The sequence below is a fragment of the Lichenostomus cassidix genome, chromosome 3 (genome assembly GCF_008360975.1).
Source record: "Lichenostomus cassidix isolate B80296 chromosome 3, HeHo_3.0, whole genome shotgun sequence".
In the NCBI taxonomy this organism is placed as follows: Eukaryota; Metazoa; Chordata; class Aves; order Passeriformes; family Meliphagidae; genus Lichenostomus; species Lichenostomus cassidix.
In genome coordinates, this window is record NC_139483.1 from 4,683,078 (window position 1) to 4,956,152 (window position 273,075).

Consider the following 273,075-nt stretch of genomic DNA (forward strand, 5'->3'; position numbering starts at 1 on the left):
ACACTCAAATCCTTTTCCAATGAGCAGCTTCCCGGCCTCTCATCCCCAAGCCTGGAGCACTCCAGGAGGTTGTTGGGACCCAAGGACAGGACCAGGCACTTCACCCTACAGAATCTCACCCCATGGCACTCAGCCCATGGCTCCAGCCTGTCCAGGATGGGAATGCTCCTTCTCACCTAGCCCACACCAGCAGGACCAGAAGGGACAGGGACAAAACCAAGGAAAGGAGGAAGAGCCAAATGAAACCAATGTGCAACATGAACCATTAGCCCAAGGAAAAGTGAGCACATCTGATAGCATGGGAAGGAAATGAGGGGGTTTCTGGATATTCAGAACCTGCCCCAACACTGGCCTTGCGTGGAGACATTTGGGACCAAGCTGTATGGAGGAGGTGAGCGTTTCTCTCACCTGGGAAAGGACTGGGATTTGGAGAACCAGCAGCCTGATGACATGGCTGAAACACACTGGTATTTCTCTGCACCAACCTTTCTGCTCCCTGAACCTGTGACACAAGCCACTGCCTGCTGCAGTCTTCCCAAAGAACAGAACCATACCTAATCCAGTTTGAAGCCTTTTCCAACTGGGAAGAAAAACCTTCTTAAGCTCAGTGAAAAAAAACCCCAAATCACTCCCAGACTTCTTTGACTTGCAAAGCTGCTTATTCACTGCACATTCCCAGGCCTTGGTGACAGGGATTGAATTTTCCTCCCAGGTTCCCACATCTTGAAGCCATCAGCAGCTGAGGAAGGACTCTTGGAGTTGGAGGCCCCGAGGAAAGGGGAGAAGGAAAATCCACTAAAGCTGCTGCAAGAAATTGGAGCATCTTCTGTGCAGCTCCAGCAGCACTGCTTTTCCTCCAGATGTTGGGCACATTCCCTGTGGATGCAGCATCCCTCAGGGAGCAGGACGAGACCAGGGACAGACATTTGTTCCTCGCCTGTCGTTTGTGGTCAGGCTTTGCCACACGGGTGCACTTTGATCTGGCTGCATTCCTCGCCGCTCCTGCTGGCTTTGCGATTTTTGGGAACAAAGCAATGGAAAAGCCTTTGGACTTTGCGTGCTGCAGAGTGGAAAGGGCCCCTTGCATCAGGGTATGGTCAGCCCATTAACACGGGGTGAGGAAGAGGAGCAGCTTGTGCAAAAGAGGTGTTAAAAAAATAAACAACGGAACATGCAGGAGCATAAAGAGGATTTCGGCAGCTCCCAAAAATCCCCTGATTTGGGTCATTTCTTTGCAGCAGGTTGGGTTCTGCTCCAGCGCCAGAGGATTTGTTGCACAACCTGACATGAGGAAGAGGCTGGTGAACGGAGAGGGAGGAAAAAGTCGGAGAGGAGAAATCAGAGGAGAAGCTCTCAGGTGAGGTCCATGATAGGAAAGGCCTGGAAGCAGGTGGCAGGAGGCAGTCTGATACCTCTGGCTCTTGGATACCTCATTGACATCCTCCTGCTCTTCTCACAGCATATGGAACACTGGAGTGGCCTTTTTTGGAGCAGGTGACAGATTCCCAACCTCAGAGCCCAAACTCAGCAGTTACTGGGGTTGTCCACACAAACCACTCGTGGTTTAGGGCTCCAGACTCACCAGATCTCCCCAAACAGTCTCCCCTGTTCATGCTGCCCAGAGCTGGGAATAGGTTGGCATTTGGCCCTAGGAATACCTCCTGGGGCAGTGGGAGAGGGAAAAAGGCAGCTGATGTCAGAGGAAGGAGGAGTGGAGCAGAGGGAGAACCTTTCCTGAAAACAAAGACTGCCTGTCTGAGCGGCAGGATTGGCCCTAAACCAGCCAAACCAGTCGCTATCTAAGGTTATCCCATCCATCACCAATGAGGAGGGGCTGCAAGAGTCCTTGTTCTCCTGCTGGCTCCAGCTGCAGAGGGAGAGATCCTTATCCTCACAGCTTCTCCTGCCTGGGTGAGAAGTTATAACCCTCCCCACAGGGATCCTCAGCTCTCCCCTGGCGGGATCCCAGTGTTGCAGGTGCCTGAGTTTGACCCCTTGGCTTTTTTGCAGTTTCACTTCAGAGCGTCGACTCTGTTTCCTCACCAGACTTTTGGGAGACCTCGTAGTCAACATAACCCTTGGGAAATTGGATCATTTAGCAGAAATGGCCCTCAGCAATCAGACTTGTGGGCTTTTATTTGCTGAGGGTTCCCCCCCAGCTATTTCTGTATTTTTATTTTCATTTTGCTAAATCGTTCCTTTATTTCTGCTTCCTCTTTGGGCCTATTTTTATTTTGATGTGCAGGAGCTCCTGTTCTTTTAAACACCAGACTCATTTGGCAACACGTGCTTAGCTGAGGGCAGCTGGCCCGTTTGTGCTCAGTGGTAAACCCCAGGCACAGGATGCAGCTCCAAAACAATTTGCAGGGAAAAACTGAACATTTTGTGATGCTCTAAAGTGCCTTTTTCTTGCTCTGCCCGCTCTGGGCACTGGGACATGCTGTGGCTCTTACTGGGCACATCCTGTCCCTTGGCTCAGCTGGTTTTTTCCCGGACAATTTCTCCTGCTCTGCAAATCATTTTGCAAAAGCAAAGGTTGGACTTTGGCTTTTCCAATCCAGCTTCTCCTTTCTGAGAAGTGCTTCTGTCCCAACATAAACTGAAGATCCCCCAACCCCAGTTTCAAGTACATTTTCGATTCACCCACAGCTTCTCACTTATCTTTTGATAATTGTGAAACTCATGTCTTGAAAATAAATCACCGTCAGTTCCCATCATGGCACTAAATGCAGGTTTTAGAGGAGGGTTAGATGGGATATTGGGAAGAAATCCTTCCCTGTGAGGGTGAGGAGGCCCTGGCACAGGTTGCCCAGAGAATCTGTGGATGTCTTGTCCATGGGAGTGTCCAGGGCCAGGTTGGATGGGGCACATGTCCTACAGGAACAGAAAGGGTTGTGAAGCACTGCATGCAAGCACATGCAAGAGGCTGCCCAGCAAGTGGTGGAGTCATCACACCTGGAATTGTTCAAAAAACGTGTGGATGTGGCACTTGAGGACATGGGTTAGTGGTGAACGTGGTGGTGATGATGGTTGATGGTTGGACTTGATGATCTTAAAGGTCTTTCCCAACCTTAACTCCCATCCAGGAGGCAGAGGGGATGATAGAACCTCCCTCCCCTCCAGGAAAGAGAACTCCCCTCTGGTGCCAGGAGCCGGGATTTTAGCTGGGATAAGTCAGCAGAGCCCAGACTTACATAGATTTACGTTAATCCATGTCACAAGGAATGGTGGGAAGAGGGTTGTACACATGCCTGGGAGTGGCTGCAGAGGCCCCTTCAGTCCTGTGGAATAGTTTCTTAAGCACCGTATCAGAGAATTCCAGAATCCCAGAATGGTTTGGCTTGGAAGGGACCTTAAAGATGATTCAGTTCCACCCCCTGCCATAGGCAGGGACACCTTCCACTATCCCAGGTTGCTCCAAGCCCCATCCAACCTGGCCTGGAGCGATTCCAGGGATGGGGCAGCCACCACTTCTCCAGGCTAATGTCTATGTCTCAAACACAGACAGCCATGGAGCCAGCCAGAGATCATTTGGAATAACAAATAAGGACTGTTGGTACTAAGTGCCACAAAAAAGAACAAGATGTGACAGAAAAAGGGGCCATGCAGAGGTAGGGCAGGGCTTTTCTGGGACAAACATCTTTCATCCAGTCCACGGAGACACAACAAAAAAGAAGACAGTGTCAGCACAGAATTCCTTCTTTCTTTTGGAGGCACTTTAAGCACTCAAAGGGGCTCTAAGATCTCCCTGGAGCTTTCTCTTCTCCAGATGAACAACCCCTGCTCTGATGGAGATCGAGCCTAAGATTGGATCTGTCCACATCCCAGCTCCCCTCTGAGAAAGAGTTTAGGAAACAAGGGGGTTCATTCTGAACCTCATGACTCCACAAAGGGCCTCCCTTACACTTTCCTCCTCTTATATCCCTGGCTTCCATAAAAATCACATTAAGTGGATTCTGATTGTCCTTTATTATGGAATCCCGGGATGATTTGGGTGGGAAGGGACCTTAAACTTGATCCACTTCCTCGCCACGGGCTTGGAAACCTTCCACTATCTCAGGCAGCTCCAGCCCAGCCTGGCACTCTTCTAGGAATGGGGCAGCCACAGCTTCTATGGGCAACTCTCCCAGTGCCTCCCCACCCTCACAGGGAAGAATTCCTTCCATATATCCAAACGCCTCCATCTAAAGGTACTCTCCATCGCTTTAAAGCCAGTCCAGGACACCCCCAGGCTGCGCGCTGGCCGACCCACCAGGGAAGTCGCCACTGCAGCGCAGCACTCGCCAACCACCGCCGCCGGCGCTAGGAGGGACTGAGAGGCTAGAACGGCACTTCGGGGAAAGTTTCCCCTGCGGGTACGGCGGGAGGGGCAGGATTCCCGCCGGGAGGGGCAGGATTCCCGCCGGGAGAGGCACGATTCCCGCCGGGATTGCCCCGGGAGCAGCGCGGGCTGCCCGTGAGGCGCGGCCATGGCGGGGCCGGCGCGCGCGGGGCAGGGCGGGAGCGCCAAGATGGCCGCGCCCGCGTGAGGGGCCGCCGGTGCCGCTCCCCGCCCGTCCCGGTGCCCGCGGGAGCCGCCGGAGCGTCCCGGAAATAATGTGGATATCGGGGCCCCATGTCGGACCACTGTGACGAGAGGGCGACGATGATTGCGGCCGGCGACCTGCAGGAGTTCGCGCCGCGGGGCCGCGAGCAGAGCCGGCGGCACCCGAGCGCCCTGAGCCTGCAGCTGCGGCGGCTCCAGCCTGCGCCGGAGCTCTGCTCCTCCGACGGCGCCGCGGGGCTCGTGGGCTCCCTGCGAGAGGTCACGATCCACGACCGGCACCGGGTACGAGCCTTCCTGAGCCGGGGCATTCCGGGGGGTTGGCAGGGAAGGGAGCTCAAAGCCCATGCGGTTCCCGCCCGCCGCCGTGTGCCGGGACACCTTCCGCCTGACCGGGTTGTTCCAAGCCTCCTCCAGCCTGGCCTTGACTGCCAGGGATGGGGCAGCCTGTGCCAGGGCCTCACCACCCTCCCGGGCAAGAATTTCTTCCCAGTATCCCGTCTAACTGCCGTCTGGCAGTGGGAAACCATTCCCCCTTGTCCTGTCACTCCAGACCCGTGTCCAAGTCCCTTTCCAGCCCTTCTGGAGCCCCTCAGGCACTGGAAGGTCTCCTCAGAGGTTTCCCTTCTCCAGGTGAATGCTCCCAACTCTGATGGAGATTAAGCCTAAGATTGAGTCCATCCATATCCCAGCTCCTCTCTGAGAAGGAGTTCAGGGAGCAAGGGGGTTCACTCTGAATCTCATGACTCCACAAAGGGCTTCCAGTACCCTTTCCTCCCTGGCTTCCATCGAAATCACACTAAATGGATACTGATTCTTCTTTACCATGGAATCCCAGGATGTTTGGGGTTGGAAGGGACTTTATGGATCATCTTGTTCCACCCCCCTACCACAGGCAGGGACACCTTCCACTATCCCAGGTTGCTCCAAGTCCCGTCCAACCTGGCCTTGGACACTTCCAGGGATCCAGGGGCAGACACAGCTTCTCTGTGCCAGTGCCTTGTAAATGGCCAAAATCATCACAACCGTGGGTCTTGTGGCTTTTCCTTGACAAACCCCTGTTTTCCAGGAAAGCTGGCAGCTGAGGAAGGGCATCAGTGATGTCGGGGAGGAGGTGGATTACGACGAGGAGCTATATGTGGCCAGCAATGTGGTCATCTGGAGCAAGGGTAGCAGAAGCCAAGCATCCACCGTGTACAAGGCGTTCACCGTCGACAGCCCCGTCCTGCAGGTACAGAAACATGAGAAAGGGGCGCTGAGGGAACCCACAACCCCTTTCCAGACTGTGTTTCGGGGTGGGGTTAGTTGGGGGAACGCGGGAAGGTGACGTTCTGGAGGATTAATGGTGCTGTGTTGGGTTTCAGGCCTTGTGGTGTGACTTCACCATCCCCCGGGAAAAATTGGATAAAGCTGATGGTGAGTGTTCTGCTGATTGTGCTGCTGGGTTAATGCTCAGAGCTCGGCTCCTTTGACTTGGAATCATGGAATTGCCTAGGTTGGAAAAGCCCTGTGAGACCACTGAGTCCAACCATGTTCCCAAGTGCCACATCCACGTGGCTTTTATATCCCTGTGCCTGTGTCAGGGCTGTGTGATCTTTTGGGGAAAAACTTTTCCCAATATCCAACCTGAACCTCCCCTGGTGCAGCCTGGGGCTGTTTTCTCTCATCCTGTCCCTGTTCCCTGGAGGCAGAGCCCAACCCCACCCTGGCTGCACCCTCCTGTCAGGGGGAGGTTGTGGAGAGCCAGAAGGTCCCCCCTGAGCCTCCTTTTCTCCAGGATGAGCTTTCTCAGCTATTCCTGGTTTTCTAGCCCCTTCCCAGTTCCATTCCCTTTTCTGGGCACACTCCAGGAGCTCATCCACCAAGACTTGATAGGTTAAAATTTACTTTTTGTGTGTAAGGAAAGTCTGAAAAAGAGAGAAACTTCACTGTGTGTTTTTTTCCTTCCTTTCCCTTTCCAGTTTCAGGCAGTGAGGAAATAGTGGAGAAATGTATCTGCATTTTGCAGAATTCCTGCATAAATGTGCACAGCATGGAGGGGAAGGATTACATCGCTGCTCTGCCTTTCCAGGTAACTTCTGCCCTGCTTTTTTGTCCACAAATGGACCATTTTTGTTCACGTTTGCATTCCCCAGCTCTCCATAAAAAGCCTGGACATCTTATTCTCCTGTAAAACTGTCGAACATAATCAATACAGCACGTGCTTGATTTTTTTTTTCCACCATAAATCCATAATTTTTTTATAGGTTGCAAATGTCTGGCCAACCAAATATGGGTTGTTATTTGAGCGCAGCAGTTCTTCCCACGAGGTGCCTCCAAGTCCACCCAGGTATGGGACGAGGGATTTGGGTGATTTTCTGTTGGATAATCTAATAAGGAGTGGAGGAGTTGGAGGGCAGTGGTGAAAGGATCGTGTGTTTGTGGTGGGAGAAGGTGAAATCGAGTGGAAAAGGAGGAAGTTGTGGTTGGCCCATCCCTGGAGGTGTTCAGGGACAGCTTGAATGGGGCTTGGAGCAATCTGGGATAGTGGAACGTGTCCCTGCCATGGCAAGGGCTGGAATGGGATCATTTTGAGGTCACTTCCAACTCAAACCAGTCTGGGATTTTATTGATGTGATTCTTCCAGTCTTTTTATCCCATCCCATCTCAGTGGCTCTGAGTGAACGCACACAAAGTTGAGTGTTAAAAATTATTTGGGAGTGCTGGTCCTGGGAATAGGATCTGGGAAGCACCAGCCTGATTCCATTAAGGTTTGTCCTGGGAATTGATTCCAGACTGTTATGGACGACTGGGAGATTCACTGAGGGATTGTCATCGAGACATTTTCTCTCAGCTCCAGGATCCTATTCCCTGTTGGATGGAGGTCCCATTCCCTATTGGATGGGGATCCCAGCCCCTACTGGGTGAGGATCCCATTCCTTGTTGGGTAAGGCTCCCAGCCCCCGTGGAAGCCCTCTGTGGATCCCAAAGAAAACAGCTGGACAACAAGACAATGCACTGATGAGCAGCTTTAATCCACTCTTGGGGGATTTCTCTTGGGATTCACTAGTCCTCAGAAGAGCTGGGATTAGAAATAGAGATCCCAAGTCTACTCAGTCAATCCAAAAACCCCCTAGGGATGGAATCTATGTCCCTGCTGTCGCATTCCAGGCTCTGATTTATCTGCCTTTTCCCTAGGGAGCCTTTGCCAACGATGTTCAGCATGCTGCACCCCTTGGATGAGATCACCCCTCTGGTCTGGAAGTCTGGAGGTAGGTTGGATGTCACTGGAATCCCTCAGGGTGGCAGCAAATCCCAGGGTGTCCCTTGAGTGTTCCCCATATCAAAAAATCCAGGAAGAATCACTTCCAAGGACGCAGCTAGAGCAGCTGCATGAGCAGGGAAACTGCTCGGGAGAGAAACCCAGACTGTGGGAGGAAGAGAGTGGGAAATGTTCTCAATACTGCTGTGGAGCTGATCCTGTGGCCCTGGTGGGAGCAAATCCCTGTTTTGCAGGAGTGTTTGGATCCTCGCGGGTGCAGTACGTGGCTGACCACACGCTGAGGATTGTGTTCCTCAGCGCTGACCCTTCCATCGTGATGACCTACGACACCGTGCAGAGCTTACACACCGTCTGGGCCCTCCGGAGAGTCAAGCCAGAGGTACCCATTCCCTGGGGAATACAGATCCCTGGAAAACAGCTGGCTGCATTTCTGTGCCCTCGTGTGTGTTAGGAACACCTGGGGTTTGGGATTTGTTTCGTTCATAACAATAAGATATTTATTGGGGCTGGTTCTTTTAGTTTTTAAACAGTTTTTTCCATGGATTTGCCTGGAGCAAGGAGATCATGTGATGGTGAAGGTCATGGATTATGTTATCAACATGTCATTCCACGTATTGGACTAGAAGGTTTTAGAAAAGTGGGAAGTAACTTAGTGCCATGAAAACTTTAATAGTGAGGGTGGGGAGGCCCTGGCACAGTTCTCCCAGAGAATCCATGGCTGCCCCATGCCTGAAAAGTGTTCCAGGCCAGGTTGGACAGGGCTTGGAGCAACCTGGGATAGTGGCAGGTGTTCCCAAGGCAGGGGGTGGAACTGGATGGGCTTTAAGGTCTTTTCCAACCCAATCCAGTGATTTTGGGAAAAGCATTGGAGCAGTTTCTGTGGGAGTGGGCAAGCAGGGTTGATGGGAATGACTCTGTAGGCTGAGCATGAATTTGTAACACATAACTGATGGAAAAAGCTGTTGGAAAAGCCTCTCCCTGGCTGTCCTTGTCCACATGCCTTTGGTTTTCCTCCCAGGAGCAGAGCCTGGTGCTGAAATTCCCGGAGCAGGGTGGCACCCCCCAGCACATGGCCATGAGCAGCTCCCTGACCGCTCACCTGCGAAGCCTCTCCAAAGGAGACTCCCCTGGGGGTTCCCCTTTCCAGAACTACTCATCCATCCACAGCCAGAGCAGATCCAGCTCCTCTCCCAACCTGCAATCCCGCTCTCCCACCATCTCCAACATGGCTGCTTTGAGGTGGGCACCCACAGCAAATCAAATCCCAAAGCTGGGAGCTTTGGAAAAACATGGACACGTTTTGCTCTCTGTCTTTCCATCCAAGGCTCAGGTGCCTCTTGTGTTGCAGCACCTGAAATTCCTCTTGGAATGCCCTTCCTGTGCCATTATCCAGAGGGCACAGGAGGATAATCCGTGTGCCAGAGCCAAGGAGGCTCCTTTGTCATGGATCAAGGAATGTCTGCAGGATGTTTGAGTCCTAGGAGTGTTTTGGGGTGGCTTCTCTAGAGAAAGCCACAATTAGAGGGAAGAGCTTGGGAGGGATTTTTGATGGAATGGGCCATCTGAAATCCAATTGAAATCTCATCTCTTGGATTCAAACAGAGATGCTTGGAAAATAATTGGGAGAATTGTTTTCCTGTGCTGGAAAACTAAAGGAAATCAACACTGAACTTGTTACTTGTTTAGGGTTTGGTTGGGTTTTAAAGTGAGTGGATGAGCTCCCTGGGATTCTCCCTGATTTTGAAAATCCACTTTTCAGCTGTATCAATGTCTGGTTTTTCCCTGATTTTGAAGATCCCCTTCTCATCCCTATCCTGTCTCTGCCTGCAGCCGCTCCCATTCCCCAGCCCTGGGAGTCCATTCCTTCTCTGGAGTGCAGAGGTTCAACTTTTCCAGCAGTGCCCAGTCTCCAAGGAGACCCAGTGGTATTCATTCCCCAAATTCTGCTTCCAACGACTCCTTCCTTGTGCCAGAGACAGAGCCGATTGTTCCTGAGCTCTGCATCGACCACCTGTGGACAGAAACAGTCCCAAGCATGAGGTCTGGTGGTTTTGTTTGGGTGGGAGGAGTTTTCATTGTGGGAAGTGGGAAATAAAGTAAAATCCCAGCTTGTTTGAGTGGTTTTTTCTGCAAATGGAGCCACCTTGGAGTCAATTCCTGCACTTGCACTCCCTGATTTTTTTGGGAAATGATGCTCTCTAAGTGCCTGGCTCCCTTCCAAAGAATTGGGCACTTGGGGCAGTTTTTCCTGGTGTGTTATTCCAGGCTTTCTGAACGGCTTTGTGAAGTCTCCAAAGCAAAGCAGATTCTAACCTGGTCCTTGTGTCTCTTTTCCAGAGAGAAGAATTCCCAGGCATCCAAAGTGTTCATTTCCACTGACCTTTCTGGGCAGAAATTCCTGTGCTTTTTGGTGGAATCCCAGCTCCAGCTGAGGTGAGCATTCCCACCTTGGGGACAGGTCAACAAGGAAGAGCCCTCCAGAAATTCCCAACTGGAAGTACATCAGAAGTTTTAATTCAAAATAAGTTGATTTATTTAGGGCAAAGCAAGGAAAAGAAGGAGGAAGGAACCACAAAACCCACAAAAAATTCACTGCACTGTTGGAATTTTGTGCTTGCTTTCGGTAACAACACCCAGGACAAGCCTTTTATGTTTCCTGTTGTTCTCCCTAATCCCCAGGTGTGTAAAATTCCAAGAGAGCAATGATAAATCACAGCTGATCTTTGGATCTGTCACCAATATTCCAGCAAAGGATGCGGCTCCGGTGGAGGTACTGTTACCTTTGGAATGTCCTTGTCACCCAACTGGTGCTTCCTTAATTAAATACAGGGAGCTGAATGTGCTGCTTGATTATTCCAGGGAATTGACACACTGCTGGTTCTGGAAGGCAGTGGGAATCTGGTGCTTTATTCTGGAGTGGTTCGGGTAAGCAACAGCTTTTTCATCCCTAAATTCTGTGCAGTGCTGGAAAGGGAATTTTGAAGCATCAGTGGCATTAATGGGACAATTAAATAACTTTGGGGAGGGGTATTTTCAGAGGAAAAACTGAACTTTTTGTTTCCCTTTTCCACCAAAAAGGTGGGGAAGGTTTTTATTCCCGGGCTTCCTGCTCCATCCCTGACCATGTCCAACCAAATGCCTCGGCCAAGCACTCCCTTGGATAGTGTCAGTACTCCAGCCAAGCCTTTGAACAAGCACCTGGGGCCCCTGGAAGAGGTAAGAAATAAGGAAATATTCATTTTGTGGTAATGATTGGTGACTTTTTATCTTCCAAGGTATCTTTTGGAGGTGAATCTTTCCCTCTTGTTCTGTAAATCCCCTGAATAAACTGTGTTTAAAGATTTATGTGGTGCTGCCCTTTTTATTTATTTATTTATTGCCATAACATTTCCAAGGCAGGGATTGGAAAGATTTATAGCTGTTTTCAAGATACTTTAAACCCAACAATTTTAGTTACTCTTTGCTCAGATCCACTTTTATTCTGAATTCCAATTCAATTTGAGCTCTAACTCTAAAATGGGCTCCTTTTTCCCACTTTCCAGAGCGTACTTTTGTCACCAGTTCCAGAATTGAGGGATTCTTCCAAGCTCCATGACTCCCCCTACGTTGAGGACTGCACTTTCCAGCAGCTTGGCACTTTCATTCAAGCTCTGAGGGATCCTGTCCACAACAGAGTAACTTTAGTATGTATTTCCCTGGAATTTGGGGAAACACTTTTGTTAGCAAAGATTATTTCAAGAAAATTCCAAGATTTCCAGTGTTTCACAGAGCTGGCACCTAAATTCCACATCTTAATGCAGCAAACAGCTGGGATTTGGGAATATCTTTATTCATTAAGCAGTTCTGAGTTGATAGAAAAGGACTCTGCTTTATTTGATGCATTTCCTGATTTATCTCCACCTTTGTTGGATTTTCCAGGAACTCAGCAATAACACCATGGTTCGGATCAGTATTCCTGAAATTGCCACCTCAGAACTAGGTAGGATTCCAAAATTTTAGGTGGCTTTGCTCTTTGCTGGTGTTTTATTGCTTGGGAAGGGGTTGAGATGCAATTTCAGACATCCCTGGTTTCAGTAATGAGCAAAAAAAAAGGAGTCTTTTTCCCTATTTTCGTTCCAAATCAGAGGATTTATGCTCAGCCTGAAGGAGGAGCTGTCGGAGCTTTATGGCTTTATTTAGACTGTTAAAAGCAGGTCCAACAAGAGGAACCTGTGAAAATTCCTACCACTGATGGAGCAAATCCCAGGAAACCAGACCTGATGTGTGATTTCCTTCTTTTCCAACAGTGAAGAGATGCCTGCAGGGAGTCAAAGCCATCCTGCCCAAGGAAACAGCTGTGCAGATGTTGGTGAAGTGGTACAATGCCTACAACGCCCCAGGGGGGCCCAGCTACCACTCAGAGTGGAATTTATTTGTCACCTGTCTCATGAACATGATGGGCTACAACACAGAGAGGCTCTGCTGGACACGGAATGTGAGCAAAGTCATTCTTCACTTCTCGTTTTCAGGCCTGTTTTACTCTGTGTTTGGCATGGGATGCATTTATAAGGTGCTTATTATACAAGCAAATGATGAAGACTTGGCTCCAGCTCACACCTAACGCTGATGGATTAAATTTGGTTCATCTCATCCATGTGAAGTTGATTCTGAGTTTAAACACAGGACACAGCTCGGATTGTTGTTCCTTAGAGGAGATTTTGGGTTTTCTGGTTTTTTCCAGCAAATCTAGGAGTGCCTCAAGCCACATCATGTCCTACTTGGTTTGAGTTCAGATGTTGTGATTCACTTAGGAAACCTTGGGGATTTCACTCCTGTGCTGCTTTTATGTAATTTGCTATTTATTTCTTTTATTTCTTTTAATTTTTCTTCTCTTTTTATTCCTTGCAGCTCGATTTTGAAGGTTCACTATCCCCAGTCATTGCTCCAAAGAAGGCAAGGCCATCAGAAACGGGGTCAGATGAGGTAAGAAATGCTTCCCTCAGCTTTATTTGGACCGGTTTTTAGGGAAAAAACTCCTCTGTAACACTGCGTTGGAATTATCTCTGGAAGGTGATGTTCCTCATGGATCCTCTGCTTCTCTTCCCTGTTTCCTTGCTCTAGGACTGGGAATATCTCCTGAGCTCTGACTACCACAGGAATTTTGAGTCTCATCCCATTGCCAAAGCTTTGCGCTTGGACCCTTTGGAAGTTTCAGCATCCAAGGATGACTTTTCCCAGAGCCTCAGCCTTGATTCTTCCACACTCCTTTTCACCCACATTCCTGCCATTTTCTTTGTTCTCCACCTCATCTACGAGGAGCTCAAACTGAACAGTCTGATGGGAGAAGGACTCCGCTCCCTCGTGGTTCTCCTGGTTCAGCTGGCCAGGTATTCCAACTAGAAAATCACTTATTTTTATGGGATTGCCCAAATTGGAGCAAACTTGCCCTGTATTTGAAGGAAAGGAATGTTAAAAACCTTTCCAGTCTGTTCCATGGCTCCAGATTCTTCCCCAGCAGCACCAGCTGCCCAGAGATGGCATCCAGGAGGGTGAAATTGTTTTTTCCTGGTCTGTGACTCCCCCCTCTCTTATTCCAGGGATTTAAAACTGGAAGCTTACATAGATTATTACTACAGAGACTACCCAGCCCTTGTCAAAACCTCCAGGCAGACCTGCATAATTGACCAGGGTGAGTTTAAAGCTTTGGATATTCCATGATGTTTGGACATTCCCTTTGTTTTTAACATTCCACTCATTCCGGAGGATCACTCCCTGCTTATTTGTTTGAGATAATTTTTCTTTGCATAAATGCCTCAAGTTTTCAATCCTGGATTTTTGTTGTTGAAATACTGGAGGGTTTTCTTTGGGAATGGTGAGGAATTCTTGTGTTTTTTCCCTGAGCTCACGGTCATTGCTGTTCATGTTAAGTCCAAACAGGTTTCATGCTCCATCCCTCCTTTTTTTCTGCTGAGCCTCCAAGTATCTTCCAGTGGCTGAGCTCCTGCCTGAAGGGAGAGGGAGTGCAGCCTTATCCCTACTTACCAGGGATCTGTGAAAGGAGCAAACTAGTGGTACTGGTGAGTACTGGGGGACAGGGAATGTGCAAAGCGTCACCTGCCTGTGTGGAATCCCCCTCCAACATCTCCACAGGGAGCATAATCCATATTTAGCTGAGGGAAATCCCTGTGAGCCCCCTGTCCTATTCATTTACACTGACTGAAGAGTTTGGATGGGTTTTCCAGCTGGGAAGGAGCTGAGCAGCTTCACTGCTTCTGTGTTTTTCTGTGGTTTGTGCAAAGTGCTAATGGTACTTGGAGTTAACTATTTTGGGAATGAGAATTCCCTAGTTTTCTCCTTGGGCATGCCCCAATATCGAGTCCTGTGAGTAGCTGTAAGTTCTGATGGGATCTCCTGGTCAGCATCACTTCCTTACTCATTGATGGAAAAACAGTTCCAACTCGGAGTAGAGGTGTTAAGCCTGAGGTGCCGGAGGAAAAACAGGATCTATTGTCCTCCTCCCTCTGCCTGATCTGCCCTTGCAGAGCTCAAGAGTTGAAAGGTGTTCATAAAACCTACCAAATCATTTTACCTGGATGTGATTTTTCTCAAAATTGTCAAAATAGGGTGAGTGATCCCTAGGGTTTTGCTGGCTGGATGGCTGGGGTGGATCCAATAGCTTTTTACTTGGAATCTTCACAAAAGCTGTGGAGGAAACCAAGTGAGAAAGGGTAGTCTATAAACAATGTGTTGGAGAAATGGAATGTGAGAAACGCTAGGACAATGACTGGGAACATGGTTTTCCATTGGGAAGATATTTATCTTTTTCCTCTGGAGCAATTAGGGAAAATTTATTTCCTTTATTTCAGGGTGTAATTTCTTCCCCCAAATTTAAAGCCTAAAAGTTTGTTGTTGTTCAATTGTTTCAGTCTCCTTTCATTCACAAAAAACCTCTCCCATTGCTGAGGTTGTATTCCAGTTATTTCCTGCCTGTTTTTCTGGGAAGCAAAGGAATATCAGCCCTGAAATTACTTTTTTGGTGTCTCTTTCCTTCCCAGAGTGTGGCTCTCTATATCCTTGGGGATGAGAGCGCCGTGCTCAATGAAGCCTCCCATTATTTGTACAAGATCACATCAGGTAAGGATGCTTTGACTCCATCCTGGGAGTGCCTTGAGCTTGGAAAACATGGAATTAACACAGCCTTGTCTTTCCTAGGCCAGCGGAAGCAGCAGATGGACCAGGATGACAATCGGTATGGGGGCTTTTAGTGCTGTTTTATTGAGTTAACTGTGACTTTTTGCTGACTTCTGGATGACCTTTTATTGGCTTCTCCTCAATTTTCCAGGTGCAGTTTCAAACCCAGCACTTCTGTTTCCAGCCTGGCTGAAAAATTGGTGCTTTGGATGACCAGTGTTGGTAAGAGCAGAACAACAACATTCCCAAGTAACCTTGTGCATGGATAACACGAAATGCTCTTTGTCTGGGTTTGATAACACTTGTTTGGGGTTTTTTTCCCTCGTTCATTTGGAGGTTTCACCTTGAGGGATCTGGAATCTCTTCCCTTTGGCGTGGCCCTTCCCATCCGAGACGCCATCTACCAGTGCCGGGAGCAGCCAGCCTCCGACTGGCCGGAAGCTGTTTGCCTCCTCATCGGCCGCCAGGATCTGTCCAAACAGGCCTGGGAAGGGAGCCTGCAGAAGGGAAAATCTGTGAGTATGGCTGCAAGCAGATTTCCCAATCCCAGAGTTTGGGCAGAGTGTCCAGCTTGGGAATTTCAGGCTTAGTTCCAAAAATGAGGGAGACAAAATTGAGGGTTTACACCCACAAGGGTTTTGGTGTGAAAATCAACATCCAGCAGGGATGGATAATCAAGGACAACTTGGAAAACTCAAATCAAATTTTAAACTTAGTTTAGACAAATGTTTTCCCTCCACTGTTTGGTTCCTGTCCTCCCATCCTTTGGTACTTTCTCCAGAGGCTCTGACATCAAACCATGGCAGAAGCAGAAGGAGGTGGGTATTTGTTAGTGGCTTCTTGTGTTGGCATGGCTGGCATCCTCCTTTTCTCTGCAAGAGCTGGATTTGGAAATAGACTTGCCATATTTCTCTTTTTTTTTCTCAAAAAGGGTTGTAGTTATTAGTATCCTCAGGTAAAATCATTTTTAAAAAAGTGGTGTTTTTCACTTCCAACATTTTCTTCTGATGGTGGGAATCACCAGCATCTCAAGGAATTGCATCTCACTGAAATGTCTTATTGAAGCCAGAAATCTTCTTAAGGCTGGCATAAAACCCCTTCCTGGCAGAAGACTGGAGTCTTTTCCAAAGTCAGGCATTGGGATTTGGAATCTCAAGTATATCTTGGTCAAGATCCCTTTTTTTTTTTGCTATCTCAGCTTTGGGAGGGATATTAAAATTATTTCAGTTTTTTATGACACAGTCATCATGACTACAAAAACGTAAAAAAAATAACATCAAAAATGTAACTAAATTAGCAGAAAGATTAATTAACTCCACATCAAACCCCACACGCCACCACATGAGAAATCCTTTTTGTTTGCTGCTGTTGGAAGCTCTGCCCAACCAAAACCCTCACGAATCGTCAAAAATAATGATAAATTTGATTTTATCACTGACTTTATAACAATGCCTCGAATTGATGTGACCTTAAAAGGCCAAAATGAGCTTCAAACCCCAAATTGTTTGTCATTTCTCAGGAGGGCAGGGTGGAGTTTCCTGTTTCAGAACGGACGCTGCTGCTCTGGGTGGTGCAGTTGGGGGTTGAGATTGAGCGAGGATTTACCAGAAGAAATGGGGTTTCATTCATCAGCTCTTCATTTACTCGCCTTCCTGGGGCCACGTGTTCCCAGAGAACCACAGGAAGATCTGTTCCTTTGGGTCTTCTGCATCACTTGTGTGAAGTGAACAAACAGGAGGGCAGAGTTTTGGGAGAGCATTCCTTAAATCTTGCGTGGAAAAAAGGGTTTTCCAAGAGTGCTCCTAACTTTGGTGCTTTTCTGGTCACGTGTGGAAGTTCCAAAACCATTCTGGTACTGTGGTGAACCCCACATCAGCTAACAGCAAGGAATATTTGGGATTTTCTGCTATGCAGGCTGTTTGTTTTAATGGATAACTTGGTTTTCCAAGGTAATTTGGAGGGAATCCAAATTGATTTGTGAAAATATCAACACTTCAAAAAGTAGCACAGGTTTTGGAGCAGAATCTGCAGAACAGCAGCTCTGGTTGGGCTGATCATGAGCTGAGCTGATCACAGACTGGGCTGATGGTGTAGGCAGGGAAGGGAAAACCCTCTCCTACACCTGCTCAGAGACAAGGAAAGGTTTTGAAAGAACAAGAACTACATCACACATCACCTCCTCAATGTCTTTGAGGTGTCATCTCCTCTTGTCTTTAGTTATTTATCCCATTTGGATGTGCAGAAATTCTTGATATCTGTGTTTGGAAGTCCTCCAGACCTTTAAATTCCTGAATGTTGTGACTCTTCACTGGCATGTCCACCCCTTCTATGGACAGACCCGTTGCGGTTGTGCTGGGTGAGTTCAGGATGTGGTGCCTTCCTGACAGTTTTCCCCCCTGGAATTGTCTTTCCCTTTCCCTTGCAGTCCGTGGGCACGGTGCTGTCCTCAGATATCCCGTCGGCAGCCGAGTCGGAGGAGGACGAGGATGGCATGAACGACATGAACGAGGAGGTGATGTCCCTGATCTGGAGCGAGGACCTGAGGGTGCAGGAGGTGCGGCGGCTCCTCCAGAGCGCCCGGCCCGTCAGGGTCAACGTGGTGCAGATGCCAGAAGCCAGTGACCACGAGTACATCGAGGAGAAGGAAAACAGGTGAGGAATCCTGGAATCGTGGAATGGGTTGGGTTGGGTTGGAAGGACCTTAAAGCCCATCTCGTTCCCAGCCCTGCCATAACCATGGACACCTTCCACTAGCTCAGGTTGCTCCAAGCCCCGTCCAGCGTGGCCTTGGAACTCTCTCCATTTCCAGCTGTTTCTATTTTCCAGTATTTTGTTCAGCTGAAAGATTGGGGAAATATTTTTGGGGACTCGAAATCGAATAAAAAGAAAAAAAAGAAAAATCATAATCCAAGTCTTTGGAGCTCTATGGACATCAGAGCTCTGCTGTGTTGGAGTTGGGGGCTTTTGGGAAGGACACTTAGAGTGAACCCCAAAAAGCACATTGAGGTCAGTTGGGGTTGAAGGCATTTTGTAGCACTCTTTTCTGCCCCAAAAAAGTGAAATATAGGCAGGACCTACTTTGTAGAGACCAAATCATCCATCCCCTGCCTAAAGCTGGAGAACCCTCTTTGATAGCCTGGTCTTGGGTCAGGAAACCTTGTGGATTCCACAGAAAGCACATTCACTGTCCCATTCCAGTCCTTTGAAACCTGTGGCCTCGATTATCCCCGTCCTTCTTTATTCACTTTTTTTTGGGCTTTTTTGGGGTATTAGAAGTCTCTTCTCTAAAAACCAAATTAAAAAGCAAACTTGAGAACACCATTACCATGCAAAACACTCTAAGTCTGACCTGGGGAGCTGAGTAATCTAACGAGTCTAGAAAGTGTTTCCCAGACTAAATTGTAGAGAATTGTGGTCAGTATTCTTGGAAGCACTTGATCAATTCTGTACATGGGTTATTGCTCAGTGTAATCACCACTCATAGCAGGATCCCACAGGGCAACCACCTCTGGTTGGCTTTCTCCTCTCACCTCGCTTCCAGCACGGCCAGGAAGTGTTCATGGCATGGATTTATTGAACCAGCTTTAGGGAAAAATAGTGCCAAGCTCCAGCAGCTAAAAGGTATCTTGGAGGTGTACCTTGTAAGGACCAAAGATTTGGTTCAAAAGGAGAAGGGCAGAGTCACAATCAGGGAAAAATGGTCCTGTCCAATGTCTGTTGCCTGTGGGTCGTTTTACACTTGGGAAAATTTTCTGTATGGTTTTGGATTCACTTCCCCACCAGGTTGCTGCAGCTGTGCCAGCGAACCATGGCGCTCCCGGTTGGACGAGGAATGTTCACCCTGTTCTCCTACCATCCTGTGCCAACGGAGCAGCTGCCCATCCCTAAGCTGAACCTCACCGGTACGTTGGGCAGGGATTCCTTCCCAGTCCCCCCCAGAGCAGGATGGGCTTACTTCCAGTTGTTATCCCATTTCTTCCTGAACTTGCTGTCATTTTTGTGGCATCTTCTCTGCCAAGAATTTCGTGGCTCAAGTATGGGTTTTGTGAGGAAGCAGTTCCCTTGGGGTTTGAATCTGCCACTTGGGATGGTGGAAGATCCTTCTGGAATGGTCAGGGCCAATGTTATCAAGCACTGAGACCTTTGATCAGGTGCAGAGAGAGATGGGAAATAATGGCCTAAAGTGGTCAGTGCTGGGGTCTTACAGGATTGAGATCCTGCAAAGGGCTGTCCTGAGATTCCTGAAGACTCTTGGGTTGGAGCTTTTCCCTCACTTGGCCCTGGATGAAGATCCTGGCTTTTCCCAACTGCTGTTCCCACCTCTCCCACGGCAGGCCGTGCTCCTCCGAGGAACACCACCGTGGATCTGAACAGTGGGAACATCGACGTTCCCCCCAACATGGCCTGCTGGGCAAGCTTCCACAATGGAGTGGCTGCCGGCCTGAAGATCGCTCCCGCTTCCCAGATCGACTCCGCCTGGATCGTCTACAACAAGCCCAAAATTGCTGAGCTGGCCAATGAGTACGCAGGGTTCCTCATGGCTCTGGGCCTCAATGGGCACCTCACCAAGCTGGCCACGCTCAACATCCACGACTACCTGACAAAGGTGAGGCCTTCTGGCACATCCAAGAGCCAGATCCCTGTGGAATTTGGATTCTTTAGGAAAAACAAGGAAGGGAAAAATCAACAGGTTTCTTTGATCCGTTGGATTGGAAGTTTCCTGGTGTGGGAGGATGTCTGAGTTGCTTCATTGTGGTTGTGCTGCATGGTTTGGGTTGGGTTGGAAGGATCCTTCCTCAGCGTGAGGAAGGACTTTGCATGGAAGTGGCAGGGCATCGGAACAGCTGCCCAGGGAGGTTGTAGAGTCTCTGGAGATATTCCAAACCCACCTGGATGCGTTCCTGTGTCACCTGCTCTGAGTGAGCAGGGAGGATGGACTGGATGATCTCCAGAGGTCACTTCCAACCCTCAATATTCTGGGATTCTGCAAAAAGAAGAAACTCCATTTCTGTTCACGAATTCCAGCAGTTTTACCACCAGACCTTTTCCCCCTACTCACAGCTGGTTGGGATAGGTGACCAGAACACTGGGACAGGTGCTATCCCATTCCTGGAGGTGTCTCACTGCTCCTTGTCTCCTTGCCCAGGGCCATGAGATGACGAGCATCGGGCTCCTGCTCGGTGTCTCAGCCGCCAAGCTGGGCACCATGGACATGGCCATCACCCGCCTGCTGAGCATCCACATCCCCGCGCTCCTGCCGCCCACCTCCACAGAGCTGGACGTGCCCCACAACGTCCAGGTGGCTGCTGTGGTGGGGATTGGCCTGGTCTACCAGGGCACTGCCCACAGGCACACTGCTGAGGTGCTGCTGGCTGAGATCGGTGGGTGCCGGCGCTGGAAAAACGGGATGAGGGCTGGGATAGTCGCCGTACGTAACGGGGAGTTGGGAGCTGTAACGCTGGCACCTCCCTCCACAATGTTTTCCTCTCGTTTTTCAATCCTCATGGTCCCTCCTGGGAGCCTGTGCAGCATCAAAAGGAAAGTCATTGGATTTAGGAAAAGAAATGTGGCAGCGTCTTTGCTGTTCCTACTTGTTCCACCTGGAAATTTGGTGTCCTAAATTCCCCAGTTTGGAATTTTAAAGCTTTTTAACCACGAGGCTTTAAGAGCTGCTTGTGAGCAGCAGATTTGTGATCTCACTTGTGTCCTCATTTTGATTTAATTTGTAACAGCTTTTATTCATGTTTATATGGAATTTTATTTAGAGACTGTGTGGTTTATTAAATGGGGAATGGGATAAATTTTAAGGGTGGAATTGCTGTGTTTCTGGAAATTGGGTATGTGCTATCCTTTTTTAGCAACAGCATTTGGATTGGTTCAGGGTCCTAAAGTATCCTCAGTTAAACTTGGCGTTTTCACCGTGGCTCTGAACTCCAGCCATAACATTTAGCAGGGAGTTGCCATTTGGGAGTGGATGGATGAACTGCCAGTTCCTTGTCATTCCACTGAGGACTTCCCTGAGGAGGGACAGATTTTTTTTTTTCTTCTTTCATTAGGAATTAAGCAATAAGCTGGAATTTTCAAAGATAAATTTTGCCGGTTTGATTTCTCCAGGGCGTCCCCCCGGCCCAGAAATGGAATATTGCACTGACAGAGAGTCCTATTCCCTGGCATCGGGGCTGGCCTTGGGAATGGTGTGCCTTGGGGTAAGTCAGCTGCAATTCAAAGTTTCTTTTTCCGTTGGGATGAGATTCCAAGAGCTGTTCCATCCTTGGTTCCCAGCTGCCTGTGGGTTTTTCTCCTAGAGGAAGGCACTTCCATGCTTTTCCTTCTTTCCATCCCTTAGCATGGCAGTAACCTGATTGGGATGTCAGACCTCAACGTTCCCGAGCAGCTCTACCAGTACATGGTGGGAGGACACAGGAGATTCCAGGCAGGAATGCACAGGGAGAAGCACAAATCTCCCAGTTACCAAATCAAGGTACGTGGTCCCAGTTTTGGCTCATTTTAGCTGAAAGCCTCGGAGGTGTCTCCGTGACTTTTGGGAGCATCGTTCCCTTCCAAGTGAACCTGTGGGAAGTGTTACCTGTGTTTTCCCAGGAAGGAGACACCATCAACGTGGATGTGACATGTCCAGGTGCCACCCTTGCTCTTGCCATGATCTACCTGAAGACCAACAACAGGTTGGAATTCCTGTAGGGTTGAACTGCCCTGTGTTGGCTCTGCTGAGGTTTGGAATTAACTGGGATGTGACCTGGGAAACCCTTTTCCTTTGCCGTGCCCTGCAGATCCATTGCTGACTGGCTCAAAGCACCAGACACAATGTACTTGCTGGACTTTGTCAAACCAGAATTCCTTTTGCTGAGGGTAAGATTTTCCTTGGTTTCATTCCTCGGTCTATTTAACTGATGTTTTGGAATTCCGGCCCAACATGCCCATCATCCAGAATCCTTTGCTTCCCAGCCAAACTCCCCCCTTCCAACAATTTCTGCCTGTGATGTTGCACCTTCCTTGTCATGGAGACAGAATTAACGGAGCAACAGTTGGAAGACACATTTTATTGGGAATGTTAAATTAAATTTTTAGGTGTATTTTTACAGCTTTTTCCAATTCCGTAGATAAATTTTCTCCCTCATGTTTTGGTTTTCTCCCTTGTTCCAGACCTTGGCCCGATGCTTGATTTTGTGGGATGACATTGTGCCTGATTCCAAGTGGGTCAGCAGCAACGTGCCTCAAGTAGGTGTTTATGTGTGGTGTGTTTGCTTCCCAATTTTACACCTCCCTGGATTGTTCTCCGTGTGGGTATTTCCATAGGCACGTGAGGAGCACAAGGAAATGAGCATTAACATGACAGAGTTTCAGTTTGTAATCAGTTTTCCCTGGATTCATTGTCCTTTCCTGCTTTTTATAGATCATAAGAGAGAACATTATCTCACTTCACGCAACAGAGCTGCCTTCCTCTGAAGACTTGAGCTTGGAAACACTGGCGTGAGTAATATCCAAAAAAACTCTTCTTAGTGAATTCTGCTGTCCCATAAAGGAGAGTGTTGTTTTATGGGATATCCTTCTCTAAAGGATGAGTCTCTCCTTTCTCTTTTTTAAGGATAAAGGAGTTTGTGCTGTGTATTCAGATGAGGAAAAGAGGAACATTGAGTCATTTCCTGTTTATGTTGTTCCTTAGGCAAGCTCACGTCTACATCATCGCTGGAGCGTGTTTATCCCTGGGATTTCGCTTTGCTGGGTCGGAAAACCTGGCAGCATTTCAGTGCCTGGTAAGAGGTGGGGGTTATTGTATTCCCTTCAGTTCTCAGGGAGCTGAATCCAGCTTTTGCATCCATATCCATTGGGCATTTCTTTGCTTTCCAGTACAAATATGCCACGGATTTCCTGAAGTGTTTGTCGGCTCCAACAGCGTCGATAGTAAGTTTTTCCAAGATTTCTTCCAGCAAAAAGATGGCTTTGTGTCACTCTCGGCAAAACCTCAGTGGAAAAAACCCCAGCCCTTTTAATTTCCTAGATTACTCATGATTTATAGGATGTGGCAGAGCTGGGAATCACTTGAAGGACTTTGCTGGCTCTCCCTCCTTCTGGGGAATTCAATCTCCGGGATAGAAAGCGGTGGCCCATCCCGCCTGGAACGTGCCGTTGGCCATGGAATTGTGGTGAAACCTCTCTGTTGTGCTTGAAGACAGGTCACTACAATCTGGAAACGTGCCTGAGCGTGCTGCTCCTGGCCCTGGCCATGGTCATGGCTGGCTCTGGGAACCTCAAGGTGCTCCAGCTCTGCCGTTTCATGCACAAGAAGACGGGGGGAGAGATGAACTATGGCTTCCACCTGGCTCACCACATGGCTCTGGGGCTCCTCTTTCTGGGAGGAGGAAGGTAATTGGCCTTTTCCAAAGGCAGATCTCATCTCTCATTTCCATTTCCTGCGTTACCCTTTCTTTTAACACCATATGGATGCATTAAGGCATGCATGTTGGAAATGAAAGTCTTGTTGTCTTTGTTCACCTTGCAAATTCCTTTCCTCATCCCATCAAAATTTGTCCTCCTGTTTTTTAGAAGGAAAACTAAAAGGTAATGTTGGCTTTTTCCTACAGATATTCCCTGAGCACTTCCAACTCCTCCATTGCTGCTCTCCTGTGTGCTCTGTACCCTCACTTCCCTGTTCACAGCACAGACAATCGGTAAGGCTTTGCTGGGGATCCCATTTCCTTCAGCTAAATCAATTTACAAAAGACAAATGACAGGTCTTTCCCAGAAATAAATTTTCAGAGGTTTTCCGTTTTAAAAAAATGTGGGAAACAGAAGAAATAAGTGACAGTGGTAGGGTCTTTTGGTCAGTGAAGAAACACCAGCTTTGCTATGCTCCTGTGGTGTGGCTGCTCCAGTTTGCTCATCTGGAAAGATTTTCATGGAAGCTCTGTCCCTTTATAACCCTTAATCACTTTTGGTTCTGCTCCGTTAAGCCTTGTTCTGTTAATTAACCAATGCCACGGCCACACATTTAACCCGCAGCTGGATTTGGGTTTGGAGATGGATTTGGGCATCTGGGATCATTCCCTGCCTGTGCTCAGCTCCCAATTCCCCGCCAGGTACCACCTGCAGGCTCTGCGTCACCTGTATGTGCTGGCGGCCGAGCCGAGGCTCCTCACTCCCGTGGATGTGGATTCCAACACCCCCTGCTATGCCCTCATTGAGGTCACCTACAAGGTAACGTGGCTGGCAGGCCCTGAGGAGCTGTGGGATGAACAAACACTCGGATTTATCCCGGTTTTCCTTGGGGTGTCTTCCAACCTTGGGTTTGTTTTCGAGTTGTGGTGGAGACGAGGTGAATTCTGTGCAAACAATTGAAGGGTTTTGCTCAACCCTTGTCCTTCAGGGAAGAGTCCCTTCTGTGGGATTTATTTTGTATGGCCTTACATGAGAAGTGGGATGCTCCGGAAAGAGTTCCTGGAATTTTTGGGGAGGAGAGGTGCAGTACGAATCCCCTGTGGTTCTGGCAAAGCGTTCTCCATGTTCCCATTACAGTTTGCCAAGCCTTGCCCAGTGTTGGGTGTTGATCTATCCATCCACAGGAAATACAGCATGGGAAGTTCACATTTCCTTGAGTCCTGTGTTTACTTGGGAACAGAACCCCTCTGTTCCCCACGAGATGCCCTTTTCCTTCCTTTTCCCGTGGAAATGAGCTTTCCCAACCCGTGACTGCTGTGACATTTTGCAGGCCACGCAGTGGTACGGGGAGGCCACCGAGGAGCTGATGGCACCCACGCTTCTCCCAGAGCTCCACTTACTGAAGCAGGTAAAGGAAGTCTCTGTTTGAATGGAAAGTCACCTGGATTTTGTGTCACAAATCTCAAGAGCTGAGATTTGGTGATTTTTGATTCCTTAGCCTGGCTCTGGAAATTTCTGTTGAGAAATTTCACTGTAGGAGACAAACCTCCTCCTGAATTTTCTGGGTGGGCAACTCCATAAAACAGCCCAGAAAAATCTGCAGAAACCTCTGAATTTAGTGATTCTGGTAATATATAATAATAAAATGTTTCTATTGACAGATCAGAGTGAAGGGGCCACGGTACTGGGAATTAATAATAGATTTAAGCAAGGGAACAACTCATCTCCAGTAAGTATTTTTTTAATGCTCAACTGAATCATGACCTCGTAGTAATCGTATTTCATGGTTTTTTTTAAACCCTCCAGCAGATCAGAAAGAAACTTGGGTTTCATCAAATCAGTGTTGTGTGTCTGACATGACTTTAGGGGGAAAGAAAGAAACTGCAGAGTTGGGTTTCACCCATTGAGGTGAATAATTCATGCAAAAAAACAGAGCAGGGGAAAACCTGATAGTAAAACCCACAGAGACTGGCAGTGGGACGGAGCCACCGGAGAGCAGCTCCGACTCATGGTTTTGGTTTGGTTTTGAGTGGTGGTGATGTCACATTTCCCAGACTGTTGGGGACTGTTAGTGCCCTGTGAAAGGCTCTTTTTCTCGTGTCACCCTGTGTCACAAAGCGCCACCCGCCTCGTGACGTGCTGGAAACGCGGGGGGCAGCTGTGGGAACCGAAGATTTTACCGGAACACAGGATCTTGGGGGGATGGGGAATCGTTCTCATCTCACCCCAGTGAGGGGTGGGAGAAACCAGCTGTGACTTTGCTTAGTAATGTGGTGCTTCTAGGTCATTTAATTGCCATTAATCAGTCCCAGAATCATTTCTGTTGCAAGAAACCTTTAAGATCATGGAGTGCAATCATTGATCCATCACCTCCTTGTCAGCTGGAAGGATTAAGTTAGGCACAGTCCATTGGTACAGCATGGGTTGGAAGGGATTTTAAGGATCATCCAGTTCCACCCCCTGCCACGGGCAGGGACACCTTTCAGTATCCCAAGTTGCTCCAAGGATGGCCTTGGACACTTCCAGGCACAGGGCAGCCACAGCTTCTCTGGGCAGCCTGTGCCAGGGCCTCCCCACCCGCACAGGGAGCAATTCCTTCCCAATATGCAGCCTGAATTACGTCTCTTGAGTCCATTCCATAAGGCAGCCCTGTTGTGCCATTCCAGGTCGATCCTTTCCAAGGGTGGCATCCTGTATGTGAAGCTGCGAGCTGGGCAGCTCTCCTACAAGGAGGATCCCATGGGCTGGCGCAGCCTCCTGGCACAGACCGTCACCCACCGCAACTCCGAGGCGCGCGCGTTCAAGGTAGTGCTCCCGGGATGCTTTCCCACCAGGAATGCTGCTGAGGGAGGGAATTCTGGTGGCTTTCACAGGACATGGGCAGACACGAGTGGTGGACACTTCCTGCCCGTGAAGTGCTTGATCAGGGAATCATTTAGGGTGGAAAAGACCACCAGGGTCATGGAGTCCAACCTTTAGATCACTGAATACAAATTTTAGATCATTGAGTCCAGCCTTTGGATCACTGAATCCAAATTTCACATCATTGAGTCCAGCCTTTAGATCACTGAATCCAAATTTCACATCGTGGAGTCCAACCTTTAGATCATTGAATCCAAATTTTAGATCACTGAGTCCAACTTTTAGATCACTGAACCAGATTTTAGGGGGTTTCCCATTTTACTCCCATTGAGTCCAGCCTTTAGAATGAGTCTGATGTTTATATCTTTAAATCCAACTTTGAGACCATTGAGTCCAACCTCTAGATCATGAATTGCAGCCTTTGGTGTGGGCTTCAGTCTCCTCCCTCGCATTCTGGACTCTTTGGGGATCAATTGTTGTTACCTTTGTGCACAAACCCAAAAAGTTAATTTTAATCCCTTTTTTTATTTTCCAGCCAGAAGCAATTTCGGCCTTCACTTCCGATCCTGCTCTCTTTTCTTTCGCTGATTATTTTTGCAAACCAACTGTGAACATGGGCGAGGTAGGAAGCGTTGGTGTGGATCAACAGTTATTCCATGGATAAAAAGTAGGGAAAACCAGTGTTAAACTCCAGAGCAGAATTCAGCCCTGCAAGCAGTGGGAACGGGGAATATTCTGCAGGATCTCGTGTAATACAAGGTGGAAAAGGATGATCCTCCAGGTTCTGTTGGTTTGATATTGGGATTTTTGGTCCCATTCTTTGAGGGATGTTTAAAAAATCCAGAGAGCCCTGAGGCATTTAGGGGAAGTCACAGAAGGTGTTTTATATGGAATTCCTTTTAAAATTATTTAGGGGGTGGCTTAAAAACCTGTTTAATGATCCCAAGAAAGAAGTCAAGCTGTGTGGTGTCATTAGCTGTCCCAAATTCCTGTGATACCACTGCATGGATTAACTTCAATGGAGGCAGGAACCTGGAATAAATTGTGCCTGGCATGCATTCATTCCTCAGAAACAGGAAATCCTGGACCTTTTCTCCTCCATCCTTTACGAGTGCGTGACCCAGGAGAATCCGGAGATGCTGCCCACGTACATTGCCATTGATCAGGTAGAGAGCTCCCATTCCTTTTGGAAACCACAGTTTCCCCCTTTTCTGGGGGGCAAAGAAGGGCCATTCCATGTACTTGCCCAGAAGAGGGAGGGCAGGGGTTGAGGACTCATTTCCTTCATGTTCCATTCCTGCTCCAATTCCCTGTGCCCCGTGCCAGGCCGTGAGGAGGCTGGAAAGGCGGGAAATGTCCGAGACCTTCGAGCTGTGGCAGATCAAGCTGGTGCTGGAATTCTTCAGCTCCCGGAGCCACCAGGAGAGGATGAGCAGGAATCCAACCCGAGGGCTCTTCATGAACTCGGAATTCCTGCCTGTGATGAAGTGCACCATAGATAACACCTTGGATCAGTGGCTTCAAGGTAGGGAGGAGTTTTAATCCAATCCACAATTGGGATCCTGGAATGCTTTGGGTTGGAAGGGACCTTAAAACCCATCTCATTCCAAGCCCTGCTGCTCACCAGGTTCTTGTCTTGCTGATCCTGGCTGATTTTTGCCTCAAAAGTATGGAAAACTGATGAGGGAAGGGAAAGCGTTTTCAGTTTGGTGTGGAACATTCCCTGGAGAATCGTGTTTGCCTGGAGTGGTGGGAAGTTTTTAGCAGGGAAGGTGGTGTTTTCCAGGGAAAATTCCTTCCTAATCTCCCACAGGGAGAGCAAAAGTGAGCAGTGACCACAGGAGGGTGGCCATGGCAGAAGGAAAACAGCCTCCCAATGCCCCTTCTGTGGGGAATGGAGCCTTCAGTGGGATTTATCCATGCAAATCCTGCTTCCCAAATGTCACTGAGGCTGTTCCTTGTGCCTTGCAGCTGGAGGGGATGTCTCCCTGCATTCCTACCTGAGCGGGCAGGCTCCAGAGGAATCCCAGCTGAGCATGCTGGCGTGCTTCCTGATTTACCACTCCGTGCCCACGCCAGCCCAGCTGGCGGCTGGAGGCTTGGAAGGTGAGTCTGGAGCTGGGATTTGTGGAGATCTCACTAGGACCCTCTCACTAGGCAGCTTTTCCTTGCCCTCCAGCAGCCTGGGAATACACCAGTCCTGAGGTTTCTCAGGGAAAAGAAAGGCAGCTGGACCTCAGTTTTGGAGCTCTGTTCCTTGCTTAGGGCTGGGGCAGGAATGTCACCACATCCATGAGGGATCTGGGGCCAGAGCCTTCCCAGCACCCATCCCAGGAATCCTGTGCCAGCCACAAATTCCTGTGTCTGGGCATGGATGATTCCAGTTGCCTGATTCCAGTTACCTCTCTTCCGGCAGTTCTTTTCCTCCTTATTCCTGTTCTTCCTGGATTTGGGATTCTGTCTTTGGGATCTCTTATGTAAGAGATTTGGGATCTCTTACCAAACCTCCCTTTCCAACCAGTGCACAAGAAATGGATCAATGGGATGACACCTCTGGAGCTCCCTGGAGCTTCTCGCTCTAGTTTTGGTTGCATCTCCCCTCATTTTTCCCCCTTTTTCCTTTGCCTTGGCTGTTTTTTAGGGAGCAGGAACTTCTCGGAGCTGCTGCTGAAGCTGAGGAGGCTGCACGTGCCAGTGCGGGCGCTGCTGCGCCTGGCTCCGCTGCTCCTCGGGAACCCCCAGGCCATGGTGCTCTAGGCCTACCAAACTTCCCAAAATACCCTTCTTTTTTGTACCTTCCCAAACACCAGACTCAACCCCAGCTGTGGCAACCACGAGCAGGAGTTATTTATAAACTGTTACGAGGAATTAAAAAAAAAAAAAAAAAAAAAAAAAAAGAGCTATAAAAGTGAGATCATAATAAATTTACTTTTGTAACGAAGGTTTGTTTGCAAATGTGTGGTTTTTGTGGGGAATTTGGGAAAGACCTTGGCTGGGAATGCTGCTTTTCCTTGGTTTTATAGCTCCTTTGCTTGTGGTGGATCTTATTTCCAGACAATGGAAAGAATTCCTGATTTAAACACTTCGTGTTCCCTTCATCCTCATGTATTTCCCTGGAGCGCTGAACTTGGAGCAGGGCTCATTCCGTGTTGGTTCTGGGCAGACCAGATCCTTAATTTGTCACCAAACACATGGAATTGTTCCATAAAAAGCAGCCAGAGGTTGAGGGATTACTCAGCCAGAGCCAAAGGCTTGGGTTCTGCTTATTCTGGTGTCAAATTTAACCATTTTCTGTGGCATTTTTGCTGATTTCTCCCTGTTTTTTTCCCAAATCCTAAAGGAAGCGAGCCAAGGGATTTTGCAGAGGGGACGAAGGGAGGAAGGACGACAACCAGGAGTGATTAAAAAGAGCAAAAGTAGAAAAATTGTACAAACCTGATTGCTTTAAAAAGATCAACTTTATTGTGTGTTCACAGAGGTTTCCCAGTTGCTTGAGGTGTCCTGAAGGAAGCAGAGCCTGTGACAAATTCCAACCTCATCCCTTTTTTTTTTGCCTCTGCTCTAATTTAATACAAATAGTTTAATTAATTTAATTTAACACACCTACTCCAGATAAACCTTCTTCATGTGAATTCTATAAACCCATGAAGATGGGAAATCCCAGGAGCCATGAGGTCTCACAGGGTGATCCTGGATGTTCCTTCCCCTGGCAGGTGGGTGCAGCTCAGGGAAGTTCCTTCCAGACTGGGGAAATGGGAAGCATGAAGTGCTGATTTCCCAAAGGGAATGGCATTGGGCTTTCATGGAATCATGGACTGGTTTGGGTTGGAAGGGATCTTACAGTCCATAGGCAGGGACACCTTCCTTAGAGCCCCATCCAACCTGGCCTCAAACAATTCCAGGGATGTGGAATGGGATTCCCCTGGACGTTTCCAAGGACAAGTATTTCTTTTTGCCATCCCAACCCCAGAATGAGCCTCCCGGATTTATCTCAGCTGGACAAAGAGCAGAAAATCCAAATGCTGGATTTGGGGTGGAAAGCCGAGAAGTCTGGAAGTGTCCCATAGCCTTTTGCTGTCCCGATAGATCCATGGGGTTTATCCCACATCCCGAGGGTGATGCTTGCCTGGTGGCTGGGCAAGCCATACGTAAGATGAAAAATGACGAGTAAGACGAAACCGAGCATCTCCAGCAACACCCTGCGAGGATCCCGGCTCCGGGATGCTCCCGGTTTCCGCCGGATGCGGGAAAAAACGCCATTCCCAGGGTTCGGGGAGGGAGGCGAGCCCGTGGGCGGGAGTGGGCGCGGGAGGCTCTGCTGAGGAGCTCTGGGGCTTCCTGTTTCCTTCCGCGGCTCGAGCAGAATTTGAAAGCAGCGGCTGCCGTGAGCTGGACCAATGATCGGAGCAGAGCGCGCCCGGGCCGCCCGCGCCCGTTACCGCGCCGGGGCTGCGCTGCCCCGCTCCACGTGGGAACCCCCGGGAACCCCCGGTAAGGCGCTGTTCCCTTCGGCTGCTGACAGAAATTGCGGGGGGAAACCCCGTGGAATAAAGGGGAATATTTGGGATTTCGCGCTGCTCGGGGTGTTGCGCTTTGCCTCGTCCCGGCGGGAGCTGCTGGAGGAGCCGTGGATGCGGTGTGGAGCTGGGAGGAATTTAGGGATGCTCTGGGAGCCGCAGGGAGGGAAGCAGCTCTGCTCAGGAAGGGGGAAGGGGGAGGTGGGATGGGGAGAGTGGATGGGGAGGTTCTCCCTTCTCCTGCACTCGGATAACTCAATTCCTCATCCCTGGAAGTGTCTCAGGCCAGGTTGGACGGGGATTGGAGCAAGCTGAGCTAGGGGAAGGTGTCCCTGCCCGTGGCAAAGGGTGGAACGGGGTGGGCTTCAAGGTGCTTCCCACTCCAAGCATTCCAGGACTCCATGATACCGGCGGGCAGCAGCCTGCACAGCTGGGAACGGAGGCTCCTCTGGCGTCATCACCTCCCCCCGGCCGTGCTTAGTCACCTTTTTGGGGTATTTTTGTGCCGCCCTCTCCCGCTGGTTCTGTGCTCTCCCGTGGTATTTGGGCTGGAAGAAGCAGCAGCGCGTTCCCCTCCTGCCTCTCCCGCTATCCCACCACCTGCCATCCAATATATCCCAAACTGCACTTCCCTGGGGACGGCTCGTGTGTCCCTGTGGCTGTCCCAGAGCTCAGTGGCTCTGCCAGGGCTTGAGCAGCCCCGGGCTCCCTCCTTTTCCTGCCCTCGGGAGCATCCCGCGGCGTCACATTGCCTCTCCAGGGGGGAATTATCCACATTATCCTCTTTAGTCCCGGCTGGGCATCCCCTGGAGCGTCCCGCGGTGGCTGCGGGCAGAGCGGCTTCTCCAGCCATGCCATCCCGTGGATCGCGGTGCTGGCTGCGCTTCCCGCCGCATCATTCCCGGGAAGCCCTCGCCACTGGGATGGGTGCCTGTTCCATCCCGGGCCCCATCGCCGCCTTCCCCACTGAGTTCCTTTTCTTTTTTTTGGCTGGGGCTCGCAACTTTTCGACAACAGTGACCTCTGTCGGCATTGCCCCCGCGGCTACCGGCGTGACACTCGGCTGCATCGCACGTCTTCATCACATTCCCTCCTTTGGGAACGGGGCACGGGTGTTCCTGCGGGGCCATCCTGCCATTCCAGCTGCTGCGGCATCTCAGGGTGAAGCCCCCGGTGCCGGCAGGCGGCTGCGAGCTCTGCCCAGAACCGGGCACGGGTTACCGAAAGGTGTCCCCAGGACAACCCCCGAGGCGAGAACCCGAAAATCCCGTGTTTAATGGGCGGCCAAACCTCCGTGACTCATGTCAGCAGCGCCGCTGCCGCCGGTGACTAATCCCGGGAGCACTTTCTGCCCGCGGCTCGGCTCCATCCCCGTTCTAACGAGTGCTTGTCACAGCTCAGTAACGCCAATAAAAAATCCAGGTGACATTACGGGAAAGCAGCGGCGACAGGGCGAGTGGGCGCTGCCAGCTTGGTTTGGGCGTCACCCCGGCTCCTCCATCCGTGCCCGTGCCCACTCACAGAGCCTTTCCCTGCTGGAAAACGCTTCCAGCTCCCCTGGAGCAGCCCCTTGGAGCGCAGACCAGCAGCTGCAGGTGGCGGCGAATTTTGGGAGGGCTGTCGGGCCGTGGCGGCCGGGGAGTGACTCAGAGGCGCTCTGGGGCTCTGTGGTTTTGCTTTCATGGTTTTGCTGTGACTTAGCAACTTGTTTGTTCGCTCTGCGGGAAGGCAGGTGCCGGCATGCCAGACACATCGGCCGGATCCCGCGGGATTCCAGCCATCCCGAGGGATCCCAGCGCCTTTGGGGTGTTGTGTTGCCCAGGTGGATGTGGCTGAACCCCACAGGTGATGCAGGCAGTGATGTGATGTGATGTGATCCTTTGGGATCTGCATCCTGCAGTAGCTCCATCCCACCGGGAATATCCAGCAGGAGCAGTTTCCATCACTTTCTTTTCAGAATGAAAATGGGTTTTTTCACAATGACTCTGGCATTCCCTAGAGCTCACAGCCACTCCAAGGGTTTCTGGAGAGCTGGATTTGGAAGCCGGGCTGGCAAACTGGTATTTTCCAGGGAGATGCTGATGACTGGCAGCACATTTTCCCATTTTGTTGCAATTATGGGGGAAAAGAGGCATCAAGGGAGCAGGCTGAGTATTTTCCCATCGCTGTGGAAAATAATCCCAGCCCTCTTCCTCACGTTCCTCATTCCCATGGGATGCTCGTGGCAGGATTTCTTCCAGGAAGGACGTTTTCCACTGGCTTGTGCTCCAGGGATGTGTGTGGGAAGCACTAGGCAAAGAGGAGCATCCATCCCTTTGTTTTTTGGGGGGAATATCCAAGCATTTGGTGCCACTGTATCCAGTGTTGGGCTCCAGAATGCTGTAGCTTCTGGGTTCCTTGTAGGAGTATGATCCTTGGAGTCCCAAGGGAGCTGGATGGTGAAAGCCACAGATGAGGACAATGAGCAGATGGTTTGGGGTGGATTTCCTCCCTCAGCTAAGCCAGGGCATGGCTCATCCCATGGCAGCTCCCTCTGGCACTGCCGGGTTTTCCCTGGCACTGTGGTGACGGTGCTGCAAGGGTTAAAGCCACCAGTGGGTCCTGAAGTCCGGGATTGAGGTTGGAATGCTCAGCTGGACCATGGCATGGCAGGGAGCACTCAGTGCCAAACCACTCCAGATCCCAGCTGCTGCTCCGGTGTGCTAAATCCAAGTTTATGGAGCATGGATTTGGAAAAGGCTGGTTAAAGGCTCCCGGGGCTCCCCCTTCCCTTCGTGTCACCACTCCCGGGTGCCACTGAGTCATCCCCGAGCTCCAGCTGGACCCGGGAGCACAGCCCTGCCCTGTGCCGGCTGTGGGGTGTTGCTTTCCCCAAATCCAGAAGCTCTAAAGTCACACGGAACAGAAGTGGAGTGGGAAAACCCAGAGCAGGGACAGCAGCAGGGTGACAGCCACTCCCCTGCTGCAGGAGAGAGGGGAAAGGTCCCTGAGCTGGGAGGGAAAGGGCTTGGAGCTGGGGGAGCATCTCCGGAGCTTTTCCCTGGGGAAATGGGGGTGGTTTCCATCCCTCATGTGCAGCCAGAGCCTTCCCCACAGGATTTGCTGGGAGGTCACAGCTTCTTTTCAATGGGAATGGGGGGAAAAGAGGGCTTTCCAGGTGGGAAGAGTAACCAGGTGCCTGAGAGCTTAGGGATCCCTTGGAACACCAGGGATCACAAGCCTACAAGGAGCCCATTCCCTGGCTGAAAGAGCAGGAGTTCACTCTTTGGAGCCTCCAGCTCCAGGATATCTCATCCCCTTCCCAGCCCCCTCAGTCCCCATGGATTTGGCTCCAGGCCCTGGGAAACGAGACCTTTCCCAGCAAAGGCTCTTTCCGATGAGAAAAAACTGCCTGATCCTTTCCCGATGGGGGAAGTGGGAGAGCCCCTGGGCCATGGGAAAATCTCCTTCCCTGTATCCCGGCGGGAGCGGGGATGGGGCCATATAAACCCTCAGCACACCCTGGGGCTGGAGCTGCGGCGAGGAGAGGCCAGGTAGGAGGATGTGGGATGGATCTGGTCTGGTCTGGGATCCGTGGAAGGATCCCACTGCAGGGGATCCACGGGTGGCTCCAGGAATTGGCGTGTGGGGTTTGCTCCGGGGGGATGCGCCTGTGCCGGGAACTGGGGGGCTGTGAGTGGATGGAATGTGACGCTCTGAAATGAACGGAATTCCTACCGTTTTCCCTGGCTGATGGATTTTTATCTACCCCTTGCTCTGCCTGGGCAATTCCTGCAGCCCAGGAGAGGATGCTGGAGCCAAGCTTTCCTCTCTCATCCCAACATCCCCCCCCCTTCTTTCCCATGAATGCTCAATATCAAAGTGTTCATGACATTCCAGCAGAAACTGTGCAGGATAGGCTTGGGTTTTCCCAGGGAAGCTGATCTTAACCCCATACCATTAAATGCCTGTAGAAGGGGAGGTGTGGGAGCACAGGGATGAATCCCTGTGGTGGAGCATCCTGCCTGGGATCTGAGGGAGCACAAAGCCATGGATAATTCCCACCCTGTGGCACAAAACCCACCGGCATAAGGGGAGCAAAGGGGTAGAAATCCTGCTCTTCTCTGGCTTCCAGCGTTCCCAGTGGTGCTTCCTCCATAGATGATTCCCTGTCTCTGGGACAGAAGGAACAGAAGAGGTTTTTCAAGCAGTATAAACTAAAAAAAGCCTATTTTTCCTATTTTTCCTCAGGGAAATGCCCAAGGCGAGTCAGCAGGAGCATGGCTGTCCCACTGGGATATGGGAAAGGGGGATCCTTTCCCCTTCCCAGTTATTTCAGTTCCTGCTTAATGGTGGGAAACAAGTGCAAGTCAGCACTTTGGGATTTTTTTACCCATTCCCATGAAAACATACCCAAGCTGGATGTTCCCTGTCCCCAGTGCAGATGCTGCTCCAGAGGGTGTGGGGAAGGAGCTGTGGATCCGGTGAGTCTCCATGGGATGGATATATGTCTCCTCGGGATGGGCAGAATGGCTTTGGGATGAGCAAAGTGCTGAGCTGGGGGGTCCCATCCCAGCTCCAGAATCCTGGTGCCTGATCCGTGTCCCGGTGCCGGAGGGAGGCTGTGGGTGCCACCAGCACTCCCAGCAGCACCAGTTTGTCTCCTGAGCTGGAAAGCAGGGCTTGGGGAGCCGAGCAGTTCCTGGAACTGCAGCCCCACGTCATGGCAGGGTTGGGTCATTCGGTGACACGGGAGGAAGGGAAAACCCCACGGAGCAGCGCCGGGAGGCTCCGGCCGAAAATGAGTCAGCGGTGACTGGGTGGCTGCTGGGGTGGTGATGCTGTGATACTGGTGATACTGGGGCTGCTGATACTGGTGATACTGGTGCTGGTACTGGTGGTGCTGCTGGTGGTGCTGGTGCTGGTGCTGGTTCTGGTAGTGCTGCTGGTGCTGATGGTGTTGCTGGTGTTGCTGGTTCTGGTTGTGCTGGTGTTACTGGTGTTGCTGGTGTTTATTACTGGTGTTACTGGTGCCGCCACTCAGAGACTCCCAGTTGCTCCTCTCCCTCCCCCAGTGCCCATTCCTTAGGGCAGCCTCTCCAGGAATTCCCGGGAATGCTGTGCTGGGGAAGGAAGGAAGTGGGTTTTGGAAGTTTTTGGAAGGAAGGTCCAGCCCAGGTCCCCCTGGAGCTCATGCCTGTTGGTGTTGTGATTCCAAGGACACCCAGTCCGTGTTTTATGGATCTGGGGCTTTCCAGATGTTTGGGGCTTTCCAGATGTGTGGGATTTATTTTCTCTTTGAAATATTTGCCAAATATTTGGGACCAAATCCCAGCAGGAAGGTGCCCCTTCCCAGGCTCACTGGGCTCTTCCGCACTTTTCCGTGGCATTAAAATCAGGGAGAGCAATTAATTAAAATCCATCAGGGCAATTAATTAAAATCCATCGGGGCAATTAATTAAAATCCATCAGGGGAGTTAGAATCCAGCAGGACAATTAAAATCCATCAGAGCAAATTAAGTAAAATCCATCATCTCTCACTGTTGCACTGCTTTTTATATTTAAATAAATCCTCTATTTGTATATTCATATATAAATTAAATTTATGTAAATATATTTATATTTAGCATATCTATTTATATTTTTATATGCTTATACATATATATTATATGTATGTAATGTATATTACGTACAAAGAAATTTATTTCTATTAAAATGATTACATACATTCACATGTGTAAAATATTTGTTTATTGAACAATGTGGTGATAAATACATAGAAATATTTGTTAAATGAAATTTAATAATAGACATGTATATTCATTAAATAAAATTTAATGCTAGAATATTCTATAATTTAATCAATATAATTAATATCATGTGATTAATAGTATCAATATAATTAATGTAATAGTAATTATGTCCTTAGAGGTATAAACTAAACCAGGTGGGGGTTAATTTAAAAGGGTGAAAAAAAGGAATATTTTTACAATGGGAAAGGATTGGGAATAAATTTAAGTGTTGAGAATAAACAGAGGGATTGGGAATAAAGGGAAGCACACATGGATTTGATAGGTACTGCTGAGAGAATCATGGCAGGTGGGTTTCTTGGTATTGAATTTTCCAGATTAATTCCTAGAGGCAAATTCCCAATGTCTGGGAAAAGCCTGTCTGAGTTTCCAGGTGGGATTCTTGATACCTAATTTTCCAGATTAATTCTCAGAGACAAATTCCCAACCCCTGAGAAAGTCCTGTCTGATATTCCAGGTGGGTTTCTTGGTACTCCATTTTCCAGATTAATTTTAAGAGGCAAATTCCCAACCCCTGGAAAAGTCCTGCAGGATTCTCCAGGTGCATTTCATTTTCAAGCCAACTCTTACCATTTTTCTGGGATAAAAACCCATTCCCCCTCAGGTCAGAGTGATCCCCCTCAGACATGTGCTGAAAAATTATGATGCAGCAGAATCAGAGCATCCCCAAATTCCCTTTTCCCCCCTTTTTTCCATCCAGCTGCCCAAGGGATTCTCAGAGAGCAGTGCTGGCAGGGGGGCAGCCCAGAAATGCTGGAAATTTGACTGGTAGAATATACCAAGTTGAAATGGACACACAAGGATCACCAAAATCCAGCTCCCAGCCCCAAAAATTCCCCAAATTCTGGGAATTTTGGGGACAGCATTGGAAAAGCCTGAGGATTCTGGGGACTCCCAGTGCTCCACTCTTCCCACATGAGTCAGAGCAAACGGATTTATCTCCATTTCCCTTCCCTGCACCCCTCAGCAATATTCCCAGTCCGTTTGGCTCTGGCACGGGGAAGGGGATGAGCCAAACCCCAGATTTATCCCCCATCGCCTCCTTTGGCCACCTTTTGGCTCAGGTTGGGGATGGATGACGTGGAGGAGGAGGAGGAGGAGGAGGAGGAGGGGGGAGCGTTTGACTCGAGCAGCAGCGAGACGAAAATAGCGAAGTGGAAATTCAGCCCCAGCTCGAGATTTGAGATGAAATCGTTCGAGATGAAAGATTTCGTGCCTTGCTGAGAGTGTCCCAGCCCTGCTCCATCCTCCGCCAGGGGTGGGGATGGCTTGGGAAAGCGAGCAGCATCCCAGGAAGGTTTCGGGGCTGCTTTAGGTCATCGTTTCTCGGCGCTAAATAGAGAAAGAATAAGTTTCAAACGAAGCGTGTTTTGTTTTGTCACAGGAAGTGGAGAGAGCTTTGGGAGAGCCCTGAGACATTGACTTCAAATTCACTATTTTATTGTTTTCCCGGCCAAACCGACCGCGTGGATTTGCCCCTGGTGGAAACCCGGGGGGATCGGGATGGGGGGAGCAGGGCGGTGGGACCCCCCCTTCCCCAGTTACCCTGCGGGAGGAGGTTTGGGGCTGCAGGGGTTTTGTGGGGGGAGGCAGCCCTTCCCGAGGGAGCAGCTGGATGCTGTTGGCTGCCCCGGGGAGCCCGAAATTGTGGTGTGTGCGGGGCGCGGGGCGGCTGTCCCTGGGGCGCTCCTGCTCCGCGAATCCGTTGGAGAAGTTTCTCGGGCGCTCTGCGGCTCGGGCGCCGCCGGCAGCGGCAGCCTCAGGAAAAGGAGCCTGGTTTCACAATGGCTCAGTCCTCCCCCGGCCGGGCAGCCCCCGCCGAGCAGCCTCCCGCCCTGAAAAACCCCAAAATTGGTTGTCCCCGCGCCCGGGGCTCGCTGGCGCTTCTCCGGGAAGAGCTTCGCGCCGCTCCGGTGTCGCCGAGCTCAGCCCGGGGGGTGACAGCTCCCAGCCCTCCCCTGCAGCCCAAAGCTCCCCAAAACCCCTCGGGTTAACCCCTTGGCTCCTCCAGGGCCGCTGCTGGTGGCCAGCATCGCCTCCCACTCCGAGCGTGGCGTGCGCCGGGGTGACGCTGCTTGAATTTCAACCAAATTGCCAAATTCCCGCTGCTCCTGTGGTATTAATTTGCTTTTTGGTTTCGTTATTAATCTTGAAGGGCGGTGAGGTCGGCGGCGTTGGCTTTCGGTGGTAATTCACAGCCCCACTGATTTAATCCACGTTACGCCTCAAAACCCAGGGCTCGGCTGGCATATTTGGGATGGGGTGGTTCCCGTGGGTAGGGAAACGCTGTTGGAGATCGGGAAAAACCCTCTGGGTCACGCAGGGCTGAGTTTGGCTGCTCCTGCGAGGGGGAGATTAATTCCTGTAGAATTAATTGCTATTAAACTGGGGACGCTGCAGGGGGTGGGCAGGGGCTGGGTTGGTGTCACCCAGCACTACCCCGGGGCTCGTCCCTGCCTTGGGGACACCAATTTGGGCAAACGCTGATTTTGGGGTTAAATCTGCCCTTTTTCTCGTTGTGCTGTGGTTCTGCTGTGCCTGTCCTCGCCACTGTACCCTCGCGAAAGGTTGCAAACACTTTTGGGAACACGTTGTCTGCCTGAAACATGACAGAATCGGCCACAAATTGCAGATGAGACTGATAACAAAAGCCAACAACAGAAAATAGGTAGAAAAACAACACGGTGGAGGTTGCGAGACCACTGAAGGGCTTTTTTGTGTGTTTTTTTAACCAGTTCTCTCACGATGGAAGTGAAAACACATGAAAAGAGAAATGTCTTTTGTTCTCCTGCTTAAATTAAGATGCTCCAGCACCAAACCAGGGTCAAAACCTGTGGCTGGAGCTGCTGCCCAGCCCAGGGACTCATAAATCAGCATTTTGGCATCAACAGGGGTGGTTGGGTGTGTTTTTCGGGGGAGGTGGTGATATTTTTTGAACCTTAAAACATGTGCCCTGCAGCACCCGGGTAACTCAGCTCGTTTTCTCAGCCCAGCCTGCTCTACCTGAACATCTCTGCTCGAATAAATCAGGCTCCAGCTCAGAAATTAGGATGAGGTTTTTGTTTTCGTTCTACTTATTTCATCTTTGTTTTTATAAATAAATACAAATCACTCAAACTGAAACTTGATGGCTTTGGTGATAATCAAAGAGCAGCCCTGGGGAAATTTTTCTTCATTACCATGTTCTTTCACAGCCCACACTTGGGGTTTCAGGAGGAAAACTTCTTAACCTTTGCAGCAGCAGCACCCGACACGTTTTTGAAGTCCCGGCACACTCAGGCTTGTGGTTCACATCGCGGAGCTGCCTTGGCATCACCTTTATTTTAGGGCCACGAGGAGAGGAGAAATTCTCTCCCTCCCCAGCCCTTTCTCCCCTCGGTTCAACCCTTTTCCATCCTTCAAAAAAACCAGAAAAATCCCCCAAGAAAACCTTGAACTCCCCCCCTTGAAGTGCTCGGGTTTTGTTGTTGTTTTTTCGGTTCTGTGGAGCAGCTCTGTTCTCTACCAGCTCTGTACAACATGTTTTAGTATTTGCAGCTCACTTCCTATGAGGTTACTTTGTTTATCATAAAACCTCTATTTTTAAACCCATTTCTGCCAATAAGTCATTTGAATGGCAATGGCAGGCGCTCGTGACTGTCCCCTCTGCCCTCAGCTGACAGGGGCACTCTGGAAGGGAAGGGCCTTGGAATGTGGCCTGGGGGGGTCTTGTGGCTCTTCCCTCCAATCCCAGGGGGATTATTTGTGTGAAAATCACCGAGATTTCTGGAAACCCTGACTTTTCTAGCATGGGGTCACACGTGGTGTGAGCATGTGGAGAGGCAGAGCTGCGGCGCTCGCCATCCTTCCCTTCCTTAGGGAACGGCCGCCGTGCCATCTTCCAACTTTATTTCCCCTAATTAGCAGCCAGGAGAACTGTGGGATTGCCCAAGAACTGTTGGCTCGGCCCACTCTGTCCTTAATTGCAGGTGTGGGTTAATTAACAGCCCGCCAGGCCGGGAAGCGCCGGCTCCCTGTGCATCCTCCTGGGAAAAGGGATGGAGGAGCCTGTCACAAACCCAGTGAGCACAGATCCATCAAATCCGGGAAGAACAGGCCCTGTATCCCCGGGAGGGCTGCCTGAGGCCCCCCTGGGCTCCACAGGACCAGCCTTTCTCACCACAGCCGTGTCTCCATCAGGGATAATCCCGTTCCCTGCCTTTCCTAGGGTTGCAGGACTTAATTTTTCAAAATTCCACAGAAAAGAAGTTTGGGATGCTTGGGAAGGGCAGCAGCAAGGTCCCCTTGGTCCAGCCATCCCTGAGCTTGTCTTACACCCTATAAAAGCCCTGTTAGAGCACCTTTAACATCCCTTTCTTGCTTTTAGGAGCCTCCCTAGTATCCAACTGCTTCCCATCTCTGTCTGTGCCGGGAGTGACCCCAGGAGAGGTCAAGCATCCAAGGAGCTGCCCCAAAGGCAGAAAACCCGCTGGGAAGAGTGAGCTTTGTTGCAATATGAAAATCAAATGCAAAGCTCAGGGGGTATTTTTAGCTGCTTTAGGCTGCACAGGTGTTTGAAAGGTCAGCGGCGAGTCATTGGAAAAAAAGTAAATATATTTATTTCTACGTGTGGGGAGAGCCTGGTGTCGCTCCCGTGGCTCTGGATGGTTGGAATCTCACCCTCAGCTTGGGTTGCTCAGCATTCCCGAGGCCAGCAGGGGTGTAGGGATGCAGGAATGTCCCAGTTTTGGGTGTCCTCAACTGCGTGAGCATGTGGCAGCCATGAGTGCCCAGCTCCCAAGGACACAGAGTCCTGTGGCTTTTTCCATGGACAAAATCTGGGAGTTTGCTCCTTTTCAAGGAATAAAGGCCATTTGTCATCCTTAAACCAGAACTGCGTGTGGGTTTTTGTGAGTTCCTAGAATTTATGATTGTGGAAAGGGCTGGGCTTGTGGGGAGGAGCCCCTGGTGTGGCTTTGGTGGGCCCAGGCTGTGGCCACCGTGGGCTGGGTTGTGGCCAGCAGGGACTCTGGCCAGCCTGAGCCTGGTGGACCTATGGCCACCTTGGGCTTGGCCATGACCACCAGGCCACGACCACCTTTGGCCAGTCCTGGCCATGAACACCTTGGGCTTGGCCTGTGCCACCCTCAACTTGGCCTGGCCAACCTGAACAGTGACCACCTTGGATTTGGCCATGGCCTGGACACCTGGACACATCCATGGACTCCCAAATTCCAGTGGGACCACAGAGCCACCAGGACAGTGGGGCTGGCAGCTGCCACAGGCTCGGCTGGGCAATAAAACCTTTTTCTTTTTGAGTTAAAGAAGCCCCCAAAATAGCACCTGAAACCAATAAACTTCCCTTTCAGGAACTTCTGTAATTTGAAACACACTCAAGAACAAAAAAAAAAAAAAATCCAGAATTTTTTTAGGTTGTTTATCAAGAAGGACTTGGGGAGGATTGTTTTTAAATCCCTTTCAGGTGGTGGCTGCTGGGATGCAGAGAAGTGGAGGGGTAGGAAGGGCTGGAGGGATAAATGGGGTGGAGGGCCAAGGCAGAAGGAAGGTGGGATAAGAATTTTTAGGAGCAGCTTTAAAATCATGAATTAAAAGACTGCCAAGTGAAATAATGAAAGGGAAAAACAGAGATGTTCCACAATCAAATCAAAACAATGTTAATAAATGCATTGAATAATAAAGTAAAAATCATAACAAAACAAGACACCAATGACAAAATAAACCCCCAAACTTCAATATTGGTGAAAAACAACTGGGGACAAAGAGTACAAGGAAGGTGCCCCTCAGCTGGGCTTGAGTCCATGACCACATAAATGTGGGGAAAAGCAAAAAAAATTCCAAGCAATCCCCCAATCACTCCCAGCTGGAGCAGCTTTTGGGGTTGGGAACACTCAAGGCAGCACCTGACAAAGCAGATTCATTCAACAGCTGCATTTTGGGTGGCCTAGAGCATCCCTGGAGCTCCAGGATACCAAAACAGAGAGGGAAGCACCAGGTCTGGAGGGAGAATGGGTGAAAAACAGGGGAAACTGGTGATAAAGCAACTAATATCCTCTTTCCCAGGAGATCCTCAACTCCCCCAAGAAACCCCGGCACTCGTGACAAATAGTTGAAAGTTTTTATTCATATAAAACTCATATTAAGAACATAAAAGATTCTTAAAAACAAAACCAAAAAAAACAACCCCCAAAAAACAAGGCTCTTGCGATTATTTACAGCAGTATTGCACAAGTAAAGTGGCAATTACCCTGTCCAAAATTCATCAGTGCAAAACACAAGGAAGGCAGGGAAATTGCAGTAAAAAATGCTACATACGCTGGGTCCTGCGACACGATTTAGTGATTCACGCCATCCCACGGGATGGCTGCTCCAGGAAAACCTGGCTGGAGCAATCCTGGTGGGTGGAGGAGCCAAATTCCCGCTGAATTTCACTAATGCTGAAGTCTTTGATGTGCCTAAATCACTCCTGGGAAGTGGGGACTTAGGCACTTGGAGCAAAAAAAAAAATTAAAAAAAAGATTAAAATCTCGTTATCCACACCACGATGGCTTTGGAAGGGGATCCAACACTTCTGTCAGGGAGGAAACCAAATCTTCACAGGAACTTAAATAAGCAGGAAATAAATATACAACATTTCTACAAGTTACAGCATTAAACAGTAGAGTGCATTAATTACACAGGGGGAGAAAAAAACAAACAAACAAAAAAAAGGACCTACAGTATTTACCAATTCAACGCTAAAAAAGTGTAGGAAAAACCAGGAATTTTTAAAAAATTTTGTTATTGTTGTTGTTTTTGAAAGTATTTCTAAGCTGTACAAAACTTACAGGCAAGAAAGGAGAGGGAATACATTGCACACAGATATTTGGCTCAGATGATGGAAATAATATGGTGCTCTACTCTAATAAATATTTGGGTATTTACAGTTTGGTGGGAAAGAGAAGAAGCGAGAATGGGATCAATCTGGTTTCCAAGGAAAACTCTTCATCCTTTTGGTGCAACACAGAGCACAGGCTATGCTTAAAAACGACCCAGAGCAGGCAGCCAACGTGGCTAAAAGGAGCAGAAATCCCTATTTTATAGAATTCTTCTGTTTCAAGGCTTTTTGGGGGGCTTTTTCCCACTAAACCTCACAACTCCACAGGAAATCCTGCTTTTGGGGAGTTCATTTTCCTATGATTTTTTGCTAGGAACTCCTCCTGTGGAGAAGCCCCTGGGAGACTCTGCCAATGCCTTGAATTATTTTCCTTAAACTGAATTTTTGTCTCCATGGGAGGACGGGATAAAGTGCTCTTTGGTGATTCTTTGGTGTACTCCAAGGGACACATTCCGGGATGCCAAAGGTTGGGAATTCCCAAAGCACCATTTCGTCCACCAGCAACGATGGAACTCAACAGGCAGAAAAAAAAATACCTCGCTGGGTTTCCCCCTCTGCTGCCGAGTTTTATCCGTTTGATTTTAATTTTAACCAACAGAATTCCATGGAGTCTCCCATGGGAAATCCCTGGTGGCAGCCTACACTAAAAAAGGGATGGCTGGGGAGCCAAAGCCAGAGGCAGATCCCAAGGGATGAGGAGCAGGATCTGCCCTGGCTGAGCTCTCTTTGAACCGCTTGCTCTCCACCAGTGCAAAGGTTCCCCCAAAGGGCTCCAAAATGCCCTTCCCAAAACATTCCCTGCTCCTGCAACCGCTGCTCACCTCGCACTTCCAAGGAAAAAAAAGGGAATGAAATTGGCAATCGAGGTTCAAACTCACTCCATGATCCTCTGGGAGCAGGAGGGGAGGTCCTGCTCCAACCCACCAGGCACAGCCATGCAGAGAGGTCCCACTGGGCTTTGTCCATTGTTAATTAACACTAATCACCGTCCATGGCACTCGGCAGCTTCTCCCGGCGGGAAGAACCGCTCCGGGGAGCCTTGGGATTGGGGTTTTCCTTCTTTCCTTTTCCTATGGTGCTGGTGAGGCCAGAAACAAGCCCGTGGCTGTGGGGAGCACCTGCACCAGCCTGAGGGGAGGGGGATGCTTGTGCATAGATATGGGATGGCCAGAGCAGCCAATCTCCCAAAAACATCCACTGGGAGACAACGGGAATCGCCCCACGGTTCCTGGGACATGGAGCACCTGGGCAGGCTCTCCGGGAGCAGACGGAGCAGTCAGATCCCCACGGAATGTCCCGGATGGATCCATGTCGGGCTGGCATCCTTCCGTCTGCATACAGGTGCTCATCCCTGTCCAAGCACGGAGAGGATCCCAGGAGAACAATCTTGGAAAGCTCCTTTTCGACAGCCACGACACACAGTGGGCCCTGCTGCCCTCGGCTCCGGCTGCAGAGTTCCGGGAGCTGCTCCCTGCCTCCGGAATGGTTTATTGCTGGATTATTCAGTCCCCCACGTCTGATATCAGACACTACAGAAGCGTTTTCACAAGTTTTATAGAAAGAATTTCTTTTAAAAAAAGGCAACCTGGTGGCTTGGGGTTTTTTTGGTTGGTTGGTTGTGATGGTTTGGACCCTGGAGTTCAACAGCGAGGTCTTGAAATTCAGAGTGGATCAAAAAAATAGAGATATAAAAACAAAACAAAAAAATTAAAAAAAAAAAATCAGCAGGAAATAGGCTGATTTGCATGATGCAAATGAAGTTGGATTTGGGGTAGCATTAGGTATTTACAGGTAAAAGAAGTGCTGATTAATCCCTCTGCCCTTTTTCCAGCCTTTTTGGGGAGGCAAAGGGAGAGGGGAGGAATCTGAGTCTCTACAAGGCAAACTCCAGCGGCTCTGCCCATCAGCTGGCTCAGGTTTCCCTCTTTCCCGCCGTGGGGCTCATCCCACAGGATTCCAGGAGCAATGACAAAACATGACTCCACATTTTCTCTGAGACTCTTTTGGAAAAAAAAAGGCTAAAAAAATGAATAAAAGAGTGGTGAGAAACACCGAGCAAACCCCACTCTGCCATAAAACGCTGCGGGCAGCGGAATGGGATGTCCACCCTTATCCTGCCATGTGTCCTGGGGGAGAGGCAGGGTGGGAGCCCCACATCCGACCATGTGTCCATCCTTCCCGGGCTTTCCCAGCGAGGAATTCAGTCCTGGTGGCTCGGGATGCGCCCGGCGCTCACTGGAGCCTCCAGATGAGGCGGATGATGTAACGCAGCAGGCGCAGGATCACGACCTGAGGGTTTCCCACCTGGTGATCCAAGAAACCCTGGAACAAAATGGGAAAAAAAAAAAAAAAAAAAAAAAAAAAAGAAGAGAAAAACCAAACAAAGCCATGACTTTAATTCCCAGCATGAAGTGTGAAGTGTTTAACAAAGATTAAGATTAAACCCCACAGTTTTCCATGCTCTAAGTCTTCTGCCTTCAGCCAAAGGGTGGGTGCTGCCCTCTCCCATCCATGGACATGGATTTTGGGATAGAGTGGCTATCTCTAGAGTGGTGTAGTGGCACCACTACAGTGCCACTAAACAGGGATGTCACCTGCACTTGGCATGGGAATTGTGCAATGCTGCGGGAGATTTGAAACCACGGGGCAGCCAGCCCTGCTAGGGCAGTCAAGGGGGGAAAAATTTCCAAATATTCCAAACAAACTAAAAATATCCCTCAGTGGGGAGAGCAGCAGGTCCTTCTTGACCAGCCTGACCCCCAACGTGGTGGAGAACAGGGAAAAAACAAATTGAAATATCATGAGGCTTAGAGAAGGATGGAAGAGAAATGCCAAAATTAGGCTTTCTGGAATAAAGAGGTAGAAAAATAATTAGGGAGCTGAAGCAAGACAGTCAGGTTGGACATCAGGCAGAATTTCTCCATGGAAAGGGCTGTTAGGCATTGGGAGGGATGCCCAGGGAGGTGATGGAGTCCCCATTCCTGGAGATGTCCAAGGAATGACTGGATGTGGCACTCAGTGACGAGATGGGGATTGGTTGGACTCAGTCTTGGAGGTGTTTTCCAGCCTCAGCGATTCTGGGATTTCCACGTTGCAGCCAGCAGAGCCTGGAGGTTGGGGCAGTAGCCAAGGGATGCCCCCTCTTCTAGGAAAAGCTTTGGACGCACAAGCCTTGCTGGGACAAGGAGTGGCTGGATGGTGAACTGCCCGATTTCCTGGTGTCTCATGCGAGAAATGATCCCGGGGGGAGGCCACACCCCTGGGGAACGTGACAGGGAACGCGCCGGCAGCGCGCAGCTCCGACCCGTCCGACAGCCCCGACCTGCCCGGCGAGTGCTGCTCTGGCAGGGCTGCAGTTCCCCATTTCTAACCTCAGGCTGAAAGGGCAAACCCCAGACAGAGCCAGGCGGGGCCAGCGGGCATGAGTCCTTCCACCTTCCCCTCCGGAGCAGCCAGAACAATTCCAGAGGGACAAGGCGCCTTTCCGCAAGGCGCCTCGGGGATGATAATTAAACAAGGGCTGAAATGCTCTGAAACCTGCCCAGATTTGGGTGCAGGGAGGGAGGATTTGTCACGGGGTGACTGCACCAGGTACAAAGTGTTTTTAGGGTCACGCATGACGTGCCCTGCTCGTGTCACCTGAGCGGGCAGGATGTGTCGTCCGCGTTCCGCTCCTCGCCCCAGGCTGGAATCGCAGCCACAGCGCTAGGAATGGCCTCGTGCAAACCTGGGGGATGCTCCCTGCACCTCATCCTGCTGCTGCCTGGGAAACACCCCTGCTCCCATTAAAATCACCACCTTATCCACTACAGGTTTGGAGGGAGCAGCATGATGTGCCCAGAGATCTCCAGCACCAAAGCAGCTGGGATAATGCCAGGAGGACATTCCTGCTCCTCACAAACCCATTCCCACAAGGTGCTCCAAATCTAAGACTCTGGGAGGCAGGGAGGAGATGGGAGAAGGGATGAGGGTGGTCCAGCACTGAACAGACTCCCCAGGGAATGGTCATGGCCCCAAGGCTGCCAGAGCTCCAGGAATGTATGGCAAATGCTCTCAGGCTGGGATTGCTGGGGCTGTTCAGGGCCAGGAGTTGTGTTTGGATGATCCTTGTGGGTGCCTTCCAGCTCAGGATATTCCATGATACGGCATTCCACACTTCCACCAGCTCTTCTGGATCTGCCTGCTGCCACCAGGTGCTTCCAGCTTTCTGAATAGCCTGGTCCCTCCCTTTCACTGGAGGGAAAAGATGTCCTTTCATCCCAAAAGGCAGCTGCTTTGCATCACAAGGGATCAGCCTGGATGGGGGAGGTCGGAAGATGCATATTCCAGACTGGGATAAAACACAGCTGATCCCCACTTTGTTGCAGGTCAGGAAAGCCAGAACTTCATTTGGAAGACGATGAGGAAAAAGCAGGATCATGGCAGCTGGAGCTCCATTTTGCAGTAAAGCCAGCCCTGGGAGCAGTGAGGAAACGCTCCAAGAGCGACTCGGGCGCTAGGGAGGATGGATAAGAACCCAGCAGCTGGCATTCCATCACCAACAGTGCTCCTGGCTCCTCTTCCCATGGACGAGCCCGAGTGGATGGAGCAGGATCCACAAGCAGGGACACGCCGCCGTCGGGAACACTCGGCAGCCGAGTCACCGCCGAGCTCCTCTTGCTTCACCCCCTGGGCTGGGCTGCCTTGGGATCGGGATTGGGCTTTTCTTTGGCACTACTGCATCGACTGGGGTTGCAACACCCCAAGGTGAGTGAGTTCATGGGCTTGTAAAAACTCTTTCAAAACAGTCTTTGCAAGAGAAGTAAGTTATGGGACTGAGTTTCTTCTCTGCAGCAGCCGGGATTTGGGAGCCAGGCTGGGAATCCCATGGAATGCTTCCCTAAAAGTACTGGTGCCAGGTACTGCATCCCCCAAAACCACCCCCAAACCTTCCCTGCCTCTTCACTTCCAGAAGTCTCCTCATCACCATCAGGTCCAGGCCCAACCCAACATCTCTGCCCCAAAACCCTCCTGCAAACCTGGCGCCCCAAAGCCTGCTGCCCCGACCTCAAGGTTATTTTTAATTGATTTAAAGGTTATTTTTAATTGATCTGAGGCCGCCGCCGCTGCTGATTTGCCTGGTCCAGGCCACCCCCCCACCCGCGCAGCCTTTCTCCGTCTGAGTGAGCGAAACGCTCACCGCAGAGAGAGTTTCCAGAGATGATTCAGCTTTTCCCTTTGAGAGAAATGGAAAGTGAAGAGGGGAAGGTTACCCTGCGTGGACAATAGGAGGCATTGAACTCGTCCCCGATGCGCCGCAGCTCCTGGGCGATCCAGATTTCCGGCTGCACCTCTTCGGCTGGAGAGTGGGATTGCCACCGGGAAGCTGCATGGGACAGAGTGGGAGCATTGGAAACCAGGAACAAGAACAAATTGTATAGACTTTACTCCATAAAACGCTGTAGTAACCCATCAACTCTTGCCATTTTATTCCTATTTTTCATTCCTATTATATTTAAATTCTCTTAAATCCAGGTGGCGCATGTGGGGACTCACTGTATACAATGTACAGGCCTTTAGTCCTTATTATTTCTAGATTATTATTATTATTATTATTATTACTATTAGGCTTTTATGTATTCCTTTTTTTATTGCAGGCTTTCCATGGGTGCAACCCCAAGCTTTGGTCCCTCTTGAACTGGGATAAAAGCCAAGATGCCACTCTCCAACTTCCACCTCTCACCTAACCTCCCCTTCCCCCTCTTCTTTTTTCCTTCAGCAGCAATTCCTTCCCTAACCTTAACAATCCTCTGCCTGGCTAGTTTCATCCAATTCTCACATTTCTTCCCCAAATCACCCTCGAGTGCCCAGCAAGGAAAGGAAAACCATTGGGTTTGTCATACAGGAGGAGAAAGCCACAGCTGGATTTGCGCACTTGCAAATCCAAGTGCTGGCTTGAAAGATAAAAGGAAGAGTTAATGTATTACTTGTACTGCAGGATACATAATCATTTAGGTCTCAGTCTTAAAATGTTATTAAACATGTGATAAATCCTCTAAACAGCCAGAGAAAAAAAGGAAACCAGAGCATGTACAGTACCAGCACTGCCTCATCCCCTTCCCATAAAGTGCAGGATCTGAGCAGGATTTGCAGCCTTAAGGAATATTAAAAAAACCCAACAAACCAAAAAAACCCCATAAAAATAAAAAAATAAAAACAAAACAAAAACAAACCAACTCCACACAACCCCAAAAAAAAAACACTGCACAAAACAAAGCAATGTTTTGGCACAACAGCTTCAGAGCAATCACAAGGGAACAGGAATAGCTTCCAATCTTCCAAATATTCAAAGGATTAGTAGGGCAGTAAAAAAAAAAATTAAATAAAAGCCTGGCTCCAACCTGACTGGAAAATGCATTTCCGAGCCAAGGCAGCGCTGCTTGGCCGGAGGATGTGTTTTGTTTTCACGCTGTAGTAGCGCAGGAGCAGCGCCTGCTCCTCCTCGCCGGTGAATGAACCACGCGCGGCGCTCGCGATCCTCCCTCCCTCCTTCCCTCCCTCCCTCCAGCCGGGATCCTCCGGGAAGCCGAACGGGACTCGGCCTGGGCGGAGCGACCATCCCAAATCCCACCGCCGCCGTCAGCAGGGCCGGCCCAGCCGGGGAAACGAAAACACGCGGCGAGCCGGGGCAGGAAGAGGCGAGGAGAGCCGGGGACGTGAGGAAAACCACGCTGGGGAGCGGCGCTGCTCCCGCTCCAGCCTTTCCCATTTCTCCATCCTTCCTCCCGGCCCGGCATCGCGCCCGCTGCTGCTCCGCCCGAGAGACGCGGGCTGGGCTCGGTGGCTGAGAGCGAAATCGTGCTGAGGTTTTCAGAAAGGACTTTCTGCGGCGCTGCCGGCGAAAGGGGACAGTCATAACTGGTCCCCAAAGCAGTCACGGGCGCGTTCGGGGGCGGGGGGGCACAGTCATAGCGCGAGACAGCGCCAGCCACCCGGGGTGACACGGCTGTCCCGGGCGCGGGGACAACGCGGGGACAACGCGGGGCCACCGGCACTCCCGGGATGCCGCGTCCGGCCCCAGCCCGTGGGATGCTCCAGCGTGGAATTGCTGCAGTCCCGGCTTGGAAGGGCAAAAAAAAACAGCTCCAAATTGCAATTTCGGCTCCTGAGCTGGGTATCCAACCCTGCTGAAGGAAATCTTGGAGAGCTGGGAGAAGGCGGCAGCGGCTCCAAAACAAGAGATCAGGACACCACCAGCAGATTCCCAGCTCAAGGCTTCCCCCTTCAACCCAACTGTTTGCACATGGAGAATCTCCTTGGTGAGCAACAGGAGGTTCATGCTGCTTCTCTCCCCATGGGAATAGACACCGGGATCAAACCAGCACTGGGAAAACCTACTCAAAGAGCACCTGCCCCAGACACACGGCCAAAACCCGCATGCCTTCGGAATGAAAATCCGACGGAAGGAAGGGAACTTCTCCCATGGAGAGACACGAAATATCAGGCACAGAGTCACCCAACACCCCTCCACAAAGGGTGAGTTTGTCTTGGGTGACTCACACTCCCAGCTGGGAATTCCCCATCCCTGCCAACCTCTTCCCCAAAAGGCAGGATCAGCCTCTTCCTCTGGCACAACCAAATCAGCTCACCCCTGCTCCTCTCCTTCCCATCCCCAAAAGCATCTTCCTAGATATGCCAGGCCGGCACTGCAACTCTTCCTCCCTCCCATCCCAGAACATCCCCTCACTGCTTTTGTCTCATTTCCCACAAAAATAGCTTTGGAGGCAGCTGGATATGCCCTCTCAACAAAGCACCACTTCCCAAAACATCCACAACAACAATTCTTCCTTACACAACCCAAGGCATTCCCAAGGGCTGCCTCCACCTTTTTTGCCCTCATTGAAACCTTTGGGGAAGGTTTTATGGGATTTTGAGAGGCACTTTTGAGGCAGAGCATGAGTTTGCTGTGCTGAAGCAGCCTTGGAGCAGTTCCCCACTGCCTGCAGGAGAGGCCGGGAGCATCCGTTGCTCCTGCTTGCGGGAAATGCCTGTTTATTTTAATAATAATAATAATTATTATTATTATTATTGCTTACGCTTCTGAGAGAAACCCTCCACCTCGCAGCCTCTGCTCACAACAGATAAAATCAGTGGGTAAAAGCACAACAAAAATATCCCCTTTGCTTCCTTCCCGAGGGACTGACCCACTTCCATGCGGAAAACTTAACGGCATGCATCCGGCAGGACACTGCCAAGGCACAGGGACTGAGGAGGAGGCGTGCAGGGCAGAGCCATGGATATTTCCCAAAGAGAAATATCCCACCCCTGCTGCCTGGGAAGTCACAGCCTAGGAGCTGCAGGCCTGGATGGGGATAAAACAGCTCTGTAGCTCCATGTCCCCGGATTAATCCATCCAGGAGTATCCCAGGGTCCCAGTTAAACAGCACTGAGGAATTTTCCATTTGCTTATAGTTGTTTAGGATGATGCCCCTAGCAACACTCACAGAGCAAAGGCTCCAGTGTAACAGCTGATGAGAACACAGGAACTTGGGGAAAAAAAAATAAATCAGGGAAAACTTTAATTTCTTCCCGGAAAGAAGAAACCAAAGTCTCGGCTCTCCCCGTGAGGCACTCCAGGAGCATCCCTGCCTGGCCGTGCCAGGGCGAGGTTGTGAAACTGGAATTAAGCTGTAATTACTGCAATAATGTCACAAAATCTTTCCTAAGGGCATGTTACAGCCAGGCCTCCGCAGCCAGAGCCACAGCCCGGAGCCGGGAGGGACAAAAACACAAACAAACCAAAAAAGACGGTGTTTAGAGCCCAGACAGCTTGGAGTTGGTGACTGTTATCCCCATGCCTCGCTCCCACCGCGTTCTGGTGGAAGCTAAAAGGTGGAAGTTCAAAGGTTCCCTCTAATTAGAGGGAATTCATCAGGAGAACGGAATGCTGTAGACGCAGGCAGCTCCCGCGGGCAGGTTTTCCCTACTGAAGAGGCTTCAGCGCAGCCTTTACCTGGCAAAGGCACTCGTAAACACGCCCCCGCCCGCCTCCAGGCCGCTTCCCAGCGGGATTTCGGGATGCATGACCCCGGCACCTCCGCCGCTGAGCGCTGAGCGAGCCGGCAGCGCCGCACGAGCCAGGAGCCACTTGCTTGGCAAAACAGCCTTGGACGAGCGAGCCCTGAGTAGGAAGCTGGACTCAAACAACTCCGTCCCCTCCTCCCCTGGCAGCGACTGACCGAGCCCGGAAAAGAATAAACATCATAGTAATAAAAACCCGGGCTCTGGACGCGCGGGAGTTCCCCGGCGCTGTGTTTGCTCGGCGGGCCCGGCCAGCTTCCACAAATCCCAGAGCGCCGGGAGAGTCTCCCGCCCGCGGCATGGCCACCTCGGGTGCTCCCAAAATCCGCCGGGTGGGATGCGGGAGGTGCTGCTGCAGGTGCCTCGCGCGGCTCCCCGCGTTTGCCATCATTCCAAGCCGAGCCAGGTGAGGAGCGGGACCGCTCCTGCACCTCCAACCCGCTGGCACCGTGTGCTCGCAGCTTCACACACCCTCCTGCACTCACTCTTGTACACAAACCCCCAGCGCTTCTCGCACCGCCACAAAACAATCCGTGTTTTCCGTGCTTCCGAGGAAAGCCAAGCCAGGTGAGGAGGGGAAAAGGTGAGGAGAGCCAAGCCAGGTGAAGAGCAGGACCCTTCATGCCCTTAAACTGCCCCCTCGCACTATGTATTCGCATCCCTACATACTTCTGCACTCGCATCTTCACACAACCCCCCTCCGGGAACAACACTTTCCCGCGGCTCCCAGGGAAGCCGAGCCAGGTGAGGAAGGGGAGCGAGGGAAGCCGCGCCAGGTGAGGAGGGGGAGTCAAAGGAAGCCGAGCCAGGCGGGGAGGGCAGGCGAGGAGGAGGAGGATGGGGAGCCGCGCCCCGGAGCTTACCCATGGCGCTGAGGCAGTGGCTGAGCGCCTGGCAGGGCGGGCTGGGGGTCTGCGTGGCCTTGTCGCAGCCCAGGGGCGCGGGGCTGCGCTCGGCGTCGAACGAGAAGTACCCGCTGGAGGAGCGCGGCAGCAGCGGCGACCTCCGCACGAAGATGAAGAGCGGCGAGCGGGTGGCGAAGGGGCCGGGGCTGGCGGGCGGGCCCCGCGCAGCGGCTGCCGCGGACACCGGGCCGGCCCCGGGCCCGGGCAGGGCGGCGGGAGCGCCGGGGCGCAGCTGCGCGCCCGGGCCCGGCCCCTCCGCCGCCGGCAGCCGCCCGCCCTCGCCGTCGCGTCGCGCCTTCACCTCGGGGGGCTGCTTGGCCATCGGGGCTGCCTGCGGGGAGCGGAGCGCGGTGAGCGGCCGAGCGCGCCGGGGCCGGCCCGGCCTCCCGCCCTCCGCCCCATTGTTCTGCCGAGCGCGCCCCCGCCCCGGCCCGACCCGGCCCGGCCCGGCCCGATCCCCGCCCCGCGCCCCCGGCCCCGCTCACGGTGCTGCCGCCGCTGGAGCGGCCCCGGCCGCGGCTGCGCTCGGGTGTGCGCGGGAGCGGCGCCGGCCCCGCTCCGCCCCGTGTTTACAGCTCCAGCACCGCCCCGGCCTCCCCCTGCCTGGCACCGCCCCGCGCCCGCCACAGCACAGCCCCGCCCCGGGCCCGGGAGAGCCTGGGGCCGGCCGCGCGGAGGGGCAGGGACACGGCACGGCCCTGCGTACACACGGGCACACGGCACAGCCCTGCAGACACTCACAGGGACATGGCACGGCCCTGCGTACACACGGGCACACGGCACGGCCCTACAGACACTCACCGGGACACTGCACGGCCTTACAGACACTCACAGGGACACTGCACAGCCTTACACACACACACCGGGACACTGCACAGCCCTACACACACACACAGGGACACGGCACAGCCTTACACACACACACCGGGACACTGCACAGCCTTACACACACACACCGGGACACTGCACAGCCTTACACACACACACAGGGACACGGCACGGCCCTACAGACACTCACAGGGACACGGCATGGCCCTACAGACACTCACAGAGACACTGCACAGCCTTACACACACTCACAGAGACACTGCACGGCCCTACAGACACTCACAGGGACACGACATGGCCCTACAGACACTCACAGGGACACTGCACAGCCCTACAGACACTCACAGGGACACTGCACAGCCCTACAGACATGCACAGGGACACTGCACAGCCCTACACACACTCACCGGGACACTGCACAGCCCTACACACACTCACAGAGACACTGCACGGCCCTACACACACTCGCAGGGACACTGCACAGCCCTACAGACACTCAGCGGGACACTGCACAGCCCTACAGACATGCACAGGGACACTGCACAGCCCTACAGACACTCACAGGGACACTGCACAGCCCTACACACACTCACCGGGACACTGCACAGCCCTACACACACTCACAGAGACACTGCACGGCCCTACACACACTCACAGAGACACTGCACGGCCCTACACACACTCACAGAGACACTGCACGGCCCTACACACACTCGCAGGGACACTGCACAGCCCTACAGACACTCAGCGGGACACTGCACAGCCCTACAGACATGCACAGGGACACGGCACAGCCTTACACACACACACACATACATGTTTGCTCTTGAAACACACTTTGCACATACCTTGCACAGTCACACCCCTGCTGCAGGGCACCTCCTGCACCCCCCAAACACCCCCAGCCCCTCCGCTGCACCCCCTGCACACACACCGGTGCTGGTGCATCCCTCGGGCAGCAGCAGCATCTCCAGCCCGTGGAGAAACAGCTGTGGAGGGGAAGGGCCATGGAAAGGAAGGAAGAACGTGGAGAGGAAGAAAGACATCCTCCATGGAGAGGAAGGACTGTGGGGTGGAAGGAGGGAGTCCATCCGCCTCGGGGGCTGAGCAGTACTGCTGGAGCAGGTGCTGGTGTGGCCACAGGTTGCACATCCCACCCCAGTGTCCCCCACCTCAGCCATGGATGGTCACACACACTGCTGGAGCATCCCTGGCTGCCCCGGCTCTGCTCCCACCCCCTTCACGCCTCTCCAATGGGATGGGAAGGAAAAGGGTCTGCGGGTGTTCCAGCGGGCAGAAATAATTTGGGAAATTTATTAAGAAGACTCACTAGGGAAAAATTTGAAGGTGGGGGCCAGCAGAAGAAGGGAAAGGCTTGAGGGTCTGGCCATCCATCACCTTTCCACAGTGGAAAAGCGAGGGAGAAGCAGGGCTGAAGATCAGGCTTGTTCCTCTTTGCCTGTTGCTCCAGCAGTGGGACCCACAGCACAACCCTCAGCCGGGGCCTGCGGGGCATCCCGCGGTGCTGGGGCAGAGCAAGGGGGACATTCTGGAGGCACCCAGGGACACGGGGCCAGCCAGCAGATGTTGAGTCTATTTTCTCCTCCTGCGCCGTTCTGGTTTCTGCGTGGGTGGCTCATGCGAGCACAGAGGGGATGGGGAACAGCCCGGCCTTTCCAACACCCAACCTTGAGCTGGCCCTTCTCCTCCTGCCCTCGGGTTTTTGGAGAGCCAGGACAGGCACCGAGTGCATTTTCCCCCCGTGAATCACGGCTCCAGCCTCCTGGAACAAATCCGTTTCGACGTTATCCTCGCTCCTCTCGTCGTGAGCCACCTCGGAGGAATTTGCACCGAAGCCGATCCCAAAGATTGTTCACTTTTGGCACTGTGGGCACGGGTGGAGACAGAGAGGGGATTTGAAACCTGCCCCTCACCACTGCCTCGTGCCTGCAGCATCCATGCCCAGCTCCCTGGGAATGCTGTTTGGGAATGCCTCATCCCAGCCCTCCTACACACCCACTGGCATCCCTGCGCAGGGAGCTTTCCTGTGTCCCACATGGGAATGAGGAGAGTGATGGAGGAGGGTGGGGATCCCAGGCTGCTGCAGCATCCCAGCAGTGGCATCTCCTGCCCAGCCTTCCTTCTGTGCCACCCCAGAACCACTTAGGTTGGAAAAGACCTCCCAGATCATGGAGCCCAGCCCCATCCCAACCAGCGGGAAGTAGACAGGGAGGAGGATGGAGGAAAGGAGATGGTGCCTGACTGGAGGGGAGGACTCCTGGCACTGCCATGAAAAGCCCCAGGGAAAACCACCCCCAACCCCTCCTCCCCCCCAGCAGGTGCTCACCAAACCCATTCTGAACTGAACAAAGCCCCAACGGAAAAAAATGACACCTTGCTCTCCTCCTTCTCCTCCAACCATCGTGACAAATGTTATTTCGCTCATGCTGCCAGATAAAATCAGGTTTAAGCCTCAAGCACGAGGCTTTGTCTGAGCCAGGCTTGGAGCCTGACCTTTACCAAGCTCCCAGTTTCAAAAACCAACTCAAAATCAAAACCTTTGTCATCAGCGTGGGGGTGCTCAAGCAGCAAAGATTGGATAGAGATAAGAACAGGTGGGTTTTGCTAAATAAATGCATATTTCGGTTCAAGAAAGCCCCAGAGCCTTGCTGTGGGATGTCACTACTCTCCACACATTTGCAGCAGTGACAGTGATGTGATGGACTGAGGGACAAGGGATGGTCCCATTGCGAGCTGAGCGGTCCCTGGGCTGGGCAGGGGGTGTCACTCAGATTCCCTGCTGCCACCAGTGTGTTTGGTACCTGTCAATGTGTATTTAAAGTAATTTATCATTCCTAATGGGGCGAGTGACATGGGCCACCACCAGCAAGAGATGGAGGAGCTGGAAGAGAGAGCCCCAGAGCCCAGGGGGGCCCTGGCTGGAGGGCAGAGGGTGAAAAATGAGTAAAGCTGGGTTTTCTGCAGAAGAAAAGGCAAGGCACCCACCCACACGCCAGGAAATCTCTCCTCTCCGCGTGGGTGGTGGAGGCCCCGAGATGAGTTATCTCTAAAGGGCGACTCTGGGGATACCTCGGCACCTTTGGCGACGTGGGGCCGGCGCGTGCCCAGGAGGAAATATCACCCTGCCAGCTGGGCCCTGGGCTGCACTCTTGGGTTTTCAACAGCTTGGTTTACATCGAGCAGAAAAGCAGAACTCCCACCCCAGGGATCCATTTTTACCCCTCGTGGGGTGACTTTAACCTTTATCCTCCCTGCTTCCCAGGGGATGATGGTGGGGTGGGGGCAGGAGCAGCTGGCTGGGACAGGGGGCTGTTTTGAAGGGTGTTTAATGTCAAATAACAGCATTTATTAAGGGAAAAGTGGTGGCTAAAAGTTCCGTCGTGCTCATAATGCTCTGTAAAGTGCTCCTCCACATCTCCCTCTGCATTATACGAGGAACTAAAATGATATAATTTACAATATAGATCTAAAAAGTTGAGCCTGGCAGAGATTTTGGCCTGGCCAGAGAACAGCTGGCTCTGGCTCAGCTCATAAAAAAATGCAACTGAGGGAAGAAAGGGGAAAAAAAGCCACCCCAGCATCCAATGTTTATGTTTCCACCAGCTCCGAGGTTGCTCCAGAGGATCTGCCTCCTGGTGCAGCTCACTGCAGCTGAGTCAGGAACCAGCTGCTTCGGATCAAAGCTTTTCCACGTGCCACGGGAAGCAGGCTGCTTCCAAGGGGAATCCAAGAGGTTCTGCCACTGAGGCAGGGAGAGGAGCCCCAGCTGCAGGGAGAACAGCAAACCCTAGGACTAACACATCCCTGCTTGCTGCATCCCAGCATCCCTGCTCTTCCTGGCTATCCCAGGCTCGCTGTGGTTTTCCAGCTGAGCAACTTAAGCAGAGGAAAAACACCCCTGAAACAGAAGCAGAAAGAGGGAGAATAGGAAAGGCTGTTGTCTCCCTCCTGTGGGGAGATGCACAAATCAAATTATTGCCCTCTCCTCCCTCAGGGGGCTGTGCTGCCAAAACATTCCTTCCAAAGGAACAGTTTTGCCCCAAAACTCTGCCATGGCACAGAAACAGGATGCATTTGTCTTCTAATTTTCCCCTGAGCTCAAGTAATGTTGTGGTGGGTGGTGAGAACTGGAGGTGCCAATGTTGGGTTCAGCCCTGTCCAACCTAAATCTGACTTGAAAATCCCCATTTCATCCCTCCTAAAAATTCCCAAGGACAGGTGGAGCAGGAAGAGCCCAACCCAAGCACACCCACTGCCTCCCAAACCAATTAACAACTCAATTCAGCATATTTTTCCCCCCAAAAAGCACAGAAAGATGCACGCTATCATTGTTGAAGTCAACCCCCAAACCATTTATTAATTAAGACCAAGTCATTACAAAAAGATTCTACATCCACAAACCCCCAAGTCTTTGGAAACTGGGCAAAGCCAGCCCTTATTTCCGTGAGCGTTTGTGCTCGATGAGCAGCACCACGAACCTGTTCCGAAGGAACTTGATTTCCTTTGCGTAGGACCTGCAAAATAAATCCTTGAGCTTCTGGCGGAGGGCTCCGAGGGAAGGCAGGCTGTGGCAGCTGGGAATGTTCAGCAAGCTCTCAAAGAACTCTTTCCACAGCTCAGCGTTGGCAAGCCTGCAAAAAAAGGGACAAAAAGATCCAAAAAAAGCTGAGTTCAGCTGTTAAAATATTAATTTTTACTCTGCTCCCAGTTAGGAAAGCTGTGACAGAAGCAGCCTCAAAGCAATGTGCTACTAACATGGGTTTCTAGGAAGTCTAGGCAAAGATTTTGGGAATATTTTGAACACCCACCTCCTGAAGGTTCCCTCAGGCTTCCAGACCCCGTTGTCTTCCCTGAGGCGCATGTAGGTCCCGAAGAGCAGGCAGTACACAGTGGCTGCGACTCCAAAGTAGTCTGTCTAAACCCAAACCACACCAGTTTCGTGTCAAAAGCACAGCGAGAGCACTAAAAATGAGCTGAGAACACCCCGTGCAGGGGGAGAAGCTCTGCAAGAGGCTACAACTCTCGGAGAGTCCGATTTTCCTGCATGCAGGAAGCGCCGAGATTCCAGGCTGTCCCTTACCTGGTAGTTCCACGGTCTGTTTGTCAGCATCTCCACGCACTGGAATCCAGATGTTTCACACCTGGCAGTGAAGGCTGTTCCCTCGGGGAAGAGCTTCATGTCGATGCTCTGGCCCAGGTCGATGAGGGTCAGGCCGTGGCAGAGTCCATCGATGTCACACGTGTCGTTGTCCAGGAACCTTCAACCACAAGAAACTACCCCCTCAGTGTCCCCAGCCCCTGCTGTGGTGACACGTGGGGACACCAGGAGACACTTGCCTCTCTCCCAGGATGAAGTTGTCAGGTTTGATGTCCCCATGGATGATTTTGCAGCTGTGCAGCTCCTCCACCATGTGAAGGATTTTGACGGCAAAGTAGATCACAAGGGCTTGGGGCATCACCTTCTCCGGGAGCTTCTTGTAAATGTTGACGGCGTTCTGCACCCAAGAGACAACAGGACGGGTTAAGGATCAGCTACTTTCCCAAAGAGGGTGAATCAAGTGCAGGAAGCACTCCAAAAGAGCAGGAGCTGGTGGCACTCACGAGCAGCGTGCCGTAGTTGTGCAGCTCCCCCACCAGAATGCTGCCGTTGTGGAAGAAGTGTGCGGAATAGAAGTGGATGTAGAGGTGGCGCACGCTGGGGCTCAGCCTCTCCAGCAGCTGCGTTGCGATGTAGAACTCCCAAGGGTTGGCAGGTTTCTGGACCTGGAAGCAAGAAGGGGATTTCCTGGGAAAATCTGGGAGCATTAAGACTGGAGTTCCTCTCAGGCTGGGTTTTATTGTTGGTTTTTAATGGCAGATCTGACATGTTGCCTCTTGACCAAACTTATCCCAGAATCCCAGAATGGTTTGTGTTGGGAGGGGCCTTAAAGTTGATCCAGTTCCAGCCCCTGCCATAGGACACTTTCCACTGTCCCAGATTGCTCCAAACCCTGTCCAACATGGCCTTGGACACTTCCAGGGACATGGTAGCCACAGCTTCTATGGGAAATCTCCACCAGGGCCTCTCCACCCTCACAGTAATTAACCTCAGGCTGATAAACTCCATGATTAATCCTCTCAAATCAAGACTTCCATGCCATGCCACAATTTCACACACTCCGTGTGTATCCCTCATGCTCCAAAGAGAACATAAATCACCTTTCTCTCCTGAAAAGGTTTCACTTCAGGGATTAAAGAGGGATTTTAATTTTTCCTGAAGGACTGAATGTTGGATAGAAGATCCACAAAAAGGTCCCAGAGGCAGTTCTGCCATGGAAAGGCTGAGTATGTGTGTGAATCCACCCAGGGGGATGGTCAGACTGCAGATTTATTCTGGGAGAGCTGTTCTGGCCCAACACCACTGACCTTGAAGATCACTTTCTGATTGTTCCGAGGGTTACTGGCATCCAGGATGGAAGCTTGATAGACTTGGGCAAAAGCTCCCTCTCCGACCAAGCAGTCCACATGGAATGAGCTGGAACCTTTAAGAGATTAAGATTAAATCCTGCTTGCAAACTCTACGGGAGGGAATCACTACTCAGGGGAAAAAAAGAGAAAAGCACCAGCCCATATGAATTATTTAATCCTAGTTCCAGTCTCTTCCTGCTTTTGGGAGAGCAGGAGTGCTGGAAGTGCCACACACTCAAGCCCAGTGTTTCTATTTTTGCCTGACCCCCTGGAAGCAGTCAAATTCCAAAGGGCATGCCCTGAAAAGTAAACACCAATGTTTAAGTCCCACAGGGATGTTGCAATCCCCGTCCTACAGCTTTTGTTGACACGGGCCCGCTGCTGTTCCACACAAAGCTGGAGAGCTGTGTCCCAGTTTACAGGGAAAACTGGGAAAAATGCCTCATCCAAAAGGCTCATGATACAAAAGACAAACAAACCAGCCCCAGGCTTAATTCCCAATCCGAGGCTGAGATAATCTGGATATGCATGCACAAGGAAGCTGAATTTCCAAATACTCCCGAGAAGTTTCCCCAGAAAAAGCTTCAAGAAATGCTTGGCAATTAAGGATTTGAAGAAGCTCTTACCCAGTGAGAGTTCAGCCTTCAGTTTGATGAATGGAAGAGGAGATTTCCACTCAAAGTAGTTGCTGTAGGTGTGGAGTGGTTTCGGAAGCTCAGTTAAGAATTTGCTAATCAATTCCTTGTCCCAGGGGTTCTCAACAAGGGCTTCATGGAAAAAAGGAGAAGTGTTTAAGTTCTGGATGTCATTTCAAGGAGGTAACACAAGCCTGGGCTCGAATGAGCATCACTGCTTTAAAGGATAAACCAAAACAAAACCCAGGCGGGATAAGAATTCCTTGATTTTCACATTCCAGCTTTTGCATCTACCCAGAAGTCCAGAGGTTCCCAAAATGTTTAAGCCTGGGCAAGCCCAGAATCTGTCAGGATTTCAAGTATTCCTGCACCCTGGGGTATCAATGGCAATGTACAATCCAGGTACAACCCACACTCATCCCTCCTCACATCCCTCACAGGTGAGCAGCGACCTCCTTGCAGGAATCGTGGAATTGCTCCCTGCAGTGCACAAAGCACTGCCCTTGGAATGCAGGGAAGAAAAGCAGGGAATGCTCTGTACCTGCAGGTCTCTTGCAGGGGACTGTCCTGTCCTGCCCAGTTCTGCACAGCTTCCCCTGGGGAGTTCTATCCACCCCAAGGGAGGAAGAATATCCAGCTCTCCTCGTCTGCTCCTGCAGTCGTTGGGAAGCAGCTGCAGCAATTCCCTGGATTCCATTCCCTTGTTTCAGGATGTTTCCCGGAAGCTCTCTCTGTTCTGGGATGTGTTCGAGAACAGGGCTACAGATTTAAACAAGGTATTTTTAATTATTAATAATATTATAATGTTATAGTATTAACCTTCTGCCTTGGTGGTTGGGCACCTTCAGGGAACAAAAACGTGCCAAGTTCCACCATGGCCAACACTGAGGTGAATCAAATGGAATTTTCTTAGGAACATTAGATTTGGTCAAACCACATTACCCATTCCCTAATCATTCTCAAGTTCATCAGGAGAAGAAAACATTTAATTCCAGTGGGGCAAAACTTAAATCCTGGAAGGATGACTGGGTCACCACAGCCTGATCCATTAAATTCCCAGGGTGTAGGGATGAGTGTTACCTGGAGCCAGGCTGACACAAATACAGTGGAAAACCTTGGAAAACTTGAACTGGGAACAGCATACCTTAACTTCTTGGGCTTTGGCTGCCTGTGCAGTTCTACAGAGGACTCCAAAACCATCTGAGGCAAATCTTCTCCACAGGCTGAACAAAGGGAGCAGCAACAAGAGCAAATCAGTGTTTATTTCCCCAAAAGCAGGAATACTCAGAGTACTCTCACCCGGCTGCCACAAAAGCCAGAGCTCAACAAAGCCTCATTTCAAACATCCCAGTAAAAATAACAGCTGGATTTCTCCAGGGAGTGGATTCCAAGACCTAAGAGGGGCAGAGCAGCATAAAGGTGCTCCGAGATGGGATTCAGCCAATGTTTGGGTATTCCCAACCCCCTGGAATGGTTCACAACAGCAGCTGGACACACAATACCCCTCTTGTCCCACACCATCTCCTCTTATCCCAGTTAAAAATCCTTGGAGAGCTGATGAGCTGCTGCTCCACAGGGAATGTGAACTCGGGAGTGGCAGCAGTAGGAGCCACACCCAGGTGGGATTTGGGCAGAAATGGAATCGTGAGGCACCAAATTCAATGTTTTCCACCCAAAATATTACTTATTTTACCTCTGTCTTCCAGAGGGGGCCGGGAAGGAGCTGCCAGGTAACTGAAAGGTGTGGACATGAGCTGGGCAGCTCGGGCAAAGTCCCTGGTGCTGTCTGGACTGGGAGCCAGGGCTTTGTTGGTGCAGGGACCATTCCACACCGTGTAATCATCCCGCAGGAATTCCGGGGAGCTTGTTTCTTCCTAGGCAGGAAAAAAAAAAAAATTCAATATTTAAAATGAAACCATCTGAATGATCCTGAAATATAACCTAAATCCCATGTTTCCATAGTTTTAGACTAGGTCCAAATGTTGGCAATAATCAAAGCCACATCAAAATGCCAGACCACCAGAGATTGCTCTGAGAGCCTGGAAAAGCTAATCCTGTGGTATGGGATGACTTCTGTCCCAGTTTTATCCACCTCCTTGGCTATGGAAGCTGCAAGATGACTGCTGGAAGATGAAATATCTCTTCCTCCCTGTCCTTTCTCCCCCAAACTGGTGCCAAATCCACACATTTGAGGGGTGGAGTTCTCCATTAGTTTTATGTCAAACAATCAGAAAGGCTCATCCCGTTGGCAGGAAATCGGAGAAGGTATCCAGCCTTCAGCTAGGAGTCATTCCTAGGAATATTGTGGGATTGGGGTAGGACAGAGGTGAATCCACCCACTCTGATAACCCCCACAAGTGCATAACCCACTTCCAAGGCTTATCCCTGCAGGATCACCACTCACTTCCACTGCACGGTCGGTCAAGGGACGTTCTGCCAAAGTTCTGGCCTCTTCTGGCTTGTTCTTGGGCTGTGGGATCCTGAAAAATGATCCCAAAAGTTTAGAACAGCTTTTCCCCAGGAGCTTTCCCAAGCACACTGATCACAACAGAGGTATGTTGATCTTGAATTTTAATTTTTTTCTTTTTAACAGCCCCATTTGCAGCAACTTGGAGAAGCTGCAGCAGCTCCAAGTCATCCCCAAGTTCTCCAGAGAACAAAGCTTCCCAAGCACTCTCCAAACAGGGAAGTTGTGCAATTCCAGAGTAGCAACTCCTGCTTTTCTCGTGCCACTCTAGGCAGCTGCTACCAGTTGTATCTGAGCCAATCCTGGCACAGCCACAGCAAAATCTGATGGAATGGGATCAATTTTCTCTGTGATTTTTAAGGAGCTGGGCTCAGCTGCTCCTTCTTCCCTCCTTACCTGCTGTTCTCCTTCTCCTCCTCATCCTCAAAGATGGCAAATGCAGGAGTGACAGGGACAACAATGTTGGTTTTCAAACATCCACCAGGCTCTGAAAAGATAACCCCTGTTATCTTCACCCAACAGAGATTACTTAAACAGCCACATTTTCCCCCTGTCCAGGCACGTGATGCTCAGGGCTCCATCCAGCTGCACCACGAGCACCTGCACAATTCCCACTCCAATCACCTTCCCTGGAAACTCTTGGGAAGCAGATTTTTCCAGCCCAAACCCAGTTGTGAAATCTCTGCTCCCTCTTGTTAAAGGATTTCAGGGTTTCAGACTGGCTTCAGTCTTACAGCAAGGACTGCTGGGAGGTATCAACAGGAAATAAAGGATGGAATCCCACAGACTGGGAAAATAAAGAGCACACACCACTTTTTCTGCAAAAGGCCTCAAATTGGTCCTTGCTGTCTTCCAGGGCAGATGGCTCGGGCAGGAAGGGTGTTTGGAACATATCCATGAGAACACCTAAGCAAAGAATAAAAAATAAAGGAATAAATAATAAAGGAATAGCACTCCCAGAAAAAGAAACTTTCAGAGGCTCTTCCATTGCGTAGTACCCAAATAAAATGCCAATTAACTCTAACAGCCTTAAATGCTAGTTAATAATAATATTCTCTTGATTTATCAACTGCCAATAACCAATTATTCCTCCCTGTTGCATTTAAACCCCCCAGACAACTGACCAGACAGAGGAAGGGCCAATTTGGCCAACACACACTTGGGGGTGCCATGGCCCTTTCTACTCCCTCTCCAAGGTGAGACTCCAAGTTCTCCTAAGGGAGCAAATTCTCCTTTCATTTCTTAGATTTTTGGAAACCTTAGATATTTGGAAGACTAATGAACACCACAGGCTTTGTGGGTTTATTTTTTTGTTTTTATTCAGCTCAGCATCAAGCAGAGCTGGCTATGATCTTCCAAATTAGTCTGGTTTAGGTCTTCACCCCCTAAACAGGATTCCCTGACCAAAGCAACTCAGACCACACACTCCCAAAGAAGCCTGGCAGTGAGTTATCCAGGAATTCACGGCAAGTGGCTGCTGGGATGTTGGTGAAACATCCATTTCTGGTCAGAAGTTTTGGGTCACACGGCTAATCCCAACAGACAATTAATGATTTAACTTTATTTTCCTCTTTGAATGGTGCACATGCCCATCCCTAGACAGCTTAGCTCAAAAAGGCTCCGCTAACATTTCCAGGGAAGATCCCACTGGCTCCAGGGGAAGCAGGATGTTATTCCAGACCTTACCCAAGGCTTCCTTCGTGTGCACCGTGGGCGACGGCTGCACCTTGAAGGGTGTTGTCATCCCCACTGCTCCTCCCAGTGAGGTGTTGGGGGTGGCTTGGGAAACATTTCCAGAGGCAAAGGAGGAATTCCCAGCTCTGGAGGCTGGAAAAGACAACAGCAAGATCACTCCTGAAGGAGCCTGGGATTGTTTATGAGCATTCCAGCAGCACATTAGTAGGGGCAGTAAACAAGCAGCAGCAACGTGGAATTTGGGGAGAAATTTTGGCTTGTTCAGAGATTTGCATGGCAGATTCCCAAAGGAGGCTGCCCTGAAGGGCAACAGGGACCTGGGACAGCTGCATGGCCTCCAAGGAATCCATCTCCAATTCCCAGGAATGCTCAATCCTGACACAAAGTGAAGCAGAAAGCCAGCGAGGACAAACAGCGATTCCTGACCACGCTCCAAAAGGAACTGCTCAAAACGTGGCAACAAGGACTGGATCCATGGAAGGGACACAGAGACCTTGCCCAGACATGCAGGGATGGAGTTTGGGAAGTTAGGAAGCTTTGCCAGGGTTGGAACTGGTGTTCACATGCAGTTCTTGATTCCCAGCGGGGAACAGCCACACCAGTGGCATCAGCCTCCATCTGAAGGTTCCTTACCTTCCTTCACATCTGCAGCAGGAGTTAATCCAGTGGATCTTTTGTTAGGGGACCTGCAGAGGAAAGAGTCACAACATTACCTTGGAATAAAAGCCATTCAAATCCCATTTTTAATCCCTATTTCAATGAAGTGAGAGGTCCTTTGGAATATCATTCAAGATCACCCTGGAAAGTTTCTCCTACAGCTGCCAATAACCTGGAAGGCAGCTGAGTCCTTTAAAAAGGTTAAAATGCTTTAAATGCTCTCCTTGGACACAGTTGGCCTCCAAGGAATTCCATAAAATGAGTGAATAACTGTTCCCACCTTGGCCAATGCTACTGAGCCAGCCTGGGTTTCTCTCTCTGACCCCAATTTTGTGTCCAAGTCCCACAGCAAAAGTGCAGGAAAGAAATACCAGCAGTTTTTATCTTTTTCTGGAGACCTTGGGGCGAGATCTGCAGGAGCAAAGCACATCCTGGGGTTTATTCCAGGCACGCCAGGGCCAGCCAGGCATTACACAGCAAAATTCCTCTTATTGCAATTAAACCACAGGTTAAAAGGAATTAAAAATTGAAATGAGGACCAAGTTTAATCTAAATCTAATAAATATTGGTTTCAGGTCAGGTTTTTTTTTCCCCAGAAGGGAAAGAAAAGCTTATTTGTAGCTCTTTCCCAGCTCCCAGTGTGGATCCTGAGGACAGAAAGGCAGAGAAGGAGGCTGTTCACACTCACAGTTCTGCCAGGCTCCGAGGCAGAGCCAAGTCGGGGTGAGCTGGAGCAGCACTGAAGGGAGGGTGCAACAAACTCTTCTGGAGCCCCCCAGGTTCTGCCTGAGCTCCAGCTGGCTCCTCCTCCTCCGGTGCTTCCCAGCGGCAGGCAGCTGGGATATGGTCACCCAGGGGCTTCACTGGCTGTGGGGTGGGAGCAGTGGCTGGTGGCACCTGGAACTGGGGCTGCTCTGGCACCAGAGCTGGGGGCTTGGGCACATCCAGCCCTGGAGCAGGTGGCATCCTGTTCTCTGGCACGTGGGATGCGCTGGGCCTCACACCTGCAGCCACCTTTAGGGATGAAAAACATTCCGTGACACCCAAGCCCCCCACCAGGTGCAGTCATTCCCATATTCCCTGTGCATTCCACATGACCAGAACTTCACAGAACCCTCAGGGACGAGAAACACCCAAAACCCCCTGGAAGTACAGTTATTCCCACATTCCCTGCCAATTCTGTGTGCCCAGAACTCCAGAGAACTTCCATCTGCACCTCCAACTACACTGGGGAGAAGCAAAGCCATACTTTGGGGTGAAACCTTTAAAACCTGAGTGCTGCGAGCTGCGCCAGGTTTCCACACTGGTATTGCAGACTGAGTTATCAACCAACCCTGGTTCCTACAGCATGGCTGGATTTTGTGGGATAAGCCCAGGCAGAGCATTCCTGGCCATCCCAGAACACACTCACCATGCTCCTGGCTGATTGAGCTGCTGCTTCCAGCCTCGTCTCCTCCAGGCTCCTGCTGAGCTGGGTGAGCTGCTCCAGCTTCTGCTGCAGCGCCTGGAGCTCCAGCACTGCCGACTCCTTTTTCCTCATGCAGTCTTTCTCCTCTTCCTCTGAGGATTGAACAAGGATAACAAATGAGCATCTATGGTCTGGTGTTGCTTCTCTTCCTCTGAGGATTAAACAGTGATAACAAATGGATATGTATGGTCTGTACAACATGCTAATGGCTCACTCTGCCTCCTGTCTCCTCCGATGAGAGGAGAAACACCACCAATGTGGGACTGAAAAGAGGAGCCATGGGGCTGAGCTTAACCAGGAAACAGCCCTTTGGAGAGCTGGGAAAAGGAAGATACCCAATTCCTGCTGCCTCCTGAGGAGCTCGTATTTCTTGAAGTATCTCTTGGCCCTCAGCTCCTCGAAGGAGAGCTCGGAGCCCTCGCTGAGCAGCAGGTTCTTGTTGTACATCGGCATCTGCTCGCACCCCGCGGCGCCCAGCGACGCCTTGGGCACCACCTCTGACTTGGAGATGTAGGTCACGTAGTTCCTGGGGGAGAGAGGCAGCAAAGGGCCAGCCTTGGGCATTGATCTGGCAGAGAGCTCATCTTCCCACAGTGGGACTTTCAAAGGAGCACCCAGACACTTACACTTCTTTTCCAGCAGGGCAGGACTGGGAGCCAGCAGCATCCGGGCCCTAAAGCAGCGAAATAAAACATTAAAAAATCAAATTAAATTAAATCCAAGCAGCACAACTGGCACAGAATGCATTGCTAATATTATTCCTGTGATTCTGGGAATGTGTCAGGCCACTGAGTGTGTCCCAGTGCTTCCCAGCTGAGACATTCCTATGGAGAGCAGGAAAACATCAGCAATATCATCTCAACATCAATTCTGAGATACACCAGTCCACTCTGTTTTATCCTTATTCAGCCAAGCTCACCAACCTGTATTCTACATGAAACATCTCTCCCAAATAATTCATAATTTACCTGATTTTTGCAGGGATTGGGACTTGAAACACCTTTTGGGGGAGCCATTTGATTTGCAGCATGGGAGGTCTGAAGTGGTTTTACAACAGCAGCATCTGGCACAGAAAACATAATAGAAATATTTTCTACTTGTTAATGAGTAAAAATTGTTTGCTCCTTTGTGAATTTTCATTAACTTGAAGATTGGAAAATTAATAACTTGTTTTGAATTGTAATAACATTACTTGTTAAGAACTTTTTAGATAAACAGAGGAAAAATGAAGTGGTTTCTACAGGGAATTTGTTCTCTTCAGTGACAAAACTCACTCATCGAGGTAAAAAATTCATTTAGTGGAGCAACAGATCAGACAGGACTCTTCATCCTCACCTTGCAAAGGAGAATTCCGAGGATCATAACTCTGCAGGGAGCTAAATTGCAAAAAACCCTCAGTTATGACCATGAAATCACCTGTCCCTCACCCCTCCCCACCTCCCAGCAACCCTGGATTTCCTTGTACGATCATGCCATGACACGTAGCACTGAAAACCATGATTTTTACTCTATGTGGACATCTCCACAGCTGCAAAACTAAAAAAGCCTGCAAGAGGCAGCAGGAGAATTAAACTGGGTGTTTGTTTTACACTTTACATTGCATTTTACCTTTTTTTTTTTTTTTTCATTTAGCTTCCATGAGTTAAATGCTAAATTCCAAGACTCAGCTCAGGAAGTCCCTTCACTCTGGGATATTTTTATTTTAATATGCATCCTAAAATACCCAGTAAATATTGAACAGAAAAGAAACGTTGCTAAGTTTAAACCTCCCTTTACCAAAAAAAAGCGTACACAAAAAAATAATTAACCACATGCTCCCCATGGTTAATTATGAGCAATAATGAGCACTGAAAAAGGAGTAAGAGAGGCCCCAGAGTTACCAGTGGAGCTGCTGCAGGCTGTCCCGGGGCTGTGCCTGGTTGAGGAGCCCTTTCTGGAGCACAGCTCCTGCTCCCTGCATGTTGCCTTCGCTCAGGAGCTGCTGAGCCCAGGCCAGGTAGAAATCAGAGGTCTTCACTCCAATTCCCTGCCCGTGCATGAACTCGAAGTACTGGGAAGGGGAAGAGATGAACTCTGCCTGCACAAGGTAAGACAACACAAGCCATCAGCACTTCCATGAACATCCAAGGGAGTCGCAGGCAAAACAAAAACCACCCGAATTTCTCACTTATCGTCATAGGAAACTATAATTTTCTAATAATAAGAGCAGTTAGGGCAAATCTCTCAAGCTACACATTTAAATAATGCGCTGCGCTCCAGCAAGACTGAGCTGCTCTGCAGAGGATCAGAATCCCCGAGGCCTCCTGCTCCTCCCAGCCCCAGAACCGCAGCGGGAACATTTCAGGCCAGCTCAATTACCAAAAACCCACAGCTATACGCACCAGCTTGACGCAGTACTTGACGAAGCGCGGGTCCTGGTGGTACCTGCCGTCGGCCAGGAACACCTTCACCAGCTCCTCCAGCAGCTCGGGCAGGCGGCTCTGCTTCTCCTGCAGCGGCAGGCATCCCTCTGCCCACTGCAGGTACCTGCAAACCACCCCAGAGTCAGTGCCCAGCCGGGCAGGGGCAGGCAGGCAGCACGGAGCCCAGGGCAGGGGCAGCACAGCAGGGCAGGGGCAGCACGGAGCCCGGGGATCGGGCGGCACGGAGCTCAGGGGCAGGGGCGGCACGGAGCCCGGGGAACGGGCGGCACGGAGCCCGGGGATCGGGCGGCACGGAGCCCGGGGATCGGGCGGCACGGAGCCCGGGGATCGGGCGGCACGGAGCCCGGGGATCGGGCGGCACGGAGCCCGGGGATCGGGCGGCACGGAGCCCGGGCAGCGCTCACCTGTCCCACGGCTCCAGCGGGTCGGGCCCGCGGTAACTGCGGAGCTGAGCCTCCAAGCTCCTGCGGGGAAAAGGCTGGCTCAGGCCGGCAGCGGGGAGAGCGGGCAGCACCCGGAGGCTCTGCCCCCCGCGGGTGGCACTCCCTCTCCCGTTATCCCGCTGCCCATCCCGTTGTTATCCCGTGGTTATCCCGTGGTTATCCCGCTGTTATCCCGGTCCCGCTCACCCGCCGGGCCCGTCCATGCCCGCCTGCCCCAACCGCTCCCGCCGATTCAAACTGGCCGCGCAGGCGCGCGCGGCCCCGCGCCGCCTCCCCATTGGCCAGCCCCCGGCCCGCCCCGCCTTCCCATTGGCCGCGCGTCCCATCAATCACGCCGAAAGCCCCGCCTCTTCCCGCCGCCCGCGGCTGCAGTTCCCACCGCGGCCACTGCGCGGCGCCCTGAGCGACTCTCCAAGGGAAACTGAGGGATGGAGACACCGGGAAGGGAAGGGACAGGCTGGGCAGCGCACGGGGCGCCCCGGAGCGAGGGGCAGCCCGCACTCCCTCCCCGTCCTGCACATCATCATGGAGAAGCCCCTGCCCTCCCCCATCATTAATAACTCAGACATATTCCCCCGTTTTTCCGAACTGCTGAATTTATTGTGCTGCAGAGCCGCTTCATTCAGCGTACACCGGTCCGTAGAGCTGCATATAAAAGTGCTGCGATACAATTCCAGTTACACGAAGTAGTTATTCCGTAACATACTGGCCTGGGCGCCGTCCCTCTCCGGACCCAGCCCGATGCTCCGACTCCCCCCCGCATTCCAGACGTTTATACGAGACTTTACATGAGATAAAGCTCCTGTAGAGGACAAAGCTGTTCGTGCCCACCGTGTAACCCCGGCCCCACGCGTGGGAGCAGCCAGGGGACACCTGGACAGGCGGGAATCAGCTCCCTCTGCCCACTCCCCCCTCAGGCTGCACTCTCAGAACTCGGGCTCCTGGGAACAGCCGAGCTGGGGGACAAGTTTAGGATCTCTTCAAAGGATGGGCCTTCGTCCTCCAGGGGTATCTCTGCCTCAAACATGCGCTGGAGCAGAGCATCCACTGTCCTGTACCCTGCGGGGACACAAACAATTCCCTGTAAGCATCACATCTGCTCAGCTGGATACCTTAAGGCCCATGTTTGACTAAACAGGTAAGGAAGTCCCCCAAATCACACTCCCTGCTGTTCCACCCCATCTGTGAGCCCTTCTCAAGGATAAGGCAATTATTTGGGATTTTAAGCCCTTCTGTTGCCACACAATGGATACCTGATCCCAGTGAGCCACCGTGCTAATGCACAAGCTTGGGGAGCTGCTGAGGTACAGAAAAAAAGCCAGGGGAAGGCAGAAAATAGTCATCAAGCCAGAGGAAAGGAGGATATAGTCACCCCAGGATCCGAGGCAGCAGGAATGCCAAGTCCACAGAGGAAGAAGAAAGGAAAACAGGTGTCTTGGCACAGCAGGACCTCGGCCAGCAAGGCAGTGTCTCCAGAGGGAGGTTAATGAAGACAAGGAACACAGGAGGGCCAGGGTGGGAGAGAAGAAGGTGCTACTAAAGTAAAAACAAACAGCAAACAGTGTGTCCTCAGTTGCCATCAAGTCTCCAGGTGGGTTTCAGTGGCTTTTACAGTCCCAAGGGAGCAGGAGGGCTTGGGAGCTTCCCCAGGAACTGCTGGGAGCCTTGGGCCTGGACACCCTGGAGGGACATACTCACGTTTGGAGGCAATTTTGAACACCAGCCCTTTGCTCTGTTGCTTCATTCCACCTTCCCCCTCGAGCTCGTGCTCCACACTCTCCATGTTATCGAGGAGCTGCTCATCCTGGAGCTCATCCCTGCACAGAAGGGCCAGGAATTACCCTGGGAAGGGGGAACATCCTACCCTGGGAGCCCAGCATGGTGGGCTCTCTGAGGGGCAGAACAAGCACCATGGGAACCATGGGATTATCTTCCAGCATCTTTGCTGCCCTCTGGACAGGAATTCTGGGCTGGAAAAGCCATGGCAGGAAGCAAAGCCAACATCAGTAACCTTCTGCTGACCCCTAAACCAGCAGAGGAGCCAGAACTTCAGGACAGGGAAGAGGAATCTCCATTTCCAAGGAAGATGAGCCAGAACTTTGTGACAAGGAAGGGCAATCTCAGCTCACAGCTCGACACAGAGGGTGGTTTTCCCTCATCAGTGGTGCCAAACAGCACAGGTTCATTTGGGGGCTTACTCTTGAACTCCCATTCCCAGCTCCTGGATTTTCTGCTCAATGGCAGTTTCCACTTCACTCTTCTCCAGCGAGTACTCCACAAAGAAAGCCTCCAAGATGAATGACACGAATATACTGAAAGAAACAATGAGCAGAACTAAGGCAGTGTTTCCTGACTGGCATCAGTGACTGCCTCAATATTCCCAGGCACATTTCCCAGTGCTCCATCCCCACCTCTGCTGGAGATGGGGAGCTCCAAGTCAGAGCAACCCTCAGTGGGGACAAGGATACAGCAGATCCCTCTAAACACTCTGGGTGACTCTGTGCCCACCAGCAGTGCCCTGGCAGGGCAGATCCTGTTTTCTGTCTAAAGCAGAGGAAATCATCCCAAAAAAAAAAAAAAACCAAAAAAAAACACAACTTACTTGACAATGATTATCACCATCACAATGTGGAAGGCGATGAAGTAGAGCTTGGCAGGCTGAACTGTCACGTTGGCAAATCCGTTGGCAAAGAGTAGAGTGGGAGTTAAGGGAAAAGAGAGAAGGAGGAGCTGAGGGAGGAACCAGGAACCCAACAAAACCCTCTGAGGGACCATCTCTGCTGTCTGTCCATGTGCAATGCCAGGGGAAGAGCGTGGATCAGAGAACCACCAAATCTCCCATAAAGACCATCAAGCCCAATTCCCAAGGATGCAGCTGGGAATGTGCACCACCAAGGATATCATGCCACTGGTTGACCACTGTGAGCTCCATGAGGACGATGAGGGATGAGGCAAAGTCGTTGAAGTTGTTCTTGCAGTACTTCCCACGGGCAAACAGGGAATCCTTGAGAGCAGGATTCCCACACTCCGAGGCGTGAGGAGCGTTCGAGTTGGCTGGGAAGTACTGGATTTTCCCATGGAATAGCTCCATGCCAATGATAGCAAACACACAATACACAACCTGGGAAGAGAAAGCCCATCACCTGCTTCTCCAGCAAGCTGCAAGCCTCACAGCAAGCTCAGCATCCCAGCAGGTTTCCCAGTTTCCACAGGCACAGCAAGGTGCTGGAGGGCAGCACAGACTTCAAGAGACCCAGGCCACCCAACAGCAATCACCAGGCAGCAATAATTAGCCAAGAACTACAAATACATAGAAAGGAAGCATTCCCAAATCATACCAAAGGGAAATTTTACGAAATCATTTGAGAGCCAGGCTTCCCATTCAGCCTTTTGCCTAAACCATGATTTGATTCCTTATGATGCAAAGCCCAGGCTGCCAGAACACCCCATGGATCTAAGGAGGATGTCCTGATCCAGCAAAAAGCAGGAATGCAGCCCCTCTGCACACTTTGCTTGCGCAATGGCCACGAGTCAAACGGACACTTACAGTTCCAAGGGCCTGCCATCCGGGGAATTGCATTTATCCCCTTGGAAACAGCACGAGTGTGAGATTTAAAACACATCCCCGCGAAACTGGAGTGCTTTGAGCCAAGATACCAGGATTTCTCACCAGAGTCAGCCCACCAAAGGTCAGCATGGTCGGGACGATGTTTATCAGGGTGTTCATGATGACCCGGAACCTACAGAGAGCCCACACTGGTCACTGTCACACCCCTGCCACCACATGCTCCCCACATCCCCAAAACAGCCTGCAGAGAGGCTGCAGCCACTGGGCTCATCCCAGGCATGCTGGACAAGGCCTTGGGAGGCTCTGTGGTGTGGCCATGGTCAGTGCTGGGCACTCAGAGCACTGCCTCTGGCACAGACCAAGCCCTCCCCAAAATCCATCTCCCACCCCATTCTCACCTCTGAATGCTGTCAACAATCCGGATCAGCCTGAGGACTCTTAGGATGAACACAATGTCCAGGATCTGTTGGCTGTTGTACTTCATGGCTGAGAAAAGAACAAAGACTTTATTATGAAAATAAAGCAGGGAAGTGTTTTGATAAAGTTCTTTCATTTGTTATTATTATGTCCTTGTTAAGCACTACAAACAGGGAGCTAAGAAAAAAAAAGAAAAGAAGAGGAAGACTGGGTTAGTTCTTAGAAACCCTCCAGAAATTCCCTGTCTGGTCACAAAGCCTCCCAAGCCTGAGGTGCTGGCTGGGAGGACACCAAGATTCCCAAGGCATGCAGGCTGCTCAAGCTGCACTTACTGGACTTGAGAGTGGCATTGAGAATCGTTGCAGTCAGGGCAGCAAAGATGATGAGAGTATCAAACCTGGCACGAGGGAAGGCACTGCTGTTAGATTTCAGGGGACAGGAGTGGGGTTCAAACAAGAAGTGACCCCTGCTCCTCACATCACAGCCAGGCAGCCCTGGGTCAGCTCAGACTGTGGGCACGTGGGACAGTTTTGTCACAGCATCCTCTGATTCATCTTAAACACAGCCTGCCACAGGAACTCAGAGCCTTGCAATCCTTGAGGAGCTAAGCACAGCACTCACCACACTTCACAAAAACTCCCAGCCCACTCACCAGTTCCAGAACTGGGTTTTGCCAAAGAACTCCCTGGGTTCGTAAGTGTAGACCTTCAGGAGGATCTCGATGACGTAGAGAGCAAGGAACACCCACTCTGCATAGGAAATGTAGGGGCTTTCCTCATCCAGAGCAATGAAGATGGCATTTATCAGGATGATGGCATCGTAAGTCCAAACAAAAGCCCTGCAAGAACAAAGAGAGGTCAGTCTGCAGCACCCAAGAAGGTCAAAGTTACACAGTTATTTCAGAAGCTCTTTGCCTCCTCTCTCAAAAATTCTTTACCCATGAGTTATCTCCAAATCTGAGTCTTTGAGGCAGTTACTGCAGAGTTTAGGTTTACTCTAAGTCTGACATCAAATTTGGTCAACAGATCCAGGGAAGGGATTTTTCCCCATCTACTCAGTACTGGTGAGGCCACACTTGGAGTGCTGGCTCAGCTGGGCTCCCCAGTACAAGAGAAGCCTGAACACACAGAGCTGGTGCATTAAAGGGTCACAAAACTGATGCAAGGACAGGACAGTGACACGCGACTAGTTAGGAGAGCTGGGATTGTCCAGCCTGGCAGGGAGAAGGGTCAGGAGCAGCTCCTGTGCATAAATACCTGATGGAAACGTGCAGGCAAGATGGAGCCAGAGTCTTCTCAGTGGTATCCAGTGGAAGCACAAGAGGCAAGGGGCACAAGTTGAAATACAGGAACTTCCATTTAAACAAAGAAGGTGTTTGGGTGTTTTTTTAACCAAGGGTGATCAAGCACTGGAATGGGCTGCAGAGAGGTCATGGAGCCTCCATCCTTGGGAAAACTCTAGACTCAGCTACAGGATAGCCCTGAGCACCCTACTCTGGCTGACCTTGCTTGGAGTAGGGGGGTTCCACTAGCCCATCCCTAGCTAGTGGCTCCATTCCTTGCAGCCTCAGTGATTCTGGGATCCTGGGAAGGCTGGGAGGTGAAGCAGAGCTCTGGAGAACTCTCACCTGTGCCTCACGACGCTGCGCAGGAGCCGGCTGGGCGCGGAGCCGTACAGCGCCGGCAGCCAGCGCGCCAGAGGGTGCCTGCGGATCTTCAGCGTCACCACCTGGATGTTGAGCAGGTCTGCCAGCTGCACGAAGGACTTCTTGTCTGCAGCAGAGTGTCACGTGTCAGCCTCACCTCATGGCAAACAAACAGTGTCTGCTAAATGCAAATCCAAACCCATGGGAATGGCAACGAGCTGGGCTCAGTGTCTGGTCACAGCAAAGCTAATCCCAGAGTGGTATCCACCACACAACAGGCTGAACCTGGAATTCCAGCAGCTTCTCCACCCCATTCCTGCAGAATTGGCTCAAACCAGGGCCAACAACCATCACAGTACAGCATGAGGAGACTGACCCATCCCTCCTGATATTCCCGCTCCAGAGGACTGTGTTGGGAGGCATCTGATAACAAGGGAGGCTTTCCACATCCTGTGCTGAGAACACAAGCTCCTATGCACCATGGAGAGCTCAGCCTCTTGTCAAATGGCCATGGAGAGGCACCCACAGTGTGTGGGACATGGGCTACAGCACAGGCAGCAAGAATAACCCTCCCACACTCCAGGAATCTGGAGGAAAACAGGAAGAGGGGCCTGGAGCCCCCATTCCTCGGGGTGCTCAAGGAACGACTGGACACGGCACTCAGTGCTCTGATCTTGTTGGTAAAGTGGGGATTGGTCACAGATTGGACTCTGTCTTAGAGGTCTTTTCCAACATGAACGATTCTGTGTTTCCAAGTCCCTTTGGGACCAAAAAATCCCTATGCCCAACCCCTTGAAGGATCCCAGCCCCTGGCTCCTGCTCAGTCCCCACTGCTCACCCACAAACCCCTTCTGCTCGTCATCCGAGATGCGGAGCAGCAGCTCCCGGTGGGAATTGCTGGTGTCAGGAGCCACCAGCTTGACCAGCTGCTTCCACCGCGCTTCTCGGACCACCCACTGCTCTCCCTCTTCTTCCTTCAGGAGGTTGAAGGCCTCGATCATCTTGCGGCGCTTCATGTAGGCGAGTTTACGGATCTCATTCTGGAGAGAGCACCGGGAGTCAGGCAGCCCCAGGCAGCCTTCCCCCGTTTTCTAACAAATAAACTCATTTTCACAACACAGAGATGCAAGAGGAGACCTGGGGGAATGATATTGGACACAAAGCACAGCACGGTTAGTGTGTGGGAGGGTGAGACATAGTGTTTAACAGGCAGCTGTGGGCTCTCCACACAGCTCTGGAAGGATCAACAGATTGCTGGATGCTGGGACAACACTGAAAAACCGGAAGGAAAGACAAAGGGTAGTGTCAGACAGGAAGGAGGTGACAAAGATCATGGGATCTGCACGGCCACAGAAGCAAAGAGGATGTGTCCACAGATGCTTCCCATCTATAAGAGAATCCTGCTGAGAGCAGGGGTGAGGATCCTCTTCTGCACATGACTGGCAGCACGGGAAGACCCAGCTTTCTGAGAAAGGCCCAACCCCCTCCTGGGAGCACCCAGGAATTCCCAGCTCTCCCCCTTTGATCACAAGTCTTAAACTGGCCCTACCCAGTTTGGATAGAACAAAAATTCCGATTTACTTTAACCTCCCATTTCCGGTTCCTTTAAGAGCGCATGCAGTGGCAGAACAACTGCTGTGCAAAAACAGTTCCCTGCATGGAGACAGCATTCCTGAGCTAGGACTAAACCTCCAAGATAATTCAGAATGTGCTTCTGATCTGTTGCAAACACCACAGATTATTTAACTCAATGCCAACAGCACAACTCTCAGCAACCCCACAATATGAAAGGTGGGTCTGTGCTTGTTGTTTGCAGAGCCAAAGCCAGAAGCTGTTCCCCCTTCTCAAAGCTTTCCAAGGGAAAGTCAGAGGTTCCTTACAGAAAACAGCAGGAATTCATTGGTCACAAGCCCCTTTTGGCATTACCTTCAGGTGTTTTTTGTAGTTGTTGTAGACCACAGCCAGGAAGAGAGACATGAAAATGTAAGTGTTGATGATGACGAAGGCGATGAAGAACAGAGCGTACCAGGAGCTGAAGTCAAACGCCGGCATCCTAGAGAGGGGGACAGGGATTGCTGCTTGCTAGACTGACAAACAGGGAGAGGGAATCCAAAAGAAAACAGACTCCCAGATAGATTTCCAAGTGCTGTTTTGGACAGCCACATCAAACTTGTCAGATCATACCCGAGCCAAAACTGCATTAATTCAGAGAATACTTTCCTTCTGCTGGGTTTTCATCCTGGTTTGTCAGGCCCTGACTGAAGAGGTACAGAAGACAGCACAGAGATAAAATCTCTGCCAGCACAGCCAAATTTAAGTGCAGACATGAGGTGATGCCTCAGCCATATGCTCTTTTTTGGCCTCAGACCCTTGCTGCACTCAGATATTTTCCACTTGCTCTAGGGGGATGAGCAGCATCTTATTTCTGTTTCAATTCCCAGGGTCCCTGTGCCATCCCAGTTATGCTCAGTACATCTCCGGCAAGGAGGTGAGCAAGCCATTCCTCCAGCACTTTCCCAGCACAAACCAAAATGGGAACCCAGAACAGATGGGGATGAAAACCCAACACCCACAGAATTTTAATTCTGCTGTGCAAATCAGAGGCTGAACAGAGAGCCCTGAGAACACTGTGAGAGAAAGCCATCTGATCATCTGCACATGACATCCATACATGACATCCGGGCTGTTGGCCGTTGTCACCAGCACGTAGAGGTCAAACACAATTTCCAGGTAGTTTCTGAAGTAGGGCAAGCCTTCTGCTGTCTGGAGATTCCTAGGAGGAAAACAACAGCCTGGAGTTAAGCACCGGGATCACGTGTCCCACCACAGGAGCTGCACCTATCAGCAGCGCTTACGTTCCTTAGGAATTGTTTGGAGTCTGCCCGAAGTACCCCAGGAGCAAAGGAAATATCCATACCTCTCTCCAAAGAGCTTCAAGGCCATGAGGGAGAACATGAGGAGGCTGAACATGAAGAGCAGGAAGACATAGGTGATCTCTGGCAGCGTGTTGCGGATGCTGCGGAAGGCCCTCCGGATCTGCCAGGGACAAGGCAAGTGTTCACAGGCAATGTGGGACCCCTTTTCCCCCCTCACTGTCCCCCCTGCATCAAACCCCTAAAAATAAGGGTGCAGTGTCCCAGGCCTTTCCTTCTTGTCCTCCTGGGGGAATCCTACAAGGAAAGACCCCACTCCCACATCACCATGAACTTAGGAGCCAAGGGACAGAGAACCCCAGGGCCCTGCTGAGATGATCTTGCTGCAGAGGAACCAGTCAGGGACATAAATCCATCCCTCCAGGCCACAAAAAACATGCTCTGAGCCCAAACGTTGAACTGCTCCCACCAGGCCTCTACACCACAGTTTATTCAAGTCAGGACCAGACCAGCCTTTGGCAGCAGGACAAAGATCTCCCCACAATGAGAGGAATCAGAGTCCAAATCTGGACTACAGGTTTGAGAACAGCATGACACTTGTTTACCCAGGAGGCTTCCAGAAATCAGTAACCTGGTCCCTGACTCAGGGAGAAACACAGGTTTTTTTTCTGTGACACAGTGTGAATATCCACCCTTTTGTCCATTATTGTTTCAGGCCACTTCTGAAATAAACCTACTCTCACAGGACCCTAAATTCTGCTGTTTCTGCAGAAAACCTTTCTGTTAAATCCCCTGGACCATGGAAAGCAGCAAAAACCAGGACCCTGGACATCCCACCAGACCTTTTCCTTACCTGGCGACTCTCTGCAAAGTTGATGAGGAAGATGGGCCTCACAATCCTTGACCACCGGATGCTCCTCACATTGTACAGCCTGAGCACCCCATATATGGCCAAGTCTGTCAGGGATAACTGCAGGAGAAAGAAGGAAATCTCCCAGAAATAATGCTGGAATGTGTCTAGGCGGTGAATAGCATTTATCAATTCAGGAGAGGTGCACACACAACAGGTTTGTGAGAGCTGGCTGGTTTGGCCATGGCTGGTGTACCTCTGGGATACCAGGAAAGCAACAGGAGGGGAAAAAAACACCTGCCCCAGGCTCAACTCACCAGGATTGCCACCATGATGCAGATGTTCTTGGTGTCCTTCCAGAACACGTTGTGCAGGGTGACTTTGGCAAAATGTGTCAGTCGGCCAAAGAACACCAGAAGGCACAACACCTCCAGCACTGACGTGGCCTGCAGAGAGAGCAGGGCTCAGCCAGCACAACCAGCAGCAGCAATACTCCTTTTTGCACCATCAAAACCAGGCAGAGCAATACTCTCAGACTTCCTTTTGTGGAATTCCCTGCCACAGGCATGTTAAAGCCAGCAAGTCTGTGTTTGCTTAGGATTCAAGGAGTATGTCTTTCACAATTACACCAATGCAGGATAAATAAAGGGCACAGGGAAGTCAGGCCTAAGGGCAACACTTGGCTGCTACTTTCACACGAGGGCTGGGCTTGAAGACTGGAGCACAAAGAAGGCTGGAGTTGCTCTCCAAGATGGAGAGCAGCAACATGACTTTGTCCACAGTCACACTGGCCACTGCTGATGGCTATGATGGCTCCTACAGTCCCTGTGCAGCTCCTGTGCCCTTTTGTCCCTATTTAATCAGATCATGGATTCATCAAATCACAGAATCATTTGGGCTGGAAGGGACCTTAATGCCCATCTTGTTTCACCCCTGCCATGGGCAAGGACACCTTCCACTATCCCAGGTTGCTCCAAGCCTTGTCAAACCTGGCCTGGAACACTTCCAGGGATGGAGCAGCCACAGCTTCTCTGGGCAAACTGTGCCAGGGCCTCAGCACCCTCAGAGGAAGAATTCCTTCCCAATATCCCATCTAATCCCACCCTAACTCAGTTTGAAACCATTCCCCCTTGTCCTGGCACTCCAAGCCCTTGGAAATTGTCCTCTCCATCTTTCTTGTTGGCCATTTCAGGTACTGGAAGAGGCAATTAGGTCACTCTGCAGCTTCTGCAGGCTGATCAACCCCAATTCTCTCAGCCTTTCCTCATGGCAGAGCTGCTCCATCTCTCTGATCATCTTGGTGTCTCCTCTGGACTCCCTCCAACTTTCCACATCCTTCCTGTGCTGAAGACCCAGAGCTGGATGCAGGATTCCACGTGGGATCTCACCAGAGCAGAGCAGAAGATCAAAGATATCCACAAAAACATCACCAGCCATTATCTCTTGGCACCTCTGACAACCACTTTGAAGCAAGAGGCTCTTGCTGGCTCCAGCAGCTGTATTTGCTGCTCCTACACCACCAACTCACCAGGAAGGGAAGTGGATACACTGCAGGTTCCTCAAACAGGGCGAGGGACAGGTTGAGGAAGATGAAGAAGTAGGTGGCTGTTCGCATCATCCAGTGGTTATAGAGGCGATAAAGCCTGGAGGAAGAAGGCACAGGCACCATGATTAAAGGCTTCAGGGCACATCCCCAGGGCATCACCAAATGCACCCTGGAGGAACAGCACATGCTGTCCCAAGCAAACGTTTTTGGCAGCCAGGAGTTTGGCAATTTGTTTCCAAATCAGTCTCAGAGCTGATGGACACTATACTGCCTTTCACAGAAGGGTTAAATAATGTAGCATTTATTATATAGTATTTATTGTAGTAAACAAAAAATATTTAACTGCGCAGCCCTCTGGGTTCTGCTACTCCAGCACCTTCCGCACAGCTGAGGGCTGACCAAACTCCCAAACTCTTCATTCCCACAGAGGCTTGGGAGATTTTACAGTGGGTTTTTTTTCCCCTTACAGCAAAACACAACCTTTTAATATCATTCCCCATCTTCAACACGGCTCTGAGCCCCGTTTTATGCATTTCAAGTTAAATCCAGTTTTTGGCACTCCACCCATCCACTCTTCTTAGTACCCCAGACTTTTTTTGGCTGCTGCTGCTGCTTGGCCACGGGTGTGGTTGGCTCTCCACAGGTGTGGTTGGTGCGGGGGCCGCACCCCTCCTTACCTGACAGCCTCCGGGGAGGTCTTGAACGGAATATTCCTGTTGTACTGCGCATCAGAGACAAACGCTGCTGCCAGCAGGAGGTCCTGGGGAAACACAGGGGGAAAACACAAGACAGCGCGTGAGGAGCTCCGGGGAAACTCTGCGGAGTCCCTGAGGGAGGGAGAAGGAGCGAGGAGTGGCCAGGGCGCACGGCGGACCCGCGGGACGAGGCGCTACCTGCGCTGCCGCCTCGGCCATGGCGCGGGCGGACGGGGCGCCTCCCCGGGCCCGCCGCCTTTAACGGGGCCGGTCCCGCCCCCGCGGCGGCGGAAGCGGGAGGCGGTGCCGGGCTCGGGATCGGGCTCGGGATGGTGCTGGAGGCGCTGCGGCCGCGGGCCGTGCGCTGGGCGCTGCTGGCCGCCTTCGCCGCCGGCGTGGTGGTGGGCTGGCAGGCGGGCCGGGCGCGCCGCCGCTTCCTGCGCTGGCGGCAGCGATACCTCCAGCGCCGCCTCGCCGCCGCCCAGGAGAAGCTGGACGCGGCCTGAGCGCCGGCAGCCGCAGCCGGGCTCCCCCTGGCCCCGCCGGCGGGCTCCGGGTGGCTCCTCCGGCCGCCTCCGTGCGCGCTGCCTGGGCCGCTGGAAACGGGTGAAGCGCTGCTGGGGAAGGACAGCATCCTTGGAAAAGCAGGGCCGCCGGCTGCACAGCATCCGTGGAACAGCAGGGCTTCTGGGGAAGGACAGCATCCATGGAATAGCAGAGCTGCCGGCTGGACAACGTCCGTGGAATAGCAGTGCTGCTGGAGAGCACAGCACCTCTGTAACAGCAGGACTTCTCTTCTGCCCTTCACAAGGCAAGATGCCAAACTGTGTCGGACTAACCTAACAAAGTGCTGAGGATATGCAAGCAATGACACCAAACCTGGAACACCAGGGAGGTTTGGAGTCTCCGTCCCTGGAGGTGTCCAAGGAACAACTGGACGTGGCACTCAGAGCTCTGGGCTGGGTGACAAGGTGGGCATCGGTCACGGGTTGCACTCGATGATCTTTTCCAGGCTCAATGATTCTGCGATTTCCGCGATTTCCACAATTTCCATGTTCCAAGGGATTGTCTGCACTTGTCCAGCTCTAAGCCTGCTGCTCTGCCCTTGCCAGGAAGCACTGCAAACACAATAAACTAGAAAAAGTAGTCACATGGTGTTCCTAGGTGTTTATTTCTGGAATAAATGTGAAAATGTGCCTTACGGGCACATGTAACAAGTCCCATTATGGGTGTGCGTGGGGACAGTTCAGTGGTGAAAGAGCTCGTGCATTGGCTGGGCAAACAAGCAAGGAAAGTGAAGGAGTGAGAATTCCTCCTGGCACTTTGGATAAGGAATTGTGAAGGTAGCTGTAGCAGATACCTTCTTCCCTTCCCATTGCTAGGGAATTCCAGGAGAGCATTTGTTTCAGTCTGGGAGAAAGGCTGCTGGGGGATTCACTGCAGGCTGCTGGTTTTCAAAGGTATTAATGAAGCTCTAAAAGCTCTGAGGGAGAAAAAAAGCCAGTGCGCAGAGTCCCTTAAGGCTTGGCCTTGATCTTGGAGCTCTTTCCCAAAATTAACGATCCTACCATCACACCGGATGGTCTCCAGAGGTCCCTTCCAGCCCCAACCGTTCTGTGATTCCGGGACTGAGGTCGCGAAATCATTTGTCCCCAGACAGGCGGTCCCGGGGCCGCCGGGGCCGGGTGGGGGGTGCCGAGCCCCGGGACCGCCCGAGCGCTGCCGGCCCCGCCCCGGCCCGTCATCCGGCGGCGCCGCGCCTGTCCCGTTGCCCGGTGACCATGTCGGAGCGGCGGGCGCGGAGTCCTCTGCAGCGGGTGCAGCGCCGGAGCCGGGAGCTGCAGACGCAGGTACCGGGGATGTACCGGGGCCGTGCCAGGGCTGGTACCAGGGTCATACCGGCTCAGGTACCGAGGCTGTGCCGGGGCTGTACTGGGTAGGTACCGGGGCTGTACCGGGCAGGCACCGGGGCCGTACCGGCGATGTAGCAGGGCTGATACCGGGGATGTACCGGGGTAGGTGCCGGGGCTGTACCGGGACCATGCTGGGGATGTAGCAGGGCAGGTACCGGGGCTGTACTGGGGATGTACCGGGATAGGTACCGGGGCCGTACCGGGGCTGTAGCAGGGCTAGTACCTGGGCCGTACCGGGGATGTACCGGGGTAGCTGCCGGGGCTGTGCCGGGGCCGTACCGGGGATGTAGCAGGGCTGCTAGCCGTACCGTACCGGGTGTCTGCTCCCCGAGCCCTGCCCGCCCGTGTCCCTGTTGCAGGTGGAGGCGCTGCGGGCGGACAGCGCGGCTGCGGCCCCCGAGCAGCGGGAGGCCCTCTGGCAGAGGTGAGGGGGTCCCGAACCCCATCCCGACCCCATCCCGACCCCATCCCTTGCTCCCACCACCCTACCCTGCCCTCACCCTTCCCTCTCGTACCCCCAGTAGTGTTCATTCCCTCTATGCCCTTGTACAGATCTCTCCCTGCCCCTTCACTCCCGTTTTCCAGGCTGGCTCTTTCCCAGCCCTCTGGGGCTGAGGAAAGTCTGGAGAAGGGAAGACTGAGAGGGGATCTCACCAGTCCATATAAATATCTCCAGGGCAGGTGCCAAGGGCATGGTACCAGACTCTTTGCAGTGGTGCCCAGCAGCAGGCTGAGGAGAAATAGCCATAAACTAAAACACAAGAAGTTCCACCTCAAACGAGGAAGAACAAGGGTGGCAGAGCACTGGAATAGCTGCTCAGGGAGGGTGTGGAGTCTCCCTCTCTGGAGACATCCCAAACCCACCTGGATGCATTCTCATGTTGCCTCCTCTGTGATCTGCCTGGGCAGTGGGGTTGGACTGCATGAGGTCCCTTCCAGCCCTAGCCATTCTGGGATTCTGACAAATGCTGCTCTTTGGGCTTGGAATTCTCAACCTGCAGGGACACAGAGCCCCTAAAATTACACCTTTCAGTCAGCAGGTGAGGTTTGGGTCAGGTTTTTAAGAGAATACCATCTGTCTGTCTTGCTTTCAATGCAGATGTACACAGCTGAAGGAATTGGTGGAGGAGAATACAAATGCTCTCCATGCTTTGAGAAAAGTAAGTATGGAGATTAATTTGTGGTTTTCTCCAAAATTCACCACGGAAAGCATTTAAAGAACACCAGCTTTCTATTTGAGATGCCTCAGGACAAGAGCAATGCCCAGCACTGCACAGTCCCTGCTTGTTATCTCTCCAATATATTTTTTTAATATCCATTTATATAATTTAAAACCTCATTTTAATGTTTTGTTTTTTCCAAGTTCCACACTTAAAATCTTTGACAAAATATTTTTCAACCCAATGCATTCTATGGAAGTAGAGAATGCGATTTGAAATTTAACACAGAATTCCACCTTGGCAGAGTGAAAGGGCAAGAAAAACGTCACTAAAGAGGGAGTGACAGCAGCCCAGGAAGGAGAAAGCTAGTATGGCATGTCTGGAAAACCTAATTTATAGGGGAACTTTGATTCTTTGAGGGATCTATTGGGGAACTTTGATTCTTTGGGGCCTTTGTTGATTTCTCTGTCAGGCTGATGAGCCCGCGCCGGTGGGGAATTACAGCCAGAGGAAGGAAGAGGAAGAAAAGCTGTTGCTAAAACTCTCCCAGCAGCTGCAGAAACTCCTTCTTGTCTTGGATCAGGATAAAGTGACAAAGAATTATCCAGGGTGAGTAGCTTAAACATACAAATGCAACCTGATTTTTTTAAGGATGGTTGGAAGAGACCGTGAGAAATCATTATCTCATCCCCTTTATTAGCTAAAAAATAACAGAAGAATAAAAAAAGAAGGGCTTACAAAATAAGTAATTTATGACTTGCTGGGATTTTCTCAGGGTGCTGGTTAATGGCTGGAATATAAGGTGGCTGTTTGCAGGAGTTTCTTTGGGACAGAGGCTAAAATACAGGAATGAAAATGTTATGGATGAAGTCCTTGCAGAGGCTTGACAGCAGTTTCAAAAAGTTTGGTGGAAAAGATACTAAAACAAAGTTTGATTTGTTTTGGGTAGGGCTGAGGAACATCAAAAAGGTCCTCATGCAGAAGATGGAAATGAAGAAGAGGAAGAGAGTGAAGATGAAGAAAGTGAGGAGGAAGACAGTGAAGAAGATGAGGAGAAGCTGTTGGATGATCCAAACGTTAAAGAATGTGTTGCTGTTGGAAACTTTGATGCCCAGCAGGAAGGAGATCTCACATTTGTGGTAAACACCTCTCTGTAAATGGGTTTTACTGCAGATCACTCTGAATGAAGCAGTAACTGTAATCAAATCCTATGCTTTTGGGATGCAGCCAGTTCCTCATGGGATTTGGGGCAAAACGGTGTTTCCATTGGAGTTAGGTCCTTTTTAATTCAAATACTTGGTTGTCTTTTGTCTCTGTCTCTCTCTCCAATGCCAAAGAAAGGTGAAATCCTGCTCATACACGACAAGAAGGCAGATGGCTGGTGGGTAGCTGAAAATTCCAAGGGGGAGAGAGGCCTTGTTCCCAGGACCTACCTTGCGGTTGGTGTGCTGCAACCTCTGTCCTAATCTCACCTCTGCTCTTTTATATAGATTAATGATCATATATCTGCATTAAACGGGTCACAATGGGGTGTTTTGTTTGGAAATAATGCCAGTTATTTGGAAATTATTAAATTTATTTGGAAATTACCCTGTGTTTTTATCCACGGGGATGGAGATATCCATCAAAAGCAGCATTTTTGTGCCTTGCAAAGATGTGGCAGAGAAGTTTCTTGAATATAAAAGTCAGAATTTTTGTCACTAAAGGTCAACTCTGAAGACTCCAAGCTGCTGTGAATTAATTTGGGTTTTTAATAATTTATCTGAAATGGGAGCCCATGTAAATGTGGACAATTTTCTGCATCATTGAGAGAAAATCTCTTCTTCTAAACTTAGTTAACTCATTCTAAACTTATATTAACGTGGGCTGTGGTTGGAGAAGGCATTTTTAAGAACAGATCTGGCAAGAAATCAAGCACTTTGCCATTTTAAATCTGAATCCCAGGTTCCTAGGGAAGAGGAAGAAAGCCAGGAGGAATCAGAAGAACACATAGAAGTGGTGGATGAAACAGCAGATGGAACTGAAATTAAAAAAAGGTAAATGGAGTGTCTCAGATATGGTTATGAAGCTGCTGCTTTTGAAAACAGGCCAATATTTAGTGGTGAAATTTTTGTTCATGTGAGAATTTATTATAAATCCTACCATTTTTCTTCCAGAACAGATTCCCACTGGAGTGCTGTCCGAGCCATCACAGAGGTAGGTGCCCCTCTAATAGAGCAGCTTCACCTGCCATCATCTTCATTATTTTGTACACAAGCTGTGCCTTTTCCCAAGCACTTTGTCTCATATCACAGACCATTATTCTGAATGAACATTTGTGTTTGGGGGGTTTTTTGGTCACAAGAAATGCCACAGAAATGCTTCAGATGAGGTGACTGAGATCCAGGTTTCTGGTTCTAAACAGAGTTGTAAATTAGGATGGAATTTGCTGTTAAATGGGAGACTAGAAATACCCTTTTTTCTTTCTGTTTTTACCAGAATGACACGGTGGAGGTACTGACCACCATAGGGGCAGTTCCTGCGGGATTCCGCCCATCCATGCTTTTCCAGCTCTTGGAGGAAGGTAAGGATTTCTCCTGGCAGTGCAGTGCAGGATTCTCAGGTGTCTGTGGTGGCTTTCTCTCCTTGGTCACCAGCCTGTTGGACCACAACCAGTATTGCTTGATTATAATTGGGAAATAAGGTATAAAAGGCTTTTCTTTTATTTTTTTCTTTTTTTTTTTCCTTAAATTTTAATTTATCAGTGTGAAATCCTGACATGATTTTAAACATTTTCCTCCTTGGAAGTCCATGCCTGTTGACTTTGCAGGAAATTATGGTTTATTTTTTTGTTTTAATCTTCCCTTTTTCTCAAAGGTCTTTTGGATCTCTTCACCAAACATATTAAGACATCTCACGTTAGTCTTTCTGTTTAAAGCTGTTTCATCTCTTTTTTTAAATTAAATTATTGAGCTTCAGGAATGAAATACTGCAGAACACTTACAGATAGTGAACAGTACTCGTGGGAGATACTTCCATAGTTTTGTTTAGCCAAATATTCAACTGGACCTGAATTTTGAGTGGTGTCCATTTTGGGGCAATAAAGACCATTTTAAAAATGTTGAGTTTTTAAATTTACTCTTGCTGTAGGCGATGAGTTTCGAGCAAGTTACTGTTTGCAGCCTGAGCTTACTCCATCCCAGCTGGCTTTCAAAGACTTGGTGTGGAACTCTGAAAGAAATACTGTGAGTGTTGCTGCTAAGGGGGCTTTGCTGCCTTTGGGTTTGGGAAGTGTCAGCATCTCTGGATGGGAATTCCTAGCAGGATTTCACATTGTTGAATGAATACTGCTGGGAAACACATGGCAGATTTCTATGTCAATCCAGACTCCTCAGGCAGTAGATGTTATCACATCCTACTCTCCAAAAATCAGCCTAAATTGTCATATTGTGTGTCTTTTAAGAGTCACTGAAGTTTGTGGGTTTCTTCCCTCTCTGGGGTGAAGCAGTGGGTGACTTGTGTGAAGTTTTAAACTGATGGACACAAACTTAATTTGCCTTCTTTCCTTTTGGCTAATAATTATGTCTTAATGTACACCATTTCTGGAATATTTCCTCTGCTGGGACCTCCTGTCTGTCCCACTAAAACATCCTTAGGGCAGAAGCAAAGGCTTAAGAAGAAATTCTGCTGCACCCACTGCACAGAGTTAGTGGCTGTGAGAATCACCTCAGTCCATAAACACAGAATGAGACCACATGCAGGGGGCCCTGTAGGTTTAACCCTCCTTCTGCTGTATTTCAGATCCATCCTAGACCCACCAGAGTGTCCCTGATTGTCACTTTATGCAGCTGCAAGATGATCCCTTTCCCTGGAACCGGCGTGCAGGTCCTCAGCCGGCACATCCGGCTCTGCCTCTTCGATGGCAGCCGGGTAAGGAATGTGTCTGTAGCTCTGCAACTTCCAGGAGCTCCTGGATTCTGGTTCCTCTGGTAGGCAGCTCCTCCAGTTGTCTCACTCAGAGAGAGAGACACACACAATCTGCCTCCCAAGCAGCTTAATTTATGCTCACATTGGTCTGGTTTGAGCCCACTCACCCAGAAAAACAGAATTTAATAATAAAACAGGCCAGACTGCATTGATAGGTATCAGGCATGACCAGGCAAGCACACTCAGCCCTGTGTCCCACCCTTGGTACTCCACAAGACACTCGATGCCTCCCTTTTTCTGCCTTTGGTTTCTTCCCCCTCTGCTTCCCTCCCGTGGCAAGTCAGGTGCAGCCCCAGAATGCCCCTGAGCAGTGTGAGGTACTGGGGAGATGCTCCTGACTCAGGGTGACAGTCACACCCAGCCCCTGGGGCTCAGGGCTGTGCTGGGTGGCCCTGGGATGGGCTGGGGCGGGAGCTCCATTGCTCTGAGTCCCTAATTTCGGGTCCCCCACCTGCCATTGTGCCTCTTGCCCCTTTTTGTTCCTGGAGATGAGTGTTTCCCGGGCTGATGTCTCTCCTGGGATGGGCCTGGGAGCAGCTGGGTCAGGGTCAGATTCCTCCACGTGTCCTTGATCCTCTGTTCCTGTGTGTGTGCAGAGCAGCTTCTTGTAAAAACATAACCCTGATTATCCAGCAGTTTTCTTCCAGTTGTCTTTGTTGTGTGCAGTGTTGGATCAATCTGGGATAACATCATGTTTTCTGAAAGCAGCAGTGCTTTCCAGAAAAAGTTGCCTAAGCTTTTTTCCCCACTTTAGGTGCTGAGTAACATCCACACAGTGAGAGCTACGTGGCTGCCTAAAAACCCTCAAACTTGGACCTTTTCTCCAAGGGTAGGTGACACAGCCACTGTCTGTTCACAGCTTCTTGCTTTAGTGTCACTAAAGTATTCCTTGGTGGTGCAGCTGTGCTCCATGGAAAGACAATAAAGGGAGCAAGGTTTTGACTGGAATTTTTTCTATTCTCATTTTTATACGCAGTGGGATTTGGTCTGAGACCTTGTGTGAGTGAGGGATGTGTTTGACAGCCTTTAAAAAATCAATATTTTTTTTCTTTTAGGTACATTAATGACTTCTTTTTTCCCTCCCTCTGTCTGTATCAGGTGATGGGCATCTTACCCAGCCTCCTTGATGGTGACTGTTTTGTCAGGTCCAGCTCCCTGTCTTCAGACGTTGGGATATTGTTTGAGCTTGGCATCACCTACAAGTGCAATGTGAGTGTGGGAAGGTGCAGTGGGAATCACTCCAAGTGCAGGTTTATAAAGGGAACCAGCTGTCCCCAGTTAGAGAATAGGACTAGAGAATATCCCTAATCAGAGAACAGGATTAGAGAACAGGATTACCTGGAAGGAGCTACAGGGAAAATGGAGACACTTTTCACAAAGTCATGTAGTGCCAGGACAAGGGGTAATGGCTTCCCACTGCCAGAGGGCAGGGATAGCTGGGATATTGGGAAGGAATTCTTCCCTGTGAGGGTGGCCAGGCCCTGGCACAGGTTGCTCAGAGAAGCTGTGGCTGTCCCTGGATCCCTGGCAGTGTCCAAGGCCAGGTTGGACAGGGCTTGGAGCAACCTGGGACAGTGAAAGGTGTCCCTGCCCATGGCAGGGGGTGGAACGAGATGATCCTTAAAATCCCTTCCAACCCAAAACACCTTGGGATTCTCTGATTGGACCATATCCCAAAATAGAGATTAAGTCCCTCTGACTCATTGACATGACTCATGGACTCAACATTGAAATAACTTGTACCAAAAATCCCATGTCATGGGATCACAATGGACCAATCCTCTCTTCACTCCATCAGTTCTCCATCTCTGTGATTTATTTCAGACTAATGTCCTGTACAGTTTGCAAACTAAAGTTTTAACTGTTCCAACAGTATGGACAGTGGTTTCCAGCTCCAGTTTACACAGATAGAGCCTGTCCATCTGGGATATGCTGCTGGAAAGCACAACAGTTAGTAAGACAATAGATGGTAAAGCCCAGAAGAACTACCCTAAGAGAAGGCAGATTGTGATTTTAAGAACACAGGGGTGAAAAAGGAAAAGGGCAGTAACCACAACAGTTTTTATATGGTTGTTTTAATTGATTGTGGTTCAGTCACTCATTCTGGGTCAGCTGCTCAAATAATTTACATTTCTCTTTTTTTCTAGTCAACAGGAGAAAGAGGAGAGCTGAGCTGTGGCTGGGCCTTCCTGAAGCTTTTCACTTCTAATGGAATTCCTGTTCCTTCCAAGTGAGTTTGTTGTGGTTTTCTGCTCTCTCTGTATTTACACACATCTATTTCAGACTAGGAATAAAGCTCACCTTTCATACTTACACACTGCTGGGGTATCCAGACCAATCCTTAGTGATTCTGGCTCTTCTTTGCTGCATTATCCTTCTCCCATGTGAAAATTTGGAGACTGGTTCCCAAGAACTGGAATCACGTAGGAGGTGTTGTGAATGAATCTCTCAGTGCACTTGGAGTGTGAATTGTATTTTGAAGCTGGTTTATGATTAGTGGGTCCAGTGATCTGAAAGAATAATAAAGTGTACATATTTTTATTTTGTTAAATGTAGGAAAACTTTCTGTTCATTATCAGAAAAGATTCATTGTAGCTCAGACTTGCAAGACTTGGGTTTTACCAAACACAGTGTGTATTTGTATTCTGAGTTTATCTGGATTATAGGGCAAAAAAAAAAATACACACAGGACACCTGTATTGTTCTGAGTGTCTCTAAATCTTTTCTAAATCTCACTTCTAACACATTTTTACTATTTTATTAAGTAAGCATGGTATCTACAGATTAAATTTCATGCTTGCTTCAGGAGTGCTTTACCCTTGACAGAACTGGGGTTACATTATTCTTTAACAAATTTTCGATACGGAAGATCTAAACTGTTGAAGTGATGACTCCTCAAAACCATTTTAGTGAAACAATTGTTAAATTTCATACAAGAAAAATACTGGAGCTGTGGAAAAGGAACAGTGTTGTTAATGGCTTTTAAAATAATGAACCTCCCAGTATAATTAAATTCCAAAAATAGTCACATTGCCAGTGTAATACAGCTTTCAAATTTTTCTTTTTTGACAGGATGTACGAGCTGGTCCTGAGTGGTGGAACTCCCTATGAGAGAGGCATTGAGGTTGACCCATCAATATCAAGAAGAGGTGTGGTTTCTTTTCAATATAATATAAATAAAACAATGTGATTAATGCTGCACCTCTTTTACAACAGTCCCCACAGCCTGACTTGGGGTTTGTGTGTTCTCTCTTTGCAAGTATTTCATTATTTCTTAACCTGCACTTGCCTTGGTTGGGGGTGCTGGGTGGTGCCAGGCTAACTGAACTCAAAAGAGTTCTCAAGCCATTGAAATGCCCATTTTTGTAATATAATTCTTTATGTTGTATCAAACTGGCTGTTTTAATCTGGGGTGTTTATTCCTGCAGCAGGCTCTGGGGTTTTCCAGCAGTTCATGAGCCTCAGGAAACAGCCCGTGCTGCAGGTGAAACTGAAGTCACCAAGTTTGCACTCAAAAGACATCCTGAAGTGAGTCCTTGTGCTTCCATGAAATGAAAAAGTATTCCAGATCGCCTAGAGAAATCTGCAGTGTTTGTGATAAACATCTCAGCTGCTGTTCTTTATTTTCCCAACAGTTTTCTACCCGAAACATTAGTTGGGAGCATGTGCCACATCCATCTCCTGGTGTTTTACCGGCAAATCCTTGGAGATGCCCTCCTGAAGGACAGGGTGAGCATGCAAAGCACAGGTGAGCACTGCAGAAAGGTCAGGTTCAGACAGGGAATGGCTCTCTGCAGAGTCTCCCTTTGGTAAGAAATGTTTTTGTCACTCAGACTAACTCATCCTCTTTATTTTTATTTTTTAATTACTATTTACTTACTGACTAATAGGTCTGGTTTTAGAACTCAGTGTCTTGCCCTGATTTTGCAACTCTGTGTCTTATTCAACAGAACTGATGATAGTTTACAGCCTTCTTAATTTTAAACCCAATTTTAAATACAGAAAAATTGCATTTCTTAACTGTACTGTGTGTGCATTTATATAGGTGAGAACTGCCACACTTACCTGATTTGATTTGCATAACTTAGGACAGTAGATCAGGCAGACTACCTCTCCTGGAGTTAAACTTGCATCCCTTTGGATTCAGACTTCATTTGAAATGATGGAAAGGCTTTATCAGAAGAAGTTGTTCTGGTAGCTGTGCAACTAAAGAAAGTTTATATTATTTCAAAATCCGCCATCACTTTAGGAATAGATAACTGAAATTGCCTTTTCTGTTTCTCAGAAGTCATCAGTCCTGGCTCACTTCCCTGAAATGTTTTGGCATTAGTAAATGCTTTGTATTCACTAAACTTTGTATTCACTAAACTTTCCATCAGCTTCAAGGTGAAGAAAAATCTTGAAATTACAAGAGAAAGAAGACACTTCAGCCAAAATCCTGCTCTCTGTCACTTGGAATCTTGTCCACAGTCTCATTAATTAAAATAATGACAGGAGCAGAGTGACTTCCCATGGAGATGACCCAAAAATCAGTGGGATATGTGCCCCACTGGATAAATTCACTGCCCTTGGTCCCTGGTTCTCCTGAAATGCCACACCAGATACACCAGGCTGAGGTAGAACCCAAGTGTGTTTATCCATAACATCCAAACCAGGCAGCACAATGGCAGCTGTGTATAGAAAAGACAGGTGCAGAAATGAAGGAAAACACCTCTGGCAGGTAAATTGGGAAGGGCTCCTGCTTGCTGGCATTCCAAATAAACCAGCACTGGATTTTGTGTGTCTCCTCTCTTGGTTTAGCTATATCACAGCCATTAAAAGTTGGCTGCAAAGAATACAGTTTTTAGGGAGCTCTGCTACCTTCCCTGCTATGGAGAACTGTTACAGCTCATTTTTCCTTTGGAATAACCTGGTGGGAGGGGATGTGCTGAATATCTGGATGTGCCAATACTTTGAAAACCATCCTGATTCTTCCTTAGCCTTCAATGTGTTTGTTTTCTGTTTCAGACTTAATCTGTAATCCTGTTTTAGCAACTTTCCCTCAACTCCTGGATCAGCCAGACCTGATGGATGCACTTCGGGTATGTTACCTTGTCAGAATTTCCAAGCAAAATTTGAGCTTTCTTTTTTTTTGTCCTGGGAAAAGATAAACCAGCCTTGGTTTGATTTTGCATTTCATTTTAGAGTGCTTGGGCAGACAAAGAAAGAATGCTGAAGAGAACTGAGAAGGTAACAAACTACAGGTTTTACTTTCCATATATTCAGTGTAATTCCCTGTCAGTGTTATTGCTGCTTGGCATTCCCTCTCACTGTACATTTATTTACAAAATAGAGATATGTAAATACTGTTCTTAACATTTCTCTTGCAGACTTATAACAGTAAACCAGGAGCAGGAGGAAAATTAAATCAGTTTGTAACTTTTTATTTCAGTGTTGTTACTGGGGAACTTGTTATAGGTTGGTACCCAGAGTGTGGCTCCCTGTCATGATGTGCTTCCAGTACTTGGCTGGTAAAAGCTTTCCATGGATACAAAAGTGGCTGTGTATATCCACAAAACCATCTTCCCTCCTCCAAACTCTGAGCTCCAGTCCTCCCACAATCTGTCTGGGAAAAGGTCCCCAAATTCCTCAAATCTCCCTACCCCAGACAGTTCTAATCCCACATTTTGGCATGTAGACAGCTGGAGAACTGACCTGGCTGTCACCAAGCTCACCCACACCTTGTCCTACCTCCTGTTCCCTGGACAGAGAGCAGGGAATTCTCTCCATGAATGAGAAAGCCTTTGGCTCTCAATCCTGGGTTTCCTGGGAGCAGCAGTGGGATGTTTCATTCCTGAATGAGGATGGCTCCCTGTTCACGCAGAGCAAACACCCACTGAGTCAGAGCAGCTTTTTCAGGGCTATTCATCCAAAAGGAAACAGATCTGCTCACAGAATTGGCAACTCCCCGGGATCCCAGAACCATCCAGTTCTACCTGACTGGCATGTGCCACTCCCACGGGAGGATTGCTGCCAGCTGAATGCTCAGCCCTCGCGTGGTTCCGTGAGGACGAGCTGCGAAATGTCCCTGCCAGGCACAGCACTCCCGGGGCTGGGACACTCCGGACTTGGATCTTCCCCGTGTGTTTGAGAATTCACCAGGCTGATGCTTAGTCTCTGGGTTTTCCAAACTGGTCTTTCCAGGGGAGCACACAACTCACACCATGCACAAGGTGTGACAACAGCGCCCAGGGGCAGCCTCACCTCCTGCTCCAAGGAGAGGGATTGGAGCCACTCTCTGCCTAGGACAGCAGGGAAATGAGTGGAGTTTGGGCTTCCAGGGCAGGGAGAATATGGCACTGGTTTTAATAAGAAATATAAATACCTCACAGGCAAAGGGCTCTCAGTGCCTGTGGTTTGTGGGAAGGCTGGCAGAGTTCAGGGAGCAGGCTTGTCGATATGCTTGAGGCTTATCCAAGATAATGGATGTGTGTTTAGGAAGGTCAAATCTCTTCCCATTGTATCCCTGGGAACTGGGAGTGAGTTGTTTGGGTTTTTTCTCCTGTGTACAGTACTTTGGAGAAATGCTTGGCAACACCACGTGCTCACACTGAAGTATTTTCAAACACTTCTCTGCAGAGAGATCAAGAATTCCTGAAGTCTGCGTTTGTCCTGGTGTACCACGACTCCGTGTTCCCTCTGCTCCACTCCACGTTCCTCCCCAGATACAAATGGGCTGAGGAAGAGGTGGAACTGTCCCGCTGGAAGGTGATCCATGATTTCCTGAAAAGGAGCCGGGAGAACAACGGCGCGCTGCAGTACCTGCTGTCATCAGAAAACACCCACAGAGCCTTTGACATCTCAGAGGTGGCCTATGATTTCTTAGGAGAAGTGAGGGAAAACAATCCTGGAGAATGAACAATCCAGGCTCTCTAAGGACGTGGTAACAATAAAATTATATTCTTACCAAAGAGCTTGTGTAGGATCTGGATTGTAATGGGTATTTTAGCACATTTACCATTCTGAGGCAGACAAAAATTATTTTATCAGTTTAACTACTGGAAATTGTATTTTAAATTTTTAGCTTTGCAGCATTAGACAAGGCTCCTGTTGCCTGTTAATACCTGTCATAGCCATGTCAGGTGTCATATTTTGCCGAAGCTGAGGTAGCACTTTTCTCCTCTTGTGCAGCTTCCAGTTAATTTCCAGTGTTGTTTTAATCAAGGTGAACAAAAGGCTCTTTGTCCCAATCCCCTAGCAGACTGGGAGCAGGGAAGGGAAAGAGCAGCGATCTTTAAGAATGCTGCTGAGCAAGGGCAGCCAGCTTAGGGAAGGATCCTCTCCTGCCCAACCAGTGACCAGCAGGTTGCTCTGTTTTCAGACTGTTTGCCTGTTTCCCCCCCACACACAGGAGAAGGCTGGGTTACTCCCAGGAATGTGCCTGACCCAACACAGGGTGGGGATCTGGGCCATGCTCAGAGGGATGGCTCCCTCTGTGCTGACCCCTGAACACCTTGTGACCGCAGGCTCTGTGTGCTGCCCATTCCCGGAGGGAGGGATTAATCCACTTCCTCTTTAGTGCTGGAGCACCTGGATGCTCCCTGCAGGGTGATGGGGACATTGCCACTAAGTCACACGTGGATTTAAGCCCAGGCCATGCACAGTTTTGTCAAGTGTCATTTAAACTACATCTTTCAAAGCCTCCACTCTATGGAGCCAAAAGCTAGCTCCTACTGGAGTATCTGTAAACTGGAGCCTCCAGAAATACCAAAGAACACTTCCCTCAGCCTAGGAATGCTCAGACAAGACATGGATTTGATCTTTGCTCTGTGTTGCACAAGAGCTTGGCACAGAAGCCAAGTTCCTGGGGCATCACCTGTGTCACCTACCAGAGCTGGGATATCTCACTGGGACAGTGTCCTACTCCTGCTGTAGCCCATTGCCTGAGTTAATAGGGTCATTTGGTCATCTCTGGGCCATGAGGCAGAAGTGCCACCCCCAGCCTTTCATCCCATCCATTATCTGGGAGTTCTGGGGCCAGGCAGAGTGCACTGGATGAGACAAGTGCTCCCCAAATCCAAAGTGCATTTGCCAGGAGGCAGAAATTCCTGCAGCTCTCCTTCAAGCCTTGCTAGGCACTGGGGAGCACATTGCCAAAGGCTCCCGGTGTGTTTGTAAAAACTGCCTGCTCATTTTTGAAGGTCGGATGTGCCTGGAGGGTGTGGAGGGGTCTGACGTGACCACGGAGCAGAAACCTGAACAGAAAGGGGAGGAGGCAACAACATTGGAAGCGAAAATATTTCACGCTTGGCAGCGTGCCAACGACAATGGTTTGCAGGAAACATTTCAGTCCCAGCAAGGTGTAGGGAGTTTTTTCCTTTCCCCTCTAGTTAATGACCTTGCCTCGGTGCACGGTGGGGCCGGGGTCCCGCTCTGTCCCATCCTGGCTGGCAGTGGGATGCACAAAGCCGCCGCAGTGTCCGGCGGTGCCGGGGGCTCCTCGGGCCGGGGCAGCGGCGCGGTGCCAGCCCGGGCCGGTTCCTGTGCTTACGTCCCGCGGGCGTGTCCCTTAAATCCCGCACGGGAGCGGCGCGGGGCAGCCGAGCGCCGGCGGAGCCCAGTGGAGCGGTGGCAGCGGAGGAGAGATGGCCTCGGTGGGTCCCTCTGCAGCCTCCACGCAGCCCGCCCTGCCCTCCGGACCCGCCGTCTTCAAAACCATCCCCTACGCCTTCATCCTGCCCGAGATTGTGAGTATGCCCGGCTCCGCTGCCTCGCGGCACCCGCTCCTGGCTAAAATCCCCCAACGCCATCCTGAAGGCTCCATTAGTGGGAAGTAACGTCTTGTCTTTGGGCTTATGCTGAATGCACAAAGGTGGTATTCCTGGTGGAACGGCTCGAGGACAAGGTACACTGCGGCTCCATCACAGAGCCTGTGTGAAGGTTGCTGGCTGCCCTGGGCTTGAGAGAGGCTGAAGAGCTGCTGGCTCCTCCAGGGCAGAGGCAGCTTTTGTTATGTAGAAATGGCTTGAAAATCAAAGGAATTTTGCTCTCTGTATCAAGTCTTTCCAGGGGTTGAAGACAGTTGGGTGTGATATTCCATGTTTCTTTCAATTGTTTCTGGGTCCAGAGGGCATCCAGTGGGACTGGCCAAGATAGCAGCTCGTGTACTTTGTCATGGTGCACGGGCTGGCAATCCCCACACGCCGTGCTCCACAGGCACAAGCCCTGCCTGCGGTGGGCTCAGCTCCCTGCTGGAATTCCAGGGGTTTCACCCACCGGAACTGGGATGGCACAGGCTCATCCCGATAACCCTGTGTGCTGTTTGTGCTCTGTAAATATTTTGGGTGGATCCAGAGCGAGCCACTCACTCCACGCTGGTGCATGGAGCTGACAGGAGACTTCCTCACGCTGCGATTCCAAGCCCCGGAGATTAACGAGGGGCAGGGCTGGGCTGAGGTGGCCGTTCACTTATCCCAGATAAAAGCACATTTTCTGGCTTCTCCACCTCATCCCTCGGGGTGAGACGTTTCCTTGCTTGGAAGGCGGTAGCAAACCCTTCCCTTTTCTATGAACACTCATTTCCCATGAGTGATCAGGCAAACTGGTGCCAGCTTGCCAGCTGTCGCGACAGGATGCTCTGGGAAAGATGCAGGGATTCCGCTGGCTGCTGTGGTCAGCCCACGAGGGAGATGAAGAGGGAATTGGGGAGGAAAAAGGCCTTTCCTCATCCCACGCTCATCAGAGGCGCCTGTTTGTCCGCGGCAGGTCTGCGGGACTTGGGTGTGGATCCTCGTCGCTGCTACCTCCGTTTCCTTGCCGCTGCTGCAGGGATGGGTGATGTATGTGTCCCTCACCTCCTGCCTCATCTCCCTGCTGCTCCTCTTGAGCTACCTCCTCGGCTTCCACAGGAACAGCGAGAACTGGAAAGTGCTGGTAAGGAGCGGATGGAACAAGGGCAGGTGCTGGTAGCAGCAGTGTGGGCATGGGACCACTCCTTGTTGACCCTCCAGCCCTTTCCTCCTTTTGCCTGGACTGGCAAGTCCAGGGGAGCTCTGCTGTGAAACAATCTGCCTGGGTGTGTTTGGTCCCAGCCCTATGCAGGTATGTGTCCCCCTTTGGAGCACTCACAGGTGCCTTGCTTTGCAGGACAGTTTGTACCACGGCGCCACAGCCATTCTGTACATGAGCGCCGCTGTCCTGCAGGCCAACGCGACCATCAACTCTGAGTCCAACCCCAACGGGCCACTCAACTACCAACTCAACAGCGCCGCATCGGTGAGTCCAGAGCACCCTGCCAGGCTGCAGAACACACAGTTCCTCCTGGGAGAGGCAACAGCACGTGCTAAAGCCACAGCAGAGCCGCCCCAAGCCCAGCAGTGTCACACTGGGCAGAGCTTCAGCTCCTCACCTCTGTGGGTCATGCAACCAGTGTCAGCTTCTCAGGGTCCACCAGTTTGTGGACACCTTTGCATGGCTGGATCCTGGGAAAAGCTGGGGGCTTTGCCTTTCCTTTGAGGCTGGAGAGAGCTCTAGGCTGGGAGGCTTCCCCAGGCTGAGAGCACTAAGAGGGGGTGGTGTTTGCCAGCTGACTCTTCCTCTTCTTCTTCTCCTCATGCAGTTCTTCGCCTTCCTCACAACCTTCCTGTACATCCTGCATGCCTTCAGCATCTACTACCAGTGATCCTGGCAGCACCGAATTCACCTTTGCAGGACGAGGGCTTTCCCAGCAGGAGGGACCCTGCTGTCTTCCCAAGGTGTCCCTACCCCAGCCCTGTCACCGGGCCTCAGGACCGAGGGTCCTTTTGCACTTCATCACAGATGGGATTTTGCTGACACATGTCAGTGTGCCTGTGGGACATTTCCTGCCTTGCCCAGGGGCTATGCAAGGGGAGGGACTGGGTGCAGCCTCCAAGCCTCCAACTCTGACATGCCACCAAATATTGACAACCAAGGGGAAGGGAAAAAAAAAAATCACTGTTCCTTCAGCAAACAATCTCCCTTCTTATGTTATTTGCCCTTCTCTCGTTCAGCTACATCCCTCCCCAACACCAATTCATAAGAATGATACAAGATTATGTTTCTTGACTTTCAGATGGTTTCATTTGGTAAATGCTGTATTTGGAATAAAGTGTCAACTGACAGATTTTGACTGCTCTATAAGCTGTGTTCATTGAACAAGCTCACTTTACTCCCCAACAGTTAGAAAAGAAAATGTTTGCTTAGAAAGCTACAACAGATTTTAAACAAGTAAATCATAGAACTCATACGAAATTTCTAGATGTAGTATAAAACTACAGCATGAAAAGAATGATTACAACAGGTATTTACAGCAGTCCTCCTCCCGTGTCTCCTGATTCCCATAACAAAACCTGCAGCTGCAGAGTCCAGGCACTGGCACCGCCGTCACGGAGCACTGGTGTTACTGGTGTCCCTCCTCCATACCCTCAGCCTCGGAGTGACTGGAAGGAGCTCCCTCCTCTCCCTGCTCCCGGGAATCCTGTGCTCGTGGGATAGCGTTGGCCCGCAGCACATCCAGGTAGAGCAGGTAGTCCTGCAGGCAGGCTGGCAGCGGCAATTCCCGGATCACGCGCTCCGAGCGCAGGCGCTCGCTGCCCAGCAGGGACCGGATCTCCAAGCGGCACAGATGGGACAGGGAAGGGAGGAAGGCTGGAAAATTAAACCCCGAGTCAAACACTGTAAGAGCAGCTCTTACAACACAAATATATTTACTAAGGAAAAAGGAAATAAATAGAGAACTTCATCTCAATTTCCCCAAATAACCCCTTTTTTAAACTCCAAAAACATTCCTCATTTGCTTCAAACATTCATACAAAGGAAGTATTATTAAATAACATTATCACTTGGACAATTTTAAAATTATTGCAGACCCTTTTAAAGAAGAATTTTCTTTGAAAGGAATCATTAACAGAGACATGTGAGTGCAATTTTTCAGCCGCATAACACATGACCTGCATTTCTGAAGGGGGAAGAATCAAAAATTCCTGCACAACCAATTGAACCTTTTTGGCTGGCTACATTTCGGTTATATTTTATTTTTATGGTTTTCATTTAATTCCTGTCCAATGCTTATATAACAGGACAGGGACTTCATTGGAAATACAGATCAAATTTAAAAAATAAGACTTAACAAAGTCCTATTACCATCATCTCCTAAATCTCTCCACCTGCAGCCCAGAATCTGGATACACAGAGATGTTTTTCTCCTGCCTGTATTGCTTACCAAAGTGGCTCTTGGAAGTCCAAGTGAATTTCTCCTTGTATTGGGAAAGGTGCTGCTCCACAACTGGAGGAAGTCTACTCCAATTCATGAACTCCAGGATGAAGTTAAAGACATCCTCGCTCATGCGGAAAATCCTGTGTAACAAAAACTCCCCTAAAATACCTTTTAAAAGTATTTGTGGATTACAGGATAAAACAGCAAAAAGCATCACGTGTGATACAAAAGGACAGTGAGATTTGTTCAGTCACCGAGTTGCAAATTTGTAGTGTGTTTACTACAGCCAGCAGAAAATACAAATACTTCACAACTCTAAATCTAAGTTTAATCCTGTAGTAGTATTTAATCCTAAATATGAAACAACACCAAGCCACTACTTGTATGTGGAAAAACTTAAATAATTAAAAAAAAAAAAGTCCGACTGGAATTTTTGCCACATTGTGTTAAACAAAACAGTCTCAAACTGCATCCGTTTCCTCTCCTCCCAGCCTTGGCCCAGCTTAATTTCCCATTTGTTTCCCATTCCTCCTGACCTATTTCTCCCATTGGAATTTCTTCTTAACATGGCTGTAATTAAGTATCACACACACAATTCACAACTAAATTTGGGGGGTTAATAAGAGATGTTTGATATAAATTTGGGAGGTGATGCTAAATTGCTACCCCAGGGAAAGGCAACTTCCAGTCTGGCTTTCTTCCTAGATAAAACTGTTTTACTGCCTCCAGACATTGCGTGTGAATGATTTATTTCAGACTTTCCACAACCCCTCCTGTTCCTGATGGTGGCAACTGATTATCAAGGGCCATCCTGTGAAAGCCCTCCTTCAGTAGCAGCTTTGCACATTAGCATGTGGTGTTTAAGCAAACAAGACAAGGCTCCCTGCTCACTAGAACCTGCATATGAAATTCACAGGGTCGAAGCCAGCCAGGAGCAGGCAGGGCAGCCATTCCTTGTATTCCTTCTGCACCGTGCTGCAGGAGTGGATGAACTCCATTAAATCCTCCACCGAGGGCAGAGAACAGCCCAGCCTCAAGAAGCGACGGAACAGAGCAAACTTCTTATGGCGCAGGCAGTGTGCCAAGTTAATCCCATGCAGGGTGATCCCATACTTGAGGAGAACATCAACGAACTGATAAAACCTGTGAGCAGGAGAAGGAACAGGACATCCTGTGAGCTTTCCTTCTTTTTAACATCCAGTTTATTAACAGGATAAGGACTGAGATGATGACAGAAAATTAGCATTGCTTTTTAGTGATTAGATGGCGTATTACTTTACAGAAGTGGTGATGTGTGTTACCTGCCTTGTTCACAGGACATTCCAGCAATCACCTGCTCTGCATCCCTTCCTAAATTATTTATTATAAAGCAACACTGGGACAGAAAGGGAAAAATGGTGTCCAAGGATTTTTAAAGGACACTTCCAAGGAGCGTGCCAGGAACTAAACTCATTAACAAACCTCATTAATTTAAATGGCAGCACCTAAGCCACAAATAAATTTCAATCCACGTACATGAAATCATCTGTTAAAATCTGAGAAGTTTTAAAAGCCATTATTGAAGATGTTTTCCTTAGTGCAGCACGTGAGCCACATTCCAGGACTTCACATTAATATTCCCAAGGAGCAATATTAATGAGGAGTGTCTGCAGAGGGAGAACACACTGAAATTCTGAAATATATTAAATGATAGACAGCAATTGAGAGAGGAATGGGGGAAATGGCACGTTTAAAATAAGTAAAAGCTGATGCAACTATGAATAATTTCAAAACAGAAGAGGCTTGCTCACTCCTTTTGGAAGATCATGCACATGGGGGACCTGCAGCCGAAGTCCAGGCACTCCTGAGCATCTGGGCTGAAGCCGTGCTTGAGCAGCATTTCCAAGCACTCCCCGTCCCCGCCGTACAACGCGGAGTACACGGGGCTCACTTTGCCCTCGCCCTTGTCACAAGCCCGGTCAGTGATTGGAATCAGCAACTCCAGGATCCTGCAGATATTTAAAACCACTGTTTTATACAATACACTTATACAGTTATTAATTTTAAACACGCGGTCATTTTTCCACAGGGCCATTTCAACTTTGGAAGAAAATAGTGATTTTCACTCCTTTCATAACCTTTATAATTCCATACACAGACAAACATCCTGGCAAACATTGTGCTTTGGGATGGATTTGGGCCGGAAATAAGTATTTTAAACCAAACCAGGGACAGCTACTTCTGATTATCCAACAATTCTTTTTACAGCATCAGAACACCACTGCACACTAAATCCTGACTTCCAGGAAGTTTGGAAGCAAACTGGAAATGTGAATTGCAAATGAAATTAATACTTAGTTTTGTGGAACAGAAAAATCATTCTGTTCACACCCCAGGCCACATCACATTAATGACCAACACCAGTTCCTTTGCTGCTGGAATTTACTGGTGCTGCTTAAGGGTTGCCAGTGATGTATCATCATTTATGCATTTTAAGTGCTGTCAATGTGTGAATCATGAAGTTCCTGAGAGATCCTTCTTCCCAGTGGTCTACTCCCAAAACTTCCTTCCACTCTTGGCTCTCTGCTGTGGAACTAACTTGTATCTCTGATATTGGGCAAAGCTACAAATGCATCTCCGGAAGATTAAAGAAACTGTTTTGTGGCTTTGATTTTTGTGGCCAGTCCAGCTAATTTAACATTTGTATATAATTACTTCTGCTACTTATTAATGGTTAGAAATATAATTCTAATTAGCAGCTGTTCATGTCATGTATAATGTATACCAATGTAATTTATATTTTTGAATGGGAAAGTAATACGGCCATGCAGTGAATTGGTATCTGGTTCAGCACTGTGGAAAACCCTCTAAACTCATTAGGATATGGATCAAACCCAGGTTAGATAATGAAATAGAAAATCATGTAATCATAGAATGTTCGAGGTTGGAAGGGACTTTAAAGGTAATCCACTTCCACCCCCTCCCATGGGCAGGGACACCTTCCACTTTCCCACTGTGATCCCATGACATGGGATTTTTGGCACAAGTTGTTTCAGTGCTGGTACAGGGACACTCATGTCCATGAGCCAGAGGGACTTTTATTCTCTAATCTGAGATATGCTCCAATCAGGGAATCCCAGAATGGTTTGGGTTGTAAGGGATTTTAAGGATCATCTCGTTCCACCCCCCTGCCATGGGCAGTGACACCTCCCACTATCCTATTGTGATCCCATTGTGATCCCATGACATGGGATTTTTGGTACAAGTTATTTTAGTATTGGTACAAGTCCACGAGTCAGAGGGACTTTTATTCTCCAATTTGGGATAGTCTCAAATCAGAGAATCCCAGAATGGTTTCAGTTGGAAGGGATTTTAAGGATCATCTCATTCCACCCCCTGCCATGGGCAGGGACACCTCCCACTATCCCAGGTTGCTCCAAGCCCTGTCCAACCTGGCCTTGGACACTCGCAGGGATGGAGCAGCCACAGCTTCTCTGGGCAACTTGTGCAGGGCCTTACCACCCTCACAGGGAAGAACTTCCTCCTAATATCCATTGTAAACCTATTCTCCATCAGTGTGGAAGAAACTACTAACAGACATTTAAAATTTTAAAATAATTCGGACTTCTAAACTACAAATCAGTTTGAACACTCAATTTTTCTTCCTTTTAGGGCTGAACTTCCTCCTTTGGGGATCAAATTTGTGTGACCAGGACCTTCTGTCTGAATGCCTTTGTAACCACCTACTTTGCATGGCCCATCTCAGCTGCTGCATGAATGGGTAGCTGCCAGCAATCCTCGTTGCAGTAGAGGTTTGGGTCTGCCCCTGCTGCCAGCAGTAGCTCCACACAAGCCAGGTGTCCCTCCTGTGCAGCAATCAGCAGGGGAGTGGCTCTGTCCTTGGCCTGGCAGTTGACGTCTGCACCTGACACAAAACAAAACCAAAGGAACTGTTCATCAGTCATTATTTTTCACAGCGTGGCTCCAAACTCAGCAACTTTTCCACAGCAATAAGGAAATTAAACCTGTAAAACTGGGAATTACTACATGAAAGAGCAGAGTTAAAATTGCATTTAGGGAGAGATGATGGAAGGGCAGCAAGGGAAATGAAGGATCACAGTTACCATGGGACAGAAGAAGCCGCAGACTCTCCAGCCTGCCATACTGAGCAGCCACAAACAGAGGGGTAATTCCAAAGTCATCGCGACAGTCCTTGCTGGCCCCTTTCTCCAGGAGCATTTGCATTATCTCAGTGGAACCCTGAAAGAAATGGTTTTATTTTTAACCAACAGGAAAGCGAGGAAATTACATATTCTGTTTTTCTATATGATCCAAATAGAAATAAGTAAAACCACAATATATTCAATATTCTTAAGATGCATTTAAAAATCAATGGTAAAAGAAATCAGACAAGTTCAAATTGATCACTTTTGCTCATTTACATGATAAACCCATTTAATTACCACCTGTATGTGTTAGAACGATTAAGCCAACACATTTCTAAGTACAAGCTTATGACTGCTAGGGTAGGTTACAAAAAACTACCTGATACAAATGCAATAATTATTAAATAAATAATTATCCTTCAGAATATAACAGTTACATGGAATTTATATGATGTGCTCACAGGTTACCTGAAAAGAAGCTTGGTGCAAAGAATTCCATCCAGACCAAGAATGAGAACCTTCAACATTTGCTCCGTGTTGGAGCAGAAACTTGACAACCTCTGTGTGCCTGTTTTCAACAGCTTCCATAGAACAGTAATTGAAAATAAAAAAGAAAAGAAAAATAATTTTCATTGAAGAATTTTAAAAAGAAATAGTTTAAGTATTTGGATTTAAGAGCTCAGAAGGTCTCACTGACAACTTCCTGAAACAATGATCATAATTCTTTTAAATTTGCCCATTATATACTTTTGTATTTAGATCCCCAAAACAGTGCTGGAGAATGGAAATGATGCCCAAATTCCCCCAAACTTGGAAAAGACTTGGAAACAAAGGTAACATGGCACCCATGAGGTCTGGGTACAGAGGTGAGGATATCAATAAACATATTTACTCAGATGATTTAGACCCTCAGGATTCACCATAACAGAAGTTTTAAACATTTAATTATGTCAAACATAAACCACAGGAAAAATAATGGACCTTAACTGCCAAATTAAGAATGTCAAAAATATGTCTTTTGACATAAGAATTATGGAGGAATTAGAAAACTCAAAAATACTTTCAACAGCCTCATACAGCCTGTACCTGCTAAAGTTTGTCTATGCTTGTTGCAGAAAACCAGTTTACTTTTACAATTTTGCTTCAAAACACTGTCTGAAGCACATTTACCCACGAATAAAAGGTCATTTCCACACCCACTCCATCTCTGAGTCTAAAACCTGACATTCAGGCTACAAAAAGATGGAACATGGCAGGCAGTGAAGGAACTCCGGTGAGTTCAAACTTTGAGAAACTCGAGTTTAAACTGGTGAGTTTACACTCCTTGGGATTTGAGGAAAGCTCGTGTCACCTAGGAAGAGCGGGGTGGTGGCAGATTCGGTGGTGACGTTGTCGAGGTCAGCCCCAGCTTCCAGGAGAACACGGAGACATTCCACAGAGCCGTGACGGGCCGAGAGGTGCAGAGCACACAGCCCTTCAAACGTCCTCGAGTGGATGTAGTCATCAGCTGGGGCTGCACAGGAGCATAATGAGGGGGGAAAAGGGGTATTTAGCAGTGGATTGTAAAATGCAATCACTTTAAGAAAATAAGAGTGTTATTTGAGATGTGTGGCATACGGAACATCCATGAATGTGCTGTTATCATCTCAAAACTCACTCGTGAACCACAACACGCCAATTTCTCTTTACCACAGCTGTGAAACCACACAGAAAATCCCCAAACAAGAGTATGATAAATGTATGTAGATTTTCTTTTCTATGAGAGGGTAATTTAGCAGAAAACCACCATTTTCCATTCCTTACCTGTATCAATGAGCAGCTTCAGACACTCACTGGAGTTGTGCGCTGCCGCTTCATGGATGGGCAACCACCTCCTGTTATCCGGGACATCGACGCTGTATCCCCGATTAATTAATTCCCTCAGTATTTCAACATTTCCTTCCCTGGCTGCCAGGCCCACGGCTGAGCACCGGTCAGAATAGGCTTCTGTGAAATCCATCCCTGGCGTGGAGATCTGCAGGACGAGGGAAAGAGCAGAGGGGAAACAACAGAGAGATGTGTTGGTACCATATAGATCTGAGGGGGTTTTATTTGTTTTGCAGAGGATTTGGTTTGTAGGGAGATGGTGGTTCGGGGTGGGGACTGGGGCAGGTATTTTGTGGGGTTTGGGGCAAAGTGGTTGTTTTGGAGGTGGCTGTTTGGGGAGGTGGTTGGGGGTTTAAGGGGAGGTTGTGGAGGTGGATGAGAGATGGTTGTTTATGGGTTCGGGGGTGGTTGTTTGTGGGGTTTGGGGGGATATGGTTGTTTGCAGGACTGGGTGGGAGAGGTGGGTGCCCGGGGATGGGTGTTTGTGGGTTTGGGATGTGGTCGCTGGTGGGATTAGGGGGCAGACGGTCGTTGTTGGGGTTTGGGAGGCCGTGCGGGCCGCCGAACAGCTGCCCGGTGCCGTCACGGCCCGGAGCCCCGCGAGGCCCCGCCGCCGCCTCACCACCCCGGGCCGCCGCAGCCGGGGCCGCCCCGCCGCTGTGCGCAGGCCCCGCCGGGCCGGGCCGCCATGTGGGTGTTCGGCTACGGCTCCCTCATCTGGAAGGTGGATTTCCCCTACCAGGAGAAGCTGGTGGGGCGAGTGCGGGGCTACAGCCGGCGCTTCTGGCAGGGCAGCACCGACCACCGCGGGGTGCCGGGCAAGGTGAGGCGGGCGCGGGGGAGCGCGGCGGGCCGGGCCCTGCCCACGGCCGGAGCCACCGCGAGGGCTGCGAAACCCCACCGACAACAGAAAGCGCTTTAAACGGCGCTCGGAAATGTCCCGAGCTGTCATTTAGGGCCTTAGGTGCCGGCGGGTGTCAGGCTGGGCACAAGGAATAAGGAAAGCCAGAATTGTTGGTCTAAGTAACCCCCCCAGCTGAATTTCAGCTTATTTTACTCTCAGGCGAAAACTCGTGGATTAGGAAATACTTAAAGCTCTAAGATTCTTTACAGTTTGGAAAAGGAGGAAAAGAAACAAAGCCAGCGAGAAAAAGAAACCAAAATTTCAAAGTAAGCATTCCCAATGTCGTGTATTTTTAAGCCACGGGGGTGAGGACAAGGTACAACCTGCACCCAGGTAACTCCACTGCACACCTGGATTACGGCTTTAAAAGAGAAAAAGCATCAGGATTATTTTTTAAAAACAGCTTGCTGCAAAAAGGTTTCATCGAGATAGAAATGACACTCGTTAGAACCTCAAACACCATAAAATTGTTTGCACGGAGCTCAAAGATAACACAGCTGAAGCCACCACTGACACGTTAAAGAACACCAACAGGGAAAAAACAGTTCTTACAGATATACAGCAAATTACGTGTTAGCTGTATTTAAAAATATTTTCAGAGGATTATTCCCAGTAGTACAAACAGTAATTAAGTCCTCTGATCAATAAGTATTTATGTTTGCTTCACAGTGTTTGTTCTGGGTAGTTCCAGGCAAGACAAGGACTCTGCAAACCGATAAACTAAATATCCTGCTTTTCCTTAGGCAAACAGATCCTTCCTCCATCACACAACCCACCTGAACATGAAGTTCTCCCCAGTACTTCCCTTGATATTAAATCAAATAAAATTTAAATGAAATTTAGTGAATTTAGGTTGCAGTTACAGGCATTCCAGGCAGGAATAAGAAAGTTGTTTTTCACCACAGAATAGCTCTAGTCCATAATTCTCAAAAATCTTTGTGACCCATTATGAGTGTACAAGTCAGAGAAGTATCAATGGCTATGGAAAAAACATTCCAAAAGGAACGCCTAAGTTATCTTTGATGAATCATGGGAACAGACTCGTTTCTCCTCAGGAAATAGGAATTATTTAGTGTTCAAGTAGTTTGGTTGCCTTTTTTGTCAGTCAGATCAGGAGTAACTGGCTTGTGCTGGAGGAGAACTAATGATGCCAAAACCAGCAATTTTAAACTGCAGGTGTAGTTCAATGTAGGGTTTTATGTTTTAAAGTTTTATACAACAAATTTCAACTATTTTATTTCCAGAATTTACAGACTGGCTTCTTTCTTTTTCCTGTAAGAATTAACTTACTGGGAAAAACAAGCCAAGTGTCAGATATCCTCCCTCTGCCCAGTGAGGCTCCAAGGCCTCCCTGAGAACAGTTTCACATTAATGAAACTCGTAATTTTCACTGTTACTGTATTGTTAATTAATTTTCAGTGTTTTGAACAGAACTAGAATTGAGTCTGGACAGCACATGTAAGGCAAGGACATTCAAACCCTCCCCATTTCTGACTGCCCTTAATTTAACTTCTGTGTCACAGACAGTCCAACCAGAACTTAACATTTTGTTTATCAAAGTTCATCTAAAACACATCAAAAGCTGTTCTCAGAAAATATTTATACTCGATCTAGACCTTATTGGAATTATGTTGGATTAGTTGTCTGAGCCTTTCATTCCTGTTCCTTGGGGTTTTTTAATCTTGTTTTGGTTTTGCTCATGATCTAGCACAAAAATTTCTGACTGAATGATTTCTTCTTTTAAATTTTAGCCTGGAAGAGTTGTGACCCTGGTTGAAGATGCTGAGGTACAGTACTGTTGTAGTGAATGTCCTGTTGCATTCCCAGTCTCTATTAATTTTTGCTTCTCTGCAAGCAAATTGTGTTATCTTTAGGGAAATGTTCTCTCAGTGTTTCCCAGAGTTACACCAATGGCTCTTGATCGTTTCAAATAATCAATATAAATTGGAAGTAGTTTGGGTCTGTTATTACCACAGGGATATTTTAAGGTATATTCTGGAATAGTCACTTTGGCTATCCAGTTGTGAGATGCAGAATTTCATACAAAAATGCATCAAACATACATCGTTTGATATCAACATCGAATGATACAAATAATTGCTTTAATTTCAGCTTCACAAGGTGTTAACATGATTGTGAAAGCATCTCAGCACACTACACCAATTCAGGTGTGTAACAGGTGCAGGTGACACTCAGGTCCTTGCTAATGAAACTGTCACTAAACAGAAGGGACCTGATCAAAATTCCTTCAAATTCAGCATTAATTAAATTGGTAATTTTCAGATACAATTTTTTTTAGCTCAGAGAGAACCTTTGTGTCCTTTTTGCCAGCTCCTTAGTGGCCTGTACTGAGGCTGTTTACTACTCCAAATATTAACAAAAAAAGAAATTGCTCTGTCAGAAAAACCTCAGCATTTGCAAGAAAGATGATCAATTTGCATTATCACTGTTTTCACTGTAATTGCCTGAAAAAAGCAGCCCTTTTATTTTGGGACTCTGTGCAGAAAACAGCTATGGGAAGAAAATTAGTTTAATTAAATTTTGCCTGAATGCAGTGATTTCTGAGTATCCTTTTCACCAATTCTCCTGGCCAGGGGTGCGTGTGGGGCGTCGCCTACAGACTACCAGCCGGGAAGGAAGGAGAAGTGAAGGCATACCTGGATTTCCGGGAGAAGGGAGGCTACAGGACCACCACGGTCATCTTCTACCCGAAGGACACGTCGGTGCAGCCCTTCGACGTGCTGCTGTACATCGGCACCCGCGACAACCCCAACTACCTGGGCCCCGCGCCGCTCGAGGACATCGCGCGCCAGATCCTGGGCGCCGCCGGGCCTAGCGGCAGGAACACGGAGTACCTGTTTGAGCTCGCCAACTCCATCAGGAACCTCGTGCCCGAGGATGTGGATGAGCACCTCTTCTCCTTAGAGACACTGGTCAAGGAACTCTTGAACAAGCACCAGAATCTCAACTGTCTATAAAAAGTGACCTCGTGCTTTTAATGACCTGGTTCTGTCTCCAGAGGAGAGGTTTTGTTGGCCGTGGGTGTGTGACAGGAGGAGTGTTTCTCTGTACTGTGCTATCTTAATTAATACTGCGTATCTTAATCAATGCTGCATTGAGAATAGGAGGTGGTCATTTAAAACAAAATTACCAAAATCATTCTTTCAGGAGTCCAGAGGAAGGAGAGCGGGGAAAATATTTTAGGTTTGAATTTGCTATCTTAGCTTTTCATGCAAGGACTACACCATAAGACAACCACTTAAGCTTCTCTTTATGTTTAAAGATTTTTCAAAAATTATTATTTCAGGTTTAGAATATTTTTGAGGTCAAAACCAGCATGCAGAGACAATGTCCCATAGATTGATAGTTTGTTCTGATTCCAGACCACAGCGCAACTAAAGAGAGGAATTTTAAGTGGTTGTTCTGCATTGCATAGTAGAACATTTATATCAACATTCAGCTTCTCTGAAATGAAATTACGCCACTGAATTAAGTCATCTCACCCTTTATACGTTAACTTATCCTTAAATGCAGAAGATAAACCATTTTATTGTCAAGGAAGTAATTATTTCCCTTGGCTGCTGATGTCAAGCCCTGAAAACCAAAGCTCTGGGCACTCTGGCTCAAACAAGCCATAATCTATCAGTGCCTCATTTTAATTTTTAAGCCAAATATAAAGAATAGCCCCAAAAGATTAAAATTAACTAAGAGCATGACTTGAAGTCACGTTGCAGCAAGAAGAGAAACTCTCATCTCGGTTACTTTAGATGCACTTGTGGCCCCATCTCATCAAAAATGCCAGCTCCAAGGATAGATTTTAACCCTGTTTCAGGGATTCACCAAGAGAAGGCAATTAAAGAAGAACCCTCTTTCCAGTAACTTAGGGGTGTGCATGGATGTCCCAAGAGGGTTGGGAAGCCCCCAGTTAGGCCAGTAGGCTTCCTGATGCAACCCATCAGCACATGGAATTTCCGTCCCAACATGTATTTGTCTCACTCCTCAAAACTTTTATTTTTATTAACTTTTAACAAAGTATATTTTTATATCTTAATATAAAAGATCCTGTTTTAAACACCACGTAATACTCTGTTTTCCCATCCAGGGAATGTGTATTTAGTACCAGCTTGGAAGCCTGGATTCTGCATCAGTAATTGCAAAAAATATGTTTCCCCTAAACAGGTGAACCCTTTCTCTTTACATCTTCCTGGTTTATATTTGTAAAAGTAAAAACGTGCAATGGCACTCCCTGCTCTCTTGAAAATTCTTCTTAGATTTAAAAATCTTTTCCTCAAAGACTTATCCTTGTTCTTTAAAACAGGGCAGGGAATGCTTGTGCTCAGTAATGATCCAGAACCATCAGGGCTGATTCCCTCTTTAAAACGCTTATTATTTAAGTACTGTGATTCTGTGTAGCTCCACATTCTCTATCTTTAATTGTCTTCAAGGCTTTTTTGGTTCATTTGCTTCCCAAATCCATAAAACATGGCAATAATACAAGTTCCAGTGTGTGTGTGTGTGTGTGTGTGTACAACTTGAGTGCAATAAAAATGCATCACATTGACTATTGGGGTTGGAAATCTCCAGAAATGTTGTATTTAAAATGTGTCCATGTGACATCAAGGTGTGTGTTCATTGCACCTTGTTATAAAATTGCTGTTGGGGCTGAGGATGACAAACAACACACAGGGCTGCTATAAACTGTGACACATCAGGAATTAATTAAAGCATGGGAAATATATATATATATGTATTTGTTCTTGCTGTGTGGGATTAAAGCCACTGGTCTGCCTCCAGCTTTGGTTACCACCAAAAACCTCACAGATCTGTTACCTCAAAAATTTTAGACCATTTAAGCTTCCTTTTTTTCCTGACTGGTTAAACTCAATTTATATTTGTGCAAATGCAGATTTTTAGATCTGTAGGCTTCACTATGCAACCACGCACACAAAGCTGCTGCTAAGCCTGTTCCCAAACAGTGTTTGGGGAAACAACAGCCACATCCACGACTATTAACAGCAGATAATGCAGACAGGAGGGAAATCCAAACTTATCGGTTGGACTCTGTGATCTGCAAGGTATTTTCCAACCAGACTGATTCCATGGTTCTGTAATTAGTGGATTTTCTGTAGCATGGCCAATTGATGTCCTATCTTTCCTTCTTCAACTATTTATCTGCTCCATGTTTCCCATGGATCAGACGGGGCTGGCCTAACCTGGTCTGATGTGGAGACTGCTGAACACCTCGTGTACCCAGGTGTACAGAGAAACATACACTCAGGGAGCCCTCAGAGCGCTTTTTTACACCCATAACCTCGTACCTGTTGTTGTGTTTAACCCTTAGCGCAGCCACCAATGGCCAAAGGTAATTACTCACATCCCATTCCCCCCACACTCATTCGCCCACCCCATTTACCTCTCCCTCCCTCGCCTCTCTCCATCCCTCATTCCCTCCCTCATTCACACTCCTCACTCCCTCACACTCCTCACTCCCACTTCTCCCTCACGCACTCATTCCCTCACGTACACTCCTCATTCAAATTCCTCACTCCCTCACACTTCTCCCTCAACTCACTTCCTCACGCTCTTCACTCCCACTCCTCCCCACCTCCCTCCCCGTACTCGCATCACTCACTCACTCCTCCCTTACTCCTCACTCACTCACTCACTCACTCACTCACTCACTCCTCACTACTCACTCACTCTACTCTCACTCACTCACTCTACTCTCACTCTACTCTCACTCCTCGCTCCTCAGTGCCTCACCCGTGCCCCGGCTCGCTCGGTGCCCGCCCGGCCCCTCACCTGTGGCGGCGGCGCTGCCCCGGATGCCGCTGCCCGCGGCGGGCGCTGCCCCGGTTGTTGATCGCGGCTGCCGGAAGCCGACGTGGCGGCGGCGCGGCGCGGCCTCGGCGGAGCCGCCGGCCGGCATGAGGGGCTGCGGGCTGCGGCCGCCGAGCCCGGCCCCGGCCCCCCGGAGGGGCTGCGGGCTGCGGCCGCCCTGCCCGGCCCCGGCGCTGCTCTGCGGGCTCCTGGCGGCCGTGGCGGCGGTGGCCGAGGGCGGCCGAGCGCTCCCGCAGCTCAGCGACGACATCCCGTTCAGGGTGAACTGGCCCGGCACCGAGCTCAGCCTGGTCGGTACCGCGCCGGGCCGAGGGGCTTCAGGGCCGCTCCGGCCGGGGAGGGGCTGAGCCTCCCCGCCACACTGCGGGGCTCGGGTGGGGCTGCTGCTCCGCCGCAGGGAGCCCGGCAGCTGGGAGAGAATCCCGGGGGAGTCGGTGCTGGAAGCGGCTTGGGGAGGGCTGGGGGCCAAGGGGGATGGCTGGAGCTGGGGCCTGTAGGAAAGGTCTTTATAGGAACGGGCAGTGGGGGAGCAGTAGTGAGGGGAGCGGGGAGGGGAGCGGGAATCAGGAGAGGATCAGGGATCTGGAGGGGAGCGGGGATCTGGAGAGGATCAGGGATCTGGAGGGGAGCGGGGATCTGGAGAGGAGCGGGAATCTGGAGAGGATCAGGGATCTGGAGAGGGTCGGGGATATGGCTGGAGGTAGAGAGTCCAAAGCGAAGGCAACAGCAAGTAACTCCCAGCCATCTTAATCACCAAAACCCAGTCTTGTGGTGCAGTTAAATCCCAGGAAATAGTCTGGAGCACCACTCAGGAATTCAGGGGTGTTTCTAATGAGTAGCATTAAACAGTCCCGCCTGGCTGATCCGTGGGTTGGTTGTTTCCTCAGCCGACGACTGGTGTGCTGTACAAGGAGGACAATTATATCATCATGACCACTGTGGATAAAGAGAAGTACAAGTGTCTCCTGCCATTGATAGCCAGTGGCAACGAGGTGGGTTTAGGAGAGTTGTTCTGTAAATATAAACTGTAGATGAGTCTTCACATTGTCAGTTCTTATGCCATGAAATATCCTCTGTTGCAGGAAGAAGAAAAAGACTACAAAGGTCCTACTCCAGGGGAACTGCTGGAACCTCTCTTTAAGCAAAGCAGCTGTTCCTACAGAGTATGTTACTTCCGTGTTGTTCATTAAATGCCAATTAAAAGGTTACAGTCCAGTCCAGTCAATGTGTAGGGTAGTAAATCAGATACTAATGCAGTCTGAAATAAGGCCTTCGCAACTTTTTGTCTTAACATTGCTGACAAAATTCTGTGTGATTGAAGAGGGCAGGATTGAGATAAGTGGGTTGCTATGATAGCTATTGAAAAATGTGGATTTCTAAACTTTTTCGCTCTGTTTTACCTGTGTGAAAGGATAGTTTTCTCTGATGTGTTTGTTTGAAACCACTACTGAGACGACTTGCTGTGCTCTTGTTTGCCCCAGCACTACATGGCATTTCATCCTGCAAAAGCCAACATTTGGGGGGGAGTGTGGTGTGTAAAGATATCTAAATGTCATTTTTACAATGTATTTTATTTCTAAGATTGAATCTTACTGGACTTACGAGGTCTGCCATGGAAAACACATCCGTCAGTACCACGAGGAGAAGGAAACTGGCCAGGTAGGCTGCTCACAACCCTCTTCTCCACTGGCATGTTCCTGCTGAACTCCTCCAGCAGACATGACTGCCCTGAAAAAGATTGGCAAGTGGTAACTGATGTTTGTTTTGCCTTCTTTTGATTGTAGAAAATAAACATCCAGGAATACTACCTGGGGAATATGATAATGAAGAACCCGCTGTCAGAACCAGGTGTGTTTTAGATTATTTTGTTTTGCTGATGTTAATGAATTGTTTGGGGTTTAATTATTCCTGCCTGACCAGTTTGAGAGCCTTTTTTTGGGGGAAGGAACCTGGTGCAGATCTTTAGAAATACTCAAGTGCCTGAAGTGGGACTTTGGTGGAAATCAGGTCACTCAGCCTCTAACTCAAATAGCAGTTTAGAATAACTGATTTTTGGAGCACTTTTTGCCTGTAAATTAGTTCAAAGCAGTCCTCAAATCCACAGACTAAGTGTTCAGTCATCAGGGTTGATGGAAAGAACAGAAATAGAACAGAAAAACATCACCTAGACTGAGGGTTTTGTTTCATTCTAAGCTAGTGTGTAAAAGGTGGGCACCAGTGTTTTCCTCAGAGTGACTAACTGGAATGCTGCAGTCTTTTGAGGGGGGATTTAGTGCTGTTAATCCCATTCCTGGATCCCAGCCTTGTTGGGCCTTTCTGGGTGAGTGAGTTGCAGCCTGTGCAGAGGTGCCTCATTCTGCTGCAGAGAGCACAGAATGTTTAATTCAAGTTACCAGTTTTGTGGGGCTGGATGCTGGAGTGTGATGCTCCTTCAGTCCACCATAGCTGAGTCTGGCAGGTTGTTGTGCCTCTGCCCTTCCTGCTTAGGTGGCAGATTGTGTCCTGTGTCCTTTGCCTGCTCCCTGTCTGGCAATTCCTGCTCCTGCCAAAGTGCCTGCCTGTCTCCTGTCCAATTCCCACCCATCCCAAACAGCTGCAGTGACGAGTTCTCCAGCCCTGCCTTGGTGTCAGGGCTGGATTTGGCCTGTCCTACCAGCTCCAGGTGGTTTTAAGATGAACTGATTTGTATTTTGCTCTGGGCCTCAGATCACTGGTTATTTCCTTTCTTTCTTCTTTTGCACCTGCAAGTGGCTCTTGGCAGTGTATAAAGTACCAGCAGTACAGAAACCAGATGGGCTAGTGCTCATCTTACATTTTATTTCAAGTGCACAAACTTACCTCATTCTTAATTATTCCCTAGATCAAGAAGAGAAGGAAAATTCCAAAGACGGTGCAAAAGAGGCAAGTGAAAAACATCTGTTTTAACTTCTGCCATCAATAGTGGAGGCAATTTGTCTATGATTGAAGAATCCCAGAAGGGTTTGGGTTGGAATGGGCTGTAAAGATGATCCAGCTCCACCCCCTGCCATGGGCAGTGACATCTTCCACTGTCCCAGGTTGCTCCAAGCCCCATCCAACCTGGCCTTGGACACTCCCAGGGATGGGACAGCCACAGCTGCTCTGGGCAACCTGTGCCAGGGCCTGGCCACCCTCTCAGGGAAGAATTTCTTCCTAATATTCAACCTAATGATGAGATGATGTAATTAGTCCCCTCCCAAAATGAGTATCGAGAAATGAAACTGTTCCTGAGCTGCACTTTTCTGCTTTTAATTACCAGTCCCAGCTCAGAAAGTTAATTTAGTCTTGATATTCAAATTATTTACTTAAACCTAACAAATCCTTACAGTGCAAAATCCGTGAGAGATGGAGCTGATTTGCTGATCCCTCCCATAAAACTCTGTGCTTCTCTTTTCGCTTAGAGAACTTCCCCACTTGTTTAGGCCCCAAAGCTCAATTCTGATTCACTGATTCTATAGGAAAACAATGGGAATACCTGAGGCACACTGGAGTTTGGAATTAGTGAGAGCAGGTTTGATTTTGTTGCCAGTTCCCCTTCATTTTCATGCTGAATTTTTTTTTTTTGTGTCTGTGGCCTTCGGGATATCCCAGATAGTGTTTGTGCAGTGATCTCAGCAATACCCAGATCTGAGGAGAATTTTGGAGGTTGTGTGGGGGCAGAACATGGCCTTCTCTGGTTGCAGTGGCAGCTGTGCCTCTTGGAAAGCCAGGGAAACAAAGTGTTTTGCAGTGCAGCTTTTTTCCCTCCAGCTTCAGAGGAAATTAAGTCTTTTATTGCCTTTTCCTTGGACAGTATTTGTGATGCACTTGCCATGTCAGGATTTCCTGGAATCTCTTATCAGGAGAGGGCATGTTGGTTCTTTAATCTTATGAGTGTCTTCACTCATGGTGGAGCAGTTTCTGGGAGGAGTCAGTGGCCTGGGACAGGGTGACGTGGCTTGAAAGCCAGAGCAGGCAAGGGACAGCAAGGTCTCAGATCCCTGGAGTGTCCTGACCCCAGAGGCTAACCAGGACACGTCTGGATGTTGCAGAAACACTAAGCTTCTGACACAGGGTCTGATTTTAACACTCACACCAGCTCTGCACACAGGAATAACATTTTTCATTTTAAAGGAGTCTCAGGAGCTTTCCTGTGGTTATGACCTGTTGCTTTCCCTCACCCAGATCCCCACAAAAAACATCGAAGGGCAGATGACCCCCTACTACCCCGTGGAGCTGGGCAATGGCACTCCCTGCAGCCTGAGGCAGAACCTGCCCAGGTCCAGCACAGTGATGTACATCTGCCACCCCGAGGCCAAGCACGAGATCCTCTCCGTAGCAGAAGTCACCACCTGTGAATATGAGGTGGTGATCCTGACCCCACTGCTGTGCAACCACCCCAAATACAGGTACAGTGCTCAGAACACTTCTGTCTCCTCTTAGCTTGTGGTTTCTGGAGGGATCTTCATGGTGTTTGAAGACTGCAGGTACTGTGTGTGTACACTTCAAAAGTCTATAAAACCAAAAGGATCTTCTCCAGCCGTAACCTTAACTTTGATTTTAGCTCCTCCCAACATGAGGAGCTCTCCCAAAGCCATTTCCATGTGAATTAATAATTTCAGTGTTATTTTCCAAAAATGAAGTGTAAGGTTCTTTTTTCCTCCCCTTCCCTGTGTAGCTGAGGGATCCCCTGAGCCTCAGGCATACAGGTTTTGGATCTTCCAAGGGATGTAAAGAGAGCTGCAAAAGGGAATATGACATACAGACAAGGGGGGATAATGGACAGGACTCCTGGATTCACATAGATGTTGGAACAAGGGAATATTTAATCCCTGATCTGAAACAGGCCACAAATTCTGAAGGCAAAATGCTGCATTTTATAAACACTTGGCAGTTGGAGTTACTCAGTGCTGTTATTGTTAAATGTTTGGTATCCATTGTAAGTTCTCTCACGTGGATGGGTTTGGTCATACTGTTATCTGCTGCACTTATCTGTGGGACTGTTACCTGTTTACTGTATGAGTCTTTTAAGCCTCTGTAGCAGTAGAAAAAACATAGAAAGTGTGCAGGCAAATTGTTCTGTTGCTTGAGAAGGCTAAAATCCAGAGCTGCTGCCTCCTTCCAAAGGGAAGGCATGGAAGGGTTCCTGGCCACCAGCAGGAAACACTGAAAATAAACACACAGGATCATCATTCCCCTCCTTACGTCACCTTAGTAAATAAGGAAAGGTGGAGGTGGCAGCCTGGGAATGCTGCCCAGTGTCACCACAGGGATCACAACCCAAATTTTAAGTTCAGTGCCCTTTTTTCCTGTTGTGTTTCCAAAGCAGCCCCAAGCAGTGCCTCAGCCTCCAAGGCTTTCCCTGTACACCTGGCATCTCAGCCAGGGATGCACCTGCAGCACCTGAGCAGCTGCAGATCCCAGAGCACTGAACTGATCTCTGTACTTGAAGGTGTAACAGTGACTTGTTCTTACCTTGCTGGGCAGGTTCAGGGCTTCCCCTGTGAATGACATCTTCTGCCAGTCCCTGCCAGGATCCCCACTTAAACCCCACAACCTGGAGCAGCTGGAGAAACAGCAGGAAATGCTGAAGATGCCTTTTAGGAGGGTTAAGGAGGTAGGATTTGTTTCAGTTTAAATAGAAAAATCTGTATTTTCTGTGTTTACCACATTTTGTAAGATGGTGTCAGTCTTTCATTAAACTTGTTGAAACCATCTGTTTCTCACCTTATTTGGAAGGAAAACAAAACAAGTGTGGGCTACTGATGTAAATTTTTGTAGCCTACAGTTCACAAATGTGTGAAGGTCTTGACTGGAATTTTCTTTCAGCTAACTTGTCTCTATGTTAAGTAACTTGATATAACATGCAAGACTTTGCAGGAGACTTAAATGTACCCTTTAATTTCAGGAAGAAATGCCTTCAACAAAAGAAGAGAAATTCTCTTCCATCCACAAGCCTGTGGCTGTTGGGAGCCACCAGCTGTTAACAGTGGGGACGACCCACATCTCCAAACTGACTGATGAGCAGCTCATCAAGGAATTCCTCAGTGGTTCCTACTGCTTCCACGGGGTGAGCAGCAAAGCCACGTGGAATAAGCAGCTACTCCTTAGCTGCTCATCCTAGTTTATGTATTTGTTTAGTTTTTATCTTTACCTTTTCTGTTGAAATTCACTTTTTTTGAGCAGACAGTGAAGTGAAAGTAGGCGACAGAATTAGCTGTGAAGTATTTTTATTTATTAATAGATCTGGAGTTTTACAGCTCAAATAGCTGGTTTAGGGTCTGAAGGGAAGAGGATGGGGTTGTTTTGGGGTATCCTGTTTGTTTTAGGGGTTCTCTTTGGTTCTTTTGAACACTGAGATTGTTCCTCTCCCCAGGGCGTTGGCTGGTGGAAATACGAGTTCTGCTATGGCAAATACGTTCACCAGTACCACGAGGTGCGTTCAGAGAGTACTGTTAGTTCCTTTAAGTTCCTGTTAAGAAAACACAATTCTCTGGACACAGTGTAATGATGAGGTTTTCCTTTTTTTAGGATAAGGAAAGTGGCAAGACCTCTGTGGTGGTGGGTACGTGGAGCAAGGAGGAGCACATTGAATGGTCGAGGAAGAACGCGGCCAGGACCTTCTACCTGCGAGAGGATGGCACCCAGACAGTCAGGTACCAGCCAGGCTCTGCCCTGCTCTCACCCCTGGGACAGAGGGCCCAGCTCTGTGAAATCTGGGTTATTAACAGAGGAGATAAACTGCCAAGAGCAGCACGTTCAGATTTATCCCCCCAGTCAACATCACATATAAGGAATTCAACACTTTGGATGAGATGCAGAGAAAAATCTTTTGACACTGATCAACTCTTTCCTTCTGCAGTAATTGCAATAAAATACCTATTACTATTTGTAATAATACAATATATATACAGTATAATAATATAATTTGTTACTATTTGTTTGTATGTTAAATACCTGACCAATGATGAGGTGCTGGATTGCACCACTGAGCTGCCTGCTTAACAGTTGTGTTTAATACTTGCAAACTCTTCCATTCTGATCTTTTGTGGCAGGATGGTGTCTCATTTCTATGGAAATGGAGATGTTTGTGACTTGACAGACAAGCCAAGGCAGGTGACTGTGAAGTTGAAGTAAGTGAACTTTTACAAAGTGATGTTTTGTGTCTGTTTCCTGGGTCAGAGGGGAAAGCTGCTGCTGTTGTCACGAAGCTCAGAAAGCAGTATCCATTAACTTAAAATAGTGCTGCAGACAGCAGTGAAATACATGTGTTACTTTGTGCTTATTGCCTGCCAACCCTCCCAATTTCTCCTCTATTTCCAGATGTAAAGAATCTGACTCCCCTCACGCTGTGACCATTTACATGTTGGAGCCTCACTCTTGCCAATACATCCTTGGGGTATGTACAGACACAGCCTGAGTGTGGTTGAGCACATCTCCAGGTGTTTGCCCAAGGTAGCCCCTTCCCCCCCAGTGACTCTTCCCAAGATTCCTGCAGTGCTGAGTTCGTGGTTTGGTCCCTCTGTTCCAGGTGGAGTCTCCAGTGATCTGTAAAATCCTGGATACAGCAGATGAATACGGTCTCCTGTCTGTGCCCAGCTGAGGACAGCAAGGCCCCCAAGGCCAAATCCTGGCATTCCCATGGGAACAGTGTCTGTGAGCTGACAAAAGGCCTCACCAGCACAGCTCTCCAAGCTGAGGGACTCGTGAACCACTTTGTGTATAACTATGTGTATATAAGAGCTTATTGATAAACTTTTAATGATTAAAACCTTGTCTTGCACTTCCTGCCTGGCTCGTGTGTGACACGTTCCACCCTCGGCAGCAGCATCAGTGAGGTGTAAACTCAACTCAGAAAAGGCACAATAACAACTGAAGCTTCAAGGGAGAAGTTCAGCTGCCAACAGATGGAAAAGGTGAAGCCAACACTTCCTGCTCAGGAGCCACAACATGGGTTTCCTACTGTTCCTGCTTTCTCCAATGTTACCTCACTTTGACTGCTGGGAACTGCATTCTCCTGTCCCTGTACCTTGCCTCTCTTCAGCTGCTATTTCTGGGCTGCTTCTCAGGACATCCCATTTATTTATTTATATTTAACACTGTTGGGTTCATCTTCATGTAATTATTTTGCTGAACATCCTTCTCACCACCAGGTCCAGTTCTCTGTGGTGTGTCTACCTCGCAAAGGACACTTGGGAAGTTTTAATTTACTGCCACTAAACATTCCTAGAAGTAATTTGGGAGGGATCAGACAGCAGGATCTGAAGTAGATTTACATTATATTTTCAAAAGAGTTATTTTCAAATAGATAAAAAAGTTTGTAAAGGCCAACACCCAGCAGAGCCTTGAATGTGTTTGGGGCTGTAGCAACAGTGTGGTCAGTGTGTGTTGGTCACTTCCATGTGCCCACCCCATTTCCTCTTTTCTGCAGCCCTTGTGCAAGGCACAGGGATTTCTGATGGCTGTGAGCAGAACCTGCCAGCCATGTGGCAGATGACTAGGCAAATGCTGCCCAAAATACCCCCCTGAGCTGCTGGACTGTTGCAACAGGAACCTGTTTTAGTGTCTCACTGAGCAGAAAACCCAAGCAGCAGCAGCAGCAGCATGATTTGGCACTTAAACTGATAGTCATTGTTCTTGCTCATATCCTGATTTCTGAGGCTCAGCAGGGTGGCAGAGGGAGCTGGAAAGAGGGAAGAGTTTTCTGCATTGATTATTTCCCCATGGGAAAGTATTGTACCCAGATTCTGCTGCTCCCAGCCTTCCTGTGAAGCATTAGCTAAACAAGCAAAGTTACCCAAGTTTTAATCCAGGAACCTTTAGAAAGAGAAGACGTTAAAATCAGTGTTCTCCAGACTTCAGATCCTTAACTCCCTTCTTTTACTCCCTGGCTGGGCCAATCTTCCCATGAGGCATCAGGTCCTGTGTGCCAGAGGCATCACTCCCTCAGGCCCAGCAGCCAGCACAGAGTGAGAAGTTATTAAAACATTTCACCTTCTGCTGCCTGTGCAAGGGGGTGGCTGGATCCCCTCGTTACAGCTCCAAAGCTGCACAATCCCTTAGGATGGTTTTATTTTGAATCAAGGCTGCCCTGAGGAAAGGCTGGAGCCCCCCAGCATCCCTCAGGCTGTGCCAGGGAAGGGAGCACAACACACTCACCCTTCCTGCACATCCCTCCTTGCGGTGCTTAGATCAGAGGGAAAGCCAAGAATAGCTATTTCGTGGAATGTCAGAATTGCCCACACAGGAGGGAACTCCCTGGTGGGAGGGGGAAGCACATCCCTGACTCAGCAGCCACAGCACCAGGTGCCCCCAAGAGCAGCTTTTGCCATGGCATGAGCAAACAGGCTCTTGCCAAACCCGTGTTCCTCAGCCTCAACTTCCCCTTGCACAGGAAGCTCCATGCTCACAGCTATTCCTGCCCAAATCTGGGCTGCCCCAGTACCCACATCCACCTCCAGAAGGAATATGCTTTGCTTCCCCTCCTCTCCCACCCCTTCCTGACCAACAGCTGACGTGGCTTTTCTCCTACACCTTTAGGAGATAGAGCTGTCTCAGACAGACAAGTGCATTTCCAGGCCATAAATATCATATATTTTCATCTAGCACTTAATCCAAGCCCACCTTAGTAAGAGAAACTGCTGTGAGGTCTGGTCAGCTGGTGCTGATCCTCTCTGGATTTGAGCAGCTCCTGTGCAGGTTCAGCTCTCCTGCTTTAAACCACATTTCTAGTGCACAAAAACCGTGCCCTGCAAAGAGAGATAGAACAAGTGGCACACGACCTGTTTTGGGAATTAAATCACTGGTCCTGCTCTCTGCCACATGGTGTGGACTTCTGTTGCTCACTCAGACCTTTCTTGTGTCCTGCTCTTTCCTCAATTCCCAAAATAAGAGGTTGCTTAAAAAAAAAAAAAAAAAAAAGGATACACAGAGAGGGTGTTGGATGAAACAAAAGCCAGAATAATTCCAGCACAGTGTGTTAGTGGAGTAACTCTGCTTGTACCAAAAACCAGACTTTAACTTTGTCCCTTCCAGCCATGACTGTCTCTCCCTGAGATTTTGCTGGCCCCTGTGCTAGCATGTAGCTGTCCCATATTCCCAAAGGGAAGCACAGCCCGAGGATCATGAGCAGCAGCACTGTATTTAGATGGAGAATTGTCCAACCACAGGGCCTCACCCCACACTGACAGCAGGAACAAAAATTTCCCGTGACATATTCTGACTTATCAATTTCCTGTCCCTCTTATCAAAGCAGGTTGGAATCTGTCTGAAGAACAGATGACTGCAGGGCAATTCCCAGCACCTGCTGCAGCAGGAAAGTGCCCAGACAGACAGCACAAACCACCCTGGGTTTTCCAGTCCCCAGGACTGGACAGAGGGGCCTCTGGGCTGCTGTGTGAATTTCCAGCCACTGATGGTTGCAAAAGAGTGGAAAAAAATTTGGAAGTGATATAAAGGCAAGCTCTGACCCCAGTGAAAGCTCCAGGTAATAATTTAGAGTAAAGTTCTTACCCAGGTGTCCTGTGGGGCAGGGATGGGTTCATCCCATCAACTGATCCCAGAATGTGTGTTGGCCTCTCCTCCAATCTCTCTCCCCAGTGGAGCTGTTTTTACACTATTTTCTTTGAGGGAAGGGCAAAGGTGAAGTTACAGTTGATGTCCTTTCTTGGTTATGAGGAGTTTGAGTGACTTTGGTCATCAGCATGGGGTAATAGCACAAGTAAACTGAATTTTTGATTAATGAAGCCAAGTTCAGCTTTGTTTGGATCATTCCTTGGCTCTGCTCCCATGAGCTGAGTTGTTTTTGATGGAGCACGACCCCAGCACCATCCTTTGCTCCGTGTCCCTCTGGGAGCAGCACTCCAAGCTCCCTGGCCATTCCAAGCTCCCAAGGTGTGCAGCCTGTCCCTGCTGAGCTCTGGCCAAACCATGCACTCCTTGCTGAACTTGGGTTTTCAGTTTTCCCCCCACCTGCGATGCTGAGGCAGGAGTAAACCCTCGGGATAACACTGTGATGCATTAAACGAGCAACTTCCACCTTTTATTTCCCCCTCGGACACGGGTTGGGCAACGAGCGGCGCGATGTGGAAAACTTGACAGATTTCACGGCCGAGGATCATCTCCGGTACCTCCTGCTCCTCCTCCCGCCGGGCGCAGGGCCGGGGGCGAGGCTGGGCGGTCCCGGGGCTTCCCCAGCCTGTCCCGCTCCGCTCCCAGCTCCACAAAAGGCACCGGAGGCAGCAGAGGGCGAGGGAGGAGCGCCCCGGAGAGCAGGTACCGCGGGTCAGAGGGACGGGAGGGTGGCTGGAAGCAGGAGTGAGCTGTGTGATAAATCCGCGATGCTTTCCACACCCCAGGGGTTTGTGGCTTGCTTGTCCCTGTGCCGTGTGTTCCTGAGGGATGTGGGGTGGGCTGGGGGTTCTGGTGCCAGTGGGGGACAGAGCTGGCGTCCCTTCTCTTCAGTTTAAGCTGGTGGCCCAAGGCCAGTGGGCAGCGCAGGCACTCGGGACAGACAGCTGGGCAGGGCTGGAGCTGGGCAGCGGCGCTCCCGGCTCTGGGAATCGGGACAGTGACCTCTCCTGGCCTCAGACAAACCTCCCATATCCTACTTCCAAACAAACTTGCTCTGACAGGTAAGGCCGAACAAATGGTCACTGGTGAGTCCTCGGCAGAGCAAAGCTCTGGATCAGGGGAAGATCCGTGGTCACACAGGTAGCTGGAGCTCCCTGGGGCGTCACTGAAGTGGCTGAACAGGTTTTGGAGAGGTCAGACTTATCCAGCTGTCATGCACCAGGATGAGAGACATAAAACCTGAGTCCCACAGAGTCATGAAGAGCATTTCAGATTGTGCAAGAGGAAGATGGTATTGCAGAGGCTGCCTGGGAAAGAGAGAAAAAAATAATTCAGACTTTATTTACCAGACCTCAAATTACCAGTGTGCTCTTCCAAATCATTCTCGATGCTCTCTCTGTCTCTCTTACTCTGAAGTATGATGTGTTTTATTCTGGTAGATAAAAAGGGATTCAGGGAAACAACTAATGAAACAATGTCTGGACTTGCAAGCAAATTAGGATTATTTTTAAGGGTAATCTTTAAAATATTATAATGATGGATTTAACATTTCTCCAGGATGAAGATCCTTCCTGGCTGCATTCATTTCTCCTTCATTCCTTTCTTACTCAGTGGAGCACATGGATTCCTAACACAGAAAACACCTACAGCCTTCCTGGTTTATAACTACTCCTATTCAAACCTCTCCTCTGTCTCAGAAGCACAAGCTCCAAAAACAGCAAGAGCTCTCAATTTCTCACATAATGTCATTGGAAAAATAACCCAGAGAGACTTAGAAGGTTTTGACAGGCTGGAAGTTCTAGACCTATCCTACAATCGGATCAGGGATGTTGAGCCTGGTGTGTTCCAGAGTCTGCTCAGCCTGGTTTCTGTGGATTTATCATTTAATGATGAGAAGCTGCTTCTGCCAGATCTCCCACCCCACCTGAAGCTCTCACCTGCTGGCAAAGCTCCGGGGTCTTTGCAGCTTTCCAAGAATTCTGACAAATCCTCTGGGGTTGCTCTGGAGCCTTCTGCTCCCGCCGAGGAGCTGCCACATTCCAGAGCTCTGTCTCTCCTGCAAATCCTTAACCCCAGGCTTAGGAGAAGCACAGGGAATCTTCTTCGGAGGGGAGAGGGGAACACAACAGCCCCTCCCACAGGCACACCCGAGCCCAGCCTCTGTGGAATTCCCATCAACGGGACACTCGACCTGTCCTACAGCAACCTCACTCAGGACGAACTGATGGTAAAACTGGACGAGGATCTCTGCAAAGCTCAGCTGGGCAGGATTTTGGAGCTTGACATCAGTCACAACAACGTGGAACTGGATCTTCTGTCACTGTTCAGCCTGTTCTACCCAATGGAAAACACGCTGTCCATCGATGCCAGCTCCAACAAGATAACCATTAACATCGTGGATCCTGTGTCTTTCTGTAAGTTCCCATCCCACCAGCTTTTGTTCCTAAATATCAGCAACAACCCCATCAACAACCTGGACACGCTGTGCCTCCCTTCCAGCATCAAGGAAATTGATTTGTCCTTCACCAACATCAGCCAAATACCCGTGACTTTCGCTAGAAAATTGTTTAACTTGGAAAAAATGTATGTTCAAGGAAATCACTTCATCTACACGGCATTTTCAGAAAGTGGGAATGCACTTCCAATGTGTGTCCCTCCCCCTGGAACTGTACACATCAGTGCCATCTCCTTTGTCAGGAATGAGGCTGGCACACCCATTGCAAGCCTTCCCGAGAAAGTGAAACACCTGGGAATGTCCAACTGCTCCATTGTGGAGCTGCCAGAGTGGTTTGCTGACACAGTGCAAGAACTGTTATTTCTGGACCTCAGCAGCAACTACATTTCTGTACTTCCCAATCTCCCCTCCTCCCTGCAGCACCTCGACATCAGCAACAATGACATCAGAGTCATCCCCCCCACTCTGAAATACCTCTCCAACTTAACAATATTTAAGATTCAGAATAACAAAATTATAGATATGCACGTTGAGTATTTCCCATCAGCCTTACAAAAATGTGATTTCAGTAAAAACAAGGTGAAGGTGTTGTCCTTAACTGATGCCCTGGAGAAGCTGGAATACCTCAATGTTTCTGGGAACTTGATCAAGCATGTGGAACCTGCTGGGCGCCTTCCTGCACTGACCAGCCTGGACAGCAGCCACAACCTGATCCCAGAGCTGCCTGATTGCTTTGGGAAATCCCTCCCAGGGCTCAAGTATTTGAATTTATCAGGGAATAAGATCTCCTTTCTGCAGCGTGGCTCTCTCCCAGCTTCTCTGGTCGAGCTGGACATCAGTGACAATGCCATCACAACCATTGTGGAGGAGACATTCGGCCCACTGACAAGCCTCAGGCTTCTCACTGTCCAAGGGGAGCATTTTTTCTGTACCTGTGACCTGTATTGGTTTGTGAACGTCTACATCCACGAGCCCCAGCTGCAGATCAGGGGCAGGGAGGCTGTGAGGTGCAGCTTTCCCCCGGAGCGCCGGGGCTCCCTGGTGGGCAGCAGCCGCCTGACGCTGCTGCGCTGCTCCCTGGGTGTCCAGCTGGCAGTGACTGCCGGTGCTGCCAGCCTGGCCGTGCTGGCCCTCACTGCACTCTGCTGGCGCCTGGACGGGCCCTGGTACATCAGGATGGGCTGGTACTGGTGCATGGCCAAGAGGAAGCAGTATGAGAAGAGGCCAGAAGACAAGCTCTTCGACGCCTTCATCTCGTACAGCGAGCACGATGCCGGCTGGACCAAAGAGAACCTGCTGGAAAAGCTGGAGAACGACGGCTTCAGGATATGTTACCACGAGAGGGATTTCAAACCGGGGCATCCTGTGCTGGGGAACATTTTTTACTGCATAGAGAACAGCCATAAAGTGCTTTTTGTTCTCTCTCCCAGCTTTGTGAACAGCTGCTGGTGCCAGTACGAGCTATATTTTGCCGAACACCGGGTCCTGAATGAAAACCTGGACTCCCTGATCATGATTGTGCTGGAAGACCTCCCGCCCCACAGCGTCCCGCAGAAGTTCAGCAAACTCAGGAAACTGCTGAGAAGAAAAACCTACTTGAAGTGGAGCCCTGAGGAACACAAGCAGAAGATGTTCTGGCATCAGCTAAAAGCCGTCCTAAAAACAACCAACGAGCCGCTCGTGAGAGCAGAGAATGGATCTGCTGTGGAAATGCAGGAGCTGGAATGAGACCCAGGGAACTCTGAGGGCTGTGCCTGGAAAGCCTGTGGTCAAATAAAAGCATTTACCTCCTGCAATGGCTGCTGAGATGCCAAGGGGTTTGTCTGGATCAGTCCCAGGAGAGGCTCCTAGCGGGACTGCAGCCTGTGCTTTATTCCCTCTGATAAAGGATCCTGAAGGGATGCTGACAAAAAGCCTTTTCCTCTTGGATGCTTGAATTTCTCCAGCTATTTCCAGCATTTCTCTAGGTGCTGCAGATGTCACCTGCAAGGAAGAACAGCTCAGGTCACACTGCATGTCCCTGCTGCCTTCTGGAGGAGGTGGCAGTGAGAAGTGGTGTCTTAGGACTGGAGTAAAGATTCCTGGTTCTGGGACAGCTTAAGGTGGGAACACACCCTGTGTGCAGATAAGATAGCCACAAACCATGCTGGTACACAGGGAGCAGCTCCTTTCTGTGCTTTGGCAAAAAAAGATTTACTTAATTTACCCCTCTGGGAGAGGCCAAACCCACACTGCTACAGACTTTGGGTTCAGTGACTGCTGGAAGAGATGAGACTTGAAAATCTTTTTTAAGTACAGAATAAAATATACAACCAGACAATACAAAAAGAACCAGCTAAGTGTGTTGATCTTTGCTGTTAAATAACTGGGGTGAGCTTTGTTTAATCATACATCTTGGAAGAATAAGCAGGTTCTGTACATTGTTATTTAGATTCAGAAAAGTTCCACTTGACACAGTCACCTTGACTCATTTCCAATGGGTTCAGTGCTACCTCTGCATGGCCCTTGTCCTAACCTTGTCCTCACCACTTGATAATTTTATTTATTGTGCTTGGGAAAAAACAAAAGAGATTCAGCTGATCTAACTTTCACATTCAAGGGAAACCAACAGACTGTGACTGAAAGTAAACACCAGGCGAGGACAAATCATTTGGTTTACACGACCTGGACTTGCTCCTGCGATGAGCAAACCCAAACAACTTTTCAGCAGAAGATCCCAGATGCAGGAACGCAGAATGTCTGAGTGCAGCATGTTTGGAACACAGACTCTGAAAAGGAATTAGCTCTGCTGTGACAAAATAAAACCAATACCAACCTATTTCAGGCCAAAAGGGGGTACATGAAACGAACACCTACATTTACAGAGATCTCTTAGAATTTGGTGCAAGCCCACCTTTCCTCAGTGAAATTATTTGGCACCAACAGCTTTGAGGTTTTGTGTATTAAGGATGAAAACCACAATCCTGCAGGCCAGCAACTGAAAAAGCCAACTCTTATCACCACAGAGATCTAAGGCTTAAAAAGACTGTTATTTATAAAGATATTTCACATATTTTTGTTTATTTAAGCAACCAGAAGTCACTTGTTAATGAGATTCATGAGCCCCAAGTAATTAATCAGCTGTTTTTCTGGTAACTTTTATGCTTTCTTCTCTCTAAACCACTCAGTGGTCACATTTCTCACTTCCTCTCTTCCACAAATTTCCCACCTCCACATTCTGCTGCTTCCCTCTCAATTGGATTGCTGCTTTTTAACCTCACAGTGACACTATACTGGTTCATTATTGGTTCTGTTTCTGATAGAAGGAACTAAGGGAAAAAACCCCAGAAATTATACTCCAGAAAGTCTAAACCAATATTTTATCAAAAATTTGATTATTTCAGTTCATGATTCACTTCAAAGTTGTACCTATTTTCAAAATCCAGTCTCGATTTACTACATCCAGAAACCTCCCAAGAAAGTTATTTAGTACAGCTGTCAACTTAAATGAGGATTTGTTCCTCCTGCAGATTAAAAGGTGTTGCACTTTCCCATATGACACCATGATATTGTACAGATTAACACCAATATTAACAAACGGGTGATACTCAGAGCACAGCTGGCACCAGGAGTTAACAAAAAGCAAATTACAAAGAGCTTTGAGGGGACTTCAGTATTTTTGTTTTAACAACACATCATATGAAGGCAGTAAAACCGTCTGCCTGGACCCTTCTTGCCTTACTCCCACATGAATATTCAATGCAAATGATTTATGAGGTGTGAGTGGTTTAATTCTGAAACATGTGATGAAGTTCATGTGATCTAAAGGCACAGGAGAAGTTGCACATACACACAGAAAACCCCTGAACTGCTTCAAGTATATTTTTCCCTCCAGTATAATTTGTACTGAAGAGAAATTCAAATACAGAACAGCCAAACAAGATCTTTTAGTTATCTTTTATACTCAGTTTAGAAAGAACCACATTATTCATTTAGAGAGAAAAAAAAAATCTGGGCAGAGAGGAAAGACTTAAGGAAATAATTTCAATTTTACATTTGTATTAGAAAGTTGTTCACTCTGGTTTTATTCCAAGAAAGCTGGTTTGAATTATTCAAAATTAATTCATGTTCAGTGTTAAACAAAGAACAGTGTTCCAGGACAATCTTGAAAACAGTTTAGTTAACAAAAAGCCTGAACCAACAACTCACACAGAGCAATGATGTGGACATTTTTTATCTCTAAAGTAACAAATCACCCTCCCATTACTGTCATTTTCCTAAAGATGTGGCATTTTCCTACAGCAAGGCATCAAAAGTTTGTGGCACAATTATTTTGGAGACACTGAGGCTCTGCTGAAGTCCACAGAAGCTGAAAGGTGATTGCTTGTTTGGAAGAGATCTGGCCACTTAGAGCAAGAACGGTCAGGAATTTAAATGCCCCCGAATTGTTCTGCCTCCCAGGGAATTCCCACAACAAGTGACAACACAAACAGGTGGATTTATTTAAAAAAAAAAAAATTAACTTCTGGTTTTAGCTCACTGTGTAGACCAAGAGACAAAATTTCTAAGCAGACAGATGAAATAAAACTGATGTTAGCCTTCTTAACAAAACCTCAAAAACTTGTCACTCTGGTTTTAAAAACATTAACAGCTGTCAGTTCTGCCTGTCAGGAATAGCCAAATCCCAGTTTATACAAAGTCATGGGCAAAAGAGCAAGCAGCAGCACGACTCAGTGCCTGAGCTGACCAGCTGGGAATTCCAGAGGTGACTGTGCTCCTCCCGGTGTTATCAGTCCCATAATATTGCAAAATTCATCCTTATCCTCAAGTAATGCAAATAATTAAGTATTACATGGTTATTTCTATCAGATGTAAAATACTCCTCCAAATTATTCTGGGATACATAATGCCACCATCACTACAATCAATGCCCAGCAGATGCTAACGTATATACTGCAGGGGTTTATCCCAGTGCCACACTTCCTAAATGTCCCTCCCCAGTGGAAATATAGCACTGACTAAACAAAGCCTTATCCAGCTTGAAGAAGCCAAGAGCGAAATCCTGAACTTCATGGAAATTCATGGAGCTGACTTCATGGAAATTTTGCCATTTACCTTAACAGAACCAAAGTTTCACCCCGTGAAGAGAAAGAACTCTTGTTATTACTGAAAAACATTGATTCTTCCAACCTTCTGCAACGGGAAGAATTTAAACTCAAATAATACCAAGCATCTCCCCAGTTCTTCCTTCCTGAAAATACAAGGTATTGATAATACTCTGCCTTATCATAGAATGGGTTGGAAGGGATTTAAAGGTGATCCAGTTCCATCCCCTGCCATGGGCAGGGACACCTTCCCTTACCCCAGGCCACTCCAAGCCCTGCCCAACCTGGCCTTGTGACAAAAGGAATCACATAGTTATGGCATTTCCTTGTTTTCACTTGCCCTCAGTAATATTTGGTAAGAAAACCGCCCTCATGTAACAACTCCAAACACATCCCCCTTGTTGGCTCGCCACAGGAAACTCCAGAGCATGTCATGGAGACAACAGCTCCACGTCTGCTTCCAATGCAAAGGGGAACGGTGGTTTGATTCACCGGCAGCAGTACCACGGAGCTGGGAGCAGTTCCTCGCCAGGGCAGAGCAGGGCACCCTCTGGGACGGCCGGGAGGACACCCTTTGCCGAGGCTACACGGAGGGCAGCGGGATGTGCCTGCAGGGAGCCGCGCCGCCGGAGGGATGGAGCGCCGGGATGCAGGGCTTGGCGAAGGCGAAGGCGGAGCCCGCGGGCTGCAGGCTGTGCGCGGTGCTCACCTCGGCCGAGGGGCTGCTGTTGTACACGCTGTAGTAGGGCTCGATCCGCGTGTTCATGGGCGTCGAGCTGCTCTGCCCGTAGTGCTGCTGCTGCCCCGCGGACGCCTTGGGACTCAGCACGCTGTCCTTGGAGTGGCTGGCACCGCACGCCTGCTCCAAACCCTTCTTCTGGGGCTTTGGGGACAACATGTACGCCGAGTTGGTCTCGTGGTGGGATGACTTGTTCCTGTTGACCTCCAGGCTGCCTTTGCCCATGGCCCGAAGCCTCGTCTTGTGCTTGCAACAGAAAAAGACGAGGGCCGCGTACTGCAGGCACCAGAGCACTCGCCTCCGCAGCCCCGCGCTGTTGCGGGAATAAATAAAGGGATTTAATCCCGACTTGAAAAAAATGAGGGTAAACCCACACAGCTCGAACTGGTAGAGCACGAAGCCGCCGCTGCTGGACAGCATGTCCTGCACCAAGGAGATGCCCAGGGGCAGGCAGCACACCAGGACGGACAGCACGATGACCACGCACGTCACCACCGCCCTGGAGTCTTTGGCCGCGGCCAGGTTGACCGCTGAGGCCGGCGGGAGGCGGCCGGCGAGCTTGGCGTGGCCGTGGGGCGGCTTGGCGCAGCTCTGGGTCCTGTACAGGGCGGGCACGGCCCCGGGCCCCGCGAAGGGCTGAGCCATGCCCACGGCCGCCGCGGGACACTTCCTCACCCGCGCGTTCCTGCGCAGGGCCTGGGCGATCATCACGTACGACACGGACACCACGGCCACGCAGCAGATGAAGTCGGTGACGTAGAGGTAGAGGATGAGCTTGCCCTGCCCGCTGGGCAGGCTGGCCATGGGCAGGCAGAGGCGGGAGCCGCGGGTGCGCAGCGTGGCCAGCGTGGCCAGCGTGAAGCTGGCGGCCCAGAGCAGCAGCGTGAGCAGCAGCGAGCAGGGCGCCGAGGCGGCGCGGTGGGGATGCTTGCCCCGCACCATGCGCAGCCGGTGCAGCGCGATCACCGCCACCGTCTTGAGAGACATGATGATGAAGCCCGAGCTGGTGAGGTGGAAGGTGAAGCAGAAGGTGCCTGGCACGCCGCGGGCCGGGCCGAAGAACAGGACGAAGGCGAACATGGGGGCGGCCACGCCGCAGATGAAGAGGTCGCAGAAGGAGAGGTTGAGGATCATGAAGTCGAAGTCGGTGCGGAATTTCCGGAGGGCCGGGTCGAAGAAGGAGAGCAGCACGATGAGGTTGCCGTAGGAGCCCAGGCAGAAGACGAGGGCCAGCAGGGAGGCGCAGGCGGCCAGCGTGGCGGCGTGGGTGCTCTCCCGCAGCTCCGCGGGGCCGCTGCCGTTCGCGCCCAGCTGCTCCGCGGGGCCTGCCGGCAGCCGCCCCGACCCGTTCATCGCCGCCCAGCCCTTCAGCGCCCGCTCATCGCCCCTCGCAGCCTCCCGCCCGGCCCCTCAGCGCCCGCTCATCGCCCCTCGCAGCCTCCCGCCCGGCCCTTCAGCGCCCGCTCATCGCCGCCTCAGCGCCGCCCGCCCCGCCATGGCGCCCGGCCCGGCCCCTCCCCGCTCTGCTCTCTGCTCCCCGCGCCGCGGCGGGGCCGGGCCGGGCGGCGGGGACAGACCCGCGGCGGTGGGGAGGACAGAGCCGCACCCCCCCGCAGCGGAAGGCACGGGCGGGCCCGGGGGAGGCGGCACGGAGCTCCCCAAAGCCCCGCCGGCACTCATCCCCGCCCCTCCCGCCCGGGGAGCAGCGGGGCTGGGAGCGGCTGGAGCAGCAGAGTGCGGTCTGGAGAATCACAGAAGGGTTTGGGCGGGAAGGGAGCTGCAGCATCATCTCGTTCCTCTCCCTGCCGCCGCTAGACCGGGTTGCTCCCAGCCCTGTCTAACAGGGCCTTGCACACTCCCAGGGATGGGGCAGCCACAGCTTCTCTGGGGGACCTGTGCCATGGCCTCCGCACCCCCACAGCGAAGAATTTCTTCCTAATATCCAATCTGAACCTACTCTCTTTCTGTTTGAACCCATTCCACCTTGTTCTGTCACTTGTGCTCTTGTAAATAGTCTTGCCCCATCTTTCCTGTAAGTTCCCTTCAGGTACTGGAAGGCCACAATTAGATGACCCCAGGGCTTTTCTTCTCCAGGCTAAACAATTCTCAATTCTCTCAGCCTTCCCTCACAGCAGAGCTGCTCCATCCCTCTGACCTTCTTGGTGCCTCCTGTGTATTGGCTCCACCATCTTCACATCCTTCCTGTGCTGGGAGCCCAGAGCTGGATGCAGTGTCCCAGGGGTGTCTCCCCGGAGCAGAGGATCTGTGCTGACTGTGCACCAACAAAACTCCTGCCCCAACCCAAAGCCTGTCCAGCAGCAACATTTAAGTTCTGCAAGCTGCCTCCTGCCCTGCTTGCACTTTTGCATCACTTTCATGAATCAGCTTAGCAGACCAGGGGTCCCTTTGTGTTTGCTCCGAAGCACAGGATCTAAGGCAAAGCATCTTCCATGGGAAGGGAAAACATAATCAGCACTATTTCTTTATCTGTTTACTGCCAACTGCTACCACAAATACAGTAGTGATGGAGAGTGTTGGATGTCTGAGCATTAAAGGGATGGTTTTGAAGTACTTACAGGGATGTGAGGGTGAGGAAACGCTCAGCACACATTCTCTGAGGCAGACACAGCAGAGGAGCCTCCGTGCCACTGGAAATGCAGGTAGAAGAAATCAAAATCCAGCCAGGCAAGGCACAAAAGCACTATGAAAATACAGCAGATCCAGTATATCTGACTTATGCATGGCACTAGTCTCACAATCATTATATATACAATAATTTATTGTTTCAATAACCATCCCCTACCCCAGGCGTTTTGTAGAACCATCCAGACAGCACAAGTGTGCAAGTTTGATATCTGACAGCTTCCCAATGCCACCTGCCTGTTTATTTTTCAACACACTCCTTTCTAAACCCCAGAACAATGTTTTTATAACCCTCTGGGTTGTGACAGCAGCCTGGCCTGTGAGCCTTGCCCTGCTAAATTCACTCCCAGTGGGAATAGGGGTGGATTTGCCCTTGGGAAATGCCAGCAGCACCTTGCAACCTGGACAAGTGTATTTCTGGTTTTGTACAGAAGCGGGAAGGTCCAAAAACCAAAACGTGGATTCCTGTGGCTTCAAGGTATGCTCTTGCTCAGCTTGGCTATCTTTTATTTTCCCTTACTTGTATTTTTGTTCTCCAGTCATGGTTAATTTGAATTCTGTGGGTGAATCTTGGCCCTTCTGAGGAAGAGGGTTTTTTTATCAACAAGCTGGGATCTTCCTCCTTGAATTTTCTTTATTTATAAACACCAGAGGATGCTGAATTATGGGATTAAATGAGAGTGACAAAATATTAGCCTAAGGCAAGAGTGGGGTTGGTTAAGATGTTTTACCCCTCTACTGTTATTAACTGTGGTTTGAAATGAAGGAAGAAGTGTAGCTGGTTCAAACATTCCAGCAGAAAAGGAGAAGGGATTGTGCTTGGGGAGGAAGGGCATGAGCTGAGGCAAAAAGGATCTCCAAGAGAACACAAAACCCTGCCCAGCCCCTTTGCCACAGCAGAGTGTCTCACCAGCCTGTCCCTCTGAAAAAGGCTTTTTAGCTTTTAGAAGAACTGCCAGAGTTTGGGTGGGGAAGAGCAGAGGAAGAAAGTTTGTTTTGCAAGGCAGGAATCACAAGAGCAAAACTTACCTTGCACAAGGTATGAGGGTATACACTCTTTGCAGCACTCAAGCCTTTCCTTAAACTAATTCCTTAAAAATCCAGTGCTCTCTAGACCTATTGAGCTTTTCATTGTTCAGTCTTGGAGTTCCTGTTGCATAAGGAGAAGCAATGTTCTCACAGCATTTTTGACAACAATGTTATTTTGCAGATATTTACTGGGAATTACTTTTAATTGTTGAAACCTGCCCCCCCTATCAGCCTAAGAATTGTACCTTATGATTTTAACAAAAGAGTTCTAGGGGAAAGCAGCTGGAGTAATGAAAGGGGAGATTAATCCAGAAAAAATTAGAAATAAAAGCCAGCAGAGAATAAATAAAAGCTTTTCACTGCTACTCTAAACAGAACCCTTTCAGGGTGAGCTCAGCTGGGCTTCTACCTGGTCTTATTGTAATCTGACTGCATTTATTGCTAAAACAGATTTATTTGGTTTATTGCTGGCTTTCACAAGAATGTCAATCAGAAATGATGGCATCTCATATTCCCCAAGGGAAGCGTGTGTCCACTCCATGTGCAGCAGCAAAATCTGCTCAGCAATATTCCACATCTTCCACAGAGTTTGTCTTTGATGTTAAACCAGGCTGTAACTACCACTGCATCAGTGCCCTGAGGACCTCGCCTTGGATTAACCACCTGGAACCCCCTGCCTGGAGCATGGATTCCTCTGCCTGCTGGCAACCTGGAAGCCTAGGGCAGGCTGAGGTGAAATTCCCCCCTTTTATTAGAAATCCCCAAAAGTTGCCTTCCAGGTACTGCAGGATGCCATGAGGATGTAAAACACATCAGCTGGGTTAAAGTTAAGATTTTCCCAGGACAGTGGCCAGCAAACCCTTCTACTGCCACATGGCTTTTTCCCTCTTACATCTTACCAGGTTATTGTGTTTTCCTCAGCCCTGGGGAATAGGGAACTGGAGGCTCTGCTGCAGGATTCCAGGAAGCCTGAGGCTGTGGAAGGAAGTGTGAGACTGAGCAGGATGTGGGATGCTGGGGATGCCTAACTGTGAAAAACTCACAGGAGACATCAGCCAGTGTACCCAGCACAGCAGTCTGGGAAAGAAGTAAGGAGGATGAAAGGGAAATAGCTGGACATAGAAGGAATTGTCATAATATACCAGAAATAAGGAACTTCCCCCTTTGCCTCTTTAATTAACACCCAAACCCATGCCTACATGAACCTAGCAACACAATCCACCAATGCTGATACTGTGGTACTGCGTTGGTTTTGCTTAGCCCAGAACATCAGCAAGGTATCTTTAGCATCTAAGAGAAATTTAAACTCTTCAAAAGCTGTTGTGGCAGGACTGAAGAAGTGTCTGAAGGGTCAGGAGAAAATGCATCCCAATGTTCTTGTGTTGGCTTTGCTTAGCCCGGTTTTTGCTGGTGGGTAGGGAGGGGTACAAGATGGCTCCTGTGTGAAGAAGGTTCTGGAAGTTTACACCATGTCCAGTAGAGCCAATCTGTGATGGCTCTGAAGATGATGGACATGCTGCTGGCCAAGCCTGGGCCAATTAGAGATGTTAAATATGCCTCTGTGAAAACATATTTAATAAGAAATCAAAACAATGTGAGCAGGCACTTCTTTTTAGCCAGAGGAGGAGGAGGAGGTGAAAATATGTGTGGGGAAACAACATGGAGACACCAAGGTCAGTGGAGAAGGTGTGGGAGGAGGTGCTCCAGGTGCCGGAGCTGAAAACTCTACAAGCTGTGGTGAAGACCATGGGGGGAGCAGGTGGTCCCCCTGCAGCCCATGGAGTCCATGGGGGTGCAGAGATCCACCCACAGCCTGTGGGGAGGTGCTCAGGCCAGAGGAGTGGGTGGGTGCCTGGAGGAAGTTGTGATCCAGTGGGAGTCCCATATAGAGTTAAAAGTGCAAAGACCTTGCAAGAGAGAGAAAGGCCTTGCTCCTGGGATGGAAACAGCCTGGTCTCGGCTCGGAAGTCTGCACCCCGTGGACAAGGACTCATGAGAGAGCAGACTTGGGCGAGATGCTGCTCATGAGATTGGACCCACGCCAAAGAAGGTTGCAGAGGACTGTCTCTCGTGGGAAGGACCCCATGGTTAAGTAGAGGACTCCTCTCCCTGAGATGACCAAGAAAACCCCCCTCACCCTGCCACCACCCCCTCCCCCCCGTCCCCATGCTGTTGGTTGGAAGGAAAGAGGGGGGAGACAGAGAAACAGTGATTATAGCAGAAGAAATTTTGCCGATGGATTGACTAAGAAAAACGCCCATACTCTGCTTCTCCCTGAGCTGTTGGTTGGAAGGAGGGAGGGGGGGTGAGCGGTGAAATGGTGTCTTAAGAGCTTATTTTTACTTTTCATTTCTCCTCCAACTCTGTTTAGGTCAATAAATCACTTTGCAACTTTAAGTTTCCAGCCTGTTTTGCCCATTTCTCAGTGCATTCTCCCATTGGTTCCTTAACTCACGAGTCTGGTAAGTGTTCATTTGTTTTCCTCTCTTCTGCACAGCTGCAGCAGGGGAGAGCAGAGAGAGCAGATGTTGTAGGTACCTGGCATTTGGCCAGGGTCAAACCATGACAGGTACCACCCAAAAGCACAAGGTAAAAGTCTTATCTGCCTACTTGGTAATTTTCTTACATATTTTTTATCAAAACAAGCATCAAATATACCCACCTGATTATGGAAATATGGGAGATCATGCAACTTAATGTGACCACTTACTGGTCTAGTAAGAGAGTCACTAAGCAAAAAGTAACCACTGGCAATTTGAGCTTTTAAAAACCAAACCAAACCCCCAAAAAACCCAACAAAAAACCCCAACCCTAACAAACCAAAACACCTCCCAACCCTCCCACCAAAATTCTACCTTACATGTCTGCCCTTCTTTGGTGCTTCACTGAGGTGGTCAAAGGCTATCCGTGCAGTCTGACAGGTGGTCACTAAGGAGGACAAGGCTACCAGACAATCTCCAAGACACTTTTCCATCTCCTTTCCTGTTCCCAGGGGAAAAAATTCTCTCTTCTCATGCTGGATATCTCTCCCTCTCGAAACTAAGGTACTTGGTTCATCTTGACAGCTTTAGGGAAGAGACAGTGTAAGACATCAAAGCGATGGAAGTTCAGAACTTCAGGATGTGGGTATTGCTTGGGGAAAGTTAGGCAATAAAAGCAGTAATGGAATTGTGGTATTTGGTGAAGATCTCAAAATTGTTCCTGCAGTTTCAGGAGACTAACAACCCTTCCCTCACCAAAACTCAAGTTTGCTCACACGACCACAGGTGTGTTTTATCCTACAGAAGTGTATTTTGAACTGGTGCTCTACTTACTGAGTGGTCTGTTTGGATAAAACAATGTACTGTGGATTTACAAGGTGTCGGGAATTAGTATCACTCCTGAGCAGAGAATGATTCCCTACAGTGCACTGAATCCTGCAACCAATTCCAGCTACACCTTGCCTAAGGAAAGAAATTCCCTGGTACAGCACAAAGCAGCAGAGCAGGATCCTATCCATAGCTGCAGAACAGCACATGCAATATCTGCTCCCACACTTCATCAGCCAAGGCATCCTTTAAAGATGATCCTCTGCAGCAAAGGCTTTCTATCACTTGTAAGGATTTAATCCTATCATCAAAACCCTCTCCAACACAAGCTAGATTCTCCAGTTCTCAGAAGTTATCAAGTGTTTTCCTGGTACAAGGTATTTTTCCATAAATCTAAAAGCTAATTTCCCAGCCATTCGAACAAGATCTTTAATTAATCCTTAATGTTGCCTTAGCTCACTACCAAATCCCAGGACAAACACAGACCTCATCCAAAAGCTCAAAAGCACTGTAAAAACCTGAAGTTACAGTCTCCAACCAACGAATTTCCTCTTTAGAAATACAGGAAGATGCAGTAGTTACAAACAGTCCATTTATTGGGTCTTAAACTACATACACAATTGAAATCATAATTTTGGCACTACGCTATACAGTGGTTACATCCGTGTGCTGACACTCCTTAAATACTGCCCCAGGAGCACTGCTGTGCTTGAAGTTTGGGATGAGCCACACAAAGGTCTCAGTGCTCCTGGGGGGTTTTGCATGAAAGATGAAACACACACCAATTTATGAGTTATTTCCATGTACCTCACGTTCTATGAATGGATCACACCAGAATATATGATGTCAGCATTGAGAAATGGCCACACGTGTTGCAAGAAAATCTGAATGAGACAGAGTTATGAGATACAGGAAAAGCAAAACAAACCCTCTCAGACACAAACAGATATTCTGTTAAAGAAAATAATTTAAAAAACTAAGAATGGCATTTGATTCGATACAAAAGCCAGAACCACTACTGTATTAACATCTAAGTATGAATCTTTACAAATTAATCTCACAATGGTGTTATGTAAAAGGTTGCAAACTGTACAATGTTTTGTCAATGCAATGCCTCTACAATTTATACAGTCTTTTACAACTATGTAACACATATTAAACAGGTTGTTAAACAGCCAATTGATACCAGTCTCTGAACAAAGCTGCAGGCAAAAAAACACAGAGCTTCGACAATCTTCAAATGAGATATGCTTGCTCAATCTTTAGGAGAATACACTGTTAAAAACTGCCTTTCCACACTGTGCATACATTTCATTCCGTGAATTCAACCACCACTAACAGTCCATCATTTCCTATCTGTGGGCTCTAATTACATGGAAACACCCATAGTCTTTCCCCCTTAACAATATGCAGAGAATTACAGATTTTTTTAATTCCACACGTGGTCAAGACACCTCCAAAGGCCTGGCCAGGCAGCAGAGCTGCCACCCCTGCACTGCACAGAGCTCAGCTATTTACATTTGCACAAGGGAGATAATACAAAAAGGCAATGCTGCCCTGAGGTGGACTGGATGGTACTCAAATCCCAGTAGTGAAAAATAAACTCTGAGGAAGGCAGGCTCCCGGGATTGTGTGCAGACTGGGGGAGGAGTTGCATCTGCAGAATTGGAGAGCTCCACGGAGAAAATTCCGGTTTGTGGCACTCTCTGGTTCTGCATATCCTTAATGTTGGGAACAGGGGGCAGAAAAAGGGGGTGAGGGATGTGCAGGGTAAGTCACCGTGTGCAAGGAAGCAGAAACAAGAGTGATGTGTGGTGCAGGCCAAGGAGAAGGGTCTTGCCATGGACTCACGATCAGGCCCTGCAGGCGCAGCCTCGGGACTCCCCCCGCTGCTCCCTGGGGAGGTGAAATTCCTTTTGGGTAGAACCAGGTCTCTATGTTTGTATTTAAAAGTGGTTTTGATTAGGCATCAGGATTTCCAGCACAAAGTTCTCTACATGATCAATTTCTTTTGAGTTTCCTTTATTTCGCAGAAAAATTCCTACATCGTCATGTTCCCCAGGAGAAACCTGGAAAGAAGGAAGGAGTTCAAAACACAAATATGGCCTCATGCTCTTGTTCATATGAAAAGATTAAATAAAGCTTCTCTTGGAATACTGTCACAAAACATCAAAATACAATAGATATGGGAGTCTTGGAGTGTAACAAAGAGAAACCCCAGGAATGGATTCATTCTTTGGGGACATGCCTGTGTGCCTTTGCTGCTTTGCCTGGCAGCAAAGCCAGAGTGTGGAAGAGGAAACTGTGTGGCAGCAGCCATTCCCCATCCTGAGATATAGGTGATAGACTGGACTGGGCGGTATAAAGTCCTTAGAGGCATCAGAAGTACAAAGCAGCACTTTAAAGGCACTGCCAGGCATTTAAAAGGCAGCCAAGTGGCAGAAAATTGAGAAAAGGAATATCAATAATCAAGAAAACAAGTGTAGGTATCTTAGTAAAGCCCAGGGATGCACAGAAAGATGGGCAATATTAACTAAAGTATTTAACCAAAATAAATCTGACCAAGACCACTGGAGGGGCAAGGGCCAAAAATCTGGCTGCAGCATTTTCCCTGTGGTTAAGGATTCTTCCTTACTCTGGAGTAAAATTCCTAAGTGTGAAATTAATACCAAAACCCATCTGCTGACCCACCTATGCATAATAGCAGGGTGAAACCAGGAGGTCAGTGAGCACCAGGAGCTGGTCATCCGTGAACTGCTGCTTGTGCTCCTGCCAGTTGTCGTGGTGAGTCCTCCGGAAATTGGACAGCGTTTTCTTCACAGTCATCTGCCAGCACAATTGGGATGGAGCTCTGTCAGTCAGGTTTCTCAGCTCCACACCAAAACCAGCATTGGTACTACAAACACAACTGCTCAGTACCACCAAGGGCTGGAGCAGACCCACAGGGTAGGAGGGCTCGGGGGAATTCAGCCCAGGATTTTAATTCTCACAGTTCTGGTTAGTCTTTTGACCAGTGTCATGTTTCCAAAATCCTTATAAAAAGGATTCTTGAACCTACAATTTTGAGTCTGAAAAGATTAAAGGATTCTTATTAAGTAAAAGCAAAATGCTTGGTCTCACTGCCTCTTCCCTGGGTATTTCAAATTAGTGAAAACATCTAAGGAATTCTTCATCTTGCTCCTCTGGCTAAAACAGCAAAGGTCAACAAAACCCAACAGACAGGACAAAAAAACAAAATTAAAGGACATTATTTCTCCAAAAACTTAATTGTAGGGGCATTAATAACACTTGATTTAAAAAATTCCAGACTGATGTTTTGGTTCAGGTAGATGTTCCCTAGAATGGCATGAACAAAAGAGACATCTTTAATGAAAAACCCACTTCCTTATTATAAATACAGTTCTAGCAGCTTTCAATTTAATGCTTTAAAGTTGAAAGCAAAGACAGATCTACCACAAAAAATACTTAAAAGCAGTCCATGCTTTAAAACTGTTTGGAATCATCCAGTAAAAAGCAGGAGAAATTAAGTTTCTTAATAGGTTCCTATGTTTTTCTAGGAAAAAAGAGAACTAAGAATGAGTCACAGGTATTGAGCTGTGTTCTATTGAATAGAGAACGGATGTATTTTTACCTCAATAGGCTGGGGATCATTGAGGTGGGCACTGAGATCCATGAGGAGCTGTGGCATCCAGGTGGGCACATCGTAGGGACTGGACAGGATGCAGGCGCTGAGCCCCAGGACGCCGGCGTGGCGCTTCACCAGGTCTGCAAGCACAGGATATCCACAACATCATTTAAAGAAAATCAGCAGCAAATCCCCTGGCACACCAGAGACCTCTGCAGAAGTCCACAGAGTTCTACAGACACAAACTGAATGGATCTCCAAACTGGTTCTGCTTCCTTACTCCCAGATTCATTCTCGTGTCTTGAATTTTTTAAACATTCTTCCATGAGAAATCTGCAACTGCTGGACACTTTATAAACACTTCAAATGAATTCTCTGTCAAGGAAACTCATGAATAACTCATGAAGGACATCTCCATGTTCCCTATTTCTGCATTCAGAGTGTTTTCTCAAATACCAGAACTATTGGACATTATGGAAAGCCAGATTTCTCGGTCAAATGACTGTGACTCAGATGCATTAAATGTCCAGTCAGAAGCCAAAGTTCCAAATCAGGACTAACTAAGGAGGTTTTGTTCTGCTTTATTTTTTGGTTTTTTGATTTTTTTTTTTTTAATGAAAAACCCACACTGATAACAAATAGAAGGTAAGGTGGGTAAGGAACGAAACTAGGTTGTGACAGCTAAGGAACTTTATTTACTGAGGAACTTACTATCCCTCATCACCTGCATCCTTATCTTTGTGAACTGGAAAATGGCAAAACCTCTTTAATGTTAATTCTAAAAGAGTAAGACGTTAGTATAACACAGGAACACATAATAAAAGTATTTGCTTTTGCTGTGTTTTCTTATTCACCATTTATGTTGCAAATCAAATTCTATGGCAGTCTCCGTAACACTAAATACTGATTTCTTCCTGAGCTAATTTCAGCCTTGGAAGCATCTCCTTACCCCCTGAAGGAATTGTGTCCCCCACTGAGGCCAGGTCCCTCTTCCTCTTCTTGGGGAGCCTCATCTTGCAGAGCTGCTCGAAGTGTGTCTGCATGGGCCCATCCATGGTGAGGAAGTTGCACTGCAGGAGCCCGCTGAGCGTGGTGGCAGCCATCTCCCTCACCTGGGCACAGCAGGACAGAACACCATTTATTTATGCCATTACTGCCCATTTAAGCACACCCATGTCCCTCACCTGGGCACAGCAGGACAGAACACCATTTATTTATGCCATTACTGCCCATTTAAGCACACCCATGTCCCTCACCTGGGCACAGCAGGACAGAACACCATTTATTTATGCCATTATTGCCCTTTTTAAGCACACCCAGCTAACCCAAGTGAGCAAATTCTGCCCAATAACAGCCTTTAAAGTATTAACCTGCTATCTCAAGCTACTAATCCTTTACTAGACATCTCTTTTAATAAACATGGTCTGCTGTAATACAGAGCTACTGTCAAATTTTGCCATAAAGTGACCTGCTACTCAAGCAAATAATGAAATTTAACTCCACTGTCAACAGAGGAGCTTTAGAAAGTTTAAAAACAAACTTTGACCAAGGCCAAATAATCAGCCTGCTTCACAAAATTGGTAACAGGCTCTGTATTAACATCAGTTTTAAAGTGGGCTTTATTCAAAATAATTTAGTTTTTCCCCTGACAAAAGCAGAAGAGCTTTTCCAAGAGAAGGCACAAAGAATGTTTCAGAGACTCAGCTGATTCTGTTCTACCCACAGCACAAGAATTCTTTGAAAGACAACAGATACTGGATTAATAAGAAGCAACAACTTATGGTCAACGATTCAGTTCTATAATGCTCCAGCATGATACACTTCCTTGTCCCAGAACTCTGCACTACACGAATAAAACCAGAAATCCAAGTTGGAAAAATATTCTTCTTTTGGGTAACACAGAAACCCCAAAGAACAAGACTAAACTTAGCTTTCATGTAATTGCCAAGCCATTCAAAATACAGATCTCCTTTTCCATTCCTTTTAAAACAGCCACAACACCTTGTTAGTGAATTCCAAGAAGAGACAACTCATCCTTGCTTTTAAAAACAAGTGACTAACCCATCAGTATTACCAATTTCCTTCATCTCCTCAAATCTCCCAGAGCCAGGAAGTTATGGACGTGTAAAACTGTATTTAAATTGGGAGTACCTCCAAAACTCACTCCCACTTTCCATAATTACATTCTGACAAAAACCTCCCAACATTTACAAACTTGCAAACCAAATCATCTCGTTGAGATGCTGCCACCAGATTTCTGGTAGGTACATTCTGTCACAGGTAACTGCAAACAGAACATTTGTCTCTGTGGAGCACAAACACCTCCCAGTGCTCTGAATCCAATGCAGCAGATTATAATAATAAATCAAATCCTTGAACGCGATGTTCTGAGCCTCACAAAGCCATAAGTACAGCTGCAAGTGCTGCAATAATTAAACAGAGGAAGTTCAAATAAGCTCTTGAGACTCCAGCCCATTCCATTTAAATTTCTACAAGGTACCATTCAAACGTGATCTACTTTGCTGACAGTGAAGAAGGATGAGGTGAGAGGCTGGCAGTGTTGTTTATCAGCAGTTTGTGAGTCCCTGAAGAGCTGAGCTATTAAATGAGACATGATGTGCTAATACAAGAGCCAGACACAAAGCAGCTCGGCTGGGAAGTGAGCGAGCTCCCAGGAGAGCTGGGCTCATTTACATCACTACTCCCTTTATTAAAACCACTTTCATTTCTAAATTAATCACTCAGCTAGAAGGAACACTTTGCTGTGAGAAGCACCTGGAAGAAAAGCCTTTAAAATCATTCATGAAGCAGCTGATCACTTGTCACCTCTGGCACTAAATAATTTATAAATGACCACACTCATGATGAAATACAGAATATAAAAACTACAGAGGTATCTCCCCATCACCTATGGGGTTTGGTTTTTTTTTTCCCCAGTCAGAAGGGACTGACCAAGGGCTATAAAAGTGCAACAGTATCAGAATAAAACCACTCAACAGCACCAGCCAAACCCAATTGCAGAAGGTGCAAGGGGGTACTTGAACAGAGAGAAAATACTCTCATTCCTCTAAAATTGCAGTGCAATATGATGAAAAATGCTTATCAAGACATGAGTGCTGTGCATATTAAAACAATCATTATCAGGTCTGGCCCTCTGTATCAAAATAAGCAAAAAACCAAAAATATCTTAAAACCCAAGAACCAAAGTCTCAGTTCTACAGAGCAAAGACAAAATCCTAGTTAAAGCTAATGATTCTCATCTTAAAAATCCAACATCCAAAAGCTACACAGGAATTACTCAGCAGGACACTGCATCTTGTCAGTTATTATGAAGAAAGAGCAAGATTAGTTTTTAGAGAAAAGTGAAAGCTTCCATGGCAACAGCATGATCCAGAGTGATTATGAATACAGGTAGGCTTTTTGTATTTGCACCTCTGTGGTGCAGAGGGATAATTTGGTACATTTAAAATAACTGGCTAAATTGCATTCAAGTGAATAAAAGGTATTTTTCAAAATGATGTGAGATTATGAGGTAAGTGTTCTGACAAACAACTTATAATAGATGCCAAGGTGATGCAGAATCTTTTTTCTTCTAGAAGGAGAAAAGCACCCAAATGTAGGACTCCACTGATATTTGCCAACTGCAAACACATCAGTGAAAATGATGGTGCAGGGGAGATGGACCAGGCAGGAGGTTAACACACAAGATTCTTCACTGTGCTTGACTTTGACTTAAATTCACATCACTTAATGCATTCTAGGTAGTTGTTGATGTAAATATAAAGACTGTTTTTGTCATTAATATGATATGATTAGATAGGAAGCAGACCTATAGAGTAATAAATAATGGTTTTACACACTTTTCACACAGGAAGGGATTTGACCTTGTTGGATGTTGAATTTTCCACCAACACACATTTATAGTGAAATTAATAATAACCCTATTTCATGTACTGAAACCAAGCTTCAAGCAATGCATCATTCTGTGATAAAGTAGAAGCAATGGAACTTTAAAAAAAAAAATCACTAATGGAGTATTTTATAGACAACTATTTTCCTGGAATGGAATAGGGAAGAAACAAATCCTATAAAGCTCATTTTCAAAGCAGGAAGAATGCTGAGCTAAAAAAACCTCCTTTATTAATTTACATGTCAGCTTGTCAAAAACTTTGTCAAAACTTGACAAAGTCAAGAAGCAGTGGTGTGAAAGCAGCACAGAGAAGGAAGCACTTGCCTCAAGCTGTTCATCTTCCAGAAGTTTGATCACGAGCCACCTGATGTCATTGACTGCCTCGCTGTTGTTGAGGAAGATGAAGAGATTGTAGAACACCATGGTCTGGAGGTAGGTTAAGATGGTGTATCGGGCATGCCAAGAATTGCTTCTTGCCGTCTGCAGTGAAGTAATAAGGGTGAGAAAGCAAGAACATCAAAGAAAGCAGCCCCCTGATGTAAAACTGAAAATATTTCTAAAAATACTTCTGGGAATGGTTGTAAAGAACTTCCTTTATTCAGGTAATTTTGTTTCATACCAAAGCAGGCAATTATTATTTAGGTACTAATTTTCACAGGCTTCACTTCCTAGAGAAGATTGTTAACAGAAATATATTGTACAGCCATAAAAAAGTCGGATTCATGGTCAGTTCTTTAACTGAAGATTCGTTTTGAAATTGGATTTTGAATTGTTATGCTCATGAGGAGGCTCAACATGATCCTCTACTGAACCAAATGTTAATATATCAAAATGCTGTTCAATTTGTGATCAAAATGAAATGCTTTATATGTTAAACAAGATACACTTTGCAAGTGTTTTAAAATACTTCAAATAAACTCTATGAGATCTAAATCAGTATTTGATTCACTTAGAATTGTCAATACTGTATAATGTTAAATAAAAAGCAAAGGGTGCATGAGATGACAAGAAGCTTTAAGCTGTTTAGACCACACTCACTTGTTTTAGCACCTGAAGTACCAAAGGCACTTGCTGAGGATACAGCAAACCCTGAGACATCAAGGACAAACACATCTTAGCATCTCTTTTGAGCTCATCATAGCTGTTGTCATTCTCCACGGGTGCAATCTAAATAAGAGCAAGGAAGAAACAAAACCCTGTTAGTAAACAGGCACTGGTGACAGCAAAATCCTCAAAGAAAGGGTGCTCTCATAAAAGGACAGCTGTCCAGGAAAAATACATTCAATATCATGCTGAAAGATTAAGTTAATTGGGAAAAACAAAGTATGTAACATTAAATATTCTCAGTAAATTATCAAGATATCCTGGTGAGACATTGGTTCCCCACTGCCATTCTCTTGGTATCAAACCCAATTAATTTCGTATTTTAGATCCAGGTCCAAAATGGAAAGTTTTATCAAGTTCACTTTCACCTCCATGAACCTTTATTTTGTGGTCACATAGACCACATGCTGGATAACTGATTAATGTTCACATAAAGACATGCACTTTGGGCATAAAGTATGGATTATTTTACATAGGTAAGACTGGATGACTTCTCTGACAGCTTCAGAGAATACAAAAATCACAGTAACAACAGGAGCTGCTTAGAAAGAATTGTATAGTCAGGGAACAAAAGAAAATAACTCAAGGTCCCTTATAGAATCATGGAATGGTTTGGGTTGGAAGGGACCTGAAAGATGATCCAGTTCCACCCCCAGCCATGGGCAGGGACACCTTCCACTATCTCAGGTTGTTCAATGCCCCATGTGACCTGGCCTTGGAATGTTACATATTTTTTATATATATATATATATATAATATATATATTATATATATATTATATATATATATAATATATATATATAAAATAACTTCAGTTTACTTATACAGTCCTTTTTCAATCAAACCTAACTAATAAAGGAGAAATTACAGGATGTACCTTGAAAAACAAAGGTAACAGCTGGAGTTGCTCTGTGACAGCTGTAGAGAAAGATCGTCCTGCACTTGCCATCAACCACTTCAGAACTGTTTGAATAAAGACAAACAATCACTGATTCAGATGAAAAATATTAACCCCAAACAAGTTATAGACCAAATTTATTGTAGTGTTCCCCTGTGAGATTTACACACATTAGAGTGGTTCAGTTTGACACCTTAGGTGATTTTAATAAATCACAGATTTATAAACAGAGGTCAAATGTCACAGCACAGATACAAGAGGAGAAATTCTGCACTGCACCTACACAATTTGCAGACCTCAATCATCATGTCCCAAAATACCCCCCATTCCTTGACCTCCTTAACTCACTTGTTTTCAAGAGTTTAATGCCCTGAGTTCGCTCGTCTTGTTCGCCAACTCCATTCTCTTCCATAACATGATTCTGGATTTCCTCATCTGCTTCCATGAGCGGTTTGAGATTTTCAAGTATCCGGGTAGTAAATTCATGGACACGAGGAGATTTAGTTGCAGCAGTGTTTGGCAAGGAAACATCTATCATGAATATGTAGGTCAACACACTAAAAAAACAAACAAAGCCAGCAGGAACACACAGTTAGCACGACTGCTGTCCAGAGAACAGTGACCTGTGAACTCCAAATGATCCCAGATCAATTGGGTGACCTTTGAAGGTTAATACTCAGAAAATTCCCTCTCATCTTCACAAAGTTATTTAAAACCAAATGTTTCTTTTAGGAGCTTTAGAGATGTCATACATAAACATAGACAATAAATTGGTGAGGCCCTGGCACAGGGTGCCCAGAGAAGCTGTGGCTGCCCCTGGATCCCTGGCAGTGTCCCAGGCCAGGTTGGACAGGGCTTGGAGCAACCTGGGATAGTGGAAGGTGTCCCTGCTCGTGGCAGAGGCTGGGACTGGATGGGCTTTAAAGTCCCTTCCAATTCAAACCATTCTATGATTCTATAAATAAGACGAAAATAGGAAAGTCATCTGAAATTTCTGAAGCAAGTCTTAATAATTTATGTGATTTTTGCTACCAGCATTAGTATTTTTCATGGTAATTATTTAGCTACTCAATCACCCCAATAAAATGAAGAGTTAAAACCCAACCAGAGCTGCAGCAGACAACACTGACCTTCCTATTCTCTCTCGGACGTTCTTGTAGACCTGGGTGAGTTTGGGCTCCAGGTACTTGAGCAGCCTGTGCAGCAGCTCTGGCACTCTCCACTCCTGCTGGGCAAGGCCCCCTTGCAGCACGTACAGCCGGCTGGGAATCAGAACAGCTCATCTTTAGTCACACAGAACATTCCTGCTTCCCCAGGCCCCTCCAAACTTTGTTTGGGAATGTGCACAGGTGTGTCAGGGCATCGGAGTGTCCCTGAATGAACAAAGAAGGGTAAAAATTGCCCAGTGGAACAACAGTACTGCTGCTCTGCCAGCCCCAAACCTTCATCCTGTTAATTGAGTTACATTAACAAAATAATTGTGAAGACCCTGCCATTGTGTGGGGAGAGCCAATTGGAAAGCAATGCCTTTGTTCCCCTCTCCTACAACCCAGCTGGCACAGCATCCTCTCAATACAGCTTATCCAGGCTTTATTTCCTCCTCTCTTCAACCACAATAAAACAGTTCAAATTAATTTTACCAGGCATCTACAAATGATCCTCCTTCACCACTCAGTGGAGATTCCAACAGCAATTCAAACAACCAGTGCAGTTTCCTAGGATCTCTGCTCTCCTGGAAAAGAACAGCGAGCAGAGATATAAGCAAATGAGGGATTTTTAAAAAGCAAATAATGTATAAAATAAGACATAAACAAGAAAAGTTTTGACAGATTTTCTTTGCATCCCTTGGGTTTACTCTAATTAAGCACAGGCAATGTTCAAGATATTTTCAAAATGAACCACAATAGGAAGAAAACCCAATAAAACTATACACAGTTTTAACTGATAGATGAATACAAGGAATTTTAGCTTAATTTTTGACATATCTGAATGCCCATGCCTGAATTTTGCTAATTTGAGTTCTGGCTGACAAACTACACTGAGTTCTGCTGAGTCTCTTGAAAGAATTATTGCCCCAGGGCATTTGTGGCCTATCACTAACCCTGCTTCCTGACACCACAGCTCCAAGTTCCCAGCAGGAATGTTAATCCACAGTGGATTCAGCTTTAGAAGGCAGAAAATGGACACTTACACAGGAGGTTGCAATGCAGGTGCCCCAGTCATTGTATGTTTCCACTGTGATGTTGGATAAAGCTGTTCGAAGCAATGGACACAGAAGCTTCCAAAGATTTTCCACCTGCCCAGCAAAACCACAAGAGACAAGATTTTTTTATTTAAGGATCCCAAACCCAGCCCAGATATTAAAACGTCTTCTTTATTTTGGTACTGATTCTCCCAGGATTATTTTTTGGCATGGAGAGTCAGCATGGACAGCGAGGCCTATATTAAATATTTAATAGTCCAAGGTGGACATAAGCACTTAGTCCTATTGGAAATTACAAACCACGTCAGCTTCACCATCCCCTCAGCAGCAAACTTCCTAGTTTTCATACTGGAACATATTCCTAACACCTGGCAAGCACTGACACCAAACCAAGCAATGAATTGTGCTCCAAGTTTGGCATCAAGAACTCAGCTTTTCTTAAATGGGTTAGTAATTCAAATTACTCTTTAATTTCCAGGAATCACTCAAAAATAGTGCTCCAGCACCTTCTCAAAGGTCCAGTGTTTAGAACCTCTGATCAGGCCAGCTATAATTTCAGCTAGACATCTCTGGGTGCTTTCATGGGAGTCTGCAACCAGTTGCTCCAAGTGGGGCTGAAGGACTGGCAAAAAGGCATCATCAAAGTTTCTGAAAAGGCCCTGGAAAACAAGAGCAGAAAGTGTCTTCAGGAATTATAGAAACCATTGTCTTCCCAAGAACATAATAAAATTGTGAAACACTTGAGTTTGAACATGCAGAAAGTGAAATTACTTTGCTTTTTTTAACAGCATTATACACCAGTGTCCTCCAGACTATTCTATTACTCTAAATATGCTTCCCTAAGTAGTTAATCAGAAGAGAGGATTAATAGGATTACCCAGAGCAGCTTTAAAAATCAACATTTTGCAACAGCATGAGCCCAGCAGTCTGTGGCTTTTCCATGCTCTGGGAATTGTCTACAAAACGAGAGCAATTCAGTGATTGAACTCTCCTTACCTTGAAGAGGCAAAATCTGCGAGGATTAAATTTGTCCTTCCCCTTTCTGTCTTCTAAAGACAAAAATTTTATTAACTGCTCAACAAACTTGGGATCAGAAAAGTGATCATATATAATTTGTTCTGCCTGTAAAAGGAAGGAAAAAAAAAAAAGAAAAGAAAGGATTAGCTTTGGGGTGTTTGCTTGTCACAGTGATATCCCAATCTTTCCATGTCCCATGGCACATCTGCATTCTCAAGGAATGAAATCATGCCCTGGTTATCCCATTTCCCCCCTCATTTTATAGGGAATTATCACAACCCCTAAAAATTAGTCCTTCCCACTGTCATGAATGACCTTGTTCTCAACTCAGATCATGATTTGAGAGGGAACAAGAAAGTTCTCATTAATACAACTATTCCATGATCCCTGACAGAAAAGCAGCAATACATTAAAATAACAGTTCTTTCTTGTATGATGACACAGTAAGAAGTAGAAAAATACTGTAAAATTATCTTCTGGGGATCTCCACAGTAACCTGTGGACAATATTAAAGGAAGAATGGAGGAGAAGTACTATTAAAAACCCCACAAACTTCCTACTCTCACCTCTGTCAGCTCATCTCTCCTTCGCCCAAGCTTTGGTTGCTGCTCAGCTGGAGCATAAACTGTCATAGTTCTGGATATTAAAAACAAAAGATAAATAATAAAAAGTTAAAAATGAAAATACAGCAGCACATTTCAAAGTAAAATAAAGCTTTCTATGTTCTCAATATTAAATAGAATTTATCCTCAACTTCAAAGGATTAAAGGTTACAGAAAGTTTACAACAAGAGAATGAAGTTTGTTACTCAAGGCTTTGCTACACAAGCAATCCAGAATTACTAGGGATAGAATACTCTGCATATGTCATTTCCAACATGCATATTTCATTATATATGGCTGTTTAGCTGCTGCCATTAAAATTTGTGCCTATAACCCACATAGAGAGAAATGGGTAGAAAAGAAATAATAAACAAAAAGCCCCAAACCAACCAACAGAAAACCCACCCAGAAGTGGTAAAACAAGCAAGAAGCACAAAGGACAGAATAAATTGTACTTTTCGTGGTTCAATTAAAAAAACCTAATACATGCAAAAAAATAAATTTCATAATAAAACATTCTTTAATTTCCCACAGGATTGTTCCTGCTGAGCCTCCCAATTCCACCCCAATGCTGATGCTACTCACTGGGGCCAGGTGTAATATCCCCAGTGTGTTTTCTCCACAAAACAGCAGGACTCCCAGGCTTCCTTCGTCTTTGGTAGGCTCTGGCTGTTGTAGTGCAGCCACTGGTTGTCAGCTCTGTCACCAGCCTGGATGGTGGAAGGCTTTGGGCTCCCACCTGATGCAAGAGGAAAATCAAAATGAAAATGCTTAAAAATTATACAAATATGTAAAAATTAGAAAGGAGACATACAATACTCATATAATTACCTATATGATATATATCTATTTGCTTAGGACAATAACAACCAGGGAGAAATTAAAAGCTTGTGATTCTATGTTTAATAATTCTATGTTTAATTTAACCAGAAAAGCTTTGAAAACCATTTTGGGATAAATATAAGGTATTTCTTGTATTAAATAAAACCTACTTATTTCATAAGGGCAGATGGGCACTTTCTTGTGTGTCCTCTTAAGCTGCTTAAGAATCCCAGCTACAGCTGAGATGGCCACCTAAAGAAAAGGAAAAAAATGGGCATTAATGTATCCGTTTCATACATTTCCCTCAGAAGGACATGACTCATCATCCCTAAAAACCCAGTGAACACTGGAGTGAACCCATAAGGAAATAATCATGGTTGTTTCAGGGGATTCAGGACGTGACTAACTTTAAAGGTCAGAAAAACCTCACTAATAATTTTGTTTTAATAATTTGGGGGAGGGGGGGAAAAGAAGGTTTGTTTTGAGCCTCACTGAGGCAACAACAGAACAAATGAAACACAGTGATGGGCTCCCTTCAAATAACAAATTGCAGGTGGGAAAAGCAGCCATCTGCAAAAGAAATTCTGCAAAAGAACTCTGAAATAAATCAGGATTCAGTCCATCCCACATTTTCACAGTTTACACATTTACATATGTCACGCTACAGCGCTGCCAAGACTGCCATTTCTTGGACTGGGAGTTTTGTACACGTGCGTGGCTGGAGGAGGGAGTTCCATCTCAGTTTTAGTGCTTTATCCCAGCAAAATCCCACAAGCACCTGATGCAAACCCTAAAGAACTGCAGACCCAAAGGAAATCCTTCTCCTGGGCTCACCTTCCGAACCACAAGCGCATCGTGGTTGAGACACTGCACGAAGAATTTTATGGCACGGGTGGGCAGGATCCTGTCATCCCTCAGCAGCAGGGATAGGAAGCCAATGCTTATGTGCTCAAACTTCCAGGGCCTGAAAAAACCCAAATATTCAAAACAGAGTGTAAATACCAAAGTTTATGTACTTGGAAATTATTTCATGTTTTAAGAGTATGCAAATACATAAATAAGTGGCTTTAGTCAACGAGCTTAACTCATTTTGGGAAACCTCCAGTGCTCTGGGAACACACAGGTGTAAAAATGTAAAATACACAATGAAACATACTTTAGATAAAGTTTTTTTAACACAAATATTGTGGGACCAATTAGAATCAGAATCTATTCTGATGTCAGTGTTACACAGACAAAACCAGAGCTTTTTTATATTAAAAAATTATTAAAAGCCCCAGTAGGCCAGACTAATTAAGGATAAAGCTTAACTCCAAGATGTGATGATGCCTTATATTAACAAGTCAAGCTCCCAGTGCAAATAAATCCAAGACCATGGTAGCTGCCCTCCTGGATATTGATCCATGTGACCACCTCCAATCCACCCCAAAAAAAATCCCCTCATGCACAAAAAGGAGGACTTACAGATTTCTCTGTTCCACACAGTCCAGCAGCATATTGACCAAATTTTCATAGTTCCTGAGAGAAAGAGAGGGAGTTAGCAAGCAGATGGTACTAAGAGAGCCATTGAAAAATAGAGTAAAAGTTCCTCAAGAAAGGTTTGTGAAGGTGAGAGGGAAAAGGCAAAGAACAAATAGAAGTGTGGAGAGAAGATGCAGCCCAACAATCCTTGGGCATTCTGGATTTTTCAGTTTAGCCACTTTGGATGATGACAATCAGGGAAGCTGAACTCACCTCAGAGCCTCAGCGTTCTTCTCCTTCTGTCGCTGAATTCCCAACTGAATTTCCTCGGAACCCAGACCTGTAAACTCTGAACTTGGCTGTCCTGACTTCTGCAGCAGAACAGCCACCTCCACACATTTCTCTGGAACCTGTTGGTGGACAAGGTGAAGATTTGGGACTTGAACTTAAAAGTTTTTAATGTCTCTGCTTTGGAATCAGCAGAGTACAGAATTCCCTTGTCCACATAGACAAGTCTGAACAGCAAGGAATTGGTCACTCACTGCAAAATCCAGTCCAATGGTTTCATACTGCCGATGGATTTTCTCTGCTAGGTCATCAAAGAGTCTGACTATGGATGGTTTTTCCAAGGACATGGCTTTGCTAAGCCCAGAAGAGACAATTGCTGGCCAAGTCTGTGCAATGCAATCCCAGTCGTGCAGATTGGCCAAGCACACCCCGCTGTGATTCCCAAGAAGACAATATAAGGCACCCTGTGGAATGGAGGATGGAATTTGGGAAGGTTAAAGCACTGCTCGATCGTCCATGATATCAACATAAGCACACACCCACACAGAATAAAATTTCAGCTACCAAATCATTAAAATGTCCCATGAACTGTCAATTTATTGAAGATTTTGCACTGAATCCTCTTCATTTAATGAGGTTGGAAGCCCTGCCAATTAATTTATCCACAGATTGGCTGCCTGATTTCTAAATTATGTTAGAGGAGATGATTCACAACTGCTTCACCTTGACTACAGCTTCTCAATTTCCATTCCATAACTTAAAAATAGGTGCTAACTCACATTTTGGTAATACCTGAGCACACAGGGAACATATTTAAACACAGTATTTCCCTTGAAAACAGATCTAAAACAAATAATTCCTTACACCAGTCACGCCTGTAAGCCATCAAAATATCAGTTATGCTGATAAACACGCAAATCCCACTTTCCCCATTAAAAGTTCTTATGTAAAAACATTTTCAAAAGACAGCCAGAAAACCAAGTTAATGAGGCAGTACTTTAAATTGCTTCTGAGTGACATCTTGCCGGTCGGGACGCAGGAATTCCAGAACTAAGGGAATGATATCTCTGCAACAGAAATTGTAGGTTCCCAGAGCTGTGAAGAATGCTTGCTGAGCTTTACTTCTGACCTGTGGGGACAGAGAAATTACTAGAAAATCTTCTGAAAGAAAAAAATACTTGATAAAAACAGCATCTTCCTCCATTTCAGTTACATATGCACAGGGTTTACATGATGTATCTGTGTGCAGAAACAAAATAATTTGTAGAAGGTTGTAAACACCCCACCCAATTTATAAAAGTCTACTTTGTTTCTGGTATTTACACAAGCAGAGCTACAAAGTTAAACAAAATTCTTTACCTTGCCAGGAACTAGGTATTTTTCAGATCATGTGAAAAACAACCAGAATAACAGATTTAAGATATAGAATCACTTGAAGAGGTCAACAAAACACTCCATAAATCTCAGTTTAAAAGGGGCTGCTCCTCACCTGCCCATAGGAACTCGTGGACAAACACAAAAGATCCCTGATCATCTCCTGGTGGGAAGTTTTGTATTCGCAGCCTTCCATCGTCAGAGTTCTCAGCTGAATTCGTGAGGAACACAAAGAAAGGACAGATTGTTTTTACATTTCTCACATATAAAGAACACCAGTGCAGGAATATTGTTATGATGACATTTAGCAAACTACGCAAAGCAGCTTTTCAAGCAAATTAGCGAGGATTGAAGGGGAAGAATTACCTCATGCTGCAGCATAACCCTGTCGATCAGCAAAGCTCTGATGTGTTGTTTCTTTCCTTGGAGCTGTAAAAAAAAGACATAATTTGGTTTAGATCTCAGTATCTTATCAACAATTCAAGAACCAAAGCCTCACAAAGCCAAGTCACTGACCCTGTTCTCCATTGATTTCTTCACTAGATTGAAGCTTTTCCACCGTGAATCAAACTCATGCTTGTGAGACCCTTGGAACTGCAAAACGTCACTGATAATCTGCAGAAAGAGAAAGAGGACAAGAGTGATTATTTTGCAAAAGAAGTCATCTTGCCTAAAGTATTACAATTTAAAAGCATACCTTTATTATTAGAAATAAGGACTTGGTATCATCTTCTGAATGGTCAAGAATGTAGCCTGCAATTTGGAGAAATGTAATTTATTAGCAGACAGGAAAAGAGCTTTAAAAATTAGCAATAATTTTATTTCTGCAAAGCTTAACTTTCAGAATTATAGGCAAAGTAAACAATACAAGTTCCTCATGTACAAAATCATACTGAAGTATAACACAGTTGGTTTTAGTTACAGGAGCAATCAAACTTACGCAACAATTTCCTTGTAACTCTTGCAATTGTTTCTCTGTAATTCTCCCTTGATAAATCTGAAAGAGAACAAAACATTTTCTGTTTATTATACAAGAACATAAAACCCAATTTATAGCAGAAAGCCAGAGCAGCCTATCCAGAAGTGGTAGTATGCACTATGATAAACGTAACCATTTGTTGTATCTAAGAACATGGCTCCCATCAGTTTATCCACTCAGCTGCTCGGGTTTTATAGGTACATAACCTTTTTTATCTGCCTTGACAGTTGGTTTTATTTCTAAGTTCAGGCAGTTCATTCAGCATATGGGAACACAGAGTTCCCATCCCCAGCCAGATTCCTGCAGCAGATCTTTATCTTGTGTATCATTGCTCAAAATAAAACTGTGTGTACACAGAACTCTGGTGTTAGCCAAAAAGAACCCATTTATATGAAGAATTAAAATTAGGGTCTCTAAAAGAACCCACTCTTTTTACAAAAAAAAAAAAAAAGAAGAGATTAAAAAAGAGAAGAAAATACCACCTAGAGCCTGCCTGAACAGGTCTGGGATCTACTTACCATATTCAACACCAGTGTACAGCTTTGTTTCTTCCAAAGACACCAGACTTGGGACCCTGCATGAAAACAAACCAAGTATTACTAGACATCACAGAAATCATGGGGTATGTGCATTTCATTGGCATTTAATTCACCTTAACAAGTTAAATTCCATGCCAGTAGCACAAAGGCATTTAGATTTTTTAATAGTATACCTCAGTTCTAACCCTTATAAATGAACCATCCCTTTGGGTCAGACTTTATCAGAGGCAGGGACACCATAAGGACACCTTGAACTCAGAATTCTGATTTCCCAATTAACAGAACCTCATCAGTTCTACGAAACAGGCAGAAATTTGGTCTCTGTCAAACCTATGAACACACTCATCAAAACAAGTGCCTGTAGGAGGGAGGACAGGAGAGTTTGAGTCCTTTCCTGACAAGTGAATTTTCTGTATCTAGATATTACAATTAGTGTTCCCTAAAAGTAGCTTCTAGCAGCAGCTGTGTGACAACAGCAGTAAGAAAGTACTAAAACCCAGCATGAAGGAATGTAATTGCTATGAATGTTTGGGATATAAAATAAATGTTACTTACAGATGAGCCACCTTTTCTCCTTTGAGAGGAGGCAGAATGTTCCCAGAGCCAATCAGGCAGTTGTGCACGATGGCAAGACACTGCTGCACATCATCTCTTAAACAAAGAAGAAAACCTGGTCACTTATCTGTTAATTGCTTGAAAATACACAAATGACAAACCACATCTTTTTTGTGGTGTTTTATAAAAGTTTTTTCTTTAGTTGCATCAGTTCTAAACACAGGAGGGAGTGCTGCAGAAACCAAGGTGGGCTTTTATGAGCCAATCTAATTCTTTTACAAAATCCAATATTTAACTTCAATTTCTGGAAAACATGGGAGATTTGCTATTCCAAAACTGTGCAGGTGAGATAAACTAATGTGAAAAGTGCACTGAAGAATTTTATCTGAATCTCAGATAAAACCTGTGAAATAGCTCCTTATCCCAAGGCCAAGACAATTCCTTCCCACCATAGGGAGGATGAGGGAATAATTTAGGAGTGAGTATTTTACAGTCTGAAGGTAAATTAAAATGCAAAATGTGAACAACTTCTTTTCTGTGTTACTTTAAGGAAATCTTGATGCTATCTCAGCTGAAGTAGGAGCTTTGGAAATCTCAGAATAACATCAAAGGGCAACATTATAGAATTTTCCTCTCAAATTTTCTACTGCCAGTGTGACTGGCAATAGCTACTAGGAATGGATAAACTCATCTTCTCCATCCTACCTGGACATTTCCAGCTCTCCAAGTGCATAGAGCTCCAGCCTGGTGAGCTCAGGCTGAAGGAAAGTATCCAGCAAATAAAAAGCAAAGCTTATTTCCTCAGATGAAGGAACATGCCACTGGATGTCCAGGTTCCACAAGTCACCTGGCTTACCCCAGTCCTGCAGTAAATAAAGAGGTTTCTTATTAATCCAGCTATTTCAATTGTGTTTTTAAAAAATTAGCATTTAATATTATTAAAATGCCCCAAACACATGTGAACTAACTACTGCTATAAAGTAGTTATCCTGGTAATTCCAGGAAAAACAACACCATCGTAAAATCAAACAGAAATCCCAATCCTTTATCATGTCTTTATGTATCTAGAAAATAATACATATATGAAAGCACTAAAAGGAAAGGATCTGTTCTGGTCTAATTGAAATATAAATTGATTATTCCTTTGACTAGATATAAATTCCTAAGACACATTCTTAAGTACAACTCAGACTTTTGATATTCCCATAGAGAACAGCAAAGTAATTGTGAATTTTTTCTATTTCAGAGGAGGAATTTAAAATAATTTTGTGATTTTTGGTTTTTTGTTGATTTTTTTTTGGTTGGGATTTTTAGGATTTTTTGTTTGTTTTTAAATGATTAACTAGCCCAACTGGATGTCCCCATCAGTTATAAAACAAGACTAGCTTTCAGTAACAAGATTATCTGCAGTTGGGAATTATGTAAAAACACTTTCCAGCAAAATGCAGCTGTATATTGAAAACTGCTGCCCTTCAACTGGAATATTGATAAATTGACCTCAAAGTCTTAACAGCAGAGTAGCACATGACTTTTGGCAGTTTCAGTGACTTAATATTGCCACTTCTGCTTTCATTTTATCTCAAGCTCAGGGTAGAATCGTTATTTTTTTGCTATTCTGCTCACCTGTAAAACAGCACATCTCCTTTCTGTGTATTAGCCCATTATAGTCATGCAATCATGGTAAAATACACACATCACAAACTACTAATAACTCATACAAAACTACAAAACTACTCAAACAACAGTCAGTATTCATTTTTTGCTATCAATACAACTTAAATTAATTGTTATTTGCTCTACATTTTAAATCCCAAAGCATCACTTTTTATTGCTGCTACCACCGTTCAGACATCACCAAATAAAACCATAGAGCATACGGGTGCTTTTTTCAAAAAAACCAAAAATAAAGTCAAATCCTCTAATCCTAAATAAATGAAAATCCTTGCCTTGATAGGAAAGTATTCAGAAAGAGGCTTGTCAAAGCCACCTGGCACACTGCAGTACTCTGTGGGGTAGATAAGTGTAGCAGAACGAAGAAGATGGTGCAGTAGGTTACAAGACAGAATGTAACCCTGCTTACAGGTTAAGTGTAGGGTGCGCTGCAGTATCTTCCCAAACTGCTCCCTGTACAGTAGCAGCTTCTTGCCATCCACTCGAGTGATCTGGGGGCACAGAGAGACATTGCAAACATCAGTTTTCTTCTCGGGGAATGGAGAAAGTCACACTGCTCAGCCCAGCTGGGCTGAGCTCCATTCTCCAGCTCCCACTGAACATTCACACACTTCACAGCTGCTGGAAAAGTTTCAGTGACACAATCAGCTTGACCTCATCCTGAATTTTCTAGCAATACTCCTGTATCTTCTTAAATTAATTTAAAAATATTTATATTTACCGAAAGATTCTTATGTCTTTCCCTGCATTGATCCCTCTTCTCTTGCTCTGCCTCAATAATTGTATGAAACGCTTTAATATCATTCCACATGCAACACTGTGTATTTATTTGCTTCAAAGAACAGCCACTCATGTCCCATTTGGGTAAAAAACAGAAGCTCTGCAGTGCCATTCATACAACATTTACGTTGGTTTAATAGAAGTTTATTTTCTTCTCCTTTCAGGGACATTAAACAGGATGCAGTGACACTTAAGCAAGGGAAGAATGTTTTTGGGAATACCTCTGATAAAAGCTGAAGATTCCAAAGCAGCTCCTTATCTAGTTCTTCATCATGTAATACATCATCATCTAGAGGAAGAAGGGATAAGCACTGCTGTCACCACACTGCAGCCAAGTTTTCCAAACAAACTCCATCAAAATCCAGATGCTTGCATCCCAAAATCTGACTCCCAACCCTCCAACTCACACTGCACCTATGTCCAAATGGAAGTGACAGTAGCCAGGGAACCATCCTGGAACTGAGGAAAGTCTGGAGACATTTCAAACAGCCACATTTTTAAGGAATCATGGTCTTGCAGATTTTGGATTTGAAATGAGACAATTGTTGCTTTGGTTTCTTTAGACAAAATAAGGGATTTGTCCCTCGCTGAAATGAACTTGTGGAAAACACCCAGAAGTTTTAGACATTGTTTTCATGTTTACAAAAAGTCAACCCAAAAGCAAGCCAGCAACACTGGAAATGTTAGAAACTTACTGCCTGTGAGGTGAGTTATGACGTTGCAGCAATGTGGTACAAACAGCTTCAAGGACTCCTCGGGGCGGCACTGCAAACAGCACCACAAAAAGTCCATTTTAAATCATATTACCTTAGGGAACTCAGCACACACATTGATTAACATCTAAGACTAGACTGCATCCAAACTTGAATCCTGCCTAGAGTCAGCCTGACTTCAGTCAATAAAACCTAAATTAGTAAATGCAAGATAAATACTGCGTGAATTAACCTCTTGACATATTGCTATATGCAACCAGCCAATTTTAGAAGACATAATATTAAGAATCACCTGTATTTACATGAAAAGATATAGATATTACACAGGAAAAAGCACTAGTATTGTTTTTTTTCTTTTTTAAACTAAAGAGGGAGCGAAGTTAAGAGCATTTTCTCTCACTTTTACTGCAGCTCGGCACATATCGGCAACCATTCGACCAGCAACTCTTGTCTCAAATATATTTGAAACAGCAAAGTTAAAAACCTTCTCCAAGGCAACCTAAAAATGAGGACAAAAAGATGGAGGTTACTTTAAAAAAAAAGAAAAGAACAAACTAGGTATCCCAAAATGTCTGATGTTACATAGAAGGCAGTATCTCTATATAACCCTGTGTTCTTTTAAGCCAGAAAACCCCAACATTCACAGGAAAAAGAAAACCAGAATAGAGAGACAGAGAAAGCAGCTCTGTGGAAAGCCTGAAATGTTCCCTTTGGGAAGAGAGGAGGTGGATACATCTTGATGACTAATAGAAGTTTAGGGTGATTCTAAGAAACTACACAGAAAAGGTTTTCCAGGAATAAGTCACAGGCTGATGACAGGAGAAGTTATTTCACATGTCACAGTGAATGAAAGCCAAGACATCCCTTAGTTAAAAACTAAATAGGGAATTAACTAGCAACTATTTAAGTAGCCAGTGTGTTTTAAAGCAGATTATTTATATCCAATGCCTTGCAAGGCTAGCTGAACTATATAAAATGTAGATTCCATGAATACTTAACTAATGGACAGACAGGAAAAATACAAATTAAACACTTAATGACAACGAAGAATTAACTTATGACTTGCATTCATCAAAAGACTCCAAAAAAAATCATGCCAAGGTGACAATGTTCAAAACGTACAAAACCTGGCATCTCCAAATACATATATATATTTAAACAGATAGAAATGTGCTAACCCAACCTACAAGGAAAGAAGCTGCTCATGTAATAACACGGATTCTCCACCCTCTCCCTCTGAGTTATTTTAATCCAGGTAATTTCTCTGATCCCATTAGCCACACAGCACCTTAAGCAGCTTCTTCTACCCAGCCGAAGAAGTGGCAGGGAGCAAGAGAGAAAAGGAAAGCAGGGGCTTGGGTGGGTCAGCATTACCATCAAGACATGAAAATCCCCAACCAAAACTGATACAGAGATAAAATTAACTGCTGGAAATGATTTCTCCTTGTGTTTATCACCAGTTTGCAGGAGAGCATCAAGAACCCAAAAGATCTGTACTGATGCAGATAAAATCATAAATCAAACTGACATGAAGGCAAGCTCCCCCTTGGTGTGAAAGTTCACACTCAGGAAGGAAGGAAGGAAGAATTTGAATGCACCAGTTGCTGTCAACACAAAATTAAGCTTCCTAAAACAGATAAAAAGCCCATGTTCTACATACCTTAAAGATATCCTTTGAACATTGAGTAAGGATTGTACTGAAAGTAGAAGAGAGACCCAATTCCACCAGACTCTCCAGATGAGTCATTTTCTCTGTTTCTGTCTCCTCTCTGGTTTGTTCTAATGTGCTGCTCTCTATAAGTCCAAAACATCTACACAAATAAACCCAGTAAGTGCAGGGTTAGTCAGTGAAACTGGAAAGGTTTATGAAGTTCCTCATGCCAAGCTTTCACCCATCCTTGGCTCACTCACCTATCCATAAACTGCAGCACAAAATCCTCAAATTCAGCAGATGCAGAGCACAATTCTCTTTCCACCTACAGTTTTCCAACACAAAGGAAATACACAGGGTTGGCTTTTATTAAGGAAACAAAGTTTATTTCCTATATTAACGACTTCCAATGTCTAAGTGAGAACATCCTACAGCTCATTTCCCAACGTCAGACTCAATACTCCATGAAACAGTTACTACATGTTCCTGACACTGTCCTGTCCCAGTTTCCTGGCCTGGATGTGTATCCAAATAACCTTTCTGGTGAAATCAGGTCTGCCTCCATGGATACAACCTTTGGCCTCACCACTGATCCTCCTTTGCAGCAGGAGGTCAGTAAGTGCCAGGTTGCTGCCAGATATGGCTCTGCTGGCAGATATTTACATTAAATATTCACTGTATAAACTCCTCTTCATTTTTGAGTGCTGCAGCTCTGGGACACCGAAATTCACTTTTTAATTTGGGCAACCTGTGGCTCTCTGAGCTACAAAGTGTCCCAGGAGCAAAAAGGTGTGGTGATCAGTGGGATAAGACTCACTGTGTAATGCTGTTATTACCTCTTGACTGGCAGAGATTAACAAGCATCTGGAGCGGAAGCAATAGAATCTCAATCACAGAAAGGAAACAGGAATTTAAAGAGGAGCAGGGGTTTACTTAGGAAGAAAACAGCTCTGAAAAATGGGGGAAAAAAACCCTAATGCACTATTTAAAATAACTACAGTCCAACCTCTTCCTCAAAGCAGGGAAAGCTCTGAGTCAAATGACACCACACAGGGCCCTGAGCAATTTAGTTTTGACATAAAAACATTAAACTGCTTGAATTTAACATTCTCTACAACAAGCTGTGACTAAGAACCATTGCTAAAGCCAGTCTGCACACTGGTATCAGCTCTGCCACATTGATCAGAAACAAACAGGACTCATATCTGTGCATACACTGCTAGAAATCATACTGAAAACTAAGTTACAGCTTTGTATTTGTAACATCCCAGCACTCTTACCTCTGAAAGATCATCTCTTTCTTGCAATACAGATGAACAATCTACTAAAGGCACCAGAGTAGAAAATGTTGCAATGAACTGGAATGTAATCTGTTGAGAGGTGCAAACAGCTCTTTAATGAGTGTTATTGTATTTACACATTCAAAAGCTTTTACAATTAAGCCATGGGACCTAAAGCAAATTATACTAAAAAAAAAAATCCAGAGCTCAATTCTTCCACCTTAAAACTTCAACAGCTATTTCAAATTTCATATACAAAACATAACTTGCAGCACAAAAATATTCTCAATTCTCGAAGTAACACAGCCATTATTCTGTACTGAACTTTAAAGCTACAAAACCCCAATATTTGCATTGTTTTAAGTCCATTAATATGAATTTCTGAAAATGTGGACATTTATAACTTATAAATATAAAACAGTGATAAAGACCTTCCTTCTGATCCTAAAAGCCTAGGAATATTTAATAGGAACTGTGAAGCAGCTATTTCATCTTGTTTTTCAGAGCTGCCCAAAAGGTCAGTACAGTGCTTATCACAACCACTCTGCACTGTTAAATGAGCCAAAGAGGCTTGTAATATCAAGTTTTTAGGAATAAAAACGTGGAGAAAAAAGATGCTGATATATTCTGGACACAGGAGTTACCTGCTTTCAGAGAAATACAAAAATATTCCTATATAAAATACAATATTAGTTAGTTGGCTAATTATCTCCTAAAAAAGGCCCTGTTTGTACACTCACCATGCATTTGCTGAAGTCATTTGGGTCCACCCCAGGCAAGGCTCTCATCAGCAGAGGTAGCATGTGTGTGGGACCCTCAGGAAACCACTTCCCCCCGGACACCAGGCTCCGAGCCACTCCAATGACACAGCTCAAGGTGGCTGTGAGCTGATGAGGCTCTGTCAGGGTCTCAAGTGCAGGATATGTTCTGGAAAATGGGAGGCAGCCAGGTTAGCAACAGTAATGTTTCTAAAGCCTTCAAAGGCAATGGAAGTGGACTGCACACGGTATTTTCTGCTTTAAAGGTAAAAAAACCTCACAGTTACAAAATGGCTTTCTCAGCTTTTTCCAACAGACTTAACATTGTTTTGTTACAATATTCTTTCCATTGGATCAATGCTATCCACCACCAGTTCAGGATGAAATACCTTCTGAGCTGCTGCAGCACAGAAATTAATAACTGCCTGTGCTCCTGCATCCAAAGCTACCATGATTTCCCTGTTTGGGCTTTGAGGCAATGCCAGCTGTAGGGCTCTTGTGGCAAATATGAAAACATGCCTTGGTATGTATCCTCTAAAGAGAGAAGGGACCTCTTACTTCATGTTACAATAAAGTCCAGGCATCTTTATCAAAACCTGGGAAGTTACTGTGACGTCTAACCCATTTTTTTTAAGCACTAAATAATTTCTAGCAAACTGCACAACACTTCCTATTATCACCAACACCCTCCAGTTCTGACAGGAGTCACAGTGCCACCCCTGCCCTACGTCACTCAAAGCACAGCTCACCCAAATAATCTGGAACTGCAGCCAAGGCAAACATTCCAGGGATAGTTTGAACTACAGGGCACACATTGCTCTCAAAGCAGAAAGGGCAGTTCTACTCAGCAGTGCTGTCCATGGGATGTTTTGCAGAAGAGCAGATTTATCAAGTTTTTACAAACAGTTGAGGCAGGGAGGTGTGGAACACTGGAAGGACTCTTCAAACTCATTTCTCTGCTGTTTTGTTACAATACAAAAGACTGCATAGAGAACATGGATGGAGGCTAGGAGGAAAGCTTTCACTGGACCAGGAAGCACCGACATTTTTCTTTGCACATTTCAGGCATCAAGGCATTAGAGAGAGTACAAACCAAGTATTTCATACAGGCACACGGTCTGGCAATTACAAAGTCAGCAAGGCCAGTGACTTTAAACCTGTAACATGCCCTGAACAAGACAGAAATATAAAAGATATCCTTATTGCTACACAACCATCAGGTGTATCTGGAACCTACCAGGTGGTTTGTGAATAAGGATGCAAAGTTGCTTTTTCAACTAATCCACCCACTGATCCACTCATCAGTTTTCAATGATCCACCCACGATCTGATACAATATGCTACAAGAAACGAAAACCACCTGAGGACTGACTGCCCTAAAGCACACAAGCTGCCAACAGCTCCCAGAACTACTCCACTTGCCAGGTGTTTAAAAAAAACAAAACCAAACAGACAACAAAACAAATCAATTTAATTAAAATAAAAGATCGAGTCCTCCCTTGCTCCCATTCTGACTGAGGTGGTTGCTCAGGGGGGTGTATCAGCAGCTCTTCTCACTGTAGGCATTCATTCACAGCAAGGAATTAAATTATTATTCAATATGACTGCTTTTCCTATTTATTTCTTGGGAAGGGCACACGGAAGTTGCAATGCTCGTGCAAAACTTACCTCTCAAGTACAGGTGGAATTACTAATTCAGGACGCATCAGTGCAAGGTTCTGCAGGGCCTGGGCAGCTTCCAGGCTTCCAGTTTTGCTGAACATTGCCAGGAGAACAGGCTGGATGATGCACTGCACGAAGTCTGTCACGTCCTGGTCCGTGAGTTTGTGGCTCTCAGGGACAGGAGTTAACCAGGTCACCTTCTTGTAGCGCTCGCGGTGCAGCCTCCTCACAACACTGCTGGGCAACCTCTGGAGCAGCTTCATCAGTTTGTTCTGGGGAAGGGACCACAAATGCTGGTCAGTGGCTTGGCAGCACAACAACCTGAGCTGCTCAGTGCACAACAAAAAATTATAAAGCAAGATCTTAGAATTACACAACCACAATAAAGGAAAACTCTGACGAACTATGAAATATGATGTTCACGATTTGTCGCTAAACTTCATTTCCCAAATGGCAGTAATTGTGCTGCCAGCACTATGTCTTATGATTTAAAAAGTCATGAAAATCACATTAAAATTATATACTCAAGAATCAGGATTATTTACGAGAACTAGGACATCTTTCAGAGCATTCTCTGCACATACACATATGAGGAAATACTCTCTTCTAGAACAGGTTAGCTCCCTTGGCACTGCTGTGAGCAGCTTTGCTGTTTTAATTTCTATTTTCTACTAGCTATCACAGGAGATTCTTACATTCTTTAACAGGAGATTCCACTACTGACACCATCAAAAACTTAAGCTACAAACTAGACATGCATTAAAAATCCTTTTTGCTTTAATAGAATCACAGAGTGATTTGGGTTGGAAGGGACCTTAAAGCTAATCCAGTTCCAACCCCCTGCCATGGGCAGGGACCCCTTCCACAGGACCAGGCTGGTCCAAGGCCCATCCTAGATTTTGATAACTTGGAGACAGTAGGTCAGGAGCACAAAAGCTGTGACACAGGTAATACTGATGGTGTTTATCACTCTCATTTCAAGTGCTGACTTTTTTCCTGGGTATATACGAATTAGATGTCTTGTTTTGGATCTCTGACCTGCCACGAGAATGAGAGTATGGTTTGAATGGCAGTGCAATCATGGATCTTGATAATTCAAGTCTCCAAGCACTGCACTTCAACAGACAATCTGGAGCACACAGGTCTGACAGGTTGAAATCCCAGCCAAAATTCTTGCCTTGACTCCCAAAGCACTCAACTCACCAGCCAGCGCCCGTTATTTGAGGGATGGTAAAAAGAGGCAATGCTATTGAACAAGCCAGACAAGTGCTTCTGCACCAGCTTACTTGGTCCACCCTGAAACAAATAAACCACAGGATTTTAGTGGTTCTTAAAACCACAGGAACAGGTAGCAGCATGAGGCACAGGTGTGTTCTCCCCACAGCAAGAGCTCAAAGCAGCAAATCACATCCCACCCTCAGCTCAGCACTAAGAGCAAGTTCTCTCCATCTGCTGAGGTTCACACTAAAACAGGTGCCTGTTCCTTTCCAAAATGCCACAGGCAGCAGCTGTGAAAGAAACCTTTCCAGCCCCATTCCACACTGACAGTGGAATGATGGACTCGACAACAGAACTTGGGCAAAAAAGCCTAAAACCACACTTCTGCAGTGAGCTCAGCAGAACAAATCTTCACCACAAATACTTATTTAAAGCTTTGCATTAGTTTTTGTTTCATTTTATGAAGCAGTTACTCACCATCATGGCTGTGATCCACATGACTGCATGTCCTACATCGTAAGCATTTGTTAAGAATCTTGGAACAACCACCTGATTGCTTCCAACTGGCAGATTTAAACTCCTCAAAATTCTAGTAAAAATCTGACCAGAAGAAAAACAAACATCGACATTAATAAATTTTCCAGTGAGAAGGTGTTTGAAAAAACTAAACCCACCAAGCAAGATAAGTAAGGATGTCAGGAAATGAGCACTGTTACCTTTGGTACATATGGATCCCAGTCTATGTACCCAATGTTGTCAGTGGCCAAGCGAGCAAAAAGATTGACTAGATGCTGAAAACAACCAGAAGAAAGGGAAATTCCATTAGAATATATTGAGAATAAAAAATACAAACCCCTCCAACTACTTCACATATACATGATAAAAGCCTACCCATGGCATTGAAGTACTTGGGAAGGGAGATTTCACTCCATCAGAACTGCCAAGATGTGCTTCACAGGCCTAAAATAGCATTTATACAGTGACATGGAAGAAAATTCCACCAACTCATCCATCTAGCTTTTCCCAATATTTAGCTATTTAGGACAATTAGTTCCTGCAGGATCCATCCTACTCAGTGTGTGCTGCTGGCTGTCACATTTGTGTGCTTTGGTTTAAACACATCAGTGGCTTGTAAAGGTCACAGGCATCAGCTGTCAGCTGGGAGGGCAGTCTGTGACTACCCATGAAGAATTAGTCACTGATTAGAATCACCAGAAGACAGTACCAGGAGTCCTAAAGGAAACTGGAAGATGTCCTCAGGAAAGAGAGTTATCAGGACTGAACCAAAAAAAGGAGATGAAGTCTCACTCTTGTATCTTGATGTTGAGAAGCACATCAACCATCAACTCTGCTTTTAGGAGCTTCTCCAGATCAGGAAATACCTGCCAGGCTCTTAATGCTTCTATCAGTATTTTGAAGCAATGACAGAGCTAAAAGGAAGGGCCTTAAATAATCCTGCCTAATTCCGAGGCAGATAGCCCAGGGGAACAGGTCACCTCTCAGGCTGAAGGACATGACAGCTTTGGAAAACCCCCAAGTTCAATTCAGGACATCAGACACAGCCCTGAAGACAAGGGTTACATTTTCTTTAATGATCTGCCTTTTTCACTTGATATGAGGAAATACCCACCAAAAAAATCCTTACTATGCACATAAGGAATTGATTCCACAGATCCCCTTCAAACAGCAAGTCTAATTCCTGCCAAAGCAAGCTGAGGAAAAGCTTGCTGCATACAGAGGCTTAAATTGGATTGCAGAGTCAGAACCCATGTGTCTAATTATCTGCATCCCAGCCTGATGGAATGAACCTGACTTCAGGAAATGGACACGACAGCAAAGCAAACAAGAAGTGAAAGCTTTGGGAGAAAAAGCAAGCAAACTGTCAGAATACAGTGGAAGAGGAAAAAACTATCAGAGATAACTTGTGAAAGAATGCTGATGATTGTTACACTGTTCGACAGAAACAAACTAAATCATGATAGTCAGGTGCAGGCTGTCACTGTTCCATCAGAAAGAATAGATGGAATTATGATATTTTTATCGGGGGGGGGAAGCCATCAGAAAGATGCAAAAGTGAACACAGAATCTCAAACCCAACTTTGGAATCAGCAGTCTTCAAATCTGGACAACTGCCAAGTGCAGGGCCCAAGGCTGCCTCCCTGAATTTGGGATGGAAGGCAGGAAGACCTAAGGGAGGTGCAACCATGGCGGTCTGGAAATCAGCTCTCTTCACAGACACGGAGAAGTTCTCCTTGTGTATCCAGGCAGGAGATTAGTAAAAGAAGCCAGATGGCCAATGAGCTTATGCTCATACTGACTAGGGGAAAAGACTGGGGATACGCCAAGTTTCACTGCAGCAGAGCCAAGGCATGGCTCAGCTGACACCAACAGCACCTGAGCTGCTGCTGGGGCTGCCTCCAGAGGGGTTTTCATTTCCCACCTTTGGATCTCCTCACGTGAGACACACAGCAGGAGCAGACAGGAACACAGCAGACTATATTCTTTGAAAGATACAGCCCAAAGGAATTTTTGGCCAAGGGGAGCACAGTTTCTTTATTTTATCTCAAAGATGACAGCAGCTCGTTGCAGTGAAGGCAGAATATCACCACTCAATATTAGGGACCATCCAAGATGTGTTAAAAGACAGGACAGAAGTGTAATTTCTCGAAATCACAACAGAACTTTGCATAATTCTCAGTATTAGCAGGCAGCCTGGAAAATGCCAGCATTCCCAAGGCTGGAATGAAAAGCTGCCTGAGCTGGCCATTAGACAATGTTCACCAAGCACAACTGCAGTCTCATTTATTCTGACAGTAATTGCTTGCTAACAATAATGAAATTATTGTCTCTGCTTTCTTGTACTAGTTAAAGCAGAAGGGAAAAAAAAATCCATTATATCACTGTTTGGCTTCAACTCCTTGCAAGCACATCGTAGGAATATTTAAATGAGGATTTCTTCTAGGGTAGGTGAAAAGCAAATACTTACCCCTTCCCACTGGGGAAGATTTTGAACTGACACCCAAAGGCCGATAAATTCATCAAACCAAAGCCTGAAAGAAAACAGAATCAGAATAATTGTGATGTTGAGAACGCAGCTCCATCACTGAATATTTATCCTTCATTTTGCCAGTGGTTGTAGGAACTCTCCTGTTCCTCAATTCATCCAGCAAAACCAGGGATCAATATGAACAGGCTTTTATCAATTTGCCTTGCACAGCATATTCCCAAGTCTGATCCTGACTTTCAGTCTTTGCTTTTTTTTCCCTCCTCCTCTCATTCTTTTTTGATCCCACTTTTGTGCAAGTGTCTCCCCACGAGTTTGCTTATCTACCTCAGCTTTGCCATCCCATCACAGATAAACCAGAGGAAACCAAATCACACTTCATTTCCCTCTGCCTTGCACTGTGAAGTTTGTCCCTTCTGATCAGAGGTCACAAGCATCATTAGCTCCCACCCTGAATTCACCTGAGGCCAAGGATGCAAACACTCCACACCAGTCCCTGACTTAAATTCACCTTCACAAACCACATTTCATTCAATTTAGTTTGATTTGCTGTGTGCTTTACTCAGTAGGGAAGGGGGACTAAGATTCCTTCAAGTTACTTTTACAAAAGAAACAGGTTGACAGTATTTCTGTCTTGAACTCCTTCCAAAAATGCTGCTGAAAGCCACCACTGACTTCAGACCATCCCATAGAAGATAATTTCTTGCATTTGGAACAGAGCACTCTTCAGTGTCACCTACTTGAAACCTTTGTGGTGAAGTTCAGGGGGAAGGGTGGTGGGCAGGAAGAGCTCGAAATAGGTAATGGCCTTCTGCATGGTCACATCAAAGGGACACATCAAAGGCCTCCACTCATCCAGCATTTCCTCAGTGGCATCTTCTGGGAAATACCTGAAAACAAGGAAACCGCTGAATATACACAGAGCTGGCTTTACAGTTTGACTCTTTTTAAAACATACTGAAAAGTAGCTACTAATTTCTCATAAATGGTAGTTTCAGAGTAAAACCATGTGCCATGGGGCAATAGGCAGGCAGCCCACAGTTCCAAAAACCTTCACAAAATGGAAGTAAATCAAAGACATCGTGGTGCATCATTTTAAGACCACAAATTAAAAAGATTCTTGTCTTGTTGAACCAGAGAAGAAACTGTGCAATGCAAAACCATTTCACGGTTAAGGCTGATTAAAATCAAATAACTATTACTCACTTTTGATGCAATATAAAAAAATATCACTTCAGGCACAAGGATCATTTATAGAAACATTACAGGAATGCTGGTGATTTAATTTCTTTTAAAACACATGCATGCAATGAAGTATTTAAAATGCATACTAGATACAGTTTTTTATACAACAGAACTATTGCAACCAAGGCTGTTAAAAATGAAAAAATAAACCCCAGAAAATCCCTCCACCCCAAACTTTTAAACATTAGCCAAGCAATGACTGATAGAGTGGGGTCTTTAAATTGCTTTTTTCCCCCCCTTCCTAAATTAATATTAAAAATACTAAAAAAAAATCATTAACAAAAACTTACGGTCTGCAGCTCTTCACAAGTGTTTTCAGAACACTTTCTACAGAACTGAAAAGAAAAAAGGAAATGTTCGGATAATATATTACCAAATTTCAGCAACAGCATAAAATAAGCAACCATTTGCTGGCCTTTCCCTCCAGAGCTCAAGATAATGTTGATGCAATTAGATGTCTTCTGTGAACATGCATTAGCTAATTGCCTTCTCCACAGACCTAACTGCAATGATTAAAATTGCTCTGCTCAACTCCTGGTTCTGTTTTTCATATACTACTCTGGTATTTCCTGCATTGAAGTGAAGAATTATTATAATTTCATGGAAGTAACAGCCTGCATTTTATCCATGAACAACCAGCAAAGTGACTTCTGGGGGAGATGAAAATACACAGAGAAATGGGCTTATGGACTTCATGAATATTTGTAAGATAAATAAAGGCAATTTGTTGTTTTTAAGCTCCAAATACCAGATCTGCCCTTTTCAATGTGATTTTGAGTTTTGTCCAATAGTTCAAAGAAGAAATGAACTATCTGCAAATCAAGGGTTATTTCATTAGTGTCCCTCCCAAGCAACAGCTGATTCAAAAGTGCTTTCATCCACAGCAAGAACACTTATTTGAGAAATCATTTCAATACCTATTGTCACAGGATACCATCAAACCACTTTAAAAAGACTAAATCTCAGAATAAACTCAAAGAATAAAAGGGAGGGGGAGCAAAGAGTGATCAACCAACGCAAGCACAAAGGTAGTAGATTGTCACGTTCTTCAAACCTTCCATTTATTACACAACCACCTCAAAACTAAACTGTACTTTTACCCAAAAGCATTCCCAGAATGAAAAAAAAATTCTAGAAGAACAAATTACTACATCTTTTAGATATGCTTTCTGAAGAAACAGAAATATTGCACCCTTTCATTCGTCATCCAAAACTAACGTTAAAGATGCTTTTTTGCTCAGAAAAAGATGATGCAAATGTATCATCTTTAGAATTTTACCAAGATCAATTAATTTTGAGACACAAATACTGAGCATGCACACACTGTCTCTCCAGTTCTACACAAAATCATGATCCCATACAAGCCAGGAGAAAAAAAAAAAAAGGATAAATCACTAACTCTCTTCAACACTCAGTGCAAGCCAGCAAAAGCCCACCCAGCCCTCAGAGCACTACTTCAGTCAAACAGAGCTCTAGAAGATGCAGAATTATGTATCTTTTAGGCAACAGTGACAAAGGCAACTCAGGACCTCTCCCAGAAAGAAATTTTCAAGCTGACTGACTCTAAACTGTGGAGAGGAAAGGCCAACCAGTCATTAAACAAAAATAAAATCAAACTCTGCAGGAAGCTCAGGAAGATTCTGGGTTCAAGTGAATATTGTCCTTGAAGGAGTTAGAAAAAAGATAACAGTTGTTCCAAGAGTAGATAAATAAAGCATGAACCAGCACATTCCTTAAGAGCATTAAAAATTCACATGATAAATGTTTGTGTGACAAAAACAAACAAGCTCTCCCCAGCCTATCCCTCCACTCAAGTCACCTCTCACTAAGGAAAAGCTGAAGGACATGAATTTTAACAGATTTTAACTGAGTCAGATCTCAGCATTTATCAGTGTGAGAGAGCAAAGGAGAAAGACTGGGATGTTCCCTCCTCTCTGCTGATTACAAATTTAGGAAGCCAGAAAATGAAAAGCAACAGCAAGAGAATTTTGTACCCAAGGGATTTCCATCAAGAGAGTGTTCAGGAGACATCCTGGAATATTCCCATTGGTGACTGTTAGGAAAGGACAGGACATTACTGCTGGGGAGATAGATTAAAGAACACCCAACATCACGTTTAAGCCCTATCACTGTTATCTTTTTTGTCATTATAGGATTATTTTTCCCTTTTGGAAAGGGCATGATGATACTGATTTGCAAATCTAGTGGGTTTTTTTCCTGCATTTACAAAGAGAGACATGTGTCAGTTAAAATGATTAACACATAAATTGACACTACTATTACATTCTCAGAAAGGAGACAAATTTCAGTTTTTCAGGAGAAGGTCTGAAAGGAAATTCTAGGCCTGAAGTGGACACTCCATCCCAGAGCTTAAATTAAGACAATGAAAAGAACAACCAGCTACAGTTTCACAAATTATTTTAGTGATCTCCTAACTTTACCGAGCCATCTCTCACTGGATTAGTACAACTAAGCCCTTGTTTCTAAAAAAAACCCAAACAAAGCAAACCTCACTGCAATCCCACTGCCACTTCCACCAGTTTTCTGCATTTATCACACACTGAAACTCCTGATACCGTTTCCCTGCAAAAATTCCCAGTAAACTCTTGTCACAGAAGCACTTCACAGCTCCAAGGTTGTTGCTGGGTGGATTTTCCAGAAGCCATTACCTCACTGCTAAAGCACTTTCCATGATTTCATCGGATTTAAGAGGAAGGTACCTTCACTCCACAGTGCTCCTGCACCAACGGTGATTTTATCACTAGTCAGGCACCATGATTATTGCAATGTAAAATTAACCTCTCATTCGACCCCTGAAATGTATTTGCTGGTTAAATTAGTTAGAACAGAGCCCTGGAGAGCCACTCCACACACACTGCCTGGGTCCCCAATTAGCGAGGTTTACATCCAGTGCAACATTCTCATAACCAGTGGTGTCAGGTTAACATTGGGCTTCCAAATACAATTATTTATGCAGAGAATTCCACCTGTGTGACAGTGTTACAGTTCAACAGAACATGCAGAAGGGACATTGGCCAGAGCTCAACAAAAAAAAGTCATTCTTACCACCTATGTAATACATTAAGCACAAATGTTTTAGGTGAAGACCAGCCTGGTCGATATGAACTGGATGTAAACAAAAATAAAATTCAATTAAAACAGGAGATAAATTAAACAGCTACAAATCAGCTTGTAAAACCTTGACTTCCACCACAAAGATACCCCAGAAAAAAGGATGAGCACAGCATGAGAAAGAATCATGCTGCATGGAGTGTCTGACATGGAATAAAGTTAATAAAAGCTGAATGCTTCAGACAGACCAGCACAACTGAGCTCTTCCTCCAGGCTAAACCTGCTTTTCCCTCCTGGAGAACTTCCCTCCCCACTGCACAGTAAATGAGAAGTTACTCAACACCATCCCCCCAGAGCAAGGTGTGCAAGTGCAAAACTAAAAAATAAAACCAAAATAAGCCAAGGAAGGCTTTGCTCTTTCACATTTTATCTACAATTACCAAAATAATTCAACTCAGCAAAATTATTGTTTCCAGCTACACAGCCACAGGAGAAATTCAGCCTGAAATGCTCCATATATTTCCTGTTCATATCCCTGACCAGCAATAGGATCTACCCCTCAGAAATCAGTGGCAGTGCTTCAGTATCATTCAGAAAATGATTCTTTTAAAAGCAAATGAAGCATTTTCTTCACATGAAGTTTCAATTCAATGTGTTATCCACGTGCTACCTTTCATAATCTGTAATTTATAGAGCAGGACCTTCTCTAACTGGAATAATTATGAAAATTGCAAGCCTAGAAATCTGACAGATGGAGAGGGATTGACAGTGCAGAGAAAGCAAAGAAAACAAGTTTTCATTTTTAAAATCAGTAGAACATGTCTAAAATTCTTAACTGGAGAAAAAAAAATATTTCTCCCTATCATAGCATCACTTTGAGTATATGTATATATTTCCTACAGAAGAGATTTCACTTTTCTTGGTGTATACCAAGAATCATTTACACCTGGATTCCAGATCCTGTGAATGACTACAGTACAAATATTGAAGGACAGTATCATTTTTATCTTTTTTCACCCAACTTTATTGTGTTATAGAAAAGAACAGCAGACATTTAACTTAGTATCTGTACTGGTTTAAGTTCATTTTCTTCACATTATTACCCATCTTTAGCTAAACCCATGAGTTTTCTCATTTTTACCCTTCCAATTCCCTCCCTGATCCCACCAGGGAGGGCAGTGAGCAAGGCTCAGTTGCCAGTTGGGGTTAAACCACAACAGTATTGTTAAGTATTTCATACTAAATTTATTAAACTGTGGGTTAGCACCCTAAAATAAGTTGAACAAGACCTCTGTTGCAGTGTATTTAAAAATTAATCACATTCATAAAGAAAGAAACAGCAGGACAAACACAAGCCACTGGCAGAAGGAGATACATGATTCAGTGCAGCCCTGCATGCAATTATTGAAAGGTGCCTCATGAAAATAGAAACACTATTTCCCATCTATCATATCCCAGATATCAAAAGCACATTACAAAGTACTTTAAAGCAGGTACTTATTGCCTATTGAATGTTTTAAAATGTGAACTTACTTGGGAAACCAATTTAATCCCAGATGTTCTGTTTTGGAGTATAATATCCTTTCCAACATTTCATAGAGCGGTCGCCATGGTAACTCTAAATCATCCCTGGAAAGCAGTTCTTTTTTCCTAATAGGAAACAAAACACCAGGCACTTCAGGATTAAACACTGCCACGGACCCACTGCACATGGGAACACCTCCAGCCCTGCTCCCACTTTGGCACAAACTGCAGGAAGGCCAGGCAGGACTAGGCTGGCCACTGGCAGCCTTCAGCACAAGTGACACTGTCCAGATTTTTCTTGACTAAGTGAAATAAACATTATCAAGTTGTAAGCCAGTTTTCATCTTCTCCCTAGCTGAGACTCAGCCTTTATTCTTGGCTCTCTGAGCTGTTTGGTTTTCCTGATAGGGGGAAAACTGGCAGTCTTCCACTTTCAATCCCACTCCCAAAGCTTTGACAGGTGTTTGCACAAGGGGACCCTTTAACCACCAGCACTGCACAGGGCAGATAAGTGAAGTAACCTGCAAGAACTCTGCTACATGGAAGGTACAACATTGAGCAAGAGAGCAGCTGTTCTGAGACTGAAGTTTCCAGAGTCAGCAGAAATCTGTACTCACTTTAACAGGTTGATCAGCAGGCGTGCAAATCCTTGCATCATGCTGATCTCCAGCTTTGGAATTGTCACCAACTCGTACAACAGTTTGATAAACAGCACGTGATCCTCCTTGCTGAATTTTCTGCCATAGAGTCGGATGTATCTGAAAATCAAACACAAGGGGAGTCAGCAATATTTTAAAACATCCTATTTTATCCAAGACCCAAGCCAGAACCCCTCCAATTTGCTGTTCAGTGAAACTAAACTAAAACTTGTTTCTCAAATCCAACAAATAAGAACCTGAAGAAACACATCAAGGGAAGATTTACAACTGCAATTACAGGAAGAAAAGAAATTACCAAATAAACTTTACAGCCCTCTAAGATTCTACAAATACTGCAACCTCATGGACATGACACAACCCAGATGCTAAAAAAACAACCCAAAAAGTATCAAGTCAAGCTTAAATCTAATAGCTTCCAGTAAGGATGAACAATTGATTTAGACACTGAGCTTTGCTGGTGATGTGTCCCACTATCCAGATCCATCAGAGTAACTCCAGAAGAAGTGTTTGCTGCTTGAGTTTGAAAATTTGAGATTGAAAAAAGAAACACATCTGAAGTCTTGAAAGATATTCAGCACCAGCAAAACCTACATAAGGTGCCAGCAGAGCATTTTAGGTGTGGCACAACTGTAAATTACTCTTCACTGGGAGGCAACTTCCCTTTTTATTACTGCTCTGACTGTTCTTACAGATTCATAAGAAAGCTGCTTTCCACTTCCCTTTTCCTGTCAGATTCAAGGGGGGATGTTTACATTTGATGGGCAGTGTTTTCACTAATGGTCAGTTCAACACGTTGTACTTTAAACACAGAAGGAAACAAACAAAATACAGGATAACCCACTTTTCCACCACAGGAACCTAAATAATCTGGATTGGCCAGAGACACTACCTACCTACAGAATTACACCACCAAGAGTTGAACACCTACACTTTTCACATGCCTAAAAAAGACATGCAAAAAGAATCCACAGGGAAAGAAAAATGGGTGAAGCACGTATGATTAAAATAAAAGAAACTGCAGAAGACTGGAAAATAAGTTTTAACTATGAAGAAACACAGAGATCCAATTTCTCTGCCAGCATTGCTATATATAACTGAAAATAAAATGTTTGGCTGGTTCTCCTTCGTGACATTTGCTAACAACAGCTCTGCTACACAAAATGCTGTTTAATTAAGAAAGGAGTAAAGTACACAGAAATGTGCTGAACACAAAGATGTCACTATGCCCAAGCAGTGGACTTGATGCCAAATTGCTCCCATATTTTACAGCTTCTTTATGGTAGGAGGGAGGCAGAGTTGAAAGGGGTCAATTATTTGTATTAATCCAGCTGAGCATTAAGGCAGTGGCAGAAAATAAATACTTCTAGAGAGGGGTGCTCAGCCTTTCCCTCAGGATTAAATAAGTAAAATCTATCAGAGGGGAACCGCAGTCTTTTTTGAATATCCCCTCACAAGCAACAAAATACCACCACTACTAAATAAAAGAATATAGGCAGAACTTCATAAACCCTGAAGGGTGTCCAGGGGCTAATTGGACAGATTGTGTTCATCATAGAAATGGTGTCTCTTGAGGATAATTGGGTTATTGGGGAAAAAAAGAATTCTAGAAGTAAATTGTTGCAAAATAAAAAATAAGACTACTGAAAACTGATAATACTACATTGAGATGACACCTGAAATCTTTACTCCACTGTCCTTTCGATTCCTTTGAGATTTTATGAGTTCTTGTCCTGCAAAAAGGATTAATTAATTGCCCTTCATTGTGCTGGTCCCCTGGGTTCAGCAACATGGAAAAAACAAAACAAAACAAAAAACCAACAAATAAAACCCACTCACACAACCTAAAAAAACATGATTAGGAAGTGAAAATTCTGTTTCCAGCTCCAGCCTTTTTGTTCAGAGTATAGGGTCTCTGGAGATTACCAAAAAAACAAACAAACAAACAAAAAAAACCCAAAAAACAAACAAAAAAACCCCAAAAAACAAACAAACAAAAAAAAAACACCATAAAGCCAATTCCCCAATCTCGGAGTGCTGGGTATCCAATCTCTCCCTCCACAAGTACAATAGGCCTATTTTTAGGAAGTGTACTATCATATCATGTGGCCATCCTAAACTGCCCTAGAAAGTTGGCTGCTCTGCTACAGTTAAAAATTACCTCCCCTCCAGAAGCTGAACAGCACACTCTCCTTAATTCCTGCCTCTCCATTTGCATTTCCTAACACACAGGACAAGATCACGACTGGTTTAAAGCTCAGTTTTTGACAACTGATGTGAAAAACAGTGAATCATACTGCTTCAATCACATGTACACAGCACACACGTCCCTCACGCAGCCGAAGAAAGCTTCTATTTCTCTGATAAAGATGAGAGAAAGATGTCAAACAAAACTTTTAGGCAATAGTGATTAAAATACTTGGCAGAGTCCCACAGAGACATTTCCATCCTCACTGTTAACTTTGTGTCCTGTCATTCTCCTTCCAAACAGTTGAGCTGCATTTTTCCACACCTTACAGCAAGACAGTTGAATGTCATTTTATAAGTCTACACCTGACAAGCACATAAAATAACATTGTCAGGGACAGCAACTGTGCCCCTCAGCTTCACACACCCCTGACTACTGGAGCAGAAAGCACAGAAAGGCATTTGTGTGTTTGCCTGGCTGCAGTTAACTCTATGTACAATAACCATAAAATGTCCATAATATATTAATATGCTCATTCATTTGCTACATTTATTAATTTGTTTTTATTTTTAGAACAATCTATAAAACATGAAAGAGGGAGAAATTGAGACAGTAACTACCACTGACCTAGCAACCATAAAAGATTATGGAGCAAGGCCAGTTAAGCAAATTATTTTGATGCAACCTGCTTTTCCCACACATGCTGTGGCAAGCCAAGATTCACCCTTCTGCTTTCACAACCCAGTCAGTATTTTACGAGCTTTTACCAGCCAAAGCTGGAGGAATCTCGGAGCAATTGTTACAGATTTAACTACCAGTCTTTGAGGCAAGTTTTACTTGCTTCAGAAGCCTCATCAAATCGTAAGTTACTCTCCTCACAGGAGAGAAAGTTCTCACACCACACTCTACATACACATCCCAAAAGAACCAGTTATTACCACTGAAAATGACCCATAAAAGAATTATGCAAATCAGCTTACAGACATTATGTCTCATGAACTCCTATTCTGCCTCATTTCTGTCCCCCCTCCCTACTCAATTCGTGATACCAGACAGCCAAAACAGCTGTTCTGAAGATAAGTATGTGCAAGTCATGGTTCCAGCTGGGGGGGTGGGGATAAAAAATACACAATTCAGCTGTCACCATGAAAGAGTACTCAAATTTTTAATTCAAAAAAAAGATCTGAGTTTCACTTTCATTCTTTCCTGTGGCAGAGAGTTGTATGAAACTGAGGAGGTGTAACTGTGCAGGTGTATCATCTGCATGCCACTGTTTGCTTTGCTTATTCATATGTACACATATCCCAGTACAACAAATACATTAGAGGAATAAAGTATTTCACAGAATACTGTGAGAATTCCAGCCATTGCAATTCAGACATTGGCAACACATCTAAGCACTCATCATTCCATTATGAAGAATCTGAACATTTTCTTTTCATTAATTACAGCTTTTTCCAGAAGGGGAAAAGGGAGAAAGCTGATTTGGAGATGAGTCCCTGACTGTCAAGAGACAGTAGAAATTGGATTCTATTGTCGTGAACACCACTGGGCTGGAAGTGTTTTATCTAAAAAAACTTTTACCAATGTATTTCATAGAATCACACAGCAGTTTGGGTTGGAAGGGAACCTTAAAGCTCATTCTTGCACCCCCAGCCTTGGGCAGGGACACCTGCCATGGTAAGCTATCCCAGGTTGCTCCAAGCCCTGTCCAACCTGGCCTTGAACACTTCTAGGGATGGGGCAGCCACAGCTTTCCTGAGCAACCTGTGCCAGGGCCTGGCCACCCTCACAGGGAAGAATTCCTTGCCAATATCTCATCTAACCCTGCCCTCTGGTCGTTTGAAGCCATTCCCCCTCGTCCTGGCACTCCAAGCCCTTACAAATAGCCCCTCATCATCTTTCTGTCTGTTCTCTTCAGGTACTGGAAGGCCACAATTAGGTCACCCTGGGCCTTCCCTTTTCCAGGTTGAACAATCCCGATTCTCACAGCTTTTATCCCCAGAAGTACTTTGTCAAGTCAAACCGAGCAGCAACACATCTCTCACATTAACTACACCAGCTTATTTTTGACACCAAGCCCACTGTTTCCTTCCCTGCCCACACCAAACACACTCAGAGCCTCCCTGTATCTGAAATGCCACAAAGAAAATCTTGGTACTAACAGGCATCAGACAAGCTGCAAACACTCACAATGAATTCAAACTTCAAAGAGTAGGTGGAAAACCACAAATTGGACCCTGCTGACCTTTATGTGATTCATAAAGCAGCACAGCAGTGGTTCCCAACAGGCCAAATTCAGTGCCCTGGAGCCTGAAGTGGTAACAGTAATTGCCATTTACAGCGTGAGCAACAGGGTGATTCTAAGGCACACTTTGAATGAATTTCTGTGTCTATTCAGCCTGTTTAGTTAAAGCCCATCTTTCTCACTGTAGGAATTCCTACATTTGTTTCAACTTGATGGGAATAGGAAATTCCACCACAGGTACAGGCAACAGGTACCACTGAAACCAGCATGAGTTGGCAGATGGCTGTGGGGGGTGGGAAGGGAAGCAGTCTTGAACTTGTTCCAAGCAGGTTCAAACTGTCACATAACACAAACATGTGAGTCATTTTGCAACCAACACTGTCATTCTATCTAGGACTGCCTCTTGGGAAACAGAAAGGCACTCACATTCCAATACAGTTGTACCTAACAGGCTTTGACTGACAAATGTATATTAAATTCTCAAATGATATTATAGAAAAAGGACTTATGTAAGGAGGGAAGTTGTAAGTGAGTGTTTCAAAACACACATATTCCGTTGTCTCTGGCACACAGGAAATGCTGTTTATGAAAGCACACACAGCATTCAGCAACAAAACATGATCAACATCCACAGAATCTACTGATTGAAGCTACAAGACTCACTGTCATATGATCCTATACCCAATGCCAGAGTGTCCCGGATAAAAGGGGGCCAAGTGTACTTTGTAAAATTCACGAGGAGAAACCTATGTAGTACTCGGTGCTATCTATGAAACCACCGTGGGTTTATCTGGATCAAAACCACCTTGCCAGCACACACATCACGGCCAACATCAGCACAAACTACCCCACGCCAGAGTACAGCCAAGATATCAAGGGCACCAGCGGTGTTTACACAGCATTAAGCCAGAATTTAATCCTGCCAGCACTGACCCAACAAATCGCCTGTCTTGAGAAAGACTTCGCGTTCCTGTAGCAGAAGTTACACGGAGATTGTATCAACCACAACTTGCTTAAGAAGGGGAGAGGTGAAACAGGTGGCCAATTAAGCACTAAAAAATATACATATACGAAAAATACAAGCACGAGTTAAACGCACAAGCGCTTAACTCGTAGAAATGGGAAGTTTCAGAGGCGGCAGGCGAGCTGCTGCGGCCGGAGCCACCTTTGTCCCCGTTTCCGATGTGGAAGCGCTGGCCTTGTGTAAGGCGGGGACGGGACAGCGGCCCGGAGCCCCAGAGCCCCGCAGCCCCGGCCCGGCGGGCGCCAGCGGTGCCGTTATGCGGGAGGCGCTCCCGGCGGGCACGGCTCGGCTCGGCACGGCTCCGCTCGGCAAGGGAAGGGAAGGGAAGGGACTGACGCGCCGCTCGCAGCCCGAGGCCCCGTTCCCCGTCCCGCCCCGGCACTCACGTCGAGAGCTTCCTGGTCCAGAAGAGCCCGCCGGGCCAGAGCTCCTGCAGCTGCACGGCGCGGGCCAGGTTGCCCTTGATGTGCTCCAGGAAGCGGGCGGCCTCTGCCTCCAGGCGCTCGCTGTAGGGCAGCAGCTTGTTGTAGACGATCTCCTTCTGCGGCGGCCGGGCCATGTCGGCGCTGCCCGGGGAGGGCCGGTGACCGCGGCCGCCGCGCCCCGCCCGCCCCGCTCGGCTCCGCGCCGCTCACTTCCGGCGGAAGGCGGGCCCGGGGCGGCCCCGGGCGCTCCGCGGGCACCGGGCCGGGCTGGGCAGGGCAGCGCCGGGCTGCGCCTCGCGGCTGGCTCTGTGCCCGGGGCTGGCCGCGGCGCTGGCCCTGCGGGTCCCTTCGGAGAGGGGGCGGAAAGGTCGCGGTGCCCGCCCGGTTTCAGGCTTCGCGCTCTGCGGCTTTGCGGCTTGTTAAAAAGCCTTCTCCCCGAACCTGCCGCCACCTGGACGCGTAATTCGGAGTGAATGCATTCACCCGCCGGCTGCTCTCATTGGGAGAGAATCGAGCGTTGGTCCTCGCTCAAAAAACCCTCGCTGCGAGGTGGGGATGGGGCAGTCCCTGTCCCTGGAGGGGTGCAGGGACAGACCGCACACTCAGAGCCGTGCTCGGGCTGACACGGAGGTGTCGGGCCATAGGCTGCACTCGATGATCATCTCCGAGGTCTTTGCCAACCTAACTGTTTCAGTGGTTCTGTAATTAGCCCCGGAGTTTGATAGCAGATTGCGCGGCTGCCTAAGAGGCTTATTTGAAATAATAATGCTACTCCAGGAGCGCAGAGCTCGCCCCGGGCCGTGGGTGTGGGATAAACTGCTGAGAGATATGTGATAACAACACTGATAGCTGTTATCTCCAGCTGTCCTAATATAATTGAATTTCCCCTCAAGAATTACATCGTGACCATACAACAGCTGCAAACTGATTAGATTTAGAGCTACTGACAAGGGCAAATCCTGTTTTCTGATCTTTATGCTCAAACTAGCTGTGCTTAAAATTAAAAAAAAAAACAACCAAAAAGATGGCTAACTAAATTCTGGAATGCGATAGGGAGAGGAGCAGTGCCACAGAAAACCTGAATATGACAGGCAAAGGCATTGTGGCATCTTCCTGCGGAGTGCACTTACATCATCTACTTTTTTTTCACCTTCCTAGACCTATATTTTTAATAAAGGAAGCACCAGGATTTTGTTTAATGTCCCATCCTTTTGAAATACCCTTCCATTCCTAGAAGATTTTGCATCACATGATCTAGTAGATTACATCTATCAACTTTTACATGATTACAAAATAGCTGGACTTCACTAAAATTGTTGGTATCTTTGCACAGGGACTTTACAATTGTGTTGCCTCATATCTACACGAGGCAAAATAATTCATAGATGAATCTCTGCCCTTTCAAGCTTGAATTAAAAATGAAGATTGATCATGGTCAAATTTCTGTGGGGATAAAGTACATCTTGGGTTAGTGTTTTTTCTGGTGAAAACAGCAATAAACAGTATGAAATGAATAGTTTATCACAAATTCAGTGAAGGATAAATTGGCCCAAAAGCTGTAATAAAAAACCCAATATCTATGGATAGTGAAAAGGATAAGTGAAAATATGTGTGCATTGAAACCGAAAAGTCTAAAATTACTTCTTTTTTGTCACTTACAGGCAATTCTTGATATGTAATTGCAATGGTGATTTGTTCAGACATTTCCAGTGAGGGAAAGTGTTTGTTAAATTTGAAGCATGCAGAGTTTGAACTTTGAAGAAAAAAAAAAATCAAAATTCTAGCCCAGTTTTCTGAAATTGAAGTTGGCAGAAACATCAGGAACTTCATAACTATGTTCCATTGCTGTATAGCCATGTTATAAAAAATTGTTCCTGCCCTTTCTAACCCAAGTTAAAACTGAGCCTTGATTTTTCTCACATTTTGGGGTATTTGACATGTGAATGAGCACCTCTGACCTCAGGGAGCCTTTTTTGGCTGAGCCAACAAGCTGCCTTCTCATCTGTGACCTCAGACACATGAGTGCCTTCTGCCAGAAATAACCAGTCACCTTTTGGGGAAAAACATGCCAAGTTATGCCATCAGCACCTTTGACAGCCATCCTACTAGCTCATTTGATCTCCATTCCTCTTTTCAGAGTCTGAAGCAAAGGGAAAGGAGATTCCTGCTCTATTCATAATTACAGTAGTAAGCATACCTGTAGTACTTGCATTTTTAATGTATTTTTTGCATATTGATTAATTTACTAATTACATTTAGTAATTATTAAAAAAACTAATCCTTTCCCCTCCCTGCTATGCCACCATTCTGCTCTTTAAAAGGAGAAAAAAAAAGATACATTTTGCCAAGTGAGTCAAAAATAAATGTGTTGTTCAAGTTTGCAATATGTTTTGGCTGCAGCAGTGTGTGAGAGCACATTTGGTTCCTGAGTCAGATGATGAAGGACAGGGCTTTCATAACATAGGACCAGTCTGTGCTACTTCACATCCACAGCCTCTTCCTCTCTTATTAAGTAGGAGGAATATGAATTGCCAGCAACCCAAATATGGCAGCCACCTGTTGGTTTTGGCATTGCCTCCTGAGAATTGATGAATCCAAATGGTGTAGTTTTGAACAAACCACAATCTTGCCATTCATGAGGAACTTTGGGTGCTGACAGTGGCATGGGTCACACTGGGGATTGTTCACGTGCTCCCTCGTTGGGTGATGCCCGAGGACAGCCAGCACCAGCACTGCCACGGGGATTTGGGAATCTTGTCACTCAGCCTTCACCCTGCCTTCAGCTGCCTCAGCTCTCCAGTGACTGCTTAGCACAGATGTTTTCCTTACTGACCCATCTGTCCCTTCCCACCCAAGTTAAAAGTTGGACAATTTTTGAGTGACAGATTTTTATGTGTTTTTCAGTTCCTGAGTACCTGAAGGGAGCCTATGAGAAAGATGGAGAGGGACTTTTCACAAGGACCTGGAGTGACAGGACAAGGGGGAATGGCTTCAAACTGAAAGATAATAGGTTTAGATTAGATATACACAAGAAATTCTTCCCTTTGAGGGTGGTGAGGTTCTGGCACAGGGAAGCTGTGGCTGCCCCATCCCTAGAAGTGTCCAAGGCCAGGTTGGACAAGGCTTGGAGCAACCTGGGATAGTGGAAGGTGTCACTGCCCATGGCAGGGGGTAGCACTGAATGAGCTTTAAGGCTCCCTCCAACCCAAATCATTCTATGATTCTATGAGTTTACAATTTGGAAAGAATAGCCAATCCAACAGGAGCTTCTTGTTACCTATATCATACCTGTATCTCACAAAGCCCCTTTACAGAAATAAAGGGGAATAGCCTGCTTTTTGATGAGGATCCTCAGACTGCCTCAGCCCTTTGTTTCTAAATTGGTCAGTCATCCAAAGCTGGCACTGAAAGGTGCCAGAGAAGCAACCCAGAAACATCTCTATTGCATAAACTTCTATTTTACAGAGAATTTGTCTATTTGGGGGGTGAGGGCAAGAGTAATTACAGCATCTGAATGAGGAACTTAAGTTTCCTGTGTAGTATGGGACAAAAATAGGTTCTTCTAAAGTGTGATTCAGAGGAGCTAATTTTAGGTCCCTAAAACAAGGCTGTCTAAATACTCCATGACATGTTTCAAGTTGGATGGGGAGGCGGGTTCAGTGTCACCTACAGCACATACGCTGAATATTGTTCTTTTTCTGCAATGCCTGTTTGGATCTAAGTGTTCTAAGGTAAGTGGAACATTTCCATTGAGCAGAAAAAAGAGGCACTTGTGAAGGGGTTAAAGTGTTGTTATGGGCACCTGTATAATTTGTAAATCTTTACTACATAGACAATGCTGAGCAAATATGTGCAGCATTGTTATCCCTTCCTTTACATTCCCAGTTGTTCTGTTTAAGAGAGTTAAATTCATCCTCAATTATATCCATTCACAAGATAAGGTTTGGCCTCCACTCTTTTCCATCTGAACTTAGTGGGTTACTGTGCTTACAATGGACAGTCTTTGTTTGTACAAAAATAGGACCTCAATTCTCCTTGGTGAAATTAATTTATTGCAAAAGTGGTTTTTCCTCTCCACGCCCTAGATTTGTTCTCTTTTGGTGCCTTATTGCCTAAGATTTGGAAATTTTCTCAAATCCACGGCAGAGAATCTGCCTTTGACAGGCTGTTTCCTCTACATGTCTGAAACTCCCAAAGATATCCCTGGAAACTATTGTGCCTGGAGGGAGTAAAAGCAATAGACTTGAGCCTCTTTATAAGAGGTTCTTTCCAAATTACTCACAGCTATTTGAAATAAATAATAATTCCTTCAACATAACAGACACGCAGCCAACTTTGGGGAAAGAGACATTAGGGTTTTTTTCTGTTCCTCTTGAGCCATTGAGATGGGTTTTTCTGTCTCACTCTCTTGCCAAACAGAAACCAGCCACAGAGGAGCATGTGATGACAGTGAACTCACAAAGGTCATTCCTAGGGATTCTGCTGTTCTAGGAAATCAAGGAAACACAGTCCCTTGGCAGCCAGCAGTCACTCGCAGAGAAACTGCTCATTATGGACTTGGGTGTCTCATGTGGCTGCCCTGTGTTTGCCAGAGAGGATTGTGACACACCTTACCCCAAGTGCCTGGGCAGCTGACCATACTTATTGTTTTTAAGTGGCAAATGCATCTGTTGCAGCTCTATCTACAGTTCTCTGGTTTGTCTATTCCTTCTCAAGATGAAAAATGGGCAATGTCTATTTAAAAATAAAGTTAACATATAAGGTCTGTTTTCCCAGTCCAGGATAAATCACATAGTCAAAAATCATTGCTTAGGTTTTCAGCCTCATTTCAAGCAGCATTCAGCACAAATAATTGTGTTTATCATGGCCATAGCTCAAGTGGTTGTTCAGGCTTTAATTCTGTGGGTGGATTGTGTGCTCACTGTTTGGACATGTGGATTAGAAGTATTTAAATATTTATGAATCCTGGAGGAGGAGCAAGCTCACTTAAATATTCCCTTAAGCAACCAGTCCTTTCTCTCCTGCTAAAGAAATATCTATCCTTTACTCCTGGCTGCATGGTTTTGTGCATGGAGTTTGCATGGCAGACTTTTTGGCATGTTCCTACAGCAGCAGCTTCACTCGTGTGCTAGGGAGACACCCAGCAGATTAACAAACCATTGGGAGGATCACTTGGAACAAACTCTCTGGTGTTTGTTTGGTCTAACCTGGCATGTTGTTTATGTTTATGCCCTGGAAACGTGGGGATAATAAGTGTAATTATGTCAGGGGCATGATTATGGCAGTGCTGGGCCTGCTGACTAACACCAGGATTCAAGGTATTGTAAATTGGTTTATTATTGTTCCAGGTATCTCATTAAGAAGAGTTCAAGGTGGAACAATGACTGTAAATTAACACTTCCTTACAACCTTGGAAATATAACTGTCAGGAAGGCCATTTAGGATAGAAGGAATGTTCCAATTAAAGAGCACAGTAGGCCTGTAAATTCAGAGAAACCCCAGGGAGAGGGAGAAGTTGCATTTGCTACATTTATGTGTTGTTACTTCGAGGCCAAGCCCAGTGGAAAATTGAGCCTTACTTAGTACAAAGACAGCAGCTGCCCTTCTGCTAGGCAAAGCACTGAAAGCTGGGTGAAAGAGCTAAGGGGGTTTAGAAAATTCAAGTGAGAAACAGAATCTGCCTCAAACAAAAAGAGCAGGAAAAGACAGCTTGTAATCTCCAGAGAGGGCTCTGCAGGACAATCTGGTGGGCGTTCACTGTGGCTGTGATACCACTATCTACAACCCCCACGTGTTTTCTTTTTCAGTAGCATTGCAATGGATGGATACAGAACCTGATTCATGCTTTCTTGGCTTTGCCAAATGCCTGCTCAAATCCTGTAGCCATGCTCTGAATTAATCTGCTTACCCAAAGGCATGGCTGGAAAAATGGTTGTCCTTGGAGATTCCAGCCCCTTTCGCCTGGGAAAGAGAGAGCCATCAGCATCTGGAGTGGTATTAGCAGGAGGTTTGACAGGCTCTGAAATTAGAAGGAACTGGGTCAGAACCACTCTGGTTATCCCCAAATATCCCCAGCAAATTAATACCTCTGAAAAGCAGGGAGTTTTGAGGCAGGAATTTGGGAGCAGAGGGAATTTGGGGCTGTGTCAGGGGTGCCAGAGGTGTTACCACGTTCAGAGCACCCAACAGGTGGATTTCCACAACCCCTCTGCATCACAGCAGCTGCAGCACCTGGAGTGCAGCCTTAGACAGCCCTGCCAGCTAGGGCCAGCAGCCCAGGGCACCTGACTTGAGCCTGCACTGCACAGAGCAAGGAGTGGCATCTGTCAGCCCTCCAGGGGCTTTTCAAGGAGCAGCTGGTACCATCAGAGTTACTTTGTTTAGTATCTCCTTCAGGTTCCCGCGCTGTGAGTTTTTTTAACTTGGATATTCACTTGGGTAGTCTTCCTTCCTCACTAGATTCCCAGCCTCTGTGCCTTTTTCTCTCTCCAGCCCCTGCAAATGTTTATTTTTTCCAGAAAAGCTTTCAGTTTCTTTCAGATTGACCTCAGTCTTTGCTGCGGAAATGTGCAAGAACATTTTCCTGTGACAAGACTAAAACTCAGAACTAAAGATTAAGAACTGGGTGTGCATACAATCTTACTTCCTCCCTGCATACTTCCCATTTTCTTGGTTCACAGGCAGGCATCCTGAGTCACAGGCTATTTCATTCTGTTTAAGTGTGCTAAATGGGTTTTTCATCCCCTCATTCATCTGCTTTTTAAGCTCATTATGTTCTGGCATCATGTTCTGCAGCCATAATTTCTGATTCATGCACAGTGTGAAAAGTTGTTCCCTTCTGATTGTCATTAACTTTTCATCTGGTAATTTTTTAGTGCCCTGTCTTCTCCTGTGTGAAAAATAACAAGGCCTCTTCACCATCTATGTTCTCCTGTGTGAAAAATAACAAGGCCTCTTCACCATCTATGATTATACAGACCTGTATGGTCTATAAAATCATGCTTCTTCCTGTTTTATCAGAACCACTGAAGTTTTTGATAGGTTGGATGGGGAAGATGCCACCACAGAAGTATAAGAATGGATGGAAGTTTGGGTCTGACAGCATCCCTCCTTTCAAAGGCAAATGAGCATCTTTGTTCACCCAGATGCTGATTTTCACCAAATTTGTCACAAGTAAATGTCTTTGAAACATCCTTTTGGTGGGAGGGGCCAGCAGGTTCAAACTTGGAGAATGAAATCCAGAAGTTATCCAATTCCAAGTAGTGAAGCAGTAATCAGGTTGGTGAGGCTTTCCATGATGGCACAGGCTGCACTAATACAGGTCAAGATTTTGAAATACTCACTATTTTCTCTTCATTGTTTTTGAAAAGAAATAAAAGCCTAATGCAATTAAGGAGATTGAATCAAATAGTTTCATGGAGCTGCAAAATGTAATGCTGTCAACCCACCTCCCTGAGAAACCATTCCTTTACCAACCCACGCTCTTTTGTGTGTTCTTAGGTCTTTTGTAGAGCCCTAAACCCTCCCTAAATCTGACAGCATTGTTCTGGCGGCCGTGGGAAGGGTGATGCTTAAATTTCCTATGTTGCAATGGGAAAAAAAAACCTTACTGCCTTACATGACCACATCTCCTCTTCCTCCTCCTCAGCATATGCAAGAAGAGAAAACGTAACAGCAGAATCTCAATGTTTTCCTCAAATGTTAATGAGTTTCCTGTGAATGGATGTTTCATAAATCAAATGTTGGATCAATCTGCTTTCCTATCAAAACAATTGAAATGTGGGCATTATAGTAGGTGGGTTTGTGTTTGGATTTAGTCATCAAGCCAAGACTGACTTGACCCTTCATGCCAGCAGAGCTGACAGACTTAACCCCAAATTCCACCTGGTTCCTGTGCTTTGAGACTGAGCTGTTTAACTTTATCAGTCCTATTTTTGTTTGAGATGGATTTTTTTTTTTGGCCATATGACACATCAGTTCATATGCTGATGTTTTAATTCCCAACGCTTTGTGGTTTAAGAGAACTTTGCAGTGATGATGCAAGTTTCCAAGGCTGATTTCCACATAGCAAGTATTTATATTCACCCAGTGGTTTAGTTCCTTATTATGATTTCAGATTAAAATTTTACTGCTACTTAGTTAGAATGATTTACCTGAAGATTCTTTTTTTTTTTTTTTGTATTTCAATGAAAATACTTTTAAAAGCTTAATTTAGGCTGAAAAAAAATATAATTTTGTTTTCATGTAGTTTTACTGGTGGAGGTTTAGAGGTTTATTCGCTAACTTAAAACACAAAAGCTCCATTCAGAGAAACAGTTGATAGGTCTTCATACCCTATGGAATCAGGATGTAACACAAAAATGAAACAAAAAATAACACAAAATCTACACAATATAATCTAGCCAGAGGAAAACAACAGGCTCACAATTTTGTATCTGTCACTTGTGTTACCTTATGTAAGCAGCCCGGGCTTTTAGAGCATGGGACAAATTTAGGTCCCATCCACACAGAGTTTGGCTCCAATCCTGAAATTTGATCTGTGTGGGTGTGACTTGTACCCTGCACAACACTCCCCTTGCTCAAGGGGCTGCTGCACAGGTGGGGGGATCCTCCCACATGGATCACGTCCCTGGATTTGGATCCTGGAGTATAAATGGATCAGGAGACAAGTGTTGTAACCAGGTCGCCTCCCTGTGCTTAGGGCACACTGCAGCTTCCTCTATAAAGTCGTTAATCACTCAACCACCAGAATAAAGCTCTTCAAGAGGCCCCCTTTGTGCCTATCTCATCCTTCAGGCTTCCAAATATAATCTTTAGTACTAAAAAGAAAATAATTACTAATAGCCAGTAAAGAGGAAAAATTGGGAGATTGAGCCCTCCAAAAGGTTTCAGTATATTTAGATATTATGTAAATAAGGACTGCAAAAAAGACCCTGAATAGACTTGTACAGCTTTGAAGCAGAGGTAGCAATCCTATTAATTTTCATTCAGAAATGAAGAGTAAATGAAATTTAGGAGAAGAATGGGAATGAGGAAAAGAGAAAGCCTAGTGAAAAAGGGAAGAAGTTGACAATTTTTGCCTGAAGAAGAAAACATAAAGGAACAGCAGTGCATTATCTTAAAGGATAGAAAAATATAATCTGATGTGCATTAGAGTTTACAGAAAATAAGGGGAAAAAAACCGCTGGTAAGGTCAAACAAAGCTTACATGGCTTCCAACCTTCTTCCATGCTCCCTAGGTAACAGCAATAACCTGGCAACAGGAGTAGCTTCCTTTATCTGGAGGCTTTGGTGTCCTTTGGGAAACACTCATCAAAATCATCTGGGGACTGTTTGCAAGTGAATCAGGTCTAGAGTTTGGTTCGGATAAACAGAGCTGCACAGATAAAGATACATGAAGAAACTTTTATGCTAAAATATAGCAGGGGAGAGCAATTCAATCACCGCAGGTTTGTGGAGGAGCCAGGTTACCTAAAAATGGTGCAGAAAAATAAGCAGTATAGTTACCAGGTGAAGGATGAATTAAGACAGCAAGGTGAGAGGTTATGTGCCTAATGGGGTATCCATGTGAATGCCAAAGGCAGTCATTTTGGGAGTGGTAAACATCAAGTGTGCAGTCATGTGAGGTGACAGCCACAGAGAGAGAAAGCAGGAGTACTGGGTAATAAAAGAAAGAAAGGTTTTAATGGTTTCCCAACTATTCTGTGCCAGGGATGAACAAACAGCACAAATAAGGAAGCTACATATTTCAAGCGAACAACCCAAAAGCTTAGCAACTGAGATTCTTTAATCAAATTACTTTTTATTGATAGTGGTCAGTCAAGGGCACCAACAGGTCTGACCCTCCCAACCAGCCTCACCTGGGACTCACCCACACGCCCTCTGCTCTTTGGTGTCAGAGCTACTTAAGCTGAGGGCTGAGCAGAACTCTTGCCTGCAAATCTTGGGCAGAGGTATGCCTGGTCATGGCTTTAGCTCTGCCTCTGTGTTGTGGCTGTGAATCCAGCCCAGCCTTTTGCTCCTGGAGGAACTCTGTTGCTAGCCCTGGCTCTGCCCAGGTACTGTGAGTGTCTTGTTTGTGCTGTTCCCTGGTGGTTGGCTACAAACTATTGCTGGGTTTTGGTGTTTTCTAGTAATAATAATTTTTACTACATCCTTCCTTTATGCTGTGGCTAAAAACCAGTGTTGCTGGAAAATTTTACTGTGCTTGGAGCGAATACTGGGAGTTTTTAAGGGCTGAATGCCCAGAGGAGGGGTAGAGGGCCTGGTGGTGAAATGTGTTATTGTTATTTTTACAACTGGCTGTAGCTTTGGGAAGTGCGGCCAACAGGTTCTCCTTAGACCAATGCCACCACCCTGAAATAAACAGCTGGCAGTGGGAGGGACATTCAGAACTCCAGGCAGGCTGCCTACATTTCTTGGTAGTGTATCCTAAAACTCTCTGGCTAATTAGTGTGTTTGAATAACCATTGATTTCTAATATTGACTAGACTACAAAATATTAAATGTTACACAGTATCATCTCCTGGAATTCTGATACTTGTAATGAAACAGCGAGAAAGTTGGACTTGTCTAAGGAAAGACTGGCAAGATGTTATGACAAATAAATGAAATGTCTAAGATTGTAGTGATAAAAAGGTTGCTTTTGCTAGTGCTAGAATCTGCAGGTAGCAAAGTGTCATCAGCACCAGGTTAAACCCTGGTTTCAAGGCTTGGGTGGCTTTCTAGTGCAATAAACTGTTGTTGTAAATCTACTGTTTTACTGGTCTTGCTCTTCACTGCTGCCAGATGGCAGCAAATTACAAAAGTTTTTCTGTATTCTGCTCTTCTTTCTGTGGAATCCTCCTCCTTCAAAACAAAATGGTGCTGATTCCATATTAGCAAAATATATGACCCCTGTGAAAGGCAAGGGTTTGATTTAATGTGCTTTATAGTTAAAACAAATGATGGAACTTTGTCCATTGTGTTCCTATTCCCTGTGATACCAGAAGGTTTCTGTTTCTATGTGAATATTTGTGAAGCAAGTGGTTGTTTCTCTAGCTATCTGGTGTGTCTTGGAAAAGTAATTTTATTATTGTTCTAGGATTATTTTGAACTTCCCTCTAGTCTTAAGATCCAAACCTGTGAACAACTTAGGTTATGCTGCATTACTGTGGGACACAAAATTGTATGTGGGAGAAAATTGCTTAATGGAGAGAGCAAATAAAATTTTTTTTTTAATTGTAAATTTGCTGTTAACTTACCTTTATCTATTGGTGTGTGAGAGAAGGCAGCCTTCATCTTCTAAGGTTGGAAAATGCTGTTTCTAATGTAGAATTCTTCCTGAAAAGTTGTTTTGTTTTTGGTTGTTTTTTAACCAAATATGGTGGTGCGAGAGTTAAACTGTAAGCAGACATAGGAAAACCTTTGTGGTGCATTGTTGGAGACTCAACCTATTAAGCAATCATTTTTTTACTTATTTTTGTATATGTAGCATATAGACAAAAGAAATTACATGATGACAGTTCTGCAAAGGTTTGCTATTGAGCACATCAGCACTAAGAGAGACCACTGAGAACTGGGTGGATAGTTTGCATGAGCTGAGCTCTCTGTCTCTGGGGTCTGCTGCTCCAGCTGAGGAGTTTGGCATTCGCCTCAGCGCAGGTGAGAGAAGTGGGCTGTTAAAATTCTGGGGGAAGGTTTAAGCCATGTGGAGATGTGAGCTAAGTTGGTCACTCAGCCTCAGTCAGGGAGGGATGGCCAAGGCAAATTTGAGGGGTTTTTTTCTGTTTTGGTTTCCAACTAATTTTCCACTTTCTCAGGCAAAATTACCTCAGTTCAGCAATGTATGGACCCAATTTATTTTCAATGATTCCTGTAAACGCCTGGAAAAGGCTAATGCTGCTCACCTGCGCCCTGGATGCCTGAGGTGCGGAGTCCAGGTGTGTATGTGTGTATGGGCAGCACTAGCCCTGCAGGAGGAGACGCTCCCGCTCGGATACTGTTCTCTCAACATACTCTTAATCTAAACCAGAGGTGGGAAAAACACCTTGTGAGGGCTTTGCAGGACCGCCCGCCCCTCAGGGATGCGGCGGGAGCGTTTTCCCGCCCTCGGGCTCGGGCGGTCTCCCCTCACGGCAGGAGCACCTTCCCGCCCTCGGGGCCGGGCGGTGTCCCCTCACGGGAAGAGCGATGTCTCCCCTCGCTGTCGGGCGTGTTTCCCCTCACGGGAGGAGCGATGTCTCCCCTCGCTGTCGGGCGTGTTTCCCCTCACGGGAGGAGCGATGTCTCCCCTCGCTGTCGGGCGTGTTTCCCCTCACGGGAGGAGCGATGTTTCCCCCCTCACCCTCGGGTGTTCTCCCGCTCCCCTCAGCGCTCCGCTCGGGGTGCCGTGCCCGCCCCGTTCTCACGTCAGGCAGCCGCTTGCGCGCTAAGCTTGAGCCTCTCGCGCTCCCGTCCGGGCGCCGCTGGCCCGCGGAGCACCGGCGGCCGCCACAGCGGCTCTTCCTCCGCCGCTGCCATGTCCGCCGTGGCCAAGGCCTCGGGCGCGCTGAAATCCGTGGATTACGAGGTGTTCGGGCGGGTGCAAGGTAATGGCGGGCTGAGCGGCTGGCGGCAAGGGGCGCCGCGCTGAGGCGGCGGCAGCACTGCGCGTGCGCGGGCCGGGAGCGCCCTGAGGGGAGGCGGGAGTGCCGCGAGCCGGCGGGACGGGAAAGTTTCTGGGTTGTGTTATTCTTCTAAATAACAGTTATTTTTCTAAATAACTGTAACTGTTCCCCCGCCTTAAGGCTTGGCTGCCCCGGGAGCACAGGCTGCTCTGTCCGGAGCAGTTTCCATCACCCGCTTTTGCCCTTGTCAGTGCGGCTATGTGTGCCACCTTCCGTCCTTCCCTTCACACACTGCAGAGTTCTCATTAACACCTAAATAGGCGAATGGCAACAGTCATATGCCCAGGGGAAGGCTCAAACAACAGGTCTGACCTGTTCCTAAAGTCTGTTCACTTTCCCTAATGTTGATTTCACTAAAGTGTCCATAGGAAAACACCACAAGTTGCTTGCATGTTATTGTCCTTTTATATTAACTGAAATTCCTACTGGTGATAAGCTTTCACAGGACTTTAATTTTTTTTTTTTTTTAGGTGTTTGTTTCAGGATGGTAAGGCAATGCTGGATTTACCAGCTCCACTTTATGGTGTAATATTTCCAGTGCTAAAAATAAGGCAGCAGGTCTGTGGAGGGTAAACGTATCCAACCCTAGCTCTGAGTGCTTGGTTGGGAGGTTAAGTACTGTGAGTAGATTTTAAACGGGTTTATGTTAAAATGGATTTTTAAAAGCTTACTGATGTGTTGCTGGTGTAGATTGTGGTTTGGATTACTTGTGGTGTAACAGCCGCAAGAATGTTGTAACACCTTAGTCTTTAGAAAGGTTAAATCTGAAACAAGGTGTTTGACTTCAGTTTAATTTTTCAAATGGTAACTTAGTTACCTCTCTTTAAGGAAGTGCTCTGTGGAAAAACGTGGGAAAAATGTCCTGCAAATAACCATTCTGTGTCTCACACCCTAAGCAAGTGACTCCATCAGCTCTGAATGTGCAGCAGGTGGTTTTGCATTTCACAGAAATCTATGAAACAAGAGGACATAATTAAAGTATGAACAGTTTTTTGTCTCAAAGTAGTTGTCCATTCTTAGTATTAAAATGGAAAGATTTTGTTTAGTGTATATATATTGTGAAAATGTGGAAATGCACAGAGGACTCCAGTAGAGTTTGCTTTGAATTTAGTTATTTTATCAAGAAGAAAAGATAAGTCCAAGTTTGCTGTGTCTTATTTTGACCTGACTTGGGGCCGTGTGAACACACAGTTCAGTGCCAGTGCTGAGCAGTGCTGAGGGAAATTTGCAGCTGCATTCCCTGTGCTTTTGGGCAAATTAGTTTGGAGAAGCTGCTCATAATCACCTTGGAAAACATAGTTAGCAACATAGTTAGCAACACTTTCTTTGCTGGCTAAATAAACACCAAACATATTTTGTCTTTTGGTATGGGGTCATATAGACCTGAAGTTTGGCTCTTGGTATTTGTGAATTTCATCACAAATGAGTGGCTGGGAAACCATGATTTGTTGGTGTTGCAAAAACATGCTGGTGTTTCCTTTTTTTTCCCCCCAAGTAATTAGACTGACCTTTCCTGCTATTTGTCAGTAGAAATGCAGCAGCTGGGGCTAGGATTTAAAAGGTGAAAGTCAGGTGGAAAGGATTTGAAAGGGAACTGGAGGAAAGGAACTGGGAAGCTTTTACACGCAGCAGATTTAATGAGTTTAAAAACTGTGGTGGTTGAAGAGTTAAGTGAACAGTGATAGGAACTATGGAAAGGTATAAAGTAGGTACAAAGGAGTCATGTGAGATTAGTGGAATCCTTTGTGATCAAAATCTTGTTCTGTTTGGAAAATGGGCTGTGCCTGCTGCAACTCCAGAGCTGACAGGAGCATCTGAATGCCTGAGGATGGGCATCCCCTATGGATTTTTATTTTTTAAATGCAGCTCTTACAGCTGTGCAAATGCAAGTGGGGGGTTAAGTGTTCTATGTGTGGTGTTTGTGCTGGCACTGATTGTCCTCTCTTATTATTCCCCAAATCAGTACACGGAACAGGAAGCCAAGAAATTAGGAGTGGTTGGCTGGGTTAAAAATACCAGCCAAGGAACTGTGACAGGCCAAGTTCAAGGCCCAGAAGAGAAAGTCAATGAAATGTAAGTATTTTTGTGGTCTTGTTTTTTCTTTCCTTAGTCACTTACAAAAGTGCTTTTAATACAAAGTGACAAGTAGATCCAGGTGTCAGTAATGTAACAGTGTTTTCATTCATCTTTGGAGGTACAGAAGTTAATAAGCTTGAAAGATACAGAGTGTTTTCATTTCCACTGTCACACAGTTTGTTAATGTATGTCCTTAGAATCCTCATTTCTTGTGAAATGAAGAAAAAGCCTTTATTCAGGTGACTGAAGAGCTGCTTTTTAATTCATCAAAACTTCCACTGTTAAAGAAAATTGAAGAAATTTTTGAAAACTTTTCTCACAGGCTTTCTCAGCCTGTGCTTAAAACAATTTAAAGGAAACTGGGTTTAATATGGCTTTTTTTCCTGATTAAAAAAACCCCAAAACCCTACTACATAAATGCACATTTTGGCCAAGGTCTCTAGTCTCTGCCATTTGGAAATGAGTTTTGAAGTATTTTGGTGTCTTTAAAAGAATGGGTAATAATTTTCTTTATGAAATTGCCAATTTCCAGGAGCTTAAAGCTATCACTGAGGAAATGATGCCTGGAAAAACACAAAATCCAATTGAGTTGCTTCCAACTATCATTTTTTGCAAGAGTATACAGAGAGATTATTGGGAGCTTTAAAAAAAATCCTTCAGGGGTTTGTTCCCTCAACAAAGGATGAGGGCAAAACTTTACTTTCCAGATGGGAAATAAGCAGTGCACATCCTGCCAACACTTTCCCATACAGGAATTGCTTCAAACCTGAACATGGGTGAAGAAAAGTTGGCTTTGTGCACAGAAAAATGTTGCACATTCTAGTCGAGAGATTGATTTCCAATAATTTTTCTTGGTTTTGTGCTTAACATGAGGTTACTTATCTTGGGCTGCAAAACAGAGAGCCAGAGAAATGTCAGGTTTTTTTCTTATATGAAGTTTACACTTATTTTCTCAAAGAATTTTGTTAATATCCTGATCTCTTAATGCTTTATAGATTTCTATGTTGCTGCCATGTTTTTATTTAACTTGGATCATGAAACTGACCACGTGAGAAATCATTTTTTTTCTATTTATTGTCCTACTTTTCATTTAAAAACACACATTCAGAGCAAATAAAAGGTTGTTTTCACTTACTGCTTCTTTATTTCATGTTGGAAATCAATGTGTTCCTCTAACATGGGAATAATGTGGCAATGCTGGAGTCAAAGTGTGGTTTTAGAAGTATGGGTAGTTAAATTTGGGGTCCTAGAAATTCTGAAGCAGAAAGTTTTTCTTGTTTTCTCTGTGCACTCCAGTGTATGGAAAGATCAATAAGTTTATTTTTGCATTAATTTGGGAACTTGCATGTGAAAAGGGAACTCCTGGGTGTGAACTGCTCTTTTGAGAGACCCTTATTTCTCTCTGCTGGTGCTTGTTAATTACAGGTCAAAATGGGTTTGAGGGTCTGGAAGTTTTTTTTCCAGCATTTTTTATATAATGCTCAGGCATGATTCCTATGAATTCATAATTGTGTTCTCAGATTTAAATGTTATTTAAAATGTTGTGTTTAATAAACGAGATGACAAAATGAGGCTTGCTTCTGCTATGGGGAATTGCTATAAACCAATAACTGTAAACATAATTTGTATTCCAAATTTGATAAATCACCAGGAAAAAATTCCATCACCAACTGCCTCTGTGGGTTCTGATTTTTGTTTTAGATTTTCAGTACTTAAAGGCACTTTGGCACTTGTTAAAAATTTGGAGATCCTACATGTTCAAGGAAACGGAACACTTTGCAGAGCAAGAAGCACATGAGTCAACACTGAGATATTTCAAGAAAGATTGCTAGAGGGTAACAAACATGACCAGGAACCTTTCCAGAACAGTTCATGCAGTGTCATTCAGACCAATATTTTCACACTTGCACCAGCTTTTAAATTAAACATGAAGCACAGATCAGCCTGTTTTTTCAGAGGTGCAGCACTCTTAAAAATCACATGTTAATGGTAATCAAATTTGTCAGTTGTTTTGCTAGTTCTGTGTTTTTAATGTTAGTGATTTTAAGGGGAAGGTAGTAAGGGTGTTTTGGTCTGGCCTAAACAATATTTAACTTCCCATAATGCTAAATAGAATCAAGAACATGGACTAAAAAGAGTAGGGAAGTCATTGGGGAGTACAGGGGTCGTGCAGGTAGAGAAAGCAATATAAGAGGGGCAAAGAGGAATAAGGGTTTCAGAGAAGAAAGAATAGGGAAAGTGTAAAAAATGTGGGAAAAAGCCCATGAGGCTCTCCAGTGTTGGCAGAAGCATGGAGTGATTAACAAAGCCCGCCTTTGTTCTGGAGCTGGAATGCAGCAGCCCTCTAGCCCAACAGTTTTCCAGCAGCTCCCCATTTTCTGCCCCTTTTTATCTTATTTTTGTATCACTAATGATGTGAGGGGCGGCCTCAATTCATCCAGTGCAGGCTCAAGATCAAGAAGCGTTGACTTTGTGTAATTTTTTTTTTAGTTTAGGCTGCAAGGCAAGGTATAACCTGGGAGGAGCTAGAGGACAAGCAGACATAAAATAGGATCATGAGTTATTTTGCAAGGTGCCATGTAAATAGTTTGCTCTGGAGCAAACAGCTGAGCAGGGGCATCCTGGCTCTGCAGAAATCCATGTTAAATTTTAAATAAGTTTGAGCAACTGGGGCCTGGGAAGTGCTGCACGTGCAGGAAGCTGAATCCCTGATTGGACCATTCATTTAGTGTTGAACATGGGTATGAATTTCTTTGGAAGTGCTGGGAGACTGATTCGTTGATATGCTGTGGTGTTAGAATCTTTTTCCCACTGAAAACTGGCAAAATGTGCCAACCTCCTCAAGCCTCAGATTGCAGTGGGAATGTCACTGAGCTGCAAGAAGCCTGAGGGATGGATGAGCACATTTGGATTTTGGATATTTTCCTTTCAATTTTGTCTTCAGTTTGGCTTTAAGGACAAGTTAGGTTTGCAGGGAACAAGTGACTTTTACATAAAGTATTTTAAAGCAAATTTTTAAATTGGGATCTCTTAGAGAATGTTTTAGAGGGTGTTTTGAAGATGTCTTTACCTGCCAGCTTGTTTAACTATCCGTTGGTTTTTAACTCTAGATGGAGCTGTTAGTTCTGAAGAACCTCAACCATCAGTACTCTGTTTGCAGGGAGTCTATTTTTAGACTGTTATGGTAAAATCCATCTTTTTCCTCATTGTATTTTATAATCCTGTTCCCTTTGCTGTTGCTCCACACAGATCACACCCCTTATCCTTAGATTTAAAAAAAAAGCTAATTTTCAGAGGGTTTGACTTGTCAAGTCACAGGTGAAGCAGAGCTGCACCATTTCTGTAAAATAAGGTTTTGTGGCAAACTGGAGCCAGCCAGGTATGAGTTGATGGCAAAAAATGGGGTAGAGGGGTGTAGTCCTTTGTTTTATTTAATTTATTTTTCAGGAATACTCACAGTACAGGGTTTTTCATTATAGTATCTTGTGCTATTTTTTTCCCACTTTACCCATTAAATAAGGTTGGAGCCTGCGTAGTTGGTGGTGGTTGTTGCCATAGCAACTTGCATTGACAGGCTGGAAGTTGCTTTCCTGGGAGAATTTTTTGGGCTTTGATGACATATTGCTTAGTTATCCATTAAAAAAGGAAGATAAGAGGCTTTGTAGATTGCTAAATTCAGAATTTACTCCAAAAATCCAAGGTTTCAAATCAGGCTGACACTTGAAAATGTAAAATCTTAGGATATTTTTTAGGCACAAGTACATAATAGTACAGTGAGTGTTCTTCCTCACTGTCTCTGGAGAAAGGCAGGATTCTAAATATAGATGGCTTGTCTTGGAAATGGGTTTTAATTAGAAAATTAATGCTAATTTCATTTGAGCATTGTAATTTTTATTATCTTTGTCAGTTAAGAAGAATTAATATTAATTAAGACTTAACTGGCACAATACTTTCTTCAGTGTGTAAATGCATAGAAAAATCTAGATTTTTACCATGTAAAAGAGGAAAAGGGAATTCTGTATTAAGATATTTGTCATTGTTTCATTAATCAGGTGTACCCAAGGTTCCTGTCTATACCAACTGACATTGAATAAACACTTTATCTATAATTTTTGATTGTTTGCAGAGAATAGCCCTCAAAGGGAACTAAATGCTGGTAAATACTTGTGAAAAAAGAATTATAGATCTTAATCCCCAGTTGATGTTTAGTTATAAAATTAACAGATTTTAGTCACTGTTTTGAGATTCTTCTCCATTTTAAAAGTTGGGTTTTTTAAAGTTTTTTGCTCAATCTAATAATGGTGTTTAGGAGAAGAATCCTTAGCATTGATTTGCACATTAACTTGTCAATGGAGATGTGCCACCGTAGGATGGCTGAAATATTCCTGGGATCTGCTGTTCTTGGGAAGCTGACAGTGCCAGATTCTGGAGAAGAGGTTAGAGGGAAATGAAAATTACATTGCTTAGTATTTTTTAAACTTTTTTAAAATGCAAACCAATGAGGGGTGATAAGTTTGTTCTCATTTATGATAGTAATGAAGAACAGCTTTTACATTAATCACTGCTGAAGGTGATTTACAGTGTGTCAGTGAATCAATAGCAGATGACAGGAAAATATGATGGGAATTTTATAATTCAGTGTGGCTCCAAATATAACAAGATTAGGCTTTTCAGGTTTGATTATATTTTTTTTTGAAGGTAAGACTGATGTATACTGGAAAACTATATTAAGCTATAATCTTTGTGGGTAATAAAATGGTAAATGTGATTCTCTTTTCATACTGAATGTGTGAGGTCTCAATTTCTTCTCTGTAATTATTTCTTGCTTAAAATTGGCAGTCTAAATTGTGAATTATTGTAGTCATTGTGCTGTAAATTAAATACACTGAACTGTTACTGACGATGTCCTGGGAAAGAATGGGATTCAGCCTTGTTCTTTGGGGTTTTTTGGCCATACAAAATTAGACAAATGAACTAATTAGTTTGTTGTAACAACTGTACTCTGCTGGAAAGCCAAGGAATAGGTGAGGTAAGTCAGAATGTGGAATTTTTTGTTACTGAGAATAAAGCGAGTGAGCTGTTGTTGAGCTGAAGGAGAGCTGCACAGAACCAGAGGCCCAGTGGCTCATGTTTATTGTGCCCTGGCCATGTTGTGCAGTGTCCCAAGGGAATTTCTTGGGGCCCAGGAAAAGGCACTTTTCCCTGTGTTCTTGCAGGGGTTGAGGGAGGAGGTGTCCCTGTGCCCTGAAGGTCACCCAGCCCACCAGTGACAGCCAGAAATAGCAGTGGCCTCCTGGCACAGCTCCTCTGCTTTCCACTGGGCTGGATGTGCCTGTTCTCTGCAATGCCATCAACCACAAAAGCTTTTAGCCATGCTTAGGTCTTTCTAGATATAGAATAGTACAAAAAAAATGTTTTCCACACCCCTGTTTCTTCTGCTGGAGTATAAAAATAGCTGCCTTGCATGACCTTGTAGATTTATTTTTTTTTTACAGTAGCTCTGTGGAATTGGAATTCTTTGAGTATCTGCTTCCATTTCTTCTTATCACTGAAGTGTTTTTGTTTATAAAACATGTGACAGATAATATTCCTGCATGTAAACAGGTCTGAATTTCTGGGATTTTGGCTCTGGAATAAGAAGTGTCAGTGTATGCAATGTCTTGGAAAAATCAGGATATGATGTTGGGCAAAATGCTTCACTTTTCTCCTGTCTCTGGTGGATGTTGCATTAATGCTCCCAAGTCCTTTAGCAGTGTTAGTAACCAAGGCTGAGTTTGCTATGGAATTCCAGACTTTCATTGGCTTCACTGATGTGTATCTGTGGGAACACTCAATTCCAACATCCCTGCTGCACAGTAAGAAGCAGGAAGGATTGCAAGGTTGTATTGGATTGTACTGTAAACACAGGCAAGTTGAGCTGTTGTTTGAACACTCAAATTAGGCATTTTATTGCATAATTAGGAGTAAAGTGCCTTTTATCCACACTGGGAAGTCAAACTTTTTTTAACTCTAAATTAATCTTAACTAAACCACAGTAACTGTTCTGTGAAAGATTGGTTGAGCTTTGTGGGAGACTGATTTCAAAACAGAAATTCCAATGTAATGCATGATTTCTATGGGGAGCTTTTTGTTCATTTGAGCATTTATGCATTCTTTATTATTTGGACCACATGTAATGCTTTTGATATTTCTGAAGTGAAGGTGTTCTGTTATTGCTGATGCAGTTGGATGTGGTGCAGTTCAATGCCATTAATTTGGCTTTTTGTGCTGAATAAAGTGTTTTACATGTCCCTAGTGCTCAACCACAACACTCAGATGTTAATGAGTAAAATTCAGCTTAAACTAGGATTTTTAAATAGCTCCTGTTACTTAGGTTATCAGGGCGAGTAACTGTGCACACAGTCAAAAATAGATCTTTGGCAACAAATTGATAATTATCAATAAAAACATGTACTTAATGTAGATTTCCTTGAAACATATTTGTGATATTCCAAACAAATTCTGAAAATAAAAACCAGCTCATGACTTTACAAGAACAACTTCAAAACTGCAATTTTTTTGCTTTCCTTCTGGTGTGCTGGTATTTCAAAATTACTGAGCAGTGATCAAGCCTGTCATGACCATTTTTCTGTCTTAGGAGGGATGAAGGGTGTTATTCTGGGTCTGGACTTTAGTGTTTGTAATCCCCAGGAGAAAGCAACATGAAACTAATATTAAAGTTGCATAGTGTTAGGATGAGAAGACCTCTATGAGGATGCTGCTGCTGTCCCCAAAAGGGGTGTCACAGCTAGGCAGACATTCAGGTGAAGCTGCTCCTGGTGGAAATCAGGAGAGAATGTTTTCCAGGTGTTTTGCACATATAGTACAGCAGGAGCTCTCCCACAGGAATTTTAAGGTGTATCCCAAATGGACAGCATTTGGCAGACTTAACCAGGAGCCCTGTGCTGATGGGTGGATTTAGTTGTTAATTTACTGGTATAATTATGCACAAATCTAGAATCTTGCTGCTACTGATCTTATCAACGTTGTGGTGGTGAAAAGCATCTTCTCTGGGATTTCAGCACTTCCTTAGCCAGGTGAATCTTGGACTGGAAGCAAAATCTGTATTCCTTATTCCATGCTGCACAAGTAGCCATAAAGGAGAGGGAGCTACTTCCACCTTTTATGGGGAAGGAGCTCTGAAGCCTATCGATGTTGCTGAGTTACCTGTTTGTTTTATTCCTTAAATTACTGTAGTGCTGATTTGGTTCATTGGCAAGTTGTGTCCAGTTTAAAGTATGTTTCACATTTGTGCACTGGAGATACACCATTTGCCAGCAGTAGAAAAATCAAAATTACTTCTGATGCTATTCTTCTCTCAGGCACTATTGGAGCATTGCAGCGGTAGAAAAAAGAAGTCTCTCTGGATAACTTAATTATATAACTCAATTTTACCTTGTTCTTTCTTCCCAGCTCCTCCCTCCTCTCCCTAGTCTGACTCTCCAGGGAAATACGATGTTTCTTTGCTTAATTTGGTGTCCTGAGATGTTTCCCTTGATCTATGCTGGATGTCACCAGCTATCCTGTGTAGTTAATATTACTTGTGGTATCTTTAAGAGGCCTCTCTGAAGGGGGATCCTGAAGCCTCTCTAGAGAGAATCACTTGGAGAAGTCCCTGGGTTTGGTGTGCCAGCCTTTTGCTCTCCAGCTGATTCACTACAGACACTCTGTGACTGGATTAGAAGCTTTCTTTTCAGAGCTGGTTTTCTTGGAGATGTTTTTTCTGTAGCTAGGGTGAAACAGCTGGCTGAGCTCATCTATCATGAATGCTCTGCTTGTGTACCTTCAATGCTTTCCACTGGTGTTCACATTTGTGCTCTGTTTTTGTGATGCTCTGGGCTCTTCCTGCTGCTAAAGGAACAAAGGAAATCAGTCTAGAAAGTGTTCAGAACTTCATGGGAGGAAAAAAATGCTGAGTTTTTAACTTAGGGGGGAAGAATAAGCGGGTATTAAATTTAATGCCCAGTTTAAAACTGGGCAGCTGATATTCAGTTTGGGCAAAGTTTCCTTGAGCTCCCAATGAACATTCTGGTGGGAGAGCATCCTGTGCAAGGAGTTTTCCTTCCCTTTTTGACTCTCTAGGGCTTTAAAATTTTAATATATGCTAGAAAAATAATCTGGAGCAAAATCCCAATCTATTCCAGTTTGCAAATATCCCAGAAGTTGTTTAATGAGGTTTCATTCATTATAATTCTGGATCTGAGCAGGTGTCATTATGGGAGTTCACCTGAAATCCTGTTGCACTCTACAAATGCTGATCCTGAGCCTCTGGCCCACCTCACTGTATAAAAAAAACCCTTCCTTAAAATTAGATTTTAAGATCAGTGCTAGAAACTTTTCAGGCAGCAGAGCTCTACCCCACTGTTGGTCTGGGTAGGCTTAAAATAATCTTTAATTTTAGATGGCTGATGTCTTGCAGGGGAGACTTTCAAGAGTTTAGGAAAAGGAAGAGGTTTGGCTGGGTATTCTAGGAGGGGTGGAGAAAAGCAGCTGCCTGCTGCCAGTCTGAGATCTCCCTGACCTGCCCTGCTTTTCCAGGCTGTGGATCCAGGGGCTGGAGCCTGGAAACTGAGGTCTTCCTTGATAGTCAGGGAGCTGCAGGGCTCTACTTTTGTTGGAAAGAAGATTCCAATAGATTGCAAGTTTAGTTCCCTTTGGAGATGAATCTGTTTAACCTCTAGTGAATTGCACAGTTTTCCAGGGAATAACACCTGTAAACTATCCATGGTTGGGAGTACATGCAGAGATGGATTTCTGCTGCTGCTGCAGATTTCTATTGCCTGTGCTGCTCCCTGCTTGGCTGGAAAACTTGAGCAGTGTCACTCCACTACAGTGATGGGAAAACACCTTTGCTGTTTATCACAAACATCACTCCTCGTGTTTACCTGTGTTTTAAAAAGCCTTGGCTGGGATGTGATCAAGAACTAATGGATGTCTGTGTTTTCCAGATTTTGTCTTGTCTGGCTCACACAACACACGAGCAGTTTGGTGTCAAGTTCAGCTGTCAGGACCTGCTGTTACCCAGCCGGGGGGGTTTGATGCTCTTATTGCAATCTGTGATGTCCTAAATCTGCAGCAATGTGGTGCAGCTTCAAAAACCAGGATTCATATTTGCTTTTTGCTGTTTTAATGGAGCTGAAATTGAGAGCCGTGAAGGAACTACATGAATTTGGAATGAGGGCTTTGGTAAAATGTGGTAAACACTTGTTTTTTAAATTCCTCCCACGAATGTGAATTAAAATTGATAATTTTGTTAAGTAGTTACACATGGATTATTCCCATGCTGCACATGGAGGAACTGGGGCACAGAGCAGAATCAGTGCAGTCTCTTATGGCAAATTTGTGATGGAGCTGAGAGGGAGAGTGGGAGTGTTGATACCCAGTCCTATGCTAATCCTTGGAACAGAGTTTCTCCCTGTAAATTGTGGGAGCTCTGTGCATTGGTTAACTAATGTCAGTGAAGCACTGCTCAGAATGTCAGGGTGTATTATGCTCTTATCTGGTTTCCAGTAATGGCTTTTGGACTGCTTCAAGCTCTGCAGCTGCATTATTGTATCAGCTGATTCCTCTGGCCCAGCTGGAGCTGTTGTCTTCTGCCAGGTCCAGAAGAAATCCATCTTTCTAATCTCAAAAGGTTCAAGAGTACAAAGAAAAAAAAAGCAGATAGGCTGGAGTTGGTCAGGACCTCATTCTGCTTTATCAATATGAAATTCCTACTACCAAAAAACAGATAGTAAAATTAAGGAATAGAGCCAGAGAATGAGAATGTGCTATAGGTTTCCATTTTTAAATTAGTACTGAGAGGAGCTGATTGGCTTAACTGCTCAGGAATTCTGGTGCTGACTCTGGATTCGAGTTGTTCCCTGTTCCCTTCACCACTCTACTCTTTGCTCTTCTGCTCCTGTAGTTTAAAAGAAAACTGTTCAACTTTGCTTGTTAGTAGCTATAAAATACAAACATGCCCTTTGTAGTTCTCACACACCAGAAGTGAAGCAATTGTTATGTATGCCAGCTGGCTTTTTTTTTGTTAAATGCTAGCATTAATAATAATTAATTGGATAATTACATAGGAATTTTCTTTCTGGCTCATGTCCATATGGATAGTATGGGCAGAAAATGTAGTGTGGAGTGGAACATATGAGCAATTAATCGTTTCAGTGAGTGCTTGTAAACAAGGTCAGCTCAGCAGGCATGGAGGAAATATCTTCTGAAATGTGATGCTGTCTTCATTATTCTTTTAGAAGGTCTTGGGGTAGGACTAGAACAGCAGCAGGATTGCTCTGCCACGCTCTGAGCACTTCTCTGAGGGCCTGTAGACCCAGAGATGAACATTTAAAAAAAAACCCTCAGACCTGCAGTGTTTTATTAGAACTGTATTATTCTCATCTGTGAAAGCTGCTCTTTTGCCTGAGTTTAGTCACAGTTATTCATGCTAACAAAAACCTATTCAACTTGGTGTCTAATTTACTATTTTAGCTAATATCAAATGGGATGTTTCTGGCTGGGAATAACAGGAATGTGTGGAAGGCTGACAATCTCAGTATGTACGGAGTCACATGTTCTGAGAAATGCTGAATATTTTGCTTGGTGTTGCTTAACAGAATTAAAAATCTTGTTTTGTGGTTCTGCCTGCTGGTGACACAGGAATTGCCAAGTCTGGAGCACATGGGGCTCAGGCTGAGTTAAAGTGTCCCTCTGCCATGTGGGATTGATGTGGGAGGAGATGCTGGAGCTCTGGGATGGTGCTGGGACCTGTGCTAAAAATCCTTCATGCTGGAGACCTGCCCAGTGCCTTTGCCCTAAGGAAACAACTTTGTGTTATTAGCTCTCCTCTTCCTAATTATCCTCCCAAATGGAGATAAAAAATGAACTTAATGGCTTTAGCTGGAGTCCTGCATGGAAATTTGTCTTCTCCTGAGGGGACCAAATCACTGGGAACGTGACTCCTATAGAAAGGCCTAAAAGCAGTCTGTATTACCATGGGGTTTGAAAATAGAACTTCCTGAAATGCTCTAAGTGTTTTTCCAGCTGATGTGGCTTTCCAGAGGGATGACCTTCACCTTGAGCTGGAAGGCTGAGTGCAGAGCCCAGGTGCCTCCAGTGGGATTGTGCCTATGCATATCTCCCTGACTTGTTATGGGCAACACTTCCCTTGATCCTCTGGCCTGTTTAAATCACAGTGTGTGCTTTGAGACATGGAGGACTGGACAGAAATAGAATATTCTTTGTTCTGGGCCAGGTGATCTGTGCTGCCTATCCCAGTGTTTCCAGTGAATAGCAGGGATGGATGTGTCAAAGCACTGAAGGCAGGGACTGTGCAGCCCCTTGGGTTATGTGGGGCAGTGTCCAGGGCAGCCAAGTGTTTGTTTGCAGGGTGCTTTTCCTGGCAGGCAGCTGCTTGTTGTGGCTGTTGTTCGAGAAAACCTCAAAGGACAAAGTGAGAAAGGACAGAGTTTGTAGTCCTTTCAAAAATGTGTTGATGCCAATGAAGTTATACCTGGCATGTAGCAAGTGTTAATTTTAAACAGCTCTATTTAGGTAGGAGTAAGTTCTCTGATCTACACCTCTCAAAATACAGTCCAGAATGGGTGTGATGAGCTGGTGACAAGATTGGGCAAATCCTCTGGTGGAAGTTGGTGGAGAAGGGGACACAGAGGTGCCATTGGCTGCCTGAGGGTGGAACACAGTCTATTTCCAGGGAGTGTTGATGCCACTTGTTTGGAGCTCTGTGGCTGGTAACCCTGATCTCAACCTGCCTCCCTGCTCTTAGAGTGGATCAGCGGGGGAACATGCCAGTGGCTTTTGGAATTCATCTCGAGGTCACATCTAAATACAGGAGAACAAAAGGGAAGGGCTGTGCTGCATTTCCCCCCTGATCTAGGCAAGAGCAGAGTATCCTCTGCATGGTTTTTAGACACTGATCCTGGGATTTGCTGAAGAGAAAGGAACAAGGTGAAGTACTCTAAATGATGGCATAAAAGAAAATATTAGTTCTGGTTCTGTAACCAGCTCAAAAAGCAGAGCATAAGATGGGCAGGAGAACCAGGTACTTCTATTTTTGTCTGTGATTCTGTCCCTCTGCAAGACGGGGAAGAGCAGCTGTGTTGAGGCCAGCAGACACTGAAATCCATGGGCACTTTTGTGTCCTGGCTGCATTCCAGCTTGACAGGAAGCAAGGTCCTCTGGTGGCAATTTAAATTGAAGTTTGGGTTCTTTTGTACCACTAAAGTGTGGCAGAGTGACTGAATGGCAAAAAAGTTCTGCCTTGATGACATTTAAGCTGTCTAGTGATAAATAAAAAATAAAGAAAACCTCATGAAGGGGTTTTTCAAAGCATATGAGTCTTCATGAGAAAGATTTTATTTTTTTTTTTAGATGAGAAAGGTTAAAAATTAAATTCCTGTGGGAGGAAGTTTTATGACGTAAGAAATTATGCTAAGAGGCTGTTGTTCTAGCAAATAACTTCTGGTGTGTTTTAGTTGCTGAATAAAAAAAAAGTCTAGAAAGGGAGGTTAGTTTTAGTTAATTATAGAGAACAGGGTTTTTTAATCTGTTTTCAGGCACACTGATAATATTTAATTCACTCGTGACTCAGTGATAGCATCTTGATTGATTGCATTGCTAATTAAACACTTTTGTGACAATACTTGATGTTTTTTCTCAAGGCCCCAGTTCTTGCTCTATAGGAATTGAAGTTCTGCTTTAAATAAAGGTTTGTAGCCTTCCATACTGCACTGCTGAAATAATGCCAAAACCCAAAGGCAAACAAACATCTTAATTTTGGTTTATTATCTCAGATTTCAGCTGGTCTCATGATTTTTTGGCACTTGATTAATAAATCTGAATATGAGGGATTATTACTAATCCTTAGTGAAAAGGAGATAGTAAGAGCATTATGAATAATTTCCAGGTATTTCTTATTCTGTTCAGGTTCACTGCACACTTTGCTGCTCTGGGGTCTAGTTTTCCTAATTAAAAAAATGGTAAAAATAAAGGAAACAATTATGTTCAAGTGGGGCTGTGATACATTTAAGTCTTATCTTTTTTTTTTATCTGACCCAGTGTGATACTGACAACAAATGAGAAAAACCAGATCCTGAATCAGTGATGGATAATTTCCTGCAGTCTGTCTTTGAACTGTGGAGGTTTCGTATCTTAGCAGGTAGGGATGTAAAATGTGATTCAGACACTCAAGGAAAACAAAAGAAGCATTTTGTTCCAAAGCCATGTAACTTTCCCTCATTTTCAGCAGGTTTCTGCAGTCATTTCTTGGGGGCATAATGGAGCTGTATTGGGCATTTCTCCAGTTAATTTCATGTTGTTTGGTTTCAAGCCCAAAACAAAAAATGGACAACATTTGGATTTTTTTCCTTGGGTTCTGCCTGTTTGCAGTTTCTGAAATTCCTTATCTTGAGGAGCAAAACTGGAGGTATTTGAGATTGGCAAGGTCTTGGGGATTGAGCAAATTCTCCTTAGCTTTCCCTTCAGAGCTCTGTAGGGTTTAAGTGGTGCCAAGGAACCATTTTCCGGCTGACTTGGCGTGTACAGTGCCGTTACTGTCAGGAAAGTTTGGTTCAGAGTGGAGCTCACTCCTGTGTCCTTGCAAAAATGGCCCTGGGAGCAGCCCTTGTTTCATTTTTCCAGCTGTATTTGCCATTTCCAGAGCTTATCCCAAAGTCATGGCTCACCTCTGACTCATTGTGCTGAGGTTCCCTGGAGTCCTAAGTTTTCCTGAGCCAAAACAACCCTTGGGTTGTATCTACAGCAGCAGAAACTGTCAGTTGTGTAATGATTAACACATTGGGTAAATGGCAAGCTGAGGATTTCTATTTACTTTAAAAAAAATTAATTTTGTCAATTAACCATCACTTGGGACAATAGGGTATCAGGACACTACAAATCATTGGGTTTGAGACAGAGAGATGTCCTAATATTGTTATGGAAAATGAGTTGTGAATGAGTTAGGAGTTGTTTGGATGCTCTTCTGTCAGCTTTTAAGATTCTGTGTTTTAGATACTGTTTTTTGTGAAATTATTATAGGCAAGAAAGTGAAAATAGGGCTGAAACTGCCAGGAAAATGTGATGAGGTCCAAAATATCTGCCAATGCCACGAACACTGGAAAGAGTAAAAAGATGACAAACTTTTGAGATACCTTTGAAATGTATTCCTTTGAAAGGAATGAAAACATCTTTGCCCAGAGATATTTAATAAGCTAAAATCTAGGATAATGATGCTGGAGCAAGGGGTCAGTCAGTCTTCAGTGGAATGACTATGAAAAGCTTTTCATTTGTCTTTTCTACAATATATAAACTTTCTTTCCTGGCTCTGTTCATTGTGTTAAAGAACACAGTTGAGTAGAGACTGTTTACACGTCTCCTCATGAGTCTTGGCCTGCAGCACAGTGATGGGGGTATCCAAGATCTCTTTCAGTCATAGATCCTAAAATTAAACCATGCAAGCACTCTGGCTTTGTCTTTAACTCTTCTACTTCACTTTATCCAGAGCTGGGAAAAGCTTCTTGACCAGCTGGCCTGTGTTCCTCTTCCTTGTTCTTCCTGCCATGCTTTATTTCTGATTTTTCTCATTTGATGTTCTGATTTGCTGCTGGCATCTCATTTCATCTCTACTGGAAGCTGCCCTTCCTCAGTCACTGGTACAATGTTTTTGGCTCTGTGTAGCTATTTTTAAAAAAATTAATACTTTAAGGTGCTCGTATTTGGAGGGTTTGATTCTCTTGTCATTTAATAAAAATTATTTTAAATTAATCCTTGTTGATATGGCTTTGTAGTTCAGTGTTTTTACACTAGATGTCAATCTACTTGCATATGTGGAAGTTACTATTTTGTGCCTTCTAGATATTTCTCTCAGCAACTCCCCTACTAAAATGCTGCTTTCCATCTGCTCTGCAGGGGAATCAATGCCAAGAGAAAAGGGATGAGTTGAGATATTGATTTTTCTCTTGGTAGCTGATGTTGAACAGGACTTTTTGCAAATAAGAGCAGTTTTGGGGTTGTCAAGTGTGATTAAAATCACTTATTTCAGTAAAGCTGATTGACTGCTTTAGTGGAAAATGAAATTTCAGCCAACATAGAGAAACTTGTTCTAGTGCTTATTTCTTAATCTTTCCCTCTTTTCAAACACCATCCTTGCAGGGTTTGATTGAAATGAGATCTGTAAGTTTATAAAAGCATTTCCCACCATGCCATGGCAGAGCCAGTGCTCCAAGGAGCTGTTTAGGAGTAAATGGAACTAATTCCTGCCAGGAATGCAGAATTCAGTGAGTTACATGGAAGTTTCTTGTCACAGAACAACTAATAATTGTTATTAACTGTATAACTCCTTTCCTCATTGAATTAACTTCTTCCCTTGAGTTACAACTCCAGTCTTGTGACCACTTGTGCCTCTTCTCAGATGCCCCAGAGTGCAAAAGATTGTTTTTTTTCAAGCCGTGTTTAAAACATGTTTTAATTTGTATTTGTGGAAGATGAACCAAGAAGATGTCTTGTATTATGCTCTAATCCTATGTTTTTCTTTTTTTTTTAGTTTTTGGAGTGTATATCACTACCTTATTAATACAATTTCCCAGGATTTTCTGTAATAAATTTAAGAGATTTAAAAACTCCAAACATTGAAGAACCAAGGTGGCTGGAACTTTTAGTCATTTGGAGAACTATATTGTTTAGAAATCAGTATAAAAAGGGAAAGAATGTATTCAACATGGCAGTAAAACAGAAGAGCCAGACAGAGCATCCTGGCTTGTGAAAAGTTTCCTTTATTCCAGGTGGGAAGAAATTATCAAAGAACTTTAAATATGCAGATGCTGAAAGAATTTGTGCTTCTTCATTATGAAGTTAATTGCTGATGAAGAGTGAGACAGGCTTGAATTTCTTTAACTCAATCAACTTTAACTTGTTAATTATTGGCAGTTTTTTTGTTCTAAAATATTAGAAGGCTTTTTGGCGCACAGTTCCACTTGGTAGCTCAAAATGCTCTAGAACTTCTGGAAAATGAAAAATTTGGGATTTTTGAAGGACTTACTGAAGTCCTGGGTTTTTGACTGGAGGTTCCTACAAGGTGTATGGGAGAAGGTGACCTTCATAGTTATGCCTCGTTTATTTTGTGTTATTTCACAGGGCTGAGCATCAGTTCAAGAGACATAAATTTGTGTTAAACAGCTCCTAAAAGTGGTGGATGTATATAAAGTAATAATTAATGAAGAATAATTTGCTTTACAAAAAATCCTTTTGATGAGCTGGGATCATTTGTATTCTCTAGCCAGCAACAGTTTCATTGTCTGAAAGAATTTTGCCATAAGGGAAGTGTTTTGCATTCCTTAGCAAACACAATTTCTCCCAGGATTCACTGAAGTGCCCTGAAGAACTGTAAGTAAGAAGTAATTGCTTGGGACCTGGAATTTTCTTTGAAACTGGGTTTACTTTAAAAACATATCAGGAAAGAGTGCAGTTTGAAAGTTGCATAGTAACATCACGGAACAGATTTAGGTCTTCTTTATCACATTTTACATAAAAATCCCCAGCTTTTGAGCTCTGTTGCTTTGGAGCAGCCTACAAAGTGATTTTTATAGAAACACAGGAGTGGAAAGTGTACACAGTTCTTCGATTCTCTTCAGTGTTTATGTGGATCAAAAGCAGGGCTTGGTCCTCATCACCTGTCACTTGGTGTCCCCTTGCACACTGGAGATGTTCTGTCTCTGCCTTCCTTGGACTCCACAGCAACCATGGAACCTCCTGAGGAGCTTTGGGGTGGTGCCCTCATTCTCCATAGATTTTTTAAAATTTTTTTTTTAGTTTCTTTCCCCTGTCAACCTACTGGAAATTAGCTGTGCAGAGAAGGACCTGGGGGTCCTGGTGGGCACCAAGGTGTCCCTGACCAGCAGTGCCCTGGGGGCCAGGAAGGCTGATGGGATCCTGGGATGCATTGGAAGAGCACTCCCAGCAAGTCAGGGGGGTGATCCTGGCCAGGCACATCTGCAGTGCTGTGTCCAGCTCTGGGCTCCTCAGGACAGGAGGAACATGAAGCTCCTGGAGCAGAGCCAGCAGAGGCTGTGGAGATGATTTAGGGCCTGGAGCATCTTGGTGCCCAGGGAAGGCTGAGGGAGCTGGGGCTGCTCAGCCTCCAGAGGAGCCCCAGCTGAGAGAGGCCCTCAGCCCTGGGTGTCCCTGTGTGCAGGGAGGCTCTGAGCAGGGCCTGGGCTCTGCTCCAGGGGACCCAGCAATGGCACCAGAGAAATTAGCAGGGACTGAGCCCAGGGATCAGTCACACTGGAGGCAGAACTTCTTGGAACAGATTGCCCAGAGAGGGTGTGGAGTCTCCCTCGCTGGAGATACTGCAGAACCAGCTGGGCACAATCCTGAACCTGGTCCTCTGGGATGGTGGGACTGAGCCACTGTGGTTCCTTCCCACTTGAGCCATCCTGGGATTCTGATTCTGCCAATGTTGATGCACACTGTGGCTGTTTTGAGCATAAAACCAGAGGATATGGAGCTCAAGTGTCGGAGAGTGCTGCTGCTTTGCCTCTGAGTGTGCAGATCTAAGCACACTGATGATGTTGATACTTTGTTCATGCTCTGTCTTTGCCCATCTAATGCTACTTAAAACAATTCCTTGGGTTTCATCTGTCCTTTCTTTTGGGGAGTAGTTCCTAAGCCAACATTGTGCCAGCCAGCAGCAGAGTGCTGGGAACACACAGCTTGCATTCAAGGTGTGCAATGACCTGTGGATATGGCTGGGGAGCTTTGATTTGTAAGGGTAGTAAAGAGAGAAAAATTGGAGACACAAAAAGATTTATCCACATATAACTGAATGGGAAAGCTACTCCTTATTCTGAATTAAGTGCTCCCTGCACCCCCTTAGTGTCTCTGCTTGGACCTGGTGTTCAGCCAGGTTTCCATCAGTTGTGTGGCTGCTCTGTTTAAACATGGCAGCTTTGAGCTGCTTATGGTTCATGTTAAAGCTGCAGCTGCAGAACCATTTTTGTCCCTTGTGCTCATGGTAAATGTAATTGTGTTAAAATTATACATGCAGATAAAGGCTTGAATTGTTTATGCATAGTTTTCTGTTCTGGTTATTTGTTCTCCTTAGGGTTCTCCCTGTTTGTTTTCTAATTAATCTTGTAAGGGTTGTAAATGTGTTTAGGTGGAATAAAGAGGTTTTATTTTCTGCCCTGTTGCTTCAGGGTTCAGTCAGTTGGTCTTTGCTGATCACACCAGTGGTGCATCCATTGTATATCTGGATGTATATATTGTGTGATTTTCCTAATAAAATCAGTTAGAAAGGTAGGAGATTTGTCATCCCTTTACCTGTTCTTGGGAGCCATTCAGCATTTCACATCTGTCAGTGCTGTGAGTTTTGGGAAGAACCTGCTCCACCAATTCAGAGTGATTGTTCTCCATCTTCAGGCACAGAGAGAGGAATCAAAGTTTCATTTAACTGTCACCTATGACTTGGTTAGCTGGGCAGGTTTTTCTGTCTGTGTTTTTATCCTTTTGCTGCTGCTGCAGGAGCAAGGTAAAGCAGGAGATATTAATATTTAATGAGGTATTCTGGATCTCAACCATAATCATGTTGCTTTTTGTCTGGAGGTGTTGCTCCTTGAAGTTCCTGCTGGATTTCGTTGTCTGAGAAGCTCAGCCCAGATTTCATAAACTCAGACTTAATCCTTGAGTTAGTTATATTACCAGCTGTTTGGGTGTATTTGTAAGGGGTCAGACCCTTGGCTTAAAAATATTTATAAATCCATGTCCTAAATAGAAAACTGTTGTACTGGTTAGGTTTCCTAAATGGTCACTGAACTGATGCTTACCATATACCTTGAAGGTGAAGGAAGAAGGGTCCCTTAAGAAACAGATCCAACAATATTTATGAATTTTGGGGCTTTGTCTTCCATTATTGGGAAAGGTAAGTTATTAAAAATGTCCAACCGTTAAAAATGGGGTGGAAATAATTATTTAAAGCTGAAATTTGGAGTTTTATCTATTTGAGGGGGTTAAAAGGTAAGGAAATATTTTTTATATATACTGTATCAATATATGGATAAATAAGCAAAATTACATAGAGGAGTGAATGTTGTTTCTATCATGAAGTCAAAGGAGAATGAAGGAAGAGGATTCACACTGCAGTAGTAAAAGAGCTATCAGTATTTGAATTCTGAACTCGTTTCCATTGTTTCAGCAAACAAATAAATATGTAGGCAAGGCTGCAACATCCTGTGCTAAGTTAAAAGCCAAAACAGATGTTTTAATTAAATAAAAATCCTTTTTGCTGCTTTATGTTATGAGGGAAAGTTGCTCTCTGGTAGAGATACTTTTTTTTATTTTTTAACTTGCAGACACTTTCCTAAAAACTCTGGTGCTGTTTGTCCTGTAGTAAAGGAGCAGGAGAGCCAAGTTCCATGTGGGAATTCTGAACTTGTAATGCAGTGTTCTGGCTCTGTAGTCCATCCTCAGAATTTCATGCAAGGGCAGGGAAGTGCTTGATGTAATTTGAATTATTTCTTTAATATCTTTTCAAGTCCTGTGGCCATATGCTCTTTACTGCAAAGAAAACTGAGGCAACAGCTGTGTACTGGGTTGGTTATGGCATTCTGTGTGTTTAGTGCTTGGAATTAGCACTACAGGTGTTCACTGGCTAATGAATTCCTAGAAGTCCTAGCTGACTGGGTTTTGACATCTGTTGACTTCCCAGTGCCAGGATTTCCAATCTCCTGGAGGAGTTTGGTTTGCCTAAATAATTGAGTGTGTCTGTCCAAGAGGAAATTGGTATCCAAGAGTTTGAGGGATGGCTTGTTTTAAAGATGCATGTTGTTGGAACTGGAAGTCTATATGGGGTTGAGAATATATTCTATGTGGAGTTGTCATAGTAAAGGTTAGCTTTTTATATATGTTTTACTCTAGGTATAAATGCAGCTTTGCCCTCAGTAGGATCTATTTACACAGTAGCAGCAGTTGTGCTACTTCAGATGTCTTTGCACGTGTGTTTGCTAATGAAAATTCCTCCAGAATAAGCAACTGCTCATTTCTCCAAACACATGAGAAGGATTGAGCATGATGTAAGGAATGGCACTGACTTTGCACTTGTGTCTTAGTGCTGTGCTCAATGAAATGGCAATTATTCTTGCTTGTTGAGGATATAAAGGATGGAATGATGTTGCTGTGCCTTTGGAAAGACTTCCTCTGATTCCTCCTTTTACTGGTACCCAGTCTGAGAGCCTGGAATGTGACTCACAAAGGTGATGTGCTCTGAGCTCCTTCCTCATCTCTGTTACATCTGTTTGGTGGTAAAATCTGTCACATCATCATAAATATTCTTAAAACTCGGTCCTTATCTTGGGGTGGGAATTCCTGGAGGCTTTTAGTGCCTTTATCTGGAGGCAGATCTGAGGTCTAGCCACTCTTTTCATCCCACACATGCTCTGTCCTGAATTTCAATGCAGCTGCTCTAAAGTTCATGTTTAACTGATATGATTTATGTAGTGTTTGGAGTGTTTTTTCTGGACAGCCAGGCAGCTTGTTTTTATAAGAAGCATGAAGACATGAACTGTTCTGACATGAATTTTGTGAAATTATTATTTCAGAGCAGCTTCCCCCATCATACATTGCTAATGTTTGGAAGTTTGCATAATTCCTCCTATAAATTATAACTTTTGTTCTTTTGCTTCTAAGGTCTTGGTGTTGCCAAAAACTGAAAACTTTTTATTCTCTGTGCACTTAGAAAATCTCACATAAACCATGAGCTGAAAGTGCCTGAGTTTGCCTTTCAAGAGGTTTTATTCTAGGGACGCTTCCATTTCTTCAGTGTGAGAGTTTTAGCTCCCTGCCTTCGGCAGTTTTTGTCACTGGAAGCACCAAGGAACTCAAGGTTTATTTTAAAATGAGTTGAGGGTTTTTTAAAAAATACTTGTACATAAATTTCAGTAAAATGAGCCACTAGTGAAATTTGTGGTTTTCCAGGATTTTTTTGTAATTCTCAATTCACATCCCAACCCTTGTAGCTCCTGCAGCAGCCAGTCTTCATGAGAAAACCATCAGGAACAGGTTTGTCCAGGCAGAAGGAAACTTCAAACAAGGGGGAAGGGAAAGAAAGAAAATGGCATAAATTACTGAAAACAAATGAGATGTTTGATATTTCTTGACAGCCCCTGAAGCTTGAAGGAAAAATGGAAAAACCTAGGAGGATGGAGTTAAGGAATATTTATGTTTTGCCAATAATTCTGTTCTTACCAAGCATCTCACAAAATATCAAAACCTGCTGTATATTAAGGAATTATGAGGCATAAACAACAAAATTAAAAATTTGTGCAGGACAAGGTACTTATAGTTAACAAGACCTATTTGGGAATACTTAAATAGTATGAAACAATTATCTTCCAAAGATGGTTCCTCTTGATTTTGATATTTCTTTCTTACAAGTGTAGTTGACTGTGTTTAAGCTTTGAAAAAACAGGCATCAGGTCTATCTCCCTGTCCCAAATAAGTGTTTCTGTTGACTTTAGTAAAAATAAGATGCTACCTTTAGTAGAATTCTGCTTTCATTCTGATTTTTTTAGAAGTCTGAAACACTCACTGCCAAAACCATGTACAGTTAAAGGGCAGATTTGGAGAGAGCAGGAAGATGTCCAAACCCATGGGAAGTTTAGGTGGAAAGATCAAGCCAATTACTCCCAATAACAATAAAAAAGTCAGTCTGGTTTGCTTTCTGTGAGTGGTAATTTCAAGTAGGAAGTACCAGAACTGCCTTGAGAAGGTGATAGTTTGGGATTTCCAGTCTGGGTTCATTTTATAGGAAAAATGATTCAAATAAATCTATTTCTTGATTCATTCAATTTATCACTGTCACAAATAAACAGGAGAATGTTTTTAGGTAAACACTCTGAAAATGAGGTTTAATGAAAACATGATGTAGTACAACACTGAGCAGCAAGAACATTTATCAGATCTCATTTCAGTAAGTATTAAAAGCCTTGTTAAACAATTTTTTTACACAAAGAAACATTGAACTGGGATACTTCTTCATGCTCTGATGGCTTCCTTGAATAGCTGGGAGCTTTAAGTGTGTTTGTTTTTCCTCAGTGAGTATATCCATAGTGACAGTCTATGGACCCCAGGATGGGCTTTGCCCTTGGCATGCTGTGGTGAAAAAGTCTCTTTTCTATCAATTTTTTTTTTAATTTTAAGAGAAAGTATAAAGCCCAACAGTTTAGAGATGTTGCAATGTAGATTTGTAGGAAATCAAATAGTCTTGGTTGACTTATATTTGGTTCTCTTATTTGATATCTCAGCTGATCTATGCCTCATCCCTCCTGTTGGAGTGGTTTGGGATCAGGGCTTGGAGGGCTTTATGAGGTATTTAATACCTCCCTGCAAAGAGTGAAAGGATAACTTCATGGAACTTAGAAAGGGAAAGGAAAACTGAAATTGAAATTGGATCTATCAGAAGTGGTATTTTGGATATGTGTGAAGTCATAAGAAAAACATCATAAAGAAGCAATATGTTGAAGAATGAAAATTATTTTCTTGCTGTAAGTGGAATACAATTGCTTGGGCTGGGATGGTGTGGAAAGGGGTGGTTGCTCCCATAATGTCCCTGAGGGACAGCCTGGCACTTCCCATCCTGGAGCCCCTCCTGCCTCAGGCTGTTGTGTCTGGAGCTTTACCTTGAGGCAGAGCAGACAGGGTCTTGGGGAGGTATATGATGGAAACAATAAATAATACATATCCTAGCCCTTGCTAACAAAGGGGCTCTGCTTTCCCAGGAATATTGCATGTGCATGCTGTGTGTGACAGGTGCAGTGTTCCCTGCCTTGCAAACACACCCTGCTGGATGCACCTCCATGCTCTGCTGTGCTGGAAATCACAAGGAGCTCTTGTCAAGTAAAGAACAGAATCCCTGCAACATCCTTATGTTAATCTTTTGCTTCCTCCTTATTTGAGCTATAACTGTAACACCAAAAAAAAATAGAGCATTATGAAAATAAGTCTTGATAAAGCTCAAATTTTCTCAGCTTATAAACTTTAAGCAGACTATTAGCTAGTGGAATCCACTTGGTGTTTTCCTGGGCACTTGTGCTCTCTAATATTACATATTTAAAACATTTTTCTTGTTGCTCTTATATTCTGAAATGTCTGTGTTATATCACAGTTGTGTTTAAAAAAAGCAGTTGGAGATTGGAGGTTAAAAGGAGGGGTGTAACTGCTTCCTTGGAAAGTGTGCAATTTAATTTAACAAATTAGATCACATAGTGTAAAATCAGGGGAAAAAATAGAGCTGAGCTGGCTGAATGCTTGACAAAAAAAATTTCAAAACTCTTTAGTAAGCTAAGGATAAAAAGAAACCCGAAGTTCTTAGTTGTAAGCCAACCTTGTTAGCTTGTGAAATATTCCAGCAGAGGCATTCTAGGAAAAGGGAAACTTATGTACAATCACTGCAACACTGGAAATGTTAAATATTGGCCCTCAGACTTGCTCAGAGCTCTACAACAGGATGCTTTAAAAGTGGTGATGCTTCCCTTTAAGATCTTTACAACTGGAAATGGCAGCTTCTCAGTGAGCCTTCTAACTTTTCACCCCAGTCTTGTAACTAACCAAACAGATTTGTAAAGTAAGGGAGGCTTTTGAGGAAAATAGCAGAATCCCAGTGGTACTTGAAGGAATTCATTCTGGTTTGGCTTGGCATTATTTTTAGATTCTGCATAATAAATTATTCTTCAGTGTAAGTGTCTCCTCTGAGGAGATGCAGTGAGTGTGGAACTGTGGGTGTTGTTCCTCATGGCTTTTGTGTCCAGCTGAGCCTTGGGACTGGAGAACAGGGAAGTGTTGTCTTTCAAATTCCTGACTGTGTTGGTCAGCTGGACTCGTGGCTCTTGGACTTCTGCCAAGCTGTGTAAGGACATGGATTTGAAGTAAAGCTGAATTGGTCAAGTGTGATGATTCATTATGGCTCTGAAATGGCCACGGCAAGGGTTTAATTAACATTTTGAGTAGATGATCAGAGGCTGAAGTCCTTTCCTCCTTGTTCAATCTTAGGTGGGTGATTGGCGCTGAGCTTTAGAAGGAGCTTTTCTTTTGTTAGTACCCCAACAGCAACAGTTCCTTCTCATTTAAGCTTCCTGTGGCCTCAGATTTAATAAATGTGGAACCTTGAGTGGCATTCTGTGCAGTGAGTGGGGTTAGCCAAAATTCCCAGTCAGCCTGGGGAGCCAACTGTCCCTGTAGGGGCAGACAGATTCCAGGGAGAAAATACAATGGGCCTTTTGGCTGCTGCTGGCTTCCTGAGATGTTTACTGCTCTGGGAGACAGGACACAAGCTTAACTGGAAATTCCCTTTGTCTCCTACTTTTCTGTAGGTCAGTGTGGACATAAAAGCTTTGTTTGAGTTACTGGAATGACTGAATTTGGGTTTACTTTTCACTCACTTCTTTACTTTGGAACAAATGACCACAGTGTTGCTGAGATTTTTCTGATAAGATCTCTGAAAGAAGCCAAAAGAGACTTGCCTAACATGGCCTAAACAAAGAGGTATGCTGATAAGTTTTAATAAAAATATACTTACGATCTCATGTTGAAATGATTAAATCCTCCTTGAAGGTTACCAAGATGATTAACAGGAAGATGTACAACAGATCTTGGCATTGTATACAACAAAAACAAAACAACTCCAGGCTTGATTTCTCTCGTTGTGAGATAATTCCTCTTCTTTAAAGTAATAGGTGAGGACATTTGACATAGATCAGATACCAGTGTCAGTAAATTTGAGATACATAGAGCCAAATTCTCTGCTAATGCAAACTAGCCATGATCACTTTTACATTAAAAAAGCTTTGCCAATACCATACAGAATGTGATGATTAACACATAAATCACTTTTCTCAAGTCTATAAATAGAAGTGCACCACCAAAGTGTATATCTGAGGCTTACTCAGTGCTGTGTCCCACACTATCTGTAATATCTCAGATTCTGTTAATCTGCCCTTGCTGTTGACATCCTTTCCAATATACCTCGAGGAAAAGCTCATCACAGATTCCCAAGGGAAATGCTGGCCCTGAGTACAGCAGGGAAGGAAGAAATATAAACAAATTAACAACATTCATCTGACAGCTGTGTTTAAAAACAGAGTCAAACAGCAGTTTTGATTAACTACCCTTCTCCCCTTCCTAAAACACTTCCAGACCTTGTGTTAAATACCCGATGGGCCGAGGCATTCCTGCTGTTGGGATGTACAGAGCAGCCAGGCTCCCACACACCTCCAGGCTGCAGCTCTATTCTGGGCCACCATGCCCACGCCTCAGCAGGTTGTTTCATTTCCAGCCCACCCACTGGTTGGTCTGTATCCTTCAATCCTGCTGCTTTTGCTTCCTTGCTTTAATCCTCTGGAGTAACCCCTCATTTGGCTTGAGTGTGGTGGGCCCTGATGGGCCATCCTAATAAAGGGGTTAAAATTCCCCCTCCCTTGCACTTTGCCTTGTTCTTAAATTGTAGCATTTCCAACGCACTTTTTTGCTAGGGTTCTTAGTCTTCCTGTTACTCCTGCACAACAAGAAAACCTATAAATTTCTTTGCAGCTTCCTGTTTTCCTGGCAGTAGGAGCAGAGGTGTAGGGACAATGGGAATGGCTCTGCAGTAAGCTGAGGAGGGAAAGGGGGGAGCTGTCTTTCTACAGGCTACTAGAGGAATTTTGGGTTGATAAAAGCAAAGGGTTTTGAGCAAATGTTCCTGGCCCTAAAGATTACAGAGCAAAGCTTGAAAACCATAGCTAAGGTTCTTCCCAAAAGCTCAGAAGCCAGACAGCCATGAGGGAGAACTCCACATTTCTTCTGCAAATGTGGAAATACCAGGATTTATGAAAATTGGACAGTGCTGTTGCAGAAGGAAACAATATTTTGGCAGGAACTTATAAATATTTGCAAGCCTGGTCTATATGCTGTCACAGATGTAAATATAATCTTTTAAAAGCAACATTTTCTGCAGGATTTTGTCCTAAACAAAGGGAAATAAAGTGTAAACAAGCCAATGCTGTTATTTTCTCTCCCTCTAAATAAAAGCACAGGTTTCTTCTGTTTCACTTAAGTGACACTGTGCTTGAGGTGAAGAGAGAGGAATGTATTCCTAACCTGTGCCTCATTCCTCATGTATTAATGGTGGAGGGCATTTCCAGGTCCTCTCCCAGCACTGTGGACTGTAAATTTCTCCAATATCAGGATAAAAGTTTGGCTTTTTGCATACAAAAAATGAACTACTGCAGGAGTAATTTTCATATTGCAAAGAAATATTTCAGAGAATAATGCCAAGCAAGCTGTTTATTTTAGAGAGATCTGTTTTATAGCATAGATTGGAGTTAAAAAATAAATATTATTCAGGAGATCAGAAAGTTACTCTGTTTTAATATTCTAAGCACTGTGGGGTTTAGGGCTGTGCCACTGTTATTAATTATTAGTATCACAGCACTTAATGCCATGGTTTAGTTGACAAGATGGTGTTGGGTCAGGATTGGACTTGATCTGGGAGATCTCTTCCAACTGTGGATTCTGTGATTGTCCTGTGTTACAGGGATGAAATTCCTTAAATAACATTTCCAGGGAGCTCACCATGTTTGAGCTGGTCAGGCACCATTCTGCCAAGTTAACAGGTAGGAGTGTTTTCCTGCTTGGAATACTGTGCACAGCCAGGCTGTTTCCTCAAGGATCTAAACTGGGATGGTGCAGAGCCAGCTCTTTGGATGTTGTTTTCCAAGAACGCATGGAATGGAAGGGCTCTGTTGCCTGGGTGACAAGGCAGCGTCTCTTAGCAAGGTTTGTTTTAGTTAATGAAATCAGAGAAGGGAAAGAGTGACAGATCCAATTGTTTTAAGCTCCAAGGAGTATCCCCCATGCACATGGGGATAGGGAGGCTGTGTGGTTCAATTGCAAAGCTGTTCCAGAACAGGGAGGTTGTGTAACTCCATGGTTATCCACAACTCAGACAGTGGGATCAGAGCGTGGCCAAGAGTGACTTCATGGATATGCAGTGCTTGAGTTGGAGGGGAACTCTTTACAAGGGAATGGAGTGAAAGGACAAGGGGGAATGGCTTCAAATGGCCAGAGGGGGTGGGGTTATATAGAATATTGAGATGGAATTGTTCCCTATGAGGGAGGTCAGGCCCTGGCACAGGTTGCCCAGAGAACCTGTGGCTGCCCCTGGATCCCTGCAAGTGTCCAAGGTCAGGTTGGATGGGGCTTGGAGCAATCTGGGATAGTGGAAGGTGTCCCTGCCCCTGGCAGAGGGTGGGACTGGATGAGCTTTAAGGTCCCTCCTGACCCAAACTATTCTATTAAATAAAACGTGATTGGAGATTAGCTCTTGTTCTGAACTCGTTGGAGCAGTCACTCTAGGAATAAATCCTTTAAAACAAGAGTGAACTGTGTGGTGTCCTCTCAGAAATGTCCTCGTTTGCTTCAGACGAGCTGAGGGGGAGGAAGTCTTTGCACTCTTGAGGAGATGTGGGAAGGAGCAGTGAATTTTAACATGGATGCTGTAAACGACAAGCTCAAACTCCAAATGCAAGTAATTGTAGCTCATCTCTGCACACAGGAAGAGACCTGAGGTGAATGGGAATTGAGAAGGCTGAGTAAAGCAAGAAGAGCATACAGAACCTTTTCTTACTGTTGATCTGGAGGCTCATAAGTCAAAACCATTTTTAAAAATACCCGTTAGTGATGAGATTGAAGATGACATTTAGCTTCTAGGAAATAGTGATTTCCTGCTTTCTTAGCTTGTAAAAATTGTGCTTCCTCATAGTGCTGGTGACTGGGCTGCCCCTTGAGCAGAGCAAGGGAGAGGGGTGAGGAAAGCCCCTTCAATGCAGGGCTGAGCCCCAAAGTCATGAAATTCCCAGGTATTTCCTCATCCCCTCCCTCCTGCATTAAATAAGGCATAAAACACACACATCCTGTAAAGAGTTTCCATGGAGCTGAGTTGCTCTAGTTGGATTTTCATCATTTGTGCTTTATCCTTATTCATGGGAGAGTATGTGGAGCTGAGAATGGAGCATTTGCTATGGTCAGAGCTTGTAGTTATTTCTTCACCCTCCAGAACCTGGGAGCTGGAAGCACCCATGGATGGGGTTTTTTTGTGAAGGCTGGACAAGGAATATATTAATTTTGGTTTTTTCCAGGATAAGCTCACCTTCAAAATGAGAAGAAAAAAGGAAATAGTGAACAAACGATCACATTACTTAAAAAGCATTTTCTATTATTTTTAGGAGATTAATTCAGTATTTCAAATACATGTTCTTTCTTCTCACTCAAAGACATCCAACTTCATTAGATACTTTCCTGGTAAATAGACAAGGACCTTTTTCAGATTTTTTTCAGAATGTGGAACAAAATGGACTGGTCTGTCCTTAGGCTTGTTTCCTTCTGTTGAAATATCCAGTCTGCCTTGAGGGCTCCAGCACAAAATAGGAAGTTGTGTTCTCCTGTTTCCCTCCTGAACTCCTATTCCTGTGTTATATTCTTGACTGGAAAGGCTTCAGCTAAAACAGACAGGAAGGGAGGTTATTCACAATGTGCAGCAAAGAGCAAGAGGTGTGAAGAAGTGTAAACATCTGACAGATATTTGAATTTATGCTAAAATAAAGCAAGTCACGCTTGGAACATGAGATATCTGGGTCTGGTTGCTGTTTTGTAGGAAGTTTTTTCCATATAGAGTCTCTAAGTGTTCAAATCACACTGAATGCAAGTTTGGAACTGTCTGTGCCAGTGATGAGACCAGTCTGTGAGGGACTAACAGGATTTATGTGGAAATTATTTGTCTCTGGTAACCAGTGAAGCCACTTAGGATTTTTGCAGTGTTTTCTGTTGTCAGGAATTGCTTTTTAAAAACATCTTACATGCAGGGTCTCTAGCAAGGTGTGTTTTGGTATGTCAGATGTGATATGCTGATTTACTGGATCAAGGTAAGTAATTTCTGTGTGTGATTCTTATTATAAAGACATCAAAATTGCGTTTTACTGCAAGAATATTGCAGTTTATAATGCTCAGGGTGATTCTGCAAAGGATCAGTTAGCATAGCTCTTAATAAGACAACTTCTGTTGTCTTCAAATGAGAATTTAAGTGAATAGTTTTTTTCTTTATAATACTAATCAGTTATGTATCTATACCAATTTATAAAGATTATCTGTGTGGGTATATATTTCCCCTTCAATATGGTACAATAAAATACTTTCTCTTCTACTTCTGAGAGTTTAGTACAACCAAAAATACTGACCAAGTATTTTCTGTAACTAAACCTCTCTGTAAGCACTCACCTGCTGCATTTCCAGTGTTTGGATATCCAATTGTCCAGTATAGCATTCAGTATTTATTATGATAAGTATTGCTTTGACATAATTGTTGTCTTTTTGCTGGTTTTGAACTCACTCCTTTCCTAGTTCCCATTCTTTTAGATGTCGGCAAGGGGCAAACTGCTGTTGTGATTCTGTTTTCCTGTCACTTTTCAGTTATCAATGGTTTGTAGGTCCTTGCTAAAAGCAAGGTATTGAATCTGCAAAGGTAATTATACCTATTGGAATGCTATTAATAGTGTTTAGAAGGGATCATTGCAGTAAATCTGCTTTAGCCTTTTTGTCAGCTGTGTTTTTATGTAATATTGTGTAATACCCCTGCAAACGCTGATACCTTTAAAGTTTGGTTTGCTTTTAAAGGAGAAAGGGAGGGAAAGCAGAAAAGGACAGATTTGAGGCAATTTCCTTATTGAAATATGCTTTTTTGTGGCTCTTAAAAAAGTAAAAGTGAGTGAAGGCATGACAGAGAATAACCCCCACTTATGCAGTTCCTTATCTGCTAACCCTCTCTTATTTGTCCTGCAGGAAATCCTGGCTGACCAAAGTCGGAAGCCCAAGTTCTCGCATCGATAAAACAAATTTTTCCAACGAGAAGGAGATTTCCAAGCTTGACTTCTCGGATTTCAACACTAGATACTAACAGGAGGGAACGTCACTAAGCACAAAACTCCGACATTTCTGCTGCATGATATTTTCTGTGCCTCCATCAAATGTCATAAGAGCATTAGGATGCTTTCTGTGCTAGGGATAAACATTAATGTTCCCTGTTCCCACCAAGTAAGAATTCCTGGGTTCTGTGTTAGACATCTTACACCATGAATGTCAACATTTAGTGTCTAAAATGCCAATATCTAATTTATTGCAGCTTTGAAAGACAGCTAAAAGCTTGGGAGCGCTGGTGGTTATTTGTGCACAATGAGACTTGTTACATACAACCAGATGGTACCTAATCTTTACACTGTGAGTCATATTTTAAATGCAAAATAATAATACATTTATGTTCTGCTGTTGGTAGTCTCACCAAAAATACACAACTACAGAACTGCAACTCTGAGAGTTCTATGTAACAAGTCTGTTATAGACCAGGCTCTTTGTGATAATTAATTAGGTTATAGTGGTAATTTAAAATAAATATATGTTGTTTCAAACTAGGATTATCTAACCAGCTCTGGTTTAAAATTATCTGTAATAATTCAGATAAATCTTGTTCCAAGGTGATGAAATGTGTGGTCTCTCACCCTGTTTTTTCCTTGTTTACCTGTAGCTTACATCCATTCTGACTATAAAAGATGTTTTAATCTCTTTGCTTTTTCGATATTCTTACTAAAATTGAAGATTTCAGTAATTTTCCTTATGGATGTGTGTGTGCTCCTGAGCTGTGTGGTGGAACCTGCACCCACATCCATCTTTTGAAGTCCATGGAAGTCCTGAGCCATGTGCTTGCAATAATAAATCCTGGATAAGTCTGATCCATTGTGGATCCAGTTCCCATATCCACAGGCACCTTGGAGTCAGTCAGGGCTGATCAGACCTATACCCTCACTCCTGCAGTGCTTGTGGGTTGGGATTAGAGCATTCCAGGAGACTTCATGAGGATGCTAAACCTGGTGTTCCCACTGTCCCCCTTCCTGGGATAGGTGGTGTCAATTTGGGCAGCTGTACCAAATCTGCAGTTCTTGGCTTGAATTTGAGGAAGGACATTTCCTAACTTAAGCGCTGCACCTCTCCATCAGTGCAAAGTGTGCTTAGAAAGGTATTTCTGCTCACTGCTAAATTGATTTTCTTTGGGCCTTTGCATTAAGCAGTAAAATTTCCTTTCTAGAATTTGCAGGAGCTACTCATGAATTGTTCTGTGATTATACACAAGCCCCATTGTTGCAGTCATGGGTCAATAGCTCTCGTTCATCTCCTGGTAAATGGCAGAGTTCAGCTGTAGCAGCAGCTCAGTAGCTGTTCCATCCTCCTGGAAAACTGTATCCTGCCCAACAGAAGTAGTTTACATTTTCCTTGGAGCTACCTGGCAGAAAATACCCCCTTGGTCAAATATTTTCTGGCCCAGTGCTCCACACCAAGGAGAGAGGAAGGCAGAAAACAAAGGGGACATTGTATAGGGAGGAAGAGCAGCCAAAAAAATTTCTGATGTGTTTCAAGGGTGGAGTTGGGTGCTCACAAGGACTTGGGAATTTTACCTCAACTGGCCTAGAAAGACAAGGCTTGAGGAAAGGGAAGTAGCCACTTAAAGTGCTCACTTTTTTGGGGGAGGAATAGAGAATAGAGAGCATTTTTCTGTGTTGGAAGACGTGTGGCTGTGTTCCTGCAGCTAATGGAGCCTGGACTGGTACTGTGGGCATTAATTTTCTCATTTTATTTAATTCTCAGATTCTAGTAAAGCATCCAGAGTCCAAAGCCATCCCATTTGTGGAAGTACAGTGTGTACAGAACAGCAGAGCAGTGTCTCTAGATTTAATGAGAACATCATTGGTTTTGAGGAGCCAAAGAATCCCAATGGTAAGACAGAAAAAAAGCAGGAACAGTTGGATAATTAAACATCACAACTGAGTTGAGACCTATTTCCTTTTCTACTCCATACTAATATCACTCAGTTTTGACTGTAGTGACCCCTTAATTTTATTTTTTCAAAATGCAATGCAGCAAGAATGAATGATGTGTAGGTCAGCTTTATTCTTGCTGTAAGTTGAAATAGTTTCCACTAAATAGTTTCTATTTAAATAGAAATAGTTTCTATCTGTAGTTTCTATTCTGTTCTCTAATAGTTTCTATCTAAAAAGGGTTGAAACTTGGAAGTAAATAGTGGAAACAGACTTTCACAAGTTATTTGTGAATTTTGGACAATGCTGAATTTCTTGAGGGGAAAATGTACCTGACTTGTGTTGTACTAGAATTTAGGAAAATTCACCCCATTAAACCTAAAGATCAGTGTTAATTAGAGTTAAACTTCTAAAAGGCAGGCATTTCAGAAATTTGTGGGTTTGTTTGTATTTGATTAAAGAATTTAAAAAATGAAACCTTCGCAAAGCCATGAGCAGAAGGACAGCTTTGTGCCTCTTCAGGAATGATGTAACCTTGCAGAACAGGGATGTTCTGCTGGACCTGCTCATTCTTGGTCTCTGTGAGGACAGAAGCGTGGTGGCATCTCCTGCCATACTTTCTCTTAGGTGACACCAATCTGTCACTTTTGATTTTCTTGATATCCTCTGGAGCTGCCTTGCTTGGCTTGCTTTCTTCTTAGAAAACTGGGCATGTTTGCTGCTGGAATCCTCTTACTAGACAGAGTGAACTGGATTAGTCACTCGAGCTTCCTGATTAATGCATGGCTCTGAGCTGCTGCAAGCACTCTGATGTGAAGGGAATGCTGCAGTGAGGGATGAGGGCAAACACTGCACTGTGCTATCATTTGTTTTTTAGAGTCTGTTTAGACAACAGCAATGGCATAAATGGGGATTTCTGTAGTATTGTTCTTTCTTCAAGGCTACTCACAGTCTGTTGTGTAGTGGGTAGAAGTATTAGGATTAAAGAGAGGTTATTTCTGCCTTGAAAAACACTGCAGGGACTTAAAATAACTAAACTTACCCCAATTCATTTGGTATTAATACTGGCATAATTGAATAAAAAATCCTGACATGGAAGATCAAAGGAGGAACAACTTTACTTTTGGTTAAAAGGGCTGCAGGAGTGGGTTGGAAGGTTTTACCAATCAAAATTCCAGAATGGTTTGAGTAATTAGGAGATGACCAGTTGTCTTCTACAATTAGATGATGTTACTGTGAAATTTAATATACATAAGTGCAAATATAAATATTTAAAAGTAGTTTCTGATGAATCACTCTGCAAATCAGATGTAAGATGAAGTCATCTTTACCCCAGAAGTGAAGAATTACACTCTGAACAGCACTAATAGGGAAGCAGGAGAAGTTTTTGGCCCAAAATCCAACAATCCAGCTCTGTCTCTGAGGAAAGGCACTGTGGGCTCCCATAGCTGTAATAACTCCTTGGTGTTAGGAATTAACACCTGTGATTCCTGCAGTTTGGAAATGGGAAAGTCTTGTAACATTTCTTCCTGTGTTTGTGTTGTTCTAAAAGCAGACAAGAAGCTCTAAGCCATGTTTTTGTTCCATAGACAATTGATCAGCATCGAGAATAAATTTTGTCCATCATAACCTTGGGGTGTGTTCCAGAAAAAAGGGGCAACACCCTTGTGGATTTTTGGGAGCAATTCTTTCTGATCTGAGGCTGAATTAGAGGAATACCCAGCATCCCAGGGTTTCTCCACTAGCTGAAAGGTAACCTGGCATTCCCTTGGATTTGGCAGGGAGGTAACGAAACAAACAATGGAGAGACACAAGTTCTGTGCTGCAGGCACTGACTTATGTTCCATTGGAATGCTGCCATGGACTTTAGTGGGAACAGTAATTGGTCATGCAACCAAGGAAATGCATTATTAATGGGACAGTGTTTGAGCAGGGGGAGATAAGATAAAGACTGAGTTACTTTCTTGGGGCTGGTCTTGTTTTTTCCTAATTACAGAGGAATCACTGTGGTTTCAGGAGCATCATAAAAGCCAGAACTTTTCTTGCATGGAGTGCAGCACTTGAAACCATGCCAGGTACTCACTATCCCAAGCAAGCCAGTAATTCCCAATTTGTAGTTACAGAGTTGTTCTGCAAAGGGTGGGAGTAGAGAAAACTGGATATGTGTAACCCTTCAAAGCCTTGATAGTAATAATAAAATTAAAAGCAAAATTCTAGTGTAGGCATAGGAATGGTAAATAGAGTAGGAAGGGTGAAGGAACAGGAGTTTTAAGAATATCAACGTGAAGAAATTTGCTTGCAGTTATTTATTTGTAGCTGCAACAAATGGCACCACTGGAAAGGAATTGTAGATGAGCAGCATAAAGAGAAAAGGGGTGGCTGGGGAAGAGGGCCTTGGCAGAAGAGGGTCTGAAAATGTATTCAGAAGCAAAAGCTCAGGAGATGTTTGGGGGATGAGAAGAGAGGCCAATGTTTTATCAACTGATAAGAGAATGGTCAGTTTAGATGGCAACACCTGGGTGCTCTGGGCAGGTCACAGAAGGGGATATTTGAGATTCACTGTGAGTCTTGTTCAGCTGTTGCTGATGTTTTGTATTTTCTCTCTGTTTAAAAACAACCAGCCTCAAACTTTTCTTAAATGTACACTCTTGAACTCTACAACTGTTGTAGTGCTGTGAGTTCTGCTCACTTGGGAGAGAAATCTCAGTACCAGGTAGGAAAACACCCCTGAATTGTGTGAGGGGCTCTAAGAGTAACATCTCTTCCCAGAAATAACTGTCTGCTGTCAGGAAACAGGCAGACAAAAAATTTGCAGACCAAGTTAAAACTCATTAATGACCCACACTATAACTCAGAGAGAAAAAAAACCTGTGCAGTTATCTAAGTTTGCTGACACTTTGGAAACAAAATGATGACTAAATAGTAATGTGTGCTCCAAAGAATGAGTGATATACCAAGATGAATAGGATTTAGGCACTATTTATCACAGTTAAGCCATAGCCTGAATACCATAATGCTGATTCCTTAAATTCATTATGCAGCCAGTATAATCTAGCAGGCAGCAATGTGCCTGTGAGAAGGAAGAAACTATTTCCATTGTTTTAAACTGAACTGTGGGCACAGAATGATTGACAAGATTGTGCTTTGTCTTATTTCTAAGATACCACACCAACATTTGTAACAAAACTTGTGTGAAGCAAAGTGTTAAATACAGAGTTCCTACATTTTGCTGTTTAAAGTAGTAATCATAGTGTATTTATCTGATGGATACAGAGGGATATCATTCCATACATGTAAGAACTGTTGGTGATGCTTCCATCATCCCTGTTTAAAGCTGACAGTGTGGGGGTGCTTCCAGCTTCTGTTTATGTGACTGGGATTTATTTGTACTGTGGAATAAGTAATAATTCATTTTTCTGGTTCTAATACCCCTGAGGTTCCTGAGAGCATCCTCACAGCTCTGCACACAATTATTTGTAGAAATTATCACTAAACTAATGCACTTGAAACAAGGATTCCAGAAAGAAAATAAATCTCCCTGCTGCCTGACCCAGCCATAAAATTCACAGCCACAACTTCAGAAATTTTTGGCTTAGTCGAGGTATGTTTAAAACTCCCCCAACGTTCTGAATGAAATAAGGGAATTGTTCTGGAAATACTGAGATAACACTTGCTGGTTGCTTTTTCTTTGAGTTTTCAGATAGCATTCAGGAAGTGTAAGGAATGAAAGCACACAGGAAAGCTGAGAGATTTATTTTGTTTAATGTCCTTTTTCTTTTTTTTTTAAAGCCACAGCCAGGACTTATTTGCATTTTTTAAAACCTGTCTGTGGGGGAATGGAGCCACTAAGAGCTGTAGTGGCTGCAATGAGGCTGTGATAATTAACATGGTTTGATGTGCTCGATGCCTTGAAGCAAATCTGTAGAATTCCTGGTGCTGGTTCCTGGGGGAAAGGCTGGGATACATTAACTTGCTTTATAGGAAAGCCCTTGGGTTTTTCAAGTGGTGTAAAGGAGACAGTTTGCAGCTATCCATCTAAAAATGCCACAGAATTATCAATTCTGAAGTACCTTAGCAACGATGTGGTAGCTTTGCTGCCCTCACTACAAAGCAAAAGAGAAAAAATGGGTTTCCCTCTGTGCTGCTGCAAGCCAGGAGGAATTAACTTCTGGAGAGGAGTAGGAGGCAGGTTTCACCTTTAGATGCTTGTATTCACTGAAATAAAAGATGAGATGGGAGCTCTACATTATTTAGTATCAAACAACTGATGCATCTAATAAGAGAAGCAAGGGAAAATACCCTCTGAATTTTAAATATCTAACTGAAACAGCAAACCAAATAACCACAAATCCAAGGCTTGCAGCCATGAGAGAAATACTTGAGAGAACCTCTTTCACTGTGACCTGAAGCAACCACTACACTAATGCCCTTGAAGCAAGGATTCAGGAAGGAAAATAAATCTCCCTCCTGCCTAGAGAATTAGGGGAAAAGGGGGATCTTTGCCTCTTTGGTCCTGTATTTTTTGGCTGTATTAGTACATGTAGTACCTGCTGCTCAATGGGCAAGGGCAAATCACAATTGTTATAGAAAATGTTCCTTCTGATGAGACAAATCCTACCAATTCCCTGCATCACACTTCCCCACTAATTTATTTTTCCTCAAACATTTTTTTCATGTTTTGCACAGCAGAGCTGCGATCTATCTGCCTGTGACAGAGATGTTTATTCTTAGTCCAAGATGGGATCTCACACTCCTGTTTCCTGGTTACCATTTTCCTTTACCCAGGAGCTGGAGATTTGGATGTAGGATAGTGACAACCTAAAATTTCAAGTGGAGCAGCCTAAAAAATTGAAGCACTTTAAAGAGCTCTCATTGTCCTTTGAAAGCTGCAGTGTGGAATGTAGGGACCATCCACAGGCTTTTCCACACTGGGCTGCTTCCATTTTCTGTTTCCAGTCCTTTGCTTCAGATTAGAGTTGTCATATCCCAGTGGCCAATTCCAAGGCACTCCCTTCTCTCCAGTCCTTTTTAGTCCCCTTGAGTCTGAGGTCAGCTGGAGTTTTATAGCTTACGAACTCCCAGGAACCTCTGTCGCTCTGCTCTGTCCCTTTGGGATTTTGCCTTTCCATTTTATTTCAGGCTTTCACCACTGATCCATCTCCCTGCATAAAGCTAAGCCAGGAACAACCTCATATTCCCCCTGCTCCTTGCTCTCCTCCAGCTGTTCCATTGTAGCTGATAGTGATCACTAATGGCTCCTGCTTGTGCTGGACTCAGTCTCCCTTGGAAGTCCAGCCTCACCAGCCACACTCCATTGGATCCTTGGGGGTGATGCTTCCTGACAGCATAACCCTACTGGGGATTGCATTAGCCAGGCATGCAGAAAAGAGAAAGTGCCTGTCTACTGTAATAAAATAAACAGACTAGGGGAAATTTGCCAGCCAGGGGTAGAGCTGGGGCTGCCAATGTGCTTCAGAACCCCTCCCCTATGTAGGTATAGTAATACTCTCTCTGATTTTCTCAAATCTTTAAGCTTTTCCATAAGGCTTGTGGGGTTTTTTCTGATAGGTATCCAGTGGTTTTTCTTTCATCTATTCAAATTTCATCTGCTCTTGTCTCATTATGAAGAAAATATTAATATTAAAAAAGTGACATCCTGTATGTGCAGGCTTAGGGAAATTCAATCACTGACCTGTCAGTTTAACCCAAAGTCAAGTAAGTTTAATCCAACAAAACGACATTACATGAACCAATCTTATTTCTTCTTCATCCTGCTTTACAGTAAACAGTGTTATTAGGATCCTGAAACTTGGTTTATCCCTCCCTCACCACCTCACCACCATCACCACCCCGGAGCCCCCAGTAAATCCCCCTGTGACTGCATCCTGCAATCCTTTCAGAGGCAATTGGCTTATGGCAAACAAGTGGAAACCCAGTTTGGCACCTCATTGCTCTCCTCAGGATCCCAGAACTCCTAAATCCTTCTGTGAGGTACGAAAATTGGCAAGTTCCTTTATTTTTAACTCTTGCTGCAGGTACAGGAGACAATTCTCTCGGAGCCTTCTTTGATCCCTGCAGTGCATCCCCTTACATTTACAGAAACATTTAACTTGGGATTCTGCCTGAGGGGAACAAATCTGTCATTGAGAGAACTTAAATCCACCTGTGATCAGGTTAAGTGGCTCCAGTGACACATTATGGGTCATTTCCTTCAGGTGCTGGCTGAATGTTAACACCAAGCCCTCCTCTTTCTCGGGTAAGTTATTTCATAGGACTAAATGAAGTTTCTGAAGGAAGTATGGACTGAAGTTGTCCAGTCCCAAGAGAAGGAGCCTCCAAAAGGGTAATTTAAACTGCGGGTGGGTGTGTGTTATGGTTCCTGCCACAGTGAAGTGTGTCCCCAGGCTCTGGAAGCTGTGTCTGGCTGCTGAAACTGTGTCCTGGAGGTCATGTTCTTCCTTTGTAGCTCATTTCTGCTAGGAGCTGGAATAGTAGGAAAGTATCTTTTGGTGTTAAGTAGAATCCTAGAAGAAATGCTCTGGGTAGGTTGTTTTTTCAAGGGTATGATCTCGTGCAGGCTGCTTGAGAAGTGTCTGGTGATGGAGACACTGAGCAAGGCACAGGAAGGTAAAACCTCCCTGACATCCTTGTGGAGTGGTGTTGCAGCTGGCCAGCTGGAAACTGGGAATGGGGAGCTCAAACCACCTGAGGTGCATTATCCTGACTCCATCCTGAGCTGCTGAAAGGGGAGAAACAGCCTCTATCCAGGCCATTTGTCTCCATCAATCCCAGTTCCTCCTCTCTGCCTGCAGGAACAGCCCCTTTCAGGAGCTGTTTCCTCACAGCCAAGGGGGAAGGCTCTACCCAGTGCTCTGTGTGGAGCCAACCTCCTGCTGCGTGCAATTCCAGGTGTTTCAGGCCAGGGAAGGAGCAGGGATGTCTCTAACCTATGTACACATACCTTTCTTGAAGGGGCTTCCTCCACCAAACTGCCACTTTGCTACTTTTTTTCTCTCCTTTTCCTCCCTTTTTTTTTTCCTCCAACTTAGCCACTCACAAGCTGGATAAACAGAGTTTCAAAGAGCTTTCCAAATCCAAAAGATGGGGATGTTATACAAATTAATCTTATGAAGCGAGGTATTTCCTGGGAAAGCCTTCTAAAGGAATTTTTTTCATTAGTGAGTCCTTCATTACAGGATTAAAAACTAAGCTCCTTCCTCCCTCATTTCTTCCACAAATTAGGTTTTCATAAGACCTTTTATGTATTTTTCTAAGTACCCCAGGTCTTGCCTCTTCTGGCAGAAGTATAAATGTTAATAGCATTAATTAATTCATGCTAATCAACTACTTTTGGGAACTTTGGCTAGGAAAAATATAGGAACCCCTCTTTTTGCAGTATTTTGCAGTGATATTCCAAGTGTAGTTGGAAATATCCAGGGCCACATAGTAGATGGATGTCATCGACTTTAATTTAGTCTAGATTGTGCAGAACAACCCTGTTTTGGCTTTCTGAAGTCATGCCTACTTCTAATACTGGTATTTTAGAGGAGATTTAGCTCTGTAGGGGAAAGTCAGGCCTGTTAAATCCCCAAATCTGGCAAGTGGTGTCCACAGGCAAACCCTGGATCCTCTGGAGATGCTCTCACAGCCTTTGCTGTGTGGGGCCAAGGAAGGATCCTGAAAAGCATCAAGTATCCAGTAACTCCATGCAGGGAAAAGCTTCCCTTTCCTGAGCTCTCAAAGCTGTGAACACTGTTTTGGCAGGTGTTTGTTCTTCTGTGCACATCCAGCATTTTATGGGAAGTGCAGAACAATGGACAACAATTAACTGTAAGCCAGAAGAAGATGTATAAAACATGGAATACATAAGGTTTAGCAGCCTGAGAAACGTGCAGAAATCAGCATTTGGGATCCAAAGGCTCACCCTCAGCAGTGACAAAACATCCACAAGGAAATAAAAAAGGATTGTGCTTCAACTGGAAGTGTAACATTTCTGATACAAAAATGCCTGAATTCCAGTGGGAAAAGGTAACTTATCTTGCAGTCCCTATCTGAAAAAATGCTGGGCAATGTCTAATGTTCTTAGAAGTGTCTCATTTAATGAGGTCATTTGACCCAGTGACAAGATTTCATTATGACTTCATTTAGAACCCTTGAACAAATGGAAAAGAGAGTAACAGTTAACCTGAACTCCCTGATTTTAATATACCTGATTTTGTAGACAGGAAAAACATCTTTGCTGAGTCTGATAAAATCTCTCCATAAAAGACATTTATTTATGAGTAGAATTGGAATGTAGAATAAAACCAGACTGGAAATTTTCAAAGACTTGATCCCCCCTCTTCTATCAGAGGCAGTGGGAAAAGTGTCCACCATGAGAAAATTATCAGCAAACAGCCTTTGGCCCTGATGTAGAGTTTTCTTTTTTAAACATTAACTGTAGATCACAGTATCAGTTCTGGTTTATCACCGTGATAAAAGTTCACTGTTGTATTGAAATGATCGAACTGGCTGGTGAATGTTTTGTAACTGAGAACCATTTCCTTTTGTAACTTAAGCACTTAATTGCTTCTAATTGGTTTCTGTTGCAAAGGAGACTCGACTCCAAATGACAGAGCACAGATGAGAGGATGGGGGAGCCCATGGTAACTGCATATTGTTAAAGTGTCAGGACTGTGATCAGAGGTGTCATTGTGGGGCAGGACAAAGGAAAAGGAGGAGGAGACTAAGGAGCATCTGGGGATGCTCATGGAGAGGCAACTGGGGATTCTGGGAAAGATTGCTAAAGATAAGTCCTGGCAAGCAGAATCAGGAAAACAGTATTTGATGAGGTGTAGAGTCCTCAGCTAATCAGTGTCCAAAACAGCTGATAAGAGCAGTCATAACCATTGAAATCAGCAAGTCATTAGCACTTGGGAGAGCTGGCACCAAGGCTGGATCAGGGAAAAAAGTCCAAGAACTAAATCAGGAATCAGTTTTGTGCCTTCAGGATCCAGTGGTAGATGAGAATGAGTCATACTCTTGGTTTAGGAGAACCAAGGAATCATTTCCACTGTAGTTTTCTGTACAACCTGACCTTCACTGCCCTCATATGAATCAGGAGTAAGTAGAAGAAAATTAGTGTGAATGAGAACAAAATTTAATTTCTGGCATTTGCAGAAACTTAAACCCAGATTATACCTTGTTCTGGTTTTAGAGCAATCAATAATATCATCCAGGGTCTACTGACTTCTGAGCCACTACATACATTCATTTGACTGGTGTACACATATCTAAGTATTAGCAATAAGTAGAGTTCATGTATTGGTGTAAAAATCCCTTCCTTGTCTTCTTTTGTCTTTCAGCCCAAATAGCGATGGAATGTTTAATATTGGCACAAGAATTGCCAACAGAGACTTTTTATCTCTCCCAAGTAAATGCTGTTCATGTTCACCAGTGGCACGATAATACCAATTACATTGTGCAGGATTAATTAGCTCCAGTGAAGGGCTGCTAAATGAGCAGTTATACTATTGGGGAGCAAAAGACACCAAAACAAAATAGGTATGAACAATTTGCACTTCCTCTTTCAGTATTACAAGGGGGAATGGCATCTAACTGGCAGAGAGTAGAGTTAGATTGGATATTAGGGATAATTCTTCCCTATAAGGGTGGTGAGGCTCTGGTACAAGTTGCCCAGAGAAGCTGTGGCTGCCCCATCCCTGAAAGTGTCCAAGGCTAGGCTGGACTGGATTTGGAGCAATCTGGGATAGTGGAAGGTATCCCTGCCCTTGGCAGAGGGTGGCACTGGGTGAGATTTAAGGTCCCATGTGTGTCATGAAACTCCACTGAATTGCAGAGCCCCAAAGAACTGATCCAAACACCAGCCTGAGTTGGCTCTGTCAGCAGAGTTCAGTCAGCAGCAGGTGAAAACCCTCAAAGTTTTCTCCAGTATTGGATGTTACCTGACTCCATTGCACTGTGGACACTGTCAAAAAGTTACTCTCTGCCACAGGTTTGGAAGTTGTGTTGTTCATTTTTGCCTATATTCAGAAATGCCAAGAAAGTTACATTTTTCAAACTGCACTTTATGGGGAGCACCTGTGTGCAGAGATTGTTTTTGTCTCCCTATAGCAGCACATGTTAAAAATTACCCTTCTGATGTCACTTAAGGTGTTTCCTCCTGCCTCTCTCCTCCATCCTGAGCAGACAGCTATAAAAACTGAGAGTTCACCTGTTGTATAGCCCTGTGTGAGTAACAACCCTTCCTCTGGCATGGATAAACCAAACCTTTGGGAGTTACCACGTGAGGAAATGCTTTTATTTAAAAGCTCCACATCTGGAGGCTGTGAGGTTGGAAGAGTCTCCCTTCAGCTCTTTGAAGGTAGAGTTACTGGGTCCTGATTTAGAGACAGCTTGACTGAACTGGGCCATGGGAGGCCAAGTGTTTGCAGTGTCCCCTGGCTGAGCAGCACATGTAGCACAGAGCCACAAGGGCTGTCTCAGGGCAGTTAAAATCCAGTCTCCTGTCCTTTTCCCAGCCGTGTCTAAAGCAAATTAATGAGAACAAGTCTAGACCAATTTTAAACCAACTGCTCAGACAGGCTCTCTCCCTCTTGCTGGTGTTTTGTCAGCATAATGACTGACTGCCATTTTATTCCCTGCAAGCAGGGCATTTGGGGAGCTAAGTGCTACATAGAATCAGACTTAGGTGAGCAGGAAAGCTTCATCTGAAAGCATTTCTGTAACAGGTGAGCTGCCTGACTGGCAGAGCAGTAAAGGTGTCCCTTGGGGGGCCTGGGAGCACTGTCTGATCAGCCACTCACCCTCAACTGCTGCTGCTGTGACTTTCATCACAGCTTGCCTCTGTAAGAAGAATTTGCTGGAGAGCAGCTGCAATCCTGCATTTCTTCATGTGTATTTATTCTGAGGCAACTGGTGTGGGAGCCAACGCCCTTGCTGACTATGCCAGGAGGATCAGCTGAGCCTGCTGCTGTCACCAAAAGGTGTTCCAGGAGAGCAGCGTGGCAGCAGCAGCCTTGGAGGCTAGAGTGTTATGGCTTAACTGCATTGTCTTCAACTTAAAACCCTGTCCTATAGATCACTGTTTTAATGCCAAAAACCACTTGGAAACACAGCAGATTGTACTCTAACAACTCAATGTATTTTCCCAAATACCAGAGCCTGATATATTTGAAGTAAGTATAATTCTCCTCTAATGCTCTGAGCTGCTCAATTTCTGTGGGCTGATACAAACTGAGATTTTCAAGTTTGGAGAGAGGGGCTCCCTCGGTGGCAACTTCCGAGCAACCTGAGATGTAGACAGAAAAGCCTTTGACAATTATGGTAATTAAGAGGGAGAGGAGGAAGAAAGGGAGATGTTTCCTTGAACAGAAGGACAGCTTCTTGTCTGCCCTGGTTTAAAGAGGGGAAGGGCTGCTTGCTCAGGGCTCTTTCTCTTGAGTAATTGATGAAGCAGATTCATTCTGCAAGACACAGAAGCCAAGGTGATGCTGACTGGGCAGATCTTGGAACTCCTCAGGTCTCTGGCAGGAAAGGGAGGAAACAGCATTAGAAGAAAAGCATTTATGTTGCAGCAAGAGCTATCATGAGCTGGCTTTCTTCCCTCCAGGGTGGGACGGGAAAGAGAATAGCAGCTGTTGGCTCTTTTTCCCTGCTAGTGAAGGAGAGGAGCATAGAGAGGAATGTCATGATACAGACAGGCACAAATCTCTCAGTAAATCAGTGCTCTTGGCTCATCAAGGGCATCCCTGCCAAGATTTGTCAGAGACAATATTAACTCATACATGTAGGTTTTGATACATCCAGTATCACCTGATGCTTAGGGGTCAGGTGGCTGCTGTTACAGCCCAGCTGCTGCAAGGTTTTTAATTGTGCAGACCGTCATGCATTGATTTCACAGCCAAATGGGAGTGAGTTATGAAACCTTGTTTTAAGATTTGCTCTGTATAGTTAAGCTTGTGTAGTAGAAAATAAAAGGCCGCATTTAGAGCCATGACAGATTTTGCTGAACACTGAGAAGGGTGAGAGATATATATAATCAAGGAATTATTTTTGTTTTTCTCATTCTTTCTGCAGCAGAAGTCATTGGAGAGGTAATAGTGAAATTTGGAGTGTGTTGGTTGCATTTACCTTTACCTGGAGGATCCTGCAGCCTGTGGCTCTCACATGGGTGGTGTTGCCTGACTTGGTGACCTAAACATGTGCTAAGTACAAAATCTGTGTTCCCTTGTGGCAAATCTCGTTTCCATGCGAGAAGTCTTTCAGGCTCTTCTAGGAAAGATCTTGGCTCTGCTTTCCTGGCTGTTTGGTATTGGCCTTGTGTCAAGGCAGATGGAAGTGGCCTGTAACAGAATGGTGGATCATCTGTCCATGTCCAAGGAAGGAGAATGCTCTGAAGGACCTTCCCCTTGGCCAAGGCTGGTTTCCTGCTTAGAAATTTAAGATAACCATCTTTTATTATTGAAAAATCAGAATGGTCAGCTGAAAGCACCAGCATTTAGAGAGTTAATGGCTGGCTCCTGGTCTGTGCTCCGTGTGCAGCATCTGGAGCAATCCCATTTTTACTCAGGTTCCATGGGAGCTCCCTTGTGACCCCATCCCCCAGCAGTCACTGTGGGGGAAAAAGGGCTGTGATTGATCTTGGTGATTCTCAACCACTGTGACAGGAGGAGACTGGTCCAGTGTTCCCTAAATTCTTGCTGGAGTGCCAGGACTGGGAGCAAGCACAGGGCACCCCTGTGCCCTTTACCCCTCAGCTCCAGTTGAGCAATGCCCCCCTGAGCTGAGCGTCTGGTCCTCCCAGACAGACACAGTAACTCCTCTATGGGAATGTTCATACCAATTAAATCTTATCATCAAATCATTCTGTTCCATCACTCCACTTAATTAGCCATGGTCTTTGGTATTTCAGCAATGCTGCACCATGCCAAAAAATGAAACTATTCTTTGTGTGGTACACACCCAACAACTGCCTGCCTGCCTGCCAGAGGCAGACCAACAAATATTTCTCCTGCACCAGAGCAGTATCAGCTGGGAAAAGTAATTGCCCACTTCTGTGTTTTCAAACCAAAATGAGTTATAGGCCGTGGTCTTTTCATCTGGGCACTCAGCTTTCCTTGCAGCAAAAACAAGCTGGTTTCTCCTCAGCTGTTCCGTGAACATAAACTGTGATGAGTCACACAAAACCCACAACTGAAGGGGTTCCTCGAGTGTTAGTTGTTAATATGGCCTTTCTGTTTACAAATGATAAATGCAAGAAAGGAACACAAATTAACTGCCCATTAGGAGCACATCACAGCTATTACCTAAATCCTTTTCTGCAGCAGGGCCTTTGACTTTAGGAATGTGTTTCAGGTCTGACCTAATTTTTTTTATGTTTGGAAACATCCAAACCCAGGCAGATCATCACATCCCACTTTCAGCAAGAAAGCGCCTGATTTGGCAACCTCTGTTGTAAATGCCTGGATTTTTTCCCAAAAATTTGAGCAGCTCCTGTAAGTAAGTGAGGATGAAAAGCTCTGTGACCTGCAGAATCCAGCCTGGAACTGCTCATCAACAAATGGCAGTGAGGAAAACATTGGGAGCTAGGAAGCAATAATGGTTAGTTCCCTGCTGCCCACTGATGCCGAGACCCATTTTCACTGCCAGTGAGAAAGAGGCCACCGACCTACCTGTGACAAGGAATCAGCTGATCCAGGGAAATAGGATCTCTTTTAATAGCCCCCCAAAGCCGTGTCCTGCCATCTAAGGCATTTGTCAGATGTGACAAGGCACTTGGCCTATTTTTGTCACGCGGCAAATCCTTTTTCCTACTCTACTTGGGGCTCAGTCCCATCCTTGGATATGAGCTCACTTCTCTCTTTCACTTCCATGGAAATGTTCTGTGCCTGAAGGCAGAATTTGGCTGGATCTGAATAATGACATCTGGAATGTTCCCTCAGACAGGACCCAAAGGACACCAACAGGTGCTGATAAGCATCCAGCCTGCAGAGAGGTGTCTGTAAATGCTGCATGGTGTTTGCCTGCATCTTCATATGCTTTTGGAAATTCTGTATTGGAGAGGCTTGGAGAGAACTTGGAGCTGGTGCAGAAACAGAGGTGGGGGTTTAGTCTGTTTATCTTGGTTGTCCAGACAGGACCTTAACCATCACAACAGCCTCACTCCTGCCAGAGAGCCCAGGTGATGGTTTGTGTCCTGTACAGTACAGCTGGAAGTGCTTCTGCCTCTTGTTCTCCTGTGGATTATAGGAAAAGAAAACCTTTCTTTTCCTATAATCCATAGAAGAGCTAATTCCAGAGGTTACATTAGCATGAAATAATCAGTCATGTCAGCCACAGAATTCCAACATTCCTATAAACCCCTGGCTCTGGTGAAAGCAGTGGAAAAATATATGTTCACCTGTACTGAGCCACAATTTGAGTTTCCTGGGATGCCTAAGGAGTGGCTTCAAAAGTGCCAGCATCACTGGTGTTTACTGATTTAAAACACAGACCCCTCCTGACTTTTCACTTGTCCCAGCTGTTCTTCTGGATGTTATTTCCCTCTTTCCCTTCACCATCCTTTGCTGTATGAGCCCAGAAAACTCCTTGAACCAGGCTTTCCTTGCATTCTTAGCATGAATTTGCCTTCCTGATCTCCAGATCATTCAACAAAAATCCTCTTGATTTTTCCCTTGTGTTGCAGGTGCTGGCAGCTTCATTGAGACAGAGAGGCTGTCACTGGTGTCAAAGCGTGTAACCAATGGACAAATACTCACCTTTAAACCTCTCCCCTCACTTCTCTTGCTGAGGCTGCCAAAGTGTGGGGATTTCCTGGAGTCCTGGGGATGGTTTTTGACTTCCATAGGCTGTTCTTATTTAGAATAGCTGAGATTTTGTTTCAGGGATTATTTTCTTCACAAACTTTTTCTGTTGCAGGTAAAATGGCATGTGTGGCTCTATTTCAAGGGAAAGGGAGAAGAAAAAAGGCAAGAAGAGGTATAACTTCAAGATTTAGCTGCTTTTATATGAAGTTTGAGGGAGATCTGTGCTAGTGTGTGAAACCCAACCTTGTCCAGAGAGGCTCAGACTGGGACAGTGAGTCTTGCTTTCTGCTCTGTGTAAATACCTTTGCTGCCCTGCACACCAGGCTCTGGGGATCTCCACTGGATAATAAGTTAAAGTCCAAACACCAAACCCTTGGGAATGATTGATGGGGGATGTTATGCACACACCCAGGGTATGTCATTTCCAATCTGAAGGGAAGCAATTGTTTCCATATGTTGGCACGTTGGGGCTCCTGGTGCCGAGCCAGTTGTCTGGCTGCGATCAGGCAGCAGCATCTCACAGTGATGGAAGATTATACCTTGGAAGAGGGGTGCTAACTTTAGGCTGTATTCCTTAAAAGGATACGAACCATGAACACTTCTCCAGGATGTAATTTATGGTTCCAGTATGTTTTGACTTTACATAGATGAAAAAACAGGCTTTTTCTGTATGCATATATGCATAAAAATTCCTTCCTGCTCCTTGGCCCCCTCTCCCCCCCAAAGGAATCCAATAAAACAATAGCTGGGGCTGGGTTGTGTTGCTAACTTGGCTGCATGGGCTGCTGCCTGCTGAGGCTCAGAAGGATTCCCCCTCTTATTAACCCAGTTCCTTAGGGGTATTTTAACATCTACATCTAGTTATGTTAACCAGATCTAGCTTTTGTTGCTTGGCTGGAATTTGGGGTCTTGGGACAGATTTTAGCAATGTCCTGCACCTACCAAACCCATCTGTTTGGGATTTTTGGGGTGAGAGTTTTGTTTTGTAAAGTGCCAACTGGTTGCATGTTGCTGCACAAATAATTATTATAATTTTCAAAGTTCATCAATGAGATTCCTCCATGCCAAGGCCCTCCATCAAACAGAGGTACAAACCCCAGGGAGGGGGTAATTTAAAGGCTGTTGGAGGAGGTTATTTTTAACACAAGCAAGAAGCTGCCGATTTAAAATATTTTGTGAGTTCTTGGGCTATCCACAATTGCCTGAATCACCACCACTGGAGCAAAGCTGCCCGATGGTGATGCAGCCAGTGGGGGATCACCACATCCTTCCTGAAGTGTCTGTACTGCCAACAAAACCTGCAGTAGATATTGTGTGTGTGACACCATTTGAAAAACACAGGCAGGTCATCAGAGACTTCATTCTGTGTCATAGCCACACCAGTCCTTTTGGGTAAAATTCTAAAAAATGCATTTTTTCACTCCTGAAATGGTGAGCAATCATCATGCTTTTAATTCTGCAGCCAAAAGCCTTTTCAACTGTAAGACACAGTGGGCAGAACCACTCAAATCACTGCAGCAATGCTCCTTCCTCCAGCTGGGAATAAAGACAACATCAAATCACTCTGCCACACACACATTTCATTTAGGGAAATAGGCTGGATTGGCATTTTAAGTCTGGAAATGTTTGCAATGGTATTGTTTGAGAGTTTTGGGGCTGTGTATTGACCACAGGATGATCTCTGTGCAAGACTTGGACACATGGAGTGAGATGTTGGAATGTTGAAAGCCAAGGATGTAGGAAAACTTGCAATATTGTGAAAAGAAAGCAGAGAAACAAATTAGTTTTTCTTTTCAGTTGTGTGCACGTTACATTTTTATTTATTGGAAATATTAACTGATTAGGACTCTCTACTGGAATATTTACATAATATATATTACATGATCTGAAGAGATTTTTTATGCCTAAATTCCACTCAGAGAAGTGATCTAATGTCTTTTAATAGAAAATTAATTTGCAAAACTGAGACATATATGGATAGATAATGTATTCAATTTAGTTTGTGAGTCATTTATTAAGAAAACAGTTTTGATCTTCTGTGAAGGTGTTCGGATATTGAAGGGAAAAAATGCTCAGTCCTTTTATGTGAGCTACATGCACACTTGAAATTTCAACAATGGCATTGTTCACATTTGGTTTTTGAGCAATTTGGGTTCTACCTTTGTCTCTAAATAATGCTTTTGGTGCCTGAAAAATGCCAGAGTCTGGAATTGATAACAATGTTGTTCACGTGGCTACTGCCATGGTTGGTGTGAATATATATAAGTATATACCACTGGATTCCAGCATGGAAATTGGGAGTTAGAATTTCCATCTAATTTTATTTTTCACTTATAAGGTCTTCTACAATTGCACATACAGATTTCGCTATTAAACATCGGGAATCAGGCAATTTGGAATTCTACCAAACCAAACACTTCTCTATATAAAAGAAAAGTGCCTCATTCCTGCTTGGAAAGCTGTAGCTCCAGGGAAGCCTCAAGTTTGTAGGGCTCCCTGAACAGCTACAACTCCGTGTCTGTGCACTTTGGTAGGAACTCCAGAAGTTATGCTTGCATTCCTGAGCTGCAGGGATTGCCATTCCCCTCCTGCAGCTGGTGAAAGCTAGGGGTGAGCTCAGGACTGCTCTGGAGTGATTGACCTAAAACTGCTGCACTTTCCTACACAACTCCTCCATCCCACCCTGCTGGAATGTAGGTCTGCCCTATCTTCGGAGCCACGTTCGCACTAATTAACTACTTCCAGCGTATTAACTGCCTTGGCTATATGTGTCGATACTGGATGGACGCTAATCTAACGAGCTGCTCCGTGTTAATTATGACCTCATTGAGCCAACCAGTTTGGGAAGAGCAGGAGATCCATTTCCCTTCGTGGTCTGTGGGCTCCTTCCCTCCCAGCCTCTCTGCCTGGAAGCCACGGTGACCTTGAGGAGCTGCCGATCTCGGATTCCCGATTCTCTCCACAGCATATCCCATTTCCCTGCTATCGCTCTAACAAAGGACTCCTGGTTATCACACTCAGACTCCTGTACCTGATCTGGCCTTTGCTGCTATTTGGGGCCCATGGACCACTATTTCTGTGTGATGGTGCATGTTCCCAAAATAAATGTCCTTAAATTAGCGGGTTCAGTTACAGGGAACAGTCCGGCTGTAGCAGCAGAGAGATTGATTTAGGTCAATTTGGATTTTTTTTTTTTTTTTGAGAAAATGTGCTCTTTTAAGGTTACTAATTATCTAATTACTTAGTTAATAATAGATGCCTCTCAACATATTAGTGGAATATCATATATTTTTCAAAAGGACTGGATCCTTTAGCAGATGCAGGTCTTGGTCCAGCAACCAAGACGTAGCAATAAATCAGCATCTGTTCAAGGGCTGCTGCTTGTATCACAGGGATGCCAACTACAAATTTACTCTATTTGAGCTGTGCTTCCACATTCAGGATTTATTTGAGGGGTATGTGTCCTAGTGACTCTGACAACTCTGCTGCGTTGCTGCTGTGCAAATGGAAGTGCAGTGGCCTACATTTCCCTGGTGATCAGTGAGACAGCCTGACCCACTTGAAACATGTTAACCAGCCCTGCTTCCAGACAGCTGGGAGCACTTGTCCACCACTGGACCTGGGCTGATGCCATGCCTCAAGCTGAAAATGCAGAATTTCTGGCCGTTTTGGAGGATTTTATACAGATAATTTAAGTTGGGCTTGGCGCTTGTTTTCTTCCCCTTGTGCCTGGATGTGTCATGGTTCAGTGTAATGGGTCAGTCTGTGTTTCATTAAATATTAACAGGGAAAATGATTTGTGCTCGTTTAGAGGGTGATACTGCTGTGCTAATGGATGGAAAATTGCCTGGAAGGCTGCTGGTAAAGGTGGAGTGGTAGCTAGTGCTGAACCCTTGTTCTGAACTGCCCTGCCAGGGGGGGTGGGAAACGTGAAGAGGTAAAAAATCTACTGGAAAACAAGAAGAAAGACACTGGAAGGAATATTCAGGCATGTGCCAAGTGATCTGACAGGCCTTTTGTGCTCTGCTGTGTAGAAAATGATCACTCTGCCACGGCTTTCATCCTGAGCCCAGCAAAAGCACTGCCCTGAAGCCACCTCAGAGTGCTGTCCCTCCACAAACCCTGGTGTTGCTGTGACATGTGTGGCCCCAGCCCGGTATCCCATTCCTGGTGCCCACTTCCCCTTGTGGGAAGCTTGTGGTCTCCCTGTCTGGCAAAGGCACTCGAGGAGCTCAAGAGAAGCAGCTGCTGCTTGTGTTTGTGCCCTGTGGGCTTCCTTGGACATGTCCCACAAGTGCTCCCTGACAATATTATAACAATATATTTTTCAGTTCCGCTTGCGGCTCCCAGAGCATCCAAAGGTCTCCTGGAGATGTTCCAGGAACAGACCTCCTTTAGCCATTGGTGCAACGCCAGGGAGTCTGGGCAATTCCCTCCCATCCGAGGGAAGGTGGGACAATGTGCATCCGGTGTGATTAATGGCATCCAGGAAGGTGGAGGAGAACGTTTATCCCAGAGCTTCCGACTGTCTGGGCAATAGGAAGATTTGTTGTCAGATACTTTAGATTGGCCAACGATTAATATTAACGATGTGCTCTTTTGTGCTGCTGGGACATGCTCCCCTTTGTGTTTGTGTGTGCTGTGGCACCCAGGCTTCCTGTGGGCTTGATAAACAATAACCTAATCATAAATCACATGATTTGGATTTCTAAAGAGGGTGTTTATGCTGTGACTTCACTGAATCCGACTGTCTCTGCCTGCAAAAAAGCTGGAATGAGTAAGATAAGAACAAGGCTAATGCAGAAGGGTCTGTTTTTATGCAGGCACTTAACTCTTGCCAGGCCTTGGCTCTCAGGGGCTTGTACCTGTAATTATACATTCCTTATAAATCAGTAACTTAGCATAAATAGGCTGTAATGTATATAAACAGACTCTGATAGGCTTCAAGAAATCCAAAATACCAGATTTGACTGTGAAAAATATGTTGAGAAATGCAGGGCGTGCTTGTTTCCCCTTCTGTTTAGGTAAAAAACCCATAATGCTGAAGAGAATCCTGTGTGGCTCTGATGAGCAGAATGGTTGGGGATGCAGTCATAAATCTCCTGGCCTACAAAAGCAGCGGTTCAGCATCGTCTCCATGGCAACCCATGGAGCAAGAAATGAAATCTGATATGAAGAGTCTCGCCGAGGAGAGCCGTATGCGAGTCACACACTTGCCGAGGCAGAGTGCTGGTGAAGCAGAGAAAATAAGATGCGTTTTCTTTTACTTGTTGCTTCGTTCTGAGTATTCCTGCCATGAATAAAAGAGGCTGACAAACCAGCCATTATTCCATGGCCTTCAGCTACTCGGAGCCAGGCCAGGGGCCAGTGGAGCGGCTGAGAAACAAGCGCGGGCTCTGCCAGCACTTGAGCTCATAAATGAACTCAGCTCACAGCTGCATCTCCGAGCTGCTTATGTTCCCCTGCTTAACATCAACCTTGTTTCCCCTTCCAGCGACATGGAACTTTTGTGTGTGCACAGATAAAACCAGCGAGTGGTCGATAGCTCCTAAAGGGAGAGAAATATTCCCTAGTGCTGCAGGGCCATGTTCACCAGAACGGGCAGAAACAGAGAAAGGAAACTCAGTGAAAAGCTGAATGACCTCACCCACTTTCTTCCTGCAGAATTCCTAGGAGACAGTAGGCTCTGAAAATCACTTATCAAAACCAGACGTCAGAGAAATAGCCAAGGCATACCCCAGAATTCCTGCGGGCGGACACAAAAGTTCAGGCATTTCTCAGACAGCTGAGGTGGATGTTGGCTGCCCTGCTGGGGCGGAGCCCTCACGTCCTGCAGTGAAACACCTTCCATCCATAAGGGAAGGGGGTTTTACCTCCTGCATGGAAAACATGGAGACACTGCTCCCACCAGCAGCAAGTGGCACAAAAAGAGTCTGGAGTCGCTCTCTTCCCTTATTCCAATGTGTCAGTGATGCCAAACACGAGCTGACACCAGGGAGTTGTTGGAGGCAGCACAATCCTCCTTTGACGTACCAGCAGCTGCACCACGCTTTGATGTCTCCACAAAACTCTGTGTTTATCAGAACCTTCTCTAATGGTGAAATTTCACTGCCTCCCTGGTGCCATCAGCCCCTTGATTCCTTCCCTGCACCCCATGAGATGATTTTTAAGTTCGTCACTGCTTTCAGGGCTGCTGCTTAGAAGTGGAAGCCACTGTGATTCATGAAAAGGTGCTTCATTTTCCAAACGAGTTGTACTTTTCCTTTTATGTTTTTTTGCTGGTTGCAAGGTGTTCTGGGGGTTTTATTTATCCCATCCCTTTGGGTGCTGCAGTGTGAACAGTAATTCCGTATGCCCGGTGGTGTCAGCTCATGATAAATGGGAGCCATTGTTGCTTCCGTAGGAAACAATGACAGCCAAGAGGGACAATTTGCTGCAGTCCACAGGAATGCAAAAATAATATGTCACTGCTCTCCACAGCTAATGAAGACAAACCCTCAGAGCAAGCCCTTTTGAGGGAGAAGAGAATGCTTTTGCCTAAGATTTAAGTCTACATTTTTTTCCTCATATTGGGGTACATTAGACAAGAAAACAGCTAATTTACTCAGGGTTTTCCCCCCAGATTAAAACAAAACAATTGTTCAAGAGGCTGAAGGACAAGTTTTATTAATATTTCTCCAGTATATATTCCCTGTTCTGCTTACTGGTCTTCCCACTAGATTTTTCTCCTGTATCCTTGTTTTTTTAACTCAAAACCACCCTCCTGTACAACATGCTGTGATAAATTTTCATTTTCCCTTGCACACTTTCTCTGGATAGATTTTTTTAACATGAAGCAGCAGCAGCTCAGCATTATATTTAATTGGGTATTTATATAATGCACAGATTCCCCAACTGCATTAATTTACTGTGAAGTTTTGTGAAGTCCAGTTTTAGGCAAGACTCCTAAAAAGAACATAATGCCAAAATTGGAATCAATAGGAGACCAAGTTCACATGATGGAGAGGGTGTTGCCATCACATCTGGCGCGTTTTCAGTGTCACGAGTGCTTGGAGCATCTCCACCAACCAGCTCTGAGGTACCACACCAGGATTCCCCATGCTCTGAGCTGTTTGATGATATCAGATCCTTTTATTTTCATAGAGCATTAGTGAGATAATTTCATTAGTTACTGTATGTAGTGAAAAATCAGTGCTATTTAATTCAACCTTGTTATGTTTCTGTATCCTGAAGAGTATTAGGAAATAGGTGCAATATGGAAGAGATGGCTCTTGTTTTATATCTCTCTCTTCTTTTTTTTTTAATCAGAGATTTTGTGAGCCAGAGACAAAAGACCCATGTGGCAAAATCTTTGAGATGTGCCACCATTTTAGGGCTTTTGGTAGTGGATACTAAACTCAGAAGATCCCCATATATGTAGCTGAGTGTTCAGAGTGTTCACTGACTTTTTGTGACATTTGGATGCATTGTTAGGAACTCGGGCATGAGGAATTTCCTCAGGAGCTGTGCTACCCAGCGTGTCTGGGTCATTGATCTGGCAGCTTAAAAACCCTGTGAGCCATCAACAGGGTGATGAAAGCACTGTTTACATTGTCACAGGTCACCAGCCCAGCCTACAGCCACCCAAACAGGCACAGAGGGGAGATGCCAACCTGACAGACCCTGCTGCCCATGGCTGCTGGTGTGGATCAGAGCAGAGCAACTGCCCAGAGCGGGCTGTGCCCCAGCCTTCAGCCCTGAGAGGATGTTTCTCTGTAAGAGATGCACTCTTACAGGCTCCATGATCCTGCTCTGGAAGCATCCTTGCACCAGCTAGGAAGGCCTGTCCTGGTTTAGGTGATGGGAAACAGCAGAATGACAGAATGGTTTGGGGCCTGAAACTCATCTTGTTCCACCCCCTGCCATGGACAGGGAAACTTTTTTCTAGCCCAGGTTACTCAGACCTTCATCCAGCCTGGCCTTGAATACTTCCAGGGATCCAGGGGCAGCCACAGCCTCTCTGGACAACCTGTGCCAGGGCCTCACCTCCCTCACAGGGAAGTCTTTCACTGAACTCTTGTTTCAGCTAAGCATAAAATGGCTAAACTTGTGGCTGAGGCTTCTGGCAGATCCTGGCTGCATTTCTTGCTCTGTAAGACACTCACCCCTACCAGGCAGCTCTTGTCGAGGGGCTGTCCATGTTTTTCAAATATAAAAGGAGCTCCAGGAAACATATAATTATTTCTTTTTCTCTCCTGAGAGGGGCAATTCAGGATAGTGGGTAGGGATCAGTCAGACAGACACATGTGCATGTTGCCCGGAGCTCAGTCACCAGGAATTCCTTTGGGATCTGTGCTGATCAGTGTGTCTGGGGCCTGTGTCTGTCTCTCTGTGATGTGAGTTATCATTCTGTTTGCCCACCTGGACAGGCAGAGTTGTGTGAAAAGAAACCTGGGAGAGGATTCCATAGTGTGCAGGAAACCCCAGTCTAGACAAGCTGAAGGTGGTTCATTATTCAAGGCTGCTGCATTTGTGCTGTGGAATGAAGACAGCGAGTGATTAGCCTCGTTACTGTCTCCATAGCACTGATTTAACAGAACTTGTGAGATGTAATCTATCTGGGTGAGCTGGTGAATTTTTGGAACCCCTCACAATTAATCAGCAGCTGTAATTGAAATGCACAGTCTAAAATGTTGTGTTGCTCTCAGCTGACTGGGGACGTGTCTGCTTCCAGTCCAGTGGCAAGTTCATCAATTCCATCCTTCCATAATGCAGGAATTCAGCCAAAATAGCTGCAATGCGTGATATTATGGCTTATCACCAGCCTCCAGAGCCAGTCCCAGGCGGGGAATGGTGTCCTGCTCTGGGATTTGAGTCACCAAACTGCAGTGCTGAGGCTAAAATTGCAAGGTGTGGGGGCTGTTCCTTGCATCCCACGCAGGAAATTCACCTCTCCTCTCTGTAGGGCTGCTCTTGAAGGGCAGTGAAGCAGCCTGAGGTGGCCCCGCTGGAGCATCACACCGTGCTGTCATTTCCCATGGCAGCTTGAGCAGGGATAGCCTCACATTCCTGTGGCACGTGCCATTATCCGTGTGCATCCCGGTGGCTGATGCACCTTCAGTAAAGCAGCAGCCGCTGCAGGGAACAGAGCACACCTGAAAATCACAATAACTTGTAAGGTGCTATGAAGTCTTTCCCAGTCAATCTTCAACTCTAGGGTGGGGCTGGAGTGAATGAAAGTGCTGTCACCAGCAGTTGGGTCCGGCGGGGTGGCGGCACTTTGTGTTCCAATTGTCTCCGAGGGCCGTGGCTTTCAGTGAGTCCCAAGTTAATGAAACTGCAGCGTCAGTGGCTCCAGCCTAACAAAAGGAGTGGAGCCCCAGTTGAACACACATTTCCCCTCTGCAGTAAGTAATGGGGGCAGGACAAAACTGCAGTCTTTGGAAAAGGCCCAAGCCCCGCCGTTGCATTTCTTTGGCACAGATCAGCAGGGATTAAGCCGTGACCCATGGAAGTTCCTACTAGCACTCCTCTGTGAATACAACTGCTGTCACTGCACATGGCAGGGGAAGTGGTTTGTGCAACCACAGAGTCTCTGTGAAACACTGTGGTCAGACCAGGGCTGAGGGTGAGGAATATCTGATATGAAGTGGGTAAACCCCAAACACAATGGCCAAAAGGTTTGATATTTGCCCTAGGAAATCATCCTGTAGAGTAAGTGCTGGTGTCCTGATTGCTGTCCTGACCAAAATTTTATTTAAATTTAACAGTTACTAAAGGGAGAGATTTACTGGGAGCTCTCCATGTGGTCTAGACCCCCTCCATAGAACAGCTCCACGCAATTGCACCTGTGGTCTTCTCTCTGCCTCCAATCTCCCTCCAGCTCTCCTCAAAAAGAGCATTTTTCAGTGTGAAACCACTTTGCCAGTACTTGAGAGGAGATGTGAGACCAATGGGATCGTTAAAAAATCCTAATCTGAATTTGTATATGCCAAGAAGCTGTTAAGGAGGTGTGTGGGGAAGGTGAGCACTACACACAGTTTGTCACTGCTCTCCTTAGTCTCTTTCCCTGTTCCTTCCTCCCTGGAGCAGACTGCCTGGAAACAGCTTTGGACCATGGAATGTCTCTGAAGGTGGGATGTGCAACACAGACCTGGGCTTAGCTTCTCCAGACTTATTCTTGTGGGAGAACAGTGCAGAGAAAACACTAAAACATTTATTCGCTGCAAATGTCAATTAAACATTAAGAAAATGCCAAGGTGGAACGTGGGCAATACGAGCAGTGTTTACTTTGCTGCTGAGTATCCAAATCAATTAAAAAAAGAACCTTCTCCCACACTGTTTTATTGGGAACTTGTGGACTTGTTAATTTTTAAACCTAAGAAGCAGAGTAATCCCAGCCATGCAAAATCACTGAAAAATAACTTTGTTTAAATAATTAATAGTGAATGATTTTCTAATGTTTTTTGCATACTTGGGGTGCTTTGCTGAGCTGTAAACGATTTTCATGGAGCAATTGCTACTCCTGTCACTGAAACGGGTCAATATACCATGGACTGACATGAGTTTATAGTAACCTTGCATATAAACGTTGCAAAGGTAAGATATCCTGATGGTGTCACCATGACCTGTGTCTCTAGGCACAGGGATTTCAAGCTTTGGTTCTCTGTACCAGAAAGAGAGGAAGGAATTTGCTGGAACAGAATGATGGGTTTTCGGTATTCAGGTGGGACTGGGGAGATCTGTGTTTGATCCTTGGCTCTGAGCTCCCCCAGCTGCAGGGTGACAGTGAGCCAGACAATTTTTAGGAGCATCAGCACTTCCTCTGTAAACGTGCTGCTTTCCTGCTTTGCGGGAATCTTAAAGCTTACCATGAATTTAAGGCGCCACGATAACTGCGGCAATGTTATGGCCAGACATAATATTTAATTAGCTGTGCAGGGAGTTTGCCGGTGTGGTGAAATGTCATGCAGAGCCCAAATCCAGTCTCAGGGAGAGTCTCTGAAGATGGGAACGCTGTCTAAGACACTGCCTCCCGATCTCCTAGGTGACAGGAGCTTGTGTCACTAATTGGTCCCTGAGCCTGCGGCACCGGGGATGACGCGATGGGGCTGGAGCGCAGCAATTACAGCTGAAGGGATTTGGTAAAGGATTCGGTGAGAACGGGCTGTTGGGCGTGTACTCTGGGGATTTAGTCTGTGTTTGTTCACACAGACCTGTTGTCTAGCGAGTTACTCCGAAGAGGAGCCTCAGGCTGCAGGATTAATGTAAGAACCGTATTGGGTAAATTACGTCTTTTCTGTGACAAAATCACAGGTACAAAGCAAATCTTTTGGTGAAACCAAAACTGTTTGGTTTGTGTACAGCTCACTCACACATGCCTGCAACTTTACACGCTGGAGAATTCATCCTTTGGGGAGGCATTTGCCATCTATCCCACGAATTGCTTTGCTGCTGTCCTGGTAGCAAGTTAAAATTGTGAGTCAGCTAATTGAGCTTGAAAAACAGTTTAATCCTATTACAGCACATAAGACACTGACTTTTTTGTTTTTCCTTCAATAATGCTGGTTCATGCACTACTCCCAGATATTAAGAAACAAGTTGTAAGAAGTCTGTCTCCTCAAAATAAGGTGTGGGCCCACGTCAGGTAAATTACATTCTGTAGTCCTTGTCACTGGGACTCCCAATTCACTTCATCTGTGCCTTGGTTTATCACCATTTTTACAGATAGTTTGCCAGAATGTTTGGGTGTGATTTTTCCCTCGTACACTTAACCTGTAGCAAACACCTGGACTAGAGGCAGCAGGTACCAATAAACCAGTGCATTGTCTTCTTGGAGACAATGTGTGCAGAAAGAGAATAGCAGCCCTCATTTGGTTAATGAGGCAGAACTCTTATTAGTAATAGCAGTATTGCTATGTTAACATTATAATAATAGTAGTAGTAGTAATAACAATAATAATGAAGCAGCTGGCCTTTCCAGAAATGTCTGGGCATGGAGAGTTTTTGGAGTGAGAAGCCCTGAGCCTTTAGGGTTGTGGCAGAGGGCTCTGCTGTGACTGACCTGGCAGTCCTGCTTGTTGGCTCTGCAGGAACAAGTTTGTGAGCTCATTATTCCATAGCAAAACTCTCCTTAGCACCTGTGACTGTTTTCTGCTTGCAGAGGTTGGCTGCTCTCCAGTGCTGCTGCTCTCCTGTTCTGGGTGACCTTCAAAGGAGCAGCAGTCCGAGTTGGATTGTTCTGGGACAAAGGCTCATTCCCATGGCTTGGGACTCGGTGTCCATGGGACACTCAGCTGCTCACTGACCTCACTTCCTGCACCTTCCCAAGGGCTTTGTAAGCATAACCCAGCATCAGGAACAGTCTGTGGCAGGACAGCCAAATCTGCTGTTGTAGCCACCACCACATTCCAGAGTCCTGTGCTGAAACAGGGAGATGAAGGTAATGGATATTTTATTCCAGTACTTGGTGCGTATGGAGTAATATATTTCTCCACTTATGTGTCAAGAGCTTGAAAGGAGGATCCATTTTTAATGAAGCTATACCATGCATAGCTAATGCAGAAGCTTAATTTTAGACCCAGATTTTGGTTTTATCCATTATGGAACACTGTAAACCTCTGTGGGGAGTTAGGATGACACAAGGAGGGTGCTGCTCAGTGGTGGCTTGGAACCACGAGGTAACAGCACAGGTGAAGGTGGTTCTGCAGGTGCCTTGATCCCAGCCCATGGACATTGTCGAGCACAGCTGCTACATACATAATGTAACAGCCTGTTCCAGCTGACCCAGTCCAGAGCCTCTTAAAGGCTCAGTTCCCTGCAGGCAAGGACTAAAAATAAGTCATCTGAGAGGGGTACTAGCTCAGCTAATTAGCCAAGGAGCAGAGTACTCACTGCTGCACTGATAACAGTGTCTGGCTGCCTTGTTCCTGAGCCTGGCACTGCCCACAAGGATCAGGGAGATCCTGCCCAAAGGTGAACTCCACAGTGCAGCTGCTGTGTTGAAATTACAAGTTCTCTAGCTCAAGATCGAAGCTCTTTGGCCAAATCCCCCATCTTTGGTGTTCTGGTGGTACAAGCTTGCATGAAGCTGGCCTGGGTTCCCAAGGAGTGATTCCATTTCACTGCAGATCCATGATCCAAGTTCTGACCTGCCTGCTTGATAAGTCTGCTGTGATCACATTGCTGTCAGTGCATCCCACGATGTTCAGGGGTACACATTCTCAGATCAGAAAGAAACGCAGTAAGAGGAGTTTTTCCCAGCTTCATTTTCTGTTGTATCCCACTTCTTTACCTGCTCTGCTTGCTGCAAAGTGGCAGCTCTCCTTCCATGCTCTGGACTGCAAATTTGGGGCGTAGCATGAACTGCCCTTTCTCCTAGTTCTGTGTTGGTTTTAATCTTTTTATTATTATTTTTCAGCAGTCAAGTAGAATTATCAAGTACTACATTTATGCTGATTGGAAGTGCCACCAAGGCCTTTATGCCCCAGGATATCACTGAGGTCATTTATGGCTGCTGAGCATATTCATCTAGAAGCACCTTTTTGCAATGTTCTCCCTCCCATGCCAGTTGTTTATTCATGCATCGACAATGAGGAGCAATTGAAGGTGAGCTCACTCTTGCACTTGTAGAATATTAAAATTGAAGAGCTGTGCTTCCAAGAATTGCACTCTCCCTCCCCAGACAAAAAAGGAAAAGCCAGACCTGAGCAAAGTGCACCAGGAGATATGATATGAACCTCGTTCAGCTCCCGTAATTAAATACAGAGATCCACAAGGTCAAAGGGCACCTAGGTAAATTAAAAGAAAAGCCTGTAAGGAATGGATCCATCCCTGGAGCAGCTTCTTATGGATTAGAATGATGTGAAGCCTTATCAATCAAAGCAAAGGTGAATATGGCTGGGATTTGACTGTTTGGGCAGAGTATACTTCTGGTTTGAATTCAACATAAAAGCTGAACCAGACTGACACCAGTGAAATGGGGAGGTAGCTGTCCTGGACCTGAAAGGAAATGACTGTCAAAGGCAGTGACAGTCTTTTTGTTCACAGCAAGTGACACTGGGGTGGAGTTGTGTCCCCAGGATGTGTATCTGAGCCAGGCAGGAGAATCTCTGGATGCTCCTGGCACAGTGCAGCAGGGAGGCAGGCCTGGGAGGGGAACAGTGAGGGTGCAGGGGCAGGCACAGACAGTGGTGGATCAGGACCTCTGGGCAGCAGTGGAGCCATTCCAAGCAGGAGTGACACGGGCAGGGGAGGACAACACATTCCTGGGAGCACTGGGGCAGAGATATGGAGAAAACCCAAACCTGGAACAGCTGGGAGTGGCTCACGTGGAATTCAGTGGGAGCTGAAGCTGCTTGGACTCGTGCAGAGCTGGTCCAATTTGGCATGAGTCATTTTCCAGGGCACCAGTGAGAGCATCTCTCCTTGCCCAAGGAGTGTTTTTCACTGCAAGGAGGCTCTTGTTCCCACCCTTGAGATTTCCCACAATGCCAGCTGAGTTCCAGGCACTCCAGCATCTGTGAGGATAAGGCAGGGCTCTTGAGCACCAAGGAGTGCAGGATCTGAGGCCAAGGAGCAGCGTTTAGAGGAACAACACATGCTTGACTTCGTTATTGTAAATTATCCCACATCCTTCCTACAACACCAGTCGGAGCCATCCCCATACATCTGCAGGGTAAACACATGTCCATAAGAATCGAGTGCTTCTGCCCTGCTTTGTTAAACCCTCTGCTGGTTCAGAAGTCACTGGGGGTAAGTAATAGCTCCTGAAGCCAGGCAAGATGATTGTATCCTCATTTCCATTTCAATGTCTGCATTGCTCTTCCAGTTCACAGCTCTTTCATGGCAGTGTTGATGATATCTGGGGACTGGGAACAAAGCAGGGATCTGAAGGCGTATGTCTGTGCACTGAGCTCTTTCTGCAGCAATTAAAAAATCACATCACTTTGAATTACGTGGGACCTTTGAAAACCTCCTTTTCGGAGCTGTGAAACTTCAGAGGAGCTTAGCACTGCCAGCCTCGCTGCCTTGCCCTGCTCTCCAATTTCCATGTACACTTTATTCCTGGGAGGAAAATGTGTGTGTGCAGTGTCTCGGTGGTCCAGCCTCTGGTGCCACACCAAAGGAGCATCTGACTTGACCACAGTATGAATAGTTTGGTAGATTTGTGCTGGATCTCAGTCTAAATAAAAGCCGAATATGAATATATATAAAAAACCAATTAGCAATGAGCAGAGATTCCCATGTAAGGAGTGGGAATGCTAGGACTGTCAAAACTTTATGGAATTGAGATGATAAATTGATCACTAGGTCTTGCTGCTAACTTAAAGCAATTTATTTTCAACATTTGCCTAGGCCTTTGCTAGTCTTAAAGGAGATGTCTCTCCATCCCAACATCCATAACCTTTGAAACCTATGGATCAGTGGTGCTGGTTCCTGTGAATTAGGGCTCACTTCATCCCTGGAAATGCTGCAAAGCCTGTGCTGCCATGGGTCTCCCTCTGGAAGTCAGAGCAGAAACCCTGCAGATGCTTAACAAGCAGATTTCTCTGTGATGACAGCACATCTTATCACAATTAGTTTGGAGAGACTAAGAGGACTTGGGAGGCTCCAAACAGTCAGGAAAAGGACAGAGAAAATAGGGTGTGGAGACCTGTCAGCCGTTTCCTCAGTGTTTGGTGCATGACTGCAGCCCTGATTTATTGTGCCTGAGCTGAAGTGGAATGTGGAGGATCTCAAAGCTTTTGCATGCCAGGTCAGAGTCACAGATACATCCAGATCCACAGAGGGCATCCCCATTGTGTGAGCCCAAGTGCTGTTCCACCATTAATTTGGGATCACAAGGCCTGTTTTCAAGTGTTATTCCATTCTTCCCCTTTGTGTTCCTCAGCATAGCCATGGTTGTTTTTTTGCTCAATGGGCTGCACGGGAGTTAACTATCACTTACACTCCTGTCTTTCTCTTATGACTGTGAGAATAATTCAGTCTGTTCCATTAGACAACTCCTGGGTATTAATTGCAGGTTTATTAGCTTGCTCAGAATGTTCCTGGTTCACACAGCTGAGCTGTGACCTCAGGAGAGGATAAATAGATGTTCCTATCCTAGGAAACATCAGTGATGAACCTTCAGGCTTAGCAGTCCATTTATGCTGGTTCTCTCTGGAAGAGAGAAGGCTGGACATTTGGTTTTGGTTAAGGAAAATCCTTTCTAGCATCACTGGAGGTAGGCAGGAGAGCAGGTTGGTGTGAGAGCCACAGGGCCCGGCTCTGAGCAGTGTAAGAAGCTTGAGCTTGACATGGCTGAGTGTTTTCTAAACCTAGACACAAGAGAGGGGAGCAGCTGCTGGAATTAATTGCCTGTAATTTTCTGGAGGTGATAGCTGAGTGGGAATGGCTGCAGCAGAGCAGAGATCAGAAGGGTGGGAACAGGTTTTGTTTTTTCGCAAAAATTATGTCTGATAGAGCATCTCAAAAGGAAAAGCCACATGCAGAGATTGTCTTAAGACACTGACATCTTCCAAAAGCTTGTGCTGCTGAAAAAACACATTATAACAAGTTTGGGTGCCTGTGCCAATAAATGGCACAGACATAGTGTCTGAGAGTTCCAATCCGCCTTTTCCAGTAGCTTGTGAATGTCAGAGTTGAACTTTTCAGACTGAAATATCTTGCTCTCAGTGTCAGGCCCAGGTTAAACTTGGTTTTGCTGTGTGTTTTTAACTTTCGACAAAAGCACTTCCGCACTGAGCAGGGAATGGCCTGATCCGGGGGTGACAGGCAGCTTGGGAGCCAAACTGAGGCCAGAGGGACATTTCCGAGGAGCATTTCATGCTGCTCCAGAGGCTGCTGAAGGATGTTCCTGAAGGCAGCCAGCAAGGCAAGGCAGCCTGACTGTGACAATGGAGGGAGGAGGCAGCACTTTCAGGTTTGTATCAGTGCAAGGGTGAGGTCTGGTGGAGCGGATTTTAGTAGATCAGCATGAATGAAGCAGGTTTCATGGAGCCTGACTAGATAAACAGATAGAGATTGGAAGCCAAATAATGAGGATTGACAGGGAGGGCTAGGAAACAGCAGGGTGTTCATCATGAGCACCAGGAAAAACAAAACCAACCCAAAAACCAGCACAGAGATGAGAAATCAGAGTTAAGAGAAGAAAGCCAGGCATCAAATAACATGTAGAAAAATGAGGAGAAAACAGAGTGTTTACTCGTTGCTATTAGGGATCATTTTTCCTGGAGACAGAAAGAAGGCTGGGGCCCAGTGGGAAAAAGAGTGTGTAATAGTTCATAACACAGGGAGGGCTGAATTAAAACTGCACAAGCAGCTCTTCATCTGCGGAGGTGGGAGAGCTCTGGAAAGTTGCATTAGTCAGAGGAGTGGTTTGGTGGTTTTTATTTGTTCTGAGGGGTTTTTTGTTTTCAACAAGGAGGGTAAGTAATCACTGCAAAAATGGACTAGGCTGCAAAATTAATGAGTAATGAATTCTCTTTCCCTTGGAACCTCCAAATCTCTGAGGAAGACAAACCTAAGATGTAATCCAGTTTATCCAGGATTTATTGCTGGGGAAGGAGATGATAATGGGGGATGTTGCAGCCTATGGAAGAGGGGCATTCAGGCAGTTATTCCTGATTGTGAGTCTATGTTCCTTCATTCCTGGCATTTCTACATCTGCTCTGCTTGACCACCTCTTGAATGCTGCTCCTTAGAGGGTCAGCTTTCCATGAGCATGTGGAGCTGCACGAAGGAGCAGAAAGGCTTTCTGTGACTTGGTGGCAGCTGGATCACTGCACTGGCTCCTCTCTGCTACACAAGCCTGGCATGGCAGAGTGAGCATCACTGGCAAAGCTGGGTTTGGGATCATCTTTGGAGGCCCTACATCTCTCCTGGAGTTCTGAAGTCATCAGGGACCTGAGGATTCTAGAAGGTGCTTTTGACTCTCTGCCTGCTTGCTGCCATTTCCAGCCTTCCCTATGGGAATCGGCTGCTGAGAGGAAGTTGATCCTGATCTTCAGGCATCTGCTTGTCCCTGGGGACAAGGAATTTGTCCTGCAGCCCAGACTTAGGCAGCGACGATGTGACACAGGAAGGGAGGCAGGGGGAATAGAGGGAAATCTCATTTTTCCTTCAAACATGAGCATTGTATCAATGCCTTGAAATGTACCAGAATAAATGAAATAATTTGGGAAATCACTGGAAAATCTGCTGTATAGAGGCAGTGCTGTCCTGTGGGCTCTGAGCAGTGGCGCAGATGAAAACAAGGATCTTATCTGAGGCTTTAGCATAAACCCCAGAGCCTGCTGGCCTTTTGGAAAAGGGTGGGATGTCCCAGGCTGTGTCCTGGGTGGAGACCTGCTGGCTCTGAGAAGTGGGAAGGAGGCCAGTGGGCTGGGGCCAGGTCCGTGGCCTCTGCTATCTCCTGGCATGAAGGGCTCTGCTCCTCCCAGCCCTGCTGCCGACGCGCTGCTCCCTCGCTGCTCCCGGACTCTTTGCCTGCAAAATCCACTCAAATCTCGCTTGGATTTTGAGAGATCCATGCTGAACTTGTAGGAAAAGATGTTCTGATTTCTGCCAAAACTGGGGGGATATTCTGCAGGGCTCTGTTTGCCCACGGCTGAGCCCCTCATCATGTGCAAAACCACTCCAAAGTAACGGCAGTAAAAATCTGGGGGATGCCAATCCAGTACAAAAATCCTTCTGTCCTGCTTTATGATGTGCCACCATTTAGGCTGGATTTTAGGGCAAACTTTTAGAATTGGAATAGCTGAAGAGGTGCATAGAGAAAGGAGGGAGCACTGTGGAGGCTGTGACTGAAGCCTGTCAAAAGAAGAATCTCAAACACAGGTCTGGGTGTACCCTAGGAATAGCAGTCCTCTGGGGTCCCTTCCACTCCCATTTTTCTCTAGTTCAAGGCAGTGGAAAGGTTTTTGTCAGTGACAGTTTTCTGAAGAGACACTCAGTGAAATGCAGCTGAGTTAAGGCAGGCTGTCACCTGGGAGCATCTATCTCCCTTTCAGCTCTCCTGGATTCCAGATAACTCCATTATGTGCACACATGAAAAGGATTCTGTCCTGAGATGAGGTTACCAAGTCCAGCCAGGACTCTGGTTGAATATTTGCAGCTCTTGGAGGGTTCTCCCCATAACAGTGCATTCAAAGCCAACCCAGCACACAACTCTTTTGCAGAACACATAAAAACTGTCTTAAAATCACTTCTTCACATGCTGTCTCCAGCACCGTAATGATTTTAATTCCTTTTAAGTTTGGGAAAGGTGTTAATATTCTTGGCTGGCTGGAAACTTAACAAATACCTTTGACTTCTCTCTTGGCTATGCTTCTTGCTGGATCTGCCAAGCATTCTTTAGATGTCAAGTCTGGGATTTATATGCTGGAAAGCGCATGATATTTTGAGGGCACGGAGTTAACCAATTTTGCACAGAATGTACTGGTTATGTAAAAGTCATATTTTAAAATGAAATCGATGCCTTATGGAAAATCCTAAGTGTGGAAGCAAAGTGAAGCTCTCTGTTTATGCACAGTGCAGATACAACCCCAGGCCTGGCTTTGCAGGATTCTCCACCCTCCTGTGTTGCTGTGCTTCTACCATGACCTGAAGGGTTCATCCCAGAGGTGAAGAGCTCCATTTCCATGTCCCCTCTCCTAACAAGAGTTTCTTCTTTGGCATGTTGTTTTGTTTTCCACTTTGTGTGAAGATATGAATTCCAAAAGCCTAAGCAGCCTGAGGAAAACACCAGGCATTTTGCAACATAGACTAGTGGATTTCTCCTTGGCTTCCTGAAGTGCTGATGATTTGTGGAATTAGGGGAGAAGGTGAATGTCCTCCTCTTCTCTTGCACCACCCACTCGTTGCACTGCCACCTCACAGTTCCAAGTCTCCCAAAGCAGATCCTCCTGTAGAGGAGGTAGATTGGAATCTCAGGAGAATGAAGAAAAAAGAAAGTGGGTGAATTTTTATATTTGCCTTTCAGAGCTCTTGGATGTATCTTAAAGCATTTTTCAACAGCTAAAAAAGAAAATAAACATACTCTGTTTTTTTGTCATTATGTGAACAACTAAAGTATATTAGTCATATCTTTATTTTAGTTCAATTAATGGAGAGATAATAAGATATTTCCAAACAACAGCCCTGGAATGGAAACTGAGATTATCCTTTGCTTTTCTGGGCTGTAGCAAAGATCTGATTGGGAGCTTTGATGAACTTTAGTGCAAAAATACATTGAATGAATATGGCTTTACTGTTAAAAGCAGATATGGATTATTGCTAGGTACATTCCATAATGGAAAGTCTCCCTTTTTAGGTGGATGTGGATCCACCCTGAACATGTCTTTGTTTATTTGTGAGATTGTTTCCTGCATTTTCTTATCACAAATTTCCAGCTGTGAGTTAAAGAGGCAGCGCTGACGTTTTGGTCTCTGGGCTAAGGGATGCAAAGCGGCCTTTCTGTCCATGGAAGGACTTGGAGAACTATCCAGGGTACATGGGGGCACAGAAGCCTTCTCCAGCTTCCTTCCTTCAGCTGTTAGCTTGACTCCACTAGAACAGAGGGAATAAGAGCAACAACAAACCTGGACTATTTTACAGACATTTTTTAGCATGAATTCACGTGGAATGACACACCTGTGTCTTCCTCCGGTATCTTTTGGAGCTGCTGGCTGAAGTCAACATTTGAATTTTTAACAATAGTTAACTTTTTAAATCTTTCCTAAAAAGAAGCTTGTTTTTTACTTCTGTCTCATTCTTTCCCTGTATTAAACTTCTTTTTCCTCAAGAGTAGCCCTCAACAGCAGGTGCAGCATTCCAGCAGCATTCCGGTAACAACAGAACTGATGCCGTCCTTTTTTCCTGGAAAACAATGGGGAGTGGGACCAGGAGTTGACCCAGATCCTTCCCTTGTCATAATGTCAAAGTCAGTTATGAAGATTTTTGAACATGTAAAATTTTAAATTACTCTTCTAAAATCTATAAGGAAAACCCTGATAAAACACATTTTAGTGATGTTTATATTTGCAGTGAGTTGAGTCTCTTGTGATAAAATATTTTACTCTATCCTAGGACAGAAATGATTAGTAGAAAAGCCTTCTGAGTAAAAACACAAAGAAAATTCCAAGCTTTTCAGTGTACTGCTTCTTGGAATATGAAAGCTCAGGCATTGTTCTCTGCTCTCCTGACCTGACATCCATCAGTCACAATAAACAGTAAGAAATGTTGAAATAGTGAAATAGTAGAAATAGTGAAATAAATAAATAGTGACAAATCCCAATCCTGGGTGTTCTGCCTGCTCCAGGCAATGCAGGATGCCCTCAGGACATTCCTGCTGTGTGCAGCTTTCCCCTCAGCCAGCACAGAAAGTGGTTTTGAGTGGGTCCCTTGAAATCCCACTGAACCCCTTCTCCCAAATGTTGGGAGTGTGATTTGGATGGGCAGGGCTGGCAGTGCCTCGTGGTGAGCTGTGGAGCAATGCAGGGATGGCAGCTCTGGGAGCTCAGGGCCATGGAATGACCCTTCCCTTGCACAGCTGCAGCCCTGGCACCCTCCAGGCTGCTGTCCCTGGGCACTCCCTGCTCCATGGGAACTCTCTGCAGAGAGCACTTCTCCCATATGGATTCATCTGGACAAAGGAATTTAGGAAAAATTGCCATTCTTTTAAGCGTGGATCTGGATGTGGATCTCATTTCCATCTTATCCTCTTCAGGAACAACTGTTCTGAGAAGGGAAAGCTCTGGGCTGGTTTCCTGTGCCCAGCAGCACTAAGCCAGTGAATATCAGCCACTGTGGAAGTGGCAAAACATGGGAGGAAAATGGGTGAGATGAGGCCAGAGCTCCAAGGGCGAATAGGGATATCCAAAGTTATCCCTATCACCACTGAGTGTTTTTTAATTATTATTTTTCCTTTAGCTCCCTGTGAATCTCTCATTTTAAAATGAAACAAAACCACCTAAAGGTCACAAAAAAAATCTGCATTTTCATGCTGTATTGCTTTGCTGTTGCATTTAGCCCTTGCTTCCCCTCCCTATTTTGCATTATAAATATAGAGCTTTTATTCCAAGTGATAAGTGCACGCTGAATTCTTCCACCTTAATTGGAAAGATGTCGATGACTTTCCCTGTTTTCATCATGGACCTGATCCAAAGCCCAAGGAAGGAAACTTCCAGCAGGCGTTGGCCTGTGTGTCACAGACACTTGAATGACTTTCTGTGCCTGGTGGGAAAATAGAATTTTCCATTCTATTATTTTCCTTTTTAAAAGGACATGCAGTATGTACTGGGTTATTTTTTAAATTATTTATACAACTGTATCCTGACAAGCTACAACTTCCTCCTGGATAAACACAGCTCCAATTTGTTTCTGTAGTGTAGAGCTGTGTTTATAAGGTTGGGGAAGGACCACAACTGGTGTGGGGTGTGCTCTCCCAAAATTTCTCCCCTTTATTTTCTCTACAAACTTTGGGGACATTCTTCTTGTGTGGGTTTCAAAAGTTCTGGTTCCTTGTATGACAAAACCTGATTTATGTAACCCACATTTGTTTTTATTCAACACTATACATCTACAAAAATCCTCCAAGGATTTTGAATAACTATATACAAAAAACAGTGAGTTCCAGGCACTTGAGGGGAAAGGTGCATCACAAATCTCTACCATTCCATGTTCATTTCATTTTGAAATTCCAGCATCACTATCTCTTGTCATACATTAAAGGCCATTTTTCCATTTTAGGTGTCCATTGGCTAGAGGTGATTGAAGCATTGAGTGGGAAAGTGTTTTGTGGTACCTTGAGTGGGAATGCAGGAGAAAAAAATCAAATTCTGGTCTGTCAGGTGCTTAAAAAAGTTAATCTCTTGGCTGAGAAAATCATTGTGCTGTCCCCTGGGTTTGTGCCATTTTCTGTGGGTAGCGCAGAGGCTCTGAAAGCACTTGGGGATTGGGAAAAGCAGCACAGGAAGTCTTTGATTTTATCGTGCATCTCTCCCATCATCTTCCCACTTTTCAGACTTTCTAAATAGCCATTTTGGAGGTTTTGTTCCCCAAATGACAGTCTTTCATCTGGAACTGGATTGTCTGCAAATGCAGAAACCCCTGGATTTTTTTTTCCCCATGAAATCCAAGCCTCAGTTTTGGGGCCAAACAATCCCATGTGGGTTTGGATCTGCTGCTTCCCTGGACCAGAGCACAGTATTTACCTGGTGTTTTCCAGATAGAAATTAAGTGTGCTGGGTGCATCCCTGTGGCTCATAGGGAAATATCAGCTTGTTTACCTCTGTAAAATTTACATTCTTCCTCATGAAAATACCCTGGATGAAAAGTCATAACCTCTCAAGATGAGGTGACCACTCGGTTAACTGGAAATAAAGCTGTCTTCCAGGAGACAGGGTTCCTGGAGAGGAAGGATGCAAGAAGCATCACCTGCTGTGTGAGTTTTGCTCTGTTTTTTTCTCACTTTGTTTTTGTTCCTAGAGGGAGAGAGTATTGAACAATAGCCTTCTAACTTGTTCTAGGCTTTCGCAGTTTTGGGAATAACATACACGCTGAAAGACAGGAATTTAGACATTGTGACCTCTGGCTAACTATAATAAAGATAAAAGTTGAGAGTTTTCCAAGGGAACTAGCCCACAATTAAGATTTAATTCTGCCATTCACCATTCCCCCCTCAGCCATCCACTGACGCTTTGTGATGAAATTTCCAACAGATGGCTGGGATCCTTGAGGCATGGAGAAACTGTTATTATCAGAATATTAGCAGGGTTTTAAACCTTCCTCCTTCCTTAGCTGCTGTGCTAATGAGGCTCCTATCTCCCCTCCAGGGTTTGCCGCAGGGTTTACTCCTGAAAAAGAGACTTTGCAAGGAAGTAGTGAAATGTTGAAGGAAATGTTGTAGGTACAGTTTGGAAAAAGATTTCCCTTCATATCCTTTCTGCAAAAGGCTAAATAATAATTTTGATTTCTTTTCCCCTCGTGGAATAAAGATGTTTGGACCTTGAATTGAAATGTGTAGGAGTAAACTTCAAAAAGCTTTTAAATAGTACCACAGCAAGAGGGGGAAAGCAGCATTCAGCAGAAACCTGCTGCTCTAGAACAAGGAGCAGGAATGTATGAAATACCAGATCCTCTGCCTTGGATTTCAGGCAAGCCACTATTTATAGGGTGATCACTGAAGCTGACTCCAGACTTCACTTATAAATAGCTGAGCCTACGTTTCCCTTCTCTGCCAGAATTTTCCCAACTGCAGTTTCATGCTTCCCTTGTCATGCTGAATGTTGCTGGTGGTTTGTGGGCATGTGGCTGGGCGGTGGTGGGGGCTAATAAAATTGGATTCTCCAATAGATTCTCCTTCCTTTTCAGAAAATCCTGCATGGATCCAATCCCACTTTGGGAATGATGTGGGAATGAGGGTTCTATAGCCTGGATGCAGAAAATATTCTGATGACACTTGAAAATGAGATTTGGGGCTTCAAAGTCACTGCAGAACTTCTGACTGCAGTTTGAAAGTCTGATTTTCTGAACGAGTGTCTTACTGTGTGGAATTCTGAGGAAATCCTGCAGGCCATGCCTTAAGTCCTTAAAATCTGCTGTGCTTGGCTGCTTTTGACTTCTTAAAATTTGGCCAGATCCTTTGTAAGGCAGAATCATGGCACTGGGGGCTCTTTGCCCACCACAGATTCAGAGAGTCAAACTCCTCATTCTTGGGTTTCATGTGGAGAGTTCCTCACTAAGGCAGTGACTGTCACAGGCCTGGACATTTTTAGAGTATACAGACCTACATGGAGGCAGGTGAGAGATCTCTGCTAAATGAGGAAAGGGGAATCTTCTTAAAGCTTCCCACAGAATTAAAAGTTGCCAGCTTGTGCTTGCAGACCTGCACCTGAGCAACAGCCCCCGTGTGGAATGTGTTCAGGATCTGAGGTGGAAGTTGTGAGCACGGGAGGGAGCAGCTCCAGCCTGAAGCTTTGAATGACAGAGCAGCCTCCTGGTAAATAATTCCTGTTAATGTGCCTCCCTGAGGATCATTTCATCCATCTGTGTGGCAGCACCGAGGCAGGGAGAGCAGATGACTGCACCTGGATGAGGCTCCACTGGTGTCTGACACATCCCTGCACGTGGTCCAGCTGCATGGATGGAACTGAACAGGGAATCACAGCCTCAGCAGTTAAAGCCCAACATAACCAGAACAAGGTAATCACCACAGAAAACATTAAAAAATTTGTTTATGCTGGTGGGTTCTTGGAATATGTGCTAATGTCTTAACCTTACCTGAAAGCTCCAGTTTCTGTAAAACAAGTTAGCGTGTTGTCAGAAAAAATAATAAAATCTGGTAGACAGCTAAGAATTTAACTTTTTTCCCGATAGGAGTTAATGGACCAGTTGCATGTGACAACCTTGTTTTGTCAAATTACACAGAGTGTCTGATCTGTATTTCTCATAGAGTCACAGAATGGCTTGGGTTCAAGATATCTTAAAGCCCATCTTGTTCCATCCCCTACCATGGGTAGGAACACATTCCACTAGCCCAGGTTACTCCAAGCTCCATCCAGTCTGGCCTTGGACACTTCCAGGGATGAGGCAGCCACAGCTTCTCTGGGCACCCTGTACCAGGGCCTCACCACCACCACCGAATTTCTCCCTAATGTCTAATCTAAACCTATTCGCTTTCAGCTTAAAGCCATTAAATTTCTTATTAGGTGCATTTCTAATGCATCTAGAGGAAATGGAGGAGAAAACTATGGTGAAACACGAGGAAAGAGAATAGTGTTTGGCAAAAGGGGCAAAGCTTTTTGCAGAAAATTGTGCAGATTTTTGTGGCACAGATAAATGCTGAGTCTTTTGGTCATCTTCCCTCCCCATTTCTCTTTGGGTGTCCATGAGGAAACCTTGCTGCACCAACACCTTTGAGGCATTGACCCTCTAACTGCTGCACTACAAAAGGAGCTCTGAAGGGCCAAGAAACTTCCTTTGCAGTTGTAGACTGCCTCTGTGATTGGACTTCTTCCCTATGGATCCCACAGGACGCGAGAGCAGGTCCCAAGGCATTTATTTCATTTTTTAATGTACTGCCTTGAACACAATGGAAACGTCTGCAGGGGATGTTGTGGTACACTGGCCCCGAGCCCCTGCCAGCTCTCACTAATGCTTCCTGTCCTTCCACAGGGCCTCCTGCCAGGACTCCTCCCGGCCGCTGGAGATTGCCGTGATGCTGGCAGGGAGAGCAGGAAAGCCATCTTGTCTTCACACTGTCAGCATTTCCACTGCTGACTCCGGTGGCATGGGAAGGAGACAGCAGCTGGCTGAGGCCAAGGCCAAACTTTTGTAAGTGCCCTGTGCTCGAGTCATTTTCCAGGGTTGGGATGTTGGGCACATGGAGAAAGAGGCCTGGAGCTCACAGGAGTTGATGGTGGAGAGAAAGCAGCTGAGAATGGATGCTGTGGGGACAGGGTAAGCACAGAGAGTTGGGGAGCCCTTAGAGAAATAGGACTTTCTCAACAGAAGAGTATTGCCAGACCTCTGATGTGCATCCTGAGGGTAGAGCTACAAAGGGTCTGCATGTCCCTGCTGTTTGTTTCTTCCAGTCTGGCCCCTTCCTGTGTCACACACACCTTTCCCTGTGGTTACCCAGGGGATACCTGGATGAGTGTTTATTCCCTGATGCAGAATTTTGGGCTGGTCAGTCTCCTGAGCTGGCTATAGAGAGAAGGCAAACCAAGGAGTGAGGATCAGACACGTCCTTGTTTGGGAGACAACAATATCCTGGTAAATCCGTCCTGGGGAATGCATGGCTACAAAGTGTTCCTGAAGGTAAGGGTGTAACCCCGAGCTGGGTGTAACCAAGTGCTGACGAGAAAGAGGGTTCTGTGAGGAAATGCTTGTGAAGAGGAGCCATCCTGCTTCCAGACATGCTGTGCACACAGTGAGGGAGCTGAGTTTTTCCTCTGGGCAGATTCTTGCCCATCTTTGATTTTCCTCTCAAGAGCTTGGCCAAGTCTGCCACGAGACAAAGCTCCAGTCTGGATTTGTGCCTTGGAGCCCCGCTGTGTGTCTGCAACCAGGAGTTACAGGTGGAGGAAAGGTGTGGCTGGTGGGGGAATGGATCTCAGTCATGCTGGGAACCTGTGGAACTGGAACTGTGTGATAACAGGAGGCTTTTCCAGTCTAATGGAACAGCGAGGGACTTTTTTATTTGAGTGTGAATTTCTTGGTATGCATTTTTATTGTGTTCTTGGAAATTGCCACCATCCTTCAGCAGATTTT

The 273,075-nt window shown here is 45.9% G+C and overlaps 14 protein-coding genes and 4 long non-coding RNA genes across 28 annotated transcripts; 10 read left to right on the forward strand and 8 right to left on the reverse strand.

Annotated features, from left to right (window-relative positions):
* The first annotated feature begins 4,460 nt into the window (after positions 1-4,460).
* ANAPC1 (anaphase promoting complex subunit 1) lies at positions 4,461-29,172 on the forward strand. 2 transcript variants are annotated; one of them, XM_085054109.1, is made up of 47 exons: positions 4,461-4,828; positions 5,613-5,774; positions 5,908-5,959; positions 6,505-6,614; positions 6,790-6,872; positions 7,721-7,794; positions 8,039-8,184; positions 8,824-9,044; positions 9,636-9,845; positions 10,143-10,238; positions 10,485-10,575; positions 10,665-10,730; positions 10,884-11,021; positions 11,348-11,488; positions 11,724-11,784; positions 12,092-12,279; positions 12,693-12,767; positions 12,906-13,171; positions 13,382-13,473; positions 13,722-13,861; positions 14,840-14,918; positions 14,997-15,033; positions 15,127-15,197; positions 15,312-15,490; positions 17,401-17,627; positions 18,759-18,877; positions 19,310-19,581; positions 20,122-20,356; positions 21,090-21,181; positions 21,322-21,456; positions 21,576-21,658; positions 21,764-21,842; positions 22,137-22,211; positions 22,387-22,463; positions 22,657-22,747; positions 22,842-22,895; positions 23,164-23,357; positions 23,576-23,662; positions 24,071-24,188; positions 24,700-24,777; positions 25,031-25,098; positions 26,036-26,174; positions 26,767-26,853; positions 27,302-27,397; positions 27,558-27,756; positions 28,203-28,337; positions 28,873-29,172. In XM_085054109.1, the coding sequence occupies exons 1-47, from the start codon at positions 4,616-4,618 to the stop codon at positions 28,986-28,988; spliced, it is 5,847 nt and encodes a 1,948-aa protein (XP_084910235.1). In that variant the 5' UTR covers positions 4,461-4,615; the 3' UTR covers positions 28,989-29,172. The 2 variants fall into 2 exon arrangements, with proteins under 2 accessions (XP_084910235.1, XP_084910234.1); XM_085054108.1 differs by having other exon boundaries at positions 4,462-4,828; positions 13,713-13,861.
* A 1,358-nt stretch (positions 29,173-30,530) lies between these two features.
* LOC146438906 (uncharacterized) lies at positions 30,531-49,778 on the forward strand. 4 transcript variants are annotated; one of them, XR_014850546.1, is made up of 3 exons: positions 30,531-30,722; positions 34,979-35,211; positions 47,779-49,778. It is a non-coding gene; the product is annotated as an uncharacterized LOC146438906 (long non-coding RNA). The 4 variants fall into 4 exon arrangements; XR_014850543.1 differs by having other exon boundaries at positions 30,638-30,722; positions 31,766-35,211; XR_014850544.1 differs by lacking the exon at positions 30,531-30,722 and adding an exon at positions 33,171-34,281.
* Positions 42,639-53,968, reverse strand: BCL2L11 (BCL2 like 11). 2 transcript variants are annotated; one of them, XM_085054132.1, is made up of 4 exons: positions 53,862-53,968; positions 53,335-53,707; positions 48,664-48,776; positions 42,639-45,733 (listed from the first exon to the last, which is right to left on the reverse strand). In XM_085054132.1, exons 2-4 carry the CDS (start codon positions 53,696-53,698, stop codon positions 45,644-45,646), a joined length of 567 nt encoding a protein of 188 aa, XP_084910258.1. In that variant the 5' UTR covers positions 53,699-53,707; positions 53,862-53,968; the 3' UTR covers positions 42,639-45,643. The 2 variants fall into 2 exon arrangements, with proteins under 2 accessions (XP_084910258.1, XP_084910259.1); XM_085054133.1 differs by lacking the exon at positions 53,862-53,968 and having other exon boundaries at positions 53,335-53,797.
* Positions 53,969-58,557: 4,589 nt separating this feature from the next.
* Positions 58,558-70,740, reverse strand: BUB1 (BUB1 mitotic checkpoint serine/threonine kinase). Its single transcript, XM_085054125.1, has 25 exons — positions 70,647-70,740; positions 70,422-70,481; positions 69,976-70,120; positions 69,475-69,671; positions 68,930-68,970; positions 68,563-68,657; positions 68,221-68,267; positions 67,930-68,120; positions 67,538-67,686; positions 66,815-67,140; positions 66,103-66,155; positions 65,461-65,601; positions 64,585-64,680; positions 64,171-64,261; positions 63,712-63,787; positions 63,001-63,181; positions 62,452-62,530; positions 61,849-62,066; positions 61,299-61,439; positions 60,631-60,746; positions 59,827-59,988; positions 59,563-59,720; positions 59,306-59,483; positions 59,034-59,140; positions 58,558-58,856 (listed from the first exon to the last, which is right to left on the reverse strand). The coding sequence occupies exons 1-25, from the start codon at positions 70,736-70,738 to the stop codon at positions 58,661-58,663; spliced, it is 3,336 nt and encodes a 1,111-aa protein (XP_084910251.1). The 5' UTR covers positions 70,739-70,740; the 3' UTR covers positions 58,558-58,660.
* A 298-nt stretch (positions 70,741-71,038) lies between these two features.
* On the reverse strand, positions 71,039-82,391 carry LOC146438909 (two pore channel protein 2-like). Of its 3 annotated transcripts, XR_014850540.1 has the most exons (20): positions 82,253-82,391; positions 82,037-82,119; positions 81,342-81,456; positions 80,131-80,259; positions 79,817-79,933; positions 79,008-79,126; positions 78,762-78,863; positions 78,017-78,143; positions 76,929-77,130; positions 76,073-76,217; positions 75,098-75,283; positions 74,778-74,842; positions 74,427-74,514; positions 74,131-74,200; positions 73,362-73,581; positions 73,063-73,153; positions 72,659-72,772; positions 72,159-72,277; positions 71,833-71,996; positions 71,404-71,519 (listed from the first exon to the last, which is right to left on the reverse strand). XR_014850540.1 is itself a non-coding variant. In XM_085054127.1 (19 exons), the coding sequence occupies exons 1-19, from the start codon at positions 82,271-82,273 to the stop codon at positions 71,374-71,376; spliced, it is 2,259 nt and encodes a 752-aa protein (XP_084910253.1). In that variant the 5' UTR covers positions 82,274-82,391; the 3' UTR covers positions 71,039-71,373. The 3 variants fall into 3 exon arrangements, 1 of the variants encoding a protein (XP_084910253.1); XM_085054127.1 differs by lacking the exon at positions 71,833-71,996 and having other exon boundaries at positions 71,039-71,519; XR_014850541.1 differs by lacking the exons at positions 71,404-71,519; positions 71,833-71,996 and adding an exon at positions 74,008-74,047.
* On the forward strand, positions 82,384-83,200 carry MTLN (mitoregulin). The gene has a single exon (XM_085054136.1). The coding sequence runs from the start codon at positions 82,384-82,386 to the stop codon at positions 82,558-82,560; it is 177 nt and encodes a 58-aa protein (XP_084910262.1). The 3' UTR covers positions 82,561-83,200.
* Positions 83,201-83,694: 494 nt separating this feature from the next.
* On the forward strand, positions 83,695-96,045 carry NPHP1 (nephrocystin 1). 3 transcript variants are annotated; one of them, XM_085054129.1, is made up of 21 exons: positions 83,695-83,904; positions 84,327-84,391; positions 85,067-85,127; positions 85,600-85,736; positions 86,077-86,266; positions 86,465-86,566; positions 87,072-87,163; positions 87,284-87,323; positions 87,606-87,690; positions 88,257-88,351; positions 88,908-89,036; positions 89,848-89,922; positions 90,192-90,302; positions 90,967-91,042; positions 91,239-91,323; positions 92,166-92,242; positions 92,525-92,621; positions 92,729-92,841; positions 94,101-94,174; positions 94,278-94,322; positions 95,712-96,045. In XM_085054129.1, the coding sequence occupies exons 1-21, from the start codon at positions 83,836-83,838 to the stop codon at positions 95,988-95,990; spliced, it is 2,097 nt and encodes a 698-aa protein (XP_084910255.1). In that variant the 5' UTR covers positions 83,695-83,835; the 3' UTR covers positions 95,991-96,045. The 3 variants fall into 3 exon arrangements, with proteins under 3 accessions (XP_084910255.1, XP_084910254.1, XP_084910256.1); XM_085054128.1 differs by having other exon boundaries at positions 83,696-83,904; positions 92,522-92,621; XM_085054130.1 differs by lacking the exon at positions 90,967-91,042 and having other exon boundaries at positions 83,697-83,904; positions 91,241-91,323; positions 92,522-92,621.
* On the reverse strand, positions 84,478-93,443 carry LOC146438912 (uncharacterized). The gene is made up of 5 exons (XR_014850547.1): positions 93,159-93,443; positions 91,408-91,603; positions 87,629-87,764; positions 87,270-87,523; positions 84,478-84,962 (listed from the first exon to the last, which is right to left on the reverse strand). It is a non-coding gene; the product is annotated as an uncharacterized LOC146438912 (long non-coding RNA).
* A 1,494-nt stretch (positions 96,046-97,539) lies between the features above and the next one.
* On the forward strand, positions 97,540-100,213 carry MALL (mal, T cell differentiation protein like). The gene is made up of 4 exons (XM_085054135.1): positions 97,540-97,819; positions 98,838-99,005; positions 99,219-99,347; positions 99,691-100,213. The coding sequence occupies exons 1-4, from the start codon at positions 97,718-97,720 to the stop codon at positions 99,751-99,753; spliced, it is 462 nt and encodes a 153-aa protein (XP_084910261.1). The 5' UTR covers positions 97,540-97,717; the 3' UTR covers positions 99,754-100,213.
* ASB3 (ankyrin repeat and SOCS box containing 3) lies at positions 100,145-111,006 on the reverse strand. Its single transcript, XM_085054131.1, has 10 exons — positions 110,880-111,006; positions 107,256-107,466; positions 106,804-106,965; positions 105,921-106,033; positions 105,411-105,546; positions 105,034-105,211; positions 103,098-103,295; positions 102,205-102,450; positions 101,314-101,447; positions 100,145-100,739 (listed from the first exon to the last, which is right to left on the reverse strand). The coding sequence occupies exons 2-10, from the start codon at positions 107,449-107,451 to the stop codon at positions 100,492-100,494; spliced, it is 1,611 nt and encodes a 536-aa protein (XP_084910257.1). The 5' UTR covers positions 107,452-107,466; positions 110,880-111,006; the 3' UTR covers positions 100,145-100,491.
* CHAC2 (ChaC glutathione specific gamma-glutamylcyclotransferase 2) lies at positions 107,931-112,719 on the forward strand. The gene is made up of 3 exons (XM_085054134.1): positions 107,931-108,141; positions 109,974-110,009; positions 110,817-112,719. The coding sequence occupies exons 1-3, from the start codon at positions 108,007-108,009 to the stop codon at positions 111,198-111,200; spliced, it is 555 nt and encodes a 184-aa protein (XP_084910260.1). The 5' UTR covers positions 107,931-108,006; the 3' UTR covers positions 111,201-112,719.
* Positions 112,720-114,092: 1,373 nt separating this feature from the next.
* Positions 114,093-121,843, forward strand: ERLEC1 (endoplasmic reticulum lectin 1). Its single transcript, XM_085054137.1, has 14 exons — positions 114,093-114,353; positions 114,951-115,055; positions 115,146-115,226; positions 115,645-115,722; positions 115,848-115,911; positions 116,924-116,964; positions 118,246-118,469; positions 119,548-119,677; positions 119,969-120,130; positions 120,437-120,496; positions 120,592-120,716; positions 121,116-121,193; positions 121,384-121,459; positions 121,592-121,843. Exons 1-14 carry the CDS (start codon positions 114,150-114,152, stop codon positions 121,661-121,663), a joined length of 1,500 nt encoding a protein of 499 aa, XP_084910263.1. The 5' UTR covers positions 114,093-114,149; the 3' UTR covers positions 121,664-121,843.
* Positions 121,844-125,246: 3,403 nt separating this feature from the next.
* On the forward strand, positions 125,247-129,498 carry LOC146438917 (toll-like receptor 2 type-1). The gene is made up of 2 exons (XM_085054138.1): positions 125,247-125,334; positions 126,190-129,498. Exon 2 carries the CDS (start codon positions 126,191-126,193, stop codon positions 128,813-128,815), a length of 2,625 nt encoding a protein of 874 aa, XP_084910264.1. The 5' UTR covers positions 125,247-125,334; position 126,190; the 3' UTR covers positions 128,816-129,498.
* A 1,513-nt stretch (positions 129,499-131,011) lies between these two features.
* GPR75 (G protein-coupled receptor 75) lies at positions 131,012-134,459 on the reverse strand. Its single transcript, XM_085054139.1, has one exon. It carries the CDS (start codon positions 134,261-134,263, stop codon positions 132,755-132,757), a length of 1,509 nt encoding a protein of 502 aa, XP_084910265.1. The 5' UTR covers positions 134,264-134,459; the 3' UTR covers positions 131,012-132,754.
* Positions 134,460-140,468: 6,009 nt separating this feature from the next.
* On the reverse strand, positions 140,469-184,603 carry PSME4 (proteasome activator subunit 4). 2 transcript variants are annotated; one of them, XM_085054140.1, is made up of 48 exons: positions 184,348-184,603; positions 178,463-178,603; positions 177,855-177,971; positions 176,316-176,375; positions 173,540-173,584; positions 172,745-172,894; positions 171,987-172,050; positions 169,717-169,791; positions 169,478-169,600; positions 168,986-169,078; positions 167,789-168,054; positions 166,103-166,289; positions 165,363-165,452; positions 164,343-164,407; positions 164,092-164,242; positions 162,832-162,930; positions 162,414-162,483; positions 161,940-162,007; positions 161,214-161,429; positions 159,973-160,130; positions 159,268-159,363; positions 158,692-158,747; positions 158,135-158,191; positions 157,892-157,947; positions 157,711-157,809; positions 157,561-157,623; positions 157,310-157,405; positions 156,818-156,949; positions 156,075-156,284; positions 155,806-155,942; positions 155,536-155,589; positions 154,906-155,035; positions 154,242-154,323; positions 153,835-153,988; positions 153,214-153,283; positions 152,627-152,752; positions 152,137-152,289; positions 151,619-151,723; positions 151,068-151,159; positions 150,558-150,689; positions 149,776-149,984; positions 149,407-149,492; positions 148,464-148,592; positions 147,750-147,905; positions 144,465-144,627; positions 143,522-143,655; positions 142,582-142,716; positions 140,469-141,959 (listed from the first exon to the last, which is right to left on the reverse strand). In XM_085054140.1, exons 1-47 carry the CDS (start codon positions 184,518-184,520, stop codon positions 142,582-142,584), a joined length of 5,523 nt encoding a protein of 1,840 aa, XP_084910266.1. In that variant the 5' UTR covers positions 184,521-184,603; the 3' UTR covers positions 140,469-141,959. The 2 variants fall into 2 exon arrangements, with proteins under 2 accessions (XP_084910266.1, XP_084910267.1); XM_085054141.1 differs by lacking the exon at positions 176,316-176,375.
* Positions 184,604-189,419: 4,816 nt separating this feature from the next.
* LOC146438920 (uncharacterized) lies at positions 189,420-196,203 on the reverse strand. Its single transcript, XR_014850550.1, has 3 exons — positions 195,630-196,203; positions 191,997-192,099; positions 189,420-190,405 (listed from the first exon to the last, which is right to left on the reverse strand). It is a non-coding gene; the product is annotated as an uncharacterized LOC146438920 (long non-coding RNA).
* Positions 196,204-196,790: 587 nt separating this feature from the next.
* Positions 196,791-229,787, forward strand: ACYP2 (acylphosphatase 2). Its single transcript, XM_085054142.1, has 4 exons — positions 196,791-196,955; positions 197,504-197,520; positions 198,997-199,106; positions 229,011-229,787. Exons 1-4 carry the CDS (start codon positions 196,886-196,888, stop codon positions 229,123-229,125), a joined length of 312 nt encoding a protein of 103 aa, XP_084910268.1. The 5' UTR covers positions 196,791-196,885; the 3' UTR covers positions 229,126-229,787.
* A 10,595-nt stretch (positions 229,788-240,382) lies between these two features.
* On the forward strand, positions 240,383-245,136 carry LOC146438922 (uncharacterized). Its single transcript, XR_014850551.1, has 2 exons — positions 240,383-240,577; positions 243,113-245,136. It is a non-coding gene; the product is annotated as an uncharacterized LOC146438922 (long non-coding RNA).
* Positions 245,137-273,075: the final 27,939 nt, after the last annotated feature.

Coding starts and splice junctions, on each gene's coding strand:
- NPHP1 (XM_085054128.1), top strand. CDS start 83,836: ATGTCGGAGCGGCGGGCGCGGAGTCCTCTGCAGCGGGTGCAGCGCCGG. Junction 87,691..88,256: donor TTTCCAGCTCTTGGAGGAAG/GTAAGGATTTCT, acceptor CTCTTGCTGTAG/GCGATGAGTTTCGAGCAAGT. Junction 89,923..90,191: donor CTTGGACCTTTTCTCCAAGG/GTAGGTGACACA, acceptor TGTCTGTATCAG/GTGATGGGCATCTTACCCAG.
- LOC146438909 (XM_085054127.1), bottom strand. CDS start 82,273: ATGGCCGAGGCGGCAGCGCAG. Junction 82,120..82,252: donor TGGCCGAGGCGGCAGCGCAG/GTAGCGCCTCGT, acceptor GTGTTTCCCCAG/GACCTCCTGCTGGCAGCAGC. Junction 81,457..82,036: donor ACCTCCCCGGAGGCTGTCAG/GTAAGGAGGGGT, acceptor TTCTTCCTCCAG/GCTTTATCGCCTCTATAACC.
- ERLEC1 (XM_085054137.1), top strand. CDS start 114,150: ATGAGGGGCTGCGGGCTGCGGCCGCCGAGCCCGGCCCCGGCCCCCCGG. Junction 115,912..116,923: donor GAACCCGCTGTCAGAACCAG/GTGTGTTTTAGA, acceptor ATTATTCCCTAG/ATCAAGAAGAGAAGGAAAAT. Junction 119,678..119,968: donor CTTTTAGGAGGGTTAAGGAG/GTAGGATTTGTT, acceptor CTTTAATTTCAG/GAAGAAATGCCTTCAACAAA.
- LOC146438917 (XM_085054138.1), top strand. CDS start 126,191: ATGAAGATCCTTCCTGGCTGCATTCATTTCTCCTTCATTCCTTTCTTA.
- ACYP2 (XM_085054142.1), top strand. CDS start 196,886: ATGTCCGCCGTGGCCAAGGCCTCGGGCGCGCTGAAATCCGTGGATTAC. Junction 199,107..229,010: donor GAAGAGAAAGTCAATGAAAT/GTAAGTATTTTT, acceptor TTTGTCCTGCAG/GAAATCCTGGCTGACCAAAG.
- GPR75 (XM_085054139.1), bottom strand. CDS start 134,263: ATGAACGGGTCGGGGCGGCTGCCGGCAGGCCCCGCGGAGCAGCTGGGC.
- ASB3 (XM_085054131.1), bottom strand. CDS start 107,451: ATGGATTTCACAGAAGCCTATTCTGACCGGTGCTCAGCCGTGGGCCTG. Junction 106,034..106,803: donor CACCACCCCGCTCTTCCTAG/GTGACACGAGCT, acceptor GTTCTATGGAAG/CTGTTGAAAACAGGCACACA. Junction 105,547..105,920: donor TGCACCAAGCTTCTTTTCAG/GTAACCTGTGAG, acceptor CATTTCTTTCAG/GGTTCCACTGAGATAATGCA.
- BCL2L11 (XM_085054132.1), bottom strand. CDS start 53,698: ATGGCCAAGCAGCCCCCCGAGGTGAAGGCGCGACGCGACGGCGAGGGC. Junction 48,777..53,334: donor CCACTGCCTCAGCGCCATGG/GTAAGCTCCGGG, acceptor TGTCCCATGCAG/CTTCCCGGTGGCAATCCCAC. Junction 45,734..48,663: donor CCTCCTATTGTCCACGCAGG/GTAACCTTCCCC, acceptor ATTTTGTTCCAG/GGTTTCTTGGATCACCAGGT.
- BUB1 (XM_085054125.1), bottom strand. CDS start 70,738: ATGGGGAGGCGGCGCGGGGCCGCGCGCGCCTGCGCGGCCAGTTTGAAT. Junction 68,971..69,474: donor AGCCTGCAGCAGCTCCACTG/GTAACTCTGGGG, acceptor TTTGCAATTTAG/CTCCCTGCAGAGTTATGATC. Junction 59,484..59,562: donor AACTTCATCCTGGGAGAGAG/GCAAGTGTCTCC, acceptor TTGTGGTTGAAG/GTTCCTGGACAACGACACGT.
- MALL (XM_085054135.1), top strand. CDS start 97,718: ATGGCCTCGGTGGGTCCCTCTGCAGCCTCCACGCAGCCCGCCCTGCCC. Junction 99,006..99,218: donor GCGAGAACTGGAAAGTGCTG/GTAAGGAGCGGA, acceptor CTTGCTTTGCAG/GACAGTTTGTACCACGGCGC. Junction 99,348..99,690: donor AACTCAACAGCGCCGCATCG/GTGAGTCCAGAG, acceptor CTCCTCATGCAG/TTCTTCGCCTTCCTCACAAC.
- CHAC2 (XM_085054134.1), top strand. CDS start 108,007: ATGTGGGTGTTCGGCTACGGCTCCCTCATCTGGAAGGTGGATTTCCCC. Junction 108,142..109,973: donor ACCGCGGGGTGCCGGGCAAG/GTGAGGCGGGCG, acceptor TTTAAATTTTAG/CCTGGAAGAGTTGTGACCCT. Junction 110,010..110,816: donor CCCTGGTTGAAGATGCTGAG/GTACAGTACTGT, acceptor TCTCCTGGCCAG/GGGTGCGTGTGGGGCGTCGC.
- PSME4 (XM_085054140.1), bottom strand. CDS start 184,520: ATGGCCCGGCCGCCGCAGAAGGAGATCGTCTACAACAAGCTGCTGCCC. Junction 177,972..178,462: donor CTGCTGATCAACCTGTTAAA/GTGAGTACAGAT, acceptor GTTTCCTATTAG/GAAAAAAGAACTGCTTTCCA. Junction 165,453..166,102: donor ATGACTTCAGCAAATGCATG/GTGAGTGTACAA, acceptor ACCTCTCAACAG/ATTACATTCCAGTTCATTGC.
- ANAPC1 (XM_085054108.1), top strand. CDS start 4,616: ATGTCGGACCACTGTGACGAGAGGGCGACGATGATTGCGGCCGGCGAC. Junction 5,775..5,907: donor TCGACAGCCCCGTCCTGCAG/GTACAGAAACAT, acceptor GTTGGGTTTCAG/GCCTTGTGGTGTGACTTCAC. Junction 6,873..7,720: donor GTGCCTCCAAGTCCACCCAG/GTATGGGACGAG, acceptor CCTTTTCCCTAG/GGAGCCTTTGCCAACGATGT.
- MTLN (XM_085054136.1), top strand. CDS start 82,384: ATGGTGCTGGAGGCGCTGCGGCCGCGGGCCGTGCGCTGGGCGCTGCTG.